This window comes from Nelusetta ayraudi, unplaced genomic scaffold (genome assembly GCF_046127955.1).
Source record: "Nelusetta ayraudi isolate G7.1 ecotype Tasmania unplaced genomic scaffold, CSIRO-AGI_Nayr_v1 ptg000009l, whole genome shotgun sequence".
NCBI lineage: Eukaryota > Metazoa > Chordata > Actinopteri > Tetraodontiformes > Monacanthidae > Nelusetta > Nelusetta ayraudi.
Genome location: NW_027466059.1, coordinates 189,963 through 430,517, shown reverse-complemented (window position 1 = coordinate 430,517; position 240,555 = coordinate 189,963). Strand labels below are relative to the sequence as shown.

Sequence of the window (240,555 nt, the reverse complement as noted above, 5' to 3'; positions counted from 1 at the left end):
TAATTATTGATGCATTGCATTATTAATTATTGAACAAAGTTTTTGCATTTTTCATATTATGACTCAAACAACGATGAAGGACGGGATGGCCAAAGTCTTCTGCAGTGCCTTTCCCTGTTAAAATGTTATAATAACTTTGGAGCAAGGCCTGGAGGGTTGTTTTGCAGAAAACTATTGTTATAGCCTGCATTAGAACCAGGGAGCCATCACATATGACCATGAGTGGACTGGTGTTTTGTTTTTGTCCATATTGTTTGGCATGATCAGTAGTGAAAGACACTTAGAAAATACTGAACAGAGGCTGTTGTGTGGTCACATGTGACGTATGTAGCGACAGGAAAAAGCAAGGAACCCTTCTTTGGATTTCTGACCACCAGTTCGTAGACGTAGAAAGGACCCTCACTGTTTTCCGATCTCTTCACAATGCTTCCTGTTGCATCCAGGTGCACAATGTCCTCTTGAGATCTTTTATGAAAAATACTGATACTTCGCTTCGACCAAGGCATCACACCCTTGGGATGAAGCAACACTTTTTGAAGCACTTCGTCAGGGGTATCAGTTTTTTTCTTCGACCATCTTCATGAGACTACGAATTTCATTTTTAGTTGTTTTGTTCCTTTATTCTTTGTCTGTCCGTAAGTGATTTAAGAACTCCTCGCGATGGGCTTACATCTCTGCAGCCGGATTCAATCACTGATTCCTGAAGTTTTTCCAGGCTTTAAAGATATAGTGCCCTTGGAAGAGTGTTTTGAAGCTGCTGGCGTAGCTTTTTGTGGTCGTCTACTCTGTCAGGTCGCCTTTGCAGCTCTTTTTTTTTTTTTTTTTACTATGGACAACTTTTTCGCCTCTGAAGGACACGTGTGGTCTCATTGTGCACGACGACATCTACTTCGACTGGGCACTGAACGAGCATTGGGCAGAGCATTTAAAAATAGGTGAAATCCTTTTGGAACCATGAACTTTTACCCTGTGTCCTAAAAAAGCAAACCGTCAATGTGGATGAATTTTTGGAATACCAGCTGAAATATGGTTGATGCATGTAGGTGTTTGTTGCTGCTGAAGCCTGCAGCACTCACCCTCTCACGCTGATTACTGCGCGCTGCCACTGTGTGCGCAGTTATGTTGGAATCAAGCACAGGGTGGGGGACGTCACTGCACCGACTAGAAAAGGAGAGACAATGACACGCCGGCATCAGCATCATATTATCAGAAAATGGGAGAAAACATTTTGATTTTGTTTGTTTTGTTTTTTTTTATAAATTTTTGAATTTGTCCATGAAAGCAGGTTTTGTACTGTATGATATGTAACTTCAGCCACAGATTACTCCAAAATGCTACAGTGAAACAAGTTGAAAATCAACACAGTTGGGGTCATGTAGGTCAAGAATGTGGTGGAATTTGCAGAAAACAATTTGACTGATTTTCATTTTATAAATCGATATTTGAATTTGCCCACGAAAGAAAGTTCCGGAGTGTATGCTGTGTATAACTTTAGCATCAGATTATCCCAAAATGGTACAGTGAAAGAACTTCAACTTCGATTCAAGAGTTTACGAGGTGTTCCTGAATGCACCACCGAGCCGCTCCAACGCTAACGTATAGACGTATAGACGCGCACACGATTGTGAAGCGTAAATAGCGCGACTGAGCTTTTCCGAAGCGCAGCTGGCGTGACCGCAGTGTTTTCCCAGTAACAGAATATCAGAGTAGCACACGCACAGTAACCCCCATTACACTGCTCATCTGCATGTCTGTCCGCGGCCACGTTTTATCCTCATTAGTCCCGAACAAAAGAATCTATTAGTTGTTAGCTTAGCACCGCAGCCGCCTGGAGGAAGCCAGCGAAGGCGTGCTGCTGCCCCCCGGCACCTGACGTCACAGCCCATCACTCCGGCAGACGTGCGGAGGGTGAGACGAAGCGGCGCGCACAGTCTGCACAGTGTGTTCGTCAAGAGGATAAGCACTAATTGAAGGCGATGGTGTGAGGCGCTTAAATAGATTAAGGCAATCTCTTCCATTGACCCCTTTGTTTGCTCTGTTTGCATTTCATTACTTTTGGCCATTCAGTTTCTTAAAACAGATTACAGATACATGTCTCGACACTGCAGCGTGGAACAGCTTTGTTTTCAGGCCTTCATATCAAGGTTAGAAAATACGCCAACAGATTTGTTTTTTTATTATTATTCCTGCCTTCTGAAACTAGACAATAATCAAGAGACCTCTTTCCCAGGAAGTTATTTATTTCTAAGAAATGTACAGTGTAGAAAATACTCGATTCCATTTCCAAAATAATTATCTGTCAGTCAGATAACAACTTGTAAACTTCACTTAAAAATAAAGACGTACAGGTCTTTTTTTCCCCCCCAATTTCACAATGCTACTGAGGTAAAAAAAAGACAACTGCTAAAAAAAAAAAAAAAAGACAGCAAAAAAACAAACATAATGGAAAGAGAAAAAACACCACATTTATATTAAAACAAGTCCAAAATGTACAAAAATTCATAAAAGAGCAAATAAATATGATTCACATTTAATCACGTCTAAAATGGGTTTGACTAGTGCAGAGAGATGACAGCAGAGAGAGGGGGAAAGTGAGAGTTGACTTCACACTTATGTTGATCGCACGCACACACAGAGTACAGCATCGAATCACAAACTCAATGACATTTAAAAGGAACAATCATTAGAGAGTATGAGAACACACTACCTCCAATAAGGCCCAATTAGGCCCACTAAATATTCAGACGAGTCACTATTTTAGAGAGAAAAAAATAGCAAGCCATTAAAAGACTCGTCTTGCTGGTTTCTAGCACTTTTCTATTGAATCGTCCCTTTTCAATACATGACTTAGTATGCGTCTGACACCTACCGCTACTGAACTCCCGGACAATGTTGCCAAACTCCATGCGGTCAATTACATGATCCAAGAGAACTGAAGCAGCGTCTCCCCCCAAAAAAACAACAACTTGTTTCAGACAGAGCAAAGACTTCATCTACAAAAAAAAAAAAAACAAAAGAGTCCCATTCAAACCAAAGGAAACACTTTCATCGTCTGGTACGGCATCAGTGGGCCAATTAATCATCTGTTTCTTTAGCGTTAAAAAAAAAACCTGAACATGGTCTTTAACTGATCACATAATGCTGGCAAGAATCGGGCGGAGGAGTAGGAGGAGGAGGAGGAGGAGGAGGAGGAGGAGCAGTTGCTGGACTCAGTAGACGCCACCGACTGGCCAAATGAGGTAGATTTGCGAACAAGTTTGCGCTACAACGGACGAGTGAGAGGAGAAAAAGGAATGTATGTGAATCTGAGAAAATCCCCCTTTCTGATCAACTTGCCTTTACATTATGAGATGAGAGTGTCCTGGAGGAGAGGTGGGACCGAGGAGGAGGCCGGACTAATAAACTCCCTTGCATAAGGAAGGGACGACTTATCACAGATTTCGATTTTTGTTTTCCTCATGTTGCTCCTTCAGAAAGATGCAGAAAAATACCCGTATAACAATTAACCCTGAGGATAGACTTAGTATCGAAGCGGAAGAGTTGGAAGAGTTAGCGCTCGAGATGAGCTGCCGAGCGAGGAGCGGGTCGAAGGCCTAAGGCTACCAGCTGAAAAGCGGGGAGGAAAAAAGAAAGTGTTTGTTCTGTTAATGTGCATGTGCCAGCAAGAGGGACGACGACGGGTCGGGAGGTAAGGGAATATATTCATACATATATGCGTTTGACTAAAAGGATGAAGCTATCCAAGGCCACTGGATGTGATATCTACACAAGATTCCTAGTGCATAATGCAGATAGTAGAATAGGTACTTTTTTTTATTTTATTTTTTATTTTATTTTATTTTATTTTTTGCTGTTGTTGCGCCTCGCCGCTCGTCAAAGACATTCATGAAACGCCGAGAGTTGGAACGTGGGCAGCGACTTGGGTCTTCCTTGCAACGGTTTGCGCTTTCAAAACGCACGTAATCTGACACGCGCGCACGTTTAATTATCTACGCATTCATTCATACATTCACGAAAGGTAACCAAGGCAATGGGTGTTGGGGGCCGGGGCAGTACCTCCAAATTTTATTTTATTCTTTTCACCTGAGTTTTTTGAAGACATATTTGGAAAAGAGAGGAGCAAGGAAATCGGAACGTCTCGTTTTTTTTTGTTTTGTTTTGTTTTTTTTAGTTTTTAGGTTTTTTTTTGGGCTTTGTTGTTCAGCGGCCTTTCTCACACTCTCACCCTGCAGGCTCAGACAGGACAGGACTCTACAGTGTTCCCAGGCTTTCACGGGTCGGTTCACAGGTTTATCGTTCTGCCCATCTGCCGGAGGGTGGGGGTCCAGGTTCCGACGCCAATATTGGGGCAAGGGGGAAACAATCGCCACCAGGTACGGCGTGGTTAAGCAGGTCGGTGAATCCAAAAGTAGCTGACAGGAAGCTGGTGCTGCGTAACTGAAGCCGGGTTCCCAGCAGGTACAGCGGAGACCCTTCCCGGGTTGGGTGACGGTTTCACATTTTGACTTCATCCCTGCGATACCAGCTGCCGGTTTGGATCCTCTCGGTCCAGCGGCTGACGCCGCCACGGAGCCCAAAGAGTTTTTGTCCAGTGTAAGGAGAATCGTCGTGGCACAGAGTGAGCCACTCAGTCAGCCTGTCAGTCCAGTCAACATGTCGTCACATTCATTCCATTAACTCTCTGCTTTTCCCTCACATGTTCTTCTCTATTGATGTGCCCTGAAAAAGAAGTTGAAATCAAGTGGTTAAATTCACGCATTTTGACTAATGTTCAACGTTCATATGATCTATTAATTATCTCCAAGTCCTCCCTTGATGCAGGGTGACTGAATCATAGCACTTCTACTCACTCTGACAAAGTACTTATCGCGCTCCTTATTTACTGCTGGGGCCACCAGGAGCAGCCATCATCTGCTGCCTGCCAGGGAGGAAACAAATCAAGGTTGGTTTTTTTTACATCTCTCAACTTGGGGCATCTGATCCTAACAGACATATTGTCTAACATACTCCCATTGACAACACATTCAATGCGGAATACAACTGCATTTTTGAACTAATCTGTCAGTAAATGTCAGCAGTCTGCGGTGGCATCGTTGGATTATTCGCTTTAATTAACACTCAAACTGAGTGATTCAACAGAGCAGGTATGGGCAAACTGCGGCCTGGGGCCATATGCGGCCCGTTGAGCTTTTTAATCCGGCCCGCTGAACTTCAAGAAATGATATTCATAGTAAGCAAGTCATAAAATAGCTGTATTTCATCCATCTGTTCAGTGTTTTAAGAGTCATTTCAATAAGGAGCTAAACACCGTGGGGCTTCAACGACGCTGATTTTGTGCTTTTGTTCATTTCCAATTGACATTAAAGCTACATGACTGATTATAGGCTCCTCTGTCAAATTCTAGAACACATTATGGCCCACCGGTCAAAGAGTGTTCCCACCTCTGCTACTCTAAGCATGACTTAGTTTTTAATCAGATTGCACATGAAATAAAAGAGGAGCAGAATAGAGATGAGCCATAAACTATATTATAAACTATTACGTGTTGACCGGCAGCCTTAAGTCAATTTCCCGCGAGGGATCAGTAAAGTTGATTTGATTTGATTTGAAGAATATTGTTCAAAATAAATCAAACAAGTGACATTTTTTTACCCAGGGTGTAGAAAGTGTTCTGGCGGAAGGCCTCTCTGCTGCATCATCATGCCCTGGTAGTTCCCGGCCGGCCGCGCTTGCCTGTATGCCGGCATGCGCGTCTGGCCCGGGGAGTAGGGCAGCTGCTGCGGCCGCTGCAGCGCCTCCATCAGGTGCGGGTGAGGCCTCTGCGCCGCGTAGCACGCCGCCGGGTCCGGGTACGGCTGCGCCGGGTACGAGGCTCTGCCGGGGCCCCCGTGGCCGTGCGACAGCATGTGCGGCGGCGGGACGCCGCCCTGCTGCATGCCGGGGTGCACGGCGCGGGGGTCGTACATGTAGCTCGGCATGACGTGCGAGGCGGACACGCCCGCCTGGCGCCGCTGGGTGGCGCCGTGGTGGTGGCGCCCGGCCGCGTTGTGGCTGTCCAGGTCCAGGATCTCCTTGGGGCTCTCGGGCCGCGTCGGGTTCTCTTTCTGGAGCTGCCTGGACGGACTTCCTCCCCTGGGATTCTGCTCGTCGTTGTCGGGACCCCTGTGCTGCGGCGGCGCCGCCTCGGGCACGGGCCGCGGGGTCTGATAGTGGGAGCGGTGCCACTCGTCTGCCGGGTAACTTCCCCTGCCGCTGGGCTGGCCGTGGCCCTGGTGGTGAGGGTAGTAGTGCTGCTGCTGGTGCTGCTGCTGGTGCTGCTGCTGCTGGTACTGATGAGCAGGGTACATGTTGGGGTGTGCCTGGGGGTGCTGCTGCGCCGCCATGTGGTAGGGGTACCCCAGCGCCCCCTGCTGGTGGTAGGCGGGGTGGTGGGTGGGCTGGCCGTGGTAGCCGTGGTGGGCGGACGCCGGCACGGCCCTCGTCATGCCTGCCTGGCCCAGGTGTCGCTGCTGCTCGCTCCCCAGGCCGTACGGGCCCATGGCTCCGTTGGCCGGGCCTTGCGAGTGCGGGGGCACGGCCGGGTTCAGGGCACCTCGCTGGGCCTGCAAGCCCGGGTGGCTTCCGCCGAGCATGGCTGGATGACTGGGGCTGAAGGTCTGCTGCTTGTAGTTGTTCTGGACGGAGTTCTGCGGAGGAGGAGGAGGAGGAGGAGCAGCAGCAGCAGGCTCGCCGGGTCGCTGGTCTCCGTGGTCTCCTGCCGGGTTTGGCAACTGAGGGTTAGGATGACTGGATGTCAAGGAGGAAGAGGAGGAGGAGAGGAGCCCCGGTTGAAGAGACGCAGGCTGGGCAGGGCTGTTTTGTGTCGGGTGCGGTGAGGTCTTCTGGGTGAAATGGTGCGACGCCTGTGCGTTCGTACGCTGCGGAGAGCCGGACTGGGAGGCTCGAGGCGGCTGCCGTTCGCTCTGCCGCTGTCCGTTCTGCGTCTGCGGCCCGTCACTCCCTGGGTTCTCAGGTGCCGCAGTGTTCAGTGTGTTCAGAGATGCAGTGGGGCTCTGTGTGCTTTTCTGCGGACTGTTCTGCGCTCGCCGAGGGTCGCTGGGTGCAGCGGGACTCGCCGGGCGGCTGGCGCTCGCGTCGGGGCGAGACGAGGCAGATGCGGCCCCGGCGTTTGCAGGGGGACGCGTGTCAGATTGTTTCTGGTCATCGCCCTCCTGCTGGAGGCCCTCCGCTGAGCTTGGCACCAGCCCCGACACGGAGGGAGCCTCTTTTGACGAGGCTGACGGGCTGCGCTTCTCCTCTGGTAGCCCGCTCACGTGTCCTGCAGGTCTGAAGACGGGGGGGTGCTCCTGCTCCGTCGAAGCCGCGCTCTTGTGGAGAGTCGCCTCAGCGGGAACGCCGGGACCCATTTTGTTTTCGGATGCCGCGTCTGTGAAAATATAAAAAACGGTGCAAAGGAAGTTGTTATCGCAAGGAAAATGGGACAGGCGGTTCCCATTTAAGATCGTAATGTAAGCACTGAGTACACATGGCCCTGTAGTGTTCTTTAACGGACTGTGCCAAGGCCCATTAACATTTATCCTGTGACTTTAAGTTGACTTCTAATGGGTCACGTTTCAACTTTTTTTGTTGTTGTGTTGTTTAAAAGTAACTTGTTCTAGGTCTACAGGTATACACCATGTAATTTACCAACCAAAAAAAATGTGTAAAAAATGTTCAATTAATTGCAACTAATTTAATTTAATTGATTAAATTCTTACTCGACAATTAATCGATAATCGATTAATTGTTAACATCCCTAACTTGGTTAAAAAAGAAGAATGTCATCCGGCATGAGGCCTAACTCATGATCCGCCATCTCCTTCACATGCTACAAGGTCATGTACACTTTATTTAGCCAGCACCAGGATATAACCGGCGGCATGAATATTCAATCTGCCACATACTGAGAAAAATAATTATAATCAAATTGCAAACAGCCCTTGACGGATGGGCAAGACAGGCTAGGGTGGGGGGAGGGAGAGGGAGGTGTTGTGCTGATTAACAAACCAAGGCGCCTCGGTCTGTGAGAAAATATTCTGTGGAAAAAGGTTAGAATGGTTTTGGGGAGTTTCCTGGTGCACAGCAGAGGGAATGGAAGAGGAAGAGGAAGAGGAAGGTCAGGCCTACCTTTGGGCTGCGTGTCTGTCTGCTGGGACGGCTGGCTGTCTGGCCCATTGTGCCTTGCGGGATGTGGCAGCTGAACCTCCGGGGCCGGGGGATGATGCTGAGAGGGCCGAGCTGGGAGGCTGCCAATTCCTGACGGGGGCCCCGGCTGCTGAAAGTTGACTATGTGCTGGGGAGGGGTGCACGCCGGGGGTCCGGAGGAGGCTGACAGCTGCTGCAGGGCCAGCATCTCGGGGCTTTCCAGCATCGAGACCAAGCGTGTCCTGCCAGCGGAGTCCGTGTTGGGGACGGGGGGACGCTGAGGGGAGCTGACGGCTGCAGACATTTGATACTGGACGTTGGGAGGCGGGTGGGGGTACCCGGCCGCCTCCCCCCACGGTTTGTGTCCGACGGGAGGCGGGACGCCGCCGTAACTGAAATTGCGCTGGTTGGCCATGTTTGGATCTTGCATGCCCATCCCGCCGGGTCTGTCCTGTTGGCTCATGCCAGTCCACATGTTGGAGAGGCCCATGCCGGGGGTCCTCAGGCCATGGTAGTTGTGCTGGGGAGGCCCCTCGGGGCCGCAGTATCGGTTGCCCATGGGGTGCATGTTGTGGCCGTCGGGACGGTGGTGGGAAGGATACATGCTGGCTTCAGGGGGAGGTCCAGGCTGCAGCGCTATGGGTCGGGGTCCCAGAGATGGGCCGTGCATCGGGCCCATGTAAGGGTGCTGTTGGTGGTTCGGATCGGGGCCAACTGGGTACCTGGGGCCCATGTGGTGTCCTTCAACCATGCGGTGCTTTGGGTAAAACAAAGCAAAAAGGGAAAAAAAGCCATGAACAGTCCATTTTGAATTGAATTGAATTGAATAAACTTTATCGATCCCCAAAGGGGAGAATTTGTGGTGTCACAGCATCAACTACTATAGCTGCGTTTCCCTTACAGTTGTTTCGCAAACTAACAGCTATGGTGTATGGTAAAATCTCGTCTTACTAGAATTACGTTTGCTTTTGTTTGTTTGTTTATTTATAGTTGTTTGCTGTCAAGAATGGTTGTTAGATTTTTCTCTTCGATTACTCGTAAAAAAATATTCTGTCTCCTCCTACGTCCAAACATAACGCGCCATTTTCACTTGAAGTGAACTGGTCACGTGACCCCAGTACGTCACGTCCGGTGAAGTGTAAATGCGAAAAAAGTGTTTTCATGACACTTATACCTCTCTCTCTATATATATATATATACACACACGTCTGAAAAACCACCTCATGAGAGCGTCAAAACCTTTTAGCGATGATATTTGAGGGTTCAGGTGTTTCCATGACCAGTTTTTTTATTGCGATATTTAGGTTTTGCGCAATTCTAGGGGTAATGGGAATGCAGCAGCAACAAAAAGAAACAAAGTTTAAGTGGAGAACTTCTATAACAACAATAAGCAATGTGAAGAGCTTCCACAGTAACGTCATGACCAGTTCAAATTACCTGCATGGGATAGTTGGGCGGCATGCCTGGGTGCCTGGGAACATGACCTGGGTAGCCAAAGCGGGGGTCCATGGCCATTCTCTGGCCATACATGTGTGGACTGTTGGGATCTACCGGTCCACGGAACTTTAGAGAGAACAAAGACAATTCACTTTTAGTGCTTTATCCCTACATTTTGGACAGAAATAACAGAAACACAGTAAAAAAAAAAATAGCAAAGATCCTGCAGTTGAACCTATCCTGCACCCGTACCTGTTGCCCTGGGTGATACATGCCCCTCAGACCTCCTCCATGGGGATGGTGCTGGTTCGGAGGCAGACCTTGGGGATGATGAGGTCCGTTGGTCCAGTGAGGGCGCATCGGCGGTCGCGTTGGTTTGCTGTACTCGTCCTCGGAGTGCGCGCTGCCCGCGTCTCCCCTGGAGCTCCGCTTGCGCTGGACCTGGTCGGTGGCTCTGATCAGACTTTCAGGCCCCACGTTTTTGCTGCCGCGAGTCCGTTTCTTCTCCTTGCGCTCCTTTTCTTCCTTGCTGACGTGGAAGTCCTCGTCAGTGTCCCCGTCCTCGGATGGTAAGTGTTTCAGCAAGGCCCGATTGAAACACCGCTCCAGAGACTCCGCCATGATGGTGTATTCTGGAAACGCAAAAGGTCACGAACAATTACGCCGTGTTCACGCCGGACGCGGACGTGCCCACGAAAATCCGCAGCCCCGACTGTTTACCCCAGACATGCAGTTCTCCGCAACGGTCGACTAGCGCTTCTGCTCAGCTGTTGTTTACTCCCATTCCGACAACTTCCTCTACTTCTCCACTCCCGAGATCAATTTCACATCGTCCATCCTGACTTGACAACAACTCATCTCTGCCTCTCTCTCGCTCTTTCCCCGTTTGTGTGTTTAGACACCCAAAAACCCAACCCCCCAACCTGTGGACAGCCCACTCCGTTGCTCTCTTTCGTGTGTGTGTGTGTTTGTATGTTTGTTTGTTGTTTGTTTTCATTTCTCTCGCACTCTGATACTAGATACTGACAAATATAACGTACACAAATATGATCGCATTTGTCAATCGCTGTATTGTATTTTGAAAATTAACCACATTTTTTTCGTGTTTCTTCGCGTGACTTCCTGTCCAGCTTGACGTGGATTGCTCGCGGCTCACGCACAAAATAGACTAGACGCCGGAAACCGGGGTTAGGGTGAGATGCGCGTTGCTTCGTGTCTGGTGTGAATGACATCATCGGTTACCAAAGGCGCCGAAAGGAAGAGGGCTCCGGACGCTTAACGGCTAAAGACGTATCAAACTGAAATGTGATGATGGCGCATATTAATGACATGATCATATACATGCATGGTACAAACTGAAAAACAGCAACCAGGCTTCTACTAGGGGCTCATATCCTTCTCTTCCACATTGAAAAGTAAATAAAACATCGATGGAGGAAAATAAAAGATTGTTTGCCTCCATCACCAAGAACTGGTTTATTTCGTTCTTCCAGGTGCGTAACCAACCTGCCTCAGTGAGTGCAAGCTGTTTAAAGTGTAAACAAAGTTCAAGCTGGTGTAAATGAGGGTGTCAGATGTGGGTCATTTTAAAAGAAGTGGGAAAAAAACAAGACGGGAGAAAACAACTCTGAATTGGGAAACATGACGTGCAGTACATGGCATTGTTGCCGTGATGGATTCCCTTCCCTTTCAAGGGCGCAACCCCGCGCGGGCACGCCGTCCACTCATTCCTTTATAGTCCAGCCAATATGGATGTCTTGCGCCATTAAGACACACACTAGCCTCAGCTGGATGACCAGGTCACAGGGTGTTGGATGACCCCTGCTTCTCCGAGCCCTCCCCCCTCCTCCTCCTGCCAGCTCTACCGTGGGCCTCCTTCCCGACCCCCCACCATCCCAGGAGAGTGCTCCGCTGAATGGATGGCTCCAGACAGGGGGCTTAGGGGCTGGAATGTTTCTCTGGCACTGCAGGGCTCACATCCCCCTGAGCACTGGAGAACAGCTCAATCACTCCTCATTAATCACTGTCAAGGCTGCCCCGGCCCCGGCCCCAACAACCACCTAGACCCGCCCCCTTTCTTTGAGCCGCTCTCCCTCGCGCAGCCTTCGCAACCAATGCACATGCGTCTTTCAAACGCACGGATTGTGGCTGAAATGTATATAGGAGCACGCGTTTGACGGCACGGTCAACTCCCCTGTATTCACTTACCGCTGTCTTCGCCGTTGTACTCGGAGCAGTTTTCAAGCATGAGCTTCACGTCAGCCACAAACTCTTCCTTGGCAATGTACTCCCCATCGGTGAGCTTCTTTTCAATCGTGGACAGGTCCATCGGAGTCTGAAAAGCCCGGAGAACAGAGTGAGAAAACCCTTCGGTTACCCTCGGTGTTCACGGCTCGCAGGCAGTATCTGGTTACATTCCAACTTTGATCGTCTTGTCTTTACTACCTTGATAATCTCATGGTAGTTGGGCGCGTACGATTCATCCACAGGTTCCAGGAAAGGCCAGGCATCTTTATGGGCTTTTAAGACCTCAAGCACTGAAAGCAAAGAGATGCAGCACAGACGCAAGTTCAAATAGTCATAAAAAAAAAAAAGCAACTTGCAGACATCAATAGATGCTCACTAAGCCTACCTTTGTACAGAGCGGTGTAGTCGTCATCGAGCTCGTAGCTGAAAATGTCAAAGACACATCATAAGAGACGAACAACGCTTTCCCGGGTATAAAGTGGATCCTTCAGATGTTGGAGCGCTTCTTACAATTCTTTGTTCCTGCGTTTTCTCTGAACGGGGGAAGACGGCTCCAGGTTCAGGAGTTCGGGTGGCAGGTCCTTCCCTTGAGACAGCAGCCAGGCCTTCTCCTCCCGCATCTTCCGCCGCTTGGCTCGCTCTGAGAGGGGAGGAGGCCCACGGCGGGTGATTAGTGAAAACCAACTACACCCAACAACAAAAAAAGCTTCGTTCACACTGCCAGCCGAAATCCGTTTTTCAGCCAATCCAAATTGAAACCGGGTGTCTCTTTTGAAGTCTGAACAGTCACAAATCACATGAAATCCAATTGGTTTTGACTGTCCATGACGTCACTCTACGCGTCGCAATACCTAATGCGACGTAATGGAGACGCCGTTGCTACAGCAACCTGTCAGATGGGTCAATAACGTGGACCAGTCTGAACAGAGCCACATCCCATTTGGACACTTGCTAAAACCCAGTGTGGGCAGTCAGCCCTAAAAATTTCGAGAAGATTCGAGAAGGAATCCGATTTGAATCAGAGTCGCCTGCAGTGTGAACGCAGCCAAATACACAAAGTACGCCACAAATGTTGTTTGTTTGGTGGCTACAGTTTACAATCAGCCTCGCTGCCCGCTGAGGCTCGTCAGGGGAAGGACATGCGTCCTCAGAGACAGCAACAGTTCAGATGAGCAAAGAGAGAAGGAAACATTAGTCATCTTTTTTCTTTTTTTTCTTAAAGCCAGTTGATCAAAAGAGCAGAGCGGAGTGGAGCGGAGCGGAGAAAGTATGGATATATCGCCGCTTCATCTTTGAACATGAGAGGCCTGCTCGCCCTCCTGCCGCGTGGATTAAAGAGATTCGAGGGAGGATCCCACATATGCAATGCACACAGAGCGCAAGCCCGGGCCTGCTGTTCATCTATAATACATTAATGAGGCTCCTCCACTGAAGCACAATCAGCAGTTCATTAACCCTTGACAGATGACATCAGAGGAGGGGGGTGGCGGTAGAAAAAGAGAAGCGATCCTGTGATTAAAAGGCCCTGAACATTCCCCCTCACAGCCTGCGTGCACTATACATAAATCACAAGGCTTCCAGTGCCGCTGCCCCGCTGTAGATTTCCGAGCCTTTGGAGGGAATATAAAAAAAAAAAAAACGCGGCAATGGAGGTGTGGACGCATGAGCGCGTGAGTGCTTTTCACAATCTGACCTCGATGAAAGCAAGTAGAAAAAAAAGCAGAAGGGCCCCCGAATCCTGTTGTCAATAGTGGGGAAGGATTTCTATAGTACGGAAGCGTTCCAAGCATTCACTTGGGGGAAAAAAAGCCCTGTTTTCTTTTTTTCATGTTAATTTTTTCAGGCTTGTTTTTCAGTTTTTTTTTTTTTTTTAATGAATTATCGTGATACTTCAAAATTCCTGAGAAAACCGTCAACCTGCAAGAGACTCCTGATCGTCTCTTGGGTCACCACGTGGCCAGCTCGAGGAGATCTGAATGAGCTTTGATTCGGAACAACCGCAAAGTCCTCAGGTGCCTGCATAAAGTCAACAAACTAATGGCAATACCGTCTATGTGACTTAAAGACGGTACCATCTCCCAGTGCCTTAAACCCAGGTCAAAGTAAAACTTGATTAAACTAAACAAGCGCGCCATGTTTGCTTCCATTAAATCCAGCTCTCCATCGAGGAATGGATGCGATTGTTAATTAACGGTGGGGGGAAAGATTAGTCCGAAAAACAGAAAATTATTCTGAAAAAACCACTGCGGAAAAAAAACCCTCAGAACTCTCACTCAGAAAATCAGAAAGAAATTACACCGAAAAACAGAGCTTTTGTTTCCTAAGTGAATGCAATACGCTTCGTACTGAAGCACTCACTATGTTTGTGGATTAAAACAAGACATGAAATGGGATGCAATCCACAAACATCCTCGTATTTCCACGCGCTCCCTCTACCCCCTCTCGGCCATCCATCTTACCTTCCACAGCTCTGATCCTCTCCATCTTCTCTCTCTGTTGCTCCTCCTGCAGAAGCCTCTCCTCCTCTCGCCGCTGCTCGGCCAGGAGCGCCTGCCTGTCCAGCTCTTCGTCTCTTCTCCTTCCCTCCTCCGACATCCCCTTATGATGATCCTGAGCGCGCACACACACACACGGGCACATTGGTCTCAGGCGGACCGCCGAACACACAAAAGCCGACACTGAATATCATCTCCACGGCGAGGGAATAAATCCTGGTTGAACTGCAGGTGGCTGCAGATGTTACTTGATTAAAAAACGCGACGCAGTGGATTTTGTCTGCGATGTAATTGAAGACACAAGCAGAGACAGAGAGAGACGCACCTCCTTCTTTGGGTAAATGTATTTTTCAGAGGAGCGTTGCGATGTGGGGACGGGAGCCGGAGCCAGTAGCTTCTGTTTCTGCTCTCGCTCCTGTGGAGAGAGGAAAACAAAAAAAGAAAAATCTTTAATTAAAAGGTAATACTTGGCCAAACCTCTGTTGGAATCTAAATTGGCACGCGGCCTTTTCAAAGCAATAATTAAATGCGCCTAAATTGTTCTCACATTGATGTATAACCATTTCAACTTTACATCTGTTGTTTTCCAATGACTGAGTGGACGGACAATGACGGATCACTCAGCGAGCCTTCGCCAACGGCAAGACAGGGAGGCATACGCAGGCCAATAATGTGGCAGTGCCTGAGGAGCTGCGGCGGACCAGTGAGTATTAAGAGGTGAAAGACTCTCCTCCCCCGCCATCCCCTGAAGTCATCCCTTCTTCTTCTCCTCCGCTGCCTGTGTTCCCCACCTTTGCCTGGGGGAGGTGAGAGGCCTCTTCCACAAGCCCGCTAATACGATGATTAACCCTGTAGAGGCGAAGCCGCTCGATCGCAAAAATGCGTGCGTATCCTCCCGATTGCTCCACTTCTGACCACGTTGTGTCGTTCAACAGGCTCCACAACTTGCTTTAAAAAAAAGCATCTGTGGCTCAAGCGCAGCGCACGAGGCAGCGGGCGGAGCCGAGCGGCCAAGAGAGCGCTCAGCAGATCCCTTAAAAGCCTGTCTATATCGGGGATTGGCCTCCAAAGCACATGTCAGGGTTTATTAGGGGACTTGGACTGTGAATAACTGTCAGGCCGGCGCAGGCAACAGCACCGAGGTGTCAACGTCAGGCTTCTGGCCATCCATAAAACAACAATGGGAGGCCTGGAAATGCATTAGCTGCTATGTAAGGCCTGTGTGTGTGTGTGTGTGAGTGTGTGAGAGAGAGAGAGAGAGAGAGAGAGACCAATCAATAAAAGAAGAAATTACTCATCCGTCCACACTCCATCCCTGCACTGTCTCACTGCGAAGGAAGGGCACAAACTTGAGGCCCCAAGAACCCCCACCCCCCACCCCCACCCCCACCACCACCACCTCCTTTATCACCGATCTGCAACCCCCTTTCATGCACCATGCGCACGATAGAGTGCCTCCGGTGTCACCACTTAAGAGAGGTCGAGAGAATCCCGGAGCACAGAGGCGCTGTCGTTCGAGAGGCTCCATCCTGCCTCAAGGTGAGCCAGTCCTGCCTCCCTCCCCCAACCCCACCCCCCACGGAATGGCCAGTGACAGCAGCTGAAGACACAACGAGGGAGGGGAGGGGCGGCTGGGACAAGCGGGCGACACACCGGTGTCATATGAGCCGCGACGGGGACGTCGCAGCGCCGTCCCGTCAACCCGGATGATTTGGTTTCTCCGCGCATGCATGGACCAACATTTCACGCTCACGCGGTCACATGGCAGCGATGCGTCATTAAGCAACGTTCATTAACGGAGAGCCTGGGAGAAAGCCAGGAAAAAAAGGTTGTCTTGTGTGTGTAACGCAATCAGAAATGTAGGGAAGAGGATTAGGGCCACAAGAAGAGAAAAAACTATTACAGGAAAGAGATTTTTAAAGTTTTCATTTTGAGTTGAAATTTCGTGAAAAAAGTCGACGTAAAAAAGACGAAATTTTGTGAATAAAGTCGAGATTTTATTCACGAAATGTTGTCTTTTTTACGTTAACTTTGTTTTTGAAATTTCAACTTTAATCTCGAAATTTCAACTTTATTCTCAAATTGGAAACTTGGAAGAAAAAATAATAATAAAAAAAGAGTTTTGTGTTCTTGTGGCCCTAATCCTCTTTCGTAGAAATGCACTACAGAAAATATTTAACAAAATAGATGTGATAAATTTTAAAGAGCATGCTATTACAAAAACAAAAGTATTCTGTTGTGGTCACCGTCAGTATTTTCCTTTCCCGCCTTTACTAACTTTTGCAGCCAGTACCAGACTAATGAGCCTGAAGAGGTTGCAAATAAAATTCTATAAACGGCCGTCGTTGAAAACCACAACCGTTTAATCTGCCTACTATGATGCGTACTGAAGAACGTCTGCTCCCACTTGCAGTGTCATAACAAAGAAATAGTTGAGGGCTAAACAAGGATATAGTATGAATTAGGTTCACCTGGCAGTTACTGCTCGGTTGAATCATCAAATCACCCTAACGGCACAAAACAATAGCGGTAAGACCGACAGCAGAACAGCTTCACTCAAATTTAGTGCAACTTCCTTGTGGCTTCGCCCACTTCTCACATGTGCCAGCCATGTTACAAAGCCGTGATCCTTCCAAACGGGACATTGTTAAAAAGGGAAATTAAAACACTTTCAAACCAGTCCACATTCTTTGCCATGACACATGAGCACCCAAAGAGTTGCAAACCTTTGTTTGGACTATAATGAATATTGACTGAAATGTAACAAAGCCACCACAAAAACATGAGTCATATGTAAAAAAGTATCTGTGGAAGTCCTACTTTTCATACGGGATACCACAAATACATTATGTCTTCAAAATCGATGTAAGGACACAATTTGCTGCGGCAGGGGAGTGCGGAAATGTGATGCAACAACAATTCACATACAGGACATTTATCCCCTGCTGTGTTTCACCACAGTTTGAATTTCAGCCAAAAAAAATACATTAGAAAATAGAAATATTCATTTCATTGAAAAGAAATTTATTTTTATATTTTTTACTTACTAGTTTGTTGTTTTTCTTAAATGCAGATGAACAGTTTGCAAGCGGCGACTGATTCCTAACCTCACTTAGAATAAAGACAATGAAGGTCTGAGTAAGACGTTTCACATAAGCAGCAGTGGAAAGAACCATCACCACCTCAGCATCTCTCATCTCTATGGAATATAATCATCAGCACTAATCTAGTCAATGACTGCTCAGTTAATTCCACTGCAAACTATACGTTTGAGAGAAACTTGAGTGGGGAGTGCCGTGTCTGTGTGTGTGTGTGTGTGGGTCGCTCTGACTCAAACGGTTGCTACAAGCACGATCGCTTCCACTCCTCCTTCAGGTGCTCGGCTCACATTCCAACGGACTAATGCTTGGCTCATCCCGACGCAGCCAGGCAGAGAACCTCCACCTCCGTTCTGACAAACCAGCCCAGGAGTCACGGCTCCCTGCGGTCGCACTCCAGTTTGCACAACGAAGGGGGGCAAGCACGGGCTAGTGGATGCGGACGTGCGGTGCGTGCCTCTTGCTCAGCGTGAGTGTTGAGAGAAGGGGGCCGGGGCAAACTCAAGAGTGAGGAATCGGCTCACGGCTAATTGTGTACGAACACCGACGCTCCTATAATGCTGCTCCCAGAAACAAGGACAGTCAGTGGGCTGTAAACAATGGGCTAAATGTGTTGGAGATGCGTGGATATCTAGAAGAATAACAAAACTACGTGGAAAATTTGAATGTGGGTACATTGCAGGACTTTTTACATGTCATTAATACATTAAAATGAGATCATTTTAATTATAGACAATCTATAATTAATACGTATGTTGTTAGCCTAATAGCATAGCCGCCTAAGTCATATTTGAACGTTTTCAGAAAACAAGAAAAAACACATTTTTTAGCAAGCACAATGATATTCACAAGTTGGCGAAAAAATGACTGAGGCAATTATGCTAAGTCAAGTCATTTGGATCGGTATATCACACACACTGGCTTAATGCTTTTTTGGTTTTTTTTCAATGGTTATTTTTAACTGACACTCTGCATTATTAACCCCACTGCCACAGAGTATGAGGGCAGTCGCTCCCTTCTCCACTCTCCACTCTCCAGCCTCTGACCTTGTGCTCAATCATGCTGCTGATCTCGGGCAGGAAGTTCTGGCTGATGATGCGGTAGAGATGGCGGTCCTGCGGGGAGCTTTTGTCCTTGATGCTCTCCGCCAGACTGACCCACTGCTCCTCCGTGTCGCACACCAGGGACCACGCTCCTCGCTCAGCCCCTGGCGGAGGCGAGGAGGAGGAGGCGCTGGAGAGGCTCGAATCTGAGCGGAAAAAGACGGGGAAAAAATGGGCAAATCTTGTAGTAGAGATGAAAAACAGCTTGAATATCTCAACAGAGCTCTCGTGAAATGTGCTTCTATAAAAAAAAAAAATCTCTTCACCTGTACTCAGAGTTCCATCATCCAGTCCATTTTCCGTCTTCCCCTCTCCCGTTTCACTCTCCACCTCACTGTTTAGTACAACACATTTGAAATAGATGAACGCTCACACTTGAAATAATGGTGAACAGCAGGGGATGAATTAAATGTTTTAGACACTGGCTTTCCTGCACGACACAATGTCTGTCCATGACCGGAGTCGTACACCGAACTGGTAATTATCTCCAGTTTCATTTGACTCAAAGCCTCATCAAAGCAACACATTAAAAATAATGATTAAATCCTTATTTCTGTGGGTTACTTCATTCATTTAAAGACATATTTTATCTTCCATACTAGGAAATATCATGTTATGGTTCTTTATAAATAGTTAAAATTCTAAACCCCTCAACAGTGACAGTCCAATGCGTTGGCTGTTGACTTAAGCCAGTATATCTGGGTGACGTGAACTCGGCGAGTGTTCCACCTTAGCTGCGAGTCTTCCAGTTTTTTCTTCTTCGCCGGTCGTCCGCGTTTCTTTTTCCCCGGCAACGTTCCCTCCGCGGGTTCACTGTCGCAAAAACGAGTGGAAGAGCAACGCTGAGAACGGAGTAATAAGTGACGGCGGCCAGCTGTAAAGAAGTCAGACCCATAAAAGGCGGGCACGAGCCGAGTCACACGGTTGACACGTGCGCTCGCCAGCCACCCAAACAGAACCAAGCGGCTCGGCGTTATCTCCGTGTTGACTGTGCAGAGGTCACCTACCTGCTCCTCTCTGCTTTCCTCCTGAGCGGCTCCTCCTTGTACATGCGAGTACCGTAGAAGTACCAGTAGAGGGCTCCGTTTCCATCCTGGCCCAGCGGCTCCACCCGGAGGCTGTCTGAGTCCAGGCCCTGATGGGATGGCAGGTGGGACGGAGGGGAGACAGGACGGGGCAGGTTTCAAATCAATTTGCGAGACGCCGGTGGGTCGCCGGTGACGTCACCCGGTCCGTCCGAGCGTGCGCGGCCGTGAATCACCCGCTGACACGAGGCGCTTTCACTATCTTGCTGAGTGCGTTCATAAATTGAGACGCCTTTGGGTTCCTCTGTCGGGTGCGACACGCAGCTAAATCACGACTCCTGCAAATTCGCGTCGATCCGCCGGCAGCGTGTGGACGTCTGATTACCTGAGAATGATTTTGGCTATTCTTTGGCCTGTCGCCATACGGGCACAGATAAAATATAAAATGGTTGAAAATAAGGAATAAAATGGTGTTGTCCATTTCTTGTTCACGGTGCAGGTCAGGTGTTCGGAAACCCGAAACCATATAAAAAAACCTCACCTATGTTAAATGGTAACCAGGCATCAAATACGTATGAGAGGATTCCTTCTCTTATGTTTTAATTGGATACAATTTGCTTACAAACCTACATTCACATATTCACATTAACCAATATAACTTTACTGGTACTATTAGATGCTTTGATTTCCGTGCAGCAGTTCGCTTCCAAACTTGGGCGTGCTGCACGGAACGGCCCTAAATGAGGCCCGACTGTAAAAAACAAAAAAAAAACAAGGCGGCTCTAGGGCTGCGTTCACACTGCAGGCGAATCTGATTCAAATCAGATTCCCTCTCAAATCCATTTTCAAATTCATTTAGCAAGTGTCCAAATGGGATGCGGCTCTGTTCACACTGGGCCACATTATTGACCCATCTGACAGGTTGCCGCAGCAACGACGTCGGAGCGGAGGCGTCGTCCAGCGTAGAGTGTAGTGTGTGACGTCATATCATTTCAACAGCGGCACTTGTTGCGATACATGGCCTGGAGCTTGGCTTGAATGACGCATCTGTCCAAATGCCATTTGAAGCGACCTCCCAAAGGTGGTTTCAATCCATTTTGCCAAAAAAAAAAAAAAAATTGGATTTCATGTGATTTGTGACTGTTCAGACCACAAAAGCACCATCCAGTTTCGATCTGGATTGGCTAAAAATCGGATTTCGGCTGGCAGTGTGAACGCGGCTTGAGTGGACTGCGGCGTGCATTTTTGTACCTTGAGCAGATCAAACACATCGGCTGCATCCAGTCGGTAGTCGCACAACCGGTGCAGCAGCTCCACCTGGGTGCGAGGGGGGAGATCCTGGAACGAAGCCTCCCGAAGCGGGTTGGGCTTCCCCTCTTCCAGTTCCCAGCGGTAACTGATGATGTCATTGAGATAGCTGCTGAAAGACTCGGGGCTGCATGGCAAAGCAAAAGAAAAAAAGAGAAGAGAGGCGAGGTGACGCATGCGTCGTATTGTGGGAAAAGACAACTCGGGTTTACGATTGTTGTTTCGGCCTTAGTCACCGACTGGCGTTGAGCAACTTCATAAGCCATTTTTTTTCTTCAGAAGCTGTTTCCAAATGGCTAGGGTGGGGTTTACGCCGCGGGACAATTTTAAAGTCAGGCTGCAGGGGCCGCACTGAAAAACCGATGGTGATAAATTTGAATTTGAATTTTTTAAAAAACATTTATTTTGTGTCAGTTAAAAATGAATGAAACTACCGGTAATTGTGTTGAAATTCAATAATCTCCGCTTCAATAGTTGCAGGATGTTACAATGTTTAACTCGGAAAGAAAGGCAGTCACAATAGCGGCTGACAAAACAGAAGCACCGGAGCCTTAAAATGGAAAAAAAAGGAGATTCTGGTGTCTGAATAGGAGCGGAGTTGTATCTCCGCAACGAGCGGGAGCCGATAAATAAACGTTGGTTCCGGTTCAGGTCCAGCTGATTAATCTGTACCCTTCAGTTCCAACTGAGGGGAAGAGAACAAGGGGGCTCGGGGCAAGAGGGGTGAGCATCGTATGCACCAGCACACAGAGGAGGCGACAGAAGAAAATGGCTTATCTTGAAAGAGCAGCGTGCACTTTTCACACAGCTGCGGGCGACCCCCTCATCCCAACCCCGGCTCTCCCCTGCTTTCTGTCCCTTCGGGTTTTTTTTTTTCTTCTTCTTCTTTTCTCTCCCCCCTCCTCCCTCTCTCTCTCTCTCCCTCTCCCTCCCTCCCTCCCTACGCTTCCCCCGCTCCGTCAGAGCGTTTAACACGTGCGGATGAAAAGGGCAGCTCAGTGAAAGGCCAGCGCTGAGCAGCCGCCCCCAGGATGCCAGCGCCTGTCCAGTCCAATAAAGCAGGTTGTCCCGCTCTCACCGGTCGCCCGGGAGGGGGAAAAAAACTGGATCGCTCCCGCCTTCTCTGCTTATCGGCGCGGCGGTGTCTTTCCGCCACTTTGCAAGTAAGGAGGCAGGAAAGAGGAGGTGAGCACGGAGGTTGGAGGGGGGGGGGGGGAGCCCCACAGGTGAGAGCCGAGCGTGGGTATGCAAAACAGCTGAAGACTCACTTTCTCTCAAAGCAGGATGCCTCAGCGGTTTGGATCTTTCCACACCCCCACCACCACTGATTCATCATGTTGAGCAAATTTCAACTCCCCCAGCGAGTCAGGGTGCAGTTGACGCACACTTCCTGTAAAAAGCTGCTGGTTCTCACGGCTAATTTGAAGAAGTTGGAAGCATTGATTTCCTCTCTGCTGCTAATTTCATATCGGAGCGTTGAATTTGAAAGCGACTCTGGCTGTTTTTGTTCCAATATTGCAAGTATTTCGGTGTGTTTTGCAAAAGAGAAGAGAACTGCCTGATAAACCCTTTCAGAGGACGTATACTCACGTTATGTCGTTGCGCTGGTAGCAACCCTGCAGCAGGCAAGCGAGGAGGTCGCCGAGGAAGCCGAGGTCCTGCACTGACAGAGCTTCCTCCAACTCCTAGGCAGAAACAAGAAGTGCAGAAAAAACAGGGTCAAACATCACAATGGTAGTAAAGTGTTTTTACCAACAACATATGTGAGAACCGACAAGGCACGGACAAATTCTGCGGACGGGAAAAGATGAAGACGCAACTGCGAGTCGGGCTTTGCGTGAAAGAGTGGCGTCGGCGGACAAAGCTGGCAACGGTACAGAGAGAACGAGGCCGTTTGCACTTTAACGAGACCTCTGCGAGGGTCTCCTCCTCGCAGCGCCAGCGGTTACTTGGCTGGAACCAGGGTTCAAGTTCAGCTGTGACCTCTCTCCTGCCTGGCATTGTGCTGCGGCCATTGAGGTTTTATGAAGCGGGAGTAACCGCCAGAGCAAACTCGAAAAGACCTGAAAGCACCGAGGAGAGACGGCAGGCAGGCAGGCAGGCAGGCAGGCAGGACGGCAGCAGGGGCCTTGAGCTGCTGCGCTGCTGCTGCTTCTCACTCCTCCTCCTCCTCCTCCTCCTCCTCCTCCTCCTCCTCCTCCTCCTCCTCCTCCTCCTCCTCCTCTTCCGCTGGCCAACCGAGACGCAGAGCGCAGCGCCGCTTCCCAGCATGCACCGTTCCCCTAAGTGATATCCAAAGGCTTTTGGGGGTACAACGGGAGGCGAGAGCGCGAGAGCAGGAGGCTGAGAGGGCAGAAATGCAAATTCAAAGCTCTCGGTCAGCCAAGTGTCCATTTCACTTAAAGCCCCCTTTTGCAAAGCAGCCCCTCCCCTGGCTGCAGCTGACCGCTGCAGCTGACCCCAACCCCACACACGCACTTTGGTCCTCCTGGCAACAAACAGCCAATCGCGACATGATGCTTTATCTCTCAACCAAACCACCCAAACAAGAATTCCGAGCAGGAGTCCAAAAATAGACCAAAATTATCTCGTCGAAGGGAAGGAACGGCTACGCGGTGAGCGCTACTCACTATCTGCACCTCAATGCAGAAAAGTGAGCCCACGGGTCACGTGGGGTCACCAAACACAGCCAGTGGCCTGGAGAAAGACGGAAGCTGGGAGCCGACGCGTCACGGGAGGAGGAGAAAGAAAGGGGGAGAAAAACAGGAAGAGAGTCGACGACAGCTCAAGGTTTCTCAAGACAAAGAGGCCAGGACGACTCGTGACACAGGATCTAGGATGAAAACACACTTGGAGAAGACATTTCACTTTATTACGTCTAGGTTTAGGCGTAATAAGGATTTGATGTAAAATGACTAACAGTGGTGAGAATGGCGGACCTGAAAGAGCTATCAGTCGTAAGCAGATACTAACTAGATTTCATTAGTTTAGAGTAGGGAAATTGCAAATTGTCAATTAGATAATAATCAATTAATTGATTGATCGTATCGATGGATTAACGATTGATAAGTGGCGATTATTTTTCCTGAGAACCTAAATTTCACAATGACAAATGTGTAAGGAACACATTATTTAAGCCTTAAATAATGTTGAGGGTCCAACGTGACTCATTTTTACATTAGAGAACAATAAAAACACCCTAAACATTTATCCTCTGACTTCAAGTTAACTTCTAATGGATCACTTTTTTTTTTAAAGTTGTTTAAAAGTAACTTGTTCTAGGTATACATGTATTCACCATGCAATTTAATTAAAAAAAAATGTGGGAAAAAATGTTCTATTAATTGCGACTAATTGAATTTAATCAATTAAATTCTTAATCAACAATTAATCGATAATCAAATAATCGTTAACATCCCTAGTTTAGAGACATTATTCTCTTTTCCCCATATTCCTATAGACAATCCGCTCCCGGGAGCAGCCAAGCCGCCACCGGTTGCTGGTGTTGCTGAAAACAGTTTGCAGCCACATCAAAATCCGCTGTAATACCCTTTGTTTACACTTGGTCGCGGCAAAACTTGGTTTCTAGGTAGCATCTCCCATTTTACCAGAGCTTCTGTGTCGTCATGCTCCAGGCTTCTGGTACTCAGATAAAAAGCAGTAGAATTAACAATAAGTCTGACTAATCTTACAGTTACATAGTTGGCTAACTATTCGAAGACATTTGTTGTTGTCGTCGTCGTCGTTGTTGTTGTCAAGTGCTGCAGATTATGTGGAAACTGGGACGTCCCCGTCAGTGTAAACAACAATCATGGCCATTTACTTTAATCACACAAGTCAAAAATCACCGCACGCAGGGCGACGACATTTTGCACGCAGTCGTTCTTGAGGTTCTGTTTTCTTCGAGCCTGTTTTTTTTTTGTTGTTTTTTTTGACGCAACACTCCAAAACGCACGCAGTGTCGTCACGTCGGGCTTTTGCACGCTATAATGCAACCGCGGCTTTCGCAACGAGGAAGAGACGCGCTGAGAAAAAAAGCAACGCGGCGTCGGCTCACCCGCATGTGCAGAGCACGTATGGCATCCAGCTGCCAAGCCTGGTCTACAGTCGCGACTTGTGATCATATATACAGATATAAATATATATATATATGTATGTATATATATATAAAAGAAAGGCATGAGGAGAGAGAGAGCGGCGCACATGCAGTGAGCAAAATGCCAAGAGATCCTGTGTCACGCTGCCTTCCACTTCCTGGTCCCTTGTCGGGCGGCCTGCGAGCCAGAGTGAGGCCCATCCATCAGAGACAGACTGCACTTTGATCACACTTAGAAGAAGCTGGGGGCCACAGCCTGGGAGGGGTGTGTGTGTGTGTGTGTGTGTGTGTGGAGGTGGAGGGGGCGTAGAGAGTGAAGAGTGGAGGGCTTTCCACAGCCCCTGGATTAACACCACCCTGTGATTCACCTTTGAAGTGCCACACGGCATCTCAGATGGCAAGAGGGGAAAGGGAATTAATGTGTGTGTGTGTGTGTGTGTGTGTGTGTGTGTGTGTGTGTGCCCGGTGTGCGTGCCCTTTTCTTCAGCCACCCTGCCAGACAGCCATCTAATCCCCCTGCGCCTGCTCGCCCACGCCACTCTCAGCGAGGTGGGCACATGTGAAGGGACTTTTTTTTTTTCTTTCTTTTTTTCCCCCTTCCTTCTGCCGCAGCTGGACGACATCCCGTCGGGGAAACTTTCTCCTCGTGCGGCCACGAGAGCCTGGCGATCGAAATCAAACTCAGTTAAGGAAGCGACCTTTGGGCCAAAAAAGAAGCCCCAAAGAAAACACACACACACACCCACGCGCGCGCCGACATCCACTGACATGTCCCAAGAGGATAAACACGGCGCGGTACTTTGGCTGCTTAACATTAATGATCAATGGGATTTTGAGATAAGAGAGGCAGATAAGATGATAAGCGACGAGGGAAGCGTAAATCAAAGAGCGTCCCTCGTCGAGAGTTATCGCCCAGGCTACCGCCGCGGACAAAAACAGGCTATTTGCATTCATACGCCGGGACAAAGATTGGAGGGTGAGTCAGGGCTTAGTCGAAAAAGGTGTGTCACCCGGCGTGGCCCCGCAGCCGCTGCTTCTGCGGCAGCAGCAGGCCCGGCTCACAATCGGCAATTCACCCCGGAGGTATTTGCCGCGGCCCTCACAAATCCCCAGTCATCCGCGGCTCCCTGGCTTAACCTCCCTCTCCCCCGCTTCCACGCCGCCTCTCCCCCAGCCGGGCCCTGCTGAACCAGCGTCTCCGAGGGCCTCTGAGGCATTCTATTATTCCCCTGACAACACCCTCACCTCAGTCCCCCTAACCCTGGTCCCACTCGCTGCCCTCCGCCCCCTCCTCTCTGCCCTCCTTATCGCTCCCACTTTCCTTCACACACCGCCTGTTCCATTTGAAGATATTGAGATATTTTGGGGAGAAAAAAAAAGTGGCCGTGATCATCGGATTACGACTAGCATGCTGGGAAAACAAAGCCTCCTGAGCATCTGGGTGGAACATATGTATATGTATATACTCAAAGAAACGGTTTTGGGTTATTACCCTGTAATAAAACACAGAAATGTAACTGTGTTGTCGTTCGCACATGAAACAACTTACTGCAGATAAATGGGAGAAAATTGCACATTTTACTGGCAGAAGCATATTCATTTAAAAGTCCAAAATAAGGCGTAATTCAATTTACAAGTGTTTTTCTAGTGTACAGAATCTTTTAACATAGTCATGTTGAAAAGACGACGCTTCCTGCTTCTGCTTTCTCCACTTTTCGCATGGTTCGTGATGCAACACAGTTGTAGAGAATCAGCTCTTTGTGATGTCACTGACACACCACCGCTACCTCTCATCTTCCCCCTGAGATCACCTGTGGCTTTCTTGTAGTTTTACTGTTGGATGTTGGACTTCAAATGTCCATCATTTACACCACACACACACACACACACACACACGTGAGCTGGATTCTTATCGCTATATGAAATATAACCAAACTGTTATTGTGTGAGACTAAACATAAGAAATTTGGCTTGAAACAACATGAAAATCAATAATCAGTAAAAAAAAAAAAAAAAGAAAAAAAAAAGAAAAAAAAAGAAAAGAAAAGAAAAGAAAAAGCCAAACATCCGTTGCAACAATGTCAATATAGTTTGGATACAAGCGGATATCGATAAAAACTAACTGGCAGACTGCTTTCCAAATGACACCTCACCAGACCACTGACATGTAACGGAGCAACAACCTGCTGCATTTTAAGAGAGATTTTCACAGACAGCTGCGTTTCCATTACCCCTAGAATTGCGCAAAACCTAAATATCGCAATACAAAAAACTGGTAACGGAAACACCTAAACTTCAAAAAACCTCTCAAATATCGCTAAAAGGTTTTTCCACTCTCATGATGTGCTTTTTCAGACTACCGATACAGATGTATATCGCATTTACGTGTCGCCAGACGTGACGTACGTGGTGGAAGTGAAAATGGCGCATTATGTATGGACGGAGGGAGGAGGAGACGGAATAATTTTTCACAAGTGATCAAAGACAAAAACATAACAACCATTTTTGACAGCAAAAAAACGCAAACAAATAAAAGCAACGTAATTCTTGTAAATCTCGCAGGACACGATTTTACGGGAATAGTGACGAGATTTTATGAGCATTTACTTTGTCGCAATTTTAGAAATACCGCTTTTATTTTGCGACAAACTGTAATGGAAACGCAGCTACCGTGAGGCGGGATCGCCCCATTCAGTCCTCCGCTGGGACGCGCCGTCAATAAACCTAAACTGAGCCTCTGCTTTAGAAAAGAGGCTTTGCGATTTGAAGTCACAGGTGAGTCTTCCCCCCCTGGGGAGGGGGAAAATGATTGAGAAAGGCCAAGTCATGACAATCGTGGAGACATCAAGGCTTAAACTGGGGGGGGGGGGATCTGTTGCAGATGCAAGTGAGGGAACGTCCCCCTGCTGACATCAATGGAGCCGTCACGAGTCCGCAAGTCCCTCCCTATCTGCGAGCTTCAGAGCAGAGCGCGGGGATAACACTGCATACGTGTGTGTGGCTGGCGGGGGAGGGGACGGGGGAGGGGGAGTGATAAGCGTGACAGCGGCAGCGTTTGTTTCAGCGGCTCCAAGGTTATGGCAAGACCCCGCAGAGCCTGAGGTACCGGGAGGGGAGGGGGGTCCGGGGGGGCTGGGCCTCTCCAGCTCCAGCTCCAGCTCCCAGCGCAGACACTTTCCAAGCTGCTCCGCCGCTAACGGCTCCTCCGGGGTCTATATCAACCAACAGTTGGAGAACGGCTGGCTGGGAGGGAAGGGAAGGGGGGAGGGGGCGCTGTTTGTTGTGTGAGGCTCCTCTCTTCCTCTCCTCTGCGTCTTTCTCTCGATTCTCCCCCCCACTCCCCCCCCCCCCCAACCCCACTTTCATCTCACACATGGTTCCTCCAGGAGCCATCATCTGACAACACCCTCCCCTCCCACTCGTAACCACCACCTCCTGCCACATGACAAACATGCACGCGCAGCCATAACACCACAGGAAAAAAAAACAAAAAAAAACGCCCTCGCATCCTCAGGATGTGCCGCTCATCTCGGAGGAGGAGGAGAGTGGCGACAACATCTCAGCGGCGCACGCAAGCGGGCAGGCGGGCGGGCAGACGCAACAACACTGAAAACAAAATTTAGCTAATTTGTCTCGAGGAGGCGCATTTGGGTCGTAGGACACGTCCGTTTCCAGCTACCGCTCTGCCTGCTTTGACGACAGTTTTGATCAAACAACCCCCCCCCCCACGACCTCAGGCAGCGACACCATTTGTTCATGAAGATGTGCGAACAGGAAGAACAACTCCAGGCTTGGCGAGCCAAAAAAACAAACACTTTGGTGAGCTTTAGAACTTAAATCGAGAGTCTCGACGGTGGAGAGGTCCGGGCCAGATGACAGGGAAGGCAGAGGCTGATAAAAGCCGACAGACCCTCGGCGGGGTTTCGCTCTCTCGCAGAAGAGAGGCTGAGAACCCTTCGCCTTTGCTTCTCCGGTTCCGTGGGAGCAGATCTTTTAACACAGGAGATGTTTTGGCCACCCACTGCAGCCCTGCTCGCATCATGTAATTCCACCGCCGGCCTCGGCGGAAACCACATCCTCGACAACCCCCCTCCCCCGTTTTAAAAACGGAGCTTCCGGCTTCAGCTGACTTCCCAGGCATCTCGGTCTAAACATACACCTGCGTGCAGTGCAGTGCAGTGCAGTGCCCCCCGGGGGGGAGAAGGTGTCCCTGACCAACGTAGCGGTGTGGGGGGGAATTGGAGGAGGAGTCGCGAGGGAGAGAAAACAACACAAAACAGATGGTTTGCAGCCTTGAAGTCGGAGTACACAGACCTGAGAAAGAGGTGCAAACATGACAGCAGAGGAGGGGATAAGAACCACACAATTGTGTGTTTTCGAGAAAACGCAAATTGCAGCTTAGAGTGTAATAATACTATGTAATGTAAGGGCACACAGGCTTATTATGACCACTGGATAAGATTATAATACAACCATTACAAGCAAGCTTTGAAATATGTCGGTACGACACACAAATTTGATACCAACAATCATTCTCTACAATAGTATTACAGTGAACACTCTCTGTAACAAAATCAGGGTTAATATGCTGCACTGATGAAGCAGTGTCTTGGAAGACCTCTTAACATAATGGCATATTTCAACATTTACTGAAAAGATTATTGGATTAATGTCTTGGTGAAAGAAGCTTCTAGACTCTTCCCGGTTGCAGCGGCATACCCACTACAACACAACCTGTTGCTTTAATAGCAAAACAATGTGTTCAGATCGATTGCCTTACGCAGGCTGAATATACTCAAATGCCAATGGCGTAACTAAGCAGTGGCTACTAATAACAATTACAATGAGTGTTGGGACGTGTCAGCGGCTTTGAAAACACGGGGTATGCCAGCCAGAAATCTATATATAAACTGTGGCTCGTTGGCTATCCGGAATAAATACCAAACCTCGGTACCGTATGACCAAGTCTTACAGCACATCTTGCCCCATGCACGCGAGCGCAAAATCAGTGTGAACCGGCGTCGCAGGGCATTAAGAAAGGGAAGAGGAAATATTAAATCTCAGCAGAACAGGGATGCAAATTTTGATTGATTCAACAAACGTTAGTGAATCGATCAATTTACGATCAATTGATAAGCATCCTGAGAACCTAAATTTCACAATGAAAAACGTGTAAGGAACACATTGTTTAACCCTTAAATAATGTTGAGGGTCTGAATGTGACCCATTTTTTTATTGATTAAAAGCAACTTGTTCAAGGTATACAGGTATAAAAAAAAGTTCAATTAATTGCGACAAATTTGATCGATAAAATTCTTAATCGACAATTAATCAATAATCAATTAATTATTAACATCCATAACATATATATGTATATGTATATATACATATATATATATATATATATATATATATATATATATATATATATATATATATATATATATATATATATATATATATATATACACACACACACACACACGCATATATAGTTATTGTAACCTTATCTACGATTTCAGGTAGCTATAGGTGGGGAATTTGACAACAGCATCTATACAGTGTGTCATCATACTTAGGACGCTCAAAATGTAATGCAATTGGAACAAAAGTACATCATTCGTAACAGCTACTTATCGTCATGGTGATAAGATACAAACCAATTAATTAGCTATAACACTAATTAGTTATACAATGAGTACTATCAATCTAAGTTTTCTTTGGGCTCTTTCGATGACGCCGAGCTCAAGGGGGAGAAAACCCCCAGTTTGGTTCCTCAACTCTTCTCATCTCTGCTTTACAACCAGCTGCAAGAGCACAGTGTGAGAGCACCGGTAGAGGGATGCCGCCCCAGACTGGAGACAGAAAGAGGGAACCATGGGGAGCTGCAACAATGGAAGTGGCTGAAACAAACCGGGTGTATGTGGCCCTCCACCTCCCCCTCTGCGCACACACTCCCCATGTGAAACCATCTGATGCATGTACTGCTGCTCTCACTTGTCAATCAAAACTGGGGGAAGGGCCGCACGTCTCCCTCACAAAGTCCAGCCACCCGCTCGCGGCGCTTGTTGGGGAGGGCATTAATAAAGACGTGAAGGGGGGGGGGGAAAGGAGGGTCTTGATCTTTGAGGGGTTTCTCACAGAGTGTGAAAATGTTTTGAAGGCCCTCTCTGTGTCTCCTGATTTGGAGAGACGAGTGTCAGAGGTTGGTGTCTTTGAGGCTGTAGGAAGGACTGAGCTGGGGATGTGCCAGTGGGTGGGACGGACAGGAAGAAAGGGGAAGGGATGTGAGAGATGAGTTAACTATGCAGGTCAGGGATAAGAATGGATCCCTGCTTCTGCCGATGGGGCATTTGCGTTTTTGCATGGAGGTGGCCAAATAGGGGAAGCAATCCTCTGTCAGTCCATTCTTCTGTTATTTGCTTCCTGGTTATACCTTCATATTAGACGTGAACATTAAATTCAGTAATGGTCGGTGGGGAAATCCAACAGCATGGTAGAGATATACACAGTCACAAACAGAGGGCTTCAACGACACATCTTGGAATTAAGACCGGAAGAGGATTAGCTAAGCCAGTTAAACACTTTGCAGGATGACTGAAAGCAATTTTGTTCAAAAATCATGTCAATCAGCTTCAACCTAAAAGTATTAGAGTATCACCATTTGCGAAGTGCCAACATCGCAAATCAAAATTGTAAAAAGTTAATCAAAACGTGATTGTCATACATTTTTTGGGGCCTGGTCCCTCAGCCTTAATATCCCTCGTAAACAATGTATTTCAAAATGAAGACTCTTATCTTTCCTCAAGTTATTGTATAGGTGTGAGGTCTACCTGACACAAGACAGATCCTACTACACACACACCCCCCATATCAATCCTCAGTCGTCACGTCAGTGAGTGCAAAATGAAGCCAGCTACGTGACACATTAAACCACAACGCACCCAAACTGCTAATCTACAAGAGACTGTGACTGAAGTTTGGCTATTGTGGAATCAAAACCTAAGCCTTGATCCAATTCCCCGTTAATCCACTTTGTTTTGTAGACAACAGAAACAAGGATGTGCTCACAGGCAGCCTGTTCTCGCTTATTTGCCAGATTTAATCAGACTAAATCTTCTCTCACAATCACACTGGAGGCTTTTTTGCGAGAAAAAAAAAAACACTGAAGCCCCCACCCCTTCACCCAAAAGGCCTGCACCAAGCAGCAGCTAGCACCCAGTGAGTAGTTAAGAGCCTCCACCCTCCAGGGGGAAGGGAAAGAAAGACCCACCATCTGGGGTTTAGTCATGGTGATGCCAGAGGCTCAGGGACGGGGCTACTGCTGGGGTTCGAGATGGGGATGGGGCAGTGGGAGAGGTGGTGATAATGAGAATGGAGGTGTTGGGAGAGAGAGAGGCAGAGATGTGGTTGCGACTTATAATTTATAAACATGCACGCAGTGTATTTTTCTGTGTCAGGATGGTGACTAGTGGCGGCAGATTAGACGTCCCAACGGCTTGAAAATAAGGTGCAACATAGAGCTAAACATCAGCAAGTTTAAAAAAAAAAAGTGGCAGTGTAAATACCTAGAAATATAAAACTGAAGTTCACCCCAAAATTTCACTCATTTTTGACAGTTAGAAGGATATTGAAAAGTGGGCTGCCTTATACAGTCTCCATTTCATTCATTTTGTTCTCTCACATCCTGCTGGGTAGAGACCAAAATCCTCCAGCTAAACCAACTCTGCTTTCACTCTTAGCTGACAAACTGATTGATATCTACCTTTCTAGCAGCGTTCACTGCTCTGAAAAACAGCAGTTAACCTCGTCCTGGGCCTGCAGGAGGGGCTTTTTGTGCTCATTATCCTCCCAGTTCGGCAGGGTTTCTCCTCATTAAACGAGTTACCTTTAGTTTGTCACTGTCAGTTAGCCACTCTGTCATCTTTACAGGTTTCAAACCCCTCATCCCAATTCCCTCAGAGAGAGGCACCACTCTGACCCCATCCCAGCTTCATCACCAACTCTGAAGATGGGATATTGACAAGAGTCACCTCCCCGACCCCGCCAGGTCTGTGTCTTAACAGACAGAAAAACAAAGACACCTCTAACAGGTCTGTCATCTTCAGTGTTGTAAAATGCACATAAACATAAAAACATCTTGAGACAACAGGGCTGTTTATGCCACTGTCGCCCCCCCCACTCCCCGGCAAAAAAAATGACAGGCTACTGATGAAGATGCATGGGGTAAATGCAAGGCTACAAGCTGCCCACAGAGCATGGCAAGGGAAGATGGCAAGAGGCACTGGGGGCCATGTCTGGCAGTGGAAGGCCCACCGCTGAGGACGCAGCAACACAGAGAGATTTCATGTCACGGACGCGTTGCCAAGACTTTAGGCGCACACCACACAGACAGTTGAGCCAAGCCAGCGGAGGACACAGGGGTCGGCGAGCAGACCCTGGGTCTCCATCGCAGGCAGCGCCGGCTCTCACTGTGCACTGCTTCCTCTATCTCTTGGCCACTTTTACTTCAATTCCCTCTTACTCAGACTTTCTGTCCTCACCAGCTTGACTCACTCTCTCAAGGCTCTCTCTCACAGCTTTTTCCATTCCTCCGCCTACGGCTCGAGGAAAGTGAGCCTCAGGTATGGTGATTTGTGTCATCCAGGGGACGATGATCTACGGGGTGTTTTCAAGGGCAAGGCCAGGGGAGCTGATGACTGACACGAGTCGTCCCGACGGTAGCACAAGCCTGGCCAAATCGCCAAGTATGACAAGATCAACACATGGGCAGTTTTACCCTGTACAAAAAAACGGTAACTCTTAAAAGAAATATGAGCTCTCATGTCACCAGTTCATATCGTTGATATTCAGACAAGGTTATACATGTACACACAGATACTAGGTACAGCTAGCTCATCATTAGGAATAAAAAGTAATAAATAAATAAATGGATAAATGATAAACAAGTCTGAACAAGGAAAGTGGAGACAGAGAAGCAGTCCAACAGGCTGCACCTGACAGTGCCCAAACCAGCTCGTCCTGTTGCTGGTATGTGGCATTAAGTCAGACAAACATCTCAGCCTAACAGCTCTCACATACTTCTACAGCAACAAACATATTGCTGCTATATCCAGAGAATGGATTTGTGTTATTGTTGACCACTGCTCTCAATTATTTAGATGAAAGACAAAGCACGACCACTTCAGACCGACAAACAACAGAGGAACAAGAAAGAAAACAGACAAGTGTGACATTAAAAATTCATGTCGCAGCGTTGTGCAATAAGTCTAACCCCCGACTTGTGTAGTGACAGCTGACAGTTCTCTTAGTTATACTCATGAACCAAATGACATTAAGCACACAGACCTGAGCACAAACACAGAGCACACTTGTTGCTGGTATGAGGGATAATGTGTGTTCAACGCAAATTTATGAAGATGCACTAAAATAGGGAGGAAGCTCTTCACAACACACTGCGTTAAACACGTGCCGCTAACGACTGCGTTTCTCCTGTAGAGACGTGATACGATTCCTAATGGCACTTTGCAACAACCGTGAGTCAGAGGAAAATGAGTTCTCTGTCAACGTGCACTTCATGAATGTATACCCAGCTCTGTGTTTTCAACGGCAGTTGACTGGTGTCAGCATGTGAGCTCGCTTAAAAGACATTACATCATAACAGTCATAATAATAAGGGCTTATACAGAAAAACGCTTTGGGCAGTAATCCACGTGAACTGAAGCAACCATCCACATGCGTCAGTGTGCATGGATTTTACAGGCTGATCATTTAAACAAGACACAAATTATCTTCTCATCAAAGGGTCTTAAGCATTGATCCATCATCATCACTAACTGCAGAGCCATTTCCCTGCAAACTGCTTGCGAATCTGTTGAACCAAGGCAATCGTGACCTTGGATGCTTACATGTCTTGATTGAGATGTCAAAGTTTAAGATGATCACATCGATCTCAATGTTTCCCTAAAACCAAGGGGGCCGGGGGAGCGCATCCTTGGGTGTGATTGGCGCAGTGGTACGATTTAAGAAGACAAATACGCAATTTGTACTGAGCGTCATTAAAAAGGACTCTGGTGTCAAAGAAAACAACTTAAGCTTTTTCATTCTACAGAGGTGTCTCTAAATGAGAGAAAAACAAGTGCAAGTGATCATGTCTAAAACGTCTTTTAAAAATAAACCAACAAAAAAACACACACACACACACACATCAGCAACGAGGAGTTTGTGTGGCTTGAAACCCCCAAAACAATCCAAATGGGGGACACAAGAGCGGTGGGCCATCAACTTTCATGTAAACTAGGCGCAATGCGATCTCCCATCTGGCCCGCACCCTCTTTAATGACAAAGCGATGCCCGACTGTGTTTCTCTGTCGAAGGGGGTGGGGATGAATGAGTGATGGAGACTGTTGATGCGTGATATTGACCCTAGCGATTTCTTCTAAAGTGCAATCATTCCAAGATCCACAATCGCGTCAATAATTCCGCGGCAATACGTAAAGCAACACTTGGTAGAAATGTTCCGAACAATCCGAATTTGTTTTACTAAAAAGGCTTGGGGGGGGGGGGGAGTTGGAGGGAGGAGGGGGTGGTGGTGCGCTAAAGTTAATTACTCGATCGTTTGCTTTAATCCGAATATTCGTTTGTTCGGCGACACCGCACGAAGCTGCCGGGCAGTGTTTTCCGGCATCTAGAAGTTCCTGAGCCCTTATTTTCGTGGGAAACGGCCGTTTAAAGCATCGATTCGTGCGACACAAACGGGACTTACGCGAGCAAACAATGCCTGGGAGCATCTGCGTCCCTATGGCTACCCAAGCCAGATGGCTTCGATGTACAAGACAATAAACTCGAACCTCACGCCTCGAACTTCACTTTTAGGAAAAAAGAAAACCGGAATATTCAATATAAATTGACGCGTTCTATTCCCTGTTAGGTTTTTAATCGCGAGCGAGCTTTGGGTTTAAAGATCCATATTATGTGTGTATTAAAATATTCCACGAAAATGTTCAAACTCGTCGTCCAAAGTTTTGATTATGCTTTTTTTTGTTGTCAGGTCCGAGCGGTTGTTCGTCGGCGTAGCAACGTGTTCTATAAGCGGCGAGCACTAAAAGCGGATCGTCAACGTCAGCGCAGGCGGACCAAATAACAACAAACGAGTGGCACATGGCTTGATAGGAGAAACGTCTGTCACAAGTTACTCGCAACAAAACCACAAGCAGCCTAATAACGAAACGCGCAACACTTGAGAGAACTCCTGAACCGCAACTGCGCACCCCACCCACCCACACTTCGCACGACGCCGCTTTGGGTGTTATTGTTTTTGTTTTGTTTTGTTTTGTTTTTTACCCCTGAGCAATTAGCAATTAGAGCTAGCGTTGGCCAGTGCTAACGGGCTAGCCGCTTACCTAACAGGATTGCGTTTAGTAACGTTAACGGACGCGTTGGAAGTTCAAAGAACGCGCAGCTAAGCTCGTTAACAACAAAGCTAGTTGCGCGCGCGGACAAAAAAGCTGACACAAACAACTTCTCATTTTGCTCGCGCAGGACGCTCGCGTGCGCAACGCGGGCGCCCGACTCGTATTTACCTCGATTTCAAAGTCCGGGAGGTTGAACGCCGTCCTGAAGAGCGAGCAGAAGTGGGCTATGGCGGGGACTTCCCACCACGACTGGATCTCCTCCACGGAAACTCGACATCCCCGGGACATTTTCGAACAGGAGGGATAGCGCGCCGTGTGACTCTCACATCAGAAAGTGGTTTCTCGGGCGCGCCGCGACGTATCCGTAACATTACAAATCCGCAAAAAGTTGGAAGGGCCGTCCGCTCCGGACTGCTGCCATCTCCCCACACAATCTCCTTCAATCAGAGCCGCACCGCCGGAGCTAAACAGATGGGAGGGGCGATACCACTGTACGCGCGGAGGGGGTGGAGCGTCTATTTAAATCTATATTAAAACCGTAGCACGCCGCGGTAACGCTTTGAAGTGTTGCTCAAGTCGATTCGACCAGACCCTCCTCATAGACTGTTTTTTTTTGTGTGTGTGTGTGTGTGTGTGTGTGTCGTCTTCACAAACCTTTTTTCAAAAAACACAAACGTTTGAAGCCTTTTCTGAGGAGAACCCCCTATTTTGCCGGTGCAATCGCCGTTTAAAGGGAGTCAATTGCTGATGAATGAAAAAGTAGAACTTTTTTTTAATTTATTTTTCACTAGTTGCATTAAGGAATTAGCGCTGTCTCTCTCTTTTTTTTTAACTGTACACACGTGTAGTTGTAAGTCATTTTAATCTAATCAGTTTAAGTTATAATATTTCCTTTTAAACTTTTAAAATTAACTTCCGGTTGGCCACCCTTTTATGTAAACAGAACAATTGTGCTAATCAGATGTAAGTCACTAAAGATTAGTATTGTCTGTAGTAATAATGAAAGCTGTAATTGCACATAATGATAGTAATTGTAATTGCACATAGACCGTTTAGCATCAACAGCGTGGTCGAGGCCTGGTCCGATCCCCTGCACAGGGGCTCCCTCTAACGTTTTATTTTTGAAAGTGCATGTGATGAGACGGGTGATAGACTCGGTCAGGCCTGTTCAGAAAGTTAGTCTTTCTATTTGTCCTTCCTTTCTACTTATCTAGTACGCTAGTGTTCAGCCTTCTTTCACTTGGAAAAATACAACTTCGGGGGGAAAAAAGTGCTTTGATGTTTTCGAAACTATTTGTCACCCTTTCAAAAGAAATGACTGTAATTTGAAATAAAAGTGGGAATCTTCAAATAAATCACGTTTTTGTGTGCATTTTTGTTTTTCAGTTTGAATGATCTCTACCAAATAAATGTAACAGTGTGAAGTTACAAACAAAATGTGACCCTTTGAAATTCCTGTGTCATGGTCAAACATAGCTATTGCTTGGAGAATTTAACTGGAGAGTGCTAATCACCACTGAGACGACCAGTATATGCATTTTGGTTGGCCTTCCAGTTTACAGATTTTAAATGACACAATGTGTATCCATACATACACCACTGTGTCAACAGAATACAGCGTCCAGGCTCTACTGTGTTGACAGTTTCATGTTAGCATGACTGTGAAGTTGCTAGTAAACAGGACAACCTAGTGACTTTTGAGTTGAACGCTTACGCCAAGTTCGGCGATCAATCTCTTCATTGAGTCGGTGGTGTCAAGAGGAGGTGATTCAGAGAGACAGTTACATGTGCAGTCTGTAAATACAAGTGTTTTTTTTTTTTTCTTTAACTTAGCGTCCTTGAATTAAAATTGACAATATTTATTTCAAAAAGACCACTATGGGTCTCGTTTTTGCCGCTGAACCATTCATTTTCAAAGTGCTTTGAACATGGAACTGTGACCAAAAGACAAAATAAAAATGTTGAGAAAAGTAACTGGTTCCAAATACTTTAATATACTTTAGATACTTTTCTTAAGTTTGGCAACAAGGTAGAAGTGAAGATTTCATCATTGATTTTTAATAAACGTATAATTACAGGACAAGCCTGACAAAACACTGGCAATCAATGCGCCATGAGGAAAAATATTTCTAGTGAACAGTTTATCGCCACATCTTCAAACTCTACCATACACTTCATCAAGAACATCCCTAAACACCACTGACAGGACCTAATTCAAAACACAAGTGTTTTTATCTGTGGTCTAAAAAAACATCTACATTTAAAACAAGAGAAACCTCAGGTATTTAGACTTCAGGGGGAAGGGGGAAAAGAACATTCAGATTGTTATTTGTGATAGTAGGGTGCACATACACAAGTAGTCCACTACCCCAATAAAGCAAAAGTAAAAGTAGACGTAGACGTACAACAATGAAGGTTTATAAAAGGTTAGAGTCCATTTTTCATTACATTTGGTAATTAAAAAAATATGTATGACACAAAAAATATATTTAAAAAACACATATATTTAAAAATACAATTACAAACAATTGCAAAGGGTTTAAGAGTCTAATTGACATGATCATGTTTCTGTACTTTATTAAAATTAATATAGCGCTTTATGTAATAGGGTCAAAATGTATTAACTACTATTTGCTTTTTTTACTCTACCATTAAAGTATTTTTCTCATAATTAAGATTTGTTCTAGCTCATGGTTAAGCAATAATAAGTCAGTTAATAATAATTCCATAGCAGTTACTATGTCGTCCTGCATGTTTGGCTGGACAAGCCTTCTTTCACATGACTGTAAATCCCCGGTATTACTTGGCTACCAAAAGTGTTCTATTACCACCATGCTGTATAATCTTATTTTGAAAGTCTGCAGAGTAACCAAGTGTACCATAAATGAAAGCATGACTCTGAAAGTAATTATTAATCCCATGAGTAGAAGTCAATGCATCAATCAATACACATGAAACAATGGCTAAGGGCAGGGTGAGTTCACCACAGTGATCACATGGTCTGTTCACATCATTCTGTGTCCTTTACACAACAGTTTATTCTTTTCATGATTTATTTTTTCCCCCAGCAACACAGTGACAGCGTCTGTGTTGGTTTATCACTGCTACCTTGGTGTCAATTGTGAGTCTGTGAAGAAGCGATGTGGGCTTCCTAGCGCTTATTATGTAATAGCCGGCCTGCCGAATAGAGTGCTCATTAGTGATGCACAGCCTCTTTTTTTTTTCCGCCCCTCTTGCAGCTCACATTGCGAATTACCTTCTTGGAGACGGGACAACGCTGACTTACAATTGAGAGACTCCCCCTCTGCTGTGTCTGCTGGGCCGTGTTGTGTCAGCAGTAGCTCCGTGGCTATGAGTTTATGTCGAGTTGTGTTAGTGCAGAGCTGTGTTGCCGGGGCTGTGTCACACAGAGAGTCACCACGAGAGGGAGGGACTTGGGCTGCTGGACAATGCTGGTGTTTGTGCAACGGCCCCTGAGTGGCGGCTGGCTCTCTCAGATTGCTCTCGCTTCACTACATTGCTGCACGCATTGTTGAGGTGAAAGGAAAGTGGATGGCTTGATCCTGTCTGCGGGATGCACCGGCTAAGGTAGGAGCCTTACTGATGCGAGGAGGAGGAGGAGAGGTTTGTTTGAGAGATGTCTGTGGAGCCGTGGGAGCCATGGGGGTGTTCTGGTCGCAGTTTATTCTGGTGGGGGGCGAAGCTGAGGTCTGGGAGATGGAGGTTGGCTTGGGGTGAGGCACCCCTTCTCTGTGTTTTTGGCAGGGTCACTACTGTGTGTGAATGAAGCTGAGCTGAAAGAAAGTTTCACAGAGAGAGGCTCAGCGGAAGGCATGCGTAGAATGTGTCTAGGATCCAGCAATGCGCGGGACTGTGGAGCAGGGCGGCAGTGAGATAGCCGAGAAAATAAATTAATGAAAGTACATGTGATGACAGCTTTGCTTTTTATAAAAGAAACTTGAATGAAATGAGAAATTTACCACCCTGGAACAGACTGTTTCAGCCGTGGGAGTGGAGGAAGTGGAGGGAAGATTTACAGGGCTTAAAAACAGAGACAGAATGCAGGTGGAGAGATTAAGAAAGAGATTAATTAAGGAGCTGAGGGAAAGGGGTGAGTTAGAAAAGGAGGGAGAAAGAAATATAAAACCAAGATGAGTGCAGGAGAGTGAAGCGCTAAGGTTTCAGCAGGGCGCACGTTACACGTGGAGAGTACAGACCGTTGTGGGCGTATTGGGCAGCGCAAAGAAAGGGAAGAAAAGAAATAAAAGAACCTTGTCAAACAAATCTCCAACTTCCATTCAAAAGTTGTTGTTTTGTTTTTTTTTAGTCCTTTTTAAATGCCGGAGACCGAACGAGGGGAAAAGAATACGGGTAAGCCCCTCATTTCCAGTTCTGCCCTCCTCACTAGACCAAATAGTCTTATCCTCTCTGGCTGGAAGATTACAGACACTCAAGATGTTCAGTCTCGGCGTGCCCGTCAGGCGTTATAGTTCACATTATGCCAGGCTAAAGCAGGTTATTGTTTCCTGATATTTCATCTGAGGTGGGGAATATTAGTCATTTTGGCCCTCCGACTATTTCTATTGCCGTCACAAATGCTCATTTGACAGGATTTGCCAGAATATTGACTATATGGAGTTTTGGAATCATCTATTTTGTGAGATTTATTACTTAAAGCCACGTTTTTGTGTTTCTCATGAGAGGCGATAGACTGTCTTTGGAATCTGCCCGATTGAGTGGATGGTAGAGGCCGGCCAAGAAACACAGATCCAAAGCCTGTGGTCTCCACCACGGAGGAAAAACAGAGCACGTCCCCTCTGCTACCGGGAATAAGAAGAACCTCAAGAATACAATCGGACGCATTCGGAGAATCTGGGAACTGCGGTTGTGTTTGGCGGTGGGGACAGGTGAGTTCGGAGCCGGCGACTGGTCGACGTGGCAAAGCGTGAGGGGGACGAGGCGAAAAGAGCCAGACGAGGAGTGGGTGGTGGAGGAGAAGGAGAGGAGTCGCGGGCCTGGAGCCCAAAAGCAAGGATGGCCGAAAAGAAAGTCAGGTGAGAAACTTCAGTTGACTTGTTTTTCGCTTAACAAAGACCAGCCAAAGTGTATTCACCAAGTGAATGGAGCAGCTGTGTTGATATTGGTCTTCTTTTGTATGTGTGTGTGTGTGTGTGTGTGTGTGTGTGTGTGTGTGTGTGTGTGTGTGTGTACGTGGGCCCGCTTCATTCCGATCTTCCTTTTTTTGTATCATATGGACACACCAAACGGATGTGTCCCTCGCATGGCCGTGTGTCGTGCCGGCTCGATGACACGGGGGGCCTGCGTGCGTATGTGTGTGCGTGTGTGTGTTTGTGTGCATCCGCCCGTGTGTTCGTGTTGATCCCTTCGCAGCCTCCCCGCTAAGCTGATTAATGGGGGCGTGGCAGGCCTGGTTGGTGTGACATGTGTATTTCCTATTGACCTCGCCAAGACCCGCCTACAGAACCAGCAGGGCGTCCAAGTCTACAAAGGAATGTGAGTATCGGGTTCCTCCGGCGGCACGAGTCAACTCTCCCGTCGGTGCTCTTTTCGCAGGCCATCACTTGATCGTGGTCGTCATCGATTGACATCTTGAGAATAAATTGGAAAAAGACATCAAATTTATATTTGATGGAAAAATATATTCTCTGCTTGCAAAAAACGTACACTTAGAGCAATACTTTGTTGTTTTTCTGCCTTTTAATGTCTTTTCTGTGTAACTTTGGTTGAACACACCTGTTGGTGAGATGTGTGTGAAACAAACAGAAAACTACAGTGCCACACAGTCAGTACGTTTACATGACACTCGAGAAAACCGATTTATTGCTAAATCAGATTATGATCGTTAGCTGTTAGCTGTTAACCGTTAGCTCTTTAGCCACCCACGTTGTGCCAATGCCATTGCAGCAATATAGATGTTTGTAGCCGAAAACAGGAAAGGATCTGTCATTTCAAAGCATGAAAACAACACAGTGTTATTTCAAAGAAAAATCATAGCACTTATTCAAACTACTTGACATCAGGCAACAGACAATTGTTTTGATTGGGCTCCTCTTTCACTGAATCTCAAAGCCGCAGAGCCAAACACAGTCTCAGAGCATTTGTCGCAATGTTTCTGTCCGTTCAAACGCGACTCAGATGCAGTTTCACATTGGCAGGAATTCCCGCACACAGCGAGAGAGCTTTGATGGGGCCATCTTGGCAAAGCTGCATCTTTGATCCCCTGATTTTCGTAGAGACCTGGCAAATACTGAAACACACACACAGTGGCTATTTCGCGTGCAGCTGCCACAAGCTGAGCTGAAGGCCCGGTTGTACCGCTGGCTAGCTGGCGAAGAAGGAAGCACACTGAAATTTCAACCGCTCACATCTGTTGGGTATCAATATTACTTGCAGTTTAGGTTCGGACATCCTGAGTTTTAGCCTGTGGTTTTCCACCGTGAGTCACATGGAAAGAATCACTTGGATAACTGACTCTTCTCAGTGCCCCACTGCATAGAATTGTTTTTTTGGGGTTTTTTTTAATATCATTTTCCTTGCAACAAAAAAAAAAAAAGAGTCAATTATGAATTTCATCTCTGGCAATAGAAAGGATTTTACTCAAAAACCATATCCACAATTAAAAATAATTTATTCAACTTTAATCGAGTTGTCTGCCAAAAGAGTTTAGGAATTAATAAAACAATTCAGATGAAAATATTCAGAGTGCACATTTTGGTCATATAAAACAGACAAGATATATATATTTTTTGTTTTTTCTCCTTGAAGGCTGGATTGCCTGGCAAAGACGGTTCGCTCGGAGGGCTATTTTGGATGCTACAGAGGTATTTTCTGCATTTCTAATCCTTGTGACAAACAACAGCAAAAGTGTGCCAATTAGCTTAATCCAGCCGCCCACACTGTTGTTATTTCACCCGCGAGCTCTCCAGTCACTCAGCTTCTGCAGTGGACTGCTTCTCTCTACGAACAAAGGTGGAAACTGTTGCTAATCATTGTCATCGTCGTGCACTTTTTCCAGGTGCAGCAGTCAACCTCACTCTGGTCACGCCAGAGAAAGCCATCAAGCTCGCTGCCAATGACGTCTTCAGACAGAAGCTCTCAAAGGATGGGTACAGGACAGATATACTAATGTTTATTGGTAGCCCAATTGTTGTTTAAAAATGAATTTGTTCAGCTGATCAATGCTTGCTTTTAGAAATATCGCATTTCTCTTGCCCAAAAACTTTCCAATTATCCCTTTCTTCTGCTTGCTTCTGAAATTATTATTATTATCATTATTATTATTATTATTATTATTATTATTATTATTATTATTATTACTGAACAAGTGGAAGGAAAAACAGCAGTAATGTGACTCAAAATTGCAGGAAAAGGGTGAAACGTTTTGGTTTTCAGCAATGGAGGCCTACTGCCAGGAAATAGTCTAGCAGCATATTTCCATGCAAGTTAATGTTGTGGTTTTTTGAGCAACCATAAATATTAACAATACTCATAGTGCGCCCTTTATATCGGCAAATAAAATAAAATAAAAAATTGCACTGAATAAATGAAATGAAAATTTAGATGGAAGATGTATTTTGTTCTGTATATATTCTTCTTTTTTCACTTGGCTTTGTTGCTGCGTTTTATGCACCGGCATAAGGACATGTCGTGCTTTAAGACAGGTTTTCTCTTTTCCACAGAGTGTACTTGTACATGATTCTTTCTCTTCTTTCTTTTGTCGTTACTTTGTGTCCACAGGTATTTACCCCTGTGGGGGGAAGTGCTAGCAGGTTGCGGGGCGGGAACCTGTCAGGTGGTGGTCACCACTCCCATGGAGATGCTTAAAATCCAGCTGCAGGATGCAGGAAGACTCGGTCAGTTAGTTACCAACATTTCTAAAGGCTGCTTCCTACTCACACAACTTATTCAAAGCGTTATTAATTTATGGTCACGATGAGAAGGCATATTAGTAAAAAAAATAAAAAAAAATGTTGGTATGCAAATAAAATGCACAGAAGTTTAGCTGTGAGGAAAATCGATCAGTGGAGCAACGTATATTTGGATTTTTTTCATCCCTAATTATCTCTGACCCTCAGCTGCTCAGAGGCCCATTTCAGCACCAGCCCAACCTGCTGCTACTGCTGCTGCTACTGCTGCTGCTGCCGCCACTTCCTCTCCAGCTCCCTCGCTGGTGGAACCTCCCACAGCGAGACCCAGCCCTCCACCGCGACCTTCAGCCACCCGCATCACTGTGGAGCTGCTGAAGACCCGAGGGCTGGCAGGCCTCTACAGAGGGGCGGGCGCCACCTTGATGAGGTCACACATACAAACTCACAGACACACATTTGTTCACAATACATTGAACTTATTGAGAGGAGCGAAGCATAAACATAGTGATTAGCACATTACATGTTTCACCCTTTACACTACTGCTTTCCATAACACACATCAACTGACCTGCAGCTCCACCATCAATGCTTTAACGAGCCAGTTGCATAACAAGTACTGTGTGCTTGTTGTATTTCCTTTCACCTCTGCCAATCAGCAGTGATCAATACTTTGCTGCAGCCATGTCTGGCTGCTCTGATGCTAAAAAAAAAAAAAAAAAAAAGAAGGTCTCCTTCTGTCATCATGCCTTCATTTTATCATTGTTTATTTCAGAGATGTCCCGTTCTCGATGATCTACTTTCCACTGTTTGCCAACCTCAACGCTCTGGGTCGGGAGGGAGGGAGCAACGTCCAGGCCCAAGCGCCTTTATGGCAGTCCTTTGTGGCAGGCTGTTCCGCTGGTTCAGTGGCAGCCGTGGCTGTAACGCCGCTGGACGGTGAGTGGCACACAGACTACAACCTCATATATCAGGTGAAATGATTATACTTACCACTGTGGGAAAGAGTCAATGGAAAAACATTTTTGGAAAAAAGGGGGGAAAAAACTGGAAGTGATTGGAGGATGGTCATCTCCAGTCCACTTTTAAAACTGGGTCAATCAGATTTCATTGCTGTCAGTAGAATCTACAGTGCGAAGATTTCAGTGGATGTGAAGGAGAGGAGATCATACATCAGAAAATCACATGCACATGAATGTCTAAGTTGGCAACACAATAGGACAACAACCTTTATCGACATTGTATGAAAGCTCTGCATTATGATTTTTACTGCCATTGTGATGGACTGACAGTGTAGTGCAGTGTATATTTGTACACCTGTCACAGAAGTGCTTTCACACTCCAAATTTAATAGAAAAAAGGTCACTTTCAAGTTAAAGGGAGAGACAGGCAAAAATATTGTTCATAAAAAAAAAATAACAATAAATTGTTGTTTTTTTTTTTATTGCACAATTGTTTTCTTTGTGCGTGTTCTGAATAATAATTTGGACAAAAGCGGGTGAGCCAAACTCTAGTGGAAAGGGACTCCATGCGCTGTACTCAAAGTAATAAATATTACCCAAATAGAATAGAAAAAAATAAATCAACAACTCTACAAGCTGCAAAATAAAACTATTTACACTGACTGGCTTGAATCAAGCTAAAATTAGCTTGCTAATAGCGTGCAAAAGAAGAGCACCCCACGCCCCTTTTCCTGTGTCAACAATATTTACTTCTGAGGTGACATAGACAGATGTCACCGCAGATGCAGCCACAACTACTGCTCAAACGAGTACATTTATTTTTATTTACATAGGGGAGAACAGAACAATCTGCTATTATTCTGCTGACAGCCACTTCCTGCTGCTACTACATTTTAGTAGTCGTCGTCATGCCGCTAATGGTTCTGACGTGGGTTTTGCTCTGTGTGTTTCGACGCCTGCACAGTGATAAAGACCCGTCTCCAGACCTTACAGAAAGGCAAGGGCGAGGACACGTACAGGGGGATTATTGACTGCACACGGTAAGATCTTTAGGTCGCGAGAGGTCGTTTCGCTGCGCCCTCAAGTCACAAGCACAATGACCCTGTCACCCTCCCTCCCCAGGCGCATCATGCAGCGCGAGGGGCCGGCGGCGTTCCTCAAGGGGGCGACGTGCCGCGCTCTGGTCATCGCTCCTCTCTTTGGCATTGCACAAGGCGTCTACTTCCTGGGAGTCGGGGAGGTGGTGCTGGCCTGGCTGGAATAGCAGCGCTGCGGTGTCGCCTTCGCGCCTTATCTGCTGCTTCGATCTGTAGTGAATGGCAACTGAATGGACAGTGAGTGCGGCGAGAGGCGGAAGCAGGCCACTAACCAAAGGAGGGGGGAAGGTCTGAGGAGGGAAGAGGATCTACACTACCTACTAACACGTGGACCGAAAGGGTTCACACTAATCATGCTTCTTTAGGCTTAAACTTGTGTATCTACAGGGTTTTCGTAGGTCGAGAAGTGTCCTGAGTATTTGATGTCTGGTTTGCCTCTGTGTGCTTGCTAAAAATTTGTCCCCTCCCTGCCCTTCACCTGGGGTAGGATTATTCAATCAGGATCCTGTTTTTAGTTTGGTTTTTATTCTTTTGATTGTTTAGTTTGAGAAATGCCAGCTGGGAACAGTTGTGCTAAAAGCATCAGGGGAAACCATTTGAAAAGCTTGACAGCAGTGTCTCTTTCTAGAACTATCAGACCCCAGCGCGCCACACGCAATGTTTCCCAAATCCTTTGGATTGAACTCATGTCGCCGTAAAGTGGGATAATATCAATACCAATGTCGGGACTGGAACAATTTCTGTGAGACGGGATCAATACTTGTCAGCATTCAATAGTTGGCAGCTTGTCCCCTTTCACGACAGAATAGACGTGTCAAAGAAAAAGAACTCCTCTTGTCGTGTCGCGCAACGCACATATTAGGCCGTGACCCCTCTCGCTGACTTCTGTTGTCATGCTGTCACATGATTCAGTAGCGTTGAAATCAGAAGCCCACATGTTCTCTTGTTGACTCATGCGGACACTGATCAGGACACAAAGAATGGAAATAAAAGCGTTCCATCATTAAAGCGCACACAGGTAACAATGGCCCTGTATTTAATTAGGAGTAGGTAGATAACAAATTTTTACATTGTCAGATGCCCCCTATTTATTCCACAGCACTTATATTTATATTTCAAAAATAAAAAACGCTAACCTGTGTTCTTCATTATGTCTAGTAAACAAATTATTGAAATGTTTTAATTGAATTGTGTGTCCAGCAAAATAAATGCCCAACATTTTCTCTATAAATACATGTATTTTAAAATCCCTTTTAAAACCCCACAAAGCTGTGACCCAATCAAAACAGCTAAGTGACCCACTTTTGGGTCACGACCCACCAGTTGAGAAACGCTGGCTTGGACTATCTACAAAGGACTTAAAGTGTGACTGAACAGTGTGTCTGCCGTCTTGCTTGTTTCAGTCAGACTAATCAGATTTTTGTGACTATTTCAGACAGGATGCTGCAGCTTCTTGTCTTCCTATTGGTGTGCAAATAATACACTTACCACCCACCATCGTCTCCTGGCGTCGCCAGTAGTATTACATACTTTAATTAGCTTTATCGTCGGCTATTACGTGCATTTTAACCTCATAAAGTGTAAATCTCGTGTGGCGTGACTTCATTGTTCCTGGTCTGTGGAAAAAGAGAGACAAGGCTGTGGTGATTTTCAGAGGCGTTCTCCTGTTGCTTAAAGCACCACAAGTGCCATCTAGTTCCATTATACCTCATGGCGGACAATATTTCTCAGGCTGCAATCCTGAACTTAGACTATTGAAAACATGACACAAGAGGAAGTAAGAACAAGTTTTTTTTTGATTTTTTTTTTAACGCTGTGAAGGCTTTTTGCGAAGAAGGGATTCCCTGTGTACTGTAGTTCTCATCAGGCCCTTGTATTTTATTTAAAGCAGCAAACAATTTAGAGTGTTTATTTAAAGCAGCGAGGAAGGTTTATTTTCCACAACAAAGTCAAATCATTGAGCTGGAGCTCGTCCTGCCTGGCCGTTATCCACGTCGCCCACTCCATCCGTGAGGGTCAGGGTTGTAATCTTAAAACTCTCTCATTGGATTGCAGGTTGCTGCCCGTCTCTATCTCGAAGGTCTGTCGTTAATCTGATGGTAATGCTTTAATCCCTGTATTAGCGTACAATATACCCTAACACACAGCTCACTTCCTGCCTGAGAGCCACAGGTTTCGACCGCCTGGCCGCTCGCCCTGTAGCCTGGACATCTGCTCGGCAGCTCGGATGGCTTGAAAGAGCGACCGGAGGACCAGGGTTGTTCTTATGTCTTAGCCGTGCGTGGAAAAAAAAAAGGAAGACGATTTCGACGATGTGCGCACAATAACTTAAGAAAAATTAAATTAAGGCCTTATCAATGCTGGTAGTTTGTAAAGCATTGAAACTGTCAAGTCTTAAATGAACTCGGTTGAATTGGTGTTGTGGGGAATATTGATTTGAGTCGATTCTATGCACCCATGAGGGGAGTTTGGCACCTTCTTTCGCCAACTGTTGGCCAAAACCTAAGTCCACTGGGTGGCACTAAAAACTTTTTCTCTTTTTTTTTTTACATTTTTAATGCAAAAGTGAATTTCGACATGGTTAGTGTACCTAGGCTACTACGTAATATTTCTGACTGTAGCACGAACATAGCCTGACAACTGTTTGCAAGTGTAAATAAAGACGTGTAAAAATGTGGATTTTTGCTGTAACACATTTATTTCTTTGGTTCCAGTGGTTCGAAAACTATTAAAAAACATAGATTTGCAAACCTAAATTAAAATCCCATGTGATTATAAAACCAAAGTCTCAAAAAATGCTTGACTCACAACTTTGGAGACCAAGATGAGCTGCTGATAACTTCAGTCAAGCAGTAAAAGCAACAGATTTTCGCAAAAACAGAAACCATTCCTGAAACATAATGCAATTTAAAACAGTCTCATTAAAACACTGTTGCGATTGCAAAATGAGATGTAACTTAAACATAAGTATATTTGTTGACTTATTATTTGGCTCCTTGTTAAAAAAAAAAAAAACATGAGGACATCTGTTGCATTTTATTCATATCAAAAAGTAAATCAGGATTAATTTTAACCCCTGAAGTTAAGTAGGCAATGGCACATATTCATATTCACTGTGATGATGAGTCGAGGTCACATTGTATATATTCCACCTGTGTTTGATCTGCTCCTCAAATCCACTATTAATCCATGAACCTGCGGTTGGGGTTGGCGCCAAACAAGCTCACTCTGACCTCCGGCATCATCTGTTAAACGTACAATCACATGAAATGACTAGTTTCAACAGGGCAATGCATAATTGTATTTCTCACAGACAATGACAAGTATTAAATTCAAACTAACTAAATTCCAACTAAATTCAAAATTAAAATCAATTCAAACATCAATGTTTACATAGTAAACAATAGTAAACATTGATGGCACGCTTATTGAGACATAATAAGGCAGCTTAACGTCCATTGACTATACAAGATATCCCTGCTGTCTGCATTGTAAATTATGAGTTAAATCTTTCTCAATTCTGTCCCTTTTAAACGTACTTTAAGTCAACTGCGTTAACAGAACCACGTGGACTGCTCTGTCCCCCAGTGGCAAAGAGTATGAACTACACACTACACAAATACATCATACAAGTTTACTCCACCTGCTGTGCTATAAGCTCCATTCTGCTTTCCAGAGTGTTGGAAACCTTTATCTTTCCATTATCATTATATATTTCCACTCCTCCACAGCTGCAAAACAAAGAGAAGACCCCATATTTGTTAAAACAGAGCTTAAAATTTAGTTTATCTTCTAACTTTTCCGATATAATCACAATGTTAAAAAAGTAAATGTAGCAAAATTATCTTACATGTCTGCGGGTAGAAATCGCTCCTGGTCGATTCTGACAACTATATTACTCTTCACTGACTCTTTGTACGTTTTGATGCTCTCGTTGACGGCGGCCTGTCAAGCATTAAAACACAACATGAAAATAAATATATGTGTATATGGTAGAGCTTTAGTAATAATTAATTGTATCTTTAAAGAACATGAAATCATAAGTGACTATAGTACGCCCAACCCTACCTGAACCAGTTCGAGATCCTGCTGTCGGCAGCGGACAGTGACCTTGGCTTCCAGTAGTTGATAGAAACCCTGGGCACAATAAACAGGTTTGATTGAAAACACACAATAAGTCAACAAGCTAATGAAATGTGCCATCTTGTCCACAGGGGAAAATTACGAGCTTTACCTGCAGCACCAGGCCTTCCAAGAGGACGGAGTAATTGTCAGGATCCTTGGCAATCACTGCAAGTCTGCTACGAGCTTCAGTCAACAAATCCTGAGAAAACAATGATGAATAGAGAAAACCAGACACAATGATTCAATGCATTTTTTAATGCAGCACGGCGTGAGCAGTAATTCCAGGAGGTGGGAACCTGGCACAAATAGATAGATGGATAGATATGATATGATAATAAATCTATTATTAGTCAACACACTGTCACAATCAGTCAGAAAAAGAGCAAGGTTAAAATAATCATTCAAAGTCATAATACATCTTTCATAAATAATAGTCCATTACCAATTTAATTTCCATTCCAGTGACTTTTCAATGAGCCGACTATTTATGGCAGCGCTTGTTGGCACATGTAAAATGAAATAATCGATTTCTAACCGTGATCATGTCGTCACGCGCCTTTAGCACCTTTAGTCTCGCCTGGTTCATCAGGTTGGACATCTGGCTGAGAAAATGGAAGAAAGCGCCTCGTAGTGAATTAGCAGTTGACATGCATAAAGAACTTCAAAATAAAAGGTCTGTCGGTTTAGAGTTCCTAGTAAATAAATTCATAATTGAAAGTAAAAGGAGGCACATCTGGGAGGACAAGGTTAGTAAACGGTTAGAACATGGTGACAAACATTCCAAGAGCTGCAAGTCTGTGACCCGAATCACAGTAAACAGACACAAGCTAACATTTTCTTGTGTTGCTCAATCTGCTTCTCCTTTTTCTCATAGTATTCCATGATCTTCACGCGCTGAGTCTGCACCAGGCGACCCTTCTCAATGTTGAACTCTTCCTCTGCCTGAAAAAGGGAAGAAAAAAACATGAGGGAAAAGAAAAGCATATGGAGACAAGACAAATCTAAATCACAAGACTGACCAAGAGACAGAAAGGCTTCAATTTACCTTAGCATCAATTTCCTCAACCTTCTCTTTGGCCTCTTGTTCAATGAAGGCCATCATGTGCTTTATCTGCCATGGACAAACAACACAATTGGTGAAAAATAGCATGGTCATTCAAATTCACTCATTCAACTTTTACACTTTACATAGTTAAGACTTTTTTTAAAAAAAAATTCAAGTATACCAACACATTACAAAGAAAGCATGTACTAAAAGTCTGTTATTTACTTAGCAAAGACTTTAAAGTACCTTGCTGTCTCCAAATAACCACAACCACAGCTGAATTAATACCTAACTTTCCCATATCCCTTGTGTCCTTTTACCACACAAATTCACATTACATACAACGGTGATTCAAGCTTTAGCAGCTAGCGTCAATGCTTGTTCCGCTTCACGTTACACTACCGACAGATAAAGTCAGTAAACATGATAACGTTCCTGAAATAGAGCATTTTAAAAGCCAGTTTAGACAACAGGTACGTTCAACTTACCTGCTTCTGTACGTCAGCGTCGGTGAGCGCCATATCGAATCGTTGACGACTTTACTAACGCGTTCAAGCAAGTGTTTGGAACCGCTTCTACGGTACTGTTATGTACTTTTCCCAATTCTTTGACGGTCCACGATGAGTTCGACACAAGCGACGGAACAAAATCACTCGTTGTAAATTTCAAAATAAAACGTGCGTTCATTTGGCCAAGTCCTTAACTGTCAGGTTTACACACTTAATTTTGGTACATTTATGTGTAAAAGCTTTGGGTTTTTATCTTAACTTTAAAACGTGAATATTTTTTACACGTTATACCAAATTGATACTGTTGTTCACCTTGTACTTTCTATGATTTCGTTGAATATTCTTTTAACCTGATCCAGAATTTCAAACTGTCAATCTGTCGATTGGTTTGGTCGCTTAACGTTTTACTACACTGGCGCTACAAATACAACAAAAACAAACAAACAAAAAAACCGCACTGACAATTTTATTTTGATGCTGCACCAGGAAATGTGACCACACTCTCGCTGGCTTGTGTAGCTTTAAGCACGCTGCTAGTGCTGCTACTGCAGGCTGCCAGTGGTGGTCTCTCGGCTCTTTCCTCTGTTCACGTTACTGCCACCGGGAGCTGTACCAATTATCCATTAAACTTGTCGTCTGTCAGCACCTGGTTGCCTTTGGACAAGGACGGTAGGAGAGAAAAAAATCCTCAATTTAAGTTTATGCCGAGTTGGGGTCTCCGGGAATAGCAGCAGCACTATTAAAGGTGTTATATTAAGCTAGCATACGTAATAGCTTTGGACGTGCGCTGAGATGTTGCTGTCATGCGTGACTTTGTTGTGTCGTAGACGTCAAATGGAAATAATGGGTTAATGTTTTTAATAGTGCAAATTGGGTGTGAAAGTTTCAGAGTTTTAGAGCCATGCGCGAATTTAATGCTGAATGACAATAAGCTAGTGAACTACATGCAATTGAAATTAATAAATAAGTGTAATTTGAATACGACCCCCTTCAGAGAACAGCAAGGGTCCATATTTTTTGTTAATATGTCATTCTTAAAAAATTAATTTCTACCGTTTGCAAAAGAAGCAGAGAATCACTTCAGGCCCGCATGGTGTGACCTCATCTCCTGAGCAGGCTGTGTTCGCAAACTCGTACTTTTACTGTCCGCAAAAATCTGAAACATTGAATTATTACCGGCGCATTACACCAGACTTGTTTTTACATAATAAAATAACATTTCCGACTAGAAAAATCCTTAATTTGCAGAGGGGTCACGCCCCTCTTTGCACCACGTGTGTTTTGTAAGTTGAATAGCGGATCTGGGAACATCGTGTTCACACATGATTTGGGCCTTCCCACTTTTAGTCTGTTGTAGGTTTCATTGTGTGATTTCTATTGTATTTTTTATTTTTTTTATTCATTTATTTTTTTTAGAATTGTCATCCTTTGTTTTTGGACAATTTTTTGCTAATGAACTTTTACATGTTCAAAACGTGTAGTAATAATAATGATAATAATTGTTGGTTGTGTCCTCCCCTAGGTAAGACGTCCAGCTTTAACCTTCAAGACCTTATGTGCCTGAGAGTTTGACAGGGGTCTGATCAATGGCTGCCTCGGGCTCCACCCCTTCCACCTCCATCGCCTCCACCACTGTGCCTGAGGATTTCCATTATGAAACCAAGTACATTGTGCTCAGCTACCTGGGAATGCTGCCTGTTAAATCTCGGGGACAAGCCGCAGGTCAAGGTTGGAACTTTTCAGCAAATCAAATCTAAGCTAAAAGTTTTTGTCTTGTGAGTGGCGGGAGATGTCCTCATGTCCCGAAACAGCGCACTGCCTATAACCCAAGTGAACCATTGCCAAGGGCACCCTGGTTTATGACTTCGCCACACTTGTGCATTCACAGGATACAGAAATAGACACGTGAGCCCATGCGTGGCACTCAAATGTTCGGCGTGTGTACGTTGAGTGCTCATTGAGGCCTTGTCTCTCACTTTGTTGTGAACACTGTTGTTGGCCTGTAACGCTCCCAGATATGAATTGCCTGTGTACATAAGTGCATACTGTGCACAAGCCCTGAGACATTTCTCTCGCTACGACTTTTGAAGAATTTGCTGTCTTCTCTGTCTGCGCTGAGAATGTTATGGCAGCCTCATGCCATGGCCTTAGGCTTACATCTGCTATTCATATGGTTCCCCTGTGTCTCTAGCAATCAAAAAGAAAGACACACTAGGGAGAGTTTATTTCAACACATTTTTTCTTACACATTCATTATTTAATGAATGTGCGGTGCTGAGAAAGCTAACAGAAAACTGTTATAGGTAAAAAAAAAAAAAAAAATTATTATTATTATTATTAATAATAATAATAATAATAATAATAATAATAATAATAAAAAATCAGGGATCTGGAGAAACCAGCTTATTTTAAACTATGCAATGTGACATTAATTCTCTTTTATAAACTTTTAGGAAGTGTTGCAAATACAGTGGCAAGTTCTTGTTGTCCTTGAAGTGTAGAATTAAACTTTTCCATTCACATTACACTGCTTAGTACTCAATGTTTGCTCAGCTGGCTAAATAGCATGCTTGACTTTTTTTTTTATGGTTTCTCTGGTGAAAAGATGTCGTATATACGCAATGTGTTCCGCAATATCAAGCGTATTGTAATATCTTTCGTAAAGTCGCCGGCAATTCCTTGCCTTCAATGATGAAATCAAACAGGAATGTACAACAGTTATGTCTTTTGAGCGGGTTCCTCATTCTGCCTGTCGCCAGACGTGAGTAGACCAGACTGGAAACAACATGTTAGCTATTTTAGCAACGACAAAAAAAGGAGGAAGAGAGGAGATTTGACTTAGAAAAAAAAGATAGGAGATAGAGAGAGACGGGAAATTCCCCGCATTTCCTGTCCCTTTTTATTGCCATATGCGTGTGTGAAACGTGCCTACAAAGGCAAAGGATTGTTTGATCCCTGTTTTCCGCCTGACCCGGTCCAATTTCTGACAAGCTGTCATGTGTAATCACCACTGGATCACTCGCACACCAATGGACTGAAGCAACACAGTAGGCAGACTAGTTGTGCGGCTCAGAGCTAAAACAGCACCAAGCAGGAAAAACCAACACTGAGGGCCGGGGAGGTGTCCATCGATGACGAAATACTGGTATCCTCTCCCTTTTTTGTATTGAAAAATGTGAGTTTAACTTTTTTTTTTTTTTTTTTTTTTAACACAAATTAATAAAAAATAAAAAAAGTTGAATAAAGATCAGGTTAAATTTATGAATTTGTAATTTTTTATAACAGTAATTGTTGCCCTTTTTTTTTATTAATTGTTAAATTAATTAGTAAGTCTAAGTTCAGACTCAACCTCATAAATAATTTGGAGACCATTGGAAGATAAAGCAGTGTTTTGAAGGGATGGATTTCTCTGTATTCTTATTGGTGCAGTTGAGCAGTGGAGGAAATGTTTGAGTGAATACAGAGACGCCGAGCTCGCTCGGCAGATCCTCAACCTACCGCTGCAAAGGAGCTCTCTTTAGTGACCCGTCAACCGTGTAACCATCTGCTGTTTCCCTGCCGTCCCACCTGACACCCAGAGCTCCCACTTTAGTAATATCAATCCATTCATCCATCTGTTTCTGCAGGAATACATGCAGAAAAGATTCAGCTGACCGTAAACAGTGATCACGTCAGGCGACATGAAATAATGGCCCTAATTAAAAAAAAAAATTCTATGTATTTAACTGAGTGGATTCTGTTGGGGCTTTGAAAATGTAGTCAATATATTATTACTACTATAGTACTAGTACGACTACTAGTACTATAGTAGTAGTAAGTTACATCCTGCTGGTACATCTTTAATGCCATCTATTGTTTATGGCGGCCATTTGATTTAAGTCAACTTTGTCGCTCAAACCAGTCTTCATGACATTTCTTTTTAATTATTATTATTTTATAAATCTCTTATATTCTTATTATATTCTTTCTTTCTTTTTTACTATACTCGGGGGTACACCACACAAGATTTCCAATGTGCTTGGAATGTCTGTTTTATGCACAAATGGTAAATAAAGAACCTTGAACCTTGAGCCTTGATACTGACCTAAGCACAACGGCCTCTAACCGAATATATTGTGAAAACCTTGTTATCACCTGTTCACATACATATTTAATGTTTTTCTGTTTTTATTATTTTTTGAAGGAGATGCCGAAACTGATCGAGAAAGAAACCTGCTGATCAAAGCAGAAATCGGGGAGGCGTTGAGGCAACTGGAAGATGAAATCGCTTCCTGTAAGTAGACGTGCACGTGCAAGTGCCAGAGACACGCATCCCCAGCGGTTCTTTGTGTCAGCTTCACACTCTCTTTTCTTCCCGTGTGTTTGCAGCCTTTTCTACTACCGGCTTTGACCGCCTCTCATCACCAGTGTTTAACCCGGCCGACCCAGAGAGCTCGGTTGAAGACTGCCTGGCTGCGGCGGGCGACCGGGTGGCCAAAGAGCTGGACACGCGGCTCGCGGAAGCCGTTGGCGAGCTCCTGGCAGGGTCAGTTCACATCACCTGCGTTTAGTTCCTCCTAACCAAGGTGCTGCATCACTGCTGCAAGATGAATGTTATTTGCCACAGCGTCTGGAACGCAATATTGGCCACCAATCAAAGTTGTTGCACTATTTAGAACTGACTTGTGTGTTTTACGCCGTATGCAGCCAGTGTAAAATAAAAAAAAATGTGATAGAAAAGAAAGGTGTGTGTGGCAACAGGTTGAGTTATAATCTAGGAATGGCAAAGTCAATGTTTATACAGTCAGTTCGGTCAAGTTTATTTTAAATGAACTGTTGAACTTTACAGTCACACTGTCAAATGAAGTTAAAGGGCCAAATCGAATGTCAACAAAGGATTTGATAAACTTTTACCTGAGCTTGAAACACTCATCCTGGCTCGGCCCCATCAATACAGTTGCAAAATTTATCACCTTTTGAGTTATTTTTGCGTGTCCTCTTCATCATATGAATTAAATTTGACGGTTTTGCGGACAAGGAGTCAAAAGTAGTCATTCATTTCTAATAAAGAAAGAAACGTAAACAACAAGAGAACACACAAATATTAAACCAATTCACTAAAAAAATACACCAACACTTCTCAGTCTTGGCAACTAAGTACTTTACACCTTTTAAAATAGAGAATTAGAATGAAGTGGGCAGCCTAAAAGCCATTGGCGTTAAAATAATTAAGAATATAATATAATGAAATTGCAAACAAAACTTAAATCTTTCTTAAAACGTGGCTTTCTTTCATCATATATGTCCATCTGTACCAGAAACACCAGTGGAGTTTCTCTGTTGGAACCAGATAAGGCTGTGGTTGTACCGGCAACCTTGTAACTGTAACATAACTCATAACTGTGTCTTTGACCTCCGTGTTCAGACAGCTTTAACCGCAACATCATGCGTCTTTTCATATGTTTACTCTACTGGAGAGCACCAGTATGATATGGTCCCTCACAGGAAATCAGATCATTTCAGGAAGTCGCAGCATGTGTGTGTGACAATGTGAGATACGAGTCACAAATGTATTTTCCATGTGAACGTGTGTGCTTCCATGTGTGCTTTGCCAAAGGACAAATCTTGTTTTGGCTTGAACAGCTCCGGAAAAAAAAATATGATCCTGATAGTGGTTGTAAATTGTCCTTGGCTTTATTGCAGATGTTTTTGCAGATAGACTAGCTGCTTAACAAAGATGTCTATATCTCAGGCCTCTTGACTACCAGAGGTTCAGAGAAGCAACGGCGGGTCTCTCCATGCACACACAGGAAGGTTGGAACAAGGTGAGCCCAACTAGTTTCCTTTATTCGGAACCCTGATTTGGACGACTAACTGTTAGACAGGACATTTTTAAAGTGCACCGTTTGCTTTGCCGTTTGCTCCATCCTCCTCCTGCTCATCTTCTCTGTCCCAGGTGCTGGTGTCTTTGGTGCTGCTCCAGGCTTTACAAAGCGAGGGTCAGTCACTGACGACGCTGTTGCAACTCGGGGTGCGTTTCTTGGAGGAGAATGAGTCTGACTTCATCCTGCAGCAAGGGGGATGGGTGAGTAGCTTTAATCAGTGGCTAATGAAAAATTCTCATGTCCTTACTAAAGATGTTAATGAGTAATCTATTATTGATTAATTGCCGATTAAGAGTTTAATCGATTAAATTAAATTAGTCGCAAATACATTTTTTTACATGGGTATTTAATATCATTATAATAGTGTAGCGGCAGGAAAGAGCAATTCGATACTGCAATGGTCATAATATTCCTAGAACAAGTTACTTTTAAAAAACTTTTTTTTTTTAACCATTAGAAGTCAATTTAAAGTCAGAGGATAAATGTTTACGTGTAACATTGGACCCCCAACATTATTTATGGGTTAAATAATGTGTTCCTTACACATTTTTATTTTGAAATTTAGGTTCTCAGGAAAAAAAAATTGCTGCTTATCAATTAATCGTAAATGGATCTATAAGGTCAATCAACTAACGATTAATGAATTAATCGATAATTTACATCATTAGTCCTTACACTTGTGTATCACACTGTAGCACGGTCACATCACATAGTTTATATTCTTTTATCCAAATGCATATAGTCCTATTTCATATTGCTATATTTTTGCAAGCAAGTTTGGGTGTTTGGAATCTGCAACAAATCCACAACAGCCTGATGAGGGCAGCAGTGAGCTCTCTGTGCAGATGCCGCACAGTCCTGCTCCTCCTCTCGCCTTCTACAAATGAAAACACATTGTTATACAACAGATTAAAATGCACAGCACATTTTGGATTAAGCATGATTCACAGAAATAACCCTGCATCGTTATTATATATTTAAAATTGTAGCAAACTATGGTCATTTTACACCAGCTATTGTGTTTTATCAGTTGTGTCAGTCACACTTCACGATGTTTTGCTACATTTATAGTGTAGGGCAGAGTCCACAAAATTTTTTTTTTTATTGTTTTCCTCATTGTGGAACCTAAGCGGACAGTGGATTAGATAAAGAAGAACAATATTTAATCATACCTGGCTTCTGCTCTCTGACTTTAACAGTATTGGGAACCATTCAGCAGATGAACACCACGATTAAAAGCAATGCAATTGTGCTGTTTACTGGTGTATCTAAAGTAACGACCGCCAGGGCTTCCTTCCTCAATATGTCTGGACAACACAGTCTCACTCTGATGAAGGCACATATTGACTTGTTGTCAGAACCCCACCACTGCACCCTGTGCCTTCCTCGGCCACTGTCACTCATTGAGGTCCAAAGACGGCACATTGCTCCGTCTCTGGCGCAGACTTCCCTAGAATTTGATAATGTTGAAAAAAAAAAATTTTTTTTTTTTAAATTGATAATGCATTGGCAATCCAAAACGTTCGCTAATAAGTGATCTTTCTTCTTTTTTCATTTTCTAAAGCCCTAAAAGCGAACAGATCCTGAATATCAGTGTCTGTATTGGTTCGTTACAGACCTGAAAGGGTCCATTTGGTGGACACTGTAATATTTAACAATACATTTGTGTTCAATAACATTCTGAGTGCCGTCTTTGGACCTCAATGAATGTGCATGCGTGACTGTGGAAGGCGCATAATGAAGTCGCTCCCAGTGACCCCCATTTTCATGTCGTCGCATCAATTAAATTTTTCAAACTGCACCTTTTTTTACCCCCACTGTTGTAATAAGTGGGCCATCCAGCCACACAGATCTCTTCCTATGAACGAGGTCATGCTGATGGGAGCGGTCACGTGACGTGTTAGCCACCGCTTGGCCGCCATTACATCATAGTCTGGATGCTCTGCCCGTTTTTTCTCGCACAATGATGCGGTCGCACAGTTTGCTGGTGCCGGACAAAGATGCATTATCGCTTTGTGTTACGTCACGGAAGACGAACAGATGATCAGCCGGGCCGCGGTGGAGCGGTGGAGGGGGTGAGCAGAGAGAGTGAGAGGGAGAGACGGAGGAGGGAGTGGCTGAAAGATGAGGGAGGAGGCGGGGCAGCTGGCGGGCCTGAGCCAATGAGAGCAAAGTGAAAGCTCCATTAGTTTGACAGCTGCGTGCGTGCGCACTCCGAGCGCGAGTGACAGACAACGCCGACCACTTTATCTCCAACAACTTGGGTGTTATGTTTGAAAGTGGAAGCGGGACGTGGCTCTGCGGTAAGGACCTTTCCATCCGTCGCCGTCGTTTCTGTAACGTTCAGGCGGCTTCAGCGTTGCGATACGAGCCGCGGATGTTGGCGTGCGAGCGTGCAGTGGCGAGCAAGAGGCCCATATTCTTCACTTCGAGCCATCTTGGAGCGGTTCTATAGTACTGTACTCGTGCTTTAATTCATCCTGGAATCTGATAATCGTATTGAATAAGAGCTTAAAATGGTTAGAAAAGTATTAATGATACATTTTTCTATGTTTTACACGTGAAAAAAAAAAGAAGAATCGCAGAGTGGAAATGCAGTATCTGTTTATTAATGACGTCTGTCCTCTCGGGGAAACAGTTAATTAAATCTTTACTGCACTGATTTGTCTTAAATGTATGGACTCTGTAGTCTAAGTGAAGCGCATTGTTCGGCCCGCTCTCACAACGCTTTTGTCTGACGCGCCACAGTACAATAAGGACCACTGTGACCTTAATATCGTGCACACTTCATTTGGCACGAACAAAACCGGCAGTCCTCAGACGGTGCACAGAAATGGGAGGGGAAGTGTGTGGGTCGGGGGTCGGGGTCGGGGGGGGGCTTATGTTAGTGGGGGTGCAAGGGGCTCCCCTGCACGTACTAGCACTACCCAGTCACAGCATCAGCGCTACGCTTTCCCATCGGCCGTCACAGACGCTCCGTTTCTTCATCTATTCCCTGCGAGATAAAATGTGGCGGTTGGAAAGGTCACGCCGTTCCTGAGTACGACTTAAATTTTCCATCATCATCTCTGAAACTGTTGTCGAGCAGCGTCTGTCTGTAGCAAGGCTTTGGGCACCGATGCTCAGAGTTGATGTCGCTACGATGATACGATGATATGCTAGGGACAAGCTGCTGCGAGAGCCGCTGCCTCGGCCTTGTCGGGACACGTTAACGCTTCGTAGCCGAGCCCTCCCCCCCCACCCCCCCGTTATGTAAGCACGCTCCGGTCGGGAATATGTGCATCCCTGCGCCATCGCATTGACACGAGAGGCCGGAGTGTCGTCCAGGCCGAGGAAGGCCCCTCAAAATAACCCTCTTAATCCGTCCGACGCCATCACCGTCGTCATCATCATCACCAGGAAGTCAATTCCAGTCCACTTGTCGCTTGTCCTAAAAAAGAATGAATAAATCACAGCAGCGTCAGCGTAGAGGCAGACTGCCGGCTTTCATCAAGGCACACGTCTGTCACTGTGTCTGTGTCCTTGAGTTTGCACATCAGCGACACTGCTGGAAAAGCTAATGATTACTGGGGGGAAAAAAAGAAAACCACCACGTACAAATAGATTCAGTAGATTTTTAGAGGCGTATATCAGCATCAGACCAGGGACCAATTGAGCCGCCAGGGGCTTCACTGGCACATTCCCTAAATCACTGGTAATGACTTCAGTCTTGTGGGCCTCTCAGCCTTGGGGTCATATGAGCCCCCCCGGTGTTTTCTCAGAGTGCTTTCCAGTTTACGTTCATCCCAAAACAAACATCTTAGCTTCAGCTTTTTAAACGTTTGTTTTCGCAATTTGCAAGTCAAATGTCGCAATAGCGTTTTCATGCGCTGTCGACTGTTCTGGAAAGGATTTTACACTTGCGTTTAATTGTTGTTTTTGCCATTTAAGAGTGAAGAAGGGGACAGACTTCTACATTTACAATTGCTTTTATTTCAGTGTAGGAACCTTCAATTGTCTTTGCAATAAATCCCCTTTGCATACGTGCCTGCGGTTTAATTCGTCATGTGGCTGATTGCACTGGGTTATCTCAGGTGGGAGGGGCACTCGGCAATGATTTGCTGGGATTTCACGGTTACATCTCCAAAGATGTCTCACAAACTTCAATTGTCACGCACACACCTTCGGTGCCAGGAGCGCACGTTAGTGTCTGAAGGCTGAGCAGTGTAATGTGCGAGGTGTGCTCTCATTCCACAGCAGGAACCTGTTTTATATACCGCCCATTTGTCTCGAGGCAAGGGCGGGAAGTAGAGAGAGCACCGGGTGACCAAGCGCTCGTAAAAGCTGCTGTTTTTGCAAAATGACAGACGAGAGAAGACCGAGTGACGAGGGAGCTTCTTCTCAGGTCTGCTTTTTCCATTCATAATCGGTGATCAGCGGTGAGCGCAGGTCAAATGTTTTGCACGGAATTTGTCTCCGTTTTGAAACGCTTTTGCTTTGATACTTTCGGCCCTCTGCCACAGCTGGATTTGAGTGAATCAGCAACATTGTATCTCGGAGTTTAAAACCGTCACGGCAGCTTCGTGCTGTTCAGGCTGCGGCAGTCAGATGACAGGCAGTCAAGGTCCTGGGGGCCCGAGGGTTGGCTGAAGCACATTTCACTCTCCTACATGCAAATCAGCTTATGGAGAAAGCAAACATTAGATAACGATTGAACGGCGGCTGGATTTTAATCTCTCTCCTGCCCTCCAGGATCCGGCTGCCATGTTTGTGTCCTTGCAAGGAGCGTAACCTCCACAGCTGGACGTTTGGGTGGGGTTGGGGTGGGGTGGGGTTTGGGCTGTGACTGTACGTCTATGTTGGTTGGAGACAGAGGCAATTTTGCAGGCTAGGAGGAGGGAAAACAGACAAACAAAAAAAATGCCAGGGTGCAACGTTGCTTGATGAGTTAGTCACTGGTGTCAGATCCTGCTGTGCTGCCTGCCTGCAAACACTCACACACACACACACACACACACACACACACACACACACACGCACTGACCGTCCAGCTGTCTGTTCAAATCACATCTTATCAGCTCACACCTGCCGGATATGCAGTCGAGCCTGTCCAGTCTGATTCTGTTGTATTTATTTTAATCAGAGTGACAATTGTCATTTGGAATTCCCCTTGTGTGACTGCAGAGGTCTTCTTTGATGTGCAGAGACATTTACTCAAATAAAGAATTATGTGAATACACACTTAATATGTTTTTCTCTTTTTTTGCGTCATTTACATAAACAGATTTATGCCCTGGGTAGGGAGAATGTTGGTCATAGTGCTCATTGTAATACCTCAGCGCCATATTTCCTGGAAACATGGCTGAACTGACGACCGAGTGATTTGGCCACACGTTTCTTCATCCGTTTGTGTATTTTTTCTATTTTATTTTTTTTCAAATCCGGTTTTGTGTCATCGGTATTTAAGTGTAAAAGTGATCACAATATTTATCTCAGCCTGTTTTGCTCCGGTGAGCCACCCTCTGTGTTAGAATAAACCCACATGATTATATGATATCATCCGTTATATAATAACAGTGCTTGGCGGATTGGGTCCTGACCTGTTCTTGGTTAGTTGCTGCCTACCACTAGATGGCGCAAAAGTAATACAGGGAAATGGGAGTTGTATTTTTTTTTTTCATTGAATCTAAACCAAATAGAAGGAAATATTTTCTTTGTACGTTTGTTGATTAGTTGATTAGAAAATCACTTAACAAATGAGTTAATCGACCTCGACCTCCGCCGTGTCTTCCTCAGAGTGAAGTCTTCAGCCTCCTGCCAGAGGACGACCAGGGCGTGACCATCGCCGAGGACAGCAACGACATCTACATCCTGTCCGGCGAGCAGCACCCCGACCAGCTGAGCCCCCCGTCCTCGCTGCTCTGCACCGGAGACAACAGCAGCGAGCAGAGCTCCTGGCAGACGGAGAGCCTCCCCGTGTCGCTGGCCGGCCACGAGTCGTGGGCTCAGGTTGGAGGGATGGACCCCGAGGACGTCAAGAGCCTGGACAGCACCGAGGGCGGCGCCCTGGCGGAGGAGCGCAGCGAGAACAACTCCTCCAATTCGGACATCGTCCACGTGGAGCGCGAGGAGGCGGAGATGCTGGAGGAAGGCGGCGAGGGCGGCGCGATAGACGAGAGCATGATGAGCGTCCTGGGCACGGAGAGCGAGCTGGCCGAGCTCCGGGAGGAATTCAGGGAGCAGACGCCTCCCGTTCCCGAGCCGACCGACGCCGACGCGACGGAACCGGCCTCCCTGCTGTCGCTGGAGGAGCCGATCATGATTGAGACGCCCGTGTCCCTGTCTGCCGAGCCCTCCCTCGTCTCCTCGGAACCAGAGCTGCTGCCGCCGCCACCAGTGCCCGACGTTGCTGCAAGCCCTCCTTTTGAACCCGAACCTGCAGCACCTCCGTCTGCTCCTGCAGTAGAGCCAGAGCCAGAGCCAGAACCAGAACCAGCTGCCGCGCCTGTCCCAGAGCCTGCGGAGCTCGCGCCCCCGTCTTTAGCCAAGGAAGCCCCAGAAGCACCAGCAGAGCTCGAGGCCACCTCAGAACCGGCTCCTGAGTCGCTGCCGGTTCTGGAGCCGGACGTGGAGCCCGTTTCAGTGCCTCCGCAGCCCGAACCAGAGACTGTGGCAGAACCCGAGGTCCCGCAGGCCGTAGCACCCGTCACCGAGGTCCCTGTCGAAGCTCCGACCGAGGAGCCACCAACAGAGTCGGCGCCGGAGTTCCAAATGCTGCTGTATGGAGGAGCAACATTGGCGGCCCTTGCCGCTGTAATAGTATATAGTGTTGTGAGCTACAGGAGGAAGTAGGCAAGTTCCTCTGTCAGGGAAAGGTGGATAAAAATCACATGCAATTGGGTTCAGTAGAGATAAATGTATTTAGTGCACACATGGTGAGACACTTCTCACGCATTTTGTTGGATTCCTTGAATGATATGAAAAGCTCCAAGCTGCTGGGAGTGCAAGGCAGCTCTACAACAGTAGGTGGCTGGATGGGGTAGAGTGGACTCCACACTTTATATGTTTTGTTCCCCCCAGTCTTTTATGGGGGCGTCTTCTTCAACAATTCTCGCATCTCTTTGATTGCATAGTGCGTCCACCGCTGTCCCTTGTCTCCTATGTGCGTCATTTTGCTTCTGACTCATACTTTGGATCTGTTTTGTATTTTTCAAATTGGCGTATACACACTCGTAAAATCACCTGCATAAGTCCTTCAGCCAAAATAAAACTCTAAGCTCAAATTATCTGACGTGGGAACATGAGCCTCTTGTTTATCTCTCCTTGGTTTCCAGTCAAACTAAGCAAGTTTGTCAAACTTAAACTCCATCAAATAAATCAAAATGTTTGGTTTGAAAATTGAAAAAAAGTATTTAAGACATTTTTATGTATCTTTGTATAACTTATGCAGAAAAGAAAGAACAAGTTAGATTGATGCTCCAGCTTTATTTTGGAAATATAAGTGAATTCTTGGCACTCCACATGGAGTTTGTTTTTTAAACTTCCGTAACATCAGATAAACGGTGAAACCAGTTCCTCAAAGTGAAGCACTGCTGCCCGAATAACCCAATTACTCCTGCTCGTATAACTCTAGTCTGTCTTTTTCAGCAAGTCAGCAATAATTTTTTTTAGGTGAACTTGCCAAAACCGACAATCAAATTAGCACAAACCTGTGTCTAGGGCTTCGCATGTGCACAGCTAAGGAATCCTTTATTTTCAGGACCTGGGTCTGAGTGAACAAAACAGTTGGTTTGGATTGTTTCTTGTCTTCCGACTTTTGCAATGTATGAATACCAAGGTGGCCAGTGCACCTTTGACTGTGGGGATGTGTTATGGAGGAAAATCTCTTATCTCCATCTGCCACAGTGGATATTCAGCTGGCTTCTTGTATTGAATTGAGTTAAATAAATTAAAAAAAATAAATTAAAAAAAAGTAGAAATGTTTCCTTCTGAAAATTGGGCAATGAATTTTGAAAATGTTTTGTTCCCTCGTTTGAGTAACACTTTCCCATGCTGAATATTGCAGTAAGCGGTTGTGAAAGCAGAGACGGTGCGTCTGACTGATGTTCCCAACATGTTTCTGTGAGAGCGACGCTCTTAGTCGTGGGCAAAACTGTTCACATAAGGAGAGAGGTTGTGAACATGGCACCTTTTACCTCAAGCTTCCCACGTCATGGAATGAGACAAGTGTAATAAAAAAGATTTAATTGATTTCATTGTTGAACTTGTGATGCTTTATTTTCAGTTTTGCATCTGTCAAAATTGGACCCTTCAATGTTGAGTGGAACTGGTGCAGTTCCAAACTAAAAATAAGAACTCAATTTTCAACAAAAGAAAAGATTGAAAAAAATAAAATAAAAATGTAATGTAGGCATTCATCAACCAGCTAAGTAAGTAAGTAAGTGCAACACTTCCTGGTTTGTGGAAGAGGCTTAGTCACGACCAAACCCTACCCATGACTAACAGGTCAGGCCATCTTGAAAAGGAACTTTTTCAAATGATATTTACTTCGCACTTCACAACAGGATCAAGTCAAACTCAAAGGCCTGGAATGAGTGTGAATAAAAGTTTTATTCACGTTTATGTTAAACGTGCATGAGCATTAATATTCATAGTATAAGTACAAAATAAAAAAAAATAGAGAAGACAAGAAGGAATGAGAAAGATTACAAACATCTTTTTTTTTTCACTAAATCAACTGAAATGACATGCATCAAAAAACAAAATTCATTTTTTTCAAACGTTTTCACTTCTGCTATGGAAGCAATCCCTTGAGAGTAGAGTGGTCCGGAGAATCAAAATGGCAGTTTGATGTTTTGATCTTCTCACTTCAAGTGGTATTGGGTGATTCCCTCTCATTGTGCAGCTGAGGAGTCACCTGGGCCTCCTGTGGCTGATGTACTGCAGCATTGTGTCAAAGAGGCTCCTTGTCAGAGATGGCACCAGCTCACAAACTCCCTTCACCAGTGTGAGAGTGAGGGCCAGCATGACTTTCTCCTGTGCCAGTTCGATGGGAATAACACCTTGACTCAGGGCCTGGTCCACTCCTGTGGAAAGTTTGTCCTTCCAGTTCTGTGACATAAAAAGGCACATGTTTATATGTTATCTAACTAAATATGAAATCCAGCAAAGGAAAAATACATAATAATAAATAACTTTACTTTTAACTATACTGTGCTGCATTGTCACTAGACAGAAAACATAAGTGATATTTATTATACCAAACAATTATGATTTGAAGATTCTTATATACAGCATCTTGAGAAAATTAGACTGATTATAGTGGTTTAATGCTAGAAACTGTTTGACATTGTATTTCAATGTACCTAATTTGTAATCATGCAGACTAAACTCTGATCCTTTAACACCCGTCAATCTTGCTTTACTGTGTCAACAACAACAACAACAACAACAACAACAAAAACACTCACATGCAATGGAGAGTTCTGCAGGGTCCAGCTCAGGTTCTGTGCTGCCTGAGCCACAACATCTTGCTCAAACTGGTCTGCGATTACTCTTATCTCTGCTGCCACCTCCTGGATAGCTGCTACATCACATGAACATTTCCGGGAAACCACATTCAACAATAAGAGCACTTCAGCCAAACACTTTATATTCACCAGCAAGTGACAGTAGGATTAGTATTGCTATTCGCTGAATCATTTTTAATTGAATTGTATCAAACAGAAACATACTACATACCGTGTATAAACACGTTGGCAGAACTTAAACGGTCAAAAATAAAACTTATTATTGTCGCAAAAATAATATATGACCTCGGTTTGAGGTGCATGAATTGGGTATCAAATGGACAGTAATGATAATGACACGACAGATAGCTGTCACTTCCTGTTTCACTCTGTGTGTAAATTCTGGGGCTCTTAGCTTGACTTGTTTTGAAGAAAGTTTTATTCACCGTTACAATCCTAGCTAACCGGGGATTCGTTGGGTTAAATGTAATTCAATGCTCACCGGGCCGCTGGGGTCCGACGAAAGGCTGGAGGTCGCCCAACCAAGCAGAGATGTTTGGGTTTGGGGACGAGTGTCCATCGGTTTCCAGGTACCCGTCTTCTAAGACCTCACGGCTGACACCATTGGAATTTATGTCCCGGTCAGAATTAAATTCCCGGCTCACTGAGAGTAGCTCCTTTTGGCACTCTGCATTTCCACAGCCCGCTTGAAGGAAGGCGAGGGAGACTAGGGCAACATACTGGTCACAGACAGTAGCATCCATTTCGACCTAATGACACATTATCAAATCGTTAGGTGGTTTCACGTCGATACGGAAACCGACCACACATTGGAAAAGTAAAAGGCAGTTCAACCGAGATTATCTGGAAGTTGTAACGTGTGCTCTTTAATAAAAAATTAAAAAAAAAAAAAAAAAAAAAAAAAAAAAAGCTGAACTTTGCTCACTACTTGTAAAACTGTACGTAGCAAAAGCAAGCCAAAAGCTAACGCTAATGCTAACTTTTCGTTTAACTTCAATTGACTTACAGTGAGCGGGTCACAGCGGAGGAAGCTTGTAAATCCCTCTTCTGGAATTAAGTTTAGAGAGGAAAGTATCAGGTTGATTCGTTTGAATCCAATTTGTCTGTGGCTTTTCGACGTGAACTCGGCCGATGTAGCAGATGCTGCTGCTGCGGCGGCGGCGGCTGCAACAGCACCACTAGCGACTGCTTCTGTTGTTTTCGTGTGTCACCGCACGCATGTGAGGCTTAAAACAAGCGCGGCAGCCCGGAGGACGAATCCACTTCTTCCTTTCGCTTTCGTGCTCGTTGCTGTGGAAACGGGGGGGGGGGGGGGGCTGGATACGTTTTTACTAACAAGGGAAAAACTCGTTTTAATATGATTGAGGGCGTACGGTTGTGTGTATCTGCACATTATGACCGTTTAATCCAGATAAAAAGCATCTGGAATTACATTCAGGCACACGATTACTTTGGGCACGGCCACTGAGATGCAGATTGTCCTACTTCGCCCAGTCAAAAACGCAGAAGCCTACAAATACAACCCGTCCTGCGTTTCTTCGTGCGGAGATATATCACTTGGCTTGTCAGTGGTTAGTGTTAAAGTTGAACTTAATTTACATTTTTCGGAGAGTTTACACAGTTCGTTGCACTTCCAGATAAGAGAAATCACAGGATTGGAAAACCCCTGTTGTTCCCTCGGAGTTCGGGCGATTGCCTTTATTGCGCCTCTGGCGGGCCAAAACTGAAATGAACCTGAGAAAAATAGGTTTAAAATTTTTATTTACAGTTTGAAAAAAAAAAAAAAAAATAGAGTGAAACTGACACGTTTTTGAAGTACAGCATGGAAAGGCAGTTCAAAACTGATTGGGATCACTTTAAAATCTGACTAAACCTTTAAATCCAAGAGGCTTCATAGTCCTTTATACACATTCTCCAGTGACATTTGATGAGCCGGGATTTACCAGTTTAACACTCAGACACACTGCGTTTGCTTTCTTGCCTCTTCGTAAAGCAGACACCTTTTAGCAGTGAGAGTTGCTGTATCTCTACATGGACAGCTGCCTGTTGGTTCCTGTGCAATTGAAGCTCATGGAACGTGTCGTCTGCCTTCCAACTAGCCTCCCTCCAGCCCTGGAGAGGGAATTCATCTTAGCGGGGGGTTCCAGCCCCGAGGGAAGGATGGGTGTGGGTGACAAAGCAGCTTGACGAGCCTCTTGGAGCTCCCTGCAAGGAAAACCAGAACACGTTAGCAAGACAGAAGTAAACAGATGATACTGCACGGAGCTTTGTGTCTCTTTCCTACTTTTCAAGCATGGCTGTCCTAAACTTCTCTACGTTAAGCTCTCTGCGTAGCTGAGCAGCTAGCCTCCCGGTCCTCTCTTCCCTCAGCACTGCGTGCTTGCAAAGATCCCTGGCTGACGGACGCTTTGTCGGGTCTGGATCCAGTAACAACTGTGAGGAGGAAGATGAGAAGTGTTTTTCCATCATATGTACAAGCAGCAGAATCATTTTTAAGTGCCATTCCCCAGAGGTAGCAGTTGAATAATGTTTCCACTTTGATTTAGAAATCTCAGCCAAAGCAGGCACCTGGAGTAAGCTTCTGAGGGGAGGTGAAAGCACCTGTGGCAGTTCGGGGAGCTTCCCCTCTCTCAGGCAGTGCCACTCATTTCCATTTTGTGGCAGTGGAGCAGCACCAGCTGCCAGCAGTACAGTGAGGCCCAGAGCAAAGACATCTGCCTTTGGGAGGTTGCTGTAATCCTAGGAAGAAGACAGATTGCTGAAATGAACAGGTAAAAAAAAACTAAAAAGGAACAAAAACACAAGGGCCTCAAATTAGACGCAGAGGCTTAATCCCTTGAGCGCACGAACTTGGAATACTAGATGGAATAATTCTTATCTCAAATATCCATCTGGTAAAGAACACACTATTCAAAAAAAATATTTTTATTCCTGCTACATCAGCAAGAAGCTACAGTAGATCAAGGCCTCCTACCGCCCACGTCACCCACCAGGGCAACATGCCTCATGGTGTAGTCAAAGTAATATAAAGCTGGCTCGCAGCAAAATCCATGAAGTCTCACAACAGAAAATAAAGTCCATCTACGGAATATCTGCAATATGGATCAATTAGACTTCATCATTCAAACCTGAGGTGATCCAGCTTCACTGAAGGCTTTTGAGAACATACAATTTCTTACCTCGTGCAAGACCTCCCGGGCCAAAAAGCGGCTGTCACCTTCCTCAACTTGGGGGCTGCTAGTCGATGTCACATGACCCAGATCCCCTGCAGACAATGCTAAATATGAGACCGAACTACAGAGCAATACTGAGACCAGAAAATAAACACACCAACATTTATAATACCAATTTTATAAACAACTGCTGCGCCAGTGCTTCCGTTCTCTTCCTTCTCCGCCTCCTCCTCCTCTTCACTGTCTGCGTCACCTGCAGCACTTGTGCAGGGGCGTTGGCATATGAATATATTACCTACAATGAATCGGAGCAAAAAACAAAAAAGGATACTTTTAACACTGGACAATAAATACAACTATATGGGGGGAAAAATGGAAATGCGTAAACATACTTGGTTTGATGTCCAGGTGCACAAGGCCCAAGGAGTGGATGTATTTTAGCCCCATAGACACTTGCAACAGCAGATCTTTGAGCTCTGCCTCTGAGAACAGTTTTCCTTCAATCTCTTTTTTAACAATGACATCAAAGAGACTTCCGCCTGCACGCACACAGACAAATGAAACACACGCTGACGCTTCCGGAGCCACATTATTCTGTGTAGTTCACAACCTACGACTTATTTAGAATTGTAATCAAGTAGTCAAGCCTCCCTAAAATGTGAACCTACCATCACAGTATTCGTTCTGGATGATCATGTGGTCATCCTCTGCCCATGCTGAATAATAGCGGACAACGTGTGGGTGGTGCCCAAGAACTGCATGTGCATACACTTCCTTTAGGGCCAACTGCCTGTGAGGACATCATTCAGTCATCACTTCCAGAACAATACTTCAGGAAGAACACACACAACAAAAAAAAGGTGTACAGGATGCTGCTGACTCACTCATTGGCAGAGCCCGCCAGGGGTTGGCGGGAGCGTTTTATGGCGTACAAGCAACCATCCAGCCTCTTCACGCACTTGTAAACTGCCCCGAACTCACCCACGCCAATAGACTCCAGCTCAAGGAACTCACTCTCGTAGCGTGACAGCATGAACGCTTGGACAGCTCGTCTCTGCCAGATAAACAGACGCAGGGGCGTGTGGTTTGACAAAGAGAAATGTCTAAATGGAGGAACAGACGTCACAGAGCAGCTCAATCTGCAGTTAGATCACAGCCAGAGAGTCTCCAGTTATGGTCAGACTTTCATTTTTCTTACAAAAAAGGGAAAAGCATAAGAGGGCGGAACATTTTTTTTTTGGTTTGTTTGTGGAGATTCCTTTGAGAAATCCCGGAAGCACGACTGGCAGCATATAATTTTGGAAAAAACAAGAACTGAGGAGGCGGCTGATGACAAAGCCTGATGATGAAATCATATCAGATAGAACTACCTCTCCTGGAATGACAAAAATAGGCGTACCTTTGGCGGGAGAAAGGCTTCATCATCCTCTTCCGATGACGTTAAGCTGTGTTTCAACCTGGAAGAGGAAGAGGGCCTTTTTACACCTGAACAAACCACGCATGAGAATAAATGAGTGGGATGATTGCGACAGATAGATGGACAGCCCTCGTAAAACAAGTACACTTCAGTAGGGCTCATTCAAAAGTTGTGTTTGTGAAAAACAGATTTTAATGCAGCACTTACCTGCGTCCGTAATCGTCATCATCGTCACTCCTGCAGCTGCTCCTCCACTGCAGCTCACTGTTCCTGCGGACTGTTATAGGGGTGAAGGGGTTCACATTGACAGATGGTGCCTGGATGTAGTTAGTGGCAGCGGCGGAGCCGAAACGCAGGGTTTTCTGAGAGCAGCGTATCTTAGTTGTGGAGAAAGGTTGGGATGACTTGGACAGCAGGCTCTAGAAGTGAGGAAATGCACAAAATGAACATATTTGTTTTGTTGACGTTGAGATTCACCGTGGGAGGGTGTGGGGGGTAATTTGAAGACCAAGGGTCGCTTTGAATATCTTGGAGGTTCTCACCTTCGGTGTGCTGGGAGAGTCGCACAGCCTCAGTTTTTTCCAGGAGGCGTAAGGTATGGGGCTGACGCATTGTAAAGGTGAGCCCACTGTGCGACTTCTACTGCGATGCCGTTGCGTTCTTGGGGTCCTGCAGGCCGAGCTGGGGCTCCCATATCTGGGGCTGCGAGTGCTCGGACTGGGAATCTTGGAACTGCGAATCCTGGTGGTGTAGTCATCGGAGCTGTTGTCACTGCTGCTCCCTTCCTCTCTCTTGAAGTTCAGCCGCTGGCTGATCCCGTCAAAGAGTGTTGCCATTCTCACAGCCTTAATTCCACAGATTCCATTAAAAACAACAACAACAACAACTTGTTCCTATTCATCAATTTAGAAGAAGTACTTTAAATAAAAAATATTTTTCATATAATATTTAATTGCAAGGATGCGTTTAGGTATTTTATATTACCATAACATAATAAATCAAGCTAATAATTTCAAGCTAAAAAAAGTTTCTGAAAAAAAAAACAGAGCCGTCAACACTAATTTTAGTTTTTATCTATGCGCTTAGTGTTCTTTATTACTTTGTTAGCCTCAGTTGTCTAATTATTTTATCGTTTTATTAATTTTTGTATTTTTTTTTTTCATTTGTTTGTATTTGTCATTGTGTGTGTTATTTCTTCTGACCTGCCAGGGACTGCAGATGGAAAATAACCTCTGACTAATTCTGGCATATTTACATGTACGTGTTCATCAATATGCGTTGTCCCTTTTAAATAAATAAATAAATAAATAAAGAAGAAAAAAGTCGTCTGAACTTGTACAATTATAAACTGATTTCATAACGTTTACGTTATGGGGAGAGTAGCACATCTAGGACGTTTAACGTTGATCAAACCTGTCTACGTAAGTGATGTTATAAGTCCTAAACTCACACAACATCGTCACTGAACAAAAGTTAGATTTAAAAAATAGAAGAAAGAAGTGCGTTTATCGTGTGCGTGTGTATACTCACGAACGTAACGCCTTCCCCCTGCGCCACCACGCGCGAAATTAGCGTCCTGAATGAAAACAAACTTCCTGTATCAATGTTACAGGTCTACCGGTGAGTCCATCCTGTGCTCTGATTGGCTGAAGTGGATTGGCTACACACCTGACCCGTTACTGGGCTTTTGTAGAACCCGGAAGAATTTTGCGCATAACCTCTACAGGGGTGACAGTCTTACTAGAAATGAATTCCAATTTAAAGAAAGTGGCTCATAATACTTAATATAATGATAATTAGTGTAACTTTAAAACATATTTAAGATATCATAGTCTGCAATATGGATATTAAAACACAGAAAGGAAGACTAAGCAAAGTTAAAATAAGTTTATTTTATTTAAAAAAAAAATTATCTTTGTTTTATTTGAAGAGGACAATGCACATTAATTTACATTCCTGTTACTTTCCTGTCAATGTGCCGTTGTTAGCAGTCCACTGGCCTGATGTTAAGAGCCATAAAAAAAAAAAACGAGACAAGGGTCATATTATATAAAAAAAATAGGGACACGGGAGACATAAAATTAAAGTAAACACAACAGACAATGACACTAACTAGGAGACAGTCAATACAGATACATACATGACCATTATGAACCATTATGTACGGTGCAGTTAATAAATTTACAATTGGCGAGATGGAACTGTCAGGAATGGATAATTGAGACAGAGGTGCAGCAATGCAAAGACCAGAGGAGGGTTTCTTGTTGGAGTTGTGCTAAGATGGACTAAGAAACAACACAAAACCAAAGATGTACAGTGTATTAAAGTGCTGCAGTGCTCATGGAAGACGTTGAGGTTCAGGATTTACTGTCAGAGTTAAGTAAATGGGATGTAGGTGCAACAATGCAAAGACTAGTTTCACAGAACACAAGTGTATGTATAACAAACTGCAACATCGCAAGTATCTTATCCCTCTTTATTTTTTTAGATGTTAACCCTACAATAATTAAAACTTTAAGCAAGATAATCCCACTAGAACCACAATTAGGTCATGGTATTAGGTAAATAGTAAGATAGACACGTGGGCGGAAGTGGACTACGTCATCAAAACAGTGAGACAGGCGGAGGGAGAGCAGCTCGTCAGTGGATGTGACACGCTTACCAATACATAGAAAACAAGCGGCGAGCAGCAGGAAACCATGATCCGGCTCCAGCACCGTGTTTAGTCACATCGATCCGAGCGAACAGCGGACTGTTGTCGCGTCTTCCAACCGTTTGGGAAGCCACCAAAGGCGGCCGCAGCAGCAGCAGCAGCCACAGCAGCAGCAGCAGCAGCAGCATAATGGTGAAGCAATCGGACCGAGCTCCGCTGCTGGACTGGGAGGAGATCCCGCCGCCCGATCCGAACCAGGCGTGCCCGCCGCCAGCACAGCCGCCGCCCGCTTCCCTGCCGCGGGACGAAGACGCACCGCCGCGGAAAAAAAGTTCGCAGGCATCCGGGCGACGCGCCGCGACCGACGCCTTGGCTGGCACTGGGTGGAGCAGCAAGTCCACCGCCATCACCTGCACCCCGGCCAAGTGTGGAACAGCTGTCGTCGCCGGAGGGAACGGAGGCTCGGGCCGCCCGCAGACCGTGCTCTGTGGGCAGCCTCTCGGGAGGGACCGTGCCGTCCCGTTCCCCGGCCTGTTGGTGAGGGACCAGTGGGAGGAAAAAGACCAGATCGTAGCTGTGTTTGTGGTGACGTTCGACACGAGATCGGGTAGGTAATAAAACGCCACGGGACGGTGGATTTGATGAGGATCATACAAAAAAAGAAAGAAAAAAAAGCTTATTTCCTGAAATGTCCACCTTGTTATCGTGAGGAGTCGGCCCATTTCGTTTTATAATGGGTTTTTTTTTTTTAGGGCGTCATGACGCTGGAGTAAATGGGCATCGATTAGAACAGGTGGGGCCAGGGAGCATTTTACTTCGCAAGGCGTTGAAAAATCGTTTCACGTTTGATCGACCAGCCCAATTGCCAAAGATTGTATTCGGGATGGTTAAAAGAATGTTTATTTTGTCACATACCAGGGATAACTTGACGTTTATTGCTGAATGTCATCATTTGTGGTTAATAAAAAGGCAGGTCACAATAGAATGAAGCACTAGGATATCTGTGATTGATGTGTGTGAAGTTAATGTGTAGCTACACTGACTCATTTTATTCCGTCTCTGACCTCTTGGCAAAGGCAAAACTGGCCAGAGTATTTTTTGTATATAATTTTGGGACGTAATAGCATGTTTAAGTTTCTTTTCTTTCACTGTGTGTGTGTGTGTGTGTGTGTGTGTGTGTGTGTGTGTGTGTGTGTGTGTGTGTGTGTGTGTGTGTGTGTGTGTGTGGTAGGTAACATGGTGGAGTTCTGCCTGCCTCACGACATCGACCTGGACGGGGTTGAGTTCAAGTCGATGGCCAGCGGCTCCCATCGGATCACCAATGACTTCATGTACGTATTTCCCCACTTGTTTTCCGACTGACAGATGTCGGCCACTCTGCATCAATCAATCCCTCACCCGTCTGGCTTTGCCTCCTCCTCGGCCAGATACTTCCGTAAGGGCTGCTACTTTGGTCTGGCTTGTTTTGCCAACATGCCCGTGGAGAGTGAGCTGGAGCGAGGGGCCCGGATGAAGTCGGTGGGGATCCTGTGTCCCTCCTACACTCTGCTCTACCGCTACATGCACTTCCTGGAGAACCAAGTCAGGTCAGACATGTCCTGTCTATATTTGTCTATTTTAGCACCTGTGGTCCATCCTGTTTGTGCCCAGCGTAGCATATTTATCGCTGTGATGTGCCCACCTCCTTTTGTTGTTGTTGTTGGGTTTTTTTTGGTCCATCTATTAAACATGAGCCCCAGTTACAGCTTCAGTCGCAGAAGCTTGTAACGCACGCTGCGCTTGTGTCGAGCGGAAGCACGGAAGCGGACGAGGCCTTGACGGCGTCTCCTGCCTTCGCTAACCCTGCTGCTCTGTCCTGCTCCTCTCATGCAAAGCCTCATATCCTGCATACCAGGGTGCCACAGTTGGTTAGGTTTTTGCCAAATGAAGCCAAGTAAAAGTGCGTGTGAATTCTAAATGGGCTGCGGTCACCCAGTGCATTTGTGGCCACAGAGGCGTTGCTAGAGACGCGTCAAGCCTGAGCTGACGTGGTTAAACCAAATAGACCTTTAGTGTTTATGTAATACAAGTGGCCTCAATTTTTTCCACAATAGAGGAAAGCACCGAACGCGGTGTGTGATCTTGCATTATGGATGACCTGTGTGACACTCAATTCACTCACCTTATAAACTTCTCATTACATTTTAAGCTACCAGTAGTGTGTGAGCGGGTTTGGGATGTTGTTCCACTTTGTTTTCCTTCCTTATTTATTTAAAGTATTTATCCTTTTGTTTTTGATTGACAGGAAGTAGAGTTGTATTGTTTAGCGTGTTTTTCCAAGCGCAGCAAGAAAGTTAACAGTATGTTTTCTTTGCTTAGGCATGCTTGTTATCTAATGGGCAGTTTTGTGTTGTTGTTTTTTTGTCATTTCACCTTCGTGACCTCAAGTCCCATATTGAGCTTAATTCACTTTACTAATATTTACTTTTTTTTTACTAATGTCATGTCTTTAACCTCCCCGCAAGCGACATCCATTCTTTGCTTCATTTGCTTGCTGTGCCGTTCAGAAAGCGTGTGCTAAAATGCAAAGTTCAAGAAAGATCAACCTTTTGTGATATCACAAAGGGCCAGGTTAGGTTAGTGACAACAATGCTGCCAGCCCAGTGTGAGCACCTTATGGCCGCGTTTTTTTTTTTGCCCCCCACTGAATATCCAACAAAAACTAGGGATGTTAACAATTAATCGATTATCGATTAATTGTTGATTAAGAATTTAATTGATTAAATTGAATTAGTCACAATTAGTTGAACATTTTTTACACGGGTAGTAATATTATTGTAACAGTGTAGTGATAGTCATAATATAGAACAAGTTACTTTTAAACAACTAAAAAATAAAATAAAATAAATGAAATGTGACCCATTAGAAGTCAACCTAAAGTCTGTTGTTACTCTTCACTAGTGTAAAAATTATTTTAATATTTAAGTGTTAAATAATGTGTTCCTTCCTAAACATGCTACTTTCTGGAGGTCAATATTTTTTTTATGTATTATTCAAGGTTGCTCCAGTGCAGTCTAGGAGGAAAGACAAAGATCTGAAAGTGGCAATAGGACCTTTGATGGACCTTTGATCTACCAATCTATAACACTTGGCCTTTTTTTTATTGTTTTCTTTTTCAACTCTCATCCTTTGTTGTTTCCTGACAGACTCCAGCTACAGAGTCCAGGCCAGTACTCCCCACTGGAGGCCTTCTACGAGGACAAGCGGGCCGTCCTTCCCCTGACAGGAAACGGACTGGTGACGGCCTGCCCGGCCTGGAGCGTCACCACCCTCAACCGCTGCATGCACCCCGAAATGAAGGTAGAAAAACAGCAAGGCGACATCCGCGCTCAGCTGAAAAGCAACCCGCTGAACTTGTGACACTTTGTGCAGATAACACACCCGGCTGGCTGCATGTCGCAGTTCATCCAGTTTTTCGGCGAGCAGATCATGGTGCTGTGGAAGTTTGCGCTGCTGCGTAAACGCCTCCTCATCTTCTCTCCTCCGCCCGTGGGTGTGGTCTGCTACAGGGGTGAGACTCTTCACCAAACCAAACCAAACGAGCAAAACAGATTGAATCCGGTTTGATTCGACATTTTTTGCGTTCCTCCAGTGTACTGCTGCTGCTGCCTGGCCAACGTCTCCCTGCCTGGAGTTGGCGTCTCCGTCCCAGAATTAAGACCTTTCTTCTACATCAATGTGGCCGACATCGGCACCCTGGAGACAGAAGTGTCCTATGTTGCCTGTGAGTCAGAGCTGCTGTAGCATTTTCATTTCCAGTTTTCATTTGACGCGAGTGTTCTCCTTTCACTTTAGGTTGAAAGCATAAGCTTGAAAAACAACAACACACAAACAGTATTTGTTGGTTTCACTATTTAAGTTCTAGTTTTTTCTCAGCTGTGGTATAAGGAGGATATTATAGGTCAAAACTGTAATATATCTGAATTATGTTGAATTAATGTGTCAATTCTAAAGGGAAAGATAACAGTCTCATTCAAGCAGTTCATGTTGTGGTATTTTACAAATTGCATTTTTTTTTTTTTTGGCGTTAAAAGATAAACATTTTTTATTTCCATTGATGCTTATGAGCCCACTTTCATAACTTCCCCAAGGTACAACAGAAAAGATATTTGAGGAGAAGAAGGATCTGTACGACGTTTACGTCGACAACCAGAACGTGAAAACGCACAGAAGCCACCTGCAGCCGCTGCTGCGACTCAACGCCGCCGACAAGGAGAAGTACAGAAAACTGAGTGAACAGAGGTATGCGATGCACCCATTGATTTTTTTTTTCCCCCTCCCGTTGTCTGATTTTAATACTTCACCACTCCCAAACACAAATTGCACAATAAGCAGAACTCCTGGCCGCTGGGGGTTTTGTCGGACTCCAGGTACTGTCGAGTACACCGGATAATTAAAACGCCAGATGATGCCGTCATTAATTTTGCTCGATGGCTGAAACTATAAACACTCTCCTGCTATCCCCAGGCAACTGTTGCTGTACTCCCAGGAGGTCGGAGAGGACTGCACATCCAACGAAGAGGATCTTTTCATCCTGTGAGTCCCGGACAGACAAAATGCAGCTTTAACTTGACGCTAATGAAGCAAGTTACTTTCCAATTGTAACAATCCTCCTGTTACTGTCATCGTAATCGATTGCATCACAGTATCTGGCCTCTCCACTGTTCTGTCTTCACCAAACCGGTTTGTTCTGCATCAGTCTATTGTGGCATAATAACAGCACGTGCCTTGAAAAATATTAATAACAAAAGAAATTTAGGTTTGGTAATTATGGATTGTAAAACTAGAAATATATTACAAATGCATTTATTACACCAATGTTTTTAAAAAAAAAAAAAAAAAAATATATATATATATATATATATATGTATATTTCCATACATATATATATATATTCCTCTGGTGTTACAACAACTTACCTGTTGTGTTTTTATGTATGTCTGTGTTTTTGTACTTATTTCAATTTTTTTTTTAAATATATATATGGACCTGTGTCTGGAATAAAGTATCTCACGTTACACGAGTGTGCTAGTGCAGCCGCGGTGCTTTAGCAACACTGTACCACACAGTTATGGTGCTATTGCGAAAAGAAACACAGTCCAGTTCTAAAGTGACGCCGCCGCTGCCCGTGTGTCCCCCGTCGCAGGTTCTTCATGGAGCTGAACAACCGCATCTTCCAGACGCTGTCCGATGTGGCCGGCAGCGTGGACCCCACCCTCACCGCCGACCACGTGAGGGCCATGGGGCTGGACCCCCAGGGCGACCGCTCCTTCCTGGTGGACCTGCTGGAGGTGTACGGCGTGGACGTCACGCTGGTCATAGACAGCCCCTGCTGCACCTGAGGGGGGAGATGGAGGGATTGGAGGGAGATGGATGGAGGGAAGGTTGGATGGAGGGAGGATGGATGGACGTACGTGCCTTCAAGGCCCACTGGACACTCGACACTGAAGACACTGCCTCCACACGTGGACTTCCACATCCGTTGCCTGCTGATTCTGTTTTTTTCCGACCCCCTCAGTGTGTCACGGACTAACCGGCGAGGACGTGCGCGTCTCCAGCCCGCGTGGACGGACAGACTGACGGATGGATGGATGGATGGATGACGAGGACACTTTTTTTGCGCGGGCCTGTCGCACAGAACATTGGCGTCCGGCGGCCGCTCAAAAACGTTCTGGCTTTTTGTACCATTTTTATTTTCTCCTTTCGTTAGGGCGTTTTGTTTGACTCTAATTCCAAACCCACGTAGCCACGACTGAAACACTGGATCCATCGTCGCCCTTGCAGCGCCGCTCTCTGGTTCATCTACATTCCACTGTAAATGTGCAGGCAAATACGTTTCCGGGAGGGGATTTTAAAAGAAAATCATTTCCCCATTTTTCCCAGCATTATACACTGTGTGTGGTTTCAGTAACTGAATTCATCTTTTTTTTTTTTTCTTTTTTTTTTTTAAAGGAAGCAATAGGTTTTAAAGTTTGCGGCCGGTTTCACACATCCGCTTCGACGGAAAGCTTTTCTCTCCTGGCTGAATGTGAGCTTCAGCGTTGAAATGCTTGTGGATAAAATGTGAAGAGGAGGAGAAAAGCTGTCATAAAAAAAAAAAAAAATCACTGCTCAGCATCACTTAATATCTGACACTGTGTCGGGAGTTGCGTCACCGTCGCGTCCTGCTTCTCATGCCGGGATGTTCGGCTCCCGAACGTGACTCAGACCTAATGCGAATGCCGCACTGTGTTTACCACTGGACTGTTTCCTGACACACACGACTGTATCTCTTCTTTTTCCTCGATGATGCCGCTGATGACAGAACCAGCATCAATTGAAGTCTGTCTCTGAGCGTATGTTTGTTTCTTGTTCGTTTTCGACAGTCTCTTACGTTTCGACCCCGAACCAGACGCTGGTTCTTCAGCTTGTGTGTCTTCTGCGCTGTTGTTGGGTGGCGGAGGGAGCGCCCCCCCCCCCGATGGAAGCCGCGCGTCCTTTGCCGGTTGATCGGCTTCAAAGGGATCCTCTCCACTGGCCTGCGCTGGCGACAAAGATCTCTTTGTGGTGTCTTTATACTGCAAGGACTGGGCTCAAGCTTTAACTCCCCCCCCCCCCCCCCCCCCCCCCACCACCACTCACTCCTCCTCCCTTTGACAGGCTGTTCCAAACCGACTGTTTTTCCCCTGTTCTTTTCATCGCAGTCCCATTGAGGGGGAACCCGGACCTCCACATGAGCCAGCTGAATATTCCAAATTTCCCCCTGGCAGACTCGTCCGCCTCCCATTTCTTATGTCACCAGCCAGTGAGAACTTTTCATCTCTTTGCTGAAATGATCCAAAACATTTCCTTTTCTTACATTTCAGGGTTTAATAATTTCAAGCCTGGTTGCAAAATGCTTTTTTTTTTTTATATCGTTTGACAAAGACCACAACAGCTCTGGTTTGTTTGATGGAATAAAGGCGAAGGGCATTGAGCTTTGTTTTTGTTTTTTTCTCTTTTTTTTAATGGGGCCTTAAGAAAATGTGATATTCTCAATGACTGCGGCAAAGTGGCCGACACGCCTCCCAGCGCGTCAACAGTACTTGCCGAAAGATTTGACATTTGCGCTCTCCACCCTCTCGACTGAACCCACTGACGCCAGCGAGACCTTCTGCTTTTCAGGTGTTTGTTCGATGTTGACGAGAATGTACACAGCACTCAACACGCACACACACACACACACTCCACTGTATAAAAATGCCTTCCTTGTGAGGCTGTTCACCGACGTGTACCAGCATCACACCGTTTGTACAGCGTTCAGTGCTGCTGAATGTCAGTGGCAGCAGACGCGTCTCCCTCTCGATTGTAAATGTGAATCGTCGGCGTTCACACCGGTAACAAGTCGACACCTTCTACTAATGTGAAGTGCTTGGATGTCTGTATGTGTACACAAGAACTCAAAAGCATGAACAACTGTTAAGTTTACACTGTACTGCCACTGTACGACAATAAAACATGGATACAGATAAAACCTGGCATTGTCTGTCTGCAGAAACACATTTTCCGTCTGCTATCCAAAAAAGGTCACAGCTGTTTTTATATTAGCAAAAGCAGCAACCCTATAAATAATATAAAATATAATCTATTTGATTTGATTTATTTGTTTATTTCGAACAAGTATATAAAAATAAAGATCAGAATTAAAAAAAAAAAACATACAAAAACATTTATACTGTTTGAAAAGGGAATGGGAAAAAGTATAAACTTAGGGAATGGGAAGAAGAACATATACATATTGTATATATATTTTCAGTGTAAAACCACTTTCATAATATTATCAAAATGTGTTCAAATAAACCTGAATAATTCTTTCCAGTAGCATTTATGGTATTTAGTAGTATTTTAGCCCATAAATAAGGACTCTAAGATGTCAATTTACTTTACTTATGTCTTAATACATTATAGCACCATTGTCTGTTTTTTAATGTGTCCCTGATATTCAAAGAAACTCACAAGTCAGGCAATCAAACACATTCACGTGACAGCATCGAACCAGACGCTGTCAACCGCACTTACCTTGTTCAATTTTTTGGGGCAAAAATTAACCTGGCCTTTATATTTTCCTAAACAACCAGATACGACAAGAGTTCCACCACGCAGCCTCTCACTTAATCCTGCAGATTTGCTGTCTACGCCATCTGTCAGATCAGACCCAGGCTCACTGGGGACTCTGCCAAACTCCTGGGCCCTGAATTTGGATCATCTGCAACTCATCTAATATGCAGCAGCATCCTTATGCTCTTGAATACTTTGTCTTTTTACACTTACACTCACACTACCTTGAGACCAGGTACTTTTCGTCCGGCCCTGCAACAGCTGGATGTTTCTAAATCTTACTGGAATGAAGACACTTGGTGCAACAAACTTGAAACTGACTTTGTTTAATTGACTGATATGTAATGCGACGGAGACAGTAAACCATTCAGTGAGTGAACAGTAAGTCTTTTTATAAGACAATAAATGCAGTAGCTTTAAGTAACAAAGCCGTGGTCATTTTACACAGTTGTACATCATTAAATACTTTCAGGCCTAATAGAATGTTCAGATGATGTTAAATATAGAAATACCATTATTTCTCTCTTTTTTCCCCCGACTACACGGTGACACCTTTGTGTTTCTCCAGACTTTGCGCGTTCTCTTCTCGTCTACTTTAATGTCTGTTCTGCGTCTCCGTGAGGAGCTGCTCCCTCCGCTCTGCGCTGATGAAGAAACGTAGTTTCCGTGGCAACAGTCTAACCTCCACAGGCATGGCCTCGTACTCTTCGTTGTCTATGTTGTAGAAGCTGGTGGCACCCTGCGGAGACGAGAGAAAGTGTTCAGACATTTAGCTGTAGGTTCTGGAATGTGCGCTGCTTAAAATGAGGGGGAAGTGAACTTCTGTGGCGCTTTTACCTCAGGCAGATGCAGCTGACAAGCACTGGCTTCCAGTTTTGTGGAGTTTTTCGTGAATGCAGAGGGGTCCTTCTCTTTTACATTGCTGCAGTAAAAATATAAATGAATATTACGGAAATGCAAATTATCGATTAATTCATTAATCGTTAGTTGATTGACCTTATCGATAAGCGGCGATTTTTCCTGACAACCTAAACTTCATATTGGAAAATGTGTAAGGAACACATTATTTGACCCTTAAATAATGTTGAGGGTCCCATGTGACCCATTATTACATTAGAGAACAATACAAACACCCTAAACATTTATCCTCTGACTTTAAGTTGAATGCTAATTGGTCACATATCAACTTTTTTTTGTAAAAAAGTTGTTTAAAAGTAACTTGTTCTAGACAAATCATGACCATCACAGTATCTACAGGTGAATTGGTCTTTACTGCCACTACACTGTTATAATGACATTAACTACCCGTTCATATAAAAAAATGTTCAATCAATTCCAACTAATTCAATTTAATCTATTACATTTTTAATCGACAATTAATTGATAATCGATTAATTGTTAACATCCCTAATGAATACACATGCCTATTTTTTCTGAGTTGCTTAAACAGCAATTTTGATACAACATAGAGTCTTCTTAACAGTATATGCTGCTTGCTAATATAACACAACTAACCCGACAGTGATGAATTCGCCCACTGTGAAGTCGTTTGGTTCAGCACAGATCATCAGGGAGTCGTCTGTGCGCTGCAAAAGAGAAAACAGAAATTCAAAGATACAGATTGTGATGTAATGGAAGTTGGTAAATGGCTTTAAGAATTCAATTATTCAAGGACTAACCCGTTCAATAGGATTTTTGTTGTGCGTTTGAATATAAAGCTCCAGAGTGGAAAGCTGCTGCTGCTGCCACTGCTCTGGCTCTTCCACCGGAGGAGGAGGAGGCGCTGCATAAACACACACATGCAACCCAAATTAAAATTGAAACGGTTTTACTTTTGCATTCAGAATATGTGATCGCGCACATACTACCTTCAACAGGAGGGTTCCAGTAGTTCTTAAGTCTGCGGGCGATGCGATTCAGCAGGCTTGGTCTGGGTTTTTTTTGAGGTGGAAGGTCAGGAGGTCGAAGTGTCGGGGCCAAGTAGGATATCGAGACGTCCCGGACCAGAGGCCACTCCTGAATGATGCGGAACATTAAGAGATTGGAGGTGACAGGAAACAACAGTAAGTGACCGAATACCATCCATTGCTTTTTAAAAAGGCAAAATAGCATTAAAAAAATGTTCTCTTACATGAAGAGTGCTGATCCAATGTGCTGCATATTTCTTCAGTGGTCCAAAATACCAATATCTACGAGACAATTGCACATATTAATCCTTTTAACAGCCTTACGCAGGATAGTTATGCAACTCACAAAAAAGTGTTGTCTTACTTGCTAATTGTTGCAGCCGCATCTCTGAATGCACCCCAACGTAGTCCCATCAGAGCAAACACAGGCTGTTCTTTTTCACTCTAGAAACAATCATAAATGAAACATTGTATCATGGCACAGCAAAGTTTGATAATTGTACAACAATTTTAAGCCACTATTATAACGACAATATCAGACAGACAAGAGGATAGTTCAGACAGTGTCTTACTTTGATTTGCAGCACATCCAGTGGTACCATTTCTCCTCTCAGAATGGACAGAGTTGCTGATGTGATGACTCTGTTGAGGATGTCAGACACACATTATTACTGGATTGTGTGGTGGCCTTTAATGTGATACTTCTGGTGATACTTACTCGACTTTATTGTCACTGGAAAGGTTAAGACTTGGACTCAGTGAATTGTTAGAGCCCAGCGGAATGAATCCAATCGGTATGTTGCTGACTTTTTCCTGCAGTCATAAATCATCCATCAATCATCTTGTATTTCTTTGCAGTTCGCAAAACCCATCAACCATGTGTCACATACTTGATCTGGCCTTCGCAGAAGACCTGTGACGACTTCCTGCACGGTCCCGTCCCCTCCAGCCACAATCAGCATGTCTGTCTGCTCCATTAGCTCCATCAGTTTCTTAGCTTGGCCTTCATAGTCTGTCTGAAGAGGAATAATCGACCACACTGTCACATGTCTGGATCATCAATTGAAATATTTATGAATTTGACCAGAGGAAAACAAGTACAAACCTTTACGACTGTAATCTCAACACCAGCAAGATGTAAAATAGGTGCAGCATTCTTTTCAAAAAGGGCATTTGCTTTGCTGAAAAAACAAAGGTTAAACACGTTCAATGAATTGAGATGTCACGGTGGAAGCAGATGTTTGTGATGTGATTTAGAATTCTTACCCGTTGCAAGCTGCAGGGTTTAATATCACCGTGGCCTTCCTTAGTCGTTCCTGTGGTGCTATTTGCTGACGCCCAAATTCCTAAGACATATTGATGGGTATTAGAACTGAAGGTCATCTGAAGGACTATTTTAATTAAGATCATAACGGGGACAGACAACTTAGATGCAAAAAGTCAATACTGTCTTACCCGGGCCAGAATACAAGCCTCTCTCCGTAGGATATTATCACTGATAACACACAAGACAGTAAATGTAAGACATATAAATAATCATGCATACTCATATCTTCTTAAAAATGCTGCTCTACTCACCAATGTTTACCATAGAGCCAGTAGCTTCCGTATGACAGGACACAGACAGCAACTGTGGACTTCTTCCAATGATTCCGCAATGTTCGGAACACTTTGACAACCCGGGCCATGATTTGGATGTGAAAAAAAAAACAAAAAAACAAAACCACGAAACTCCTTGCAATGAGCCGATTTACGTTCAAATAGGTTGGTTAAAAATTACGTGCAAGGAATTCTCATCTCAGCGGTCACGGAGCCAAGCCAATTTGGCTAGCGTGTGCATGTCAGTGCAACATCTAAATCATACCGAACCCAAACAATCGTTTGCGGAACCTTTGTTCATTGTATTTCTCATACAAGGGTGGAGCGCAAGAAATAATGACCACAGTTGTTATATAATCTCAAATAAATCATAATAATTTATAATAACTCAGTTTATGTTAGAACTCAAAATATTTGAACATGTTATTCTTAATAGTCTTATTTTATCAACTACACTTCCCAGCAACAGCAAGAGCACTTTTGTAACGAAGACCTCGCCGGAATAAATTATGCTCTATATAAATTGCGCTCTATAAACGCATTAATTATCCATAACACCCAGTGAATTGAAAGGCATGCCGGTAAAAACTGAACAAATGACAATTCTGGAATTGAAATTTAATGAAACATTATAATAATATAAATTTCCCTTTTTTTTATTTTACACCGGCAAAATCAGAGACGCTTCTCCTCTAGTATAACCAACGCATCATGGCGGCGCAGATGGCGGTAAATTCAGGTGTGTATTTCATTTAAACGAATTCTCATTTTTTTGAAACGTACTCGTTTCTTTCCCTGGTAGTAGTTATTGATGTGAAAGTCCCAAACGCATACTCCTTGTCAGCTTAAGTTAGTTTTGTATCATAATGAACACATGGTGATGGATCGTGCAGTAGCTGCCTCCAGCTGCTAGGCTAACTTACTCTAAGCTAACATGAAAGTGTGACGAACTTAATGTACGTCTACTTAGAATGCATCACTTTTACGTGTTGGGGGGGAAACGTATGTACAATGTTAATTAATTACAATATAAACCCCGAATTGGAAACAAACACAACAGATATCGGATGCATTTGCCGCACCACGCTGCTATTCTCACGTTAATATTATTGACGTAGACGTCAAGTCATCATTTGTTTATGTTTATGTCGAAGTTAAATATTTGACATTGGTTAGTCCTAGCTGAGAGCTCTGCGAACACAAACTGACGTTTCCAAGAGCTTTCGAATTAATTAAAACGCGTTTGTTTTTGTTTTTAAATATCACCTATTTTTTTTTTAGCGTCAGACACCGCTGTTTCATTGGTTGTTCTATACGTACTTCATTTAGTTTCAAATTGGTCTAAAACATTGGCAAATAATTTCAGAACAGGAGAACATTTTGGGAAAATCAGAGCTTTATTAGTAGAAACAACTTCTGTGAATGCGTAATACTGAAAAACAATGTTCCCAATCAGGAGCCAGTCTGTGGGGGCCGCTGAAGGAGTTGTGGGATACAGTGGATGGGGCAGTGTTAAAGAAACAGCCAGAGAGCATCCATCTCCTCGACCTGCAGCTGAAGAAACACAAAGCACACTTCCTGTCGCTCTTCAAGAACCCGGTAGGATTTTGCTGTTTTTGTGGTTTTGTATACCGTCAGCTACAGTGCTCTTTGTATATGCCGTAGTCATAATGAATTCTTTGTCCATATTTCAGCCAAAGAGCGCTGAGCAGAGAGAGAAGGTGCGCAAAGCCAGCACAGAAGGAATCGCCATCCAAGGTCAGCAAGGGTCTCGTCTCCTCCCAGAGCAGCTCCTGAAGGAGGCCTTCATACTCAGTGATTTATTTGATATTGGAGAGTTGGCGGCTTTGGAGCTTCTCTTGGCAGGTAAAGTGGATTTGACTTGCCCTTTGTTCAATAATATGCCGTTTTTTTGTTTTGATCTGATTAAGCGTTCCTCTGAATTTCTTTTGATTTGTCCAGGTGAGCAACAGCAGCCCCACTTTCCAGGGCTGACACGAGGCTTGGTTGCTGTGCTTCTCTACTGGGATGGAAAGCTGTGCGTGGCCAACTCTTTGCGCACACTCATTCAGTCTCGTCATGGCAAGACATTTACCCTGGACTTGAGGTAACACTGCCCTAAAATTGCGCTTGCTCGGTTTTATATTTTGCTAATTATTGATATGTAAATTGCTGAATCAGTTTGTTTTTAATACAAATTAGCGGACATTTGTCATATTTGTGTTAGCATCTTAAAATCAGTGTCTGAAACATGAATTGTCTTCCACTGTACAATGTATTTTTTCTTTAATTTTTCAGTGTGACAGAAAAGAAATATCTTTAGACCTTTCTTCTAGATATTTTTTTTTCTGTTGGCATTGTTGAAATAAATGTTTTTTGATAAATTGTGTCCTATCCTAGACTATAATCATTGTCATACTGGACTTTTGTGCAGCTATTCTGTTTAGTTTCGGTAACTGAACAGTTTTGTTTTTTGTTTCCTCGTTCAGTGAAGAGCTGGTGGCGTTGACAACACGTTTTACAGACGAACTGATAAATCAGGGTCTCACCAAGCGCATCCTAACACTGGTGTCAGAGATCAATGTGACCCGTGAGTTTGAACGTCTGCAAAAGGAACGCGGCCTGGGCAATGAAAAGCACAGGAAAGAGGTATGAGTGGATCCTGTCCTCATCAAACCACAATTAACTTTTTTTTTTTTTTTTACATCATGCCTATATGAAGACAATACATTTGGTGAATGCCTCTTGCTGCAGGTTTCTGACCTGATCAAAGAATCCAGACAGGCACTGGCTGACAGCCTGTTTTCATGGACCTGCCAATCACCTTTGAGCAAAGACGACACCTTGGCTCTTATTGGTCACCTGGAGACGATCTCCGCTCAAGCTGACGGCTCACTGGACAGCGTGAACCTCTCTCTGGTTATGGCACTGCTTTACTGCTTGGATCTCAGCTTCATAGAACAGGGCACAGAGGATAGAGAAGGTGAGAATGTGCAGACTAATTTCCAACGTGCTTGAAAGCTCTGTTCATTTTTGCTCGGTCCTAATGTGTGCTACCTCTGCGTCTGTGAAGATCTTATTCAGGTCCTGCCGCTGCTGACGGAGAGACAGTACGTGTCTGCGGTGCACAGTCGTCTGATGGACAGCCAGCCGTGGAAGCTCCCCGGCCTGCAGGCTCTGTTTCGACTGGAATGGGCTCTATCTCTGAGGGTCCTCTCTCAGCTACCACAAGGACTGGGTGAGATTAAAGTCCACATGTGTAAATGAATCCTGCGAGGCAGTGGCAGTTTGAATGCAGTTAGTGTGTTTTGCAGCTCTGGTTGAATTCACTGAGGCGGACGAAGCACTGGCCGACCAAGCCCTCCTGGGAAACGTCTTCCTGTTCATGAAAGAGGGCATCCTGGGATGCGAGACTTTCGGCCAGGAAGAGTTTTACATCCGCCGCCTTCACTCGCTCATCACAGACTTCCTGGCACTCATGCCCATGAAGGTGAGACAGGAGAGTGTTGACGGGGATGAAAAGCCCTTCTTTTCCATGCACGGATGAAGTCACGAGATAAACATTCACTTTTTGTCGTGTTTGCAGGTGAAACAGTTGCGTAACCGCGCTGATGAGGACGCCCGGCTTGTTCACATGTCGCTGCAGATGGATGGCGAGGCCCCATTATCCCTACGCAAGGACTTAGAGCACCTTATGATTCTAGTAAGTTCCCTCCCTCCCCCGCCCCCTCCCCTTTTTTGGGGGGGGGTGAAATAAAAAACTAAAACTGATTCTTGTAAGTTTTATACATTTACACTACCTGAACTGACATTGCCTACCAGCTAAATTTCAAAATGACAATGTTGATCACCACTTTATTTTTTTTTCCAGATCGGAGAGTTTTACAATAAGGACTTCTTCGGGCTTGAGCTGGCTCTAGAGTTCTGGTGTCCCACAGAGTCTCTGCATCACACGTCCCTGCAGGGATCCTATCTTGGAATGGCACTGCAACGGCCTCCACATAAGCAGGTAGAAACTGTGTTTTTGATAATATAAGACCAGACCAGGCCAGACGATTCATTTTTTCCCCCCTCATAGACTGAATAAAAAGGCGAAAGTGGGGAGGATGTTTAACTTTTTATCCCGGTTGATGCCTTCAAACAGGTTGTTCTGTCCAAGTTTGTGCGTCAGATGGGAGACTTGCTGCCCTCCACCCTCTACATGTCCTATCTCCGCATGTTGAAAGGCCTCGCTAACGGTCCTCAGTGTGCCCACTACTGCTTCAGCCTGCTCAAAACCAACGGAGCCACACACAGTAAGAGCGTGCTGAGTAAAGTTTTATAGTCTGACATCTATTTAAATCTCTCATTTTCTTTTTTGGGCCTTTTTGGGTGGGAGAGTCTCTCACAACTATTGTGGCTGTTGAGAAAACTAAAAAAAAAAATCTGCTATGACTTCCTCTTCTTCTTCTATTGACTAACTTATAGCTCATATGATGCATATATTTGCAGGTGATAACATCCAGGGAGTGTCGGGCAACCCGGTGTCTTGGGAGCATTTCTTCCACTCACTCATGCTGTACCACGAGAACCTGCGACGAGACATCCCAAACCCAGACGCCACGCAGTACCGCCACCCACCCATGAGAGGCATCACCCAAAGAGAGCTGGAGGGACTCACGTCGTTTCTACAGTTGCTCACCACCATCATCACATGGGTAGGTGATGCCACTATATAGACATTTTTTTTCTTATAAGGTCAAGATGTATTTGCAGCAACTAAACAGTGTCTTGTACCTGAGAGAAGCTGTTAAATTCACCTTTCTATGTGATCTTTTTTCCTCCTTTTTCTTTGTCTAAGAGTGAAAATGCGCGCCTGGCGTTGTGTGAACACCCGCAGTGGACGCCGGTTGTGGTGATGCTGGGGTTGCTGCAGTGCAGCATTCCTCCCGTCCTGAAGGCTGAAATCCTCCACTGTTTGGCAGCGTTTGGGAAATCACCAGAGATCGCTGCTTCACTCTGGCAGTCGCTGGAATACACACAGGTCAGCCTCTATCTATGGCTAGAAACAAATTATTTTTTCTCTTAAAAGTTAGAAAGAATACGTTGATAAAGAGAAAGAAAAGCACTGCTAACATCAAAGTATTCTGTTTCATGGGCCTGTTTTTTGTCACATTACACACATTGATAATACACATGGGCCACTGCATTTTTAGTAAACTGAATAATAAATGTGGTCTTTGGTCGGTCTTTATATTTAAGACTGAACTCATTTGATGTCATCACATTGTGCTGCTCTGCTGTTGTTATTAATTTCCAGTAAATCTAAGCATGTCAATGTTCTTTTGTTGTACGAACAGATCCTTCAGACGGTGCGGGCCCCAGGACAGAGGCAAGCAGCTGGAATCGAGGTTGGTCAATATGGAACAAGACTTTCAACCACCGGTCCCACTTTAACCCACTGTTTTGTCAAATAACTTCATTGAAACTGAACAAAAAAAAGACTCTTTTTAGAAACCTGCATCATTTGTATCTTGTTTGTTTAACAGTAATATCAGATTGAAGTGTTAGGAAGGAAGATAGTCGTTTATATTTAAATGTATTATTGTGTTTGAATGTTGATGGTCTACAGAACAACAGGTAACCAAGCCGATATTATTTCGTTGCTGTAGGTGGAGCTGAACGAGATTGAATCGAGCTGCGAGGAATACCCGCTGACTCGCAGCTTCTGCCACCTGATCAGCACTTTGGTCGAGAGCAGCCTGCCTGTTAATTTGGGGGCGGGGCTGCGCGTCCCTGGTTTCCAGCCCTACCTGAACTTCTTGCGGGACTCTGTGTTCCTGCCCTTCCCCACCAGAGCGTACCGCCGTCCTGCTGAGAAGGTGCCGATTGTTTGGAGCGTTTGCTTGAAATAATGTCCAGAAGCTTCCGAGTTATATTAATTTGTGATTATTTTTTTTTCCCCCATAAAAAAATTGTGGTGACCCAGTGGGAAGTTGCAGACGCTGTCCTGGAAGTATTCCACAAACTGCTGCGGGACTACGAGCCCCAGCCGTCCGACTTTGTCCAGGAGGTGGTGGAACTTCAGGGCGAGCAGATCGCAGCTCACAAGCCCCCCGGACACAGCATCATGTTCCACCTGCTCAACGACTCGCCCACGCTGACGCTCTGCCTCAGCCTGCTGGAGGAGGGCGTCCGCCAGCTGGACACCTACACAGCATTCCCTGGTGAGGGCGCGTATGTTTCTGAGGCCGGTGTCCGTTAAGCATGGGCCTTTTGTTCTGACGCCACGTTCTGCCTCTCCCCCCCCGCCCCCCCTACAGGCAAGAAACACCTGGAGTCGGCCGTGCTGCACTGTCTGTGTCTGCTGGACTTGACCCTGCAGAAGGAGGTGACGTTCATGGACCTGCTCAGGGAGAGCCAGGCCTCTATGTTGGTGTCCCCGCTGGAGCAGCTCCTCCAGGGCGTCAATCCACAAACCAGGAGAGCCGATCACATTGTAAACATAGCCAGGTACTAGCCACTAGCTTCAGTAAGGTGTTGTGCATACTTTCGCCTCTCTACTGCTTATCCTGTCGTGCCTTTTTTCTTCCTGAGCAGCCTCACAGACTCAGGACAAGCTTTCAAACACTGTTATGATCTTTGTTTGTCCCTCACAGGTATTTGTACCACAGCAGCTCCAACCCAGACGCTGCCTTCCAGAGTGCCAAGATCCTGCGTTGCATCGCCAACCACCCCAATATCCACGGCAGACTGGTGGGCGATTTCACTCATGACCAGGTAATAAAGTCAAGAATGAATAGAAATACAGTTGCAGACATGTTACGTACTTGATTCGCTTGATTAGCATTGTGCATTTGCACTGGAGACTTTAGCTTCTGTTCTCATCTCCGTCCTTCAGGCTGTGAGCGACAAGCTGATGGCCGGCTTTGTGGAGTGTTTGGACAATGAAGAGGCAGAGGAGGGAATGGACAAAGAAGAAGGTAAGAGCGATAACTAGTGTATAAAAAGTGTTAAAGCCAATGCTGTTTCCACTAAATGCCGTTCTCACACCAATTAATTTTTCTAACTGACCAAAACGTTCAGACGCCGAATCGCAGAAGAAGGTGGCGAGGATCCGCCATGAAACCCAGATCCACATCCTCAACCTTCTCATCACCTCCCTGGAGCTGAAGCCGCCCAACCTGGCGCTCTACCTCCTGGGCTACGAAGTGAAGAAGCCCGTGTCCTCCACCAACCTGCAGGACCCAGGTGACACCCCGGCTGACGGCCAATGGCTGACAGCCACCGTCGCAGAACCAAATACTCTCATTGTGGCTTGGATCAACGTGCTGTTGGACTGACTGTGATCGGCTGTGTTGCAGGTGTGTTGGGCTGTCCGCGGAGCTGCCTGCACGCCATCCTGAGTCTGCTGCAGAAAGGCACCGAAAGACGATCGGGACCCGTCATCACACAGCAGGCCCCACACCTGGCCGAGCTCTGCTACCAGGTGCGCATCGCTGTTCTGGGATCAACTCTCCATTTATTCCCAGTATTTGAGTGTCTTTTTTTTTTTTTTTTTTTTTTTGTGGCTTCCTCTCTCAGGTGATCTACCAGCTGTGCGCCTGCCCAGACACATCAGGACCCACCATGCGCTATTTAAGGACCAGCCAGGACTTCCTGTTTTCCCACCTGCAGCACTTACCTTTCAACCTACCTGGTGAGAATTTAAGGGAAGTGGGGGGGTTTCACACTGGACTATTTGGTACTGTTTATTAGATGTGGATTATAACAAACTAACCAAGATCCCTTTTTCAAAGCCTGCTGAGAACAAGCTCTGGTGTTCCTAAGTCCTTTGTTCTGCTCTCGCCAGGTAATCAGATGGCCGCTCTCACCCAGATGTCTTGGCTCATGAAGACGGCTGCCATCGAGCTGAGAGTGACCTCACTCAACCGCCAGCGTTCGCACACACAGCGGCTCGTCAGCCTCCTGCTGGACGACCAGCCACACGCTCAACACACCGGTACACGCGGGCCTGAGCCTTTTGTCATTATTGACTTAAGTCTAAAGGAATGTCTTTAAAATCCTGTCAGAAACAATCATTATGCAGGCAGATGAGTGTTGAATGTTTTTGGTTGCAGCTGATGGTGAATCAGGCATGGAAGAAGAAACCAGATCAGTCAGTGGCTTCCTGCATTTTGACACAGTCTCTAAAGGTTAGTACCAAATCAGCTATTGTTAACTGAATGCAACACCAGCGCTGTTGAGCTCTCACCTGAAGGTTTTAGTCATACTTCATGACTCTCCTCCCTTTGTCGGACTCAGTGCGCAGGAAGTTGCTGAGCGTGCTCGACAGCATCGACTTCAGCCAGGACATGCCCGAGCTGCTGCAGCTGGACTTCTTCGAGCGCACGCAGATAGAGCAAGTCATCACCAACTGTGAGCACGTCAACGAGCAAGGACACACCGTGTGCAATGTTAAGGTGAGCTCCCAAACTTTGCCCTTTCCGTAGTGGTTTTTGTGCTTATTGATTATTAATTGGCTGTTTTGCCCGCAGTTATTGCACCGAGTGCTGGTTGCCGAGGTGAATGCGCTCCAGGGAATGGCAGCCATCGGACAGAGGCCGCTGTTAATGGAGGTGGGTAACCACGATTGGATCATCATCATTGTTGTATCTGTTTGAAATGTGTTCTTTTCATTGTCCTTTTTTTTTTTTTTTTTTTAATCCACACTCATGTTGAATTTCCAGGAGGTGAACTCCATCCTGCAGCAGGTGGTGGAGCGCAATCGCGTGCGTCGTAGTTTGAGTGCCAAGCGAAATGCGCTGCAGTCGTGGAGGAGCCTGGTGGAGACACTGCTGACCACCTGCCCCGCTGACCTCATCCCCGCTGAAGACCGGCAGCTCATCATCCGAGACCTACTCTTGGACCTGCACGACAAGGTCAGTGTGGTGTTAACAGTAGAGTAGCATTATAAGGCCTGTTTGATGTAAAGAGTAGAGTCGTTCATTTGGCAAGGTTTCTGGAATTTTGGAAAGTTTGATTATTGCAGTTAAAGGTCCAGTCTGTAGTATTTGGCTTGATTTATGATTTTTATATTGGTGAAAGCTTAATATACTGCCCATAGAAACATTAATAAAAGTGTATAATCGCAGTACAATAAAAGTAATTTGGTTTTCCTACACCTGGAATGGTTTCTCACACACACACACACACACACACACACACACACACACACACACACACACACACACACACACACAGGAAGGGTCTTGCTCCCAGTTAGTTGCCGTCTTGCACCACCATATTTCTAAGGAAGCCTGGTGTGGACAATCCAGCCCGCCTGAAAACTCAAATCTTCAAATAAGAAGAAGGTAGACGAGGGATCCGGGTTTGGGTGCGCAGGCTAACGTAGCTCACCGGCAAGCTCAGGAGGGGGGAGGGAGAGTGAAAGAGGCTGCAAATCTAAAATGCGACCGCTTGATGTCGCTGTTTCTTCTTCAAAATCTCCAGATATTACACACTTAACCCTTCAATGTACTGAATAGATACCAAGGGAAAGCTGCAGAGACGCTGCACTTCTAAATGTTGCCGCTGTGGGTGCTGATTCCTTCCAGGTGTTGTCTGACGACACGGCAGGAGAACTGATGTCCACCGTCGCCGGGGCGGTCTTCACTCTGACAGCCCACCTCAGCCAGTCCATTCTGTCCGAGCAGCAGCAGGGGGTGGGCTTGGAAGCGTCCTCTGGCTTTGCCTCCATCGCCAACTCGGCCCTGCATCTCATCCTGCGCAAGCTGCTGGACTTCATCCTCTGCACTGGTCGGTGATGAGTTTCAAATCCCAACTTCACCCACTTCACTGGACGTTTTTCTCCCTGTTAAACTCGCCTTCACATTTAAAGGAGGCGGATACCAACGTCTGCGCGCCAACCTGTACGGCTCCCTCCTGTACTACCTACAGATTGCCCAGAAACCTGAAGAGCCGGACACGCTGCAGTCAGGTGCAACGCAAACACAGGCTCTGAAAGCCAACAATCCACTGTATGGTTGTTTAGATTGCTGGCAGCTCATCATCTGAACACCTGTCGTGGTATTTTTTTTGTAGCAGGGAAAGCCATGTGGGAGCGACTCACAGCCCCAGAAGATGGCTTCTCCAAACTGCAGAGGGAGAATCTTGCTATCATCGAGAGCTACGGCAAGGCTCTCATGGAGGTGGTGTGTCGGGATGCCTGCGATGGCCACAAAATTAGCCGGGTAAGAGACACGCTAGTTCAGTTTTATTATTATTTTAGGTTTTGTACAGTTACTAGGGATGCACCAGTACAAGTATCGTAGGGTTGAGTACTTTACTCGTACTCATAAAAAATACATGCCGATACTGTGACGCTGGTATCAGTTCTATTTGTACGTATAAATGTAATACACAAGTGTAAATCTGTGTTTGTACTGCAGTGAAACATATGACAGTCACCCGCAATTTGCACCAAAAGCTGTCTGCGGTGCATTCGCGGCTCCGCAGCAGACTGCGGCCATTAAAGTCGGTGTGCGAGTTCACACCAGTTGCAGCGCAGGCGAGTTTCAGAAGCCTTTCGGAAGTGTGAGCCCGCGCCACTCTGGTAAAGAGTGTGGCCGTTCTATTTTTCACGCTTCACGCGTGATGATGATTGGTAAATGCGGTGGAGCCGGTTGATTTTCATCATTACACAATGTGCTGGATTTAGTTTTTCTACGTGCTGGATTTTACTGTCAAACGTCAGCGTGACGCATCGGCTTCAACGCCGCTCAGTTCGGCTGTCAAATAATAAAGCAGATTTCACTTTAAGTCTGAAACTATTCCTATAATGTGTACTGGCCTTATTACATACTCGGATAATCGGTCCTTGCACTTTACACATTCTTTAAAAAAAAGTGCTATAGGTGCATCCCTAAGAATAGCTGGCAAAATTATCACCCTCGTCTTCCTCATTCCCTCCCCCTAACCCTCCGCTGTCAGATGCTGGCGATGGCCGTGCTGGACCGGATCCTCTCCATCAACCGTCAGAACCAGTGGCTGGTTTACATCTGCAACAGTGGCTACCTGCGCACCCTGGTGGAGAGCCTGAGGCAGGACGACGCGGCGCTGCAGAGTCTGCTCAGCCCTCAGCCGCCGCTCCTCAAGCCCCTCTACATCTACGAGAGCAAGATGGTGAGAGCAGCGCTCAGGCAGAGGAACTCATGATCCTCCCTTTGTTGTCCTGCCACTTATCGGAACATGTCAATGACTCTGCTTTCTTCTCCCCCTTCCTCAGGCTCTGCTGACCCGTGTGGCGAAGATGGACGAGGGAGCCGTGGAGCTGCTGCGCTGCGGCCTGGTGGCTCAGCTGATCGAGTGCCAGGTGTTCGACATGATTCCCGACAGTGACGCACACAGGTACGGCTGCAGGGGAGGAGGCAGTGGGGGATCACACTGATAACACTGTGTAACATGTTTTTCCATTTTTATTTAATTTGTTGAGTTAAAACACAACAATTAGACGGGTTTAAAAAAAAAAAAAAAAAAAAAAGAATTTTTTTATCTTTACAACTATCTACACTGCAGGTAGATACCGAAGACATCAAATACATGAGCAAGATATACGTAATCATGCAGCAAAGAAAAACACATGAAATACCTCTAAATATGCTTTTTATGAAAGGTGGCTATTTTGAAGGATTTAAATATATATTTGCCTTTGAGTTATTTTTCACTTTTATTGTTTCCTACATAATCCCATGTGTGTTCATACATCGTTTTGGTTCCTTCAGAGCAGTCATGAGAATGAAAGGAAAGGGAATGAAATTCATAGGGTGCGTCCAAACTTTTGACTGCTAGCGTTGCGTGTTTCCCTGTCGGTGCTCAGGATGATGAGGGACCCCTCAGGCTTCATCCCCAGCCCCATGGACCGCTACAGGAAGATACTCCTACCGGCACTGAGGCTCTTTCAGGTCATCCTGACCTCCACCACCATGAATCACCAGCAGGGGGCAGCACAGGTAAGCAAAGAATATTTGAATCTCAGGGCGTCTTTATTGACTGAGGCTTTAAAAAAAAAAAAAAAAATATCCACAAATAAGGGAAAAATATATTTTCCTAATTTTGCAAGTGGTGTATTCACACTCTTAACACTGTGCGTGTTCAGGTTCTGCAGTGGCTGATCGTCCACGCAGACACCATTCAGTCCCTGCTGCGGTGTCAGGAGCTCAGCATGGGGACTTTGCAGGAGCTCTCTCTGCTGACTGGCATCATCAGTAAGACGGCTCTGCCAGGGGCCCTTGAGATGGGCGGGGACGTCCACCATGCAGCCCTCCTGGAGTTCCAGGGCCACATAAACAGATTCCAGGTCTCTGTGCTGTCTTAATTTACACCAAGCCTACATTTTAATGAGCTGCTGCCAATTATTGTTGTAACTTTTATTTTGGGTTATTTATTTTTTTTCATTAGCGCCTGTGTCTGTCGCTGCTTGGCCGCCTGGTGGGCAGCGAACGAGAGCGGCTGCTGAAGCAGGCGGAGATCGCTTCCCCTGGAGACTCCGCAGACAAGCGGGAGGAAATGGAGGTGGCCATGCAGCAGGTGGGACAAAAACACGGCCCCCGATTGTCCCTCTATTCTTCACTCTATTCTTCCCAGCCTTGAACGTTGATGACGAGCGGAGACGTGTCGCTCTTCCTGTGCCCAGGTGTGCGCCAACATCATGGAGTACTGCCAGACGCTGCTGCTGCACAGCTCGGCCCAGGCTCAGTTCAGCATCTGCCTCTTCAGCCCGTCAGGCAGCGAGCCAGCTGGCAGGGACGGCGGACGAGCAGGTCAGTGGTTGTCCTGGTCCACGCCGAGGAGGCAGGAGCTCACGCCGGCTGCGTTTTTGTTTTTTAGATTTTTCTCTTTGATGACTTGTAAAAAACATTCCGTCTCCTCCTCCGTTAAAACACAACGCGCCATTTTCACTTGGAGTGAACTGGTCACGTGACCCCGTACGTCATAGATAATGTGTTTCCATTAGACTTTTGCGATATAATTCAATACAATACTTTTAGCGATATTTGAGAGGTTTTTTTGAAGTTTAGGTGTTTCCATTACCAATTCTTTATTGCGATATTTAGGTTTTGCGCAATTCTACGGGTAATGGAAACGCAGCTACTGAAAAGTGTCCCTGCGTCCGGCTCTTCTTTTAAATTTGAAAGAGCTTTTTGCTTCACACTCTGGTATTTCATCCATGCTGTCTCTTTCTATTTCGCAGACCTGTCCTCCACTGTGCCATCCATGGCATACTCCCGGGCCCCCAGTCTGGGCCTGGTCCTGTACCTACTAAAGAACAGCACTGCGGATTTCTTCCAGTTCCATCAGAGTCACAGGCAGAGCCTGGGAAAGCTGCAGAGCCTGGATCAGCTGCCTCCCGAGGAGCTCAAGGAGGTAATTTTGGACAGGACCTCAAAGAAACACGAAATCCGGTTAATTTTCAAAATAAAAGCATTAAAAAAAAAATACTGCAATTATATAGGTACCGCGATATATTAAAATAAATATCTTAAGTTAGATATGGAGCACATTAAAAAATTAGCAGAAAAGAGAAAATTGGATATTTATTTATTTTATCAATACAAACTCGAGTTTTTATTGATAATATAAGCAATAGCAAGTTGATTTAGGGATCTTTTGTGGTATACACTGCTACAGGGCTGGTGTCTGACTTTTATCTTTGCAGTTGTGCCAAGGCCTGGTATCGGGCACTGGAGGGGTGGAGAAAATCTCATCGGTCCAAAGGAACCTCCTGGCCAAGAGACGCCTGGTCCAGCTGATCAACAACAGAGCCAAGCTGCTGGCCCTCTGCTCATGTATCCTTTAACACTGTGCGTGTGCGTGTGCGTGTGCGTGTGCGTGCGCGTGCGCGTGCGCGTGCGTGTGCGTGTGCGCGTGATTAATTCAAAAAGGTGATTTATATCCACGATACAGAAGTGCCGCCTTGACCTTTTCCTTCAGACGTTATCGAGACCTGCTTGTTTGTGTTATGGCGCCACCTTGAGTACTACCTGTTGCATTGCACTCCTTCTGACCCCAAGGATTCCGTGATGCCCGGCGCTGCTTTGTTCCGATCACGCCTCACAGACAGTACGAAATGATTCCCCATTTCCATTTCCATTTCCATTTAAAACCAGAGCTGGAGATCCTGCATATGATGAAGCAGAACATTACGTTGAACTCTTTGGATTTTCTCTTTTCCAGGCTCGTTCAGTGGACTGCAGGCAAGTGGAGGACGTGGCCTCAGCCTTTCCCGCGTGAGCCAGCAAGACTTGGACTCGGTAATTGGCATTTTTTTGACAATTTGTCTTGATTTGACTGCCGAGTGGCTGCATTCTCACTGATCCTCCTCTTGTGTGTGCGCGCAGCTGAAGAGCGACATGGCTGCTGCTTTCGGGGAGGCTCTTCAGAGGAAGCTGCTGGAGGTGGAGGGTCTGTACAGCCAAGTACGCTCCCGCTACACCTTCATCCAGGCTCTGGTTCGCAGGATCCGCGGCCTCCTCCGGCAGCCTAAGAGTTGAAAGCTCCCAGAGAAAATGAATAGACTGACCAAAACCTTCCAGCAAGGCTTTGCTGGTTGAATAGAAACTTCTGCTGAGCAACAGCAGGAAACTAAAGTGGCCGCAACCTTTGATCTTCTTTGCATCACTTTGTGCGTTCTGTGTGACTAATCCTACATTTTTTCTGACAAGCACTATTTGAAAATATGGCACAACTGATGACAGGATTTTTCTTTTACCAATATAAAAATGTTTTTGTTTGATAATGTCTCTACTTGGTATTTTGTGAAAAAATAAAACTTTGTAAAGCTCTTCAGTACTTGTGTATTTGACACACACACACGCACGTGAACTCACAACCTTCTCAAGCCAAAACATGCTCTTAATGTAACAGATTTGCCTTAAACTCACTCGGATGACTGTTGTATGATAATGTAGCACGGAAAAGAGTGAAGGAATGCAAAATCTCAACATGCATTAAAATTGACAGTGATGATAACTGCTTGGTCAGCTTTTTTTTTTCTTAATTTAAAAAAATAATACATTCTGACCACACAAATCAAGTTTTTCTGATATTTGGAAAAAAAGATTGAAGGAATGCACAATCTCAACATGCCCAAAAATGCAGACCACGTGGTCAACATTTTTATTTTCCCCCCAATTTTTTTTACGACTCTTATTTGCCTGAAACTCACTGTACATACTGTTCAATGATACAATATGATAAAAAAAAAAAAAGAAGAATGTAAAATCTGAATGTTTACCTGTTTGCATATATATAAAAATAGGACCTCGAAATATTTTGGATCATCCGTGAACACTTTTTAGATTGTGCTTTATTTGCAAATGTGTGATTTTCCCCGTTGAAAAAGTGATTCTTTTTGAATAACTATAAGAATAAAATAGATTAAAAAGAAATCTACATTTATGTTGCTTGATAGACTTGTTCTGAGTGACGTAGGCCAAACGTGAAACTTGGAGCCTGTCCCTTTGTCATCGTCACCTGAAGACGAGGTGAGGGGATGGACAAGAAAATAGAGAGAAGAAAAGTTAAGAGTTGGTTAAAAGTTAAAGAGAAAGTTAAAATAAATAAATAAAATGCCTCTGTGATCCAATTTTCAAATACGCACCTTTTCAGGACAATGAGCACCGGGTCCTGGGTTCTGTGTAGATTCACCAGGCGGGAAGTTTCGGCCTGTCATGCTGTACGACGGAGCCTTTTTCGAATAAATTGTTTGGTCCACAACTTTGTAGGCCGCAGGGCCAGGACCCTGGAAAAGACAAAGACAACAAACATATAATGGCAAAACACAAAACCCATGATTAACGACATGATGAACTAATAACCATTTTACAAGTACCTTTTTCATGCCTTCATGGAAGCTTCCTGTTTTGATGCGTCCATACATTGAGAAAGAGGGAGCTGTGGATTTGACCAGTATATTGTGCGCCAGCATTGGGGGCAAAGAGTAGGCAGCTGGACCTGAAATATGAGTCGTGAGTCATGAGCGATTTGCTTAATTGTATTTGGTTCGAAATATTAAATATTCATTGTCTTTTCACGGCAAATGACACTAAACAGAAAAAGTCACCTGGTGATTGGCTGGATTTGAGGTCTTTGCTCCTCCCAGTTAAAGAAAAAGCCGGGGCGGATCGGAAAATCCACTTTTCCGATTGATTTGGAGAGTATGTCCCTGAAATGCCAAGAAAACACAACATTGGACCGAGACACTTGGCGGGCCAGTGACAAACATGGGATGTGGTGTTCTTTTTATCCAGTTCACTGGTCAAGGTTTCGGTGAAGATACTGTCGTATTTAAGGATCGTCTACTGACCCGGTCCAGGAGTCTGAACGATTTTTGGCTCTTTATGGCGGCCGTGGAGTGAGAAGGCAGGTGTGCCATCTTGGCCCACTCGGGTGAGGTTGGAGGCAATGTGGTATATTGGCCCAGGAGAGCAGTCAGAGGTGCTCTGACTCTGACGTGTCCCAAAACTGAATGTTGGTGCCTTATATTTGGTGGGATCGTGGTTGGATGTGCCTTTATTGAGCAAACCACATCATACAGTCAATAATAATAATAATGATAATAACAATAATAATAATAATAATTATGATGATAGTGAAACATTTTTGACTACCTGTGAGTCCAGGAAGGGCGTACTTTGGGCCCGGGCTAGTGTAGTGGGCAGCTATGGGACCTCTTGGCTTATGGGGCCTCCATGTTCCAACCCAACCTTGGTCAGCAGCCATGTTCCTGAGAGGACGCAGAAAACACTTCTGTCACTTCCTTTTTCAGAATTCTGACTTTAATCCCCAAATTCTTGTTTTCCTTCAGAATTCTGACCTAAAGTCAGAAATTTTGGGGGGTTCTAAGTTAAGTCAGAATTCTGACTTTCTTCTTAGATTAAAGTCAAAAACAGCCAAAGATCAAAGTCCACATCTCTTCTGACTTTTAAGTAAACGATCTTGGGCAGTTTGACATCAAAGTGAAGTCTTTTTGTTTGTTTGAAGAAATTCATACACAAAGCTTAGAAGGCCAGGTTTCCTATGCAGTGATTGCAGCTGCAGCATATTCCAGGAGACAATGCATTCCGACACATTACATTGTTTTTGCCAAAAGGCAGCAGCAATGGGAACCACTCCATTGAAGATTCCATTAATTTATAACTACTTTCCTGTCTGCTTATGTTAGGCTGAGTTCTTATTCTATGTTTAATGACTCACCTGCTCAAATGAAGCTTCAATAAAAAATAGCAGGCACATAAAATATAAAATAATGAAATGTATGCTTTAAAAAAAAAACACGATAGATTATAGAGAAACTTACCTTTGAATACTCACCACCTGAGTGACGTGCATGAATTCATTCAGCAACTTGTATGTTTTTCTTCAGTTGTTTTTTTATGCTGCTCAAACTATTGACACATTGTGGCAAGATAAAGAAGGCAACGTTGAATTGGCAAAAATAGGGGCTGTGATTATTATATATATATATAAAAGTTCACACCATGGTCAAATTCAGCATGTCTGTTCTCTAAACTTTCAAACCCTGTCCACACATTTGTAGCTGCAAGTCGTTTAAATACATAGTTTAAAACTATTGATTTATTTTTTTTGAATGAGTCCAGTTGCTATCATTTTACCTTTGATCAACACTGATCCTGCTGAGTTTTGTTGTCCTCGTGCTCCTCTGCCTGCGAGCTGTGCACAGTGTTTAGTGCTGTTCAGTCTCACTATGACAATGTCGCCATGGTGCACAAGCATGTTGGTGTTATGAAAGCTTCGATGTGAACAGTCAAGGAATTTCCTACATGCTTACACACAAAGTCAAACTGCAGTTTGTTTGTTTTTTGCTCTTTATTGGGAATGAGAGGATTTGACAGGCTACTGTGTCGTACACACTATTTATCTAGGACACCTCACCCTTGCATTTAAGGGTAAGAATTTGCTTTTAATCTACTATTCACAACGCTAAGAAATTCTGGTAAATTAGGTTACCCAGGGACATCTTAAAATTTCAACATTTCTTTTTTTTAAATACATATTTTTCTTCACATGTATTTAAGCACATAACCATATATTTATTTCCCTCTGTGAGAAAACAACACCTGATCTGATATCTGTATAGCTAACCCTAACCCAAGGTGAACAGAAAAAAAGCTTTAACTTTAGCCAACAGTCAGAAGGCCTTAACTTTGATTAAAAAGTTATTAATTTGCAAAGGCAATTGAAAGACAAATGATCAGAACTGTATATCAGATTTCACTTCAAAAAGTTCTGTGATTGTGGAAAAAAAAACATGTGCCATTCAAAATAACAATCGGTGTTCAGTTCTGTTCAGGCAACTTTTAACTGAGCCAAAAAACAAAAACAAACAAACAAACAAACAAACAAAACAAATCTGCTTCTTTAAAGCTTCAGTGCAAAACTTTACGTTTCAGCGTTACTGTCCAATAGGGGTGATGAGCTAAACGTGTTAGAGAAATATATTCACAAACATGTGTTTCATCAGCCAAGTCTGTTTGATGCAACAAGATGATGTTGATTCTTCAAATAAAATACGTATTTTAGTAATGCTGCGTGCAACGTCAACAGCAATTCCAAGGAGGTCATCCTTGCTCTAAAAACACTCACCGTGTTGCGTCCTGCTTCGACGAGCGCGACACGCTCCCTGTCACCTTGTTTTCTCCACAGTCCGTTTTTTTTTTTTTTTTTTTTTTTTTTTTTAAAGCAACGCATTTTCTCAAAGCGTGGCGGTGGTGCTGCGGGTCCGCGTGAGGTGTGTGCAGCTGTGGGAGGTTTCCGTCAAACTGCTCTTCAGGACCTTCGCCAAAGCCGCCAGGCTTCCAATCTCTTCCAGGGGGCGCTGCGGTTTTTAGACGTAAAAAAAAAAAAAAAAAGGAAAGGAAAAAAAAAGGGGCAATTGACCTCATTTTTACAGCACACTTTTGTCGTTTTGGGATTTTTTTTTTTTTTTTTTTTTTTTTTTTTCAGGATAAATAACACCAAAACACCAGTGTTTGCGTTACCCGTGTCAGTGCCCGAACGAGCCGCTGCAGCACCGCCTCCTCTCTGTGTGGACACAGGCTGGTCACCGTGCTAATGCAGCTTAGCAGGCAATACATGGTGTGTCTTTGTGGCTGTCAGGATAAACATTAACATACATATATATACATATATATATATTTTTTTTTTCAAAGCCAGAATGTTACAAAAAGGTTTCAGAGGTATGATTAATAGTCCATGCGCGCACATTCGTACCTTTTTGAGGACGCTGAAAGGCTTCCTGTGGTTCACTTTGCAACTCAACCTCTCCACATCCTGGGCGCTTAGAACGGGCTCCTGGGTCAGACAGACAGAACTACTGTTTGTGACCTTTACTTAATCTGGTTAATACACTGAGGCAAGCCTCATTTACAGTACAGATGAGATGAAGATCAACACAGTAAAATACAGTACCAGAGATGATCATTGAAAACACGTACAATTGGCCCTGCGGGCTTCAAAGACACATGTTTTGTTGTAATGCTTCTGTCCATTTTCAACTGACATTAAAACACATGTTTTCTACGTATCCCATGAGGTGGGTCACCACAACGCTCCATCCATTTGCTCCCAATTTGAACCCACTGAGACCCACCAGTCTAAAAGTTTGCCCAGCCCTGTCTCAAACTCAACTGACCCTCAACTTGTCGAGCCACGTCCACAGCAGACAACTGAGGACTTGAGGGTCCGACTCGGTGACCAGCAGAGCCCAGCCGCAGTCGCTGCTGTTCAGCTCCTCCTGTTTGAAAACCGGGGAGTTCGAGTTAATTCAAACAACTTTTGGACTCCTTACCTTCTTTTTTTTTTTTTTTTACCCTCTTATGAAATCAAGTTCATCACCTGAAGCAGAGCTGATTTTTGCAGGACGGCCTCTCCCGCAGGGCCCTGCTCTCCCATGGCTTTGGCCACAACGCGTGCAGCCGAGGTCGCTCTGGGGTGGCTTGAATTTCGGCACAACTTGGAGCGACAGAGAGCACAAGTGAGTGCACGGACTAACACACTGGACTACGAACTTCCACATCTCTCACTGGCGGTTCCACTGACCTCAGCGTTGGAGCAGTATTTCTTGAATTTGACAGGTCCATTAAGCGCAGTGTTCGACCTCTTTGCGTGGCTCTCTGTGGTTTTCGTGTTGGTCGCGGAGATGTGAAACGTGTGAAACTCTTCTCTCTTTTGGTCCGGTGAAAGTGCAGCCACGATGTGACTGACTGGTTTCGGATCAGCTCCTATGAGATCCTGCACGCACCAGTGCCGTTCGCCTCCGAGGGAGGGGGTCCAGTGTGGACTCAACTCTGCATCCTTCCAGACAGACAGCGTGAGAAAAGTCCATCAGACTCGCTTCCCTCTGTATTTAGATGTGTGCCGGAATAAAAACACTGAAATTCCAACCTCCAGCACTGCAATCTTGGAGAGATCGGAGTCGCTGTAGCTGCGTTTTCCTGACAGCACCTCCCTCTTCCTCTCCGAGAAGACAAGCGGCTCGTCCCAAGACGACACCGATCCTGCCCATGAGCCCTTGTGGTCTTCTCTCAGTAGGTGCAGGTAGTGGTTGGACACCAGGGTCTCCCTCACCATCGTACTCAGGGTCCTGATTGCTGACCTCTTCTCCAGCTCCGCCAGGACTTCTGGGGGAGCAGCGAGACCCAGGGCCAGGCAGGACAGACGGACACACAGGAGGTAGACCACCTGATGAAGGAGGAGGAGGAGGAGGAAGATGAGGGAGAGGTGGAAGTGGAGGAGAAGGATGAGGACGAGGGGTGGTAAAGGAGGAGGAGCGGGAGAAGGTGGAGAAGGAGGAGGATGAGGAGAAGGAGGAGGATGTGGACGGGGAGAAGAAAAGGAGTGTAGAAAGAGAAGGATGAGGAGGTAGAGGTGCAGAAGGAGGAGGGGAAAGAGGTGGAGGAGGAGAAGGAGGAGGAGGTGGAGAAAGAGGAGGTTGTAGACGGTGAGAAGAAAGGAGTGCAGAAGTAGGAGGAGGAGGGGAGGGGTGAGGAGAAAGTGAAGGTGCAGAAGGAGGTGGAGGAGGAGGAGGAAGAGGAAGCGGAAGAGGAAGAGGAGCTCAGTGGTTCTGCGGTACCACCCAGGATGTGCTGTGGCGGCTTCATTGTCACCTTGGGTGTATGCCGGAGGGTTCGCGCCTCCTGGCCGTGCAGCAGCAGCGCCTGCCTGTTGAGGTAGTGCTGCAGGCTGAACGGGGCTCCGTGCCGCAGCCGCAGGTCCGGGTACTGGACCAGCTGCGTGGCCAGCAGCCGGGCGAAGTCGAACACCTGGCTGATCTGCGAGCGGGTTTGGATGGAGCGAGGGCGCCTGACGCGCACGTAGTGCACGGCCTCGCTCGGGCTGACGCGCAGGGTGTAGATCAGGTAGCAGGCGATCAGGACACCTGGGTGGACAGAAGGGGGCGCTGAGTGGGGGAGGAAAGCAGGGGAGGAAAGCAGGGGAGGAGGGTGGGCAAGTACCTGTGCGGCCCAGGCCTGCGTGGCAGTGCACGGCCACCCGTCCCTGTCTCACCGCAAAGGCCAGGACCTTCACGCCATCGATGATACCGACGAGGGAGGACACCCCGAAATCCGGCATGCCAAAGTTGTAAAAGTAGACTGAAAAAAATAAGCTGAGTCAGTGCCAAACATCCAAACTCATTGCGGTGGCAGCATAATAACTAGCTTGTTGAAAACAAGAGTATTAAAAACAAACAAATAACCACAGGTTGTGTTTTATGAAGTGTCATCAAGTCTTCTGAGCGCAAAAAAGGTAAACATCGGTATATAACACTGTTATATACCGATGTTTATATATCTATATATGTATATATCTATATCTATTTATGTACATGTATATATATATATATGTATATATCTATATCTATCTGTATTTGCAGAATAGGATTTTTTTTGTGAGTCATTTGTGTTCAGTCTTTCTCAGTAGTCAGTAAGTAGTTTATGTTTAAATTAGTTTTCAGCATATATATATATATATATATATATATATATATATATATGACATCGCATGACATCAATAATGTCGTATATGATGTAGATCTGTAGGTCTTACTGCCATTGTCCATGAAGACCTGCGGGGAGTATGTGAAGCCACTGGTGGGGTCAAGGGTCGGTCCACAGTGGCCGTGTTCTCCTGGAAGCTGCATGTTGATTACTGATCGGATGTTCAACCTGACAAAAAATAATTGGGGGAAAAGGCTGTGTTCATGAGTTCAGTTTTTCATATTTAAACATTCAAATGTATATCGAGATATATTCACAAATTTCAGCATGAAGCTGTGTATGCGCAGGGAGTTGCCAGACAAGGTCCCCCTCTTGTTGACACACGACTTAATAAGGCTTATAATCGTGCCGCTGCTTATGATTCGTGCACCTATGAAGTGCACACAGGACGGCCACGCAAACAGATTCATGAACGGCAGTTACCTCTGAAACTGTTCGACGATGTCGTACTTCTCGATTAGGTGATTGGACGGTCGGGCCATGGCGACGATGTCATCGGTGACCCTGTAGAAAAACATGAAGAATATTGTTATTCTATTGCTTCGAGTCAGCTTTACAGATACATACGAAAACAATATCTACGGCATAAACTAAGAAGACAGCAGTTGCGACACCGAAGGCTGAGTCTCACCAGGAGGAGAAAAGGCCTCGGATGGCCTGCTGATTGGCCTTCCAGCACTCTGGTCCTTCATATCGGCAGTCCCTCCCCCCGCAGGCCAGCAGACAGAGCAGCTTGGATGGGATGGCCCTCACCAGGTTCTCCCTGGCCTGAGTGTAAGAGGGTCGGGGCACTGGCATGTGCAAGCTGAAGGTCGGCATCATTCTGCGCAAGAGATCGCAGGAAATTTCTCTCTGCTGACACGTAGCTTGTTTCGAGTGTACTTTACCTCCAACTCAGAGATTTAAAAATATATAAAATGATTCCCCATGCACGCTCTTGATCAGTCAAAATGGGGCCATATATATATATATATTTTTTAAATTCACAGTAGCATTAAAACAAAATGCTGACTTGCACCTTACTATTATCGCTATATTTAGCTGTAATCAACTAAGAGATTCTTCAACATTTAAATGTTTAATCAAGCTAAAAAAAAGCGAAGTGCAGTTCCCTTTCGTACAAACGTATCACAGATATAGTATAGACATAAATATAGTAAAATTAGATTATATTTTGAATAACTATCATAGTTTACATTTCATGCGTCTATTAAATGCTGTGAGTTAAAAGTTTTACCTTCTTGATTACGTTGCCAAAAATCCCATTCAGCGCATCCGGGAGGGCGAGAGTTCCAAAGAGTGATTCAAAATAGTTAATAGACATGCGCCCCTCAGTGCTGATGAACCACACAGTGAGGGACAGAGAGATATTCTCACACACACACACACACAGACACACACGGACACTCGCACTGCGCTGACCCAGCTTCACTAAGCCTGATTATCAGCCATAAATGCATTACAGCAGCTGTTCAAACATTAAAGCAAGCCAATTATGATGCTCGTACCTTCACTTTGGGAGCGCGCACAGGAACCTCAGCAGCAGCTTCAGGCGTGATTCTTCAGCAGTTGCGACACACCAGAGAATATGTGGGCTGCAAATTTGTTAAGCAGACTTCAACTCTCGCTCACACGTTTGAAAAATCTTCTTGGTTTTCCTTTCTGCCTTCAACTACCGCCAACTCCTGTCGGGATTCCATTGCCAAGTGCACGGCAAAGAGACTTTGTATGAAATGATCTCAATTCCAGCCTCCAGCTGGCCTCCTTGTTTTACTTGAAGCTCATTTTAGGGGTTATAATGAGCAGTGTTGTTAGAACTCTGAAGACCAGATCTAAAAGTGAGCTGATTTTGAACATTTTGTAAAGATTTAGATTAATCAATGCTTCAAATTCATGTCCTCAACAAAGGGTCAAATACTATATTTGTTTGTAACACCAACTTTATTCAGAGTTTTTATGGGTGGAAAAGGGCAAAAGCTTGAAGAGAGGCATCTCCAGCAGCCATAGGCACAATTTGGAATGTATACATAAACCTTTGACAGGATATGGGATAGGATAGGATTTTTTTTTTTTTGTCTCAGAAGGGGGTACAAACATTAAGAATACAACACAGTATGTCTCCCTCAGACAGCATCGGCACTGAACCGTGGTTGGCATCACTTTCCTTGAATAAAACTCTCTTGCAACACTGTGGCGTCAGTCTGCTCTTCATTTCTATCGTTTCACTTTCAAGGCATAGAGTTGCTACAACCTGTTGTCGTGCTAACAACCTGTTAGCACGAGAGTTGCCACCACCTCCCTCGTGCCAAAGCGTTGCTGATTTTTCCATTTTGGTTGCGTTAGTGGTTGTGCGAGCCGCGTTCGGCATAGAAAAAAATATACCGACACTATGCTTTCAATAAGGTCCTCGTGATTACAATCCCACAAAGACATTGCAAAGTTTAGAATGACAGACTCGAGACGCTGCTTTGGTGTTTCTCACCTCATGGTGACTGTAGCCAATAACAGAGGAGACCCACTGAAGAGGCTTTTTCTATCCCAGTGCTCAAGTAAAAGATATCCCAATAAAAGAATAGAGGAATTGAAGATTTTATTTATCAATTTTCCAAAGATTTGGTCATAAAAATGGTAGGAGTGAAGGGTGGGGGGGGTGGGGTGGGGTGGGGGTGGGGGGGTCCCCCACACAAGCAACCAGATTAATATCCTGCTAAATCAGATGTTAAGTTGCATAAAAAAAGCCATCAACAGTCACACTGGTGAAGCTCCATTGTTCCTCGGTACACATGGCAACACAAAAGCAGGAGTCATTTTTTGTCACTGTGTTTTAAGCGTCGCTTAAGGAGGAGAGATGACACAGAAACGGTGCAGCGGAAAAGCAGAGGGAGGGAGGGTAAAGCGGGAGCAGAAGGCACATGGTTTACTTTTTGGATCCATCAAGTGTGACGCCACCAAGTCTCACACACATCCCTCCCCACATTTTACAGCTAGCATGGCATCAGGGTGTTAGCAGTGAAAACTGAAGGGAGTCAAATACCCACTGAGGGAGGGGGGGGGGGGGGGGGGGGTCGTGGCGGCAACCACAGCCATCGTGTCCTCGAGGCCACTGGGGCTCCACCGTCAGCATCCATCAATTGTCAAAGTGGTTCATTACAAGCAAATGCTGAGCTGAGGAAGTACTGAGCTGAGAAAAACAAAACAAAACCAAGCATCTATGACAGAAAAAAAATCTTCCAGTCGTCTATTTGCTCAAATTGCGACTCTGTGTATTTACAACCTACTGCAAAGTTTCAGTTCTGGAGACCAAGGGATTAAAAAAGAAGGAGCGAGTCAGGAGATAAAATGCTTAAAGTACATAATACAAAAAAAACAAACAAAAACAAGTTGATATGACAGAACTTTCCAAAGGTGATGAAACTGTCCACCAGCCTCGTCCTTCCAGCGCCGCAGCGCCATGATGTCGGACTCGATGTCTCGCGTCTTCTCTCCTTCCCTTTCCTGCGGTGCTAAGTGTCTCTCGGTCTCATCCGCTCGTCCCCGCCGCTCTTCACTTGGACAACTCTTTGGAAAGCCAGTCGAGTCCCTCGTACAGCCCGTCGCCCTGCGTGGCGCAGGTGGACTGGACGTGCCACTGCGGGATCACAGCATCACGCGCCGCGTGTTTAAGAATGCGGCCGCAACTTTTTTTTTTTTTTTTTTTTTTTTACGCCCTCAGGGATTTTCAAATCACGCTGTATAATTGGGAATGTATTTTTTTTCCTGAGAAGTACTTACAGGTTTGTTGCGATACTGGTTGAGGCTGAGTTTCTCTGTGAGCTCTCCGACTGAGAGGGCGTTGGGAAGGTCCTGCTTGTTGGCGAACACCAGCAAAACGGCGCCTTTCAACTCATCCTCCATCAACTACGGCGGGGGAAGAAACAGATGAAGAAATCAGGGACCTGATGAGAGTGCCGAACTACGGACACAAATTGTCGATTGACCCTTATCGATCGATTAACGATTAATCAATAAGCGGCGATTTTTCCCTGAGAGCCTAAATTTCACAATGAAAAATGTGTGAGGAACACATTATTTGACCCTTAAATAATGTTGAGGGTCCAATGTGACCCATTTTTACATTAGAGAACAGTAGAATCTGCCTCAACATTTATCCTCTGACTTTAAGTTGACTTCTAATGGGCCACATTTCAACTTTTCTTTTTATAAGGTCGTTTAAAAGTAACTTGTTCTAGGTGTATTATGACCATCACAGTGTCTACAGGTGAATTGTTCTTTCCTGCCACTACACGGTTCTAATATTAACTACCCATGCAACAAATGTTCAATTAAACAACTTCGACTAATCTAATTTAATCGATTAAGATCTCAATGGATAATTAATCAACAATCGATTAATTGTTAACACCCCTATGCCGAACCGATTGCAAGAGTGCTGATGTGTTGCTCTGTGTGAACGCCGACTTCAGGCTCGATGACTGCAGTGTGCATCAGGGTTCCTGCCGAGAGCCTCAAAAAGCTCCAGTTGTGAAAAGCTGTGCAGCCAGAACGCTGATGAGTGTGAAGAAACGTGGACATTTCACACCCGTTCTTCCAACACCACTAACTCCTAGTCCACTGTACCGTCACATGGTGGCGGTGTTGAGACAGGTAGGTTGTCATGATGTTGACAGAATCAGAATCAGCTTTATTGACCAAGTTTGTCCGTGCCAAACAAGGAATTTGACTCTGGTTTTTCTCTATCCCACTATGTAGGTTAAAAAAAACAAAAACAAACTACAGAATAAGTAAAAGTAAGGGTAAACAAGTAAACGATGTGCAACCGGAAATATAAATAAACTATAAACTATGAACAGTGTGCAACTCCGTGGAGGAGTAAAATAAGGATCGACATAGTATATATATATATATATATATATATATATATATATGTAGATATGCAAGCATTTGTTAAATGTGCACATATACCTAAAAATACCTAAATATAAAATATATACAAGTCTGTCTAAATATACCTAAATATAAAAAAAATATATATATATATATATACAAGTCTACATATGCATTGACGACTTTTTCAGGCATCAGTAGAAACCCCAAGGCCCTCCTAAGTTTGTGTAAATGGGGCTTTGTTCCTCCCTCAAAGCCCCATTGTCGTGTGTCATTTATAGCGACGCCAATATAGGAACGCCATTGTATTGTGCATAATGTTGAGACATGCAAGTACATTGTATCCAAGTGAGACGATGCAACTCTTGATTTGTTTCCTGTACATTTCTCTTTGTAAACTTCTGATGGGAAGCCACAGAATTTGATTCTCTAGAAGTCTATTAAGATAAAAACAACAACAACAACAACAACAACAAAACAAAAACACAGCACCATTTTCACAGTTGCTTTCAGTGCACTGTTTTGTGGCTAATGTAATAATGTGAGGGAAAAAAGTCCATCTTATCTAATCTTAAATAGGGATGCCCTTTGCCGCGGCGGATCAAATTCTACAAAGAGCACATTGCACGTGTTCGCAGCAAAAAGTATTAGTTTAAAGGGGCAGTCAGTCAATAGATGTGAAGAAACAAACATCAGTAAGAGTTGTGGGAAAAACACAATCATTTTCAATAATTTACAAAGTAAAAGCACAAAAAAGAAAATGCTCAAATTTAAACTGCTTAGTGTCTTTGTTATGAGGCTGGAAGCACTAGATTTCATTATGCGTCCACAATGACACTTTTTATGCAGTCGAATCCTTTTGAGGCAACACTACACACTTCACACGCACAGCAACACATACGCACACCAGAGGAAGGAAATGTGACATCTCAAGCGGGCTACAGCTTGCAAAAAGCTCTCAGCTGGGGAGCGACGGAATAATGCAACTCTGCCGAGGAGCATCGTCTCACGTTTTGAAAAGAGAGGAACAATCGCGTCATTTGTTCAGGCCGAACAGCGCCGCGTTTTGACAGAGCAGAAATTTAGAGGGGGGCAATTGCGCATATCATGACAATGCCACTGCAGCGACAAAATCACCGCAGCTCATCGCAGAGTAGTCGCGTGGAGGCGGGTAATGGGGAATAAATACCTACCATCTTTGAAAGCTCGTCAGCAGCCTCTGTAACTCTTTCTCTGTCGTTGCTGTCCACTACAAAGATGAGGCCCTTGAGGAGGGGGGGAAAAAAGGAGAAATTAATAAATGTGTAGGTGCGTATTTTGAATGAATAAATGAGTGGTTAATTTTGGTCAAGGTACAAAAACATGACAAATACTATCAAAATAAAGTGCAAAGATAGACCAAAGACGAACTAGGGTTTATCATGCAACATAGTGTGCTTTCTTCTTCTAAACCTTGTTCTGCATCTGCAGGGACAGCTTCAAGTCTACATTAATAAATACTGGCCAGTGCATATGGCTAGAAAGCATTTTAATGATAAATCTCTACAACAGCAATAGATGCATTTCTTTTTCCTGTACCTGTGTGTTCTGGAAGTAGTGCCTCCACAGAGGTCTGATCTTGTCCTGGCCACCCACGTCCCATACAGTGAAACTAATGTTTTTATATTCTACCGTCTCGACGTTGAAACCTGAAGAACAAAAAGGAAGGAAATAAGTGCAGGCCTTTCATAACAGTCATCGCTCATATCATATGTGCCATGCAGACACTACAGGTGCAAACCCACAGCGGATTTGTTGGTGCATTTCTTACCAATAGTTGGGATGGTGGTGACAATTTCTCCAAGCTTCAGCTTGTACAAGATAGTGGTTTTTCCAGCAGCGTCCAAGCCAACTAGGGAGGGAGAAGTGACTGCGATTGAATATACTCCAAAAGGACTTGGTTGTTGTAAGTTTCAATAGAGCTCTGAATCACTGGATGAGCTACCAGATAGGTTAGCAACCAGAAATAATGACGTGAAGTGCTTTCGTTATGACCAAAATAATGAAAAAATATATCCACGTATTACTTAATAACTTCACGCAATCACGCCCTTAAAACGTCAGAGAGTCGGTTACCCAATAAAAAGATGTCTGAGGCAACGCTCACAACTCAAGCACTCTAAAGAATCACTTTTAAAGAGGGGGAGAAAAAAACAAACAACATATTTTTGAATTTATCATGACGTCTGAAACGTCTTACGTAATTGCGGCGGAGCAAAAAGTTGTTTTCCGGTGCCAACTCTTGGTGCCGTGAGGAGTAATTATTATTTTATTATTTTTCTTTCTTTCGACAACAACATATGTTTCAGGTTTCTACAACTCTCCTGCTCTCCCGACAAACACACAACACGAAGCCGACACTAAACACTAGCAAAACCTCCTCACCGACACTTAGCTCGCCTGGCTAGCGGACTGTTAGCCGCGCTAGCACCCCGCTTCAAGTTTTGACGCCGCTCGCCCTTTCCCCCGTCACTTACCCATCAAAATCCTCATCTGCTTCTTGCCAAACAGCTGGCCGAAGACTGAAGAGAGAGTGAGCCCCATATCTAACTGAATATAAACCCGAATGTCCCAAAAAAGAGGACCGTTACTTGTCACACACCTTTGTTTTCTTGTGACTAGAGAGGCTCAACTACGACGGCCCACTGCCACGTCCGGGCCAACGTGGAACGGTCGACGTCATCACTTTCTTCTTCTTCTCCTCCTCTTTTCTCCGGGGGGGGGGGAAGCGTCCAAAGCGCGAATGCGTTGGATTGTGATAGCAATGTCACGTCATCACGTTGTCGACTGGACGAACGTTTTCTCACTGCGGTCAGGCCCTCAGGCCAACCAACAGTTCGGCAAAAGCATTCGGCTACGTGTACACCAGGTATTACGGTAATCGCGGAGCACACTGGGGAAACTAAATAGAATCGCTTTTCTCTGTACTTAGTTTCAGATTAATATTTTAAGAAAATTCTTTGTTATCAGTTAATTCTTCCATGTCTGCCTTGTAGTACACCACAGAAGAAAGCCCCCTCCTCCCCAATTTAAGTGAATTCTGATGTAGTGTTTCAAAATAAAGTCCATCCAAAAATGTACCCTTTGTGGTTGGATTAAAATTTCTGAGAAATTCTGAGTTTTCTCTCCACGATTCCAATGCAGGCTTCTAGTTTAATTCTAGGCTTAATTTTCAGAAAATTCTGATGTAGTATTTCAAAGTAAAGCTCATTGAAAAATTGCTATATTATGGTTTTACTGGACGGGATTTCAGCTGAATATTTCTGGAAATTTTCTACTTTTCACTCCATGATTCCACTTCAGACTGCTAGTACACCTCCCCAGGATGCTCCACAATAATTTTCAGAAAATTCCGATGTAACAAAGCGAGTGTTTGCTGGCTTGACCGCTTTTGCCGAACTTAAAAGAACAAGTGTAGCATAATTAGTATGATTTTTTCGTTGCAAATTTTAGTGGAGAATTTTTGTTCTCCTTTCAGTTTCCCTTTTTATTTGGTGTCGTCTCTGAGGAGTTAAACTTGAAAATTGAATCAACCATCTCATGCACCACAAGTCAGGCTTCCTCCTGCCAATTTTTTAAGTACAAATAAGAATACAAAACAAAAATAAGCTTAGCTGAGATCCACAAATGACTGGGTCAGCATAGGCAGCAGAGCAAGTGACAGCGAATCAACAAAGCAGCCGTACAAACAAATGACAGTGCAATACAGTACACAGTACAAAAACCGAATACACCCGATGACACAGTAAAATGAAGAGACAGTATTAGAAGTCAGTCAAAGTGGTCTCCTAAACCAAGGACTGACTAAATACATTAGCAGCCTCCAAATCATTTAGGAGTGTCTGAAAATTGTGAGACTTGCTCAGTCAGCATTAAGTCGCTCCGCAGCTCATGTCATGCAAAGTGAGCAGCAGACTGAGGGCCTCTCCTCCCAGCTCAGTTCTGATCTGACACAGAAATAAGGAAAGCCCCTGCCCTGGGAGCAAAGGTCGTAAGTGTAAGTCTTCTGTGAGATGAGGTTAAAAGATAGGATGGAAGCAGGCCCAGAATAGACTAATGAATATGTCAGTGTTTTACTATCCAAAGGGGCAAAGGAGACCAACGAACGTGCAAAATCAGGAGCATCTTGCCAAAAACTGATTACGATGATAGAAAATTGATTATGTGCTGCAATGGACAAAAACAAGAAGGCCTCAAAGTGGCCTTGAAGGACAGCAGATTCAATTCTGCAAGTAATCCATCCATCCATCTATCCATCCATCCATCCATGTGAGTGAAGATGCCAGTTTATTGAACTTGTGACTTCTTCGCACATTTTTGCACCACAGTTTACCCTAATTTATTCACATTCTTATTTATATTCATGTTTTCTGTTGTTATTGGTATTATACACTTCACGTTATGTGCCACAGTTTGCACACAGCAGTAAACACCCTCCACAGGGGATTAAAACGGAAAGGAATTAACCTAAAACAGTCGACGTGAAGTTCCTGCTTTCACCGCTAGATGTCTCTGTTTCACTGAGGTTCTCATCACGGACGTCCTGCGAATGGCGGGCCCGTCATGACTCCACAGGTGTTATTATGCTGCTGGGCGGAGTCAGAAGAGCGACCAGGTGACCAGGTGTCACACATATAGTAGGTGTGCCTTCATGAGAGAACACAGTGGTATAAAGACATGTTTAAGATTGCCCGGACAGAGAGCTTGGTTTCATATCAACAGGCTCCTAGTTTTGGATAATTATCATGGAGGATAATTCCGCTTTCAGTGGAGCTCAGGTAGGCTTAACTCTTCTTTTGTTATTGTACTGTACTTTTCAAAGACACATTAATGAGGATTAATACTGATATTTAATTTTTTTTTTTTCCTCCTGTCATTTTTCCAGATTGATGTTCTTGAAAACGTATATTTCGTGTTTCTCACTCCCAGGTAAAAACGCCCATGCCTCTTTTTAAGCATGCACTTTACTCTGATTAAAAACACTCGCTGTCAGGTTGCATTTGCACTTAAAAGTAATATTTCATTCAACTGGCACCGTTGTTTACTGCTCAACTTTCCCGGACAAAACAATGAGTCAGTGCATCCCAAGGCCACCTGCAGATTTCCAACTTTAGATTTAGATTTTACAACGAGTGGGATTTGACTCCACGACACATATTTGCTAGTTTCTCCCAGTGGACCTGTCGTCTGTGGCTCCCTGTATGTTTTGGTTTTCCCCTGTTGCTTGTGACTGATCAAGTTATAAAACTATAATTTCCATGACGTTGGACATCTAGGAGATTCTCGCTGAGTTGATAATTCCAAGTGAGCGATTGACTGATTTCAATGTGTTAGTATCACACCTCAGTCTGGCCAGCTAACACTAAAGGTTCTCTTAACTCTACCACCTCCCACATGTTAAAAATCTAAAACAGCAACACCTCATTGCTGTTATTTAACTACAGCTTTTTTTTTCTTTTTTTTTCTCACTTAACCATGAACACTTCATTCATTAACTTGCAGTTTTATCGGGAGTTTCTCCGTCCTGGTGGTCTCTGTCGTCAGGTGGAAACGCCTCAGTGAACAGGTAAGTCGTGTGTCATGCATTGGTGTCTGTTGGTATGTGTTATACTTCAAGCTAGCAGCACACAACATACATACAGTATATGTGACTGTGCCTTGGCCGTCCCGTCTTTTGTAACCCTCACTCTCTCTCATGCAAAGTCTTTGGTCACCACTGAGGCAAACATTGGTTCTGCTGCTATGAGCAGCATTCTGCAGGCCTGCTTTTCACACCGAGAGGCGTTCCTAACATTTCTTCCCCCTCACGTAAAAATGTGCTACTCGAAGTTTGGCGTCACCTAATTAAACCACAGCCTCAGTAGAATAGGTTGGATAACATTTTATGGCCATCTGTTTTACCAATGGGCCTCAGCAGTTTGCCGCCAGTTCTCAAAGTATTGCATTGCTTATTGTGTTCTTTGAAAATGTTGGCGTCATGATGCTTCACGGACAGATGTAGAAATGCGCTTGCTTGTTTTTCCAGGTGCACGTCTTGGTGCAGCTCGCCCTGGCAGACCTCTTGGCCGCTGCGACGCTGATGGTAACGACCTTTTTGAGCAAATACGACGCTCAAAAGAGCGTAGCCTTCTGTCCACTCGGCCTGCCTCTGGCACTGGTAAGCTTACTGCTGATTGGATAAAATGTGACACATCTATCGTCTTTCTTTTCCCGGTTTCCTTCCCCCACTTTTGGACTGCCAGATACATTTAAAGCCTTCTGAGTTATTGTCACATTTCACCGTAAAGATGTGGCTCAGAAAAAAAAAAAAAAAGAGCGCTCGGGCATGTTGACTTAACAGGTGGCGCACAAAGGACAGAATACTCACATGCTTGGTATAGAATGTGGCTTTTTACTTTCATAATGCCGATAGGAAAGGTATTCATCCTTTTATTCTCAAAATGTATTGAAGGAAGGAATACGCGTGTGAGGTTTCCTCACAGGAATGTGAGAGAGGAGAGGGAAAACCTGATAAACTCTGAGGCAAATTGTGATAAATTTGTGCTTGCTCTGAATTAATGCCTGGCACAATATTAACGTTCCTGTAGGAAATCATTTTGAGTACATGTGTTTTAACAGCTGCTCTACCAGTAATGTTTGGAGGTGAGTTTTGAGTTGAGTTTTTCTGGCTCCTCGAGGGTTCTAACTGAATCCAGTTAGGATAGTTTCAACATTCTTACCTTATGGAGGGTTTTTCAACCTTTTTTTGATCCACGACACATTTTTTTTTTTTTACATTGATAACATCCCATGGGCACACTATGAAAAATGACAATATAGTCTCTTCATTTATTTATAATCACTCCGTGTGAAACATGGGCCTGTTTAGATGCCCACAAAGCTGATATCCTGGGAGGAATTGAGGGAGGAAAGTCACTTGACAACGGAGCGTTGTTGTTATTTTGAGACCCATGAAGTGAAATTGGATAATTTTTCACGGCACGCCTGGCATTATCACGCGGCCACACGGTGTTGTGCCGTGTATCGAGCCCGCTGCCGAAGTCATTCAAGTGTCTTTATCTCGGGGAAACATGCAAGTGTTTGTCTGTCCCGTTTCAGACGTTCTATTTAATTTCCTCGCTGCTGGTTTTGGTGTACGCATGGAAGTCAAAGTGCATCATCCAGGGGTGGAGAACGAGGCCCACGGAGGAGAGGAACGACTGGGTGAGCCGTGTGCTGGCGGGGAGGTTTGAAAAAACAAACAAAAAAGCAACGAGTTTAAATGGAGCCAGAACTAATTCTGTATACTCTTGGATTTACAGAGTGGATCTAGACAGAAAAAACTCAACCTGTTGTTATACGCCATGGCCTGGTAGGTCTCCCCCCCCCCACACACACACTATTCCTATGTGCTGCACTCGAGCCCAGCCTTCCCATCACTCTAATCCACATTTCACCCTCCTGCTACCACAGGTTGGTCCCTATCGCTTTATATTTGCCATATGCCTCTGTCGTTGCCAAACGCAGCCCACCTATTGACACCCTTCAATCGTCGAGGATGTGGAACGTTAGCAACAGCAGCAGCACCTACTGCACCAGGTGAGCATGTCGGCTTCATCATTAACCTGACTGCGTTCGGACGGGTCGCACAGCCCAACTTGTTTCACTGTGTTTACGGCCTCCTGCTTTCCCTCCCTCAGCTGTGTACTGTTCTTGCACGTGTCAGGCAACTCCTGCGACGTCTCTGTGAGTAATCGAACATGACTGGCAACACCTGCCCCCCCCCACAGCTGTTCTGCATTTGTTGTATAATTCCGGGACAACCCGCTGTCAAGCAAGCCGTTGCATTTTTGCATTTCATTGTACTTTTTTTTTGCTGTTTCCATCGTTGCAGGAACGCAATCGCAGTGTATTTGTGCGAGTGATTCTCATCGTCACCGTCTTGACAGTGATTTGTTTCTGCTCTGTAAGTCACAGTTATTTTAAGAGGATTTTTTTTTTTGGATTGTCTTGTTTTTTTGTTTTTTTTTTACGTCAAACAAAGCTGTTCGAAAAGGGGAGTCTGAAACCTACATGTCACGCTGCGTTTCAGGCCATCTACAATCAGATCGGTAAATGGTACAAACAGCGGCAGCAGTGGTGGCTGTTCCCTGTGGAGGGAGACGGGCGCTCGGGGAGGAAAGTCAAATCCACGTTGCAGACGGCGAGAAACATGATGATCGTCATCTTATTCTGCTGGGTACCAGGTACACACACACACACGCACACACACACACGCACACGCACACGCACACGCACACGCACACGCACGCACACTTACATTTTAAAGGCAAAATGTAAGTGTCAGTCACGTCGATCTCACGTCAACTGGCTGTTTGTGTTTCTTCCCGCTGCAGTCATACTCCTCATTCTACTGTCCCAAATCGAGCAAATCACATTGCACAGCCTGTTTCCCCTCTACGTCATACAGGTGAGCTTCTGTCAAATGTACGTCGACGCGATGCAGATTCTCTGGTGGCTTTTTCGACCTCACGCTCGGAAAGCAGCTCCGTCTGAAGCCAGTACAATGGAAGCCTATAGGCGATAGGGGCCATTTACTCAAATGTAAAAATCAAATCAAACAAACCCAAGAACAATGCAACGTGTTGCGTGATCCAACTGTCGGCAAGAGTCCAAATTATCCAAACCGGGCGACGAATCGCCTCTAGCTTTCAATTGCCAGGATGTGTGTTTGCGTCGTGAATGCGGTACGTTCCATTAGCTTGAGTTAACTTTCCTTTGGGCCGAACACCTGACGCCCTGAGACTCACTAAACCTGCTGCTGCTTTCTGACAGTTCAGATCAGACGCGTGGATCGGAAACTGTCACCAGAGCCTCCGTGGACGAGCCCTGGGTTTTTATTGTCGCTTGTGGTTTATTTCAGGCAGCCACGGTGTCGCTGCAGGGCTTCCTGAACAGCATGGTTTACGCCTGGAGGCGGCCCAACTTCACGGTGGCCGTCCTCGGGGAGCGCACCCCACTGCTGGGGGACCAGAACCTGGCCTTCTTTGAAGAGTCGCTGACGGACAGCAAATAGCTGCGCACTTGCACTTTTTTTTTTTTGCACTTGTTACTGGACTGTACTGCAGTTTCAACGGATGCACAAAATGCACATTGGAAGTAAGAGAATTTGAAAAACATGGCAAAGACGAAGGAACTGTGGGAGTTTGTCCCGAGACTGAGTTGGTTTTTCTGTTTGTTTTTTCCGAAGTACCTCGCGCTAATTTAAGAAGTTAATTTGATCGCCCCGTTTTATGTCAAGGCGGTCATTCTGGTGTTTCGCTCTTACTTAGAATGTGACGTCGTGTGTTTTTGTACTGTTTAGTTAAGACGTGTTTAACCTTTTCCAAAATGTTATGTCATGCACTTATTGTTGGGAAAGACAAGAATGATGGCAAACCTGTTGGGTTCGTGTTCTTCTGCAGCCCCGTAATCACCGTCACACGGCGCCTGAGATGACGTAACGAAGTCACACCTGGGAACATTTGGTTGTTGGTGCAGCATTAATGGGCTGGTCCTGCAGTTAACTGTGGGAACACGATTACTCTGCGGGGGCGCACCTGTGAGAAGAGCAAACCTGCTCTTGTAAAAATGTCGCGTAAAAACCGAGGCTCGCACGTGTGTCGCTGCGCTCGGACAACAACGCAGGCACGCACTGTACAGAATTCTCGTTTTACTGCGGGCTGAGGCGACCCGTCTGGGTCTGTGTTTTCCCTTCCGCCAATTAAAGCAGCTGTGAATAATTGGCAGCCCTCAGACGAGCCTGTTGCTTCTTACGTAAGCGGACACCTGACCTGCACACTCGCTCTGACTCGTGGCTTTGCTTCGTTCCTTTGCTTGGGTGCGCGTGGTTCACCTGGGAGGAGGCACACGACTGAAAAAAAAAAAAACAAACCCAAAAACAAAACAAGTTACGCAAGACTTGATCAACTAACTGCTGCAGACATAAGCACATGCATGGGTTTTGGAGGCAGTCTTGCAGATCAGATTTGCTCCGTTCTGAATGTCTCGGTGTAAACTTGCTTTGGCTGTTGCATTCGATAAAGGCTGAGCTGTTAACAGGCTGAGATTGGCTTATCAGATCGTGACCATGACATGCAGCTTCACCTACATTTATTGACCTGATGGTCAATGTCCCATGATGTGACCCACATATGGTACCTTCTTGTAAATGTGGAGCAAAAGGCAATGCGTCATGTATGGACTTGTCCAGACGGAGCATCAGGAGCAGCCACACATTTGATAATATTTCAAAGGCCGTTATTTATATGACAAGCGAGTGACCTGTTGATATCGGTCAGTTGTCTCTCAGATCTTATCTGTGCTAAACGCAAGAGAAAATCGCTCACGCCTGTAAGAGTTCCTCTGCGGGAGAAGAAACTCTCTTTTTTTTTCAGGCCAAACCAAGAAATGAATAAAAGATTTGGGTGACATAAGGAAAACAGCTGTGGCGCAGCCACCTCGCTGCATGTTCCTATTTGGCTATGCGCTCGCATACTTTCCCCCATTAATCATCTGCCCAGTGAATTCTCTGAATACGATGAATAAATTGCAGAGTCGCTGACAGTGGCGTTGCAGCCTGGGCGTCTGGGATTCTGCATTTCTGAATGTCCCTGCCCTCAGGCTTCGCAGTGATTAAGAAGTCGAGCCTGCAAACTAAAAAGTAAGGAACTACTGCCACAACATTAAAACGGCTGTGTATCGGCGAGCTGCATTGTCAGCAGTGGGTTTCTAAAGAAGTTTCTACAACAGTCACTTGCAAGACCACTGATTGGACACAAGGCCTCTCGTGAGGGCTGACAAAGGCCGGCACATTTAGCCTTCTGGAGTTCTATTCGTCCATTCACCTCAATCGAGTGGTGCGTCTCGATCTGACAAGTTTGCGCTGCTGTATCTCGCGTGACGCAACCAGTGTCCAAGATGGCGGCGCATCCAAGTCAACGAGTTTCAGGTCACAGTCGTCAGTACCTCGAGTGGCCACTGGCAAAAATCGGTGAGCTGCCATGTTGCCAGTCCGGTATCCAGTTCTAATAATACATCCATGGACATAACTCGAAGAAGAAGAAGAAGAAGAAGAAGGAGAAGAAGAAGAAGAAGAAGAAGAAGGAGAAGAAGAAGAAGTAGAAGAATGAAAACGAGTGGAAAATGTTTTTACCGCAGTCTGTGTTTTCACAAGCTGTAAGCGTGGTTAATATGCTGACAATAAAAACAAAATTTGAAATTTACCACCAGCAAGGCCATGTCTGTCTGTGTGACTCACCTTTAGCGGAGAGATTTAGCAGCTAGCAGCTCAGATCCTCAGATTCCTGTTTACGTGACACACCTGTGTTGCAATGAGCAATAAAAAAAGAAAATACTCTGCACTCTGTTAAAATCCAATCATGTTTTCCTCCCATCACAACTGCACTTACTTCTCAGCATGAGTCCTTGATTTTAAGCAACATGGAGCAAATATCTATTGATTTGATTTTCACAGTTAAATCGCACACGCTTACATCTTCTAGATCTCCAGAATTGCAACCAAGTAGCATCAGGACATCCATCCAGCTGCTCAGTTCTCGACTTTAGGTAGCATGTAGCTCACGCTTATTTGTTAGCCAATAGCATTTGAAGGACATAAGCAGCCCTCCCAGCGATACTTCACCCATTAGCTAGCCGTTTGAGCCATTAGCATCTAAAAGGGGTGCTTTTTCTTTACTTGTCTCATTTACTGCTGTTCCACGAGAGCTCTACTCGCTCCAACTCTTTCTGGGAGGAAGTGAGTGTGGCCTTGGAGGGCAGCAGCAGGAAGCAGTGCATTCTGGTAGTTGAGGTCTTCTCGTGGTTGGGAGATGAAACTCGTTCTGCCTTTTACTGCCAGCAGAGGGTTTCGATTGAATGAATAACTTTTATTTTATTTTATTATTTTTTTTACACCTTTGACCCAAATTCCAGTAGACACTCTTCCCAGAGTAGTGATCCTGTCTGAGTAGAATCTTCAGTGGCTTTCACTCCTGCAGCCAATCAGCCATGCTGTGCATTATGGAATGAGGCACCGAGTGGAATTTATCCCCGTGCGCTAATCCTGACCAATGCAGACCAATAAGTATTCACAGTTGAGAAAAAAAAAAAAAACATCCTGGGAAACATCTGGCCAGCGAGTGATGTCAGTATTCTCACATGACTTCTGTTGCTACATTTAGTTTCTCTTCACCATCTGATCAGCTGATTCAGACTTTTTTATTGGACAGTGTGCTATTATTGCTCACTTGCACCTGTTGCCCTGGAATATGAAATGGCAACATTATGGTTCCATGTTTTAATTACTTAATGTCATCACATTGGTTAGTCATTAGAGTGTTTACAAGATGTTCTGTTTACAAAAAAACAACAGCAACAACAACAAAAAAAAAAAACCCTGCGCATTCTAAATGTGCCCACTAAACCTTTAGAGGGCACATTTAAACATACTAACTTTTTGGATCACATTCCAATTAACGGGACGCACGTGTGTATACAAAAAAAACAAGTGCAAAAAAAGAAACTCGTAATCCCTCTTTTTTCATCACAGCTTTTTTCTCACATCTTCCTGACGCAACTGAACAGTCCTGAGGAATATCAGGCCACCTGCCCAGGAATTATTCTGATGTTAGGTAGCATAGCGCTAATATCTAGCGACTTTGTTTCTGAATGAAGTTTTACTTTCACTTTCGAAGGACACAGTGACTTTTGAACATCGGTAACTTACATCCAACCCGACTGAAAAACAATGTCCAGGAAGAGGCTGGGCTCCCTCTTGTAAACTGTGCCAAGATTGGTCACAAGCTCTAATTGCTGCCAAATAAAGTGACTCCTTATCACAGCGGCAGACACTGGCCAAGTCACTCAAGCCCTCGCTCCTTCTGTTTTACTTGTAAAACAACATAAAGCCAAGATCTGCTCTTTACAATATAATTGCTGGCGGAAATCTTATCGCTACCATTAAATAAATGACTCAGTGTCAAAGGCAACAATGTTTTTCTAAAGTGGTGGTGCAGAGGTTGAACAATTTATTATTCAGCGAATGTATGAACAGATTCAACAAAGAAGATTTTTTCCCCCCCCTCATTGTAAGGTTGACACTCTGCTTTAAAAAAAAAAAAAAAAAATACAAGAACTTATATTTCAATAAAATGTAGCTACCTTGCAGGACAACGTATTTGACAGAAAGTATGGACAACACGCAGTATCATCGTCTGTGTTCCCATGTAAACAATAAGTTGTGTCTGTGTCCCAGAGCAGTTGGCAGTGCTGAAGCTCTTGGAGAAGAGAAATCAGTCATCGGCTCTTTTTTTTTTTTTTTTGTTCTTCTTCAAACTGATCTTCTTAAGAGGCCACGGTCAGACGCTTCCTCTCCGCGCCCCTGAACTGCGGCAAGGATTTGAGAGCTGCAGGACTGAGCGGCATCAGAAGTCCATAGACAAGGATCTTTGCTGAGCCATCTCAAAGTTCCCGCGTCTGCTACCCGCCCGGCGGACGTACACGTCGTACCTGCCGTCGTCCTCCTCGTCCTCCTCGTCCTCCTCCATCACGCGGTCCTGCCGGCCCAGCCCCCGGTCGCCCAGGAAGCCGTGGTGGTGGCCGTACGCGCGGCCCGGTTTGACGCTGGGCCAGCTCTTCTTTCGCAGGCTGCTGTTGAATTCCCCGACGGGCGGGAAGACGGCCTGGAACTCCCCCCGGAAGGGCGGCAGCTCCATGGAGCCCCTGCCGAAGGCGTGCGCGCCTTTGCCGGCCTTGACGGAGTTGAGGGACGGCTGGGAGCCGCAGTGGTGCTCGTGGACGCAGCGGGAGCCCGACGACGACCGTCGGAGCGCCTGCAGGGACTGGAGCTCCTCCGACAGCTCCCGCAGATCCCCGGACATTTCCTGAGGGTGGCAGATTAGTTTCAGTTGGGGCTGCTGTCGCCAACTCTCATTCAGAAAAATAAAGGAGGCCTCCCGCAGTGCACAGGGCCATGAGCGTCACAGGCCAGTGGCTCGCCAGTAGTGGTAAATCATAACTTAAAATAGGGTTTCAAAACAGTGTATGGTTCATATAGTTTGAACTGCTTTGTTCCCAATAGACATTAGAAATAAGATGAATGTTTTAATTGTATTAAAATCTTTTAGTTGAATATATCTTTACACCACAATCAATAAAGTGCAGGAAAGCAAACTCTATGGAAATGAACGTGAGTTTGCATGGAAAACAAAGTTACGTTTCAGACAACTTATGCTAGAAATATGGGACAAACCTCGTATCGATTCAAAGTGGGTCGCACCACTTCATTGCCAAATAAGGCACAATTCTGTATTTTAAGGGACGGTTGGCAACTCCAGTTGGAGCAGTGGCTCTCAACTGAACCCAAATTTATTCCACAAAAATAAAAGCGCTAGCCCACATGTCTAGAACCTATCATGTCCAGAAAATAAGTTACTGGAATTATTGAAGTGAATCGTGTGTCCTGCAAAATCAGTGCCCAACATTTTGCCTATAAATATATATATTTTGAAATCCCTTTTTAAAAAGAAAGAGGAACTGCCAACAAAGCTGCGACCCAGTCAAAACAGAAACGCTGATCCGGAGGCCACAGCAACATCGGAATCCAAACTGACCTTGTCCCTGAGGGTGAAGAGCTCGTAGTGCGGAGGGTCAAACACCTCCTGCAGGTCTCCCCGGTGGAACAGGTTGCTCTTTCGAACCAACACCTCCAAATAATAGGTAGATAAATAATGACATAGCTTCTCTGTCTCGTTTACACTCGTTGATCAAACGCTCGTTCCAGTTGTCTCCTTTACCTTCTTGCGAGGCTGTTTGACCTGAACCAGGACGGAGAGGACGAGGAGCAGCAGCACCACCCCCGTGGACACGCAGATCACCGTCCCGTGCGTCTTTGTGATCTGGTGAAAAATGCCTTTGCTCTTTTTCTCTGACGATGGACGATGGACGATGGATGACGGGGGCAAAGACAAAGAGGGATGAATTAAGAGGGACGGTTTCAGTCACATTAGTCATATTGTGGCTGCCGCTGCCGTCGGGACAGTCTGGCACTCGGGGTTTTTCCTGGACCAACTCGGCTTTCTGACTTCAAGATTAACAGCCATTCAAAGATTGGGGTGCCAATAAACAACTGAGAGCTGAGTGTGTGTGTGTGTGTGTGTGTGGGTGGGTGGGTGGGTGCGGTCGGACGGGGTAGGGCGGGGCGGGGGGTGCGTTGGGGGGAGAGTCACTTATATCAAAGAGCCAATAAAGATGAAGAAATGGCCGATGTCCTGCCAAGAGGACGTTTCAAAGGGAGAGTCTGGACTTTCCAGCGCTACATCATTAAGCTCTGTGTTGTCAGGGTGGAGAACAGCATTTGAAAGGAAGGACAAAGCATATGGGGTTGGGGGGGTGGTGGTGGGCTTGGGGGTGAGAATCCCGCTGCATGCGTCGAGAAGCTTTCTCTCGCCACGGATCCTCAAGGAGGCTCAATGTGACACAACAGAGTCAGACATGCATCATCTTCAATGTGGCACAATTTGCTGCCCTTCGCAGTGGCTGAGCAGATTATTTTTTTTTTGGGGGGGGGGGGGGTGGTGATGTTGGCAGCTGTGAAGAAGGGTGGTGGTGGTGGTGGTGGTGGTGCCGCAGCCAAAAAAAAACCCAAACCCAAATACCTTTGCAGTTGCTTTCATCCCAGGGAAAGACACAGTTTTGGATGCCGTTGCACACCAGAGAGGTGTTGATGCACATGTTGCTGTGGCAGAAGAACGTGCTGCCCACACAGGGAGCTGCAACACAGAAAGCATAAGTAACACAGAAGGAGTAATCAGAATGAGCACTAACAGCAAATCAATCCACCTTCTATTAAAACCCCGCTAAACCATCTGGCTAAACCACCTCGTTAACAGGAGTGGGTTTTTTTTTATTTTTTATGACGCACTGTTTGCATGCAGCCACCGAGAGCAATAAAAATCCTTTGCAATTATGAGAGCAGACCACAGGAGGTTGCTCTTACTGGGCCTGTCATTACGGTGGCCGACAACGGGCCAAAGTTGCTCTCGCCTTAGTTGGCGGAAGCAGCTACAGGTATGGAAACGATGCAAATTCACAAACACAAACACAAGTCTAAACAAGGTACAAAAAGAGGTCCTGCAAGACATAAAAATATATGCTTGATCATCAAATGCGCTGCAAGCAGAGAAGCAACGCAAAACACAACAGATGCAAACAAAAGAACGCTGCATAAACCAGTCACGGCAAACATAAGTGCTCCAAACCTGCAGGGGGCGCGCTTAGCAGAACAGCTCAATGGAGAGACACACAGGTAGGCCGAGGACGGCTGACTAGAAAAGTTTAGAGTAGAAACTCGGTGTGCGTTGTAGTGACTGGTTTATGCAGCGTTTTTTTTTTTTGTTGTGTGTTTTCTTGGTTTGCATCCGTTGTGTTTTGCATCGCTTCTCTGTTTGCAGCTCATTTGATGATCGAGTCTCTCCTTCTATGTCTTGCAGCTCGTTTCGTTTTGATTCGTTTTCACCACAATCCTCTTTTTATAGCTTGTTTTTTGGCCTGGTGTTCAAACGTTGTGTTATTTGCATCGTTTCCACACCTGCAGCTGTTTTCGCCAACTCAGGTCCATTGGGCAGTTGCATTGCGTTGCGGCCCTTGTCGGCCACCGTGTGTCACAGTCACACTACAGCGGCGCACGCAAACGTAGAATGGCAAAGGTTAACGACAATTGGAAGGAGGGACTCACGGTCGGCAAAAGAAGTAAACAGCATCCGGAAACGGCTGAGACGACTCGTTTCATCGGCCCACATCCTCACAACTCCCACACCGGTGTCCAACATGATGTCATTAGCTACTGTGCTACAAAACTTGGCCTGCAAAGAAACCACACATCTCTTTATTGCCCCCCGCCGCGCCTGATGTGTCGTCTCACCGACGCCAAGGTCTGTAGGACAGTTGCTACGTATTTGCCAGACGGGACGAGGGAAGGCGCTGGCCCGCGGCTATCGCTGCGTTACCTTCAAGTCCTCGATGGCACTGCTGCCATCGTAAACCGCCACAAAGTTCTTCTTGCACTCGTTGGAATTCTCCATCTGGTACTCCAGGAATCTCAAGTAGATCTGGAACGAGCCAAAAAGGCATGGGCTTTAAATTCTGTTCGCTTCTCATGCTGTCAACGACCCAAAGGCCCATGACCCACTACCCGCTGACACTGCATGTTATCTTAAGCCGGTGCAGTCATTCAAACTCATGTCTGACGGTCAAATGTAAATGGTTCACGTGAACTCGCACAAAGCTGTCTTCGTACTATCAGTAAAGTTAAAAGGGCAAAGAACTTGTTGCATATCACTGTCAAGTTCGTTTTGCATGCATTCAATTATTTTTTAGATAGATAGATAGATAGATAGATAGATAGATAGATAGATAGATACTGCAGAGAGACAGATGGATAAATCCACACCCTATTATTCTTTGGAGCTCGTATCGTCCAGATGCAGTCCACGGCTTGGTCGGGCTTCATTTTGTACTCCTCCTCCACCTGACTGGATCGGATGAGGCCGTCGGCTCCCGAAAGCTCAAACTGGCAGTCTGACCCACAGACAGCGACACGAGGTGAATACAGAGGCGAAGGTGGGGATTAGAGGCGAAAGCTCGTTCTCACTTAAGCGAGCACAAAGCCGAGACAAAGCTGGTCGTGTGGTTTTCACTGTACCAGGGATTGGGTTCAGGAGTCCTCCGACGTGCAGGTGGAACTCGGGGTCTTTCGGAGAAAAAGAAAGTGAGCTGTCACATGATCATGGCAAGTGTATTTTATTATTATTTGTTTTAATTAGGGCTGTCAGTCGATTAAATTTTTTTTAATCGCAGACCTTAATTGCACGTTTAAAAGATGAGTGCCAATAAAATGAGTTTCAACGCGCTAACCTCTACAGCGCTAGTTTTAATTATTGCCAATTTGATGAATAACAATGAGGCTGTTTTGCTCAACTTAGCCAGATCATTTCTATCTTTCCTTAACAGCTGTCATACCACACCATGATTTTCACAGATACTTCACAGAAAGAAGTCAGTCGTGGGTTTTCGGGAAAAAACGTTTTTGTTTCTTTTCGGTTTTAATGCCAATTTGCCTCCAACTAACCCTCTGCATCCTCCTCTCTCACACCAACTAACTTCACGTCCTCCATCAATACGCCCCTAAATCTCATTTTCCTTAATCTAGACCTCTACGACCACTGACACATTCACTGCCCTCCTCTGTACATATCCGAACCATCTCAGTCTATCCTATCCTATGAACCTAAAGCTCTCTGCTTTGCACAGTAAATTCATTTTCAAACATCGTGTGACATTCAAAAAAAAAAAAAAATTGCCAATGTGAGCCAACTGACTGAAGATCCATCGAGCACTGGAAGGACATTTCCTTCAAACCAAACCATCCTCTTTACCACGTGCTGACCTGCGGTAAAACTGTACTGGACCCGGAAGCCAATCCCCTCCAGCTCATCGTCGCTGAAGAAGCGGATCCACATGAATCGCCCACTGGAGAGGACCAGCCCAGGACCGACCGAGCCGCAGAAGCGGTTGATGAGAGGCGAGAAGCTGAACGGGCCGTCCCGCACCTCGATGTGGTCGAAGCGACACTCAAAGGAAGCCTCGATGAAGAATTTCTCGTTAAACAGCAGCTCGATCCTCTGACGTGGCAGGGCTGAGGAGAAGATGGAAGTGTCAGATCTGCAGCCAAGGAGGTGATTACTGGAAATATTTATACTGCACAGAACTGTGCTGAGAACACATTTTTCTGTCCGATTTTTCACTTAGTTTAATGGATATTCTTAATTTGAAGTTTTAGTTAAAGCAGATTGGACGTTTCTTTAATTAAAATATTTAAAACATTCCCAAAAGTTTTTACATTTTTGTTACTTAGAAGAGCATAGAACTACAATACGAAGTTCCAAAAGATCCAAAGGGGAGTTTTATTGGATTTTTTATTCAAAATCCACACCCTAGTTTACAACCGCTGCAGAGTCCTCAGGTGCATTTTTCCCAGTTACCTTCGAGCACGTACAAGCACTCCTTGTTCGGAGGGTACGTTTGGGGATAGTTTGGAGAGCTGAAGCTGCCGCCATCTGTGTTTCGCACCCAGTTTCCACAGTGACGAGAGCGATCCGGCCGCTCAGATGGTTTAACCCCATCTGCTGCTGCTGCCGCCGCCACCGCCACCTTTCCATCTGAATCAGTGCGACAGCCAAGAAAATCGCAGTTGCTGCAGTGAAGGGGCGGCTATAAAACGATATAGGTGATAAAAGTTGACCTATCTTCTGCTGAATTAAAGATCTGCGCCACTGTTCTCTGACAATAAACTGTCAGGAGTCTGTCAGTGAAGTGTGCAAAACGAAAACACAGTTGTAGAAAACAGCCCTTTGTGATGTCAAAAAAGGGTATTTCTTCATCTCCATGGTTTGTGACAATGCTCCTCCAGCACCTCGTTTTTTTGCCATCTTACCAACATGTGGATGGACGATTATATCAGATGAGATTAGACTAGATATTTACTGCCATTTGTACAAGTTAAAAACAGGTTAACACTGGCACATTGGAATTCTTGTGCGTTTCCCTGAGTCAGTGTAATAGTACAGTTAGTCTAATAAAAACACGTAACAAGTGTCTGTACCGCGAAGGTGCAGACGGAGCACAATGCTACACTCCTAATTACATTATGCTGCTTTACATTACATAAATTACTATAATAATCAGTAAAAAGGTCAAAAAATAATGAAGAGCTATAAAAAGTTTGTATGGTGAGATAAATATTGCACATGAGGTAGTGATAAATAAAAAGGGGGGAGAATTGTTTGAATGATCAGAATCTGTAATGTCCGTCTTTGAAGAAGCTGTTGTGGAAGCGGGCTCTGTGAGTGCTGATGCTCACAGGCCTGCGGTGTCTCAGGTTGAGTCCATCCACTGGAACAGTACAACAGCACAACAAAGCACTGACTTTAGCCAAAAGCTAAAATATATTTTGCTGGGATTCTCTTTTGGATTTCACTCCACTGATTTTGTCTCCGATTTAAAAGAGATCCGAAAATGCATATGATACGGGACTTGGAAAACACTTTGTACTTATCACTGTCCTTTTATTTTGTAAGGGGGCCAACTGGCCGTTCTCACCTTTAGTCTTTTGTGCCAGAGCGAATCCCTCCTCGATGAACAGGAGAAACATCCAAACTGTGGGAGGAGACAAAAGGACATGAAGCAACAAAGACAACAGACAGGAGGAGTCTGTTGTGCATGCATATCTACTGAATCCATGCACGTATATGAGGTCAAAGGGTGGAGAGTTCAACAGGTTACGACGGAAGACGTCTCACTTCAGCCATCTGCTCCTTTACTCTCCTTCCTATTTTTAGATCCTCTTTATCCTCACAAGGTTTATGAGAAACTGAGACGAAGAGAATCTGATCTCTGCGCTCCAGTGAAGCCAAGCCTCAACATCTTGTGGAAAATTAAAAAGTATCAGGAAGTCATATCTCGCACCCTATTTTTTGGTCATTTCCATAAATGGTGACCTGAATAGAGTTGAGAGCCAAAGGGCTCCATTCTGAAAATGAGAAAAAATGACTTTGAGGTTTCACCAACGTGGCATAAGACTGGGAACATCCACGCTGCATCACACCAACCAGCAGTTTCAGTCGTGCTCCTTTGGAGAGAGGATGGTTTGGCTTGTTCTTCACTGGACCCTGCCACGATATCAGTTGGCGGACTAGACTAACCGTAAAGTTACCACTTTCAACAATTCTCTTCCACCTTTCAAAAAGAAAACATCTCCTGTCTTCTCTGTTGTCCTTCCACCCTGGCCCTGTCCCCTTCGCGCTGCCACGACTGCATGTAAAAATGCAATACACATAGCAAAAGCAAAAACAAAAGCTGTATAATCTGCCTCACATCAGGGATGCACAAATCATGGAAAGCTTAAATGCGGAGCTGTCACTTCAGCACCACGGATCACACGAGCAAAAAACTCCCACGGATTAGTTCGGGCATTTCCAAGCGTCTTAAAGTAAATAAATGAAAAGGAAAAAAAAAAACAAAACACAACACTGCGTGTTTTTTAAATTTTTTTTCTCTCTCTCTCTCTAAAAAAAAATAAATAAAAAATCAATATGCAATATCGCTTGATCATTTCGTGCTCATTTCGTGCGAATCGCAGCTGGGGGATATTAAAAGTTCTCCGACCGTCTGGGCGACGTGCACGTCTGCCGCCAAAACCTCTTTGCTGTCCAGATTATCAAAGATTACAAAGTCCTTGCCGCTTTCGCATTGCTTTGGCGGCAGACATGTCATCCGTGCCTCCGACAGCGGTGAATAATTAAAAACAGAAAGAAAAAAAAAAAAAAAAAAAAAGTGAAAGCAGGCGTCAAAAGACGGACTGCGGCACTCACCTACGAGCATCCTCCCGGCTGGCTGGCTGACTGGCTGGCTGGCTGCCTGCCTCCCTTCACTCTGCCTCTTCAAACTTGACCAAATTAACAATCCCTCACATCCCTTCTGCCGTCGAGCCGGATTAGAGCCCGTTCCGACCACTGATTTAGGAGGAAAGAAGAAGGAGGAGGAGGAGGAGGAGGAGGAGGAGGAGGAGGAGAAGAAGAAGAAGAAGGAGAAAAAGAAAATGGAAGAAAATCTATAAACCTTTTAGATTTTAATCCCGACTGGCTCAAAAAAAAAAAAAAAAAGTGAAGCTGCTGTCGGACAACTGTCACATGACACGCTCTCCTCCTCCCCGCGCGTCCGTCCCCTCACACGAGCCCGTCATCTGTCCGCACGGTTCAAGATTGGGCTGAGTTGGCGCGCGAGGCGAGCGGTGCGGGCCAACTGCGCATGTGCGCCGTCATAAATTAGCAATAAATAACGGGGGATGATCCTATCACTGCTTGCTTCACTTCTTGTCGTTAAGAGGGAACCGGGCTGTTTCCTCATCTGAAAGTTTAATGGACTGACTCTTGGACAGACACACACACACACACACACACACACACACACACACACACACACACACACACTGGGCGTCCGTGCCAAAAGCATCTACCTAAATCAGTCAAGGCGATGCCCCCCCTGCACATTAATGCAGAGCAGGGAGCAGGCTGCGTCTCCTGTTGTCTTTTCTCATCTGTCGCTAAGGACACGAAAGACGCCCGAAGCCTTAAAAAGCCAGCCAGAGCCGCAGACGGATGGAAGCAGGAGCCAAGAGTCGGTGGGAAGGAGGTTTTTCTTTTTTTCTTCTTCTTCTTCCTCCTTTGATACGTTGCCTCTTAACAACGGGACCCGTCACCTTGGCCACGGGGCAGATCTGCGCCTCTTCGGCTGATTGTAAGTGCTTGAAAGCAGCAGCGCTGGCTGGAAGAAGCAGACAAGGTGGCTCCTGGCAGTCGAAGACAAGCTCGCTTCTGGTTGAGGCTGCGGTTGCGAGTGACTGATATAACCTGATATCCGGCTTCCAAAAATGTGTCTTTCCCCGTCCGCACACGTGTCCGTGGCCTGGAGGCTCGGTTTTGGAGTGCGAATGAGCTGACATTTATCTACTAGGACGGCGTGACAAAAATAATGCGCCAGTATTTTGCAAACTGGCTCTGCGTCTGTAGTTTTGGTCGACGGTAGCAACGCAGCGACAGGGACCAAATGTCACAATTTAACCATCGCCGGATGTGTATGGGGAATCATCTTTTCAAATATAGGAACAGAAGAGGCGCTCTGACACTCAGACCTGTTGTGCGTTGTGGAAGCTGGAGGACCAGGAGGGAACCCACGCAGATGGAGGCAGAACGTTCAAACGCCCTCATCTTCTTGCTGTGAGGCGACAGTGCTAACCACTGCACCACCCATTGCAATAGACTAGATTAGGCGAACAAAGTGCCAAAGAAACAAAGGGCGCAGGTCCCGTAGGTCCAAGTGAGGCTTTTATCCACGCATGTAAAAAGACTGAAGACCAGCGGTGCGTGCATTTAATTGCATACTGCAGATCGGAGAGCGCCGGCTATTAGTTTTCATTACAATTTGCATTAGAGGTGACTTGGGGGGAAAAATAGGCAAGGGACATAGCGCGAGATGCAAAGGCCGCTTGAGGGCGTGAAGACAAAATGAATTCAATTTTTCACTGGGACTAAAACTGTATGAAGTTGCAGCGACCAATCAGCATTCTCTTCTGTTGTGATGAAAGCAGGAAGCAACTGCTGGTCTCTGCCTGTATGAAACGCAGAGGATGACAAAGACAATGAGACAACTACTAAAAAAAAAATAATAATAATAACAATTAATCAAAGCAGCACATTGTAGCTAACCAAAGGGTCGTGCAAAAACTGGAAGCCGAAAGCTTTTTGCGAGCAGGATAAATGACAGTGGAAATAAAAATCTGACTGATGCTGAATTCAGAAGGTCTGTCATGTCCACTTTCAGTCTTTATGAACCCAAACCCACATTAGCAAAATCTTAGGGTCATTAGACTTGTTCTACCTGCTGCGTTAGCTTCATCTGGTAAGACAAAGATGGATTGTTCAACCAGGGTCTTCCTCGGAAGTAGGATACGGAGCTTGTAGGAGAGCTGCTGCTTCTGGCTGTCGAAACGAGCAAATTGAGTTGTTCTGTCTACTGGTGCACAGGCCCCAGGGTAGATCCAGGACCTGCCAGAGGGGTCAGGAAGTGCCTGGGGTTCTCTCGGCTGGGAAAGTTGGAAATCACTGCTGGCTGGAGCGAAACATGGAATAACTTGCTAAGCCTGCTGGCCCTGCGACCCGATTACAGATAAGCAGGATGAAAATGGATGGATGGATTATTTGCAACCTTCTTCCGATCATAATGACTTCAAATCCCTTTTGTTTGTTTGCTTGTTTGTTTCCGTTTCTTATGAGCAAGAAGAAACTCAGCAGAGAACAGCCTGAGCGGTGAGTTTCACATCCTGCCTGACAGCCCAGAGGCAACGTATGAAAGTCTCTGCGGCCGTCATTACTCGCCAAGGTGTGACTCATTTTTGCAGTAACAACAACCCCGGGGCGCTTCGAGCACGATCACCCACAATGTACTCGCAACAATCGTAAAGTTGCATCATCTGGGCCTGTTCCCTCCACCGATGTCGTTACTTTGTGATCGCCTATAAAAAGACAGCGTCTCAGACTCATCTATTTTTTTTTCAGGTAACGGTTGTTTTTGAGGAGCTGCTGCCTTCCGCGATAAGCCCTTAAAGAAATCAGGCTTCGACATGTGACCGGTCACCCCTTTGTCAACTTTTGCTGCTTGTCACCGTCTGTCGTCCACACGTTCCACACTGGCAAACTCTTACGTCCACATCTTTGTGTGCACTGAGCATCAAAAGGGCTGCAATCTGTATCTGTCGCCATGGCAACTAAGCCGGTGTCATGCCGGAGTTTCTTCTGAGGCAATCAGGGACCTGGAAGGCGCTGGTTTTTAAAGGTTTTGACGCAGACAGGGATCAAAGTGGGACAAAAAAGACATGAAAGAAAATCAAAAAGGTGTCTACCTGTGCTGCTGCCACCGTGGCCAAAGGCTTCTTTGCCGTCACCCGAAGCAAATGGAAATCATGCGTTTTCTTTGAAGCTTTGGAGAGGCTTGAAGTCTTGAATTTCCCTGCCTTTGCAAGACACCATAACCTTGTTGTTTGTCTGACAGGACGAGCAGCAAGACAAACGCCGCGGTGCACGTGTGGGCTATTCGGGGAGTGGTTGAAGCGGAACAGTGACTTTGGAGGGCGAGTCAAAACCGGGCCGCGAAAGCACTGTGCTGGACTGAGACATCTGAGAGAAGCAGCAGAAGAACAGCTTTGCATAGATGAGGATAAAAAAGTGAATGCTCATAAATGTAAAGTAGAAGGGAGAGCAAAACCAGTCCGTCACAGTGGTAGCAAAGACAATCATGCAGTCCCATTCGTGCAAGAAACTACACGGCTTCTTAACTAGACACTGATGTCTTAAGAAAAAAAAACAAAAAACTAAAATCAATCAGTTTGATTTTGTTATAACCTAGTAGAGGGGTTTAAGTTGAATTTTACATTTATTTCTATGCATTTGTCTGTTTTCAGAAAGAGTACATAAACAAAACATTTAGCTGTGGAATGGATGGATGAATGGATGAACCATACAGTCACCTACTGCACCTACACCGTAACTGCTGACTGTCTTGATCCCAACAACAAGATAATCAGTTAAGGCGTACACATGAGGGAGAAATTCAAATTCCAATCGCATTATCGCGGCGTCTCAATCGGAGTTCTCCGATTCCAATCCGAGTTCTCAAACTCCGATCTTAGTCGGACTAACGCGTTGACGTGCACTTCAGTTGTACGATCGCAGTCGGACTAAGGCAATAACTCGGTTTTCTTGAGTGTCATGTAAACATACTGAATGTCACAACCATCATGTGATGAGCTGGGTGGGATATGTGACCAGCAAAAGAGAGGCACAGAGTGGAACTACAGCAGAATCCTGAGGTATTTTTGTATCGTCAGGATGGTAAATTAGCATTTTGATTGCCCCCTCCCCCCCCGCCCGCCCTCTCTCCCACTTCACCAGGCAAGGGATTGTTCTTATTAACATTTGCTTAAGGATGAAATGGAAATGAACATCTCCAATTTTGGCAGCTTCCACGGCTGAGTGAGTTGATTGGCGGCGATGGAATGGAAATTGACTTTCGCCGCGCTCATTTAGACTTGCTTAGCAACTGTGGAAGAACACGTGCGCCCACTTGTCCGGGGCGCCACCCCGCCTTCACCCAAAGACAACTGGGTAAGACAATGAATGGATGGATGAATGGATGGAAGAACCCGCGCACGTCCCCTTTAGCGCTCCAGAGGTACGCGGCTCAGCGGCAACGACAAACACCGAGGCTGAGAGGCTCAGACTCCCGCGAGCTCTTTGATTATTTCTTTTCCCCCAAGCACATTATGACTAATAACAAACTGTCTGCACTTGTTTTGAACCCGGGGGGGGGGGGGATTGCTTGATCTGCTCGGTTCCCGTGAAACACAACAGATTGACAAGTTCACACGAAAAGCACTTTTATCAGCTTCCGAGGAAAAAGTAATTAAGACAGCAGCGAGAGGCCGTGATTGGCAGGAAATCCCTGTGGATTTGGCCTATTACAGCTGATGAGGAGGCAGGACATCCAATGTGAGTGTGTCCCATGTTGAGCGGGTGGAATTTTTTATACTGTAGCAGTGACTCTCTCATTCGGCCTCATATTGGTTATTACTGGATTGTAATATTTTCCCTGTCGCAAGTGGGACAGATTTTGTTGTGTTTGCTTGCTTTGACCCGCTGGACGGACTGTGTGTCTCACAACTGGCCTGGGAATGACTCGGCATTCCCCGGGTAGAGCTGTCAAGTCTGGGCGGCCGTGCTCATGCCGCCACCCTTCAGCAATCTGGCCCCGGATAAGCAGAGGAAACTAACATAGGCCTTGTTCAGACTGCCAGCCTAAAAATCTGATTTTTAGCCCATCCAGATTGAAACCGCATGGCTCTTTTGTAGTCTGAACAGTCACAAATTACATGAGATCCGATGCCAGACAGATTGAAACCACCTTCGAGAGGTAGTTTCAAATGGCATTTGCACAGATGCGTCTCAGCCTGAACAGCTCCGAACACACCGATGGGTTTGGACTGTCAGACGTCACCTCTACGCGACGCAAGACCCAATGCGCCAGACCAGAGGGCGCCATTCCAGGTGCGGAGCTGTAAGGTCATGGAGCAGGCAGAAGGAGTAGAAAACAGCAGGACCCTGGACGGAGGAGGAAACTCATTGGCTCATCAGTCTGTGGGGAGATAGCTCCATTCAAGCCAAGCTCCAGGACATGTATCAAGTGCCACTCTCGCAATTATATGACGTCACACACTATACGCTACGCTGGACGACGCCTCCGCTCCGATGTCGTTGCTACAGCAACTTGTCAGATGGGTCGATAATGTGGCCCAGTGCGAACAGAGCCACATCCCATTTGGACACTCGCTAAAACCAGTGAGGATCAGAAGGAATCTGATTTGAATCAGCTTCGCCTGCAGTGTGAACGCAGCCTTACTGACTGCTTTCTACGTGTTGCTGCTGCGAGTCGCTAATATTCAACAAATCATCCTCGTGTCCTGGAGTTAAATCAGATTCTTGGCCTTGCGGTGGTGGAAGCGGGGGACGACCCATGAGAAGCCATGACATAATTTGAGCAACAGCATAATTCCTCTCTTGAGGAAAATGTATAAATAACCTAAACTTTGACATTCACTTAATCAGCCACAAAGATAATTCTTTTCTTAGTAGTCAGCTTAATGACCCGGTCGCTGCGAGGAAACGCAGACATTCTGTCTTTGGACGGATTTAGGCCTATGGCATGTCAGGCAGCAAGAACTGTGTGAACCTAAAATCTGTAGATTAGAGGCAGAAAGAAAACAGGGGGAGACATTTGGAATTACAGCAGAAAATAACTCTGCTATAAGCCTTCAAAAGCACCCAGAGAGCAGCAATCTCTCCTCTCAAAGACATGGGGAGTTGTAATCTGGTTGATTGCAGCCGAGCGTGTCTCCGGATATTTTCCCTCTCATTCGGGATCGCACACATGCTAATTTGTCCACACGCTAATAAGTTACCCTCCTTTTTTTTTTATGAGCCCAGCCAAACCCGGTTGCCTGAATCGCTGTGCACGTTCAAATCTCCGAGAGTGACGCTGGCTTCTTCTCTATTGTGTCTTTGTTTACTGTTTACTTGTTATTCTGTCACCGTCTGTCAGCTGGGAATTTGCTCTTGCGAGGCTTCACCTTCATTTTACGAGGCGAAAGAAAATTGGTGGCGTTCTATTTAACGGTCACGCTGAGGTCGCGCACGCTTTCCGCAGGAGACAGTCGCCTCCAGGAGTGATTTGCTGGAGGGAATGTAAACAGGAAATCGCGGGCCCTGCTTTTTGGCCAACACGTATGGGTAAGAAGGACATCACCAATTAACGTGGGTAATTGTAAGTGAGCGGCTGCTGTGCTGACAAACAGTAAAACCTAGAGAAAAGGCACCGGAAGGCATTGCCTTGGGGCGCTGTTGTGTTTACACTCTGTGCATAATTGGCTCCCTGGTGTGTTGCAGAAAAGCAACGCCAAGTGGGAGTTTAAAGAACCCGTCAAGCAAAATCACTTCCTAGTTTCCTCGGGTTTCAGTCCTCATGTCAAAACGCAGGATTCCGTGGTGTTCTCATGTGTTAGTGAACTCACAGAAAAGCACAAAATGAGGAGGTTCCCTCAGTCACTTGCATGTCCCGGGCCAACATAATGAGAAGGCGCTAAAAATGAAATATCCTAAATCATTCTGCTCGGCACGCCGGCCTTCCTAAATCTGCCTCACTGTTGCCATATGGCCAATCACAAGGGGTGTTTCTGGGACAGATGGCCAATGGCAATAACCCTTAGTCAAAGCAGGGTTAAGCCTGGGAAGACAACTAGAAGATTACTGTGGTGGTCATCAATTAGGGCCCTCAGAGGAAGGAGACCATGCAAGGATAAAAACCAGACAAGATATAGATTACATAAGGGAAACAATCTCTCTGTGTAATTTCCACAGCCGGTTTGCCAACATCCAATCCGCATTCCCATTTCTCCACATCGCCGTCTTGTCTTTACATCAAAGGCCCAATTTGTACATTTTTTAAAGGTGTAAATTTATAGCATAAAATGGAATTCACGTTTGCAAAAAGTAATAAACTCTTATCATTTCATTAAGTAATATTTTCACGTTTACTCTGCATTTACATAAAGAATGCTGAAACGGCCATAATATGGCAGAACATAACACATAAGACAACTGGTGTCAGGGAGATATGAGCTCAAGCGGGACATCAAAAAAAAAAAAAAAAAAATCTTGGATACTTTTTTTGGAATTAGATTCTAATAAATCACACTCAGCGGGCATTTCATCAGGAGGTCGGATCTTACATCGAAACCCATAAATCATCTACAGAGAGGATGGATTGCAACCACAATCATGATAATTACAACCTGTTTTTGTCTCAACCGTGGCTTGACAAGTCAGGCCGGGCGTTGAGCAACAGCGCAGCTGCGGCGTTCGGCAGACGCAGCCACGTTGGTTCCTGTTTGACCCACAAACTTTGCGGCAAGTCAAGCAGTGACAAGCTTTTCTCCATGAGCAAGCAGAAATCTTCTTAGCGCGGCCTGATCTGCGATTGTGGCAAAAAGCCCGAAGGAGGAGCGCTTCAATGCCATTTCATGTTCCTCGGTGAACTGATAACGTGTTGCAATTTAGACGATTATTTAAATCGCGTTGTTGTCTGGAAAAAAAAAAAATATGCGGGAAAAATGCAAATATAAACCTTGTTTTATTATTTGCAAGAAATTTGTTTAATCTGTGCAGTCCAGAAGCCTTGAGGGTTTTCTTTCTATCAGAAACCAAACGAGCCAAACAGAAAACAAAACAGGACGGTTGGTTATTTTACATGACAGATTCTGTTTACTGGTGTAAATAAAAAATAACATGCCACGAGATTTGAAGCCTTTATCCGTGTTTTGACACGGAATCAGGGTGTTTATCCCGCCATGTCATTCCTAAAGTGCACTGAACTTTGAAGCTTAAGGGAAAGTGACAATGTGCGTGCATCTGGCTGCTAACATGCTCTTTGCTTTGGGATTTTTTTTTCTCACTCTCTCTCTCGCTCTCGCTCTCTCTCTCTCTTCTCTTCCCTTTACTTTTTAATTTGGTCAAATAAACAAAGCTGGTATTTGCAATCAAGCCCTAAGCACTAGCCGGGCGGGGGGCTTTAGAGACATAATTAAAGGGCCTGAGTGAGAGAAGGCAGCCTTGGGTACAAAGTGACAGAAAGTGAGAGTCTGATAAAAGGCTGCTTTGAACATTAGAGATTGGACTGGAGAGGAAGGATGACAGGACTTTGAGTGAAAATGTCTTAATGGTGTGAGCCAGTGTGCAGGAGCTTCTGGCGGCCAACACAACAATAATTTGTTATCCGAGCTGACAAATAAGACTGTAATTGAAAGGTTAAAATGTGCTCAAATATTTCTGTATTTTGAAAGTAATACAGAGTATAAAGATTTTCTATCACACAGATTTATGTTGGTGCTGTGAGACCATTATTGATTAATAATTTAAAAAAAGAAACACTCATTAAAATGTGGGACGGAGCAGCAGTAAAAAGAAATAGATCAGTGAGAATAATAAAATAATGAAAACAAAATCAAAGCCAAAGAGCGACAACGAGTGAACTGAGAGAAATTAGAAAGTGCAGACTGAGAGATGTGAGTTGGATGTTAAGACCTCCGAACACAGTTTTGATTACACCGCACACCAGTGGAGCCCTGATTAATTCCCACCACTAAACTGCGCACAGTTTGAGTGTGCGTGTGTACGTTTGTTGTAGCTGTGGAAGAGGATAAAATTCCGGAAGGAGAGGAAGAAGAGGAAGGAGAGGAAGAAGAGACAGACGACACTGGATGAAAGGCGTTCTCTCATCGGCGCATTAACATAGCATATTTTTGACAAGTTAAACAATGTCAATGTCCAACCCCTGATTCATTTAATACCAAATAAACGTCATGCACCGGGCTTATAAAATCAACACTAAATGTGACGTAATTAATTTCATACATTTATGAGATCATTATGTATACTGGGCTCTGCATTCAAGCACGAAACATACACATCAAAAGTAGCAAATACGTTGGAGCTTCAGGTTTCTAAATAATTTTTTGTCAGTTGCTTTAGTTTAGGGACAGATAATATGCTTCAATAGGTTTTTGTCCGCTACGGGGCGCCGTCCTTGATCCAGGTCACGTGCCTAAAACCAAAATAACAACGTTCTGTTCCCTTCCGCTGCGGTTCCCATTCATCGAGGATCACAAACTGTAATATACCGGCTACGGTCTCCATTGCATGGATCATGTAGAGTCGTGCGACACCGGCAGAGATGTCTGAAAAGCGTCGGGCGCTGCCGCCCTGGATGGCGAAGAAGGAAGAGAAGTCGGAAGAGAAAAAGGCGACGATGAAAAGAAGAAAAGCGAAGAAACCAAAGTAGGTAGCGTGTGTAAAATGGCAAAGTCTCCGCTTCTGGCTTCTGTTCAAACGGGTCGACTTGTTTTTGTTTTTACTTTCTAACTGAGGCGTTCGCGCTCTTGCGTTTCCAGGTCTATTTTCTACTGCATGAACGAGAGGGAGCTGGTGGAGACGGCTGTTTCGCTCCTCACCCAGGCTGCTGCCAGCCACGAAGCGGTTCTGCTCGCCGACCACAAGGTGGTGCTGTTTCTCTCTCACTCTCTCCCTCTCCCTCTCTCTCTCTCTCTCTCTCTCTCTCTCTCTCTCTCTCTCTCTCTCTCTCTCTCTATTTTTTATTATTTTTTAGGAATGATTGATGAAGTACTTAACATAATGACTGCATACATTAATAATACGACCACTGTTTCTGTCTGTTTGTTCGCTTTTGTTCCACTAAAAAGTTGGAAGTATGGCACTTTTACGGACTGTAAAATAATATTACAAATTATATTAACTCTTGTTAAATTTATTTTATTTTCTAATAATAATATTAGTATCCAGATTGAAAATTTAACATGTATGAGATTCTGATACAGACCTACATTTAACATCTTCTTACTTGTTTATTTGTTCACGCTAGACTGACAGTGTTTATTTTCCCTCTGGCGTTCACCTACCTAAACATTTTAAAACATTTAAAGGGACAGATTTATTTATTTATTTATTTTTTAGCTTTTTGCATTGTAATCCAAGTGAAGCTCACAAAAAAAGCATATTTAGCCCTCTGTTTCCAGCACCCAGCATAAAAACTTGGTGTTTAGTTGTACTTTCCACGTTTGTAATGGGGGGGACTAGCTGAGAGCTCAACCAACACCTGGCTGAGGTACTGTCACTAACCTGGGAGAGGTGTCAGTGCCCTTTGTGACCTCATAAAGTGGTCAAATCACATTTTTCTGAAAATTAGAGCAAGTAAAATCAGGCTGCGTTCAGACTGCAGGCGAACGTAATTCAAATCAGATTCCCTCTCAAATTTTTAGGGCTGACTTGTCCACACTGTTTTTAGCAAGTGTCCAAATGGGATGTGGCTCTGTTCAGACTGGGCCACATTATTGACCCATCTGACAGGTTGCTGTCGGAGCGGAGGCGTCGTCCTGCGCGTGTAGTGTGTGACCTCATATCATTGCGACAGCGGCCCTTGTTGCGATGCTTGTTGCCCTGGAGCTTGGCTTGAATGGAGCTACCTCCGCACACACTGATGAGGCAACGCTGGCCAAGCCAAAGATTTCGGCTGGCAGTCTGAACGAGGCTAAAGTAAAGGATGGACTTTTCTCATTTCTGTCGAGCTCATTAATTGGCTGCAAACAAATTAACGTTCACATATTGATTGCAGATTGTTACCTGAGACGTTGCGTTAACAATGACTCGCCCACTTAGGTCGAAGACGGCTCTGCGGGGAAGACGAGGGCTTCAACTTCAAGAGAAAACCCGGCGTTGCAGGAGTCCTCCGAGTGCAGCGAGGCCCAGGAGGCGGCGGCATACGTATCAGAAACGGACCTGGACGTCTCCGAGATGGAAACGCTGCCGTACACAAAGAGCCCAACACATCAGGAACCCGGGGGTCAGATGTCAGGGCCGGGTCAGGGTCAGGGCGCTTGCAGGAATGTCGGACTGGAGGCTGGAAGGAAAAAGGAGAACTCACAGGAGGCAGCAGAGGAGGAAGAGGAGGATGCTTTCCAGCTTGTGCGAGAAATTTTCTTCACGCGATGATTAACTCGAGCGTGTATCCATTTCCAGACTGAAACAAAGGTCGCTGGTGTGTTTTGCCTTTGGAAATATGAAGTAGTTTGGGCTGCCACGCAGGGCTTCAAGAAAAACGCTACTTTTATTTCATACTGACGCGCAGAGAGTCATCGGTTTGTTTTATTTGTGGTAAATTGATATTTTGACTTAACCATACAGTGTTATGAATTGAATTAAATCTGTGTTGCATTTTTTGGTTCAGATAAGAAAATAGAAGAAGCAACGCTTTGTCTCTGCTCTCAGTCAAGTGCTCATTTTTCTCTCTCTCTCACACATATTTACTGTCTTTGTGTTGACTAACCGACTGCACTTCCCAGTAATCTGACCCAACCCAAGGTGCAACTCTGTACCTGCGTGTGGACCTGAAATGGGACTACTTTTGTGCCATTGACTCAGCACTAGTTTTCCATTTAAAACGAGTCAGTGTCACAGGATTTTGCACATACTGAGGGATCAGTTTCTGAAAAAAAGACTTGCATCCAAATAGCAACTGTCAGCAAAGTAGGTTCACCCTGCTGTTCATTCCTCGCACTCTTCATCGTTTTATCCTATCGTTTCATGTTGACACCCTTGTAGGTGTTATTTAGCGCAAAATCAGCCCAAACCTTTTTTTTTTTTTTTTTCAATCAACCCGAACCAACTCCAGTGTCCACTCAGAATGCATGTGCACGATAGTAGAAGACAACGAATGTGCTTTTCATGGATATATTTTTTAGTAATATAATTTTCATTACAGGTACAGTATATATTCTGCATTATAAGCAATAACAGTGGCAGTGCAGTTCAGGTGACTGAACAAACAGAGGTAAAGAAAATAATAAAAGAACACAAAAGGTTTAGTAGTCAACAAATACTGAGATAATCAACATGTTTATATTTTCTTTTAACACTGGGTTTTTTTTTTCCTTTATAGGGAAATAAATGGTCTTGTAATCACAATTCAAGAGTTTTATGGGGAGAAGAGCATCTCCCGGTCAGGCGAGATCTTCCTTGCTGTCTCTTGGGTCAGATAGATTGTGACAACCAATTCAACTTGAATGGCCGCGTAGGCGTAAAACCAGGGCGCCACGTGCTCCCAGCTCCAGTACCACAGCTTCAGAAACATATAGCTAGCGAGGCCAATCAGGATGATGAGCCACGACGCAGCCTGCAAGGCCGTGCTCAGGTGGAACAAAGTGCCATCTCTGCCGTAGGTTGCAAACAGTATGGAGAGACAGGCAAAGGACAAGAACACCACAGGTGAGAGCTGACAGACGTGGAGCCCGGCTTTGAAGCGTATCCCAGGTTCGATGAGGAGGGGCATCTCAGGGTGGAGGAACTCCTCACTAGACAGCAGCAGAGAAGCCAGGATCTCTGCCAGGATCACCAGGAGTAAAGCAATGATGGAACCACAGCGACACCAGATGTTGCTTCCATTCTGATTGATCATCTCCGAATATGGCTCCTCCTGCTGCTGATCGTTGACGCTTGACGGAGAACAACAGAGGAGATGCACACACTTAGTGTTGAACTCCTAGATCTAACACAGGAAATCAGACAAAACACGCCAACTGACACGTACGTCACACACACACACACACACACACACACACACACACACACACACACACACACACACACACACACACACACACACACACAACAAACCGCACATCCACTGTGTAATGTCAGAAATCGACAAATAATACGTGAAGTTACGGCAGCGTCACAGTTTACCCCTTCAAACCAGCCCGAACAAAGAGTTTGAAATTATTAGGACATTTGACCAGCTTTTTGTATGGCTCATTTCGAAAATGAAAGTCCAAAAGTTGCGCATGTATTTCTTACATAAATAAACAAGGAGTAACAAGTGGTTTCAATGACGCAAGTATGTTAATATACTTGAAACAGACACGTGAATTTTGTTTCTTTTCTTTTCTTTCTTTCTTTCTTTTTTTTGAAATAAAGCTTGTTTTGGTTTTTGGTTTTGTTTTAAATATCTTCTACTTTTCGAATAAAAGTGACAAAGGGTACGTGATTTGTCGATAAGTAAAATCAGCGATTAAGTAAGAGCTTGCTAAAACACATTCCCCCACTTAAAACTCGTATTCTTACCTCTTTGAACCGAAATTGTTGTTGCGCAGCGGTACACAACTCGCGTCTTGCAGGAGTGCGAGGTTGGATACGCCCCCATGCGCGTTTCTGCTGCGCCGAATAAAAGGTGCGGGACGCGGCGCGGACGAGCGAACTTCGCCCCGCAGTACGAGACTGTCCGAACCAGCGTGTCACAGAAGGGCAAAAGCAGCTCCCGCAGGTAGGCTACGGCCACACGAAGGTCCAAAATTGACTTCTTATTCTTCTGTCACTTTCTTTGAAGCCGGGCTCGAGTCCCCCCCACCCCTCGTTCGTTTTTTTTTTTTTTTTTTTGCTCCCACCAGAAAGCAATTAGTGTCGTGTTTGGGGTTTTGTGTTGCCCCCCCCACCCCCAGAATGTCTGTAATCAGGACACGGTCGGTCGATATATCTGCATTAATGATATTCAAACTTTATGTTTGCTTCGCTTCTAAAGCGCAGGCGTTTCAACAACAGAGCTCCGCAGTCACAAATCAGCTGTTTGGAAACAAACGAGTGAGAGAGAGCCAACTCGCTCTCTCGATCAAGAGGGATTATTTGATGCGTCAAAGTGCGGGTCTCAACTTGTCCACACTAAGTTTGCATGAGCTACTCTCACCCGCGGCTTATAAACTGAGAACTCACTAGACCGGCTCGGATCTATACTTGCGCATGTTGTACATGGAGTCCCAGGAGTCCCGCAAGCTCCTATCAGGGAACACTGTGTACCATTAACACGCGTGCCGCTGTGCCTCTTTTGCCCACCTTGTCATTTCTATGTTGTTGGTTTTTATTTATTACAATTTCATTTCTATGTGTATTTTATAATATAAAACAGCAGGTTTGCAGACTAATCCCATTAAATCGTTTGTTTGAATTGCTTTGACCAGTTGTTTTTTTTTCAGTGGAAAAGATCATCTCAGATGTTTTTGTTGTAATTTGTGCAGATCGATCATGGGCAATACATTAAGAAAACTCAGCAACACTGAAAAGGCTCCTGTTCAACCGAAGGCTGCGGCCGAGCCGGTGGCAGCCGAGCCGGGCCCAGTGCTGGCTCAGGAGGCTGCGGTCTCGGAGAAACCCAGCGCAGACGCTGGCAACGAGCTAAAACCAGAGTCCACTTTACCTTGTGAACAACCTGCTCCAGAGAGCCAGGAGGAAAAGGCTCCCGATGCAGCAGAGCCACAGCCGGAGCCGGAGGCCGCACAGCCTGCAGAGGAGTCGGGAGCAGAACCGGCTGTGGGAGCAGAGGAACCAAAGGTGGACACGCCTTCTGAGATCAAAGAGGAACCAGAACCATCCAAGGTTGCAGAGCCAGAGCCAGTGGCGATCGACACTCCAGCTCCAGAACAAACTGAGCCTGCAGAGAAAACACCCGTCCCTGACACACAGCCTGCACCAGAACCTGAACCAGAACCAGTCCAAGAGCCTGTCCCGGAACCACACTCTATCCCAAATCTAGTCCCAGAAGTGGAGATGCCCACAGGGCCCATCTGCGAGCTGCCTGTGCCTGAGCTAGTGCCTGGGCCCATCTGCGAGCTGCCTGTGCCTGAGCTAGTGCCTGGGCCCATCTGCGAGCTGCCTGTGCCTGAGCCAGTGCCTGGGCCCATCTGCGAGCTGCCAACGCCTGTGGTTCTCGAGCTGAACAACGAAATCCTCAACCAGGAACTTCTGGTTGAACCAGCGATTTGCTCACTCCCTCCGAGCGTGGCCAGTGCCTCAGGCGCAGCTCCAGACGAGACCTCGGACGTGGAGGAGGGCCAGGACGGTGCGGAGGCCACGGCGGCCTTGGCAACAACCAACCTGCCGGCGTCCGAGGACGAGTCGGAATCTCCGGAGAAGCCGATGGAAGTGGCCGCAGGGAACCTGGAGCAGGCGGTGAGCGACGGCGGAGAGGAAATCAGCGAACTCCTTCAGGACCTGGCTCTGAAAGGAAGTGACCTGATCGTCGACCTCACGCCCGCCAACGTCAAGCTCCCAGACGAACCGTGCACCTCAGAGATGTGCGAATGAGCCGACCGGAATCCGCAGCGAGAAGCAAATGGACATGTTGTTTTGCTCGGTTGAAAACCTCCTTCACAGCCGTTGCGTATGTCAACAAATCGCAATCAAAAAAACAAAAAACAAAAAAACCCAAAGTGCCTTCGAAGTAAAAATGATGCTATGTGACACCCAAAGAACTCCCACAACTTTAAAACTGTAAGTATGTTTCTTTATCTATGTAGAGGAGCGGGTGTGTTGTTTGACAAAGGGAGACAAAATCTCAATGCAAATGAAACCTCAGAAGAGATTTAACTTTGTTTGACGGGGCTTTGAATAAAAATGTAGCACTGCTTTTTAGAAATAAACTTTTTACGAGAAGACCAATGGATAAAAAAAATCTACTTTTTTCTTTTCTTTCTTCTTCTTTTTTTTTAAATTTTTTTTTAAAGTGAATAGAGTTGTGTGTAATAGGTGAGGGGCAGTAGCAATGCAAGCTCAGACGCAGCACTGCAAGTCATCAGTATGTGCGACAATACAAGTGTCGAAGCTTTGGCCTTTAAAACTTGTTGTATTTGTGAAACAAAGACGTGTTTTCTTCTTAACAATAAAAATATATTACACCGGTGTGACAGTGATAATGGTGATGATGATGCAAGTGAAGGGGTCCAAAGTTTTCCACTTCCTTGAATGCAACCGACGCTGTCGACTTTTTTACACCAGACTGCATTAGGGCCACAAGAAGCGAAAACAATGAAGATGGATGTTTTTTTCTTTTCTTCCAAGTTTCCAATTCGAAAATAAAGTTGACATTTTGAGATTACAGTCAAAATTTCGAGAATAGAGTTAATGTAAAAAGACGAAATGTCGTAAATAAAATTGAAATCTTGCAATTAACGTGAAGTAAGTCAAAAAGTGGAGAATACAATGGAAAGGCTCTGCGCGCAAGTCTAGTGGAGTACTTCCGTTTACGGCAGTTTCCTCATCACTGTGGGTAACTCGAGTTAATCCACCATCCGTCCAGTCGACTCGCCAATGTCCACTTTATGTGCGTCGTCTTTATTCATGAACTTTCTACTTTCTAACTGTTCACGAAATTTTGTCTGTCCCCCCCCACAAAATATCAACTTAAAACTCGAAATGAAACCTTAAATAAAAAAATCTCCTTCCCGTAATATTTTTTTCCCTTCTTGTGGCCCTAACCCTCTTTCGTAGCAGCGTGTGGACATGGAACTGGGAGAGCGCCGCTTCTCACAGTCCCGTGGGAGCGAGAGGGATGGGGGCTTTTTTTTTTTCTTCCTTTTTTTTCCCCCCCTTCTTCAAGGGGCCTGGGTCAAAAGTTTTCAGTGCGTCTCCGTCTCTGTCCATGAGAACTCTGGCTCCTCGCATGCCTCTCCCACCGCACTCCCCTTGCCCTCGCAGCATTCCTAACACAACATCCTCGCACAGCAAGTCGGTGGGACTTTGGTATGAGAGGCCACCGCTGTCTGCGGGGGGAGGAGGGCGGGAGAAAAAGACTTTGGCCAAGGGTATTATAATGGGACAGGAAGACGTGTCTGATGCAACGCAACGTACACGGCCCATAAGTCCCAAGCGCTCGGCTCTGCCCGGCCCCACCTACGGTTAAAGAGGCTACGCCTCGGAGTCTTTGCGACAAGTGCTCGACGAGTCCCCACGGAGTGGGAGAGGCGCTCTTTAAAAGCGCCATCCCAGCCGGGCCAATCCTGACTCAGAGATACATTAAGCCCGGCGAGACGCCTCTCCACGCTCTCCGAGAGGAACGGATAAACAACGCTTGCGATTCCTCTCATACCACAGGCTCTCCTCAGTAATTTCCTGTCTTCAGGCACTGAGGCTGACGGCCACTGCTCGCGCACTCTCGAGACGAACGACAAAACTGTCAGGATGGTTTTCCGCCGTTGAGAGAATTTTAGTTGGAAGGACACTTTTTGCATATCTGGCAGCTTCGTGGAACGACAAACCACCCTGGCACTGCGTTCAAACAGTTCTCATGATTCACGATTTCACACAAACGGTTTGCGAAGTGTTTGGACTCGGCTTTTTGACGCAACTCTCGGACGCCTGTTGCAATAAGATCTGACAAATGAACATGTATCAACACAGCTGTGAGTCACCAAGACGTGGTGCTGCAATAGCAAAAAGGCTTCAAAATAGATATTACTCAACTTTAGTACAGTTCACCCAAACAACTTTTTTTTCTTTTTTTTTTTGAAGGATTTGCTCAATTAGACAATGAAAGTAGACTAGACGTAGTTCCATGTCTGACAAAAAAAAAAGGCAATTTATTCAATTTCATAACTGCATTTGAGAGGGAAGAAGCTTAGAAATGAACTTTGCCAACAACAACTACAACAACAACACTAAATAATAATTGTCTTTTGAACTTATCGTACTGAGAAAACAACGAAGCCTGTTAACTAGCAAGATTTCCAACATTCAGCATCCTGGGCTTTTTTTCTTCCTAAAGGGCAAAAAAACATTAACTTAAGACCAGTTTGACATTTACATGGAAAAATCAAATACAGTCGACGCGCACGTTCTTACCATTAACAGCCTGGATTTTTTTTAATTATTTTTTTTGCCTGGCATCATGGCATCCAGGTTTAAAGGGGTGCGACTGCAAAATGATGTTCCGGGAGCGGCTGCGGCCTCTCTGGCCCCTCAAGGCTCAAATCTTTTCTTTTCCTTCCCTAAAAATAATAATTAGAGTGAGAGCTGCGTTAGGCACGGCTCCTATTAGTGGCGCGTCCTCTCTGAAGTGTTGCGACTGGCTGCTCGGGAGACAGAGAACACATTTCAAACTGTCGGTGCCTTCATGTTTCTATGGCAAGTTCTGAAACGCCCGAAGTGTCTGTCGATTGAAAACATGGTGTTGTGTCGTGCGTTTCATGCACACGGCATGTGTTTTCGTTCACATGCATTGTTCACTTCCGTTTTGTGGTCCGTCATTGCAAATGTGTTAAAAAAAAAAAAAAAAATCCCAGCATGTCATGTGATCACTCTCCTTAGACAAAGGAGGAGGGATAAGTGTCCGTCGTTGCCTCATCAGCTAAAGAACTGAGTGTGCTCTTATTACTTCCTCTTCTAGTTTAAATTTCTCATTCTATTATTAAATTAAACACTTTGACTTCCTCAATATGTCAGCTTTAGCGTCTTCACTGTAACTGCCCTGCTTCTCACCGGACAGTCGGCCGGCTTTGCCTGGTTCAGCTTCGAGCGCTAAACACAAATATAGGATGGACACGAACGCGCTGTCGTCAATGCAAAAGGACAAAGCAAATCTGGACAAAGCGGTCGAAAAACGAAATGGCAATGTCAAGACCGGGCCAGCTGCAAAATATTTGGCACCGACATTCACTAACGCAGCGGAACAGAGCGAGTTTTAAATAAAACTAACCCCAAAACAACCTACTCCCTTGAAAGGCAGAAGCGGGAGGAGAGAAAACAGCTGACCTGCACAGAAACAGAATAGTTGGAACGCAGAGTGGAAGAAATAAATACTCCGGGTGTAGATTGGTGCAAAGTGAGCAATGGAAAATGCGTTTGGCAGGGAACCTTTTTTTTTTTTTTTTTTTTAAAGATACAGTCGATCTCGGGGATGACGGCGCAGAAGCAAACAACAGTGGCACCGAGTCTGTTTGCAAAGTCGGATTCGGGGGGGGGGCGGAGGTCATGTGAACAGGCGCTGTGGCCGAGGAGGGGGTGCGCGGCAAAGACGTCGCAAAAAAAAAAGAAAGAAAAATAAGCAAAGACTACGTAAACATTTAACGCTGACTAATAATAGTCCATTCTGATTGGGCGTCCCAAACAATGACTCTGTCACACTGGAGCAGGTTTCATCTCCTCCCGGCGCGGAGTCACACCCTGCCGAAGCTCACGGCTCGGGCCTCGCTCGCATGCGACGCACACAATGTGGTTCCCAGGGTGTGAAACAGCTTCGCTACAGCTGCACTGCTCTAAACCACGGCTGGCAGCGCGACAACATTCCTGCAACTCTCCCGTTCCTGCTCTGCCAGGGTCAGCGCCCACTAGAGGACGGACACGGCAACGCTCGCACACAAATAAACAACAATCGATACGTTTGACGTCACCGACGCACCTTGAAGGAGGCGAGAGATTTTCAGCGGAATCGGGTTCGGATCTGAGGACGAGATTGTTGTGATAATGCTGATGATGGCAGAGGCGGTGGTCGGTGTTCAGGCGTCGCTGAAATAACACGCGCTGCTGTACAAACCCGGCGCCCGACTGGAGACCGAGGCATCTGCTTTTGTCCCTCTGTGCAGTGGAGTCAAACCGAAGCCTGCAAAGACATTTAATGTCGAGGGGGTTTTGAAAGCAGACGTCTGAAACTATCATGCAAACTTGGAAAAGTACAATTATTTGGCTGTCAAAAGTTCTTTTTAGAGAAAAACTTTTAGAGAAGTTTTTTTTCTTTTCACTGCAGGCTTCTTCTAATTCCTACCGTGTTTCGTTCTTGGTCGCGTTGGTGAGGCTTTCTTGTTTTGCCCACTTTGGATTGGAGTCAGGCAGATGTCTTTGATGGAGGAGCAATAAAAAAAAATAAAAAAAAATCAAGACAACTTTTTCTGGCATGACTTGAGTACAAAAGTTAAACGACATGAAGTCATGGAAAAAAAACAAACATGAAAATTGATTGCTGAACTCCAAGAACTGCTTGAAGTAGCAGTAAAACTGTAATGCAGTCCAGTCTCAGCTACTGCCTCAGACTGAATTAATTTCGGAGTGTTAAAAAATATTTATTTGCCGAGTTGTAATATTTTTTTTTCTCCTGACTAATGAGCAACAATAAACATGCGAGGAGATGTGACTGCAAAAGTGGACTGAGTGTACTGAGTGTACTTTTCCCCAGATTAACTTGAGTTTTACATTGAAAGCAGATTGGATTCACACACGGTGACGCGACATGAACATCAGCCTGCATTTAAAAATCTTCAAGATGTCGAACTGCGACAGCTTCTCCTACTTTGTGGCCCAGTCGCTGGAGACGGCTGGCAGCGCGAGTGCGTCCGCCGCGCGCCGTGATCTCGCCGACCCCCCCGGAGCAGAATGTCACGGCGCTGCTTCCGAAAGCGCTCCGTGGCCTGCTGCAGAACCCTATGCATGTCACAGCTGGACTGGCTGGAGCTTTGGAGGGACGCAAAATTGCGACTGGTCACCTCCTCGAAGGTCAACACGCAACCTGAGGGAAACACAGAAAAGACTCCTGAAGAGAAAGTGCGGCGTAAACAGGAAAAGCGGTTGTTGTTGCTGCTGTTGCTGTATTATTTCGTGGCTAATTCTCAATAATTATTTTGAATTACTGCAGAAATACATGTCATTGTTTACCAGCGCAGCGGTCACGCCGGACTGAGCGCAGCTCTGCCAGAATCCTCTCTGCCTCGCTCGTCTTTTCTCGAAAACCTTAACACAACAAAATTTTGCTCACCGAACGTGTCAGACACTCACGCATCAGTTTCATTAGAAGTCGGGATCACAAAAATTGAAAAGTAAAAGACACAAAAGGAAAGAAGCTTACATTTTCCCATAGATTTAATTTCCCTTAAACTGGGACTTAAGGGAGGCAGGGGCTCCAAGAAGTGGCTGAACATGAGGGGACACAGGCACAGGCAACTATTGTCACGTTAAGTCTCTTTAACGACTTCTGAGTGATAAACAACGAGGAAATCCACTGACTTGTGTGGCTGAAGCACTCTGGCTCCCTCTAGCGGCAGCAACGTACCAGTACCCATGCACGTTAAACAAGTGACATCGCCCGCGTCCTCTTCCTTCTCATTTACTCTCGGGCTCGTGCCCTTCGCTCTCCTCGCTCCCTCCTCCTTCGCTGCTTCTTCAACAGTTCCCAGCCCAGTGTCGTTCTCATCCTCCGCTCCTTGACGTGGTCGAGCTCGCCGAAAACCGACCGACGCGGATGGTTCTGCGTCCTTCTGCTTGTCTTTGTCTACCTAAACATGCACAAAAGCATGCTGTGGGTGACTGCGCTGCATTGTTACGATGCCGTCACCTTGTGAATGTACGACCTGACCTGTCTCTTCTCAAGCAGGTGGAGGCGGTGCAGTAACTCCCTGGCTGAGCTCATGTAACTGTTGATGTTTCCAAGGGAATCAGTATTTTCACCGTCCGACAGACCGGGTGCTCCTAGGGACATGGCTTTGGAGACAGGACAACAGAATGTAGTTTGCTGTTCTTTTTTTTTTTTTTTTTCTTTTCTTTAAACGTAATTTCAATCTTGGATGAAACTGATTTGGTTGTCGCTGCAACGGCAGCATTGCTCTGACTTACTGGCCTGTTTGCAGGTCTGCAGTATGAACGTAGCAGCCTTTCGAACCTCCTCACTTGTGTCCTCTGTCAGCAGAGTTATGATAAGAGGCAGGCCTCCACTCTGCACTAACTGGGTCTGGTGTGCCTCTGCACAAAGGCGGGGGAAAATGACTTATTTTCTTTGACGAAGGGAAGGAGGAAAATCTGCGCGATGACAAAGCGCGCAAAATTGAAAAGACAAACATCAACGGAGAAAAGTAGGTCTAAGCCCACACAATGTTCCAGACTTACCAGATGCCTCAGTGCAGTGACTAAGCGTTAGCAAAATAGAAAGCCTGTCCTCGGGCTCCAGATGTGGACTCATCAGCACAGAGAAGAGGTGCGAAACGAGGCCATACTGAGCCAGACCGGAAGCTAGAGAGGCTAAGAACAGAACGTGGAGGGGTTAAAGGCAAACATGTTGGAGACTTAACCTTGTTTCGCTGGATTTATGTGTGTGTGTGATATGTGAGTGTTACTCACAATTATCCACAACGCAAGCCGACAGAGTTTTTGCAATGGTGACACAAAGCTGGCACGACAACAAACTCGTGTCTGCTGCGGAGGCGAGATGAACGAGTGCAAGACAGAGAGTGTCCAGGCCTCCCGAGGCAGAGAAACTTTCCTGAACACAAGCTGCAGAGGCAATCCAGCGAAACCATTAATTGGACCGCCGACCACTTGAAGTGTTTCACATCTCAAACAGGCAGGCGGGGACTTGCATCAACCCAATATACCGTTCCACCTACTGTTGTTGGCAACAGTCATCGCCAAGAAGGAACAAATGGGCTGGAAAATCTCAGTGCGTGGCATAGAGATGTCCTGAAGCCAGATCTTAATCATGGGAAAGACTGCGACACAAACACGCTGAAGCTCCTCTGGAAGACAGAAGAGAGAAAACGGTTTCAACTTTACCCCAGGGGATCATTTCATCGAATATAAATAACAATATAAGACAGCAGTACCATTCTGAGGGTTGTTGACGCATCCACAGAGAGCACTGGACACAGATGCCCAGAGTTGGTATACCTGGGTAGTATTAGATTTCCCCATAGCAGCCTCTGTGGACAGGGGAAAAGAAGTCCTGCAAAAAAAAAAAAAAAAAAAACACAAGTTGACACACTGACAAAACTCTACATAAACCATGTGCTGCTCATGGTTGTACAAAACGAAATGGACAGTCAAGTACCTGAAAAGGTCGAATAAAACATCCAGACAGCCAGAGATTTGTGCCAATGTCTGTCCTGACTCTGTATTAAAACAGGAACATGAGAATTACTAAAGCCTGTCAACAGATGCAGATGTCTGTCAAAAAAAAAACATCACTTTTTGCAACATATATAAATGACTTTGAGAATGAAATATATTTTAATATACAATATAATAAAAACACAATATGAAAGATGGGCAGGAATTGCAGATTTAATGTAAACATGTCTTCTTGATCTTACTGTTGTTGGCGACCAACACAGACAGCAAATAGATGGAGACTCTCTTCTCTGTCAGCGGCGCAGTGTCTTTTGTCAACAGTGCAAACAGCTGAACGAATGTTTCCTTTCTGCACAAAGAATCCTTGCAATACACTACCGCAGCGAAGAACACAAGTTAATTACGTGTCAAATAGATAAAATGCACCCCCCAACCCCCATCGTATAACATTGAAAACAAGTGTGGAGTAAACTAAATATATGAATGCTGAATCACACAATTATTTCCTGTAAGCAAAAAGTCAAGGCTTACAGTCAGCACAAAAGCAGACCATTTGTAAGGGTGCATGATTTAAGCGACCACACATTAGCTTACCGTTAGCCTCAGCTAATGCTCCAAGAGTGAAGAGTGCCGTCATTCTGACGTCTGAATGGACAACGCCGGGTTTGGAGAGGTTGAACACAAAAGCAACGCCTCCCATTTCTTTCAGAATGTCTACAGCGTCCTCTGAAATGACAATGAAATACACAATTATTTACTTTTTTTATTTTTTATTTTTTTTTACTTCGACTTAAACTTTAAATCAGATTGAGATGTGTAAGAAAAGCTTTTGTGAAAGAATGTGATAGAGAAAATGCCTTATGTCTGTCATCCCCTACCACTGTTTTCACAGATGGAGTGAATGGCAAGCAGAGCTTGTTTCTGCATATCAGGACGCCTCATCTGAAACTTCAGACAATCGAGCAGCAAACTCAGATCCGTCCTCAAGGCTGTGAGCAGAACGGTGAAATGTGTCAATAAAAACCCGCAAGCTGCAAGCTAAGATGCAACCTTCACGAACACGGACCACTTACTATTGCGACTCACTCCGCAAACCGATTTGTTGTCCATTGGAGTGATTTAATTTATACACACATTAGCCAAATGTCGCGCATCGGCAAGACACCTGTTGGGGTTCACAGGCACAACACCTCGAGTAAAACAGTATTTTAGGTTTAGCTAAACAGCTAGATGACCTTGAAGCTAAAGTTAGGAGCAGCACCTCAACAAAAATACATAAATAATACACTTATATATGCAAATATATAATATAGGACCGTGACGTTTCTGATTTTTCAGAAAATGAAATACGAAGAAAATGTAATTTAAAAATATATATATATTTGAGTGTATCCTACGCGAGAGTACATTTGTGACGTAGCCAGAGACGTCCCCTGGTGGGAGAAGGAGGGATTGCCAGGAGGTTGCCAAAGTAGTGTCAGGAGGAGCTCCGACTTCAGGTTCTAACACAGTTTTAGGCAGGCACGTCTCTCGGGCAGAAGAAAATACTGGTGAAATTTCTGCTTTCGCAACAGAAGTGCTCAAATGGTTTCATCCAGTGTCACAAAAAAATGTTCCCTACCCACAAAGTGTGTCGTTTAAAGTAACTTAAACATATCCCTATATCTCAGGTTAACAAAAATGTGGCTAAAACTGATAAATCAACAAATTAAAGAAAAAAAAATGAAATAAATAAATAAACAACTCAACACTGGATATTTTAAATATTCTTAAAAAAAACAAAAAAAAACCAACAAAACAAAACAACCATTTGTGACAGGAAATAGCGCGTCGGACGCGAACGTCTGACGTCATGCGCCGTCATTCCACTCAGATTGAAATGATCGATATTGATTCAATCGAGGGTTTGTACGTATTCTCCTTATTTGACGACTTAAACAACCTGACATGTCATCGATTCACTCGCGTCTATCACGAAGTGTAAGTTATGTCGGACATTGGTCGCCAACGGTAAACGCGTCACTGCTTATGTAAAGTAGCCGGGGCTAGCAAGCTAACAGTTAACTTTACTGTAAACGCGTGGAAATGTCAACTCACCGCCCTCGACAATCGGCACGGAAGTTTTTCATCGACACTGACAAGCCGATATTGTGTTGCGTTGACAACCATCGATCGTAAAGCCTGTGGGTGCCTGTTATTTTTTTTTTATTATTATTATTTTTTTTTTTAAGACGCAGACATAGCCAGGGGTTTTCACAGCACTTGTGCTGAAGTTCCTTCGACACTACCTACTAGCATCACATTCAGCAAGCGGCGGCTCCCTCCAACAACGACACAGTAATATGACTGGACGTGTGTACGCCAGCATCCTTCAGAGAGCTGCCAGCTACAACCTGACACTTGCCTTTACAGCCCCAGTGCAGGTCTGTTTTCAGCGTTCTATTTATCTCGATACATCTGAAGGATCAGTTACACTTTTATTTCGCACCCAAATGTATATTCACGGCAGCAACTTCCTGTTTCCCCAGCCTCAACAGTCCCACCGGCTTCACCACTCATCCTGGGCTGCCTCCAGATCCGAGCAGCTTTTTCGCAGAGCTCAGACGTCACGAAGGAGCCTTCAGAGTGGAAGACGTCTGTCCACCCACCAGGATCTGGTCTTCCAGCTCAACCAAATGCAAGTTAACAGCATTCTGCGGTCAAACGAGCAGGTATTTGAAAAATGTAGCTCTGGTAAAAATGTGCAACATGGGACATTTTCCAAGACTGTGGGGTTTGGAGTAAGCGTTGAATGAAGGTGGACGTTTTCTCACTTGCTGTCCGTCTCGTTCCCCAGACTGTGAGTGTGCCTGAGTTTGACGGCAGGGGCCTCAGCGTTGTGAAGAAGTTTGACACCAATCAGCTGGCGGCCAACACCCCCAATGAGGACCGCCGCAGTGCAGCCACCTGCCTCCAGGTATTCCTGCTTTGCCGTGCTGTCCGCAAATCCATCGCCTCACTTTAAACCCCTGTTAGTAAATTTCCCTCCGCCTTTATGTTTTGGTCCAGTCGAAGGGGATGCTGTTCGGGGTGTTCGACGGCCACGGCGGCTGGGCGTGCGCGCAGGCCGTCAGCGAGCGGCTGCTCTACTACGCGGCCGTGGCGATGATGCCGAGGCGCGGCCTGGAGGAGCTGGAGGACTGCATGGAGCACGGCAGGGCCGTCCCGCCCATCCTGCAGTGGCACAAGCACCACACCGACTTCAACTACCGCGACTCGGCCTCGCTCTACATCGATCACCTGCGAGTCTTCTGGCAGGAGCTGCTCGACACTGAGGAACACGACCAGGGCATGAGGTAGGAGTTGCGGGAGATGTCACCGTGTGAAAATCTCACATCAGGGTTATTGTGACCCAAATGATCACGGTGATTATTATTTTACCGGTAATCGCTACGTCCCTTGTGCGTTGACGTGTTTTCTTTCTATTTTGTTTCAGCCCTGCGGATGCTCTGCACTACGCATTCAAGCGGCTGGATGCCGACATCTCCTTAGAGGCTCAAGTGCCGTTTCCCAATGACCTGATGAAAAGCACAGCCGTCCAGGTAACAGGAGGAACCCCACCCTCATTTCAGCTACTGCTTAATGTCGCACGCTGACGACACCGGGTTATAACTACCTGCCCAGGTCGCCTTTGCCGGTTGCACAGCCTGCGTGGCTCACGTTGGCACGGATGGGATCCACGTGGCCAACGCCGGTGACAGCCGGGTGGTTCTGGGCGTGCAGGGCGAGGACGGATCCTGGAGCGCTTTGTCGCTGTCCGACGACCACAACGCAGAGAACCAGGCTGAGGTGGAGAGGATCAAGGCCCAGCACCCAGCCTCCGAGAGGGACACGGTGATCATGGACGACAGGCTGCTTGGGGTGAGAGTCCGGTGGAGTTAAAAGCAGCAGGTCATGTGACCCAGTTCCGTTCTAAACAAGATTCGTCCTCCTAGATTCTGATGCCCCTGCGTGGGTTCGGTGATGTGACGTTCAAGTGGAGCCTGGAGCTGCAGCAGAGCATCTTGTCCAGCCTGGAGTCGGGGGCCGACCAGGACTCTTTGCACATGTACCAGTACACCCCACCCAACTACCTGACGCCGCCGTATTTGGACGCGACGCCGGAGATAACCTATCACAAGCTGAGGCCTCAGGACCGCTTCCTGATCCTCGGCACCGACGGCCTGTGGGACGAACTGGGGAACGAAGATGCTGTGAGGCTGGTCGGAGAGCACCTGAGCGGGATCCAACAAAAGGTACGAGAGTGTCGCAGTCAGTACGCCTGTGTGAGCACTGATCGTCTGACCTTATTCGCACGGGATAAGTCAAGTCTGTATTTTACTCTAATTTACGGACATTAAGACCCGGATATGACGTCAGTGCGGCGCACGTAAATAAACAACTGTAAATAAAATGTTAAAGAAGCAACGTGACTTCTGAACAGTGCGCAGCTGTCATCGGGATAACGGGCCGTCCGTCATAAGCCGTTTGAAAGATAGAAAATTGTTACTTACTGCACGCTGCTCTGCAAGTCAGCCATCTCATCTTCCCAAATTTTGCTCTTTTGATTGAACAGAGTTTTGTCTCTCTTCGAATGGCTTTCCAGTACTGATACGAGACTGTGTTTGCACCCCAACAAGTAGAAAAGGCGCGCAATAATACATCAGTATTCCTAATTTGAGACGGGCCGTTTAAACAGCAGGACTTCCTTGATTGATATATGTATTTATATGTTTATTAAATATATGTACTGTGTGTAATTGGTGGCAGTGGTACTAATACTGATTCTTTTGTTTGTTTTGTTGTTGTTCTAACTATAATACTAGTGTACACGTAGAAGGGTTGAATGACTTCGTTCAAATAAAAAAACCCGGAACTTATAGTCACTCAGATGTCTCAGTTGTTTCCCCGTCCACTTCTGATCATTTTTTTTTTTTTTTTTTTACAACCAGGCGCCAATCTCCGTGTCCGAGCGGAAGCTGAAACTGGGTCGGCTGCACGAACTCTTGCTGAAGCGCCAGGCCCGCGTCTCGTCCACCTTCGACACAAACGCGGCCACGCACCTCGTCCGACACGCTCTCGGCACCGGCGACTACGGAGAGCTGTGCCAGGAGAGGCTGGCCGCCATGCTGGCGCTGCCAGACGACCTGGCTCGGATGTACAGGGATGACATCACGGCCACTGTGGTGTATCTCAACTCCGACCTGGCGAAACATCAACGCAGCTAGAAGGACGTTGTTGGGTTGTTTTTGGGTTGTTTTTTTTTTTTTATCTTAAAGGGACGGAAACAAATTATCCCTGAACCCACTGTCACACTGTCAGTGTTGGTGAAACATGGGACAAATACACACCGTGTTACATAGATAATTTTTTTTATCAACGCGTTGTCACTGGAAGGACTGTTTCAACACTGGAGCTTCATCACACACTTCATATCAGACTCAAAAACTAGTCCCAATATCCTGAGATTGTTGTGTGTATTTAAATTGACCACTCAGTGGAAGAAATTAATGATGTTGTTCCTCTTGTGCTTTGTTCAATTCAAATTAAAAAATTAAGTTGCGTTATTTTTTTGTTGTCTTTTCCAACCTGCTCTGTATTTTGCCTCATTCCCTCACATATTGTTTCAGAAATGAAATGTAATGCTGTTTCATAAACCTCAGTTTAATTCTTATTTTACACAAACACAGTTATTTTACTGCCGTTGTGTATTTGTTGCCATTAAGTACTTCAAACCCGTACTCAGCCATGAATTGGAAATGAGATCTGGATCTGATAAGATGAACTAAACAGGTGACAAACTGTCTCTGACATCAACTCGGGCTAAGTAGGAGAGTTTTCAAAACAAACACCAACGAATCTGTTGCTGAGCGCCATGAGAGCTCATCTGATCCGCGCCTGTTATGTAAACACTGCGCCACTGAAGGCGGCAGCTAAAAGGTGAGAGTGGAAATCACAAACATGCACCTGACGAATACTCAGGTCAACTCTGCTTATTTGTCTTAACCCTCCGTTGGGCTGATAAAATCAACCCTAGTCTGCACGTTTGGGCGTCAGGCAGAGGGAGCACTCCACTGCTTTACTCAAAGGCAAGAAGAAGACTCGGAGGAAGAGGACTAAATCTGGAGGAAGACCCATTAACTACATGAAGGTGAGAACGCCCAGATCAAGGAAACGGGGTCTGGGAAGGTCATTATCTTGGCAAACTTCACTGACAATAAAGCAGGAGATCCCGTCTGGCTCAGGGATGGTGGAGTAAAGATCTTTACTTTTCTCTCCGCCAAGGAAAAATGACGAACTACAAGACTTTAGGACTGCTGATATTTCTGTACCAAGTGCAGGTGAGTGTTGAATACTGCCGTATTTATATTTTTGTTTCATTATAGTCACATTGAAATTTCCAAATGGCTTCTGTCTGACATTAATTACATTTTACATTGTTGAAATAGCTTTTGGATTGTTTTTTTTTTAACATAAGAATCCAGTAAGAATTTTCCGCCCAGGGCACCGATCTGTCCAACACTGCTCATATCACATATAAGAATGAGTATTTCAAAACCACCTCTGCAATTGAACGACCTGCCATTTTTCCCTCACAGTGTTTTGTCCTCCTGAGTGGAGCAGAAATCTATCCAAGCTGCACCAGTAATGAAACACAGAGACACAAATACCAGGAGATCAGTGAGCAGGTAACGAGACTGATCATCGAGGAGGCAACTTGATATCTGATCTCATTATCTGAAATCCTGTTTTTTTTTTTTTTTTTTTTTTTCTTTGTTTGAACAGGGAAAGTCCTCCTCCACTGAACTCGCGTCTGGCAGTTTGAAACGGGTGAAAAGGGAATGGGTAATTCCGGCCATCAGCTTCCCGGAAAATGACAGAGGTCCGTATCCAAAATTCATTATTAAGGTGAGTAAGTCAGATCAGTTGAATCCTCTCGTGTCAATCACAGTTTCTATTTATATCAAATGGGGATGCAGCCATACCACTTTTTTTTTTACAGAATAATTTTACAGAGTATGAGTACTTGCATTTCAGTACTCACCAATACCGAGTACTCAATAAGGCTATTACACATTACAGAATTACTTAGATTTTTTTTTCCCCACAGATGTTCTGTTATTTGAACAACATCCCTCAGCACGTTTTTCTACAGCATGGGCGACTGTCACAAGATTCACTTGTGACTTGTGACAAATTTAATAAAACTGTCATATACATACGTGTACAACTGGTATCGGTGTCAAGGTATCAGCACGCATTTTACGAGTACGAGTCGAGAAACCCCGGTATCGGTACCCAAACCAAATATTCTTATTGGTGTCATGGTATCGGCACGCATTTTTACGAATATGAGTAGAGTAACCATGGTATCGGTACCCAAACCCAATACTGGTATCGGTGTCATGGTATCGGCACGCATTTTACGAATACGAGTAGATTAACCCCGGTATCGGTACCCATATCCAATACTGGTATCGGTATAAATCACTATGCAACCACTTGCAACCTGGACACATGTACTTGTGTCACTCTTGTCCAGCTCAAGTCAAGCAACGGGGAAAAGATGGCGATAACCTACAAGATCAGCGGTCCAGGTGCCGATCAGCCCCCCGAGGGTCTCTTCACCGTCCACCGTCGATCCGGAGCCCTGTACGTGACCCAGCCCCTGGACAGGGAGAAGATAGCCACATACAGGGTATGCCGAGAGAAGAAAATGAGCACAGTCATGATCGTTTGCGTGACAATTTCCTATTTAATGTGTGGTATACTGCACCCGTACACATGGGGGCTTGTGTGTTACAGCTGTGGGCCCATGCGCTGATGGGGGACAGCAAAGCCGAGGAGCCCATGGAGCTCATCATCAACGTCATAGACCAGAACGACAACGCCCCAGCTTTCACCCAGAACCCCTTCTACGGGGGCGTGAGCGAGAGCGCCACCATCGGTGAGAAGTGCGTCTGTGAAAAACTTTCAAGCCGGTGGTGGCTCCGCTGCTGACGCCTCCTTCCCCTCCACAGGAGACCAAATCATAAAGGTGGTGGCGGTGGACAAAGACGACCCGCAGACCAACAACGCCATCGTGAGGTACAGGATATTGACTCAGAGGCCCAACGAGTCCGGAATCGACCTGTTTGCCATTAACCCAGTGAGCGGGACGCTCAGCGTTAAGGCGCTCGGTCTGGACCGAGAGGTGAGCGTCACCTCAACTCCCTCTGCTCACCCGTTACTCCCCATAGCCGACGGCTCGCTCCCTGTCTCAGATCCAGCCCGAGTACAAGCTGACCATCGAGGCCGCAGACATGGAGGGCAGCGGTCTGACGGCCACCAGCACCGCCGTCATCAGCGTCACCGACAGCAACGACAACGCTCCATTTTTTGCCGTCGCTTCGGTGAGAACAATATTCCCACGGCTTCGCCTACTTAGTCTTTGTCCAGATTTGATCCAGATTCTTCCAGGTGACCACAACAACGAGAGCAAAGATGCAGTTCAATGGAATACACAAATAGTACAAATAAACAAATATAATATCATTTAAATATAAAAGACTTAAAACAAGTAAAATGCTAAATGGTGCATTTCTTCTTCTTCCTCCTCCTCCTCATCATCATCTTTATTCCTCCAAGATGTCCACATCAGTCCCAGAGAACGTAGCTGGGGTGGAGATCCTCAGGATGACTGTGACAGACAAGGACGAGTTGGGATCTCCGAACGCCAACGCCAAATTCTCCCTGCTCAGGGGTAACGAGGGGGGGCAGTTCAGCATCAGCACCGGCTCCAGTAAAATGGAAGGCATCCTCAGAACAGCCAAGGTGGGAAACACATCCAACACCAGTTCAGTGTCAGGTTACGTTACCCCACCAACGTCACCCTTGCTCTCCGCACCGTCTCCAAGGAGCTGGATTTTGAGGCCGGATCCGTCTACACCCTCCTGGTGGCGGTGACCAACGAGGAGCCGTTCTCTGGCCCCGTGTCCACCTCCACGGCCACCGTCACCGTGGACGTGCTGGATGTCAACGAGCCCCCGGTCTTCAGGCCGGCGCTGATCACCGCGAGCATCTCAGAAGACACCAAAATCGGGAGGTCTGTCGCTAACCTGAAGGCCGAGGACCCGGACGCAGCCAGGAAGCAGAGCGTCAGGTCGAGATAAATAACGACACACAGGCAGCTCTAGTACGTCCACGACACGCTGCTTTAGCTTCAACCAAGGTGCTTCTCTGGCCTCAGATACAAGCTTCACAACGACACAATGAGGTGGTTGAGCGTTGACAAAGCCGCGGGATCGGTCAAGGTTCAAAGCAGCATGGACAGAGAGTCGAGCTACGTCCGAGACGACAAATACACAGTGTTAGTTCTGGCCTATGACAACGGTAAGCTTTATGTCAACTTAGTCTTACGTTACCCTTTCTCCTTTGGAGCATCCAGAGCTGTAACTCCCTCCTGCTTCTGGCCCTTACCTCCCGACAGACACCGTCCCAGCCACAGCAACTGGCACCCTGGTTGTGGGTTTATCAGATGTGAACGATCATCTTCCTCTGATCAAGCAGAGGAGGATCACTCTGTGCAACAGAGAGCCTGTTCCTGCCTGGCTTGACATAGTGGACCTTGACGGACCGGGTCATGCAGAACCTTTTACAGTGGAACTCCTGGGAGAGCACAAGACCAACTGGACTATTAGCACCAATTCCACAGGTGAGAGTGTTAATGAACAGTGTATATATGTGTATATATGTAGGTATATATATATTTACATATATATCAATATATCTATATATAGTATTGATACAGGAGGGTGATGGCTTTACAAGAAAACTAAATATAATTGAATTTACAATAACAATTAATTTTAAAGGCTGGCCGCGTGCAACTTAGCAGCATCTTGTGGTAAGAAAGTATATTGCAAACAACGCCGACGTTTGCTTCTATATAAAATGGCTATGGAGCTGCTCACCCCGGCAAATATTTTTCTCACACGCGTTGCGTAAAAAATAAAGACAAGCAAGTATATGTGTATGTTGGGCATCTCTGTCGTCACCCCTCTCCCACTCCTCCTGTGTGAAGGCAGTGCTGCAGCTCTGGCCCCCAGGCGGGAGCTGCCACCTGCCGACTATCACGTGCTGATGCGTATCTTCGACGCCGGCATGCTCTACCAGGAGAGCACGCTGATGGTGGAAGTGTGCCAGTGCCAGGGCACCGTGTCCACCTGCTTCATGCCACGTTCCGACCCCCAACTGGACGTCCCGTCCCTGGCCACCTCAGTACTGGGAGGCATCCTTCTTCTGTTGGGTACGTGGCTTTTCTCTCACAATGTCACGGTTGACTTAGGTTTTTTTTTTTTCCCCGTCTCTTCTATTGCGCCGTCTCCTCTGTCTGCCCACAGTGCTGCTTTTGCTGTTGCTTTTGTTGCTGAGGAGGAGGCAGAGGCCCGTGAAGGAAGCTGCGCTGCTGGAGGAAATGCCCAGAGACAATATCTTCTGCTATAACGAGGAGGGAGGAGGAGAAGAGGATCAGGTTTTCAACCTCCATCATTACGCTGATATGATTCACCAAATACTTTAAAGGTCACACGATGCCCATTTCCAGGAGTTTGTCATCCAAAAATTGTAGGGATGCCCAGCCAAACAACATTTTTAGCCCTTTTTTTGTGCAACTAAAATTTTCAGTTTTGGCCGCTTGACCTTCTGTTTGGAAAAGGTCAAAAACAATGTGGCTCAGAGGTTGGGACAGCTTCCTGGTGTTGGAGGTCATGACCTTGAAAGGTGACAATTAGTTCCCTTTGTGACATCACAAAGGTTTTTACAGAGCATTTTCTGCTTGGACAAACATGTTCTTCTTACATTGGTCGCTAGGACTATGACCTGAGTCAGCTGCACAGAGGGCTCGACAACCGTCCCGAAGTCTTCAGCACCGACGTCCTTCCAACCATTCAGAGTCGACCAAGTTACCGCCTGCAAATCCAAGCCAACGAAGAAATCGGACAATTCTTGGACGATGTGAGGAAACAGTGAGAATTCTACCTGATATCCTTTTTTTGACCGATAATTTGAGGCAAATGTTTCATTATTTGTTTCGGCAGAACCTGCGCGCCGCTGACAGCGACCCCACAGCGCCCCCTTTCGACTGCCTGCTGGTCTTCGACCATGAGGGCGCCGGTTCGGAAGCCAACACTCTCAGTTCCCTCTGCTCGGACTCGGACTCGGAGCAGAGTTTCCGCGGGCTGTCGCAGTGGGGGCCGTCCTTCAGCAGGCTGGCGGACATGTACACGGGACGGACGGAGGAGGAGGAGGACGACGACTCGCAGACGCTGCCGGGGAAGACGGAGTGGGTCTGACAGGACAGGACAGGACAGGACAGGACAGGACAGGAGGGGCCTGCAGTCGGACTTTTCAGGAGATGACATCTGAACGAACTGCAGCACAATAAAAAGTTTTGATTTCTGAATAATTCTGAATATTTTTTTTTTTTAGGTAGCTATGAAATAAAGAGGAGACAAAGATTCTGTGTTGTACATTTAAATATGAATAATGAAATACTTTTTGCTGTTTGTTGGCTGATTTATCATTTTTGCGACGGTAACATTGTATATTTTCCTTTACAGTCTGATACACTGGAATGTTTTTAAACTTCATTGTGCAATCTATTCTTCCTTGAGTGCGTGGACATTTCGTCTCATTTTAAAATTTAAAGTTTTTCCACTCCAGGTTTGTCTGTTTGCTTCTTGTTTGCACGTGAGTGCAGCATTCAATCACAGAGGTTTCAGTCTCGCCCAGTGATCTCACTCAACCGCTTCCTCCCAAACTGAACTTTAACCACAGACTATCTTCCAACTCAGGTGAACTTTGACCTGGTGTTTAGTCGGAGCCAACAGAGCGGCAGAGGGAGACGCTGCTGAAATGTTTCGTCCGGTTTAGTTCAGAGAGAATTGGTTTGGAAATGACGATTTGGGGATTTGATAGTCACACCAGAGGAAAGTGAGCCGTGCACCATTCGGAGTAAAGGTACGTGTGTGTCTAATAAAACATGTGTGTCGGTGTCATTCTGTGACTATTTCCCCTCACTGCAGATGACACAGAACATGTTCCAGGAGGGCCTGTACCAGGTGTTTTTCAAGAGCTCTGCTCCGGCCCCCACCCCACTGACCCAGGTCACCAGTCCGGGGGAGCTGGTCAACGTCCGGATCCATCGCTGGTTTGGGACCGTGGTCAGCGGCAGGCTCCTGGTCGCCGGGGTGAGGAGGCGCCTCCCTCGGCTCGGTGCCAAGAGCACGCTGAGCTTTCCCAGCTGAGCTGCCGCTAAAGCTGTGCGTGTCTCCCTCCCCCGCAGGTGGTGCAGATCCTCGGCGCCGCGGCTAGCCTGCTCGCCACGGTCAGTCACGCCTGCGTGAGCTACGGCTGCGCCCTCGCCATGTTCACACCCGTGTGGTCCAGCCTCTCCGTAAGTCCAAAATCCGTCCATGGTTAGCAGATAGTAGTAATACAGTACGATCACTAATAAATAAATGGTGTGTATGCAGTACTTTGCAACCGGAGGTTTCGCCATAGAGGTGCAGAGGAAAGCCAACAAAATAAAGGTGAGTTACTTTCGATTCTTTGAACGTTTTCACTTAGCGAGTCTATAGACGAAAGCACAACCCTTGTTTGCGTTTTCTCTCGCCCTCCTCCAATGAGGCGGGTGGTGACAGGTGTGGCTCGTCATCCGTCGCGATCCTCTGAACAAAAGACCCTAAATGCAAAGACGAGTGTCACAAAGGTTAATAGGTCAAAGACATGTTCCTTGGGTCAACAAGGCCCCTACAGTGCTGAAGGGTTAAAGTTGAGGCAACTTGTGTCCTCATGGTAGCAAAATCCAGTCTGGTTGCCTCAAGTTAACACTAAAATGACCCGGATGACTGAGAACCTTCACAGACAAGGTCCATACATGTTTGAAAAAAAAAAAAAAAAAATCAAAAGATGCTAATGCCAAATTTATCTGTGACTTTAAAAAGATCAAAATAGTCAATTCAGATCAAAAAAGTTGTCAGTTGTCAATTTTTTCTAAATAATAATATTGTATTTATATCGCACTTTACATTCAAGCAACCTTAAAGTGCTGCAGAAAAAACAATTAAAAATGAAAGCAATTTAAAAAGTTATTCAGATTAAAAGAAGAGAATTTCTTTCTTTTTCTTTGAATCCAATTATTTTTTAATGTACAATTTATATATATATATTTGTGCCATAGTGTTGAATTTTGTGGCAATGTTGCACAGATCATCATCCTGATTGGCCTGAATATCTTCAGTCTGCTGTTTGGCTTCTCTGCTCTTTTGGCCAACAGCCTCACAGCCACAAAGGCCACAACCTTCAAAGCCAACCAGCAGGTAAACACTGCACCAATATAGGGTGTTTTTTTTATTATTATTATTAATTTTTTTATAACTGAGCCTCTAAGAAAATATAGAAGTTTTCGTTTTACGCGCCACAAGTCCATGCTAACTCTACACTTCCCGTCACCAGCGCATTGGTTCGTACGTTGCAAAGGGCAGCAGCATAACATTCAGCACGCTGTGTTTCCTGGCGTCCGTCTACATTCTCTTCCTGTCCTGGAAAGGCCTCCGCCGCTACAGCTCCCCCAAGACCTACAGCCGTCTGTCAGAAGTAAGTAAAGCCTGCACTCGTATCTGGACTGGTTGGTGGTTGGCTCAACGTGAACGTCTTGTGTGTTTTTTTTCCCCCCTCCTTGCACAGGAACATGATGATAACACCCTGTTTGACCAAGCGGAATATGATCTTTAAGTCCAAGAAGTGAGGACGCACTCCTAAATACTCGTTTGTCCAGTGTGTAATATTTAGTAGCGCATAGTTGCTAGAAGACAAACAAAGACCAGTGTTCATCATTTAGAGCTTAACCGCCACGGCCACGACGCTGTGTTAGCTTCAGCTTTGATAAAAAGTCTTTTTCACTGACTTTATATATCTGCAAACATAAATAATGATTTTTTTTTTTTTTTTTTTTTTTTTTTTAACACACTGGGCCTCAAATCACGCGACCAGCAAAGCACTAACGCATCTCTTTTGGAATTCCTAAACCCTCGAAATTCAGCTACGTCAAGCAAAATGCAACTGTAACATTGAAGCTGCGGAATAGTCAAGATTTCAAATGAGAGGTTTGAAAAATGTTTTAGAGCCGTGCGGAAGCCTCAGTCTCACTGGTGCTTCCCAATTGCCAACACAAGAGGGCAGTATATGACTGGAATCATTTCGCCTGAGGCGAAAAATAGGTTTAAACAAATGTCTGGCGGCACTGATTTTCTTTTTTTTACATGAAATCCAGTGTTGTACAATAAATATCATTTTGTTATTTTAAAGGTTATAAATATGTATTGAGGTTGTAAACTTGAAATGATTCAGATGGAGAATCTGAAGGTGTACTGTACCTATTATACTTCTGATTTGTGTGTCTTTATTTCAAAGGCCTGTGTACTAAAGTACTGTGATGTCATTTTCTATCTCCATATAAGTTTTTACCTTATCGGCAAGAGTTTTGACTGCATTGTTCTCAACTGATAACCACTTGGTGTAAATAAATATCTTTCTTCGATGATTGCATTCGGGTTTTTAAATGACCGAACTCGCTGGTGGCGTTCGCGTCACTGGGAAATCTAGCCTGAACAACCTCCCGCCGAAACAAATCCATTTCCGCCACAAGCTCCCCGAAGACACCCTCGCTATGAGATCTCAGACTGACTGGGCCTCGGCAAGACAGACGGATGGCCAAAAACTATATGAAGTCCAGACGGAGAGCGCGGGGCGGGTGTGGCGTGGCCAAGTATTCCAGTGATGGAGGACTTCATTAGGAATAGAAAGCAAGGTCACGTCTTGCTCCTATAGCGGGCCTACACGCACACACGCACACACACACACACACACACACACACACACACACACACACACACACACACACACACAGAGAGAGAGAGAGTCCACGCAGCCAGTTTCTCACGGCATGTCTCTCTAACAGCTTCCAGCTGTTGCCTGGTCTTGGAGAGCCGCTATGAGAACACGGCGAGAACAAAGAGCAGCATGGGATTCATTAGCCAGTGGACACAGAGAGGAAAACCGTCGAAAGAGAGAGAGAGAGAGAGAGAGAGAAAAAAGAGAAAGAGATGAAAAAGTTCGCCGTCCATGCAGAAAGTGACAGCTAGAAACCACTTTTCTTTTCTTTCTTTCTTTCCTTTTTTTTTTTTTTTTTTTTTTTTTAACGTGGTTAGCCATCTATTTATAGAGCAGAGCGCGCGGTTGGCTGCTTTCACTTGGTTTCAGCAACGCTGAGCTGCATTCAACAATCCCTTCGAGGGGACAAACAATTCGGATTTTGAATCAAACATCGGAATTAGACATTTATGTTTTTTTTTTATTTTTTTATGCGGCAGTTGAAAGAGGAAGTGGCGCGTAAGGTGACTCAAGATTTGTCTCTTCTGGGCTTTGGTAGAAGTATGGAGAAAATACAAGCGCGCGAAAACGTATTTTTTAAGCTTAGATAAACACCATGGCTACTTGAAGGTCTTCCCACACAATAATACACATACACACTGTCACACATACAAAGTTGGAGCAGAACGTTTTGTTGTTTCTTACCTGGTGGTTGACGCCGCAAAACAAATGCATGAATTCATTTCACCTGTGGAATTGGAAGACGTCACGTAATCATTGCACCTGGTTCAGAGTGATGACTGATGCATTTCAATGACAATGAATGGATGATTGTGTCAGAAAAAAAAAACAACAACCACCGTGACTAACACGCTGCCGCGTGGGATTCATTCCGAACGGCCACTGGACGGAGAGATGAGAGCATCACGAGACAATATGTGGCGGAACAGCAGTGTGTGCGGAAGAAAACATCCCTCCCGGTGTGTGTGTGTGTGTACGCAGCTGTTCATTCTCGAGCTCCGCGGGCTGGCCGATGAGTAATATCGTTTATCTTTCGCAGAGCTCCTTTGTTTGAATCCACAGGAAATCCTGCGGCTCCTCGTCCTGGCGGCCTGGAATGCGAGAGGAAGCGAGCGAGACCTGGATGTGATGACAGCGGAGTGAGTGTGCGTGCGCGCGTGTGTGTTCAGCGGCAGTTGGGGGATTCCTTCGCTGACGACTCAGGACTGGCAGCTGACTCACACAATTCCTGCGAGCCACCTGCGAAGAAGTCCAGGGGTGAATTGAATTCCTGTTTCAAGGTCTGATGTATGCGAAACACTTTAGGCTGAGTTCAGACTGCAGGCGAATCTGATTCAAATCAGATTCCTTCTCAAATCCGACTGTGTGTGTGTGTGAATATCTTGAACTTATAGAGCAGGTCTGCTCGAAAGGAGGCGGCCATGTTGTTGGCTTTCATGATTTAAAGCACGCCCCCCCCCCCCCCCCCCCCTCGAGTACCATCAGTCCAAGAAAGAAAACACAGGGAAAGTGTCTTTTTAGAACATTCATCAATAATTTATTTTTCTTAATCTGAAGAACCACCACTGCTTCTCATCTTGAAAATTCATCAATTTCCAACAACACAGTTTTGAAAAATGTAAAGTTACTATACAAATTTTTAATAGAAAAAAGAATAAATTAACTGTGGAATTCAGTTATTTATTTAATTTTTTTTTCTTTTTTTTTTTGCAATTCCACTTTTTTTTTTTTCCTACAACACCTTTAATGTATTGTTACAGTTGAACAGAACTGGTAAAATCATGTTACATGCTCTATTGTCCAGCAGGGGAAGTGTTCTACTATTAAACTGCCTGTTAAAGTAAGCCTCGGTTCTCGTATCTGGTTCTGAATCTATCGGTAACAACGAGGAGAAGTCTAGATCCTATGTGACAGAGCAGTAACTGGAGTCGTTTCGTAGCACCGGAAAGGGTTGTTACAACGTCGGAACTAAAAAAAAAAAAAAAAAAAAAAATCAATTCAAATCAAATAAAACAATACTGCCTCATAAAAAAATGGATTATTAAAATAATGAATGCGAATGTTAAAAAAAAAAACAAACTCACAGTGCCCTTTTTTGCACATACGGGGCGAGGGGGGTTGGAAAAGACCAATAAAAGAGCTCTTCACTTTTGGAGCTTCTATGGAGCACGACGAATTCTGGGATGTTTGGAGCTACAGAGAGGGTTGGATGGGGTTCAAACTTCTTACCAGGTAATTTCTTTAAAAAAAAAAAAAAAAAAAAAAAAAAAAAGAGTAGAGATGCACTAGGGGGCGTTCATGTCAGTGTTAAAAAAAAGTGCTGAGAAACTTTGGGAGCTTTACTTGTCAGTGGACCTTGTCTGGGGCATGCATGGAATTCACTTTGTTAGCACACAGCAGGGACACAAAATTGCACAATAATAGTTGACTTAGATACACGCAAGCTATTCGGATTCCCAGCCACTGCTTGCAATCCTGGGACGAGACGGATCCAATGATAGCACTGAGGGATGGAGGGATGGAAGGATGGATGGATGGATGGATGGATGGATGAAAGGGGGGGAGCGTAACCGTCAGATTACATACAGCGCATCATAAAGAAAGAAAGAAAATATACCGTACAGCATGTCAAACATTTGATGGACGACAACACTGATCCCTGTCCAACCTTGTGTCCGCTCAATAAAGTTCCCTCGTTCAAAATTTGTGGCACAACGGAAAAATGTTTGCAGACAAAGCCCGCGCGGCACCTTTCCCTCGTACAAAAACTCTTGGTGTGCTTTTATAACCCTGTACTCCACGTCCGACTCTGCCTGGGTTGTGTGGAAAAGAAATACTGCGTTTTGTTGCGTGAAGTTTTGCAGTTGTTTGTTTCCTGACTGTGGCTTCACTTGCGCTCCCGACACGGATTTCATCGACGAACCGGTCGAAAGGACCGCAGTGAAATAATCACCGCTTTTGCTTTTTCTTTTTTTTTTTTTTCCTCCTTCGTGTGTTGTTGTCTGTTGTGCTTTTCAAAGTACTTGTTGAACAGTCGTCACTACGCCCTGCTGTGTTCCTTCTTTGCCTCTGCTGATGTTTTATGCTGTGTTGCTTCAAGAGCTACAAACTGAACTCGTTTGTACTTTAAATTGGAGCATTTTTTTTTTTTTTTTTCTTGAGAACGGAGTTCCATCCATCCATCTTCTACATCCATTTTCACCCGGACTCACGACGGTCGCAGGGGTAGAATGGAGTTTCAGATAAAAAAAATAAAAAAAATAAAAACAAAAGGAGACGTAAAGCACCAACGACATTTGGCACAGATATATTTTGCACTCTTTACGCGCCCACAGCACAAGGCCTTTTTTTTTCTTTCTTCTTTTTTTCCTATCCTGCTAGAAAACGGGTGGAAAGTTAGAAAACACAGTTTTGAGCTAAGGGGGACAGTCTTGGTATCCATCTCGTAGAGAACTTTTGCGGCTGGCAAAGGTTAAGAGAGGAGAGAAGGCGTGTCAAATGGAAAAAACATCATTTAAGCGCAGAGATTTATCACTCGGCAGCCTCGATATCAACCACAAGGAACAGCGAAACAGATGTTGAGGCCGAATGTCTCGAACTTTTAAGGGGGGGGTAAGAATTGAAAAATGCGACTTGGAACGAGAAGAGTTACGGTACAGAAAATGTCATGGACAGAGAATTCTCTTCAGGACGTTAAACAAACATATTTTTTTTCTCTTTTTTTTTTCTTTTTGAAGCATAGATCAACGTCAAACTTCCACTTTCCAATTATTCTTTACTCCAACCACCGCAAAAAACGAAATCCAGCCTGGGTTCTCACGTCGGGTTCAAACCAGGTCGTACGCTCGTGACAATGTTTGTTATTGCTATTGTCCGCATCCAAGTCCCGGATGGTGTCCTGACACTGTCGCCATGAATCCGTGCAGGTGCAGTTTCTTCTCTGCTGGGGTGGGGTGGGGTGGGGTCTGTGGGGGTTAAGGGGAGAGGAAGGGTGGTGCGGTGTCCCAGGGACCCTGGTGCGACCAGTCAATCCAGCTGTGGTCTTTGGTTGTGGGTTTAAACGTCCAGAGGATGCAAACTTGTAGTGTCACTTGTCTGTGAATGTTTGTCTGCATTTTGCTTTTTTTCTCCCCGTCCTATTCGTTAATATGCACGGAGAAATGAAAGAGAGATTAAAAAAAAAAACAAAAAAAAAACAACGACGACGACGACGACGACACAACGATGGAAAAATGAATGACGACGTCCGACCCGTTTTGTTTGGGAGGAGATGGGTTAGTTTTCCTTCTTTTGTTTTTAGTGGGAAAGTGGCGGCTCAAATCCAGCAGGTGTCCTCGGATCGGGCGGCAGCTGAAGATGTCGGCCGATATTTTTCTGTGCTCTATCTCTCCCCGTCGCTCTGTTCACTAGTGTGTGTGTGTGTGTGTGTGTGTGTGTGTGTGTGGAAACGGGCTCCGTTGTGCCGAGCCGGGCCGGGGCGTCCCCGTCGAGCTGGGCTGCGGTGCTGGAGTGTGTTGCGGGGGGGGGCTCATATCCAGCCAGGCAGTCTAGGGGGGAGTTGCGGGGGTCGTCGGCTGTCCGTGGAAGGTGGCGCGAGATAGTGGAGAGGCAGTGGGGTTGGAGGGGAGGGGAGGTCGGGTAGTGAGGGGGGGTGGGAGGGGTGGGGGAGTCCCGGCAGGAAAGGTCTCAGACCAGGGTTCCAGGTTTGGCCTTGTCGCGTCCGTACCACTGCACGTCTGCCAGCTCCGAGCACAGGGGGCTGCCGAGGAAGCAGCTGTCGCTGAAGGACCTGCGCACAGAGAGGAGCGGCTTCAGAGGGCGGCGGCTTCAACACGCAACACACACACACACACACACACACACGACACGACACAAGAGCCTCCGATTGTATAGCCCAGGCTTGGGCAAACTACGGCCCGGGGGCCATATGTGGCCGGTTAAGCTTTTTAAATCAAACTTAAAGAGATGATATAATAGTCGGTAAGTCATAAAATGTATTTCATAATTTCTTTTCAACGTTTTAGGAGTAATTTCAATAAAGAGCTAAAAACCGCGGGGCTTCAAAGATGCTTTCGTTCATTTTCAATAGACATTAAAACATGTTTTCTATATATCCCATGTAGGGATGCAAATTATCGATTAATTCATTGATCGTCAGTAGATTGACCTTATCGATCGATTAACGATGAATTGATAAGCGGCGATTTTTCCTGAGAGCCTAAATTTCACAATGAAGAATGTGTAAGGAACGCATTATTTAACCCTTAAATAATGTTGAGGGTCCAATGTGACCCATTTTTACATTCGAGAACAGTGAAAACACCCTAAACATTTATCCTCTGACTTTAAGTTGACTTCTAATTGGTCACATTTCAACTTGTCTTTCTTTTTTTTTTTTTTTTTTTTTTTTAAAGTTGTTTAAAGTTGGCTCGGTCGTCTACTTAGGCTCTGATTTGGTGGATGTTTGAAATGTGCCGCTAATGCTGCGTTACCTCGTTCACAGACACTGACGTTGGCGAACACGCTAACGCCGTTACAGTTGTGTTGCGCGCGTTGTTTGCGAAGCCAATGCTTCCCGGGTGTTAACGCACCTGTGACCTCAAAATATCAAGCAGTTTAAGTGTTTTAGCACAAAAGTACAGACGCGGGAGCTTCCATTGAAGCGTCAGGTTTCCATTCAGCGAACCCCCTTTAACTCAGCTGGCTGCCGCCGTCGCACCGAAGAGCAGAGCGCATGCAGAGATCAGACACAGCCAAAAAGAGAGAGAGCGTGAGTTCGCGACACAGGCCGCCTCCGCCACCAGAAGATGAAGGAAGTGTGCGCCTTCCCCCGGCAGGGGTTCGCGTGAGAGACGAGTGAGTGTGTTGCATGGGGGGGGGGGGGGGGGGGGGGGTTTGCGTTGAAATGTCTTGACTGTGAGTAAAACGTGGAGCTGCCGTCGCAATTTTTGTGATTTAGGGGCAGTGAGCACAGACAGTACCTCTATGCGTCAGAGCTGGGCTGAGAGGGAGACTGACAGACGTCCTCAGTAGGAGAGCTGTCTGCTGTGCCTCTAAACCAGGAGAGAGGACACACACACACACACACACACACACACACACACACACACACGCAAGCGTTGGGTTAGTCCAGACGCGAAGAGAGACAGAAGTCCAAAAGGGACGCAACGTTATCGTCAGGCTGGCGGTGTGGGAACTAGGGGCACTACTTCCCATCATCCTTTGCACTGTAGCGCAATACCAAGCAGCAGATGAGTCGGCGTGTGTCGTATTTAGGTTTGTTAGAGGATCCTTAGAATCTGATATGGGGAAGCATTTTGGTGTCACCGTGACACCGTGGACGACACTTTGTTCAGTTCAGTTCATAATAAACTGACGACGCCGTATCTTTCTCTTTTTTTTTTTTCTTTTTTTTTTTTTTTTAAAAAGAAATATTATATTAAATATGGTGTGGACTTGCTGCTGAGGTTTTACTGTGCCGTGACGTTGATATCGTTACATCCCTGAGTGCAAATATTAATCAACGCTAAGACGGACGGCGAAAAGAGCAGTGTGAGAAACAAGACAAACGTGGTACACAAACCAGCAGGATATCATGAGGAGTGACATCATTGGGTTTTTGAGCATGAAAAGAGGCGATTAAAACAGAGCCCAAACAGATTGTGAAGGTCATTCGACAGAGGCACAATACCAGGCAGAGTGCCGTCGGTTAATATTTGAAAGAAAGAAGCCGAGTAGCCGCAGCGCACTTTGCACTAACTCGACCCGAGTTCAGTTCAGAGCTGCGGACGAGTCGCCACTGAGGGAGCAGGCGGTTTGCCTCTTACCCGCTCTGCCAGTTGAGGATATGCTGTGGGCTACAGGGGGGAGTTGGCGTGGCTGCTTGTTCGCTGGAGGGCGTCATACTCCTCTGGCTGTGCGGAGACGCAGCTGAAAACGACACAGAACAAACAACCAAGAAACAACTGTTAGACTTTCTAGACACACTTGAACCGACGCCAGCGGTAGGAGAAACCTAATAGAGGCCACACGGATGGAATGTATGCAGTCCACCATATATGGGATGGGGGGCGGGGGGGTGGGGCGTGTCCCACAGGGTCGCAGGCTGTTTGTGTCGGGGGGGCGGGGTCAGCAGATGGACAGAGGAGAGGAGTCACATGACAAGTCAGCGTGTGTGTGCCTCGTTGGCGCAGTAGGCAGCGCGTCAGTCTCATAATCTGAAGGTCGTGAGTTCGAGCCTCACACGGGGCACTGCTTTTAAATTTGCACGTATTTACCACCAATGATTAACGTACATGTTTTATTTATTTTTTTTTTTTAATAAAACATACATTTCATTTGGACTTGCGCATTCGACACACAGTCCCAAAAGTGAGCCTGCTGCCTCACATTAGCTTCCGCTGGTGGATGCTAGTGGCAACCAGCCAGCTATTCCAACTGCAGTGCCACATTTCACTCGGGCTTTAATGTCCTAGTGGACGTTCACTGCTAAAAAGCAGCAGAAGATGAGGAAGCAGTGGAAATGAAAAGCCTGCTGTCAATCAGGGCAAGTTCAAAATGACAACAACACAGCACTGCCTTGTAGAAAGCATTGCAACACAAAATACAAAGTGTGTCGCACTAAGGTGACCCAAATTAAAGTATAACCTGAGTTATTTAGAACAGACACAGCTGCTGCGTAGAAACTAAACAGCCAAAGAAATGTGAACATAATGGTCTGGGTTTGCCATCAGCAGTCAAAAGTGAAGCTGCACCACTTATGGCTAATGGCAAGAAACGACTGGACACCACTGATCACGACACACAATATGAAGCCTCTGATTGTTGCCTTCTCTTTACGTTTATTCTTCATGATAGACGGATAAGGAAGATACATTTAGATAATTTGGCTAAATTTGAAAATAGCTCAATTCCAGTTTGTCGGGGGTCAAAGGTCAGCGTTTATGAAAATTAGGTCTCGACTGAACCAACGCGTGGGTCTTTGTCCCATGTCTCTACGACCTTCCTAGGGGGCGCTATGGTGATTTTAAAGTTTGTGTCTAAGTAGGGGGCGCTATTGAGCAGATGTAGACAGTTAAAAAAAAAATCGCGTGCAAAATTTGGTGCAGATGGAAGCAGGTCCAGGGGGGTAAAATGATAATAATGATGATATGAAACAGGGAATTCAGACCCACCTGGTGAGCACTTGGCGAGTGTCCCTACTCTACTCCCTCGGCCGTGTCCCAGAGTGCCCTGCTGTGAGCCGGTCTCAGAGGAGGTGGACCCCGAGTGCGAGTGGCTCCTGTCCTTCAGGCTCCCCGAGGACCGCTGGTACCAGCACCGCAGCTCCTCGGACACCGCCGCCCTCCCCCCGCCCCCGCCGCCCTCCCGGCCCAGCGATGGAGTCCGTACGATCTGGGAGCGCGACGGCGTGAGCCTGCCGCTCCCCTCGCCTCCGCCGTCCTCCGCGCCCCAGGCCTCCTTGTACAGTCCGCCGGCCGTGTAGGAGCTGGAGGTCTTGAACTGGGCCTTGACGCTGTAGTGGCCCTCCTGGTCGCTCTCCAGGCTGCGCACCACCACCGGGTTGGGGCTGCCCTCCACGTACAGCGGGTACTCCTTGATGCGGTACTGGGAGGAGGGCTGGCTCTGGCTGTGCAGGTAGACCCCGTGGTGGCCCCCGCCCATCCCGCCTCCGCCGCAGCCTCCGCTTGAGCCGTTCTTAGCCGCCAGGTTCGGCATGGAGCCCGAGTTGGAGGAGCCCAGGTGACCCGCAGACCTGGAGGGGATACAATCGCCCGATTAACATGGATGTATTCTAAAAACTGGATACAGGACTGGCAATATGATTTTTCCTAGTGGCCACTCGAGGTACTACAGCCCCAAAAAAAATCCCATGGGTCCAAAACGCATTTTCCCATAGGCCGCAGTACAAAAATAAACGCCTTTAAAGCGGCTGACAGAACGACTGTGACCTGAAACGCGATTAATATTAAATCTTTCTATTGTAGATTTTTGCGGTTATGATCTTTTAGTCGTTTAAAAAAATGATAAAGGCCAGAAAATCACCGGAAAATAGTTTATTGCCAGCATGACGTCACAACATCGTACGTGCTGCTGTGTCTCATCTCGATCTGATTGTCTGTAAGTGACGTTCTGATTGGCCAAATAGATCATGTGGGTTTCAGAGGCATGATGGGAAGTGACATTACCGCGGACTAGTACCGGTCAGTGGGTCATTTGGTAACCGGGCCGCACAGAGAGAATAATTAACTTCCGTTAAATTAATTCCATTTTGTTTATTATCCGAGTCTGACCAATTTTATTTTGAAAAATTGCCAGATTCTCTCTGTTACATCCATCTATGACTCAACTCTTGACCCATGTCAAGGTACTTGTCTCAATCACATGATACGTTACCGCCAGATTAAACCCATAGGCCGGATTAATACCGCATTTTTGATGCCGGTACCTGAAAATATTGTCTCACATTAAACCGGGCCGTGGCGCAACAAAGGTTGGGGGCTTGGGTTTAAACTACGTGAGTTATTCACACCTACACGAAGAGATGCGATCGCACTCACCGGTGCCTTTGCCTTTGCCTCTGCCTGGCTTTGGAGGGCGAGTCCTCCCCCAGCGTGGAGTAGTTTGGGTTGCTGTTGGGGGCGGCGCCGGACGGGTAGTAATGCTCCGAGCTGCTCTGGCTGGTGCAGGAGGAGCAGTCGTCCAGCGGGTCCGAGCCGTTGGAGCTGCGCCCCGGGCCCAGGAAGAAGTCGGGGCTGCCCAGGGTGCCCAGTGCGTGGTGAGGGTGCGCGTCGTGCTCCGACGTCAGCAGTTTCCCCTGGGACTCCAGGCTTGAGCTGCGGTTTCTAAAGTGCTGAGCGAGACTGTGCAGACGTGAGGGACTGATGTCCACCGACCTGGAGGACGGCAAAAAAAAAAAAAAAAGAGACAAAAAAAAATCCCACTCATTTTATACAGGTAATTTATTATCAAAAATGTTGTGCAGTCAGCCCTACGGTGAAATGTGACGTCGATGGCTGTGGGTAATAGTCAACGTGTATCGCAAACAGCGACAGACACTACACTGACCGTGTGGAATGTACATAGTGAGGGGTCCTGGTCTTAAGGTCTGGGGTTGACGGCATGCTGGACTGGGAATTCCAGTGAGGGAGGCTCCTGATGGGGCTGCTCTGCAGGGAGTTACTACCACCTGCATCTGCACTACCAGAACTCGGGAAACGCCTATGACTTCACAAAAGAAAAGAATAGAAAATCAAACTGAAACGCTTGATATGTATATTTATGTATTTGATATATGTGGATTTTGACAAGAGCGAAGAGCATTTGGGTGCAGCTGGGGGGGGGGGGGGGGGGGGGTGTACCTGGAGTGGGAGGAGCGCTTCTTGACCTTCTCGTAGGGCTCGTCGAGGGAGGACTCGCTCCACATCTTGGGCTTGATGGGCGACTTGTCGTAGTCGACGCGCGTGTAGTGCAGGTGTCGCAGGCCGTCCAGGGACTGCGGCGGAGGGGGGCGGCTGTGAGACGGCGGCCGAGGGGGGAGGCCCTTGTGAGGCGACGCCACGGGGGAGAAGGTGGGAGTGCCGGTGACTTGGGGGTCGTCTGAAAGGGAGCAAAACGTTGAATGAGGGATAAGGCACGGCCCAGTCTTTACCAGCAGACGGGAAAATGACTCTGATTTGCTAAGTGAGGACAAAAACGGGGACTCACCATCGTCCAGGACCAGCGCGTCAGACAACGAGCTGTCTTCAGAACCGATGTTTGCTTCTGTAAAGCAACAGGAAACCAATACGTTAGCGCCGTGCACCTCTACAACCTAAAGCGGGTATTTTAACATAAAATAGGATTTAAAAAACAGATAGGTGTGCTTTAAGTTAAGATATAAACAAAAGCATTAGGACAAAATATCTGTCCCATGGTGTTTAGCTCTTTGTTGAAATTAAATTCAAAAATTGAGAACAAAATATCTGTCCCATGGTGTTTAGCTCTTTATTGAAAATGTATTTAAAAATTAAATGTTTAATTAGAATTAAAACAGAAAAAATGGATTAAATACAACTACTTTATGACAAACTTCCTATAAACATATTTTGTTCAAGTTGGCGGGCCGGATTTAAAAGCTTAACGGGCCAGATTTGGCCCCCGGGCCATAGTTTTCCCACCCCTGAACAGGCATGTACTGGTGAGAGATTCTAGCGGCCTGATAACTGTAAGCAAGAATATCACACATCTGCGGTATTACAAATATCCGTTATCTTATTCTGAAATGACATAATATAAATGTGTAAAAAAACAAAACAAAACACAAGTTGGAACATTTAGTAACCCTGCGTGCTGCGTTAGAATGATAACGCAGGACGCGGCGCTGAATGCGTTTCCGATGCCAGGAAAACTCCGTACCCTCGATGATGAGCGACGCTCGCTGCGTGGGCTTCTTGCCGGAGCGGACGCGGTACTCGTTGATGGAGTTCTCAATTTCCTGCAGCTTCTTCAGCGCGTTGAGATAAGAGGTCTTCCGCTGCTTCTTCAGCTTCTTGCTGCTGACGTGCGGGTCGCTGGCAAGGCGCCGGGCTGCCTCGGTGATCTGCGACTGGATGGCAAACTCCCGCTCCAAGCGCTCCAGCTCCTCTTCCTGGGATTGGCGGAATCGCACACACACACACACACACACGAACATTAGTAAGCTGGGTGACACAAGATAAAGATAAAAAAAAAAGGAAACTCACAGTTTTAGCAACAGAACTGGACAGCGATTCAAAGACAACAAGGCCTCGTTAGCAGACGTGTATTCACAGTGTAACTTTCCCATGAAGTGTATTTTTAGTCGGACACCCGCGCAGGCCTCTGCCAGGGAAAACAGGCCGCGGAAGTTATTTATCTCCGCGGCGGCGCTGCATTTTCTCACCACTGGACGCTCTCTAATGAGAACCTCTGACTACCAGCGTCCCGCTCTCCTCCGTCAATCCGTCCGGAGACGAGGGAGATGGGAATTGATAAGATTTTATAAAACATCAATGCCGCTGTCGATCCTGCTGACCGATCCAATTCCTTATCAATTCCCGAGTAGTTTTGTGAGGGGGAGGGGGGGGGGGTCTTCACAGTCCACGTAGTCTCCAGCACCAAAAGCAACCGGTTCATCCCCCCCCCCCCAAAACGTCTGCACAGGACAACACAAAGATATTTGGCTTCGACTGTGGCTCTAACAGTGTCCGACTCTGGCGACATTCAAAACAAACACTCGAACATTGTTGCTTTACCTTGCAAGCTTAAACCAAATGTCAGTCAAAAGTTCAACACTCGTTTTCTTAAGAGACGCCACAAAACAGCGACAAGTCCTCTCTTTTGGAAAAATACGCTACATCACATTTTGAAAATAGCGTCACTGCAAACCTACAGAAGTACACAGAATGAAGCATCGACCATGATCGGCCTTGTTTTGCATCTATATTTGGCGGATTGGACCGCAGCGGCTATCAGCGTGCACGTAAGGCAAGAACTTAGACATGCACAGTTGTGAATGTAATTATAGGGGAAAGGCAGTGACAACACGTGACGGCGGCGAAGCGCTCGGGCGAGTGAAGCAGTGACATGTTTGCCACCAGAACCCATTCAGAACAAGAGTCGGCTGTGGGAAAAATTCCTCCCAATTAAAATTCACACTTTTCCCAGAGCTGCTGCCCCCCCCCTCCCGCCCAGCTTCCTCTCCGGCTTGGTGTTCCACTGTAAACTCAGAGTGGCTGTGCTTCGCAGGCTCTTTTGCGAAATTCAGCCCCTGGATGCTTTTCAAAACATACAACCTCAGCATGGCACACACACACACACACACGGGTACACGCATGCACACACACACACACACACGCCAGCCACGGTCCTACTATCGCCACTTCCTGTGGCCAGACTGCTGCCAGGGCTATTTTTAGAAGATGTGCTGCTGCTGCTGCTGCTGCTGCTGCTGCTGCTGCTGCTGCTGCTCTGTGGAAAATCTACCAGCGGCGCGAGAAGAAAGGAAAGAGACAGCGGGGCAACTTCGACATTCCGAGACGTCTCATTTCGCGCCACTGCTGCCTTTCTGTTACTCTTGTTTGTTCCTTTTGCAGAGAAGCCAGTCCCCCCCCCCTCCCCGAGATTTGGATCTGAACGGCCACGCTGAATCTATAAATAGACCCGCAGCTGCAAAACTGAAACACAATAAAGACATAGGAGGTTGGGAGCGAGCGCTTCGTCGTACAGCTACCGGCTGCCTTGTCTGCGCCGCGTTGAGATGCAAAGCGTTGAGTCAAGGCCGGAGACTCACCTCCCCCTTTGGAAGGATTTTCTGCTCGTCCAGCTTGAACGCCGTGCCGATCTTCCGCCTCACGGTGGGCGGCTCCTCGCCGGGATCCAGCGGATATTCTTTAGGGAGCTTTCCTGTCAGCTCCTGCCAGAAAAAAAACAAGTTCGAAAAGTTCAGAATCGGAAAAGTTGCAACCGCGCCGGTCCATTCACGACTTAGGCCGAAGCGGCGTGGACGACTCGTACCGCCTCTCTGATGCAGATGCTCTTGAGCTCCTCCAGCCTCTTCTTCAGTGTTTCCTCCAGCGCTTCCTGTCGGGCCCTCAGCGCTGCCAGCATGTCCTTCTTGGCTGTCTGGGAGCTGTCCGATTCCTGAGAGCCTGCACCGCACAGACGACATCACGCAGCATTATTTTTCAGCGGGGAGGAACCGTGGCGAGGAGCTCCGGCTCGTGCGAGCACCTGCCAGCCTCGCAGGATGTTTACAGGGAAGCGAATGGAACGTTTTGATAAGGGAACTGAGTGTGTTGTTTTGCGCGAGTCTCGCAAAGGAAGGGACAGATTAGGAGAAAATCCCTGACGCACAACCTCGGAGGCCCTGAGCCAGTGCCGTAATTGTTTGCCCGTGAGTTGATGAGAATAACACACGCACGCACGCACGCACGCACGCACGCACGCACGCACGCACGCACGCACGCACACGCACACGCACACACACACGCGCTTGCTGCTTTCTGTGGCCTCCTCAGCGTGACCTTCGAGTTTCATTATCAAACGTCAAAACAGCACAAAAACAAAGCGCTGCCGGGTCTGATGTGGCCGAGCGAGACGGAATGAAAGAGCTACAACTCTATCCTGTGTCCATTAAATCACCTGGTTTGCTGGCATCCAGCTGCTAAGTCAGCTGACCGCAGTTTAACGAGTTACAGTTCGGGATTTTTCAAACCAAATTCAACACGCAAGATATGAAGGTAGTTGGACATCAACATTCACAAGAAGACATGCTGGGTCAGAGGGGGGAGGGGAGGGGTATGGCGGTGTGTGGACCTGCCTACCCTAGAAATGTATATATAGATGTCTATTGCAGATGTTATATGGTGTGGGAATATATTACAAAATAATCTGTATAATGGGTCAATGCATTTCCACGGGTATTTCAGATGCAGTTAAAGAAACAGTATTTAGATAGAATTTCAATAGTGAATATTCTCTATACTGGACACTGTTTGAAATAAATAGAAACTACTTTTAGTGATGTCCCCAAAGAAAAATAAGGCACCCAAAGTGGACTTTTATAGGCTTGTGTGTCTGCGTATAGTTTAAGTCCCCTAAAGGGAAATTAAAAACTCTTTGTTCCCAATCTCAAGGGAAAGATTTGTCATCTATTTCACTTTCTTTCATGTCCCTACACCATTTAGAAAGCCCTGTAGCCAAATGTGGGGTATGAAGGAGTGCGCCCTGAAAGTGGGCATAAGACAGTATGTGTGTGTGTGCGTGTGTGTGTGTGTGTGAATGCCACAGCTGCCGTGACGCGGTTCATGTTGCCGGGCAGAGGCGTCCTCCGGTCAGCCGCAGATACTGACAGCGACACAGAGACATCAAGGAGACGAGGGGCGAGGCCGATGAGGCGGCGGCGACATTGCGAGCGGGCAGCCGAGGCTGGAACTCGAGAGGCAGAAACGGGAGGGATCAGGGAGATGGGGAGATGGGGAGATGAGAGGCGAGCGGTGCAAAAGATAAAGGGCCGGGATTAAGGAGCTGAGTGGCGGAGGCGCAGGAGCGGCCGCCACGCTGAGAACGCAGAGGTGAAGGGAAGAACAGCTGCAACCCCCCCCCGCACACACACACACACACACACACACACACACACACACACACACACACACACACACACACACACACACACACAGGGGAGGTGAGCCGAGAGAGATAAGGAAAAGGAAGCCGGGCAGGAACATGATTAGCGGGAGGGGAACGGTGGTTCTTCTGTGAAATCAATTAATCCAGCCAGGTCGCCTGCTAATTGCCAAACATGTCTCGCAGGTGACCGACATCCCGGCAGCGAAACTGAAGGTTCTGCATAGAAATCCTGCAGAAACATTGGAGAGTCGGCCCTCGCTTGCTAAATTTAGAGTGGGACGGGGCTGCGGGGGCTGCGGGGGCTGCGGATGGGGAGTTGGTCTGACATGCAGGGCGGGTAGTGGTGTTCTATACATACAGTGGAGGACAGGGTGGGGTTTGCATGTGCGTAGCATGTGTGACAACATTAGCACAGAATCCGGCGCCTCTCTCCACAGATGCAGCTGTTTCTGCCTCTCCGGGGGAAGAACTGACCCCACCCGCACGGGGGGGAAAAAAAGAGAGGAGGCGAGCGCACGTGAGTGGACACACACTGACCGTACACTGACCTGACGAGAGCAGGCTGCCGCTGCTGCCGCTTATAATTTTGCCCTTGCTGCCCATGTTGGCCAGCTTGGACGTCTTCAGGGTTCCCGTTTCCGTGAGGTCGATGGCGATCTCGCTCAGGCTGCGCGCCGCGTGGATCTTGGACTGCGGGGGGGGGAAACACAGGGTTGGTTGAGGGATGTGTAATTTCACCTCCTGTGAATGTTTTTCTTTTTTTTTTGTTCCTCTCTTCGGCGCCGACCTTGCTCTGCTTGCGGTCCAGGTAGAACTGGTGCTGGCTGATGGCCATGGCCCAGATGGACTTGATGAGGGCGGGGCACGCGTACCACGTGTGCACGGCGATGCCGCTGTGGCCAAACGTCCTCCTGGTCACCGACGCCCTACAGTGGGAGCGGACACCAGGCCTCCTTATACACACTGAATGCTGCGGGCGGGCGGGCGCATTCCGCAAAATCCTTTGGGGGCCGACGGGGATGATTTCCTTTTGCGACGCCACACACACACACACACACACACACACACACACACACGCACGCGCGCTCGCGATGGCTCCCATTGTTTACTTCCTCGCCGGCGAAACACACATCTGCAGCTCGGCAACGGAGCGCCTCGACCTAATGACGGCTTTCTATGAAGGATACACCGCTGCTCTCCGTCCCCCCCCCCCCCCCCCCACACACACACACTTCACATACAGAGCCATGTTAAATAAACACCGGAGAGGTCACTTCCTCAGACCGCCTGCACTACGTCGGGATTGACTTCAGACTTTTGTTCTTCTCATTTAAAACATCCGCTTTCCAGCGCACATTAAAAACAAAATTCCGACGCAAGTGTCTGATTTGCAAGAAATCAATGGTATATAACATGTAGCCTACACACAAGAATACATATGGGTATAAATGCGTGCATAAAGATGCTTAACAGAGCAGCAGAGTGCAACATTTAAAGTGCAAACGCAACGACAGTATGTATGGATTAAAGCAGATGACATCACTGTAGTAGCTGTGAGACTGGGTTCAGTGGGGCAACCCCAGTGGGGGGGGGGCAGAATAGGTGTGTTTAAAAGTGCACGTGACTGTGCGCTACCAAACCGATTCGAGTTCTCAATCTGCGCCGTGGCTCCGCTGGGACGTCCCCGATATCGTGCTCTGCCGCCAAGGCACATAGTGCAACAATTACTCAATTACACTCCAGCATCCGTCCCCCCCCCTCCTGCACTGCGGCTCATGCAGAGTGTGAATCTCGACTGCTGGCCCACTTGTCGGAGTGTCCACAAACTCAATTTCCTTCTTCCACTTGCAAATGTTAGTGCTGGAGAACAGCGAGGCTGCAAAAAAAAAAAATCATCCCCTGGGCTCCAACCCCGAGGCAGAGCCACTTCTCAGACACGAGAGTCAAACTGACAAAGCAGCGGTGCATCGTGCAAGCTGACACTCTGCCTGCCTCGCTCCAGTTCCAGAACGTAAAAAAAAAAAAAAAAAAAACTCTGCAGGGTTTCAACACCGGCTTGGGAAATTGTGATATAAATTTACCTCCTGGGGTCATGAACTTCCACTGAGAACTTCTTCTCTCTGAAGTAGAGGTTCTCCAACTGGCGCCATTGGAACACCTGAGATCCAGGAAGGATAGAGAGAGAGAGAGAGGGAGAGAGAGAGAGAGAGAGAGAGAGAAAGAAAAAAACTCTTCAGGGCTTCTCAGGAATAAAACAAACAAAGCCGTCGGCCTGCCGTTCTCTTCCTGTTGCTTCAGTGGTGTTTGAAAGGAGAAAGAAACGCAAGGAAGGGGAGACACACGAGGGAAAAATGGGAGGAGGCTGCCGAGAGCCAGATCCGAACGCGAGAGGGGGGAAAAAAAAACCCCAACAAAAACCAACAACACAGGAGGTGGATGAGAGAACCTAGTCCAAGGAGCCGCGTGATGAGGTCCAGACCGGTGATGATGACCTCACTCTGGAGAAAGACACCCACCGTGACGGACTCAGCCTCCCTTCCCTTCCCTCTGTTCCACTTCTTCAGGCCGGCCGAGAGAGAAGGAAAGACTTTGTGGCGCGCGCGTGCGTGCGTCTAGTCTTCCGTCAAGAAGCTCTGACTGAGGCGACGGGCTTTCGCCATCTGCGTGCGTGCCAGGCGGCGGAGAGAAAGTGTGTGAAGAGAAGTTCCTCCCTCTGACCGAGCCTCGCTGGGAGGGGAGGGGAGGGGAGGGAGGGAGACTCCCCCCACTGCCCCCTCCTACTCCTGACCACTCCCTCCCTCCCTCCCCTGCCTCCCACTGGGACTGTGCTTCCTGCGCTGGGCGCTGCGGCTGGAAGGTGTGTGTGTGTGTGTGTGTGTGTGTGTGTGTGTGTGAGAGTATCAAGAGGTCAGCGGAGGAGTGATGACGGGGGAACGAAGCTTTCTACGGTCTCAGCAACTGAAGCAGCCGTGCTTTGTTTGGTCGGACCTCGCTGCGCGCACGCACGCACGCACACACGCACACACACACACGAAGGCGTGCACGCACTCACCCTGCACAAGTTTGAGTCTGTTTCTTGTTAAAGAGCCGGCGATTTCGGAGCACCAGCGGGTGCGTCTGTCAGCTGGAGCAGACGCGAACACACACATGCACGCGCACGCACGCACGGGGACAAAGGATTCTGGGATAAAGCGAAGCCAAGGGGCGAGAAGCGAGGCCAAAAAAAAAAAAACAGGAAGAGGGAGGCGGAGAGGAGAAAGGCAGCTCGGGGGAGGGAGAGGACGCGGCCGAGTCGTTTAAACAGCCTGCGGGAAACAATGGACGGCGCGCACGTGACGCGCCGCGGAGAGGGGGGGGGGGGGCGACGTTGCGGGAGAGCCCCGGCGAAAACTACGCACGAGCCCCCTGGAGTTGGTGGGAGAGGGAGGGAGTTTATCCAAACGCTCATCGGCTCCCCGCTTCACGCCGCGCGCCTTCAGTGAAGTGCAAAGTGCTAATGTAGCATGGTGCTAAATATAGCAGTGGAACTATGACTCCAGTACTGTGTGTGTGTGTGTGTGTGTGTGTGTGTGTGTGTGTGTTGACTACATGTGGAGGAGATAAGATTTGGCAAATTCTAAGGGTTTCGTGCCAGGAAACAAGTGAACCGTCGCTGGCATGGAGAAAGTGCCGTGCCTTTGATTGTTATTCTTCACTTGTTGGATACGTTCACAGCTGGGCCAGAGCGGCCACACAAGTGTTCAAATACAGGGTGTCGCAAAAAGTTTGACATCATTTCGAGGCCAATGGCTTTTGGCAATTCTTGTTGAAATTTCCTCAAATTTTCACTGAATGTACAGAAACAGATTTTGCCGTTCACTCCTTTCGCGTCTTGGAATATGCTCGCACACAGTCGCCCGGTTGCGACACCACCCGCTTGACGTGCGCCGCGCGGTTATGAAATGGGTCCCACGATAAACCGATGATGTTCAGCACCGAAACTGTTCAATCTCACTGAGCTTAGACGTAGCGGTTTTCAGTAATTGCTTTAAAAATGGTGTCAAATGTTTTGGGACACCCTGTATACATAGTGCATTGAAGTCAGGTTCGAAATGAGACTTTCAGTTACATAACTGAATGGCGCCGGGTGAAGCTTTGAAGTCTTTGCGTTCTACCGTGAATAGAATCACTGACAAAAGCCAGCTTCTTTTTTTTTGGGGCCGGGGTGGTACATGTGTCGCGCGCTGTGTTCCAATAACTCCTCTTCCCCTTTGACTGTAAAGCACACAATGGAGGAAGTGACTAATGTGATTCATGAACAACCGGCTGCTCGTGTGCTCGGAGCCCACAGCCCCCCCCCCTCCCCGTCAGCCCGCACACCCCAGCAGACACCCATTACGGATGAAAAGGTCAGATCTGATAGAGTGCAAAGGCCTTTTTCTCCGGTGCGGCGGGAGCCCGCTGGGGATTCCAGGGAGAATAGAGTTTAAAAAAAGCACAAGGCGGCACTGCAAACTGGGAGGCCGGATTATTAATTCTTTTTTTTTTGCTTTTTTTTTTTTTTTTTTAGAACCGGACCTGACTCTGAGAGGCTATTGTTTCAGCCGTGGGTGGGGCTACGGTGAATGACCGGCCGGTTGTCGTGGTGACACGCTCGGCCAGCGGGAGGGGAGGGGCCACTTCCTGGTGTTTGTGTTTAGCTGCGATATTTGGGAGGGTTGGCGTTTATCTCCAAAAGCAATGAAAAAAAAGTGGAGTCGACTCGAAAAGTTTCTGTCTGTCAGACGCGCAGCGGACGAACTTTTCGAAATGCCGCGGGCTCCTCGCTGACCTCGCTGACCTCGCTGACCTCGCTGGACTCGGAGGCAGGAACGCACGCATGCGTGCGTCTGCGTGCAGTCAGTGGGAGAAAGCATGAAGCGAAGCCGGCGGTCTCTCTCGCAGCGTGACAGAAGCGTTTCCATCTTGGCTCCTAATCAGTCGGGCCAGTCAGTCAACAAACGGGCCTGTAATCCCCAGTCTTACAAGCGAGTTAGAGCGCACTAATGAGGCATTAGTACAGTGTGCGGCTCCGCAGTAAACCCGTTTTTGTGTTAGTAAAGTTGCGCCTGCATGTGGCCTGCGGTTAAGCGAGGGGGGCGTGGGCGAAGGTGCAGTAGACGGTTTTGCGCACAACAGGAATCTCTCCCCCCAATAAAAGGACCAATTACACGCAGCCACCTCCAGAACACACGCACTTTACGCAGGCCGCCGCGTGAGGCCACTTAGTGGCGTGCACAGCCAACGCAAAGGACATGAAGCGTTTTCTGACGCGACTGCAGAGGCTGATCGGCCCCGCGACGTCCGATAATTGCTCTCCGTCGCCCCTCGATGGCTCACGGCGGTGAACTCCTGGTGCGGGAGAAACAAACCGAGGACGCAGCGAACGCTCCCTGAGCAGGGAGCTGTGTGAGAACCCCTGCCTCTGGAACACTGAGCAGGGAGCTGTGTGAGAACCCCTGCCTCTGGAACACTGAGCAGAGAGGCCAACATGCGTGTTGGTCCCCGTTATCAGCTAGAAAACTCATTACTAGGCTTATTTGCATTGAGTTGCTCCCCGATAAGATTACGCAGGCCGCAAATCTCCTTGGGGGGCGGGGGTCAAACTTCTCCAGACTAAAAAAAAAAAAAAAAAATCACACATGGGTGGGCGGGAAGACCTGCTCATGCACCCTCTTTGTTTCCAAATGTCGACTGTGTGTGTGTATGTGTGTGTGATGGAGTCGGCGACATAGCTCGGCGGACCGGGCGGTGACTCACGATGGCTGTTGCCATGGAGGCTGAACGGTTGATAAGTCTCCCGCAGAGAATGCTATTCACGCTTTTATTAGCAGTCACACTTTCCTTCTTTAATCTGACGACTCGCTCAGACGACGCGCCGGCTGTATTTTTACAGCAAGGGATTAAGCCAAGTTAGCGTTAGCGGGCAGCTCTTTTAGCCTGGGCGGCATCAGTGGAGGTGCAAGTAGACATTGCAAGACAGACAGACAGACAGACATACATAAAGACAGACAGACAGACAGACAGGCAGGCAGGCAGGCAGAAAGGCAGACTGAAAGAACACAATCGAAGTCATAAACAGGAAACGCTGTTGCAGACAGGAAGTATTCATCAGGACGGAGGCCACAGAGTTCACCGGCTGTGAATTCATCGGTTTGTGTGTGTGTGTGTGTGTGTGTGTGTGTGTGTGTGTGTGTGTGGATTTATGGACGGCCAGAGTGTCCGCGTGCACGTGCGCGAGCAGCGCCCCGGTGGTCAGTCAGGGTGCGGCGAGACGCCGTTAACCCCATTAGCGTCCAGTGACACCAGTCTGAAGCGAGGCATAAAACATATCATAAAAAAAGCTCCCAGACGAGCAGGCCCGGAGAGAGATCGCTCACAGGGAGGCGGACATAAAAAAAGAAAAACAGGCCAGGAAGCAAAACATTCAAAGGCTGAATGTCTCCAGACGGCCATATCAGACCAGCGCTGGAAGTGTTTCTTTCCAAACATAATGTCCCAGTCGGCGGATTTGGAAAAAAAACTGAACAAATAGAAGCCACTTGCAATTATGGAAATTGGCACTGACAAACAAAGAGAAGATGTTCTTGCTAAAAAAATAATAATAATAAAAAAAAAAAACACAATCCAAGATAGCAGTTAAGCATAAAATGCTGAGAAAGTTCAGGACACAAACTTGCTTTTTGAAACAGTTCAGTGCAACAAAAGGGAGGCGGACGGCTGTGCAGGGGGAGCATCATCAAAACAAAACACCATCTCACCTTCCTGGGTTTGACTTTGTCCTGGTGGTCGTACTGGAAGATGCCCTTGTAGCTCAGACCCAGCCACCACGGGATCCCCTGCTTGTCCTGAAACGTTAAACCAAACACAGACTCAGCCAGGCTTTGCGCAAGCAGACAAAGAGACAAAAAAAAAAAAAAAGTATGATCGCGTCTCCCAACGCCAGCGCTGGGCTTCGCGAGAGAGTCAAACGTCTTGGGCGCGCATGGGTGTGTGCACGAGAAAGGAGCTGGGGCAGTAAAACTGTACCTTTACAGCGTAGTAATGCACTCCATATGTGGGCAGCGACTCCACAATGCTCATATAACTGCGAGAGAGAGAGAGAGAGAGAGAGAGGAGGGGGAGGCGAGGGGGGACGACGACGCACAGACCAGAAAGGTTAAACGGAGATCAACCTCCAACGAGAAGGACACAAAGGACGCCGACGCGCAGCACGTTCACACTCACTTCACGATAGCTTGCCCTCTGGACTGCCCGTTGAGCTTTTTGTAGTGTTCCACGACCCGGTCTTCACTGTGGGGCAGTGGCGGAGAAAATGAAACTTCGGATTGGGGTGCTGCGTTGTGAAGAATTTGATATAACCGACTGACTTCCTTACCAGTAGGCCAACGAAGGGTGATCCTTCAGGGCCTGGGTGGGCAGCGCAGGCAGCTTCTTCAGGTCGGACCTGGTTGCATCATTACTGTGAGGGTTGGGGTGGGGGAGACAAAGTTGCATTACGTTAGAGAAAGATAAAGATGCTTTTATATTGTATCCCATGATATGTTTATAAATGATATACTTGATATATGCTGCAAATAAAATAGAATAGCCACAGCTTTGGAGCTGACATTCCACAGGTGAAAAACAAAGCAGGCCGGATGGAAGACTTGGGTGCAAAGCGGAGGGAGCCAAGGAACAGCTTGACCGCACTCGACTTGGGAGTCGATACACACACTCCTGTGCGTTTCTTTTATACTTTGTAGGTTTGAACCTGACACGTTATTTTCACACTTTTTTTTTTTTTTTTTGATCCGACGCACAGAATCAGAACGCGAGGGAACCCCGCGACAGGAACGTCAACTGGAAAGAGAGTCGCGAGATGAGGACGTGAAACAAGGCGGTAAAGATAAAGAAGAGCTAATGAGGTGGGAAAACAAACAGAGCCGCAGAGACTCGTTTTCAGACCTCCAGTGGCAGGAGGTCTTAATCCCCCCCCCCCCCCCCCCCCACCGCCGCCCCTCTCCGGCCTCCACTGAGGCCCTGGAGTTCTGGGGAAAGCCCTGGGAACGTGACAATACATGAGCTAAAGCCCTGGACGGGATCCCATCCGCTCCATCTGGACCTTTTTCTCTTTTCTTTCTCCTCAAATATGTGAATGCAACTGTAGTTTCTGCATCGGTTGTCTATCTAACTCACTAATCAGCGCCTTTGCGTCCGTTCCGTGCAACATTTCCAAATGATAAAGCCGTGGAATGCGGCGGGGGAGTGAGGAACTCCCTCCATTAAATAAGTAAAAAAATAATTTTTAAGATATTTAAACCAGATTCAGCTGGTTTTGCAGCCGTTAACCGGTTGCTACACTGAGAGCAGGCAAACTTGGAGGCTCTCTGGTTCCTCTTGGAACCGAATCTGTTGGAAAAAGGGAGAAACGCCGTGATCCCGTTTTGAGGTGCGGCGGCGAGCCACGCAGTGAAACATAATCTGAAAGGTGGGGGTACAGTGTCCTGCACTTTGAGAGAGCGAGCAGGCCCCACTGGGCTTTAAGGGGGAGCAGTATATGTGTGTGTGGGAGGAGAGGGGGAGGCAGGATGAAGGAATGTCTCCAGAGTGTGTCACATTCCGGCCCCTCGGATGCACACTGTGTTTATTTGCTCCTCTCACTGGTGGAAATGAGGTCAGGGGTGACGGCTGCTCATCTGCTAGCCGCGCTACGGCAGCGAGGGGACGGGCGCGCGAGGGATGACACGCAAATCAAATACGATGATGAAAGCTTTCCGGGATGAGAAGGTTTGTGCGAGTACTGAAAAGTGGCATTGGTTGGGACGGCGCAGGGAAAGTCAGTGAGGCCAACTCAGCTTAATACATCCAGATCCCGGGCTGCTTCGAACACGGTTGTTCCTGTTGTACTTGCTTAGGCTTGATTGAATAAATGTCCTTGCTGCCGTCAGTGGGTCAAGCTCTGTTTGTTCCTAACCGAGTATGTTACACACAAAGCTTTTACTCACGGAGGGCACCGACAGCGCTCCCAGGTTAGTCACCCATGCCAGGTATTTCTTTCAAACTCTAGAAACATGGCGACCTTTTTCGGTCTCTCTCTTTCCAATCATGCCGAGGTTCAACTCAACATCAGTTTAAGCAGGAGCCTAAAAAGCAGCTCTTTGGTTGGAAGCCGTAAACAAAGGGCTAAATTAGCTTTTTGTTTCTGGAAGTTTGAAGAATTGGAATATGGCACTTTCAATGAACCGTTGAAACTATCCGCACAATGAATGAATAAAGTTGACATATTGATTTAAAAATGAGCACTGTGTTTAATGCTTGCAAATTAAAGGGCTTGCTTACCCGGTGAAGTCACCTTTAGCTTCCTGTGGAACACAGAGGGAGGAGGAAAAGTGGCGTGAGAAGAAAATAACAATTCACATTCGCAAGTGCGAAAACAGGGCAGTGACAATGTAGTTAAATCATGAAAAAAAAAAAAAAAAAAACCCACCGCAGGTCGACAGTGCAGATATTTGATCAGGTCGAACCGATCTGCCTGGTCGGGGTGCGTAACATGAACTTGGAGCGGTATGTTAATGGACTGATCTAGTGTGACGGGCGACAGGAAGAAATAGCTACCATAGCTGAGATGGTGCAGAGAAAAGTCTCCGCTTTACCATGGCAACCTTACAGCAATGTGAATTTAGCTGAAAGCCAATTCAGGGTTTTCGCGAGCACTCTGGCGTCTCTGCAGATTACTGACAAACTGATAACCTGATTAGATAATGAAACTCTCGTCGTCTGCCGCAGGTTTGGCTGCGGGGAGACGGAGAGATGCCGCCGATTGGGATTAAAGGCTGATGGAGAGATTTATCTTTCCAACATCAAAGAGTTTTGAACTTTTCGGTGCAGAGGGAGACGAGGGATAAACAATAGATACAAAAAAAACACTGTCTATGGGTGTTAACAATTAATCGATTATCGATTAATTGTCAATTATGAATTTAATCGATTAAATTAAATTAGTCACAATGAATTGAACATTTTTTACATGGTTAGTTAATATCATTATTACAGTGTGGTGGCAAGAAAGGGCAATTCACCTGTAGATACTGTGACGGTCATAATATACCTAGAACAAGTTACTTTTAAACAACAAAAGTTGAAACGTGACCCATGAGAAGTCAACTTCAAGTCAGAGGACAAATGTCTAGGGTGTTTTTACTGTTCTCTAATGTAGAAATGGGTCACGTTATTATTTAAGGGTTAAATAATGTGTTCCTTACATATTTCCACAGTGAAATTTATGTTCTCAGGAAAAATCACCGCTTATCAATTAATCATTAATCGATCGATAAGGTCAATCAACTAACGATTAATGAATCGATCAATAATTTGCATCCCTTGTCGATATAGAACATGAGGATATCGGGCACAATAACAATAAAAAGACAACTTCACTTACTTGTAAAATATAGGAAGCCAATTCGAAGACCACGTCGCTGTCCACTTCAATGAGCTCCTGCAGGAGGGGCAGGGAGGGGAGAGAACGGACACGGGAGTCAGACTGCTGCTCCTGCTGCTGCTGCCGCCAATAACACGCCGCTCCCTCTGCCCGTGTTTGGACCTCAACTCTCTAATCATCCTCCATTTACTTGAGATCGCAGCCCCTTTCATCTCGCGGCAACTTAACCTCCATCTCCCCCTACTTTTAGCTTCATCACCTCTTCATGTGGATGGAACTGGGCGATTAGGGGCAAAGCGGAGGGGCCGGGGAAGAAAGGCTCTCACGGTTGAGGGCGGACACTCGTGCAACTGAATACTGATTAGTTTGTAAATTTTCAGCCGCTTTGCTTGTTTTCTTTTTTTTCTTTTTTTTTTTTGTTGCAAACCTGCGGACGTTTGAAGGGCAAAGGAAGGAGCGGCAGGAAACGGAGATCTGAGGTTCTGCGTGTAATCAAATGTGTGAGCGATACAGGCTGGGCGCAGCGGTGGGACTGTCTGTTTAACGCAAGGGCTTGTAATAACAGGCTCGCACTGCGACGGTCGCGTACGCACCCAGGAGGTAAGCTGGCGTGCTTGCATGAATCAAGGGGAAGGGAAAGGGGAGAGGGTCAGTGAGTAGTGGGTCAAACATTCCAGGAATGTTTCCTTTACAATACGCCACTTAATTGGTTGGGGGTGGGGGGGCTCTGAGAGGCAGGATGAAACACTAGACAGAGCGAACCCACCCTGGTTGTACCACCCAGCAAGTCGACAGGCTGTCATACACTGCACGCTGCTGCACTGTATTTGTTCCCATGGTGGAACCACCAAGTCTTTCTACTTGCAATACAATGATTAAATGCATGAGTGGGTACGGAGAATACGTACATTTCTACTTATCACATCAGCAGGATCTCGATCAAAGTGACCTAAGATATGATTGGTCTTTTTTTTCTCTCTTTTACTTTTGAGACAAATCATTGGTTATTATGGTTTAGGGCAAGAAGTCCACCTACTTCAGAAGGGTTCTAATAAAAGCTGTGTCAACGGCCCATTGTGGTGCTTTTTTTTCCTCTTTTTTTACAGCAGTGCGATCTGATTGAAAAGATGATTAAAAGTTCTGCTGCCAGCGGATGAAATCATGGCTCTAATGGAGGTAGTCCAAGTTTTTCAAGCCTCCATGAGAAAGCTGCTCTCCACTGTTGGTTTGCAGGATATTTACGCCCTCTTATGGACAAGAGAAGTCACCGCTTTGTGACAGCGTGTCGGTCACATCTCGTCCTCGCTTCCTTCCCACCAGCTGTCGCTCTCATTGAGTCAAACTGGTTAAGCTCGATAACAATACTTGGAGTGGCACTAAAACCACCTGACGGGTTATCATGTATTTAAAATCCACTGTACCCTTGGAATCACAACTAATAAGACCTGTGGCATTAAATGTAATAAAGCTTTGGAACATTATATTACATTGTGTTACGGAGTAGAGAGTGAAGAAAAGGTTAATATCAGCCGGGGGGGGGACTGCGAAGTAAATTGGCATACAAAGACTGAAAATATATAACTTTATCAAGATGCCAATGCTTCTCTATTAAGACAAATGTTTTAAACCTCGAGAGAAAGATTTTAAATGCAACATTTAAATTTCATACACCAGCTTTTTGATGCACAGTGTCACTTGTTCACAGATCAGTGAGAAAACAAAGTTTACCTTGTATATGATGGACTTGGCATTAAGGAAAAACAACTCAATGGTGGCATTGTCCTTCAGGTAGGAGATACTCTCGATGTAGAATCTGACAATAGGGAAAGAAAATACTTCAATACATTTTCAGGAGTTAAAAAGCATTCGTTTAACCAACTGATTTTTCTGTCTGTGGAAACAAAAGTAAAACAAACAAACTAAAAAATAAATAGTAGACTGTACTTGTGTTATAGGTGCAATATCCAAAAGCACCAGAAGGGGGCAGACTATACCAAGCCTGAATTGCGCACCAGCAACCTTTCACTTCCCCTTAAACCGTCTCTCTCTCTCTCTCTCTCTCTCTCTCTCTCTCTCTCTCTCTCTCTCTCTCTCTCTCTCTCTCTCCGTGGTCGCTGGGCTGGGCAGCGATCCATGATTAGTTTGTGCGTGAGCACATTCCACAATCGGAACCAACTCGCGCGCTCGCACGCACGCTCACGGACTGAACGCGCACGCCACGCACCGCCGCGCACATTGTCCGCCTCTGTGCACCATCAGCAGTGTGCATTGATTGCTCCACCGCGCGCACATACGGGACTGGTGCACGCACCGTGGTGGTGGGAGAAGCACAGTAACCCACTTCTGGCGGAGTGATGGTGGTGGTGGTGGTGGTGGGTGAAAGCAACATCATAACGCCGTCTAAATATAGCTCGAGAAAAATGCATCCAGAGCTGGAAGAGGGAGGAGGGGGCAACTTTTGACGGCACGCCGGGGAAGCTGCTCCTCAGCGGCGCCTCTTCGGTGCATCGCAAGGACGAATATGAAACACACCCTCGGCCGCGCGACCGCAGCGGCGGCGTGAACACGTGGCCCTATTAGTGCACGCGGACGATGGAGTCGTCGATTTTTTCGCGCTGATCACTATATGGATAGTGGAGTTAAGCGGATTGTGGGTGGATCAATAGTGGGGAGGGGGTGTTGGTTGGGGGGCGGGGGGGCTTAAATCGTGTTTCCAATTGAGCAACACAAGAGAGAATGACAGGGGGCCGTGTCAATACGTGGCGCGAGCATTTAATTAAAGCCAATGCGTTGATGAGACTCGCGCACGCTCCTGTCATCATGGAGGCGAGCTCGCGCGACGGGGACCACACCTGCATCACAGCAGCTGCGTTTCCTTGTACTTCGCAAAATAAAAGCAATGTTTCTCAAATTTGGACAAAGTGCCAATTGCGATTTGCAGGTGTTTCCATAATAACATAAGCCGTAATAATCGCAAGAGGCCCCACTTTGCGTTTTGGAGCAGCTGTTTCAGTCGTCAATGCGATGCACCTCTGTATGGATACGTCTGAAAAAGCACCCTCGTGAGAGCGTCAAAAACATTTTAGCGATATTTAAGAAGGCTTTCCGAAGTCCAGGCGTTTCCATCACCAGGTTTTTTATCGCGATAAACGCAGACACAGGCACGACACCTGAGAGATGTACTAACGCTACGACGCCAATGCACCTGCATGGAGTCAGTACAAAGAAAAACATGCGCCATGTGCAAATGAAAGCAATACGCCGGCGCTGGTAATGGATTCAGGCTTGACATTTGGGCCGATGCTCATTCCATTCTAATGCTGCATCTGCTTGTGTGTGTGTGTGTGTGTGTGTGTGTGTGTGTGCACTTAAAGAAAAGGGGGCAGGTGATTCGTGGGCGAGAGGGGTACAGTCAACGTGACATTTGAAGAGATTGAGTTTAGAGATTGGCTGGAAATTTGGGAGAGAAAAGGTGGTGGTGGTGGTGGTGGTGGTGACGCCTTAAAACGGTGTCAAAGTTCACGTTGTCACCACAGCACCGGCACATCCTCAAACACCTATTAGTCGTAAATGCACACACACACACACACACACACACACACACACACACACACACACACACACACACACACACACACACACACACACACACACACACACACACACACACACACGGATGTACAGGCGGTCTTAAGTGAAGGAGCGACGGCAGGGCAGGAGGAAACTGTGCTGACATAATTAATATCACGGTTAAATGTAATATCAATTACACTTAAACTCGCAGTTGCGCGCGCGGTAACACCATTGTTTTCCGACTTGAATGGACGTGAGGTGTACGCGCTAAGAATACGCTTCCAACATTCAGCCGCCCCAATTACGCGCTGGCCTGTGCCGCTTCATAAATGTCAACGCTGGGAGTGACTCCACAATGGCATTGTTAGGGTCCACTTAATTTGCGTCACGTTTTCCCCGGGCGTTGCTAATCTTAAGCTCGCTCCCTCGGGTGCTGAGGACGTCAAAATAAATCCTCGGCTCGCTCTCTTTCGGGGGTTGGGGGCGGGGCCGTGCAGCTGAGGCCAAATCAGAAACTCTTTTGTCAGGTCAAGTTTCTTCTCATTTTCTGTGACCTTCCAAGGACGCGATACCGACGTACTCAAGTGACGAAATTTCTTGCAGAAAAAAAAAAAACTATTGCCAAAAAAGAAAACAATATAATGCCTGAATAAATTTGGTATTGAAATATTTATGCAAGTTTTTTTCTTTTCCAGATGTGTGTATACACTATTTTGGGTAACTGCATATAGAGATTAATCAGGATTTCACACGAGCACAGCCACTGCTTAAGCAGTACAAAGGCCAAGAGTTGGGAGTGTGGGGCTGCCGCAGGGTTGATTTAATAACCCTACCAGGTGATTGGAAATTTAGTGGAGGAGATTATTAAAATATGCACAGGGAGTCTGGGCCAGCGCAGCGGCCCATTTCTCAGCGTACCACTGGTGGGGCCTCGAGTCGGGCACTCACACTTTCTGTATGGGTTCAACATCACAGCTGGTAACAGCCTCAAATCTATATATCTGAATAAAGGGGCGAGTAGGCATGGCACAACAAAAAATATGTTTGGTTGATTTATATGCGAGAGAGCGAGAGGATTGTGCAGAAAAAAAAACCAGCGACGCGGCAAGTTCCTACCAATCACGCAAGTAGCTGCGTTTCCATTACCCCAAGAATTGCACAAAACCTAAATATCGCAATAAAGAACTGGTAATTGAAACATCTGAACTAGGAAAGGTTTCGACGCTCTCATGAGGTGGTTTTTCCAGACGTATCGATATGCAGGTGTATCGCAAAAGTGTCATGGAAACACTTTTTTCCGCATTTGCACGTCACCTGTGCACGTGACGTACGGGGTCACGAGATCAGTTCACTTCAAATGAAAATGGCGCGTTACGTTTGGACGGAGGAGGAGATTAGGAGGGATTATTTATTTCTTACAAGCAATCAAAGAGAAAAACATGACAACCATTCTTGACAGCAAACAAACACAAATGTAATTCTCGTGAATCTCGCGGGACGAGATTTTACGAGAATTACGGCTTATGCGCTTCACACCATTCGATGGTAACACCTGCAAATCGCAATTGTAGTTTGTTGAAATGTTAGAAATATCGCTTTTGTTTTGCAATCTTTTTTGTTATTGAAATAGATGCTCTGCTTTGCTGTGCATGGAACAAAAAAATCTAACAGAATTTGGATGCTGTGTTCATTCCCCCCCCCCACTCTTCACATCTGGATGGGAAGCCCTGGCGATGGGAGTGCAGCACCTGAGTCCAAATCATTCCGCAGGGGACGACCATCACATGGGGAATTTAATCTTTTATCATCACCACGGCGAGACGCTCTCCTGTGCACACGCTGACGGGGGCTTTGCACACACACACACACACACACACACACACACACACACACACACACACACACACACACACACACACCCCACTCATCAACCAATAAGCGTCTTCACACCGGACGACTCACCTGACACAGAAGTAGAGCACAATGGGCCCAGACTTCTTGGGGAACTCGTGTTCCAGCACTCTGCGGTCCAGCTGCAGCCAGCTGAAATGGCCACTGGCGAGGAACACAAACAGCAAGAAATTAGTGCATTAGTGTCATTTTTTTTTTTCAACAACATCTGCGAGCTCCTCATGCAAAATAAAAAATGAAAACCCAAACAAAACATTTCCCCGATGACTACGATCGTTATCTGTCAAAAGCTCCTGTTTTTTTTTTTCTTTCTTTTTTAAACCCTTCCTCCTCCAGTTTCCCCAACCCCCCAGCTTATTTTTGTCTCCCCCACCAACTCCAGCGGGGAGGAAAAAAACTGCAGAGACAGCTCGTCACCCTGGTTACCCCTGCACCGTCTCCTGAGCAACTGAACAACATCGTTCTCAAACTCTCGCTCCTTCTGCCTGCGTCTCTCAATCTCATTCACTCTGGCCCTCGCTCAGCCCCCCCCCCCCTCCCCCCCAACCTCTCCAGTCACAGGCAACAAATCTACACAACATGGGATTAGTCCTGGAGGGTTGTGTGTGTGTGTGTTGGTGTGTGTGTGTGTGTGTGTGGGGGTGTGGGGGGGGTGGAGACAGTAAGGCTGAAGCTGCTTCACTGGAGCAACACTGTTGCAGTTGTGTAAATGCCAGAGAGCAGTGGGTGAGGTTGGGATAGTGGGGGGGCAGTGTTGTTTGGCATGGGTGCCTGACGAGATAAAACAAAAACACATATAGCAAACAAAGGCCGGGCAACGCCGCGACGCACACCTGCATGTAAATCATAGGCGTGTTTGCATGGGGTCGTCATGGGCGACGGAGCGCCGCTTCAGGACTTCCAGGTCAGCAAACAAAATAAATATAATTTGAATGTCATTTTTGCATTTCAAGCAGGGGGCATCTCAGAGAAGTCACTGCTGGGAGACTTCAAAGCTATGATTACTAGCTTTGACGTGACATGACATGGGAACCTTTTGTTTTTTTTTGTTTTTTTTGAATAAACTTGCCTGTCTTTTATTTTGAAACAGCACTGGAACACAATAAAGAGGTTTATGGTTGAGTCTGATATTCAAGGTGACATTTGTTGAAGGACAGCAACTTTGGCCAAATGAAGCTAAACATGCTACATACTAATAGGACCCCCCCAAAAGACAAAACAAATACAACAGCCACAGCCAGCGGTGATGTTGCGTTAACGTGAAGCCACGTCGGAAAGTGGATACGTCAGGAAAAACATCTTCGATGTGCCCTGAGTGCTTGACATTTGCATAATGCAGGAGCAGTAAAATGGCGTTTTAGGCGCGGCCTGGGCAGGATGCGTGGAAAACCAAACCGAGGGCGCCGCTCCGTTAACGACTCCCACTTACGTTTCGTCCGTGTACGCGATTCCAAAGTACTCCTTCTCTTTCAGGTTGAAATGCGAGGCCACCAGGTCCAGCAGGTCCTTCGCCATCAGCTTGGGCTGCAGGGAGACACAAGCGTCATTGATCACAGTCTGCGTGCTTCTACGCGTCTTGTGTCACGCTCTCATTTGACGCAGTAAAACTGCGCACGCGGGTCGGACTTGTCAGCGCGGTGCGCTGCAATGACCAAGCATTCTGACAACACCGGGGGGTGGGGGGGAGACAAAATGTGACGAACAAGAGGAGAGAAAGATGAGAGAGGGGGGGAGAGAAAGAGAGCGCTGGATGGAGTGTGCGCAATGTTGCTGACGATGCAGGTGCTCTGCCCCCCCCCAATCTCCCTCCCTCCTCCCCACCTCTCTGACCCACACCTCTACTGCAGAGTCATGGCTCTGGGCACAACCACTGTATTGCAGGGAGAGGAGAGCCACGGCTAGCGTCCGAGGCCCGCGCGTTAGGTAGCGCCGGGCGAGTGAAAACCTCCACGCACGATGTCCCGTGTCCAAAGCGGAGGGGCCCAGCGACTGCTGCCGCGGGCTGCCGGGTTTGGGACATCCTGAGCAGCGGCACCGCGACCCACCCTGAGGTTAACCACGGGCGTGCCTCGCCGGCTGCCTTTTTCACTGCACAGATGCAGACGGGCGAAAGTGTAAAATAGAGAAATAAGAAATCTCTGTCCGTACTGGGTCACACACGAGTTTGCAAGTTGCTACGTACGTGCAGGAAAAAACGATCGCGCACACGCAAGAGGCAACGTGGAGCGGTGGGTGGATGCCAGAGCGCTGCGGCTCCGCTGCTGCAACCTCCAGGCCCTGCGCCGCTCACTATCTACTCGCAAACCAACTACAGTGACAGAAGCTACTGAGAGCTATTTAAAGAGAAGTGAGGGGGGTGATGTCATGCAGGCACACACACATGCATGTGCACTGCACACACACACACACACACACACGCACCAATGACCTAGATCCCATATAAGCGTGCCGCCTACAGTGATCCTTCAACAGAGAAAAAGGCTCAGGGGAGAATAGAGGCTCTGCAGACCTCAAGTGGTAGGTAGGAACATAACGTGGTGACTATGAAAGGCTGAACACGTCTGTTGATGAAGCCTTTTGTAAACGCCTTATTAAATGAAATCATGTCCTAAATCAGACCTGGCAAATGTCAAATGGAGTGAGAAGAAAATCAATCTTGCCCAGAACAACTGTGAGTTTTTAGAGTATTAAATGGGAACATGAGAGGATTATATTAAAAAATAATTGACTGATGCCATTTTAAAATAATATCTATATAATAATAGTCCCGATCCTTTCAGAAAGGCTCACAAATACACTGTTTTTTAAGACCTAGAGAGTAATTTGGATAGTTGATGGCAGAAAAAGGATCTGAAAATGAGTCGAATGTTGGACATTCAATGCACCAAGAACGCTGACTGCAACTCAAGCTACCATTCAGGAACATTTTTATACTAGCGCCATTGTTTCTCCAGATGTGAGCCGCGCGAGAGCGACGCTAAATCTCCCTTAAGTTCTCCAAATATTTCAGTGCTGGAAATGTCGGGTCTGGAACCGGGGTATCCTTACGGCATTAGTAGTAATACATGTTTTGGTTCAGTCTGAGGCGCACACAGTGGTCTCTCATTACCGCGCAGCAGGCGGCCGTCTGAGCAACAACAGCAATTTGACGACGTCCGTGCCACCGCAGCATCGCGACGGCTGGAATGGAAAATTGAGCCGCGCGATGCCAAACCAAAAGTGCGAGATGAAAGAAGAGCGAGGGAACTCCAAGGGTTGCCGGGTTGACCACCTTGGCTGAACGCTATTATGAATACAGAGAGAACTATAAAACTCCCTTGTGCTGCCCCGAAAAATATCATTGAGTATTCCCTCCGTAAATTACTACGCAGAGCCCCTACACGCAGTGCAACATCCCGACAACCGCGGCTTATCTGTGAGATGGCAGATACTGGGGTTGGCGGTGTCGAATAACGTCGGGAGGAGGCGGAGAATGACAGGCAATATAGCAAGCCGCACCAAACGGCGCGCACCCACACACCCGGGCGAGGCGGACACACACATTTCGGAGTTATCTCTCAGACAACCTGTGAGGCTCGCGGCTAGCTTAGTCGGAAAAACGCAGCGTCGCGACGGACGGACAGTTAGTCTACGCCTCCTCAGCAGCACAGGTCATTAGCAGCATAAGAAATTACAGGGGGAGCGGGGGGTGTGCAAATGAGGGGTGGGGGAGTCTGCTTGGGCAGCGAGCGGGGAAATGCACACAGCAGTGGCTGGCATGGCTGGACCCCGATTTATGGTGCAATCTCTGCAAACAGCCAGTCGAGCACTTTGCTGTAGTTACTGCACGGCCTGGGCGGAGGGAGGCGTGTCAGGAAAACACTGTTTTTGGTATTCTGACAAGCACTTAGAGTACAACCCGAGAACAGTGTCGTTACACTTATATAATCCCATGCTTAAACATCACCCTGCCATGAACCAATACACACTATTAAAAAAAAACGAGAGTGCATCTCAGTGCTTGGAAGGTTCAGCGTTTACTGCAGATTTTGAGAAGAAACAGCAACCTCACGTGGGTGCATTTTAGATTGCAGCGTTACGCTCCCCCTCACGCTCCCGATCTTGCCAGTAAACTACGGTGTAACTGCGCCCAGAAACCTGAATACCTCGTTCACCTTCTTCTTCGTTGGTTTATTTGAGGACGCGAGTGTTCACCCTAAATAGGAAACGCACTGTCAGGCGCCAGGCGTGTGGATTGTCCACACCAGGTTTCCTTAATATGGCAGGTGCAAGATGGCAGCCAACTGACAGCAAGACCCCTGATCCATGTATAACAACTCTATGGGTCTTTTATTGTACTGCAAGTCCACTTTTATTAATGTTAGTATGGGAAGTATGTTAAGCCTTTATAAATATATATAAAAATATTAAATCAAGCCAAATTCTACACATTAGACCTTTAATATGTGCTTGAATTGAATGGGCAGTGCCAACAGACTTAGATGGCACCTGCGATTGGACAAACACAAAAACCAGGAGCAAAGCATGCGACTCGGAGGAGCGAAAACCAGTCGAGAGTCGACGCTGGAACCCGCAAAGACGCTGTGCACAGAGTCGGCGAAAGGCGGCAGGTGGTTTTTGCCACAATCCCTCAGTCAGCGCCAGTTTGTTCCGCCAGTTCACATCATTGAGAGCCATCTTGGCCGTTTGAAAACAGCTGCGTCCCGGCGACTCTTCGGTGGTTTATCACCTGAAGCTCCCCCCCCCCCCCACCCACCCCAGGTGAGACACGCAGCTGGCCAGGACGGTGTTTAATCTTGCAAGCGACGATATGAATGGAACCGACTCCAGGCCCACACGGGATGTAAAATACGTACAATCGTTTCTCGGGTCAACTTTGCTAGCTTCTTGGGGGAACCGCGGCAACGTGGCTCAGTACAACAGGGAGTGGCGTGAGTGTTTGCGCAGTGACGCATGGTTGGTGCAAACCACTGGGGACTTTCCATTCACGTCCAAATTCCCATTAAAATTGCGTTATCGGTGTTTAACAGTTAATTCTGCGTTCACTGGCCATTGCACAATTCTATCAGTGATTCTGTCTGATTGTGTGACTACAAAAAAACCACACAGCTCGATGGCTATAGCATGTACAGAAGTTCTGGCATGTGGCTCCCTGCCCGTGAAGCCTTGTCCCATAAACTAAACCACCAACAGACAGTGTCAGACGTCGAAGGAGGGGATGAGGAAGAGGAAATGGATTAACAACACGTCTGGGTTCAAACAGCTGGTCAGTGTTACGAAGTCGGTCGCATGGGTGTGGAACCAAAAATTTCCAGAGACTCATCAGCTTGAGCACGTGTCATGCCACAGAAGTTAAAATAAAAAAAAACATAAAGGATGTCTCTGTCAGCACAATGTGGTGTTAAATATAGTCCAGCTATAAAATGAAAAAAAAAAACAACCCAAACACCTCCGCAGTGCTTCTAACTTTGAGGAATGGTTTTTTACGCAGGATGTGACTGATTCCTTGTTCACCAGTGAAAAACTAAGAATAACATTGTCGTTCTCTGCGGTCCTATTAATAATGCACCGGGCTGGTCTACAGCTGCTCCACAGAGAGAGGGACGGCCAGAGAGCAAAAAAGGGGGAAAAAAAATGGATCTGGAATTCTGTGAACTTGGTTTGTTACGTCCATTGATTTTTGTCTTGCTAATATATTACTTCAGCCGAGTGGTGTTTTAACCGTTAGGCGTACAGTGCGCTATGCGTAACAGATGATACCAATTCTGACCACTCATCTTATTGTGTTTTTCTTGCAATTTCCTCTCCCGAAGGCTGATGGGACGGCTAATAAGCAGAAGCGGTGAGGGAGGAGATGGATACAGCTGCTGCAGCTGTATTTGGGGATTTAGAAGGAGGCGCAGTGAAACCAAATGTACAGGCTAAAGAGGAGGGGAGGGAGGGAGCGGAAAGGAATATGGCCAGGGAAGAGCAGTAAGTCGGAGACAGTGCAGAGGAGCAAGCAGACAACCAATTTGAGAGAGAGGATCAGTTCTGGCAGAGTAATCGAATCAGAAAATCAGTCGGCCCATCCTCGCTCTGCCTTCCATTTTGTCCTCTCCATCTTTTCACTGTCATCTCCTGTCTCTCCATTTCAAAGTTATCATTTCACTCCGTCTCTATCGTCCCTCCAACCTCCTGGGTCCCACCGAGAATCTTTATTTCCACTTGGTCTTCATCTCTCACTTCAGGGCACTTGCCTTTTTGGTTCATTTCCCCGAGGGAGAACTGGGTAATGGTCAAAGACCATAGAGTCGGGGTGACACTGGCACACGGTCGAATGCTTGGGATAAATGCATTGGCACAATCGTCCAATGGCAAACTGTTGTGTATTCAGAGTGGTGGCGTAAGGATAGGAGAAAAGGCTTTGATATTTATTATATTTCAGTGAAATAAAGCTGTTTTAAAAGAAAGAACGAGAAGAATATCAGCACGCGCAGAGTGCCTCAGTGCTAGGCGCAGTATGAGAAGACATAGTTTGGTGTCAGACATTGGTCCGAGCGTCAAGAAAGTGCAAAGTCACCTAGCGCTGACCAAATTTCCCTCGCTCAGCTTTACCGAGTCCCTCAGCGTGCCGTATATCACGTCCACCCCACTCGGAGGAACGGAGAGGCTGCACAGAGGGCACGGCAAAGGAGCGGGGAGGAATGACAAGCGCAAGGGGAGAAGGGCAGGGAGGAAGACTCACCTGGACAAGGAGCTCCAGCTTCCTGTCATCCAGGAGATGGACCTGACAGCGCCTCCCTTCTGTCATCTGGGGAAAAGACAAAAAGACAAGAAGGCGCTTTGTTACGACGGATTTCTCAGCAACTTTAAGTTGCGCCAAATCGGTGCAGCTGCAACTCGTATGAAAAAGATTAAAATTGCCATAATGAAAAAAAAAACCCCGAACATGTCAGTGTCACTGCTACCTCTGACAGCTTAGTGGAGACACACCGACAAAGGTGTTTATTTCACTCTTACCGACCACCATTGTATTTATCCCACTGTCAACAGCGGGCTTAATATATGACGGTGTTTGGGGATGGCGGTAGTCAATTAGGTGAGGCCAATTTTCTTGCGTCCAGAATGAACATGGGAGGGACGAACGATGATAACAAGAAACCATGAGACCAAATGTCTCAGTGATGCGGTTCCAAAGTCAGCTTGGCCGCCAAAACAATGGGCAACAAGACTCCGGCTCTACCCTCTTCCTCACAGGCATTTCTCACATTCCTCATTGAGCAGGAAATCCATTATCCATCAGTGAAACCACCACAGCGACCACAGTGTGTGGAGCTGCCTGCTGACAATGTTGACTGGGGCGTTTGCCTGCGCTGTTGATACAAAGCTCGCCGAGCGGTGCTGCAAAACAACTGATAATATCCGCCTGCCAAGTTCAGGCATAAACACTGAAGCAGGTGCAACGATGGAACAGTCAACTTGTAGGGGGGGTGGGGGCATCACGCAGCACAAACACACAAGTTAGACCACACATCAGAGATGGCAGACAACAACAAGCCGTTCCCGCAGACTTATCTGGAGTCTCAGTCATGCTGCTGTAACAATGTTCGGCGCGAGACAATTTAACAGGAAGAGGGGGCGCTGAGGAACACAAACACTACCTGGCTCCTCCTACACTTCCCTCACATCTGGGAGATGGGGAAAGGGAACGGGAGGGGAAGAGGAAGCGGCTGAGGAGGGAGGGCCCTCGTATCAGAGAGGCCAAGTCGAGAGAAAGCGGGTGGCACTTCTTCCTTTGAGTCACAATAATTGTTTCAGAGCTCAGAAATTCCATAAAAGAAAAATGAGCGCCAGAGGACTCGGCCTGCAACTTCCAACTGGCGATCGCATTGGCCACCCGAGGCCTCCTTCTTACAATGGAGTCAGGGTGTGCCCATAAGATGAGTATGAATCCCCACATTCTCGCCGCTCACGCCAAGTTGCACTGAGGTGGCAGTCTGGAGCTGAGGTTTCAGCAGAACGCTGATGACGCCAGAGAAAGAGACAGGAGGGAGTAACAGAGTTGTGCTTTCGGCACTCGAGCCCGTGTGAAATCTGCTGAATGACGAAATGGTAGTGTGTGTGTGCAGCGCTAAAGGGTTTATTATCGCGTGACCTAGTCCGCACAGTGACAATGGAACACACACTGATTCTCTCTCATTGAACCTGGACGTATCGCAGGGGCGAGGACGAGCTGGAGATATACAGTTTGCATGAGTATCTCGTCTGCAAAACTTCAAACTATAATGGAGACTGTGCACGCACGCACACACACACACACACACACACATTTGAGCTTAAGGCACGCAGGTATACATACAAAGCTTAACAGCGAGGTAACGTTTCACGCTACCTGCAGGTTTAAATTAGGCACCCCAATCTGGCAAAGACGGATGCTTATGGCTGGACTCATTAAAGTCACTTGGCAGGATTGAATGTTCTTAGGGCCGAACCAAATGGGATGGAATGAAACACAATGGTAGAATGGAATGGAAGTTGCTAGTATCTTGGTTAAATGAATACAAATCTGTATGGCATTTCAATTCACTACTGACAAGGTTGATTCAAGAACCTGGTATTTCATATGTAATGCGATCATCATAGGGCATTACGTACGTATAGTTCCACATGGCCAAAACATAAACTATACACGGTGCTGCCTTCATCACCTGGTGCTTCACACTGCATGTAACCCACCAACAATTCTGACACACTACCAGTCAGCTCGGAACTGGCTCCCCGTTCATCACAGGGCCTGAGTCACTGTCAACACCCGGTGAAATTTAAATATTTAGAAACAGCATAGAGCAGCCGTCTTCAAAACGTGTCGTTTTCCTTTCAATTGGCAAAATAAATAAATAAACACACACACACACACGCACACAAAACCAACTACAGACACGCAGACATAGATAAACACACAGGGATGCTCCCGTCTGCGCAGGCGACGTCTATCGTCAGTTTGGTTACCTTGCAAACACACGCCGGCGGCGGGGCTCCCACACACAAAAGCCGGCTCCGAGGAACAGGGTGGAACGAGAAGTTATCAATTCCAGGACGAGGCGAGCGACGTCGCTGTCAGAAAAACGTCCGCGAACACCCGGCCCGGTCGGCCTTGGGGAGGAGGTCCAGCAGCGGCAGCGGCAGCGGCAGCAGCATCCATGTTAGTGGCCATTAGTTAACGCTAATTACACGCGACGCGGCGGGGCTACGCATATTTCCCAGAATCCTCCGTGGACCTCAAAGCCGCCGGCGTACACCTTTATATGTGCGCCATTCGGGCTAGCTCGACGGCGGCCAGTGCTCCGGCGCTGCTGGCGTCGGCTCCCTCCTTCACCTAGAGAGTGAGAGGGAGCTTCTCACGGTGCTACTCCCAGGCGGGCGGGCGGGCGAGCGAGCGAGCGAGCGACCCCCTCTTTTCGCTACCGGCAACGGTGAGTGGACGTGCGGCTCGCGGCAGACCGTACCAACGGTCGGCAGCCGAGGGGGACGGCTGCTGGTCAGGAGGAAAAGAAAAAAGAAAAAAGAAGAAAAAAAAAGGGAGCTTCAAACGTCTTCGCTCCGCTCGTCCAGCTCTGTTTCTCGCTGTCACCGGGAGTTTGCTTCGAAAACACTGGAATAATGGAGGCAAGATGTGGGGGCGGGGAGCGGAGGAGACGAGGGGAAATTTTCTGCAGCAGCAGCAGCGGCAGCAGCGGCAGCAGCAGCAGCTCACAGCCATGAGAAACTGCAGACCTCTCCCTCCCCTTCCCTTCCCTTCCCTTCTCTCCTCTCTCCGCGTGTGTGCGCTTATAAACCCAAACAGACATCTGTGTCTCTCTCAAGTGCAAAGCAAAACTCAGCCGTCTGAAACAAGGCACGCAACTGCCGTGGATAAATAAGATAAAACATTTGGACGCGTCTGTCGTGATTTCACCCTCATAACGATAATGGCTTTGTGTGTGTGTGTGTGTGTGTGTGTGTGTGTGCGTGTGTGTGTGATTATTATTCATACGTCTCTCTAGACTGCCAGTGAACTCCACTGAAAAATAAACATCCGAGAATATGTATTATTTGAAGATCAGCAAATCTGACATTAAAAAAAAAAATGTATTAAGGTTTAATGATTACACTGAGAATTAGAGTCAGTTGAAGCTCTAAATTACTGGTCCCTCCCTCTACCTTGTCACTTCCTGTCTGCACTTTTTGAAACAAAAATTGCTCTTACATTCAGGTCTGGCTTTGGCTGAGTGATTTCTGGCTGTCAGACCACTGCAGCCGTTGGAGTGACTCTCTCTCTCTCTCTGTTTTTTTCTCTCCCCCTCCTTGGATGACCTAAATTGGGAACTTGTGTGCACCTTAACCGGCCGGAGTTGCAGCCGTTGAAACCACAAGTTATTAACACAACAAAATCAGACCAGTTTTTGGTACCGGAAACAACGAGGCAGCACAAGCCTTGTGACAAAAATGTTTTTGAATGACTCTGCAAGCATAGGCTGGTCTGTTTTCCATTACTTCTCCGGTACCGTCCTTCAACACAAGTAGCCTAATCCTCATATTATAAAAACAATGTACAGTATGCAGTAGCATATGTAGTCTACACATATGCTAAGTTCTCAACATCTTTTACTACAATTGTCTCAACCTTACATCAGCCTCTGTGTCTACAAATGTCTCTGTTTTTTTTCTAAGCGAAATGCAGTCAAGCCATATCTGCAGGAATCAAATGCTGTCCTTTATAACAAGCAATCAAGGGTTGCAAATTAGATCATATGTGCCTGACTTCATGAATTTAGTTACAGCCAGAGCTGTAAACTTGGCTTCTTTGTAGTGAGTCACATGAGAAATGAGGAGGTGTATCTTTTCCTTCTGCTGTACATGTATATACATATATATATATATATATATATATATATATATATATATACATATATATATATATATATATATACATATATATATATATATATATATACATATATATATATATATATATATACATATATATATATATATATATATATACATATATGTATATATATATATATATATATATATATATATATATATATATATATATATATATATATATATATATATACATATACATAGTTTCTGGATATTATTGGCTTGTTCCAGACAGCGGAAACTGGCCTGTCCAACTTAAATATCTCCAGATGACTCTGTCTTTGGCTTTAAGACACACACACACACACACACACACACACACACACACACACACACACACACACACACACACACACACACACATACACGCACGCACCCCTCCCCTTTTGGCTCTCTCCACTCAAATACATATCTCTCTTTATTGGTAGCTTCCTTGGTTTGTTGTCACATGAGCCATGTTGTTTGAAACGTGATAGAGTGTAGGAGACAAATTCAGACAGCATCAGAGCTGGGAGGAAAATTCAGTTGAAGAGCTGCTGAACAATCAGACTTCAGGGAAAACTTTGTTCCTGTTTGATACTCGATTCAAGCTTAGTTTCAGACTCGACAAGGTCTATCTTGGCAAAGTAAGGAAGAGTGGAGGCGAGACAGGAAGCAATACATACACATGTGATAACAAACCAGTGCGATTAAGGGCCTTCCACCCCTCTCCCCCCGTCCATTCACGATCACCTCCCAGTAACCTTGAAGGACTGTTTTCAAGAAGCACGCGGTGAGAACAGCACTCGTAGGTGTGAAATATCTCGGCCTTGTCAGAGTCTTGTTATGCAGCCAGTGGACTTCTATTCCGGGCTGAGGCGTGGTCGTAATGAGGTGCTGATCTGGTGTGTTTCTACAGAGCAGGGGTGCCAGGAAGGGGGGGGAGAGATCTGGATGGGTGAGGTGGGTTTTCACAGGACTTCGATGTTGGAGTGAGGGCTTTAGTAGGGTCAAGCTGGGGAACCTTGTTGACGTTGAAAAGGGGGAACCAATATTGGTGGAACGTGATATAAACAGCGCTGCACGGATAATTGAAGCAAGATGAAGACTCTCTGGTTGAGGGACGCTGCGGTAGGCAGTGGGGACTGACGCACACGCACACGCGCTCCGTGCCCCTTGCTTTGTCGGTCTTAATCTGTCTCCCTTTTTGGGGACACAAACCAAACTCTGAAGTCTGCCACTTTAAGAGCAAGTGCAGTTGGACACATTGCTGCTAAAATGATTTATTACGCTGAGATCATGACAGCCGGCACTGCTTAATGACCTGCCTTCAGTTTTTAATGTCACACTATCTCAATAGGGTACTTGCAAGGAGCGCCGCTCTAGATTCTGCAAAAGAATGCCGTTGCTCTCGGCACACTTTTGTTTTGGTTAGATAATCAAAGTATGAGGTGTGGATAAAACAAATGGTATATACAGTGTTTCTCTCTGTCTGGATCTTTTTTTGCGGAGCTGGAGGGTCATGGAAAGGAAGCCAGGAATGTCTAGAGAAACGACTGACCGGCAGAGATCTGTTTTGTTTGTTCAAGTGTGTGTGTGCGTGCGCGTGTGTGCGTGTGTGTGAGAGAGCTCCACCCGCCCTGCCCAAGAGTGACTTTGGGACTGAAATCTGGTTCCAGTTAGGGCCCTTTTTTTAAAAAAAAAATCAAAAACACACTGGTACTTCAAACAAACTGGAGATATTTCTGTCGCTAACCGCGCTTTGTTCTCATTTTACTACCGAGTTCCCCTCCCAGACGTTTCCCAATCTGTTTCAGCGGATGTTTCTACAACTTTCTCTAAACTAGACGGATGGGAGATGTTTATGGGTTTAAAATGCTACACAGGTGCCTTCAGTGTGAGAAGTTGCTGACATCACAAATTATTCTTTGTAATAATATATCTTGGCTGTTTCACCCCTTATTTGTGCCGAATTCACTAATATTTGCCTTTTTTTGAGTTAAATGTCATCCAATGCAATATCGAGGTAAACAACCCGCCGTAAATAATTGTAAACATGTCAGTGATTTGTTTAGGTATAGAACTTCTTAAGATTTGTCACACCATACAAAACTGTTGCCAGGGGTGCACAGTTTGGAAAGGAAAGGAAATAAAAATCCCCTGAGAGGGGGTATCTACCAAATCTGAAAATTTAAAAGGGTGAAGACTTTCCACGACAAAGAAATCTGTTTTGCAAACCGATCAACTGAATTCATGTTCACATCCTACCATATTTATTTCTATTTTATGCCTTCTATTCATATCAACACGTGCTTTTAACAATGCCACAACTATGTGGCGTAAAAGGCTCTTGCAAGCCGAAGTTATATTTCAAAATATATATTTAGAAGGGGCCACAGCAGAAATTTCTTGCTGACCTCAAGTCGCAGCCTTCCGCGGTATTGTGCCTCAGTGTTGTTTTAAGACACCACAGGCAACATTTGAATACAAGTCCTGCCTCAAGTTCCCCACCAGTAATTTGATTGTGTCTGCAGTCAATGGTCACTTGTGTCCTTGTAACTCGTTTGCTTTTTTTTTTTATGGTCATGAGCTGTATTCAAAGTAGCCAAAAGGGCCTATTCAAACATTGCCTACTATTGAAGAGGTAAAGGTTCCCTGGTTCATGAGTCCTTTGTCCTCAAGTCTCACTTCCTGCGGCCGTCTTCACCTTTTACTCACACGGACAGGCGGGATCCCTTCATTTCCCGTCCCTCTTAAGAACTTGATTAATGAAGCAATTCTGAACCAAAAGGTTGCCAATCTTATCTTGATGAATGTGCGAAACTGACCGCTGGCGCGACGCATCCCTGTGTTTCTGACAAAAGAGATCAGAGATGCTTTGGCAACAAAAGCATCCCCTGAGAATCGGCGTAGGGCCAAGTGATGGCGGCAACCTGGTCACTGCCAAGCTAACGAGAAAGGTCCCAGGGCTTCAAAACAAAAAGGGATGGATGATGTCATCTGTTTGGTTTTGTTTTTTTTTATATCAATGTAACACAATCTTGGGTTGATTCGCAGTGATCTGGTTTGTAAGTGTCTGTGTGATTTGGTGTGTGAGTCATTCACAGGGGAAGGATCTTTTACCCCTCCAGCTCCTCTCTTCATCTATAATTAACGTGGTGAGAAATCACTGAGGACCCCGGTGACCCTCCATTCCCTGACGCTGCTGGCATCGCACAAAGAATTAACAACGTGATGCAGATCATGGCGTTGTTTGTGTAAACCGATGGAATTATGTGCATTTAAGTGTGTGCATTTTAAAAGTTAATTCTCAGTGAGTTTAAATGCGGAATTAAGAGCCCTAATCTCTTCCTTTTGTTCCTAATTCTGTGTTTTAATAAACACGCCTTGTGGCCCGGCCTCAAGGTTACAAGTTGAACTCCACTGGCCTCTCTCCCCTGTCCGCAGACCGTGTAGAATACCAAATGCTCTGACCATTTAGCATTCTGAATATTAAATAGCTCTGTCTGCAAATTCGTGTACCACTGCCTATGTGTCTGTGTGTGTCCTAACAGTCCTAATGTATTCTAGCAGCATATTTAACTTGTATTCCAAAGCTTGGAGCAGCAGGGGGTAAAGGAAAAGAAGTTTGGGGAAGAAATGGGCCCAAATCCTTGCTGTTTCTTGTTAATTTAATGTGTGCATGACCTTCTGTCTGTGTGCGCATCAGCATGTGCGTGTCCTTCAGCAGCTCAACAGACCCTCAAGGCTAATTAGGGAGACACAGAGCAACATCCTTCAAGGAACTCAATGGAGGAACCTGCTTTTAGATAAAAATGCATTGTGCTTTAAAGACACTTACTCCTTAAGCTGAGGGGCCTGGGCACAACCTATGCTCACATGCGCACAGACACGCTTTCACAAGCACACATTCACAGACATTGATGAACATGAATGTTTGGCCAATCTCCTCTGGCCTCTGACATAAGACGCAAACAAAAGTTGTCATGACGACTCTCCAAGAGATCTCGCCGAGTCGACCGCAGAAATGCCGAGGCCGTGCGGTACAAAGTGTCGACACAGTGACAGGCGAAAGGTATGAGCCAGGGGTCTAAATTCTGAGTGAAAAGAAAGCAGTGAAGCCTCCCCTCACTAAGTAAAGCCAGCTGATGACAGGATGGCAAAGACAGGGGAATCTTTCACTCCAAAAGCCAACAGGCACTCCCAACTTCACAAAGACCGTAAGACCACAGTCCCCTCCAATCTCGCCCACCGCTGCCGCCCTGGGCTGTACAGGCTCAGGTGACGTACGAGTTTTCTGTTCAGGAACAATACAGGGACAGGTATGCATGAGGAACACACAGACATGCTGACAGTGAGGGCAGCAGGGCAAGAAATTCACAGAGGAAGATGCATGGACGGATAGAGCGGACAGGGAGCACACAGAGAGGGAATTAGATCAAAGCCTCGACCAACAAACTATTATAAAGAAAAAATGGAATAGAGGAACATATGGCAGCCTCTGACCTTGCTGTCATCCTGCACCAGGAAGTAGTCTGAGGTACTATAGTGACAAATAGAGGATTGGAAAACTGTTATCCCGCCATAGCTTTGGCAAAATGTGTCTGTGCTCCATTAGGACAAACCGGATTCCTCTGAGCCAGGGAAATGAAAAATGACCCAGCTCGTCTGCAGGGAGAGCCCTTTGGCAAGTACGTGTGGTCTGTGTGTGTGTGTGCATGTGCGCGTCTGTGTGTGTGTGTACAATCTGGTCCAAAGGGAATCCCGTCATTGTAAAGGTATTGAATGTCTTCCATTTGGCCATCTTGCCTGAGGGGGAGCCAGAATGTGAGAGTAGTCAGTGGAAGCTCCCCCCAATCCTGCCCTCAAAACAATGAAAACACCTGATCAATCACATGCCTCATCTACCATATATATCACAAATTTCACGAGACCCTGTAGTTATAAATATTTTTCCACAGTGATGACAGATATGTCAAAGGGAATAAAGTTTAGTGGCTGAACGTGGCTTCCTAATGGACCACTGAAAATCCGTGGCAAAGCTCCTATTTGTCAGCATCATATTTTGCGCTCTTAATACGCATTATGTGACAACCTTCACAGAAAGATCGCGTCTGAGACCAGTCCTATACACTGAGTATGGGGGGAAGGCAATAATATATGTTCTTGGATTTTTAAAGGGGTTGGTTCCTGGATTGGGGGCTTTTCTGTGTGGAGAACGCATGTTCTTTCTGTGTCTATGTAGGTTCTCACTCAGTATAACAGCTTCTTCCCAAAGTCCAAAAACATGCATGTGAGGTAAATTAGAAATTGGGAAGTCTAAACTGTCTGATGTGGGTGCCGGTGTGTGATTGTGAATGGTAGTTTGTCTTTCAATGTGATGAACAATGAACTGGCAGAGTGTAACCCTGCCTTCGTCCAATAGCAGCTGGGAGAGGCTTCAGCAGACCCTGGCAACCCCCAGTGCAGGGAAAAAGGGTATAGAAGATGAATGACTGCATGGATGGATTACTCTCTCAAGTGTTACGAAATTACGAGCACCAAACTATAACCTTTTTTTTTCTTTTTTACTTTTTCTTTAATGACGCCAGATCTCAGGACTGTTTGTCCTTGAGGATCACCATTGGCAAAATGCCACTAAAATTCCACACACTAAACAAACGGAACAACTTGAAAATTTACTTTTTTTTGTATGGCAAGCAAGGCTTCACTGTCAAAGGAGAGCTCAGTGGCCTTTCTCTGTTTAAATAAAGGATGAAACAACAATAATAATAACCTCTGCTCAGTAAACACATTTGGGCGCAACGTTAGATGTTATGATATCTGTACAAACAGAGGATCTGAGAGTCACTGGGAGGGATTTCCTCAGATATTCACCAGACTTGCCTTGTAATCCTCAGGGATTACCATTCTATACCAAGGCCCGTAACCTCCTAATTTTAAGCATTATAAACCCTTATATCCCCATCACTAATGCCACAGTTAAACCACCATTACTTCAGCCAATAGAGGAGGACCACCACGCAAAACCTCATCTGGTGGTCACTCACATGTGACTTTGGCTTTGGCCAGACACACGTAGGGGATTTAGAGGGATATCAGACAGATTTATTGTTGACCCTGAAACCATGGCCCAAAAAGTACTGGTGAATACTCACACTGGTATGTTTCTATTACATTTGTCAGTCAAAACAGTGTGAACTTTGCAAATTACATATTTCCTGCTAGGTTTGTAATATGATGCAAGATTAAAAAAAAAAATAAAAAAAATATTTATATATATATATATATATTTTTTTAAATCCTGTTTAACTGTCAAAATTTAAATCAGTTCATTCTTTGTGGGCAATGGCATGGTTACCATAGTTGCACAAGAGAGGAAGTGAGGATGTAAATGCCGGCAGTTAATCAAATGAGTGGTAGCCACTGGTGTGCCACATTCTCACATTACCGGAGAAATTAGATTCTGCTTAAGAGGCTTATGGTGCACAGTAACTAGGGGGCACAGAGGGAGGATGGCTTGAGGGCTTTAGCTGTTCGGTTCACTTACAGTGATGCTGAGATGGATGTGAAACTCAGGAAATGGACAACAGACTCATTTTTGGACATGTAGCAAAAATCTGCCGCTTTGCCAGGAAATCGATGTCTCGGGTTGAGCTCTTAACGTCACTGTAGGGACATTTTCATTTCAGGCCTTGCTGGATTTTTGTCTGTCTGTCTTTTTTCTTTTCTTTTTTTTTTACACACACACACACACATATTTACAGTCACTCACTGGGTGTTTGATAGACCTGGGAATTGGGCAGTGGAAATGTTTTCCAGACGAACTATGCAAATAAGACGTTCTCCCCAGGGAGGCGCCGTAAACGGCTTCAACCACCAACAGGATCTACAGAGAGGTTGTGTATTTGTGTGTGTGTGTGTGTGTGTGTGTGTGTGTGTGTGTGTGAACATGTGTGCATGTGAGTGTATGTGCGCCTACGCAGGGGCATCAAACGCAAACATGCTTCCAGCTAGTTGCAAACAAATTGGACAATTACTGGGGAGGGAGGGGGGGGGACATTGGATGGATAAACAAAGGGCTGGAAAAATTTAAGACTGTGTCCGTTCTGACCTTCTACCCCTCTAAACACTGAATGTCTCCGCGCCGGTTCTGGGAAAAGATTTTTCTCACGCACTGATCCCGACTTTGGCAATGAGAACAAAGATGGCTGCCAAACATGGATCGCGATGAAAATTCTTCAGTAGGATGTCACAAGTTCAATTTCAACCTCTGTCCAATAAATTCTTGGCTGGGAAACTGGGGGGAGGAATAAGGACCAAAGCTTGGACGCAAAAGATTTCCTACTCTGGACTTCTGCCTGCTTTTCGGGTGATGTTTATTAAAAAGCGTTTCAGTGGAGTTTGAGGATAAAGTGATATTAAAAAAGATCATGAACCACAGAGAGCGCCCATATTTAGACAGGTTTCAGGAAATCCCCTTCCCATGAAAACAGCATAGCTTGAGAAAAAATATCTAAATTGAAAAAAAAAAAAAAAAGCTTGTTTATTTTTTAATGGAAACATATGTGCTGCAAGAGAGTTATCCTCACTGAAAACCAAACCATTCTTGTTTGGCTTTAGCACCGCAACTGATGCAGCAGAGTCAACAAGCTAACAGAGAAGCAGGAAGGAATTAATATTTACAATGGATGTGACACGATGCACGCTTTAAATATGCATGTAGTTTTCCGGTGGAATCCCGCTGCTAGGAGACACTTTGGAGCAGAGTTTACTTGACATCCAGGAGACGCAGCCTCCTGTCAGTTACTGCGACTAGCAGCCACTGTGAGAGAAACAAACTTGGCATATTTCGGATGTTTATCCTGTCGAGTCGGCGGGGAAGCTGTGCATGCAGGGGATGAGTTTTGCTTAACAACATGTCACTTCTTATGCTGAGAAACAGAAATATTTCTTCGTTGCTAATCCGTGGGACGGTGACGATCACAGGTGAAGACAAATGAAAGTCCAACCTCTCCTGTTTTATCGCGGCAGAGGAGGTTCGACATGTTATAACTGAACAATCAGATAACAATCAAATGGATGTAGGGGATGCATGCGGGACATCAACCTCTCGACAAGAACACGTCTCTTCTGGTTTACTTAAGCGTCATGAAGTCTCAAGTCTGGTTGCAGTGTGTGGCCAGACACTGGCTCTGGTTTTGACTCTTTATTTTGCCTGCAAATTCAAATAATACCACAAACCAGAAACCGAACCACTGTGACGATAAAATGAAGAAGAAAAAAACTTGTGTGAGTCCTGATAGGGACACAACTGTGTGTTCAGTGCACATGCATTTGCATGTATTTTTTTTCCGCGTGCTTCAGTGAAGCCCTCTGCCAGGTTACCCAATGCTGCAACCGCTGATGCCTTTGCCGCTACCCCTGACGCCGCGGGCTGGCATAGGGGAGAAAGAAAATTAAAAAAAAAAGGGGGGGGAAAGAAAATCAATGAGCGCGAAGGCAAACAAAATATGACAGTGACACCGAGACACTGTGGGAACGCCGCATAATGGAGCGCTGTCCTCGTGCCACTCAGCGTTCGCCCTGTTTAAAGGGTCACACCACCAGGGGAAAACGTGCGACTGGAAGCTGTTGAGTCAATATTACCCCGTCTGACATATCAAACGTGTGAACATGTGAATGCGTGGCCCCCGCGAGGGAAATAGCAGCGCATCTGTGTAAGCAAACACCATTTTGAGAATGTTGCGGCCATCTGCTTTCTGCAATGCCACCGTGCAGGAGATGTGTTATCACCGTGACGCGCGTGTCATGCATGGCAGAGCCATGAAATAAGACTGTCAGCTGTGGTGTTCGCGTCCATCTGGGAGAGGTCGCAGTTTAAATTGAAAAATAAAAGAACGGACCAAAACAGCAAAATTAGACGGTTAGACGGGGGACACGACAGACGACTTATTCTGATAAAGCAACTAGAGAAAGACACATCAGAACACTCGCAAAGTATGTCGAATGTGTTTCCATCCTGTGATACAGCAGGCGGCTCCGGGATTAATTAGAACGTTGAAAAAAATGATCTGGAAATGGGTAGGCTTTTATGGCTGAGAGGGACCAAATGAGAGGTGGTAAAATCAGATTAATGAATGAAATAAAAATACAGTTAGACAGCCTTTCACTCCCCGCCGAACGTCCCCCCTCTCTGTTGCGTGTCAGCCAGTAGTGCCGGGGCTCAGTATCTCATTAACAGAGGAAGCCGGCCAGGGAGACGGCACAGCGAGCCGGGGATATCCCCATCCTGCAGCCTGACACACTGACCCCGCCTTCCTCTGATTTAACAACTCCCTCCTCCAATTACTGCTGCACCTTAGACCATACCATCTCATCCAGGCCGGGTAGGGGAGGTATTACTCTCATTCACTCACATGTCGACGGGACGTTTGAGTAAATACGGCACATCTTTTCAGCAAACAAGCACGATGTTGTAGGATATGTCGCGTTCTGTCACGCACAGGCTAGCCAGCCGCGCAGGGGTTGGAAGCTGGCGGAGGCAGAAGAGCAGGTGGTCTCTGATTGGTCCATGTCTGGTCCCCAGCAGTTATAGCTTAAACAATTACGCACGCAAAGTTGAAGAGAAATGTATCAAAATCTTATTAGCCGGTCCCAGAAATAGGTCGGCTGAGTTGAGCAGCCCCAAGCGTTCAATAACGAAAAAGTGCTTCATCAAGAGGAGGAGATAAAGCTTTTGTTACAGCCAGCGATGATGGGGTCTGGTATATTGTTTCAGCTTCCTTTGATTGTGTTGACCTCCCTCAGGATGCTTTAACTGAGGAGGCACCACACGTACCCCCCCCACCACACCCCCCACCAGACACACACCTGGAGACAATGGTTAGAATAACAATCCAGTTTATTCATTCTCCTCTTGAGAATAGAAAGGGAATTCAAGGGAAAAAAAACAGACAGGAAAAGGCAAGGTATGCGATGGTTTGCGCATGCATATGATATGTGCTTATACGCTTTGCTTGCCGTGCGGCGCGGCATGCCCTTTTTGTTGTCTGGAACCAGGCCGGAGTGTTCCTCCGTGTGCCTCCTGGGTTTATCCTGGTGATGGCAGCTGCACGCTGGGCAGGTGAGATGAGTGAGGAATACTAATGCCTTGTTGAAAAGGCTCAACACCAGGAAGTGAATACTGATGAACCGTTTTGCTGAATCACAGCTAGCAAGCATGTGAGGCTGAAGGCACATCGGACCCCCGAATCAAAGTAAATATAAAAAACTGCAAGTGCCATTTTGCAGACAGTAGTAGTAACGCTTAAGAGCTGTTTGCGAGTTACCGAGACCAAACAAGGCGTTTTCAAATTGCAACGTCTGTACGTGTTTGGAGCAAGGGAGCCCACAGAGCTGCACTTAAATGCTTCACATCTTGGTTACCAGCTTTAATGGTATCCCTAGTAACAAAACTTCCTGTTAAGGCTCTGCATGCTGATCACAACGACGACAACAAAAGGGACTCTCAAAGTGGAAGTGGCGTACGTACCTAAAGGGACTTGCCGGGACAAGACTACAAAATAAATGGGTAAGAGCTTTTTGAAAGTAAACCTGTGGAAATGCATGTCTTTGACATTTTTAAAATCAAAATTAAAATATTTTAAAATCGATTTTTTTAATAAACAACCCTACACACTGCAAGTTTAATGCAGCACAAAAAACAAACTGTCATTCCCCAAAAGGCAGAATAAAAGTTGCTGCAATGATTTAGCAATTTCAGGCGTCTTCCTTCCACATTCACGCAAAGGTTCGCTCGAGGAAGGTGCAGCCTACCTGGTACAGGGGCCTAAAGACACAGCCGTGAGAACTGAGCAGCAGCTGCTGCGGCACCGGGATGTTCCTGGCGTGCACGCGCAGACGTCGCAGGGCCGTGGAGGTGAGAGTCCACAGGAGACCCTGTCGAGTGCACACCGACTCATCCAGGCCCGACAGGATGGCCTCCATGACTCTCACGCCGACGCGGAGCTCTTACTCGCGCAGGTTCACTCAGGTGGTTCAGTTCCGCGGAGGCTCGGGTAATTAGAGAGGAATCAGCCCTTGCTGTCCTCCTGATGGCACTCAGCTCCAGATGGTAACTGGGTCATCTCAGGGCGGAAAGGCTCACGGAGAAACAGGAGAATCACACATCCTGGGTCTTCAGCGTGTCTCCGGACTGATGCTTCCTCAAGGTCAGACGCAGCCGGTCCCTCCGTCCCAGTCCCCGCACAGTCAGCACTCCCTGCTGACTCTCCCCAGTTTCTCCTCCTTTCATCTCCCGTTTTCGCCCCCCCGCCCCCCTTTCCTCCCAGATGAAGAAGTGCACCCTCGGTCCGCGAGCCTGCGCCTCACAAACACAAACATTCCCACTAAGGAAATGCAGTCGATCTCCCTTGACGAGTTGTTCTTTTTTTTCTTTTTTTCTTTAAAGCGATATGCACTCCCCGCCGCAGCTCCGACAAACGCGCAGAGAAAGAGAGGGAGATTCTCACACTCTTTAGAACGCATGCACACTTTCTCGCTACCTGGCCACCCGTTTGTCACTCTGAACCTGCGGGGGAAGAGAGTCACCTTTGTCTACGCGGCCATGAGAGCCAGTGCTGGGACTGCGGCCAACAAACGAGTTCCCAGACCGGCGGAGTGTCGCGCCCTGACATGAACCTCCCTCTGCTGCTCTGGACCGACTCATTTATTTTTAACGCGCCAGGACAAAAGAAAACAAACAAACAAACTAATTGTTTCAGAGAGAAATCCCAAAAGTGAACCGTTGTCCTCTGGTGACCTGCGAAACGCAACGGCGGCCACACGGAGGCAATGCAGCCCTCGCGTGCATGCAGCTCCCGCCAAGCTCACAGTGGGAAACGCAACCGAGGATTCCTGGTGTGTCATAAAGTGTCATTCGACAGCTTTGTGCTATCCGCAATAGGAACAATAACACAATTATGGAACGAATCTCAAAGTAACAGCAATAAAAATCTTCATTTGGGGCAAACGCATTGTCTCGGCATTGGAAGCTTCTCATCTTACACTTTCCCTCATGAGCCCCGATCAATACCGAGTTCAATAATTCTGTCCCGTACAGCCTGCCGTCCCACCATGGGTGGATTATATGGCGTCTGCCCTGATTCATTGAGGGCTTTATCGATGCGACTCGGCTCGCTAGCGTCTTTTTGCTGAGTTGCGTTTGCGTACGTGCGAGCGAGCGAGCGCATACGAATTGTCGATCATACCCCCCCCCCCCCCCCCGCGCCATTTCTTTACGACCGGCCGTGGGCATAAAATGTAACTTACTGCCGAGGCATTCATTCATCAACGTAAGTATATTGCGCCAAAAGTATTTCTAATAATTCCGCAATGAGAGAATGCCACTTGAGGCGGTAATTGATTCCCTGCGAGCGGGAACGCGGCAGCCTGATTGCACAAAGAATATCCTAACCCGCCGGTAATGCAATAAGCAGGTATCCTTTTATATGTTTATTTGATTTCGCTAAGCACACCATTATTCCTCTATTGTTTCACCTCTCCGATTTCTCATCCCCGACTCGGGGGCCCCCCAGGTTGCCCTCTCAGTGGTGTCCTCAGAAACCCACGAGGAATGTGGGCCATTCCTGCAGTGTGACTTTCTGTAAAAACAAATTAAGCTTCACTTTGGCCTACACACACACACACACACACACACACGGTCCGGGGACTTCAGCCACTGTAATTTATGAAAGCTGCAAATATTTGTTGTAGGGGGGGAGGGGGGGGGGGTGGAGGTATGACAGCGCACTGTTCCCATGATTCCGTGTGTGTGCAGTGTCCTGCTGATTGCTGGGAAAGGTCACAGAGGCCCTGTGATGCAAACAGTCGGAAAGCAGAGTGTCAGCTGGGCCGCCGTTACCACGGTTACGGGGACGAGAGGAGGAGAGGAGAGGACTATTTGGAAAGTTATCACTCGTCGGTCATCGGGAAGTGACGGATGGACAGAGTGAGAATCGGCCTCGCGTGCTGATAAATAAACCCCCCCCCCCCTTGAATACAGACGGTGCTTGTCGGGACAGTTGGCCAAGTATTGACATTACACTGGAGATTCACTGGAGTTTCACGGAGTGGACATCTTAAAGTCATTGTCAAAGGGCAACACAGATCTATGTTGGCAATGAACTCCAACACGATATTTGTCCAAACTACATTGCGTATGGAAAGTTCTGCATGTAAACTCTATGCCTGAGTTTCCAGAAGATGTGTTGATTTTGTACAGTTTAAAATAACACACTTGCATCTGTTATAGTAGTATCATAGTTGACATTTTCTCTCTGACTTCTCCTGTTTTTTGGTGCATTTGTGTCCATGGCTACCTTAAATGTCCTTTGGGTGAAATTCTATCCATTTGTCAAACTCCAGACCGTCAGCTGGATTCGAAAATGTCACCGGAACCTCCACCGACGCAGCAGTGAGTGAAAAAAGTCTGAAGTTTCGATCTGGGTGAACCTCGCCCTTTTTTTTTTTTTTTTTTAAACAGCCAGAAAACTTTCTGCGTCGGCTCCATCTCCCGCTCCCATTCTTCCCGTATCTTCCATCTCGCCCTCTTCCACTCAAATCGCCCTCTCTGCAACTCTCAATCTTCCCTCGGCCCTCTGATCTCCACTCAGCCGTGTTACGCTGGAGTGCAGTGCGAGTCGGGGAGAGGAGGAGGAGAGAGAGGAAGGGGAGACAGCCGAGCGAGCGAGAGAGCAGTGGAGGGAAATGGGTCACGGGCACCAGGAAACATCTCAGCCGAGGCACTGCAGTGCGGGGCCTCCGTCCGCCAGAGGGGGCGCCGCGTCCCTTTTGGCCTGTTTTCCTCGTGCGTCTGCGGAGAATTTCAAGCTAAATCGCCGACATCACAGTGACGCAGGCGACGCGTGGGCCTGGAATTCAATTCCGATCAGGGAAAATCAATGGCGTAATGCAATGTGGCCAGAGTGCGGTGGGAGAGCGGGAGCGTCGCTGTGTCTCGGTGTGCGCGCATGTGTGAGGTCGCGCTGCACATGTGTGCTCTGTTTGTGTGAGGGGGCTCGCACAGTGTAAAATAAAACTACTGTTTGTGTTTTGCGTGTGCGGTGGAATCCCCGCCGCTTCCCGCCACGTCCCCCCTACACACACACACACACACACGATGATGACACAAAAAGCTTTGAAGTATCAGCACTAGTTAGCCCCCCTTCGGAGTAAAGTTGACCCAATTCGCGCGTTGCGTGGCGTAATACGCACGTGCAAAGAGGTTCACCCGCGCAGGAATACATGCAAACGCGCAAGCGTGCGCGTGCACAGACGCTCTCCAACGCGCGCACGCACACACACACACACGCGCAACCTAATCATCCTCTGCACTTTGCCTGGCAGATAAATATTAATGAGGATTACTGTGTTACAGCAGTGCACCCACGGGAAAACAAGAAGCCGCCTCTCTGCCTCCCTCCGTTCCTTTCTCTCTCTCTCTCTCTCTCTCTCTCTCTCTCTCTTCTGTCTCTTTGTCACTCACGCACACCCACCAACGTGACCACACACACAGACACCCACACACACACACACACACACACACACACACGGACACATTCAGTCTTGGTACAAAGATTAAACATCTTCAAAACCAATCGTCAGATTTTCCAACAAGTAATCTTCATTTCACCCTGATTCTCTCCTCTTCTCTCCTCACACACACACACACACACACACACAGATTGCAAAATGCCTCTGAATAAACCCCTTCATACGTGTGAGTCACACACAGCCCCTCCGTTCACATCAGCCTGTGTTATCTCAGTCCCACAAAGGCCACAGATTGTGCTGGGATATTTCAGGAGGAGCATCTCGGGGTCCCTACATCCTGTTTTGGGGCAAGATGGAATTTTAACTGACTCTTTCCCATCAGGCTGCAGTCGCCTTTTTTTTTTTTTTTTTTTTTTTTTTTTCATTTTCTCTGCTGTGCCTGTCTAAGAAAAGACTCCCAGGCAGTCATTTCAGAAAATAGGAGCTGGATGAGACGACGGCTCTGCATGAAGATAGCAGACACACACACACACACACACACACACACACACACACACACACACACACACACACACACTTGGGACGTTTTGGCAATGGACAGCCGAGTCCACTCTCGCTACCCTGCTAGCAAACTGTCTCCACAGAGAAAGCCCATTATGAGCAGCCCGCTGCCTTCGGCCTCCCCGCTCGCAGCCGACGGGCGATCGCCGTATTGTTTGATTCGCCAAGCGCGCAGACGGACTTTGAACTGGTTTGCAGCTGCGCCGCCGTCGTCTCCGGTCCGCAAGGTTAAATTTTGGACGAGGAATAAAAGGCTGCAGAGGGGAAAGAAGAAAAAAAAAATATCCTCAGAGGGTGATTAAAGAGGCAGTTTTGGAGGGTGGGAGACTCCCATGTGCGGTACACTCCCCCCGCCCCCCTCTCCCACCCTCCAGCCCCCTTTGCTTGGTTGCTCAAAAACATTCTTCCTCCTAAGCTGCCTTGGGGAGAAAAGGGGGGTCCCCTTTCATGCCAAGCAGGGTGTGGTGCGAGCGAGAGGGGCCTCGGGAGCCTGTATCTTTGCTTATTCCCACCTCGTTCCTTCTGTCTTTTCCCTCCTCTCCGCTATTTTCTTTGTCTCTTTAATTGGACTGACTGACCACGAGCTCTTTCACCTAGAGGGGTGGGGAAAGGGGGCGGGCGGCGGGTTATCGCGTTGAGGTCCCTGGGAATCAATACGACGGCAGAGCGGAGAGAACGACGAGGGGAAAAAAGTTCAAAACTGGACGTCAGCGCCAAGAAAAGGGGGGCGGGCATGCGCCGAGCACTTCGAATGCTAACTTGGAAATGTCGGAAGTCGCCCCCCCCATCCCCGGATCCCAGATGGTCACGTAAACACCGACCCGAACGCTGGAACAATTAAATCAGTAGCGTGACGGCCCGAGGCCGGGAGCGTCTTTCTCCCCCCCCACCCCGTGACCTGACAGAATGCCCCAGTCCAGTCTTGACCTTCCCTCCGATCGCTGCAAACGCGATTTCCAAAGGTAACAAATTAGTATTCCTGCCCCTCGCGCTCTTTGCCGATAAATTACCGTTGGCCTATTGTCTGTTTGCATTCCCATTCCACTCATGAATTCGTGTTCTCAGCTTGTGCAGTATATGTCTGGGGCTCAGTGTGTGTGTGCGCCTCCATCGCTGACATTGATCCACCCCTCCTACCTTAGAGCCCACGCTCCCCTGTGGTGCCCCTGACAACAACATGTTTCCTCGGAGAGCGATTCCACCTCCCGAAAGCGAGATGTGCGTGTTTTCTTAACCCCCCCCCCACCCGACCACCACCACCACCACCACCACCACCACCACCACACACACACCTCTGATTCGGCGCACTCTCTTTCCTTTGTTTGCACTCTATTGTTTTTGTTGTCAATTTTTACAGGAAGGGGTTGAGCAGCTTAGCGTGATTGCCGGATAACGTTCGGCGGCGGCAAGGGGATAATCCTAATTCAGCTCATCCCCTCCCGAAAAGAAGCTGTTTTTAAGTGTCAACACCTCGAAACGTCACACCGTAAACACGGGCTGTTTTCAGCGCGACCGTCTGTAATCCTTCGCTCCGTCGCCCAAACATCTGTGACACTGCAAGGGAAGATGCGGATGGGTTGCGTTGAGGCGATTGGACTGTTTTTGGCCATCTTGAAGAAGTCTTCCAAAAACAGTCTACACTGGAATGACCTGGACGACTGAGAATCTTCACGGACGTAGGCAAGCGAAAGTGTCCGGGAAGCGCAATGCAATTCGCAGTTTGCGTCAACAACGACGGAGACTCCGGGGAGAAAATGAGCCGGTGAGGAAAATCATGCCCGTTCCCTTGTCGCCTCGCGTCCCCCTCTCCACCCCACGCTCGGCTTAACGAAGCGTGTCGCGTTCACACGTCTCGTAGCCGCTGACCGTGAACGGCGGCGTCGGCGGCCTCCTCCCCGTCCATATCACTCAATTAACGAACAAAAAGAGCAGCGTCGGTGGGACTCCCGCCGACGCCATCGCGGGCCGATTCATCAGCATTAGCGGAGCGACGGATGAGGACATTCATTTTTGCTCGCCCATTTTTTTTTTTTGCCGTAGTTTGGCAGTAATTTTTTTTAAAAAAGAAAGGCATTTATCAAGTTTCTTTCAAGAAGAGCCAGCGGAAGTACATTCTGACTTAACTACTTTGGCGAGATTGCATGAAGTTGCTACAGGATATATATATATGAAGAATACTCCCACGCTCCCAAGTGCACCACATGCCTCTAATTGGACTGACGCTTGCAGCCATAATCATTTCGTTTCCTCATTGCTCAGTCAGCTGCTCGACCTGATCCGTGTTTTGTTTCTTTTTTATTTATTTTTTTAATTTTAATGATGCAAGGTACCGATGACTTCTGCATTCTTTGGTTTGGCAGAGACCTAGCCACGACGCAGTGCAACCGGTTATCTAACATGACAAGTCAGGGCAGGACAAAGCTGTGTGTCAAAGTGAACGTATTTCAATGGAAAAAAAAACAACCAGAAGGTTATGTCATAACCCAACTGACGCTCTTTGTAAAAGCCTCAGGGGTGAAAAAAAAAAAAAAAAGGAGCCGGTACATCGGCGGCGCTCTGTTCACCTGCCAAGCAAAGAGCGGGACAAACTTTTTTTTTTTTAAATTCTCTTTCAAAGCCGTCGTAACACTTCCTGGTAATGTGACAGCTTTTTATTCAAAATCTGACACCTTTAATCCGTCACGCGGGGAGTTGATCCAGCGGTAGAGGGTTGCGCGCGCACCCATCCTGACGCCACCCACTTTCCCAGGGCCCGATAGATAGCACAATAACGCACGTATGCAAATCACCACAGCTAATCCCATTCCAGACAGGCGGCACACAGCTGGCTGCAGGAAGAATGGGAGGCGAAGAGAAGCAGTGCAATCAGGAGAAGGAGAGACCTCCCGCTGCCGCCGCTCTCCTCCTATTAATTAGGGGCTGATTTGAGTGAGCGTGTGTGTGTGCGTGCGTGCGCGCGTGCACGCGTGTTTGTTTGGTATTCAGGCAGCAGCCAATCAGCAGGCAGAAATCACAGCTCTCGAAAAAAAACCACCATGAATATTCGGCTCCGGTTTGACACAATCAAGCAGCGGTTCTGACAGCGGCCGACTGAGTCAGACTGCAAATAGTCCGTTTGGACAGGAGTCTTGACCTGAGGTCTTCAGAGGTCAAAGGCCTTAATACCGAGAGGGCTTCACCGGCCTTAAATAGATAGAAGATACAAATGTAGGTTTTTAGTGAGGCACACAAAATAATTAAGGCTCGTTTTCATTTTCCCCGAATCAACATTTCGTCTTAAAGCCTAATAGCAAAATTGCCCGAGTCATTTTTTGGCCAAATTGTTATATCTGCCTCACTTTACCAACGTGCTTGCCGAAAAAAAAAAAAATCTTGTTTTTCCGAAAACGTTCAGGTGCGACTCAGGCAACTATGCTATTCGGCTAAGGATTGACATTGATTCTGACATCGCTGCCTGGGAAGAGTGACGGACGTCGGAAAACAGGGACCAATCATAAACGCTCTTACCACCGGGTGATGCTGAATCCCACACGCCGGGCCTTTAACGCTCAAAAGCATGAAAACAAACTCGAGCAATTTCTTTTATGCTTCACCTTCATCATCAAAAAATAAGTGGCGGGTGAATGATAAAGCCGTGTTTGATATTTGTGCTTAAGGAGACGTGAAGGTTACAGCAGCCCCCCCCCCCCCCCCCCCCGCCCCACACACACCCACACACACACACACCCGCCATTCCCTTCCCCTTTCTCTGTGTTAATACACAGAGGCGATATGTTTTTAATGTGAAAGCCTTTTTTCATCTAATATGCAGGAGCCCCCACAGCTTGATGTACGTGGGAACAGAGTGCGTTGGTGTGCTTTCCCGCATCGCTCTCATCCTCGAATCAAAGGGAGAGCGGGCAGCATTCACAAAGTCACATTCGCTCAAAGTGGTGCGTTCATAAAAGTGGCGCGCCACAGATCTTTTAAAGGAAGAGAGATGGAATTCAATTCCCCAATCCTTTAAGCACCTCCAGATTTGGTATTTTTTCCAACTTGGAGGGGGGGGGGGGGGGGGGGGGGGAGAAGAGAGAGATTCGGCTGTGCATAAGCCTGGCGCGCTCATCACCTGAGCTTAATTCCAGCGCATTTGAGAGAGTGCCGACACGCATCACGACGGGGAGGAGTCACTGTAACCAGCGGGCCGCGCGCGCCGCTTTCCTTGGAAATAACAACAACAACATTTTGCCAAAGAGCGAGCGGAGCTGGATCCCCTGGTCCGGCAGGCTGCGGCCTGCCTTTCCCCTGTCAAGTGACACCGAGGTTGTCTTTGCAACACATTCCATGCCCGAGTGAGTTGAGAAACTCCTGCTTTAACCCCTGCCTCCGCACTTCCAACCGGTGCAAGCGAGACTCCACACAAGCAAACAAACGACCACCTGGCTGGAGTCCAGCAGGAACATCCCCGGCGGAGTTGGAAAGTGACGGGCGAGAGAGAGAGAGAGAGAGAGAGAGAGAGGGAGAGAGAGAGAGAGAGGGAGAGACCCCAGCCGGCTGCGTGTTCTGCCTGACCTTTCGGGAAAAGAAAAAAAAGCAGCGTGGGCCCGCGGATGCATTAGCGGTTGACGTTGACAGACCGACAGGCTCAGGGAAGCGATTGACAGAGAAACCCAGAGAATTGTCCGCTGGCCGCAGAGATTAAAAGCTTTGCTCTTCGCTCGTCTTCTGGCCAACTGAAATCTACTGTCCCTTGGATTAGCCGAGAACCTTTCTCTTTAAATCCCGCTCGCGCACTCGCACTCGCCCTCGCACATGCACACGCACACGACACAGCCAGGGAGAAACAGACAAAGTCGCAAAAAACCAAACGAGAACAACAAGAACAAAAGAACAAAAAGGAAAAACAGAGGAGCGACGTCCAGGAAGACGACGAAGACCAGGGAGACCCCCAACACTCCCGCCACCAGCACACACACCCACCCACACCCACACCCACACACACCCACCCACACTCTCCTTACCCTCTCCCCGCTGTTCCTCCTCAGCGTCCCCACCGGCAGCTTGAGCATCAGCCGGCGGGTCCTGCCCGGCGTCACCGCTCCCTGGACCACCATGCTGCGCTCCAGAGTGCGCGTCTCCGTGGGCGTGTGTGCATGTGTGTGGTGGTGGTGGTGGTGGTGATGGTTGTGAGAGGTGGGCGTTCTCGCTGTGCCGTCCAGCCTGGCAGCCGGGGTGGGATCCACGCGGCGATGGGATCGCCGTGCCGCGGACGCTCCGGGAGGAAAAGATGGGACGGTGTTTGTGGCGACGAACGACCCGGTTGTGTGTTGTTGGTTTTTTTTTCTTTTCTTTCTCTTTGCGTGCGTGGGTGCTCGCGCTCCGCTACCCGCCTCGCTCTGCCTCTGTTTCCCAAAGTGTGGAGACGCTCCTTTCCATTCTGCTCTCCGGCTGCCTCACACGGGGTGAATGAGTGTGTGAGTGTGTGTGTGTGTGTGTGTGTATGAGAGAGAGAGAGAGAGAGAGAGAGAGAGAGAGAGAGGGAGGGAGAGAGAGAGGGAGAGGGAGAGGGAGTGCGCTTTGTCTCTCCTCTCGCTTCTCCTCTCTCCTCCCCGGCTTCCCCCTCCCCTCCCCTCCCTCCACTCCCACCCGCGCCTCACACTCGCTTGCTTCAGTCGGGGGAGGGGGGATTTGGTGGAAGGGGGGGTGCGGGGGGCTTAACCAGGTCACTGGATTAATGTGACGCCGCGGCTGTTATTAGCATACGTGCCCTGGTCACGTGGTCCAATAAAAATTGTGGGCGCACAATTTTGGCAAAACACCCCCCAACCCCCCCATCCCAACTCTATTGGCGCACACCCACCCAGTCAGCCCCTTACAGGGGGATCACGTGGGGAACCTCAAAAGGAATATGGGATGTTTTGCCATCTGGTAGGGAGATTATCTTTGAAACCCCCCCCCCCCCCACCCCCCCTTCCAGCTTTCGCTCCCTGTGCTGTCTGGCGTAGAACACACACACACACACGCACACACACACACACACACCCTGACACAGACAATGTAATGCTCATGAATCCAGATATCGATTCCCTGCCCGTCTCTCGGTTCATCTTTTGCCGGCAGAAAAGTGTGTAAATTAACCTGGATTTGTCCAACCAAAGCCTTGGGCGGTACTGTTATCACAGCGCACACACACACACACACACACACACACTCACACACACAAGGCTGAGTCAAGTCCTCCGCACCACCACCACCACCACCACCACCACCACTACATGCCCATTAAAGTTATTGCACTCATGAGTTACAGCTCATGACTCGCTGTCATATTCTCATCATCCGTCACCGGGGTGGGCTTGTCTTGCTCTGGATGCCGACTGGAAGCTGAATTAACCTAAGCGGGTCTACGCGCGCACACACGCATCTGCATCTGCAGGTTGCGTCGACGTTGCGCTGCCTGATCGGGCCATAAACTAGAGGTCGCTGCCGTCGGGATTACGTCGCGGGAAGATTTAGCGCGCAGACTGAAGGTGTTCTGACGCCGGATCACAGCAGATTAGAGGCACCGGTCAAAGTGAGCAACCAAACCACCCCCGCCCCCCCATTACCATACGTCTAGCGAGGACCCCCCCGCTCCACCCCCCGGCGGCTTGGTGATATGATACTGCAGAGGTACGCACACACTGGAAACACACACATTGTAAAGCTGCAGGACAGGCATTCAAGAGGAAATCGTGTGCAGTGGTAATCCCCCAGTGAGCATTATTTATTCAACACGCCGGCCGGCATCAGTGTGTGAGTGGCCTATATGGGAACCATCAGAGGGCTAAATATAAACTAAAGAAATAAATAAAATGGAGGCATGTAGGGGAGCGTGGGGACGATTCATTTCTCTGGACACTGTGCGGGACGCGTCGGGCCCATTGGAATCCTCATCAGCCGCCACCGCTGAGAGATAAAATACGCTTCCATGTCCGTGTATTTGGTGCGGAATCGAAAAGAGCGCCGCCCCAAGTACCGCAGGGTGTGTTTCATGTTTTCGCCACCTGCAGCTTCGAGTGTTTTTCCTCCGAGATATTTGAAATTCCACTTTCCATATCCAGTGAGCTAATAACCCCTCATCGCGACAGGAGGGAGGGCAAAAAAAAAGAAGAAGAGAGAATGAAAGAACAACATGCTGCAATCCACACCGCCCTGGGCTGGATGCACGATGACCCACTTCAGTCAACAGCCGTGCGAATGGAAAAAAGAGAAATAACAGCGGAAAAAAAACAAAAAAAAAAACCAGAGATTCGCTTAAAAATGCAGGGATGCATCACAGCGCCAACGAATATGAAAAAAAATCTAAAAAAGCCGGGGAGATTCTGACACTTGGGATCCTAAAAGCAATTAATGCACATCTGAAAAATCATCCGCAGGAAACGCGGCAAACGGGGAGGAATTGAGAAGAGCACGCCATGCTTTGAGGGACGCTAATAAAGACAACGCGCACAAAGTGGCTGCTATTGTGCGGCTGGACGTGTTTGTCCGCTTCAGCTTTTGTTCCTGGAAGCGATAATAAGAAGCAGCGGCTCTCGATTGTAGAATCCTGTTATTACGCATTAATTTGGGGGCCCGATAACCTCGCCAGACTCTTCCCACGGCTGTCTGACTCATCCCTGTGGTCCTGCGCCTGCCTGTGTTTGCCTGAGTGTGTGTGTGTGTGTGTGTGTGCCTGTGTGGGTAGGTGTGTTTATAGAAATGCCCTCTAGCTGGAATCTCTCCTCATCCTGCAAAAGGAGGGGGCTGAATGTTTGTTTCAAGACTCCGCAAATCACAAAGGGCTGAATTAGAGCACGATCATAGAAAAAAGAAAAAAGAAAAAAAAAAGGGGACGGATAAACACTTATTTGTTTCTTTCCTCGCTGTCTGCTGCCGCCTGTGTTTTTCCAACGCTTCGCTGGCCTGCGTCTTGTGCGAGCGAGACGAGCGAGCCAGCCCCTCCCCTCGCCCTTCATCAGACCAGAACCAATCATAATGACTTCTCCGCAGGGGAGCATCCACTTCAATTATCATCCCCACAGCTACGTCTGTGTAAAAATAATAATAGTGGTGAAAAAAAAAAAAGCCTGGGAAACACTTTTGCATGACCGGGAAAGGTAACCCGTCGCTTGAGAGGTTTGTCGGGAAACGGGGACATTTTGTGTGAGTCACTGTGGAAAAAGTAGGACATATCTGTGTGTCGGGGAGATTTGGTGGAACAGGTTGTTCTGGTCACATCGCGTCGTTCAGGACAACATCTGCTCGAGCTGCTGCGAGGTGACTATATTTATCTGTGGCCCTATGTGTGTGTGTGTGGAACGCAGCGTTGGTGTGCGCACACCATGCTATTATAGTCTGATTAAAATTTCAGCTGTCAGTGGCACCAAAGGACTATAAACACAGTGAAAAATCCCATCCACCTTTAAATGCGGTCTGTTTATAGGCCTGACACGGTGCGTAGGCATTGGCTTGGAAACAAACTATAGCCTCGTCTGAGTGCCCTCCATTATGGAGCCATCAATGCCTTAATGGAATTAGAATATATCATTCCAATGGGAATATCAGGAGTCTATTATGAGGGCAGCCGCAGACTTAAATGGGGGAGCTGGGTGTGTAATTTGCACCGGCGAAAAGCACAGTAGACTATGGAAATTATTCCCCCAATTCAGTGCAAGGCCTTCGCAGTGTCTGGGCCAGTGGACACCAGAATCTATACGCCGACGGTTGATATCGGAGGTCGAGACGACCTCATAGAAATGTCCCACTTCTATGGAAATTGTCTTTTCTCCATTTGTTTGGGCAAATTTGCGAAGTTATAAAGGAAATATCAAATATCAAGGGATGATGTCTTATGACAAAATCTGCCATTAAAATGTCATTCACTCACCTGGGTCATTGGCTAAAGTCTACCCAGAGAGTTTATTACTCTCTTCTTTGTGGTTCTTTTTGGTGCGGTGAAGCGATCCTGCCAGCAGCAGAAGGCTGAGCTTCAAACTTTCACAGCTTATTCTTCCAGGCCAATGTAATGTATGTGTGATGGTAATAGTTGATGTCGAGATGGAACCAAAAATGCGAGGGAATGGAAAGGAAACGGGCAGGAAGTGGCGAGAGAGCACGGCAGAGGTCGGTCCACTGTGACCGTACAACTTTGTCAATGGGCAGAGCCCACACACACCCATTATGTAAGAGAACACAAAACAACATCAGTCAATAGGCCCCATCCGTGACGACACAGCTGCGGCGGCGCGGGCTGAACGGAGCGGCGGCGCGGCGGAGAATAGGGCATGCACGCTTCACAATGCCTTTGGGATTGGAGACAATCAGGACTCTCGGTATCAGTGCGTCACACTGTTTGCTGTGCTGCTCTCACGGAGCGCGGGGGGTTTCTTTTGTGGCGGAGCAACTCTCGTTAAAAGGGATGAACTGATGCTTTATGGCTGCTGGAATAGAGGGAAGACATTGCGGGGAAAAAAAGCAGGGAAAAGGAGGAAACAGAGGAGGAGGGGGTTGAGAGGAAGGATGTTTCACTTTGCCTTCCAGGCCTGTGCAACTGTAGACAAGGAGGGGGGCGAAGACGTTGGGAGTGAGTGAGGATTCGTCGGGGGGCGGGGGGGTGGAGGAGATTCAATTAGGCTACGAGAGAATTAGATGCATTTTTAATCATGGCGCTGGAGTTCCTGACGTGACAGTGGCGCCTTTGTGAGAGACTGTCAGGCCAAACTCTGAAAGTGGAACTCCCATCTCTCCGTCTCTCTCTTCCACCTCTTTAGCCTTGCAGCTCAGCGAAGCAGCAAGACAATGCACGGCCAATTTTGGCAGGAGCCGAGATGATGCCACACATCATTTTTCCGCCCCCAGGAAAATAAATCACTAAGCGCGTACCACGCAACTTTACTCGTCTTGCCAAAAGAGCCTCGATGGATGGAGATGATCACTATGTAAATGAGACCTCTGTGGTCGTGTGGATCAGGTCTGGCTTGAAGCTTTGCTCTGGGCTTCATATTAACTCCAAGTGTAACAGTCATATTTTCTTTAATACTTTGTTTCTGCTACTTTTAGCCAATCCACAAGACAATTGTAGTAGGAACCAACTCTCAAAGCCTGAAGTCCATGGAATAACAGATGAGCTTTCTTCATGGAAGTAATTGGGAAAAATAATAATGATTATATTGTGAATGACTACGTATGTCCTGTGTGTTTTCCCACATTTCCCACTGCAAAACAATACACTGCGAAATTATCTCGAGGATAACTTCTTCCAAAGTATCACTGATCAGCTGGGCTAGTTTGGTGCTTGGAACTATTTCCCCTGATGAGGCATTAGAATCTGTAAAACTTCCTTCAACTATCGCTCCAAAATCCTAAACTAAATCGAGCACCACACATGGGGCAGTCTCCACTGTTATATGAGAATCTCATCCTCTTTATCCCCACTCTGTAGAAAGGGGCATACACCAAAACCCTTGGGGTGTTCTGTCAAAATGTGTTTTCCAAGCTTCTATAATTGGTGTCACAGGCAATGTGAAGACTTGTGATTCTAACATTTCACATTTTCTGGTTGCTTATTTAATATGCAACCACTGGGTAAAGGCCTTAAGGGCTTGTTTATACATTCTTTAATGAGTTATCATCTTAGTTCAGAGCTGGTAAACAGAGCGGTGTCACCATGCCTTGTGTTCACTTTTGCTTTAAATGCACAACAGTGTTCTTGAAGGCAGAAGAAATTAATGTTTTGACCTGGAAAGTAAGAATCTACACGTCTAAAAGTGACTCCTCTTTGACTCCAGCTCCCAGCCAGCGATCAAGGCGGCAAAATACTGACCTCCTTTTTGCGAGGTTGTGTAGGAAGTCAGCTCCGAACGCTGCTCTTGCTTCCCTGAATCAT

At 46.4% G+C, this 240,555-nt stretch overlaps 21 protein-coding genes, 1 long non-coding RNA gene and 1 other non-coding gene across 43 annotated transcripts in view; 11 read left to right on the top strand and 12 right to left on the bottom strand.

Moving 5' to 3' along the window:
* Positions 1–2,220: 2,220 nt before the first annotated feature.
* cecr2 (CECR2 histone acetyl-lysine reader) lies at positions 2,221–36,935 on the bottom strand. Its single transcript, XM_076019184.1, has 19 exons — positions 36,576–36,935; positions 22,488–22,582; positions 20,841–21,024; positions 19,572–19,699; positions 19,294–19,377; positions 18,831–18,898; positions 18,508–18,710; positions 14,689–14,778; positions 14,328–14,478; positions 12,379–12,508; positions 12,254–12,291; positions 12,067–12,158; positions 11,830–11,956; positions 9,874–10,253; positions 9,622–9,747; positions 8,167–8,941; positions 5,653–7,426; positions 4,851–4,918; positions 2,221–4,719 (listed from the first exon to the last, which is right to left on the bottom strand). Exons 1-18 carry the CDS (start codon positions 36,693–36,695, stop codon positions 4,876–4,878), a joined length of 4,608 nt encoding a protein of 1,535 aa, XP_075875299.1. The 5' UTR covers positions 36,696–36,935; the 3' UTR covers positions 2,221–4,719; positions 4,851–4,875.
* Positions 36,936–39,868: 2,933 nt separating this feature from the next.
* On the top strand, positions 39,869–49,030 carry slc25a18 (solute carrier family 25 member 18). Of its 2 annotated transcripts, XM_076019180.1 has the most exons (11): positions 39,869–39,995; positions 40,735–40,778; positions 41,111–41,461; positions 41,799–41,921; positions 43,194–43,249; positions 43,444–43,534; positions 44,166–44,281; positions 44,504–44,723; positions 45,069–45,232; positions 46,220–46,295; positions 46,378–49,030. In XM_076019180.1, exons 3-11 carry the CDS (start codon positions 41,442–41,444, stop codon positions 46,517–46,519), a joined length of 1,008 nt encoding a protein of 335 aa, XP_075875295.1. In that variant the 5' UTR covers positions 39,869–39,995; positions 40,735–40,778; positions 41,111–41,441; the 3' UTR covers positions 46,520–49,030. The 2 variants fall into 2 exon arrangements, with proteins under 2 accessions (XP_075875295.1, XP_075875296.1); XM_076019181.1 differs by lacking the exon at positions 40,735–40,778 and having other exon boundaries at positions 39,880–39,995.
* On the bottom strand, positions 49,028–52,170 carry atp6v1e1a (ATPase H+ transporting V1 subunit E1a). Its single transcript, XM_076019182.1, has 9 exons — positions 52,011–52,170; positions 51,523–51,588; positions 51,310–51,419; positions 51,013–51,079; positions 50,587–50,676; positions 50,421–50,489; positions 50,203–50,297; positions 49,996–50,083; positions 49,028–49,597 (listed from the first exon to the last, which is right to left on the bottom strand). Exons 1-9 carry the CDS (start codon positions 52,041–52,043, stop codon positions 49,535–49,537), a joined length of 681 nt encoding a protein of 226 aa, XP_075875297.1. The 5' UTR covers positions 52,044–52,170; the 3' UTR covers positions 49,028–49,534.
* bcl2l13 (BCL2 like 13) lies at positions 51,977–66,124 on the top strand. Of its 2 annotated transcripts, none has more exons than XM_076019178.1 (7): positions 51,977–51,995; positions 53,554–53,759; positions 56,215–56,304; positions 56,400–56,556; positions 57,763–57,835; positions 57,967–58,095; positions 63,671–66,124. In XM_076019178.1, exons 2-7 carry the CDS (start codon positions 53,618–53,620, stop codon positions 64,724–64,726), a joined length of 1,647 nt encoding a protein of 548 aa, XP_075875293.1. In that variant the 5' UTR covers positions 51,977–51,995; positions 53,554–53,617; the 3' UTR covers positions 64,727–66,124. The 2 variants fall into 2 exon arrangements, with proteins under 2 accessions (XP_075875293.1, XP_075875292.1); XM_076019177.1 differs by lacking the exon at positions 51,977–51,995 and adding an exon at positions 52,544–52,700.
* A 460-nt stretch (positions 66,125–66,584) lies between these two features.
* Positions 66,585–68,615, bottom strand: bida (BH3 interacting domain death agonist). The gene is made up of 4 exons (XM_076019183.1): positions 68,411–68,615; positions 67,886–68,153; positions 67,345–67,460; positions 66,585–66,985 (listed from the first exon to the last, which is right to left on the bottom strand). Exons 2-4 carry the CDS (start codon positions 68,145–68,147, stop codon positions 66,788–66,790), a joined length of 576 nt encoding a protein of 191 aa, XP_075875298.1. The 5' UTR covers positions 68,148–68,153; positions 68,411–68,615; the 3' UTR covers positions 66,585–66,787.
* Positions 68,616–69,148: 533 nt separating this feature from the next.
* On the bottom strand, positions 69,149–73,656 carry wee2 (WEE2 oocyte meiosis inhibiting kinase). 2 transcript variants are annotated; one of them, XM_076019175.1, is made up of 12 exons: positions 73,525–73,656; positions 72,537–72,839; positions 72,202–72,413; positions 71,977–72,034; positions 71,462–71,631; positions 71,246–71,367; positions 70,970–71,116; positions 70,750–70,872; positions 70,584–70,669; positions 69,973–70,143; positions 69,689–69,837; positions 69,149–69,609 (listed from the first exon to the last, which is right to left on the bottom strand). In XM_076019175.1, the coding sequence occupies exons 2-12, from the start codon at positions 72,828–72,830 to the stop codon at positions 69,432–69,434; spliced, it is 1,710 nt and encodes a 569-aa protein (XP_075875290.1). In that variant the 5' UTR covers positions 72,831–72,839; positions 73,525–73,656; the 3' UTR covers positions 69,149–69,431. The 2 variants fall into 2 exon arrangements, with proteins under 2 accessions (XP_075875290.1, XP_075875291.1); XM_076019176.1 differs by having other exon boundaries at positions 70,006–70,143.
* A 948-nt stretch (positions 73,657–74,604) lies between these two features.
* On the top strand, positions 74,605–82,183 carry dennd11 (DENN domain containing 11). The gene is made up of 9 exons (XM_076019173.1): positions 74,605–75,254; positions 75,879–75,978; positions 76,075–76,233; positions 77,833–77,986; positions 78,059–78,197; positions 78,279–78,410; positions 78,778–78,928; positions 79,154–79,222; positions 79,833–82,183. The coding sequence occupies exons 1-9, from the start codon at positions 74,837–74,839 to the stop codon at positions 80,026–80,028; spliced, it is 1,518 nt and encodes a 505-aa protein (XP_075875288.1). The 5' UTR covers positions 74,605–74,836; the 3' UTR covers positions 80,029–82,183.
* A 1,113-nt stretch (positions 82,184–83,296) lies between these two features.
* agk (acylglycerol kinase) lies at positions 83,297–86,559 on the bottom strand. The gene is made up of 14 exons (XM_076019168.1): positions 86,248–86,559; positions 86,125–86,164; positions 85,936–86,015; positions 85,775–85,850; positions 85,560–85,685; positions 85,388–85,482; positions 85,242–85,311; positions 85,034–85,113; positions 84,894–84,951; positions 84,631–84,778; positions 84,442–84,545; positions 84,278–84,348; positions 83,600–83,684; positions 83,297–83,501 (listed from the first exon to the last, which is right to left on the bottom strand). Exons 1-14 carry the CDS (start codon positions 86,355–86,357, stop codon positions 83,358–83,360), a joined length of 1,287 nt encoding a protein of 428 aa, XP_075875283.1. The 5' UTR covers positions 86,358–86,559; the 3' UTR covers positions 83,297–83,357.
* Positions 86,560–86,858: 299 nt separating this feature from the next.
* Positions 86,859–101,073, top strand: nup205 (nucleoporin 205). Its single transcript, XM_076019163.1, has 41 exons — positions 86,859–87,007; positions 87,725–87,867; positions 87,963–88,139; positions 88,236–88,375; positions 88,758–88,917; positions 89,023–89,251; positions 89,342–89,506; positions 89,583–89,758; positions 89,855–89,971; positions 90,140–90,277; positions 90,413–90,563; positions 90,760–90,965; positions 91,109–91,291; positions 91,608–91,658; positions 91,920–92,129; positions 92,237–92,474; positions 92,571–92,760; positions 92,907–93,027; positions 93,149–93,230; positions 93,334–93,498; positions 93,612–93,736; positions 93,832–93,946; positions 94,100–94,249; positions 94,368–94,442; positions 94,552–94,709; positions 94,785–94,865; positions 94,977–95,168; positions 95,844–96,045; positions 96,128–96,226; positions 96,331–96,479; positions 97,219–97,410; positions 97,514–97,635; positions 98,105–98,237; positions 98,384–98,584; positions 98,686–98,814; positions 98,921–99,047; positions 99,479–99,651; positions 99,944–100,073; positions 100,219–100,347; positions 100,462–100,538; positions 100,626–101,073. Exons 1-41 carry the CDS (start codon positions 86,980–86,982, stop codon positions 100,776–100,778), a joined length of 5,982 nt encoding a protein of 1,993 aa, XP_075875278.1. The 5' UTR covers positions 86,859–86,979; the 3' UTR covers positions 100,779–101,073.
* Positions 101,074–101,575: 502 nt separating this feature from the next.
* cimap1b (ciliary microtubule associated protein 1B) lies at positions 101,576–104,043 on the bottom strand. 2 transcript variants are annotated; one of them, XM_076019171.1, is made up of 7 exons: positions 103,902–104,043; positions 102,897–103,012; positions 102,593–102,796; positions 102,350–102,451; positions 102,119–102,240; positions 101,888–102,028; positions 101,576–101,760 (listed from the first exon to the last, which is right to left on the bottom strand). In XM_076019171.1, exons 2-7 carry the CDS (start codon positions 103,006–103,008, stop codon positions 101,683–101,685), a joined length of 759 nt encoding a protein of 252 aa, XP_075875286.1. In that variant the 5' UTR covers positions 103,009–103,012; positions 103,902–104,043; the 3' UTR covers positions 101,576–101,682. The 2 variants fall into 2 exon arrangements, with proteins under 2 accessions (XP_075875286.1, XP_075875285.1); XM_076019170.1 differs by lacking the exon at positions 103,902–104,043 and having other exon boundaries at positions 102,897–103,228.
* Positions 104,044–104,937: 894 nt separating this feature from the next.
* LOC142883868 (protein tyrosine phosphatase domain-containing protein 1) lies at positions 104,938–110,743 on the bottom strand. 3 transcript variants are annotated; one of them, XM_076019166.1, is made up of 13 exons: positions 109,543–110,743; positions 108,937–109,128; positions 108,729–108,809; positions 108,355–108,473; positions 107,763–107,900; positions 107,415–107,686; positions 106,693–106,989; positions 106,348–106,602; positions 106,144–106,260; positions 105,941–106,042; positions 105,520–105,600; positions 105,288–105,398; positions 104,938–105,124 (listed from the first exon to the last, which is right to left on the bottom strand). In XM_076019166.1, exons 2-13 carry the CDS (start codon positions 109,125–109,127, stop codon positions 105,002–105,004), a joined length of 1,887 nt encoding a protein of 628 aa, XP_075875281.1. In that variant the 5' UTR covers position 109,128; positions 109,543–110,743; the 3' UTR covers positions 104,938–105,001. The 3 variants fall into 3 exon arrangements, with proteins under 3 accessions (XP_075875281.1, XP_075875279.1, XP_075875282.1); XM_076019164.1 differs by lacking the exon at positions 109,543–110,743 and having other exon boundaries at positions 108,937–109,196; XM_076019167.1 differs by lacking the exons at positions 105,941–106,042; positions 109,543–110,743 and having other exon boundaries at positions 108,937–109,196.
* Positions 110,744–110,878: 135 nt separating this feature from the next.
* On the bottom strand, positions 110,879–115,905 carry LOC142883872 (ADP-ribosylation factor 4-like). The gene is made up of 6 exons (XM_076019172.1): positions 115,706–115,905; positions 115,000–115,080; positions 114,768–114,877; positions 114,383–114,454; positions 112,077–112,202; positions 110,879–111,933 (listed from the first exon to the last, which is right to left on the bottom strand). The coding sequence occupies exons 1-6, from the start codon at positions 115,770–115,772 to the stop codon at positions 111,850–111,852; spliced, it is 540 nt and encodes a 179-aa protein (XP_075875287.1). The 5' UTR covers positions 115,773–115,905; the 3' UTR covers positions 110,879–111,849.
* A 1,639-nt stretch (positions 115,906–117,544) lies between these two features.
* LOC142883870 (uncharacterized) lies at positions 117,545–122,851 on the top strand. Its single transcript, XM_076019169.1, has 12 exons — positions 117,545–118,006; positions 118,114–118,157; positions 118,731–118,794; positions 119,254–119,385; positions 120,327–120,431; positions 120,530–120,579; positions 120,681–120,806; positions 120,908–120,953; positions 121,102–121,173; positions 121,300–121,453; positions 121,604–121,677; positions 122,131–122,851. Exons 1-12 carry the CDS (start codon positions 117,974–117,976, stop codon positions 122,281–122,283), a joined length of 1,053 nt encoding a protein of 350 aa, XP_075875284.1. The 5' UTR covers positions 117,545–117,973; the 3' UTR covers positions 122,284–122,851.
* A 2,595-nt stretch (positions 122,852–125,446) lies between these two features.
* neto2b (neuropilin (NRP) and tolloid (TLL)-like 2b) lies at positions 125,447–137,974 on the bottom strand. 2 transcript variants are annotated; one of them, XM_076019162.1, is made up of 13 exons: positions 137,761–137,974; positions 134,675–134,815; positions 133,404–133,460; positions 132,287–132,463; positions 131,692–131,940; positions 130,948–130,995; positions 130,696–130,823; positions 130,253–130,354; positions 129,982–130,108; positions 128,903–129,016; positions 128,042–128,172; positions 127,859–127,951; positions 125,447–127,129 (listed from the first exon to the last, which is right to left on the bottom strand). In XM_076019162.1, exons 2-13 carry the CDS (start codon positions 134,682–134,684, stop codon positions 126,671–126,673), a joined length of 1,695 nt encoding a protein of 564 aa, XP_075875277.1. In that variant the 5' UTR covers positions 134,685–134,815; positions 137,761–137,974; the 3' UTR covers positions 125,447–126,670. The 2 variants fall into 2 exon arrangements, with proteins under 2 accessions (XP_075875277.1, XP_075875276.1); XM_076019161.1 differs by lacking the exon at positions 137,761–137,974 and having other exon boundaries at positions 134,675–135,109.
* A 6,086-nt stretch (positions 137,975–144,060) lies between these two features.
* LOC142883865 (uncharacterized) lies at positions 144,061–146,872 on the top strand. Its single transcript, XM_076019160.1, has 3 exons — positions 144,061–144,301; positions 144,415–144,520; positions 145,697–146,872. Exons 1-3 carry the CDS (start codon positions 144,198–144,200, stop codon positions 146,027–146,029), a joined length of 543 nt encoding a protein of 180 aa, XP_075875275.1. The 5' UTR covers positions 144,061–144,197; the 3' UTR covers positions 146,030–146,872.
* A 138-nt stretch (positions 146,873–147,010) lies between these two features.
* On the bottom strand, positions 147,011–159,051 carry terb1 (telomere repeat binding bouquet formation protein 1). Its single transcript, XM_076019125.1, has 18 exons — positions 158,755–159,051; positions 158,560–158,670; positions 158,276–158,407; positions 157,924–158,055; positions 157,662–157,722; positions 157,438–157,556; positions 157,222–157,350; positions 156,956–157,108; positions 156,725–156,856; positions 156,455–156,580; positions 156,198–156,322; positions 155,849–156,117; positions 155,658–155,755; positions 155,501–155,575; positions 155,139–155,378; positions 154,617–154,688; positions 154,254–154,454; positions 147,011–147,528 (listed from the first exon to the last, which is right to left on the bottom strand). Exons 1-17 carry the CDS (start codon positions 158,789–158,791, stop codon positions 154,351–154,353), a joined length of 2,115 nt encoding a protein of 704 aa, XP_075875240.1. The 5' UTR covers positions 158,792–159,051; the 3' UTR covers positions 147,011–147,528; positions 154,254–154,350.
* On the top strand, positions 149,108–150,762 carry LOC142883848 (uncharacterized). Its single transcript, XM_076019127.1, has one exon. It carries the CDS (start codon positions 149,108–149,110, stop codon positions 150,164–150,166), a length of 1,059 nt encoding a protein of 352 aa, XP_075875242.1. The 3' UTR covers positions 150,167–150,762.
* Positions 159,052–159,519: 468 nt separating the features above from the next.
* pdp2 (putative pyruvate dehydrogenase phosphatase isoenzyme 2) lies at positions 159,520–163,290 on the top strand. Of its 2 annotated transcripts, XM_076019159.1 has the most exons (9): positions 159,520–159,661; positions 159,913–160,104; positions 160,210–160,392; positions 160,518–160,637; positions 160,730–161,016; positions 161,157–161,262; positions 161,345–161,581; positions 161,656–161,955; positions 162,652–163,290. In XM_076019159.1, the coding sequence occupies exons 2-9, from the start codon at positions 160,024–160,026 to the stop codon at positions 162,925–162,927; spliced, it is 1,590 nt and encodes a 529-aa protein (XP_075875274.1). In that variant the 5' UTR covers positions 159,520–159,661; positions 159,913–160,023; the 3' UTR covers positions 162,928–163,290. The 2 variants fall into 2 exon arrangements, with proteins under 2 accessions (XP_075875274.1, XP_075875273.1); XM_076019158.1 differs by having other exon boundaries at positions 159,520–160,104.
* Positions 163,291–163,636: 346 nt separating this feature from the next.
* Positions 163,637–169,236, top strand: LOC142883861 (B-cadherin). Of its 3 annotated transcripts, XM_076019153.1 has the most exons (16): positions 163,639–163,850; positions 163,985–164,040; positions 164,299–164,388; positions 164,486–164,608; positions 165,243–165,398; positions 165,506–165,647; positions 165,721–165,893; positions 165,964–166,092; positions 166,328–166,513; positions 166,597–166,841; positions 166,929–167,071; positions 167,169–167,393; positions 167,763–167,987; positions 168,082–168,212; positions 168,551–168,694; positions 168,778–169,236. In XM_076019153.1, exons 2-16 carry the CDS (start codon positions 163,990–163,992, stop codon positions 169,030–169,032), a joined length of 2,418 nt encoding a protein of 805 aa, XP_075875268.1. In that variant the 5' UTR covers positions 163,639–163,850; positions 163,985–163,989; the 3' UTR covers positions 169,033–169,236. The 3 variants fall into 3 exon arrangements, 2 of the variants coding, with proteins under 2 accessions (XP_075875268.1, XP_075875269.1); XR_012926090.1 differs by lacking the exon at positions 168,778–169,236 and having other exon boundaries at positions 163,637–163,850; positions 167,763–167,959; positions 168,551–168,690; XM_076019154.1 differs by lacking the exon at positions 164,299–164,388 and having other exon boundaries at positions 163,640–163,850.
* A 207-nt stretch (positions 169,237–169,443) lies between these two features.
* On the top strand, positions 169,444–171,568 carry tmem253 (transmembrane protein 253). Of its 2 annotated transcripts, none has more exons than XM_076019156.1 (7): positions 169,444–169,672; positions 169,765–169,929; positions 170,025–170,135; positions 170,215–170,271; positions 170,950–171,060; positions 171,197–171,337; positions 171,428–171,568. In XM_076019156.1, exons 2-7 carry the CDS (start codon positions 169,765–169,767, stop codon positions 171,473–171,475), a joined length of 633 nt encoding a protein of 210 aa, XP_075875271.1. In that variant the 5' UTR covers positions 169,444–169,672; the 3' UTR covers positions 171,476–171,568. The 2 variants fall into 2 exon arrangements, with proteins under 2 accessions (XP_075875271.1, XP_075875270.1); XM_076019155.1 differs by having other exon boundaries at positions 169,445–169,699.
* On the bottom strand, positions 171,419–172,280 carry LOC142883863 (uncharacterized). The gene is made up of 2 exons (XR_012926091.1): positions 171,770–172,280; positions 171,419–171,642 (listed from the first exon to the last, which is right to left on the bottom strand). It is a non-coding gene; the product is annotated as an uncharacterized LOC142883863 (long non-coding RNA).
* A 2,614-nt stretch (positions 172,281–174,894) lies between these two features.
* The window catches only part of frmd4a (FERM domain containing 4A), a 99,649-nt gene continuing 33,988 nt past the window's right edge, over positions 174,895–240,555 (bottom strand). For 2 of the 10 annotated variants that reach the window (XM_076019147.1, XM_076019149.1), the window contains exons 2-24: positions 210,415–210,480; positions 205,117–205,211; positions 203,739–203,831; positions 199,932–200,016; positions 198,204–198,260; positions 197,102–197,124; positions 195,159–195,242; positions 195,008–195,073; positions 194,810–194,867; positions 194,542–194,628; positions 189,845–189,920; positions 188,550–188,692; positions 188,311–188,452; positions 186,149–186,282; positions 185,925–186,047; positions 184,031–184,262; positions 183,341–183,397; positions 182,995–183,232; positions 182,702–182,860; positions 182,194–182,529; positions 180,808–181,388; positions 179,461–179,563; positions 174,895–177,422 (exon numbers count right to left, since the gene is read on the bottom strand). In XM_076019147.1, coding sequence (XP_075875262.1) covers positions 177,320–177,422; positions 179,461–179,563; positions 180,808–181,388; positions 182,194–182,529; positions 182,702–182,860; positions 182,995–183,232; positions 183,341–183,397; positions 184,031–184,262; positions 185,925–186,047; positions 186,149–186,282; positions 188,311–188,452; positions 188,550–188,692; positions 189,845–189,920; positions 194,542–194,628; positions 194,810–194,867; positions 195,008–195,073; positions 195,159–195,242; positions 197,102–197,124; positions 198,204–198,260; positions 199,932–200,016; positions 203,739–203,831; positions 205,117–205,211; positions 210,415–210,480 — 3,141 coding nt within the window. In that variant the 3' untranslated portion in view covers positions 174,895–177,319. Of the gene's footprint in view, positions 177,423–178,614; positions 178,687–179,460; positions 179,564–180,807; positions 181,389–182,193; positions 182,530–182,701; positions 182,861–182,994; positions 183,233–183,340; positions 183,398–184,030; positions 184,263–185,924; positions 186,048–186,148; positions 186,283–188,310; positions 188,453–188,549; positions 188,693–189,843; positions 189,921–194,541; positions 194,629–194,809; positions 194,868–195,007; positions 195,074–195,158; positions 195,243–197,101; positions 197,125–198,203; positions 198,261–199,931; positions 200,017–203,738; positions 203,832–205,116; positions 205,212–210,414; positions 210,481–212,678; positions 213,466–225,392; positions 225,887–234,670; positions 234,909–240,555 lie in introns of those variants that run through there. The other 8 variants (XM_076019152.1, XM_076019144.1, XM_076019146.1 and 5 more) reach the window with 8 other exon arrangements.
* trnam-cau (transfer RNA methionine (anticodon CAU)) lies at positions 179,812–179,884 on the top strand. Its single transcript has one exon. It is a non-coding gene; the product is annotated as a tRNA-Met (tRNA).

What these genes read in the sequence shown, in the direction of transcription:
- cecr2 (XM_076019184.1), bottom strand. Translation starts at nt 36,695, where the DNA reads ATGTCCCGGGGATGTCGAGTTTCCGTGGAGGAGATCCAGTCGTGGTGG. An exon ending in TGATGGAACTCTGAGTACAG is followed by an intron (nt 18,711 to 18,830) that starts GTGAAGAGATTT and finishes TTTTCCGCTCAG; the next exon opens with ATTCGAGCCTCTCCAGCGCC. An exon ending in GTACAACGGCGAAGACAGCG is followed by an intron (nt 10,254 to 11,829) that starts GTAAGTGAATAC and finishes TTGCGTTTCCAG; the next exon opens with AATACACCATCATGGCGGAG.
- slc25a18 (XM_076019180.1), top strand. Translation starts at nt 41,442, where the DNA reads ATGGCCGAAAAGAAAGTCAG. An exon ending in CAGAAGCTCTCAAAGGATGG is followed by an intron (nt 43,535 to 44,165) that starts GTACAGGACAGA and finishes TTGTGTCCACAG; the next exon opens with GTATTTACCCCTGTGGGGGG. An exon ending in GCAGGATGCAGGAAGACTCG is followed by an intron (nt 44,282 to 44,503) that starts GTCAGTTAGTTA and finishes TCTGACCCTCAG; the next exon opens with CTGCTCAGAGGCCCATTTCA.
- atp6v1e1a (XM_076019182.1), bottom strand. Translation starts at nt 52,043, where the DNA reads ATGGCGCTCACCGACGCTGACGTACAGAAGCAG. An exon ending in ATTGAGCAACACAAGAAAAT is followed by an intron (nt 51,080 to 51,309) that starts GTTAGCTTGTGT and finishes CCATTTTCTCAG; the next exon opens with CCAGATGTCCAACCTGATGA. An exon ending in TGGAAGGCCTGGTGCTGCAG is followed by an intron (nt 50,490 to 50,586) that starts GTAAAGCTCGTA and finishes TATTGTGCCCAG; the next exon opens with GGTTTCTATCAACTACTGGA.
- bcl2l13 (XM_076019178.1), top strand. Translation starts at nt 53,618, where the DNA reads ATGGCTGCCTCGGGCTCCACCCCTTCCACCTCCATCGCCTCCACCACT. An exon ending in GGAAGATGAAATCGCTTCCT is followed by an intron (nt 56,305 to 56,399) that starts GTAAGTAGACGT and finishes GTGTGTTTGCAG; the next exon opens with CCTTTTCTACTACCGGCTTT. An exon ending in GTTGGCGAGCTCCTGGCAGG is followed by an intron (nt 56,557 to 57,762) that starts GTCAGTTCACAT and finishes TCTATATCTCAG; the next exon opens with GCCTCTTGACTACCAGAGGT.
- bida (XM_076019183.1), bottom strand. Translation starts at nt 68,147, where the DNA reads ATGGATGCTACTGTCTGTGACCAGTATGTTGCCCTAGTCTCCCTCGCC. An exon ending in CGTCGGACCCCAGCGGCCCG is followed by an intron (nt 67,461 to 67,885) that starts GTGAGCATTGAA and finishes CATGTGATGTAG; the next exon opens with CAGCTATCCAGGAGGTGGCA. An exon ending in TGCAGAACTCTCCATTGCAT is followed by an intron (nt 66,986 to 67,344) that starts GTGAGTGTTTTT and finishes TTTATGTCACAG; the next exon opens with AACTGGAAGGACAAACTTTC.
- wee2 (XM_076019175.1), bottom strand. Translation starts at nt 72,830, where the DNA reads ATGGCAACACTCTTTGACGGGATCAGCCAGCGGCTGAACTTCAAGAGA. An exon ending in CTGGCGGGCTCTGCCAATGA is followed by an intron (nt 71,368 to 71,461) that starts GTGAGTCAGCAG and finishes ATGTCCTCACAG; the next exon opens with GCAGTTGGCCCTAAAGGAAG. An exon ending in CCCTCAGAAGCTTACTCCAG is followed by an intron (nt 69,838 to 69,972) that starts GTGCCTGCTTTG and finishes TCCTCCTCACAG; the next exon opens with TTGTTACTGGATCCAGACCC.
- dennd11 (XM_076019173.1), top strand. Translation starts at nt 74,837, where the DNA reads ATGGTGAAGCAATCGGACCGAGCTCCGCTGCTGGACTGGGAGGAGATC. An exon ending in AGAAGTGTCCTATGTTGCCT is followed by an intron (nt 78,411 to 78,777) that starts GTGAGTCAGAGC and finishes AACTTCCCCAAG; the next exon opens with GTACAACAGAAAAGATATTT. An exon ending in AGAAAACTGAGTGAACAGAG is followed by an intron (nt 78,929 to 79,153) that starts GTATGCGATGCA and finishes TGCTATCCCCAG; the next exon opens with GCAACTGTTGCTGTACTCCC.
- agk (XM_076019168.1), bottom strand. Translation starts at nt 86,357, where the DNA reads ATGGCCCGGGTTGTCAAAGTGTTCCGAACATTGCGGAATCATTGGAAG. An exon ending in TTGAGATTACAGTCGTAAAG is followed by an intron (nt 85,686 to 85,774) that starts GTTTGTACTTGT and finishes ATTCCTCTTCAG; the next exon opens with ACAGACTATGAAGGCCAAGC. An exon ending in TCCAGTGACAATAAAGTCGA is followed by an intron (nt 85,312 to 85,387) that starts GTAAGTATCACC and finishes CATCCTCAACAG; the next exon opens with AGTCATCACATCAGCAACTC.
- nup205 (XM_076019163.1), top strand. Translation starts at nt 86,980, where the DNA reads ATGGCGGCGCAGATGGCGGTAAATTCAG. An exon ending in ATGAAAAGCACAGGAAAGAG is followed by an intron (nt 88,918 to 89,022) that starts GTATGAGTGGAT and finishes CTCTTGCTGCAG; the next exon opens with GTTTCTGACCTGATCAAAGA. An exon ending in TGGCCGAGCTCTGCTACCAG is followed by an intron (nt 93,737 to 93,831) that starts GTGCGCATCGCT and finishes TTCCTCTCTCAG; the next exon opens with GTGATCTACCAGCTGTGCGC.
- cimap1b (XM_076019171.1), bottom strand. Translation starts at nt 103,008, where the DNA reads ATGGCTGCTGACCAAGGTTGGGTTGGAACATGGAGGCCCCATAAGCCA. An exon ending in CGCCCTTCCTGGACTCACAG is followed by an intron (nt 102,797 to 102,896) that starts GTAGTCAAAAAT and finishes TGCTCAATAAAG; the next exon opens with GCACATCCAACCACGATCCC. An exon ending in GTGCTCATTGTCCTGAAAAG is followed by an intron (nt 101,761 to 101,887) that starts GTGCGTATTTGA and finishes CCTCGTCTTCAG; the next exon opens with GTGACGATGACAAAGGGACA.
- LOC142883868 (XM_076019166.1), bottom strand. Translation starts at nt 109,127, where the DNA reads ATGATGCCGACCTTCAGCTTGCACATGCCAGTGCCCCGACCCTCTTAC. An exon ending in CCCTCCGGCATACACCCAAG is followed by an intron (nt 106,990 to 107,414) that starts GTGACAATGAAG and finishes CTCCTTCATCAG; the next exon opens with GTGGTCTACCTCCTGTGTGT. An exon ending in CGTGGCTCGACAAGTTGAGG is followed by an intron (nt 105,601 to 105,940) that starts GTCAGTTGAGTT and finishes TGTCTGACCCAG; the next exon opens with GAGCCCGTTCTAAGCGCCCA.
- LOC142883872 (XM_076019172.1), bottom strand. Translation starts at nt 115,772, where the DNA reads ATGGGGCTCACTCTCTCTTCAGTCTTCGGCCAGCTGTTTGGCAAGAAG. An exon ending in GCAGATGAGGATTTTGATGG is followed by an intron (nt 115,081 to 115,705) that starts GTAAGTGACGGG and finishes CTCCCTCCCTAG; the next exon opens with TTGGCTTGGACGCTGCTGGA. An exon ending in CTGACGAGCTTTCAAAGATG is followed by an intron (nt 112,203 to 114,382) that starts GTAGGTATTTAT and finishes CCCCCGCCGTAG; the next exon opens with TTGATGGAGGATGAGTTGAA.
- LOC142883870 (XM_076019169.1), top strand. Translation starts at nt 117,974, where the DNA reads ATGGAGGATAATTCCGCTTTCAGTGGAGCTCAG. An exon ending in TTCGTGTTTCTCACTCCCAG is followed by an intron (nt 118,158 to 118,730) that starts GTAAAAACGCCC and finishes ATTAACTTGCAG; the next exon opens with TTTTATCGGGAGTTTCTCCG. An exon ending in TCGGCCTGCCTCTGGCACTG is followed by an intron (nt 119,386 to 120,326) that starts GTAAGCTTACTG and finishes GTCCCGTTTCAG; the next exon opens with ACGTTCTATTTAATTTCCTC.
- neto2b (XM_076019162.1), bottom strand. An exon ending in ACTCCTGAACCCAATCCCTG is followed by an intron (nt 130,824 to 130,947) that starts GTACAGTGAAAA and finishes TCTGTGGGTCAG; the next exon opens with ACTGCCAGTTTGAGCTTTCG. An exon ending in TCTTCACCCTCAGGGACAAG is followed by an intron (nt 127,130 to 127,858) that starts GTCAGTTTGGAT and finishes TGCCACCCTCAG; the next exon opens with GAAATGTCCGGGGATCTGCG.
- LOC142883865 (XM_076019160.1), top strand. Translation starts at nt 144,198, where the DNA reads ATGTCTGAAAAGCGTCGGGCGCTGCCGCCCTGGATGGCGAAGAAGGAA. An exon ending in AGAAAAGCGAAGAAACCAAA is followed by an intron (nt 144,302 to 144,414) that starts GTAGGTAGCGTG and finishes TTGCGTTTCCAG; the next exon opens with GTCTATTTTCTACTGCATGA. An exon ending in TTCTGCTCGCCGACCACAAG is followed by an intron (nt 144,521 to 145,696) that starts GTGGTGCTGTTT and finishes TCGCCCACTTAG; the next exon opens with GTCGAAGACGGCTCTGCGGG.
- LOC142883848 (XM_076019127.1), top strand. Translation starts at nt 149,108, where the DNA reads ATGGGCAATACATTAAGAAAACTCAGCAACACTGAAAAGGCTCCTGTT.
- terb1 (XM_076019125.1), bottom strand. Translation starts at nt 158,791, where the DNA reads ATGGACAACAAATCGGTTTGCGGAGTGAGTCGCAATA. An exon ending in TGTGTTGGTCGCCAACAACA is followed by an intron (nt 157,723 to 157,923) that starts GTAAGATCAAGA and finishes GTTTTAATACAG; the next exon opens with AGTCAGGACAGACATTGGCA. An exon ending in CTTTTGTGTCTTTTACTTTT is followed by an intron (nt 155,576 to 155,657) that starts CAATTTTTGTGA and finishes TGTTGTGTTAAG; the next exon opens with GTTTTCGAGAAAAGACGAGC.
- pdp2 (XM_076019159.1), top strand. Translation starts at nt 160,024, where the DNA reads ATGACTGGACGTGTGTACGCCAGCATCCTTCAGAGAGCTGCCAGCTAC. An exon ending in TGAAAAGCACAGCCGTCCAG is followed by an intron (nt 161,263 to 161,344) that starts GTAACAGGAGGA and finishes CTACCTGCCCAG; the next exon opens with GTCGCCTTTGCCGGTTGCAC. An exon ending in TGGACGACAGGCTGCTTGGG is followed by an intron (nt 161,582 to 161,655) that starts GTGAGAGTCCGG and finishes TCGTCCTCCTAG; the next exon opens with ATTCTGATGCCCCTGCGTGG.
- LOC142883861 (XM_076019153.1), top strand. Translation starts at nt 163,990, where the DNA reads ATGACGAACTACAAGACTTTAGGACTGCTGATATTTCTGTACCAAGTG. An exon ending in GCATCCTCAGAACAGCCAAG is followed by an intron (nt 166,514 to 166,596) that starts GTGGGAAACACA and finishes ACCGTCTCCAAG; the next exon opens with GAGCTGGATTTTGAGGCCGG. An exon ending in GCCAGGAAGCAGAGCGTCAG is followed by an intron (nt 166,842 to 166,928) that starts GTCGAGATAAAT and finishes CTCTGGCCTCAG; the next exon opens with ATACAAGCTTCACAACGACA.
- tmem253 (XM_076019156.1), top strand. Translation starts at nt 169,765, where the DNA reads ATGACACAGAACATGTTCCAGGAGGGCCTGTACCAGGTGTTTTTCAAG. An exon ending in CCTTCAAAGCCAACCAGCAG is followed by an intron (nt 171,061 to 171,196) that starts GTAAACACTGCA and finishes TCCCGTCACCAG; the next exon opens with CGCATTGGTTCGTACGTTGC. An exon ending in CCTACAGCCGTCTGTCAGAA is followed by an intron (nt 171,338 to 171,427) that starts GTAAGTAAAGCC and finishes CTCCTTGCACAG; the next exon opens with GAACATGATGATAACACCCT.